We start from the raw sequence: 254010 nt of genomic DNA on the forward strand, positions 1-254010 counted from the left end.
CCAGGACAACGTGGTGGTAACAAAACCATGTGTGCAGCTATAAGCCAAAATGGTGTTGTTCACCATCATGCAACCATAGGCCCGTACAACACTGCACACATTATTGCATTCCTGGACACCTTACATGACATGCTCACTGTTCAGAGACCAGAGCAGACCCGATATGTCATCATATGGGACAATGTTAGTTTCCAAAGGGCTGCTTTGGTCCGCAACTGGTTTACAGACCACACATTCTTCATGGCACTCAACCTCCCTCCATACTCCATACTCCATCCATCCTTAAATCCCATGGAGGAGTTTGTCTCTGCCTGGCGATGGAAGGTGTACGACAGTCATCCTTATCAACAGGTAGTCCTTTTACAGGCAATGGAGGAGGCATGTGGAGATATTGACCAGGAATCATGTCAGGCCTGGATGTTCTGACTTTGTCTTGGTTTTGATGAGTGTGAATAAACACCAATACTTGAAGTTTGGATCCTTGTATGTTTACATGACACTATGACAAAAGTCTGACCTCAAATTGACGTCTGTACACAGAGAAAGCAAAATGATTACAAATGAATTCTCCCAACGTTGACAAATTTGTATTATTTAAATGTATATAGGTTATAATGATCGATAATAACAAACCATAAATGTATAGTGATTCTATAACTCATACAGTTCTTTTGAATGTATTACTTCATTGATTCGTTGTATGTCTCAATTTATTCATTTTAAGATGCTAATGTATTTTTAACTCAATCGTTACTCAAAAAAAGTTCCCTGTCCATTTTATTCTGAAAAAGACAACGGATGTCGAACCCTTTTCATAAATAACGTTTCCCTCTTTTGGAGGTCGGTCAAACTACACAGACCTTCATCACAAAGGATTTTATTAATAAATATGTCTCATCCCTGCAGACCTAAACGTTAAAAAACAAAAACATCAAAACCATTAAAGTCTTTTAAAATATGTATATGGACAGATTTTCCAATTATACTATTTTAAATCCACTGATAATCATTTAAAGTTTATTTTCCAACATTATATCACACCAGCAGGCTTGATGATCATTTTAAACAGGAAGCTACCAGCAAAAGGTTGAGAAAAATATTTAGAAATATTTCATTTCAGATGCAGACTAATTAGAATCTGAATTTAAACACTTATTTAGAATTTCTAAATTTCTGTGTGGTAGAAATATGTTTCCTCAAAACTGTATAAATTAGATGTATTGCAATACTCCAGGCTGTTGAAGCATTCCTACATACACATAATGATATCAATACACAAACAACAAACAAAAATATCACAATATACATACATTTCTTTTTCAATATTTACAAAAAGAGGATTTTGTGGGTCTTATATTTATTTATCTGTCCTGTACTCTTTACAAAAGATGCCATTTTAGTTTTATTTCTTAAATATAAAGAAGATTCATAATGAAGCATCTTCCACAAAAATACTTCAAAACTCCTCTAAGTTTCTGGCACCTTTCAAGGGTGACAAGATGCACTATATATATATATATATATATATGTGTCCAACAGAACCAACATATATATATATATATATATATATATACTATAAAACATAGGCCCTTCCTCACTGATGCCTTAGAACCAAAAACAGGCGGCTCGGTTGGTTCTGTTGGACACTTCCCAGCAGTGGACTTCAGTCTTCTTCACTTGTCCTTCTGTAAGTGGAAGGAGTAGAAGTCATTATTGATTGAGACGTGCAAAACAAGCAGGAGCCTCTTCAGGGTTATAATAACGTATGAGTGGACCAGCGGTCTGGGTGAAAGCATCCAGAACCATACATTTGGGATTAGTTAATAGTTTAAAAAGCATCATCACCTTTTCTTGTTGACCAGCCTCATCTGAGCCTGTGCAGTGAAAAGATGAAGAGTCACACAAATGGATTTAAAATATCTTATTAATCATCTTATTAAATGGAAAATGGTGAGACAGTATCAATCCGGTTTGTAGTTTCAAATCAATCAATCAATTCTTAGTTTGTACACATGGCTTTGTGTCTGGGTTCTTTGTTACCTGAGCTGGTGACGGTCCAAGAGACAAACTTGATGAGACCGTAGAGCACCAGCGCCACACCCACCATCGCCATGGAGTCCTCGATGGAGGGGGAGCTGAACCCTGACAGGACAAGAGAGGAGTTCAAGCCTTAAATACTTCCTACACGTGGACGTCCATCTTAGTGGACCAGCTGGATTCAAGTCTTTTATTTAAAGACTTCCATATTCCACAGAGGCCATCACATATATAGTAGATGTGGAGGATGTCTTTACTGGGCAAACAGGAGTCATAAGCTGTATACGCCAGCATTGTGAGCTCCTCACTCTGTTGATAATACGAGCTCCTTTTATTCCACGTTTTATACTAAGAAGGTCAGATGTTATCAGCACTGTTTAACAAAAGATGACATCACCTAACTGGAATGCTTCCTTTACAACCAGGAAAAAACTTAAAAATAATAAAAATCTCATAATAAACAACCTTCACAACAACGTGTGGACAGTTTAACGTCAATCCTTTTCTCGTTCCACAAACACTGGCCATGTGCAGAAAAATCCCCACTGGGCCTCTTTCATTAGACAAAGTCCACCAAAGGTGCTTCATAAAGAACTCGGCACATTCTCCAGCATTACCAATGCGGTTGAGGGCCACGCTGGCCCGTCGGGGGCCCCCGAGATGGACAGCCACACAGGTGAGTTCCCCTCCTGGGCCCAGGTCCAGCTGGGTGGAGTCGAGCTCCAGCCGGGTGCTCTGGCTGTAGGTTCCGTCTCAGGCCTCCCGGTGGCCCGTCAAGCTGCCCGACCCCAGAGGCCTGGACCTCCCATCGGAGCCTTTGAACTCCCAGCTCAGCTCCAGGCCGAGGGGGGCGAAGCCAGACGCCTCACACTGGACCGCCAAAGACTGGCCGGGGACTGCGAGGGGCAGAGGGGACGGGTGGATGGAGAGGGATGGAGGTTCTGGGAACAAGAGGGAGAAGAGAGGAGCAAAGACAAAGAGAGACAGTAAGAGAAAGTTAATAACAATGTGGTGCGATGGATTCTCGGTTCTTCTGGAGCTTATGAACTCTTCATTTTAGCCTCGTATGACAGCAGGTACTAAACAACAACAGCGTCCCTTTTCCCTCACCTACGACCTGGAGCTCCATGGTCACCTGAGCCACGAGGTGGGGCAGATACACCGTACAAATATACAAGCCCGAGTGACGCACTTCAGCCTCCCGCAGGATCAGGGACGCATTCCCTCTCTGGTGCAAGCCCTCGTAGTCCAGCGTGGCCCCCTCCTCCTGGACGTCAGCCAGGCGGTCCGTTTTGCCGTCGTAGGCCAGAACCAAGCGCCCCTCCCCTCTGAACTGGTAGCGCCACTCTACGGCGAAACCCGACCCGGAGAGAGGCGACGAGGGGTCGGCCCAGAGGCCGCAATCCAGCAGCACCGGCCCCCCAAGTCTGGACTGCACGGAGACGGTTGTAGTGGTCACACTGAGGATCACTGAGGAGACGGACAAAGAGTCGTGTTCATCTCAGCCGGGTTGTGCGCGGCCCTCGTGACAGAAGTCGTCTTTCGGACCGGTCTCCTGGGTCGTGAATCCTTACCTTTGTGCTCGTGGTTGCCGTGGCAGCACGAGTGATGGTGGAAACGGCCAGCTGTCCGTTGAGGCCCTGAATGGCAGTGGAGAACCAATGGGCCTGCAGGTAGATGGGGCTGGAGGCGGAGTCTGTGAGTGGAGATGCCCATTTGAGGGTGGAGGGCTGCGGCAGGAAGGGGTTGATCTCACACTGAGGCTTCTCCACTGAGCCTCTGGGAGGATTGAGAGAGCGGTGGCAGAGAGTGCCGGCTGGGTCTGAGGAGGCACGAGTCATACGAAGTTACATCTTTATTCTGTTATGGTCAACTGCAGGTTTACAGATGCTCAAACTATTTCTACATCAAATAAATCACAACATCTCAAGAGGGAGATGAATACTACGCCTGCTTAAAAAACGTGACAAATGTACTAAATACCTTTTGCTTTCCTGATCCCTTCCTAATAATTCAACATTTAACAGATACTTGGCTGAGAAAGGAATGGTGTAATTAAGCAACACTGAACTCATATATCCATATAATGATGGGATATCAAACAAGAAAGGTAAGATATTTGATCCATAAGTGCACATGATCGGTACATTTGTGGAGCATAGGTATTAAACGCTCTCTGATTGACTTTAAAGGTAAACAGAAAACTACACACAGACACACCCACTCTCTCTCTCCCACATCTACACACATGCTGCTCTGTGCGTCACCCGGACTGACCGGTGATGAGGAAGACTCTGTCGGGGTGGATGTCGGATGGAGCCTGCTGGCTCTCTGCAGGGTGGGGGTCGGTTTGGATGTGCAGAAGGGATTTCTCCAGGGTTGTAGCTGCAGTGAGACCTCCTCCTCGACCCGTCTTCTCCTGCACAAACCAGCACTCCAACACAGGACAGGACACATTCACAAGAAAGGAACGACATCAGGAACAGCAAGATCATCACATTACACTACAGTCTGATATTATAGTCCACAGTATTTGATTATCATTATAATCACGGATTATTCAGTGGCAACTTCAACAATCCCCTAATATTCATCCATACAGCACAAGCACTGGGTCTTAGCATCTGGCCATAACCTTTAATTGAATGTATTTACTATATTTTTTACATGTAAAAAAATGCTATGTAGCAGTTGTTAATATTATAGGAATACAAAATACAGAGACAAAGCATGGCAGGAATCAAAACCAAAAAGAAAAGAAAAACTTAACACATACACATGTGGTTGAATAAAGTGATTCTCCTTTCCTTTTTCATGTCAATGTTTGGACTTTAAAGACAATCTTTTCTCCAGTATAGAATCTGTAGCTGTGGACTCTTTAAAGTGATCTCGGAGTATTGATTATCTCTCTCCCCTCTCAATGCTGCGCGGTAACATTTTCAGCCACGAGGGGGCGCTGATGCCCTGAACGCGTCACATCAGATTCTCTTGTTTGTACCATTATTTAACATCATCTATGTTAAAGTTAACAATATGCAATGAGCAGGAAATGGCTTAACTCATTATATTATGTGAATGTATGTCGTGCTTAGTTCGGCATATGAAGAATCCGATGGATAATGACATATAACCATCTTTCAATAGCAGTCACACTTGTAAATGACGGTGTTTGCAGTGAGGACAGCAGCAGAGACACATTTGAATAAAAGACTCCAGAGAGCCTGTTAACGTGAACTCACCTTCACCGCAGCACATCGCTGCTACCAGACACAGCGCGTACATTGGAGACATGTTGCTCATGGTTGGTCTGACGATGCTGCTACACTCCAACCAAGTGGTACATTTTAGTTTTACTTTCACCTACAAGCTAGAAACACATAGTATGTATTTCCGGGTTAGGGTAACCCTGATTTCAAAATAAAAAAAACACATTCAACGCCTAGCGATAACAAAGGTAAAGTTCGGACTAAAAATTAAATCAACTAAACTCAGCGATAGAACAACAATCAGCAGTTTTTTATTATATATATATATATATAATAATTTGAAATGGACAAAAATATTATATTCAGCTCTGCAACTAGATGGCGCCCTTCACCACAAAATAACGAATCATGGCCTTATGTGACCTTACTGGTTCTGAAAACATTTCATTTATGGAAATAATATCACCTGATTATTATTATTATTATCGGAAAGTTATAACCAATTAGTGTATTGTGTACAAATAAGCTTTAGAGGCGAGGTAGAGATGTAAGTTGTGGTTGCCATAATATGCACATCGTGGCAGAACTAAGCGTCACACACTAGAAACCAAAACCAAACCCAACGGCCTCATCAGGTGATTTCCCACAAACGGCACAGAGGGAAGAGCTGTTCGCTGTGGGACTGGTCCAGACTCCTGAAAGAGATGCAGCCATAAAGGCCTCATGAACTCTGACCTACAGACAGTGTGAGAATGAATCAGGTTGCATTCTGGGATGATTTGGTGTGATTCCCGACTTCTGCCTGTTCCAGAGAATACGCCTGTGTGTGTGTTTTACAGCGAGACAGGTTTGTGTGTCTGACACGTCCAAACAAAGGAGCAAACAAGATGGCAGCATGCAGGTGTCCTCAGAGGGAGGGCGAGGCTCAGTGGCAACTCAAACAAGTACGTGTTACATTTTATTTCATGTGTATCTTCGTCTAAGAGCTTTTAACACTAAAGTGTTGTGTCTTTGCTACATTTGATCTCTTTGTAACAGGAACGATCTCCTATTGAATAAAGACTCTGAAGACAAAGCAGTCAGGCTTCTGCTCGGTGAGATTTTTAGGTTTAGTTTAGGTTCCTCATTCTGCTGTTGGTAACTTTTAATTTGCACACAAAGCAGAGAAACACAAGTAATTCAAACAGTAAAACAGTAAAACCATCAGACAGTTTTTCACTACACATAAGAGAAAATTACATAATTCAGACATGAGAAACCTCACTGAGAAATGCTCAGATTAGATTAGCAGATTACAGCAAGGATCATCTCTGTGCTCCCTTTAATGGGGTTGAATCACTTCTCTTTGCTGTATTTGAGAACCATGAAACACAGCAAGTACGACTGATTTCAGCAGCTTGTAGGGTGACTGTTATGTGGAATGATGGAGAACCAGGAGCGAGATGCAGTAGAGAGTCTTTTAATGATCAACAACAGAAAACAGTCCTCAATAACGAACAAACTCAAAGTCCTCTGGCGTTAGCCAGAAACATAACAAAGGCAGACTGGAGAAACCTGGATTATAGGGACATGGGGATTGCTCCCGTGAGGACAGTGTTCGGGGGCCCCGGGATGCTCTTTACTAGCCGGGTCCAGCGGAGAGGTGGAAGCAGATGAGCTGCCGGGAAGCGCGCCGGTTGGGTACTCTGTGGAAAGGCACAGTCACTAACACGCGGACAGTGGCGGTGCAGGACAAGACGAGAGAAGACGAGAGTGCTGACGCGTTAGTCTACGTTCATGGAATAATCCGACAACAAGACGAGACTAGAGGGAGGGAATAAGAAGCAGGCAAAATCAGGTGGAAGAGGTTTCAGGTGAGACAATGATGAGGACAAGAGGGGAATCAGCTGTGAGGGATAATGAGGGGAGAGAGAGGGCAAGGGCAGGGGGTGTTTGCCTGAGAGTACCACAAGAGGGAGACAGGGGACGAGGAGGGAAGAGGAAGCCAGGGGCATGACAGACTGGGTTTGACTTTCAGTCAGAAGCTAAGAACTGATAACGTTCTCAGTCAAAGATCATTCATTGTGTATCATTGGGATGTTTTACTGTACTCTCACTCTGAGTCTGATGGAAATAACAGCAGCTTTAGTCTCACATTTGGATGATGGTGATACACTTTTCACAAGTGTAGAGTTGTATTTTATTATTTTATTTTATAGTTGTGAACTAAGAGCTGGGATATCCCAGGTGGACTACACAGTGTTTCAGGAGCTCTACAAAGTATCTCTGAATATTTAGAACGTACTTGTGTGAGGAGCAGAGCTGAGTTTGTGGCTTCCAACCAGAAGGATTTCACAAATCTTTGGTTCTGCCATCGACAGTTTGGTGTTAATAAATTAAATCATGAACAGGAGGAAGCTGAAAGACGTCAAGAGAACACACTGAGACCCATTTGTGTCATAATCATGTAAAATCTATAGAAAACACACAATTGTTAGAAGTCATATGACTGCATCTATATATATATAAAGAATATGTAAATAAGCCTTGTGAGGCGCATGTCTCTTGTCCTCTGTTCAGTCTGAATGAAGTGTCCCCTTCTACAACAATGTCTCTTCTTTGATTCCACCTAGTTACTGATGACGTTAAACAAATGCTGGCTTGTGATTGGTCAGAATCGAGGCTTAGCAGGACATTGAAGTCAGCGGTCCACCTCGTCAAGCGGGTCGAGGGGGGGAGAGCTCGTGAGGAACGAGGCGTGGGGTGAGCATCGAGCTGCGCCGCAACTTGTTGGAAAAACAATAAGGGAGGAAATTTAAAAAGAAGCATCGTTAGGAATTGCTAGACTTAGGATAGAGGTAGTGAGGGAGGAATTTTGCGGGAGTATCGGCCGACGGCCTGTATAGGTCCGGTACACGATACGCCTGCAGAGTTTTCTATCATGGCAAACATGCAGGAGGATAGCAGTTGCAGTATGGATGGTGTGGATCAAGATGATGGAAGCTGGCAGACTAGGAGAATAAATAAAGCAAAGCGGACTAGAGGGATGAAAGAAAGTGAGGAGAAATGGAATGTTGTTGTTAGGTTTGAAGAGCCAGGGGTGAAGAGTTTGGATCCACTAAAATTGACAAAAATAATTAAGAATCAGGTGGGCGAGGTCAAGTATGCTAGAATTCTTAATGATGGAAATTTATTAATTGGATGCAACTCTGAAGAGCAGGCTGGAAGAGCGTTAAAGATGCAAGCTGTGGGGAAAGTAGTGGTAGTAAAGGTGGTGAAAGTGGGTGAGCAAGGTAGGGAAGGAGTGATCTATGGGATTCCTTTAGCAATTGAGGTGAAGGAGCTGGTTAAGCATTTAAAAGAAAGATGTGAATCTGTTCAGAGTGCAAAACGTCTAACCAAGGGGGTTGAGAAGAAAGAAACCGAGTCAGTCCTGATACAGTTTAACTCAAAAGAATTGCCCACAGAACTTTACTTTGGATTTATGAGATACAGGGTAAGAGAGTTCATGCATAAGCCAATGAGATGCTACAAGTGCCAAAAATTTGAAAGGTGTGCTAAATGTGGTGGGGAGCATGACTATGGAGAATGCGGTGAGGGGGTAATACCTAAATGCTGTAATTGTGGAGGGGAGCACAGTGCGGCCTTCTGGGGCTGTGAAGCAATGAGAAAGGAGTCTGAGATACAGAATGTGAAAAGGAAGGATAGGGTTCCTTATACAGAAGCAGTTAAAAGAGTGGAGCAAGCCAAGAGAAGTAATGAAGAAAGTGTTAGAGAGGAAATAAGAACAGTGAATGCATGGAGTCAGAGGCAGGAACGTGTTAGGGATGAGGAAAGGAAGGTGAGGAGGGATAGTAAGAGAGACTTGGTTATCTTTATTGCAGGGGTAATTAATGCAACAGCTGAAGCCAAATCCAAAACAGAAAGGATTCAAATCATTGCAAAGGCAGCAATGCAGCATTTGGGCATGCTAGACCTAAAATGGGAAGAAATAAGGGATTGTCTTGCCGTTCATTCAAGCCAAGAAATAGGTAAAGGGTGATCATATCTATTATGTTCATTCTACATTGGAATGCAAGGAGCTTATTAGCAAATGGCCAAAACAATACATAGACAATAAAAGTGAAAAGCCCGATATAATGTGTATTCAGGAAACATGGCTAAAACCCAGATTTGACTTTGTTTTAAATAACTACGTTATCGTTAGACGAGATAGGGAGCAAAGGAGCGGTGGGGGGTGTGCCACCTTTATAAGGAAGGGTGTACCTTATAGGGTGTTGGGTACAGGGAAGGAACAAGAATATGTGGTAGTGGAAGTATGGGCAGATAGAAAGAAAATAGTAATAATAAATTATTATTAAAGCTGCAAGCAGCGATGAACGGGCCTTCGCCGATTCTCGCGCGTCGGGGTGGGGCGGCGGTCGGCCGGGCTCGCGGGTCAAAAAAGACCAAAGAGACTAAACGAATCACTCTCGGGGCTGCCATTCAAACCTGAATCTGCGGCCTCGCGAACGGAATCCACCGACGCCGGGCTGTTGCCCCGCTGCAAAAGACCTGCGGAGTAATTGTTACGGGTCTCGGGCACGATGACCACAATAAGTATCACAGCAACACTTGTCTCGTTCTCCAGTTTGCGTCTGTATAATTGATTCAACACATATACACATCCAGTGCATTATTCTTGTCCTGTATATCTTAGATATCATAGATGCAGTCTCAATCAAGGTTAATTCCCAGAAATATCCACCTGTAATTACCTTAGCTGTTATTACTGCCTACTATAGTTCCTATTGACCAACTACATAAGGGATATTTCCACACCATGTTGACTATGATAAACGTATACAACTCTTATTCACATATGGACATTGCACTTTAGAATGTATATTCATTAACTCAGCATGTACCAAACCATATTGTCATGTAAAAAAACCAAAACATGACCAAACATGACTAAATAAATCACTGCCCTTGCATACTGAACAAATATTGCATTCTGGATTCATTTTAAGTCACATGAGGAGTCTTGTGCATGCCAAGAATCAAACCCTGGTTTACTGCGCCAGGGGCCAACGCTCTGCAGATGACCTATATGGTCCAATACAATTTCACATTCGAAACGTCACTCAAATAGGATTGGTGCCTCTCTTGCAAAAATACAGCGAATTTTAATACTTAAATGAGAGCTAAAGGAGAAAATAAACGCAGTAGGTCACATAAGTTCTGTCGGATGTTCAAGTTGCCCAGAAGGATGAGCGGAGAGCTGTCATCTGGAAGTTGTAACTCTTCCATTCGTTGTAGAAGTAAATAACTTCTTCTCTGGAAGGATCATTTTCCGCTGTGGTCCAGTCGACTTGGGTCTTTGCCACGATTGCCCGCGGTGAAGCCCACCTGTGCCGTGTGGTGGAAGAAAAAAAGAAGGCCAAATTATTACATCCATCGACAGTCACACGATATGGAATGCTGTTGTACGAATGCGGGAAGAAGTCTTTTACAATTATGCAGACAGAACAAAATATACATAAAGAAATGCTTTCCCACCTCGCTGGAGTTGAAAGCCACGTGTCCCATGTGCCATTCCCAGTGATGTCCTCAGACTGGTGGCATGACTTTGCACGGGCCATCTGAAAATATTTGAGCACCAACGTGTATTATCAGAATACGATTATGGCTGTCAACAGATTATAGACAATTGACTAGTTAATCACACGTTTTGAAAACATTTATCTTGATTACAATATTTTTTTCTCTTATATTAACTGTTTACAGTTTAGTAATTTGTTGTTTCAACTCCATAATGAGCTTGACGTGTGTATATTATTTCTGTGGAATGAGGGGCATATTAATCATATCATTTAATGTTAGATTCATGCTCATTGTGAAGGCAATAAATATATAACATATTGAAAAGCATTGAAGACGCACAATACATTACGTGTCATTTAGCTGCGCCCGGCTGCACGCTGCGGGCAGATTATAGACAATGAAGTTAAACAACAAAGTAGTTAAGTTAGCTGCTGCGAGCACGGTTCTACTCAAAGTGTGTAAATAAAGTGATTCAATCGGGCCAAGTTATTTAGGGCACACGGAAACGTAAACAAAGTGGCGTTAATAGCGTGAAGAGGTGTCTTTTGACGCTGTAAAGCTACCGTAGTTAGCTTAGCTAAAAGACGTATGCTGGGTGAGACTGGAGAACGCACAAGGAAAACGTAATCACTCACCGTCAAAGGCGTTTCCACTTCGTTGAGTACATGTGGACGTAAGCACCGGTGTGTAGTTAGCAAGCTGGCTGACTGGCTGCTCCATCCGGCAGCCGCTAGCTCCACTCGCTATCCCAGTTAGCTGTCCGTGCCGTCGAGCAGATATAACAAGCCCTTAAACAAAACGTACCTCACTGGCTGCACACATCCAAGAGGGAATGAGAACACTTTGCTTACATCCACATAGTAGTAATAGTTCCTGAAGTATAGGTGTGTAGTTAGCAGTTTAAAATACGGAGCGGTGATACTTTGCCTGTTCAACACAAAACCGGAACATGCGCAGACTACGTGCGCGGCTGTGCGCACGTAGTCTGCGCATGTCCGTCAACCAAGAATAGGGAATTCTGGGTGATGAAGTTCTTTAACTTAAAATTTCCCCGTAACATCTATTTACATCACCAAACGTGTTTGCATCTCCACCCGTATGTTGCAGAATACGTGTATTTAAATCCAGATGTAAATATATTGAACTGTCCGTGTTATTTGTCTAGGTTAGATATGTCAAACCCGCGACACGCTGCCAAACGGCTGCGCCGTGAGCCAGCTGTCCTGCATCAGCCTTACCTTCTTCTGTCAGCTGTATGCGCGGCCACGGAGCAGTTTCTGGCCTTAAACTGAAACGAGTTTGACATACCTGCTCTTAAGTGTACAAAGTCCATAACCTCAGCAAGGAGAGTAAACTGAATCATTTTGTTCGTTAGATCAGAAGACACGCGTTTAAAAAGAGGAGGAAAAAAAAAAAAATTGATTTCGCCGGGACACGATCTCACGACCATAGGATCGGGGGGCGGTTTCTTACCAGGAGAGCTAAACCTTCTGATGGGTTTGAGAATTCGAAAACTCACTGAAATAGGATCGGTCACTCTCCGCCAAAAATACAGGAAATATTCACACTAAAAAAATTATAACTGCCTTCCTGTTTGTTTTAGAGAAAATTCCTCAGAGACTTTTTTAAGTCTCCCTTTAATACATTTGGTAAAAAATCAGCGGACTTGTCGGTCAAACAGGGTGCGGGCGGGGCTTCGTCAAAATCTTCCAGGGGGCGCAATGGAGGCAATTTTTCACTTTTGATCCAAAACTGCACATCAGGTCTGTAAAGGTCATCACGTAGGATACTCACAGAGGTTTTCAAGAGTTTTGGAGTCTGCCGAGGCGCAGAAGATGTGCTTGAACTTTCATGTGAATATGTCGTCGCCACAGCAACAAAGTTGGTCCAAAACTCCCAATTCTCACTGTGAGCCATCGTCACAGTCTTACGTCTTATATTCCCAGATTTGAAGTTGATCAGATTAAAGGGCTAGGAAATGGACATGTAAATGTAGAAACTTTGCATTGACCTAAGCCAATAGGTGGCGCTATACTTTTTCGAAAATCACTGCATGGCATTACTTAAAGGCCTACACAAGCATCATGAATATACATTTATAGCCAGAAATATCAATGTTCCTTGGAGTTATACCATTTTACATTTTGTAAAAAAAACTTCCAAAATTGTCCAAACTGCACGCAAGCTCACGCCCAGGTAGTTTTATGAAAACTCTTGATTTTAATAACTTTTGACCCCAAGGGTGTCAGGAACCAGTTGCCAGATTTTGAAATGGATCGGATTTAAACTCTCGGAGGAGTTTGTTCGTTTGTAAATGCAAAAATTGAAGGAAATGGCCAAAAATACACAGAATCACCACAGCGCCCCCTAATGTTCAAATATTCTGGGAAAATTTGGGGATGTTCTAGGACTCAATGTGAACATGTCCTCAAAATTTGGTGAAAATGACGGTTAGAAAAAAAAAAAGTTATAGGCCTTTGAATTTTCAGGACACAAACCTACAAACTTCATTGGTCCATAACTTTATTGAAAAATGAGATATCAACATTCTTTCAATAACTTTTGATCGCATCGAGCCAACGATCATTTTGCTGAAGATTTCGTAAGAATCGGACCAAGCGTCTGGGAGGAGTTCGCAAAAACGTGTTTTTCACAAAATTCAAAATGGCGGCCATAAAACGGTAGGCGCATTTGCATACCATAATTTTTTTTGTGTACAGCACATCCAAGAGAACTTGTGTGAAAAGGTTTCAAGTCGATCGGTAAAAGTAAAAAAAAAAATTAACATTGCGGCCACTTTGGGGGGCGCTAGAGAGATCTTTTTTTTCTCCTCTAATTGCGGGACCCCAATCATACGTCAATTTTGCGCACTTCTGATGCGCGTGCAAAAATTCAAGAGTTTTTGAACATGATGAAGTCCCCGAAAGTGCGTTCGAAGTGGCGAAATAATAAAAAGAAGAAGAAGAATTCTTGCAATTTCAATAGGGCTTTCGCCCGACTTGCAGTCGGCTCAGGCCCTAATAATCCTTGTAAACAGCTAGAAGTAAAAGAAATGGAGGAAATAGAAGGCCAGGATAGGGATAATGTTGTATGGTGTGGAGATTTTAATGCTCACAACACAGTGTGGGGGGGGGATAAGACAGATAATAATGGACAGGTGATTGAGGAGATAATGAATGATAGGAAGTTAGTGTGTATGAATGATGGTAGAAAGACTAGGATAGATGTTAGATCGGGCAGGGAGTCAGTATTAGACCTTACACTTGTGTCTAGCAGGCTGGCTTTAAAATGTGAGTGGGAAGTGTATAAAGACGGCACTTTTGGAAGTGACCACTACCCAGTCATATGTAAACTGAATGTTGAGGTAAGGGGGAGCACAGAAGTTCGGTATGGAAGGTGGATGTTCAATAAAGCAGAATGGGAGAGATTTATAGAAATAAGTGATTGATATTTTAGGTCAGATCAGGAAACAATGGATGTTGAAAGGAACGAAATCGAGGTGAGGCAGAGTATTTATATGGCTGCAAGTTCCAGCTCATGTAGGCATTACGTATAACAAAAAGGCTGATAAATTGGCGAAAAGGGCTGCTCAAAAAGAGGTTATAGAGGTAAATTTAAGCCTATCTAAGGCAGAAGGTAAAAGTGTAGTGTGGCAGGAAACAATGCTAAAGTGGCAGCAAGTATGGGAGCAGGAAGCCAAAGGGAGGCAGCTATTCAGGGTACATGCTACGGTTAATATCAATAAAAGCAGAGGGGGGGGCAGTCGTAAAGAGCAGGTTACTATGGCTAGAATGAGAATTGGTCACACAGGACTGAACAGCACTTTATATATTATAGGAAAGCATCAGAGTGGCCTGTGCTCATGTATGGAACCTGAGACAGTGGAGCATGTGCTGATGTTGTGTAGGAAGTATGACCGGCAAAGGCAGGAGCTATTCTCAGGACTGAGAGAAATTGGCGTGGAAGATCTAACTCTGGAAAATATTCTAGGAGTAAGCGAGTGGGGAAAGAAATGCCTTGTTAAATTTTTGAGAGATGCTGGAGTGTATGACAGAGTGTAAAGCAATAGTGGGATAGGCCCATAGATGGCAGCAATGCAACTCATTGGATGCCGGCTGCCGTAAAATCCCAAAGAAGAAGAAGAAGAAGAAGCGGTCCACCTCCTCCTCCCTCAGTTGAGGACTGATCCCGGAACAGAACGGACGGTGAAACCTTTTCTCCTTCCCGGTAAAACAAGCGGAACTTAAAATGCGAGGTCTCGGTGCGCAGAGCTCGGTTCTGGCTCTCCTGATGATAAGCCTTCACGCCGCTGCACCACGTGAGTTAACGCTTTGTTTAATTGTAGAAGAAGAGACGCTTCGTGTCCTCATAGGCTGCAGTCATCAGGTGAAGTGTCTCTGATGTTTCTTGATGACGTCAGAGAAAGTTGTAAAAAGTAACAAATGTTGTCAAAGTGCGCGCGTGTTTCCTCTCGTGAGTTTGTGTGAAGGACAGAAGTGTGTTTGTCTCACTCTGCTGTCTCTGTCTTCGGGACATTAAACGGAGGGACCGCTCTTTTAGCAGACATGACGCGGCACGTCACAGATGACGTCACACTGACGCTGTTTGGTCAATCTGGACCGATGAATCAGTCATCAATATTCCTTGTAGACATCAGCTTGTTGTCTCATGAGTGAGAAGAAAGAAGTGAAGAAATGTCCAACTCAGTCTGAGCTCAAAGTTGATTTTAAACTCTTAGTTTGTGTCTCAGTCACAAAAACAACAACTTATCCATCTGAATCCAGTGAGTTTAGCTCATGTGTTTATATTAAAAAATGCTATCAGCTAAAATATTTGATATTTAGACTTTATTGATGTCAGAATGAGCCTCAAACGTCCAGCATCTCTCTGCAGTATTTGATGCATTATCAGGAAATAGATTTATTCTCTGACAGATTAAAAAACATTTTTTTTAATTTTTTTTTATTTTACCTTTATTTTACCAGGTAAAAGTCCCATTGAGATTGAGATCTCATTTTCAAGGGCGACCGGGCCAAGAAGGCAGCAGCACACGTCGTTAAAAAACAGCCATAAAATACATATACATGACATGACTAAAACCACAATACAAATTAAGTTAAAAACTAAAATACAAAGAAAAAATGGTCAAAAGCAGAGGCACCGTTGATTAGATTTTTGTTGTCTGTCCATTTGGAGACGTCGGAAAACATTAAAAGACACAAGTTGAGAGAATTTCAGGTCAGCCTGGAGATTGTTCCATGTTGATGGGGCGGAAAAACTGAATGCTTTTATCCCCAATTCAGTCCGCACTCGTGGAATGTACAAGCAGTAAATGTCGCTGGACCTTAAAGCGTACCGGTTTTCTGCTCCACGGAGGAGTGAACATAGATAAGACGGGACCATACCGAGGAGAGCCTTGTAGATCAAGGACAACCAGTGAGTTTACTGTGCTGAGACTTTAGAATAATATTCTAATCTTCTTAGATTCTTTTCATCCAGCTGATCGAAAGTCAAATAAATCCGTAACATTTAGACATGCAAGGAATTTGACATGGTGTTTGGTGCATGACATTGGACAGTAAGACAATGAGACAATGGACAACAAGACAAATAACATGCAAGAGAAATGGAATGTTTAAATTACAATTTAACTCGGCAGTATAAAATCAAAGGCTAAAGGATAAGGGGATGTAGAATAAAAAAGAAAAGCTGAAATGAAAGTAAAACATCAAGTGCACCAGTGAACAGATCACCAACTGTGTTGTATGTGAAAGTGAAGGCAGCGACCAGTGAAAAAAAGGGATGTCAGTCAGTCACAAATCACTGAGGAGACGTTTCTTACATTTAAATCTGTGTCCTTGTGTTTATACTTTAGTTTTTTATAAAGATATTCTAAAGTTAAGCTTAAATATAGAAATACACAAGAAGCTGGTCAGATTTGTTTGTTGTTTCTTGACAGTTGAATCCAAAAAAGAACAGAATGAATAAATATTTTAATCATATAGAATATAAACAGAAATAAATGACCTTTGAACTTGTTTGTGCTGCTACTTCACTTCAAGAAACTCAGAGTTCAAAGTTAATGTTTAAAACCTCACAAGAAGAAACGTCTGAGGTCACAATTTATGACATAAAATAGTTTGATGTAAACGATCAAATTAAATGTAAATATAAGGAACATTATACAATAACAATTAATGTGGTTTTACAAACCAGAATTGTCAGAAATGATGATCTCAATAAGCAATTTATTTAATATTTCATTTCAGAATATAATGTTTTTAAAAGCTGAATCATCATAAATATCAAAGTAAACATTTATTTGTGTATTTATTGAGTTGTTAAACACAGCAGATGTTATCAGGGTGTCTTGGATGTTCTGTGTTTTTTTTATTTCTGTGTGCAGGAAAACAACATCATTATTGATTTATTAAAGTGTGACATCAGAAGTGAAAATGATTCCTTTTTGGTTCCAGGGATTCACTCTCTGAAGTATCTCTTCACTGCGACCTCTGGAGTCCCAAACTTCCCAGAGTTTGTGTCTGTTGGGCTGGTGGATGAAGTAGAGATTTATCACTATGACAGTAACACCAGGAGAGCAGAATTCAGACAGAACTGGATGAGCAGAGTCACAGAGGAGGATCCTCAGTACTGGGAGAGGGGGACTAAGATCCTTATGGGCCACCAGCAGGTCTTCAAAGCCAACATTGAAACAGTAAAACAACGCTTCAACCAAACTGGAGGTTTGTTTATGTTTCACGCTTTATGTTTATATTTGTGTCCTTTATGTTAGTACATAAACACACACACACACACATTAAACAGTTTGAGGTCTTTTCTTGACTGAAACAAGTTTTTTATAAAGTATATAAACATAATGAATACTTTTCCCATTAGATGAGCTTTACTTGATCTCAGGGAGTCGATGCTGCAGTTTTTCATTCCAGGTTTTTATCAGATGACGTCCAACATTTTCTAGTTGAGGTTTCTCACTGAGACGACTTGTTCCTCTTTGTCTGTTTGAAATGGTGATGAATGAAATACTGCTCAGTGTTGTTCACACTAAAGAAGCACTTCCAAGGTTTCATCAGCCTCTCTGACATTTTACAGTGTGAACAATTCATGGATTCATTCAAAATAGTAATGACATCATCTGCAAAGACTAGAATTATTAGTGTGAGCCCGAAATCTGGAGTATGATACAGATGAGAGTTCATGAACTAAAGTGGACTGCAGTGTTTATAAGAAACATTCAGTGATTTTAGTGTTGAAACATCAATCAATTAGATGATGAATTATTTATATGAATCAACATGAATGTTTATAATCAGAGGATGACTAAAGTCTTTTATCAAGCAAATAGCTTAACATGTTCTCTCTCTCTCTCTCTCTCTCTCTCTCTCTCTCGGTGCATGCTGGGAGTGAGTGTGTGTGAGCGTGTGTGGGCGAGTGGCGAATTGAGCGATTTTCTTACATTGTTTTTCTTCTTAGTTATATATATTTAATTTAATGTGGTTAATGGCTTGTTTTTCACCTTAGTTGAGGGTTTAGTCTTTGGGTTCTTTATTTGGTGGTTTCTTTTTCTCCTGCCGGTGTCTCGCCGGTCGGCGTCTCTAGACGCCATGGTAAATGGAGACACGTTGTCCAAGCTCACGAGGAAGCACGGCATCAAGATCGCCGCTGACTTCACGTGTAGCGTAGAGGACATCGGGTTGGCTGTGGGGGAGAAGGTCGGGCACGGCAGCGTTAAATCGGCCTCCCGCATGAACGGCGCCGTGGTCATCTTCCTGGACCAGGTGGAGAAGGTGAACCGCGTCGTCGAGACAGGCCTCACGGTGAATGATTTGTTTGTGCAGGTGTTGCCGCTAACGCAACCGGCAACAAGAATTGTTTTGTCCAATGTCCCTCCATTTATTACCGACGAGTTCCTCAGCAGAGAGCTCTCTAGACACGGAAAGTTGGTTTCACCGATCAAAAAGATCTTGTCTGGATGTAAGTCTCCGTTGCTGAAGCACGTAGTGTCTCACCGCAGACACCTGTATATGATCCTTAACAACCGGAATGTAGAGCTCAACCTCCGCTTCCATGTTAAGGTAGATGATTATGAATACGTGATTTTTGCAACATCCTCGTTGATGAAATGCTTCGGTTGCGGTGAGGAGGGGCACTCCGTGAGAGCCTGTCCGAGGCGGGGGGTCCCTGCTCCACCTGGCCCGGGTGCGGCCGCGGGGGCTGCGGCGGACGCGTCTCCGGCGGGGGGCGCGGCGGGCGCGTCTCCGGCGGCGGACGCGTCTCCGGTCGGGGGCGCGGCGGACGCCGCTCCGGTCCGGCCCCCGGCTGTCGCGTCTCCGGCGGGGGGCGCGACGGACGCCGCTCCGGTCGGACCCCCGGCGGACGCAACCCAGTCTCCAAAAAAAGCGTGAAATAGCTACGTTGGTCCACCGTGATAAACGTAGTCATGTTACGTTTTCCCTCAAAATAACGTTACTATGTTACGTTTCTTTTGGCCCATTCATTTACATTGCTTTGCAAATAGGTCACGTGACTATCAAGTTTCCCGTTAGTGAAAAGAAAAACATGGGGCCCCCGGACCGTACACTGCTGGGCATTTACACACTAAAACTGTCATATTTATGAAAGCAAAAGGTATATCTTGAAATTTCTTGTTGTCATGATAAAAGGGAACATAAGTGAGTGTGTTTGGATGTCAAAATCAGTATATATATTTTGATATTTGTATGGGACACACAAAAAAAGAAGAAACTCAGATTTGCTTGGGAAAAAACTACTTACAGGGGCTTTATCCCCATAAAACATAAAGGACGAAGCCTGGAAGTCTCCGTTATGTTAGCCTAGTGTGTGGACAGTATATCTGTAAAGGTTTTACTTTTATTGAGTAAAGCAGAACAAATAGAGAGAGACTTTAGTGGAGGCCTCACGGCCACTTCACGCACAGGGCAAGCAATGCAGCTCAAATCTCTCCGTTTGCCGGGCAAATTATAAGTCCCGCCTCTCTATGGATTCGTCAGAGCCAATGGAATGGAGCCAGACCCACGTGGGATGGATCGCCCGTTTTCCTGGCCAGTAAAAAGAGGAGACGTGTGGAGCGAGAAATGACGCTCCGCTCTGAGGGCGAAGCCCCGCCCCCCTTTCCCATGTAAACAAGACGTAATGTTCGGGGGGGGGAAGTTGCACTCACACAACAACCGAGAGTTTTAGGCGGAATAACGGAATTTATGTTTAAAAAGTCATAATGTGATTCGAGTGCTTTGAGTTTGTTTTGTTTGGCGATTAGTGGCTTTAAGGCTGAACGCTTCTTTACGGTAACGCCCCCACTGGAAGTGTTTTTTTAATAATGCGCCGTTAAAGGCGTTGCGTAGCCACGCTTTCCCAAAGGGACACTCAAATCTTCGCAGAAACGAATAAACGGAAGGTCTTCTACAGTCTCTGATAGAAGATTATGAAAGAATAACGCATACTTCTCGCTAGAAATGCCATCGAAATGCATACAAATGCTGATGCTTTCTTAAAATATTGTGTTTTTCACAGAGATTATGCTGACCGTCCGCCATGTTTTTCTTTTCACTAACGGGAAACTTGATAGTCACGTGACCTATTTGCAAAGCAATGTAAATGAATGGGCCAAAAGAAACGTAACATAGTAACGTTATTTTGAGGGAAAACGTAACATGACTACGTTTATCACGGTGGACCAACGTAGCTATTTCACGCTTTTTTTGGAGACTGGGTTGGCGGACGCCGCTCCAGTCGGGCCCCCGGCGGTCGCGTCTCCGGCGGGGGAAGGGCGATTGCGGCGCCCGTTTCTGTGCCAAGGCGGCGTAGTGGTAGCGCTGCTGTGCCTGACCTGCACGGGGTGAGTATGAGTAGGAGTGTGAATGGTGATGGTGTCCAGGGAAGTGGGGGGAAGGCTTTGGGTGTGGTGGAAAATGGAGAGGATGGAGGGGAAAGGAAAGGAATGGGTGAAAAGAATGGGGAGCCTGCAGAGGAAACAGAGCAGGGTGGCGGAGGAGTTGGGGAAGGTACAAGTGGGCGCGGGTGGGCAGAACAGGTAGAGGAAGCTGAAATGGAGGAGGAGGAGGCAGGGGAGCAAACAACTGCCCCCGAAAGGAAAAAAAAGCCCAGAATACAGGCAGCGAAGCCAAGGCCAGCAAGGGCGGGGAAGATCCACAGACGGGTCGGGGACAAAGGCAGTCAGAGGACAGCGAGAGTGAAGGGGAGCTCTCAGACTGCAGTGAGGCGCCGACGTTTTTTTTTAGCAACAGCCAGCAGCAGAAGATGTACACCGCTGAAAGAATAGGAACATTCTTGAAAAAAACAAAAGGCAAAAAGGGAATAAAAGTGATAGATTATTTTCCAGACCTAAACTTGTTTTACACCTCTGCTAGACACCACATGAGTCGGAGGGAGGAGGCTGGCCTCACTGAGCAGGAGGGTTTTAGATTAAAAAAACTTATCAAAAGTACGCAGAGCATTGAAGAAGGGTAATGTTGAAATCTCCAATGTGTGTTTTAATTAATTTATTGATTTTTATTAATTTATTTACTTTTTTCTGCATACCTACCCACAATGAATACTTTTAAAGTTGGGAGTTTAAATGTGAATGGAGCCAGAGATGAAAAGAGAGCATCTATTTATGAATTTAAAAAAATTAAGTGTATTGATGTTCTCTTCTTACAAGAAACCCATATCGACAGCACCAACGAGGCCGACTGGATGAAGGAGTGGGAAGGGAAAGTCCTCCTAAGCCACAACACCAACCTCAGTGGAGGAGTAGGCTTCCTCTTCTCCAGGTCTTTTAATCTTTTGTCACTGGAGGTCAAACACATCATCGAGGGGAGGTTGTTTTTAGTCAAGGCGCGGTTCGACCTTTTTACTGTTGTTTTTATCAATGTGTATGCCCCAACAATCGGTGCAGAAAGGAAGCTGTTTTTACAAAGAATTGATGATGTTTTAAATAGCTGTGCCTCAGAGGATTTTTTATTCTTGGGGGGGGATTTTAACTGCACAGAAAATGATTTAAAAGACCGTAATCACGCAGAGCCACATCCAGCTTCACAGCACGCTCTGAGGCAGCTGGTCCACTCTCACGGCCTGGTGGATGTGTGGAGAAGGATGCACACAGACTGTCGGCAGTACACGTGGTCCCATTTTAGAGAAGGTAGAATCTCCTTAGCCAGATTAGATCGTTTTTATGTTTTTAAGCAGCATTTTAATATTTTTAAGATGTGCAATATTGTCCCTGCTGGTTTTACCGATCATTCGTTGCTTCTATGTAATGTTTTTATTGGAAACTGTTCACCTAAAAGTGCATATTGGCATTTTAACTCAGTTTTAACTTTAAGAATTTTAGAGAGGTCCTTTTATATTTCTGGGGTGTTTTTAGGCTGAGGAAGAGCGATTTTAGCAGTCTTAGGCAATGGTGGGATCATGGTAAGATTGAGATTAGGCTCCTCTGTCAACAGCACACCTTCAACGTTACCAGAGACATCACCAGATCTATGAAGGACCTGGAAACTGATATAGTGGAACTAGAGCGTTTAAGCGAGTCCACAGAAGATCGAGGACATATTGAAGTCCTCAAAGGGAAAAAAATGGCTCTGGCCGACCTGTTTGATGTTAAAGTCCAGGGTGCACTGGTCAGGTCCCGATTCCAGAACATCACAGAGATGGACACTCCCTCTGGCTACTTCTTCGGCCTGGAGAAGAAGAGTGGGCAGGGGAGGGTGATCCACTCACTGCTAGGTGACGCAGGGCAACCAGTTGTGGAACCATGCCAGATTCGAAGGCAAGCTGTGGGGTTTTTCTCCTCCCTGTATGCCAGTGAGTACAGGGGGGAGGAACCACTGACAGAGGAGTTCGGGGACGAACTACCTCAAGTCTCTGATGAGACCAACGTGTGGCTAGACAAGCCCATAACCGTAGAGGAGCTGAGGACCGCCTTGATGGGAATGTACGGACGACGTGCACCAGGCATTGACGGCCTCACAGCTGAATTTTATAAAACTTTCTGGGACATCCTTGCAGGGGACCTACTAGATGTGTTCAATGAGAGTCTGGCCTCTGGTTCCATGCCGATGTCCTGCCGCAGAGCCATAATAACACTGCTGCCAAAAAAGGGAAACCTGCAGGACATCGGCAATTGGCGCCCTGTGTCCCTGCTGTGTGTGGATTACAAGCTTCTGTCCAAAGTCTTTGCCTCCAGGCTGAGGGAAGCTATGGAGCAGGTCATCCATCGGGACCAGACCTACTGTGTGCCCGGCAGGTCCATGGTAGATAATGTCTACCTCATTCGAGATGTTTTGGAGGTCTCCAGCTCATTGGGCATTAATACTGGCCTGATTTCTCTAGACCAGGAAAAGGCTTTTGACCGCGTTGAGCACAACTTCCTCTGGAAAGTCATGGGGAAGTATGGGTTCAGCGCTGGTTTTATAGCTAAGATCAAAGTGTTGTACAAGGACGTTGAGAGTGTGCTGAAGATAAACGGAAGTCTGTGTGCACCTTTTAGAGTGTATAGAGGGGTCCGGCAGGGTTGTGCTCTGTCCGGGATGCTCTATGCACTCTCCCTGGAACCCCTCCTTGAAAAAATACGCTCTAGCCTGGAAGGCCTGGTTTTGCCTGGTTTTAGAGGAAGAATGATTTTATCGGCGTATGCCGACGATGTTGTTGTTTTTATTAAAAACCAGAGGGATGCAGACCTTTTAACCGACATTGTAAAGAAGTTTAGCAAAACATCGACAGCGAGGGTGAACTGGAAGAAAAGTGAAGCCCTCGCTGTCGGTGAATGGCGTGGCGGCCTCCCAGTTCTTCCCCAGAACATAGTGTGGAAGAAGGACGGTTTTAAATATCTGGGAATATACCTCGGACAAGAGAGCATGGTCCAGAAGAATTGGGAGGGCGTCACAGAAAGAATTGAAGGGAAACTTTCTAAGTGGAAGTGGCTGCTCCCTCAAATGTCTTTTAAAGGTAGAATTCTGGTTTTAAACAACTTGATTGCATCTCAGTTGTGGCACCGACTCACTTGTTTAGACCCTCCCTCGGGCTTCCTGGCCCACATACAAAAAAAAATGGTAGACTTTTTTTGGGGGGGTCTACACTGGGTGCCACAAGGGGTGCTGTTTTTAGCCAGGGAGGAGGGGGGACAGAGCCTCGTCCACCTGGCCAGCCGGACGGCCACTTTTAGACTCCAGTTTATACAGAAATACCTCACAGGTCCAGATGGTTTAGTGTGGAGAGACGTGGCAAGCTGCATTTTCAGGCGTGCAAACAACATGGGGCTGGATACTGCTCTGTTTTTAATTGATTCTAATGTTTTAAAGCTAAATGGGCTACCTCTGTTTTATCAGGGTGTTTTTAAGTCTTGGGCCCTTTTTAAGCGTAAAAGGTGCCCACAGTCTTCCTCTCTGTACTGGTTGTTGAGAGAACCTTCATTCATGCAGCGAAGCTAGACATCTGCAGCAGTGGTACCCCTGGCCTGATGGGGGCGCTGCTGAGAGCACGAGTCCTGTGCCTGCAGCAGCTGGTGGACGCAGTGGGGCCGACGCTGAACGACGCCCCGGCCCTGGGCTCTCTACTGGGACTGCATTCCGTCCGAGTGGCAAGGATGGTCCTTGAGCTGTGGAACCAGAGGCTGACGGGAGAGGAAAGGACCCTCCTCAAAAACTACAGCCAGGGCCTATTGGAGCCGGACCCTGCAGACCCTTTCCCCGAGATTTATTTGAGCCCGGGGCTGGGGGACCTCACCGGCCCCCTGCTCGCTACAACACGCCCGGAGGCACTAACACTACATGAGGCAGACAAGAAGACTCTGTATTTTAACTGTGTGAAGGGCATAAACCGGGCTGGACTATGCAACAGACTACCCACTGTGTGGTCAAACAGACTGGGACAAAATGGACCTGGCCCACAGTGGAGGATTTTATACAAACCTCCCCTAAAAAAACGGACTGCCGACCTCCAGTGGAGAATTTTACATGGTGCTGTCGCCTCCAACGCTTTTATTTCTGCCATCAACCCCACTGTCCTGAGCAAGTGCCCCTTCTGTGACCTCCGAGAGACTATTTATCATGTTTTTACTGAGTGCAAGAGACTTGCGAGTTTCTTCTCTCTTTTAACATTGGTTTTTAATCTTTTTAATGTGGTTTTTACAGAGAAAATTTTTATCATGGGAGCTGCCTAAAAAAGCAGAAAAAGAAAAGTGGCAGCTCCTTAACTATCTCTCGGGGGAAGCAAAAATGGCCATCTACCTGAGCCGGAAAGCCAAAGTAAAGAACGGAGAGGGGCAGGAAGCCAGGGCAGTGTGGCTGGTGAACATCAGGGCCAGGCTCGGCCTCGAGTTTTGTTTTTATAAGCACATTGGAGACGTAGACGCTTTTAAACAACGCTGGTGTACGCTCTGTACACATGACATCCATTGCAGTCTGTCCATCCCGGGAGAGGGATCCCTCCTCTGACGTTCTCCCTAAGGTTTCTTCCCTTTTTTCCCCATTGAAGGGTTTTTTCATATTTTGGGGAGTTTTTCCTGTGCCGATGTGAGGGTTTCGGGACAGAGGATGTTGCATGTGTACAGACTGTAAAGCCCTCTGAGGCAAATTTGCGATTTTGGGCTATACAAAATAAAATGAATTGAATTGAATTGGTGTTTTAATAATGTTGTTTGTTCTGTGATCAAAAATGAGTTGGTGTTTGCACCAGTTTTTAAAAAATGAAGGGTGTATATTTTTAAAGAAAAACAAAACAACGTGAACTTTTAACATGTCTGAATTTGAAAAGACTATAAAGATGTAAATAAAGCGTTTGTTTAAAAAATCAAAAAAAAAATCAAATCTCTCTCTCTCTCTCTCTCTCTCTCTCTCTCTCAGGTGTCCACATTTACCAGAGGATGTACAGCTGTGAATGGGATGATGAGACCAACAAGGTTAAGGGTTATGATCAGCATGGTTATGATGGAGAAGACTTCATATCATTTGACCTGCAGACAGAGCAGTGGATTGCTCCTAAACCGCAGGCTGTCATCACCAAACACAAGTGGGATAATGACAGAGCTCTGATAGCACATAAGAAGAACCACCTGACTCATTTGTGTCCCGAGTGGCTGAAGAAGTACGGGAGGAGCTCTCTGACGAGAACCGGTAGGATCACATGACCTGATGTCCTTCCATGGACACGATGCTCATAAATCTTCTGTTGTTGCCATAGCAACGTGTCAGCAACACACAGAGACCCACTGTCTCCCACATGTCTCCCCCCCTCAACTCCTTCTCTCCTTCACTGCATTCCCTCCCTCACTTCCCCCCTCACACCTGTCCCCACTCTGTCCCTCCATTCTGTCTTTGTCTCTGCTGTGTTTCTGTCCGTCTCGCTGTCTCTTTACTCTCTCACACTGTCCTCCTCCCTTTCTAATCCGTCTCACCCCTCATCTGTTTTTCTCCCTTCTTTAATCAATGAAACTTTAGAGACATTTCATTCTTTTAGTAAACTTAAATACAATTTAAATACACTACATCAAAGATGAGTGATATTAATACACATTAAATATTAATAAAGGACCTCTTACCGGTCCCTCTGTTGTGTCTCCAGAGCGTCCCTCAGTGTCTCTCCTCCAGAAGACTCCCTCCTCTCCAGTCAGCTGCCACGCTACAGGTTTCTACCCCGACAGCGCCACCCTCTTCTGGAGGAAAGATGGAGAGGAGCTCCATGAGGACGTGGACCTCGGAGAGATCCTCCCCAACCACGACGGGACCTTCCAGATGAGGGTTGACCTGAAACTGTCCTCCGTCCCTACTGAAGACTGGAGGAGGTACGAGTGTGTGTTCCAGCTGTCTGGTGTGGACGAGGACATGGTCACCAAACTGGACAAGACCAGGTCCAACACGGGTAGGTCTGAGACCCGGAGCGGTGACGGAGGGACGCACACCTTCACTTTGTTCACTTTGTGTCTTTTGGATTTGGAAAGTTGTGTTTTCTTACATTTGTTTCATGTCGTTTTTTTTTGTAGTCATTTTAAGGCTCAGATCAGAATTAAACCACAGCAAGAGTTCTGAACTCTGTTTACTAGTCGACATTAATACACAAATGTGTCAATATTTCACTTTGCCAATAAGTTTCTTTTTCACCATCCTTTTGTAAAGTCATTCCAAGTAAGAGCTTCATTTGAGTCCATGGTGAACTATTGTAATGTGGAACATTGTAGAATCTGCATTCACACAACTACTGGTCCCTTAAAGATGAGTAAATCCTGGGATTAATCCATGTATCCATCAGTGAATCAGACAGTCAAGTTCATCCAATATGTGTCTCAGTCATCATGAAGACATGACGTCACATGGTGTCTGTTCAGTGGATCTTCTTCTCTTGTGACCTGCTTCATCTGTTCAGCTTGAGACTCTTTGGTTGTTTTGTGCTCCACAGAGAAACCTGCTGGCTTCACCTTCATCATCATCATCGCTGCTGTGGCTGTTCTTGGCCTCATCGCTGCTGTGGTTGGATTCTTGGTGTATAAGAGAAATAGGAACGGTGAGAGAGCCAATCAGAGACCAGTGTTGAGGAGCATTTGATTTTAGGCTTTGAGTTGATGCTTTTCATCAGTCACATGATGTCATGATGTCATCACTAGAAGAAGCAAATTCATATCTTTGTAAGATGTATTACTATGTACATGTTATTAAATCATATTAGCTTATATACTTCATATGTTTAGTATAATTTACCTTTTAGACAATACTACGTTAAGACAAAACTTGTTTTGTAGACAGACACTTAAATGTTGTTGATGTTGTTTCTACACATTCATCAGATAGTAATTTTAAGAGAAAATAGGTATAAAAAACTGAGATTGTATCTACTGGGAGGAAGCCGTTAGAACACTGACCCTAAAATTCTCTTTCCTTTTTTTTCCAGCCAAACGCTCTTCAGACAAACTCCGTTCTTCTATTGAAGGCTCTGAGCTCGCTGAGGAACTGAATCCTAAAGCTTGAAGTCAGCGTCCTGCACACAGTGAGTAGCTCCACGTGGGACATGAACTATTCCCAGCTGCTGCTTCACAAAGCTTCCCTCAGTATGAGCACAAGGAGCTTCTCATGTAAAGACACTCTTTGACTTTTTCTACAACAAAGATATGAGAGATTATTAAGAGAAAGACACACAAAGCTTCACATCAGCTCCTCAGATAAAGTCTGTGTGGTGGCGGGCGTGGTTTCGGCTCGGCTGCCGAGGAGGAGAGAGGGGGAGTGGCTCGGGGAATGGTGACAGCTGGAGGTGATGAACCTCCAGCTGAGGCCAATTGAGGAAATGCTTCCCTGTATTTAAGAGGGAGACTGGAGCGAGTGGGAGAAGTGTGGGGGCGAGAGCAAGCCGGAGAAATAATAAAGACCATTACCAACGGTGAACAGGTGTCTGTGGGTCATTACGTTCCCCCCTAGTAACCCAGCTGTTACAGTCTGATATTTAAAGCTCTTACATTAACTTCTAGGAACTCACTAACACATCTTTATCCAAATGGAGTCAAAGTAGTTTGTGGTAAATTATTTAGTTTTCTCTTTGTTACGAGTGTGTTCATCTCAAACTAATCCACCAGATTTACTCTTTGATGCTTCTGCTGTTTGGGTTTCTGGTTGAATCATGTAATTGATTGAAATGTAGTTTAAAATTTCTTACTGCTGTTTAGGATCGATGGACGTGTTTCTTCTTGTTTTCGTGGGAGTTGAACAGTAAAGCTCTAAATCACTTGTGGTTTTGTAGATAAAGTGGCTCCATTTTCCCTTTTTGTTCCTTTGTCTTGCTGTTCAATAAATGCTCCACTGCTCCAGATGTTTGTGTTGTTGTGATTCCATGTGCTTCCCCTCTGTGACTGCAGCCACAATCACATGCATGTTGTTGTTGCCCTTTGACCTCTAAACGTGAGGTTCTTCACTTTACTGCTTTAAAGCATGTGGGAGTTGCTGCAGATGGAAGACTCTCATCACCTGAGATCATTTTATTATAACAGAGTAACATTTCTAAATCCTGAGTCTTATCAGCACATGTTGTGGTTGGAGAATCTACAATGATGTGAATATTCAGTGTCCTCTGTTGTCTCTGAGGACAAATGGACGAGTCTTTGACCTGTAGACGTCCAACAAAAGAGCAAGAAGAGTAAACATTGTTGGAGCAAAGCAGTGATTCTTCAGATATCTGAAGAGGATTTAACTTTTCCTTAAACAAGAAACTTGACTGAGTCAAGGCTTCTCCAAGGTCTGCGTCTCCGCCTAGTTGAGAAAACACACACCAGTTACTCCTCCAGGCTTCTCTGCTGGGAGGTCACACACTATGGCGTCCTAAAGTAACAACGCTTCAACTGCTGTGACAATAACATTATTTAGGTTTCTCTCCTGTATAATTTGCTGCTTTGTTAAGTAAGAATATATATATATATATATATATATATATATATATATACACTCACCGGCCACTTTATTAGGTACACCTGTCCAACTGCTCGTTAACACTTAATTTCTAAGCAGCCAATCACATGGCAGCAACTCAGTGCATTTAGGCATGTAGACATTGTCAAGACAATCTCCTGCAGTTCAAACCGAGCATCAGTATGGGGAAGAAAGGTGATTTGAGTGACTTTGAACGTGGCATGATTGTTGGTGCCAGAAGGGCTGGTCTGAGTATTTCAGAAACTGCTAATCTACTGGGATTTTCACGCACAACCATCTCTAGGGTTTACAGAGAATGGCCAGAAAAAGAAAAAACATCCAGTGAGCGGCAGTTCTGTGGGCGGAAATGCCTTGTTGATGCCAGAGGTCAGAGGAGAATGGCCAGACTGGTTCGAGCTGATAGAAGGGCAACAGTGACTCAAATAACCACCCGTTACAACCAAGGTGGGCATAAGAGCATCTCTGAACGCACAGTACGTCGAACTTTGAGGCAGATGGGCTACAGCAGCAGAAGACCACACCGGGTGCCACTCCTTTCAGCTAAGAACAGGAAACTGAGGCTACAATTTGCACAAGCTCATCGAAATTGGACAATAGAAGATTGGAAAAACGTTGCCTGGTCTGATGAGTCTCGATTTCTGCTGCGACATTCGGATGGTAGGGTCAGAATTTGGCGTCTACAACATGAAAGCATGGATCCATCCTGCCTTGTATCAACGGTTCAGGCTGGTGGTGGTGGTGTCATGGTGTGGGGAATATTTTCTTGGCACTCTTTGGGCCCCTTGGTACCAATTGAGCATCGTTGCAACGCCACAGCCTACCTGAGTATTGTTGCTGACCATGTCCATCCCTTTATGATCACAATGTACCCAACTTCTGATGGCTACTTTCAGCAGGATAAAGCGCCATGTCATAAAGCTGGAATCATCTCAGACTGGTTTCTTGAACATGACAATGAGTTCGCTGTACTCAAATGGTCTCCACAATCACCAGATCTCAATCCAATAGAGCATCTTTGGGATGTGGTGGAACGGGAGATTCGCATCATGAATGTGCAGCCGACAAATCTGCGGCAACTGTGTGATGCCATCATGTCAATATGGACCAAACTCCCTGAGGAATGCTTCCAGCACCTTGTTGAATCTATGCCACGAAGAATTAAGGCAGTTCTGAAGGGAAAAGGGGGTCCAACCCGTTACTAGCATGGGGTACCTAATAAAGTGGCCGGTGAGTGTTTATATGTGTATATTAATATATGTGTATATGTATATATATATATATGTATATATGTGTATATATATATATATGTATATATATATATATGTATATATGTGTATATATATATATATGTATATATATATATGTATATATGTGTATATATATATATATGTATATATATATATATGTATATATGTGTATATATATATATATGTGTATATATGTATGTATGTAATATTTATTTCTATATGAAGAAATGAGCAATCACAAATAACATGAATCACTTGTATCATCATGTGTCTTCCTGCTCTTTGTCCTCAGTTTGCTTCTTTACAAACTTGTTGCACTGGAATCTGCCCGGCAACTGATGACTTTATAAAGTCAGGAGGTTCTGTTGCTCTTTTAAATACATCTCATTGATGTATGTACGTATATGTTATGCCTACATTATGAAATACTAATATGTATATACATTCATATATTTGAACAACAAATCTTTGCAGGGCCTTTCCATTTTTCTATATAAAGAAAATTGTTTATTTCTTCACTGCTAGAATCCTGGGACCTTTAAAGTTGAACGTAAGGTAAAGAAAACAAACATACTCACAGACCTGTGAAGATTAAGACGTTTAACCTTTTTTCATACAGACCAATATACTTCCTTTGTCAAAAGTGTTTGGTTCTGCCTGGAAACCGATGACATCACAGCCGTTCTCACAATCATGTCATCGTTCCATTATACATTAAACTATGAATATGTAATCAACGTAAATATGAATAAATTGCCCTGTGATATGACCCGGATCATTTAATAATAAGTATTTAATAGTCAGACTGTCATCATCAGGAACACGAGAGCTTTGAACATGTCACCCAACAGCTTTAGTTCTGGAAAGATTCAACACTTCCTGTATGTTTTAATTACATTTCATGCCCATCAATAATAAAACAAAATGACGTCACCGTCACACCAGGCATCTAAAATAATTTATCATAGAATATTTATTTGAAAAAGGATTTATTGTACTTTGACAACAGGATTTCTTTGAAGGAAATAATGTGGTTGACAGTAAAAGGACTGAAAAAGTGAAAGAGGAAAGAATAAAAAGGCCTTAAGATCTAAATCTTCTAATTTTCATCAACATGTGACCCACTGACTCAATTTCCCTCTTGGTTGGTTCATGTCAATCATCACAGGACAGCAGGGCTGTATTTGGGATTGTTGTGTTGTGTTGGTGAAAGTATTTTAAACAGCATGTGTGGTCAACACAAAGAACACACTAGTACACAGAAGCATGTGAGAACCAACACACACAGCACCTGCATTACATCACTAGCAACAAACAGCACACAATGAGCTCAGCAGTTTAGTGACACTTTGGTTCTGTAGACTTCAGGTTCATGTGGAAGGAAAGAAACGTTTGGAGAGCATTTCTCTGCTGTGAGACATCAGTGGGATCATCTCCAAAATCACTACTAGAAAAGTGCACAAAGAAGCTTCTGGAAAGAAACGCATCATCAGTGTGTTCAGAGTGCTGAGCATTCAGAACATTCCCTTCCTGTAGCGGTGGATCAGCTCGGAGACGTCATCCTTACACACCTTTATCCAGCCGTCCTGCTGCATGTGGTACACTGCACACACACACACACACACACACATTACTCCAATGTACACATAAGGACACAGATGTTTCCAGTGGTCACAGACCATGGCTACATACTCTGCATGGCTCTCCTCCCTTATTTCTGATGCATCTCTTTGCAGGTATCAGTAGAGACGTGAAATGAGTGTGAGAGGAAGACGAGAACGACATCAAACACGTGTGAGTTTATAGGTCGACTCATCAGCTTGTTCTTGTTTAATGAGGTTCATTTATTATATTTCTTCTATTTGCTACTTTATAATGGAACACAAATCGACAGTCATAGCATACAGTTTTATAACTCTTTGAAAAACATAAAAAACTGTATATTTCTGTTGTGAAGTGAGGAACCACAGAGGATCATTGCTGTTACAACGTTAGGCTGAAACCTTTAGTCAGTTGTACATAATATTTTATTTTAAGCAACTTGAATGAACGTTTTCTTGATACTGAATCGAGGAAATACTGAATTTGCAGTGAAAATCGATGTAAATTGTTGTCCTACTGCGGTTATGAAAGTGAGTGAGCAGAGATGATAAAAAGGGAATTTATGGAATGTTTAAGTAAGAATAGTTTCATTCATAATTAAAGAGCAAAATGCTGCAGACTGGACAGATCAATAATGATTCCCTTTGGTTATTTCATTTAATAATGATCACTGTTATTTATGGTTTGATTCTCTCTAGTCTGTCAATGGTTTTGTTTACCACTAAAGTGCAAAGAATTACATGCAAATGTTCTTAGTTTTGAGGTAATTTATCGTAAACTAAAGGACAAGTTGACCTTTTGACCCTTTGATGGTGATACATAGAAGGTCAGAGGATCACCAAAGGGACACAATTAGTCCTGAAACGTCCCAGTAACCCGTCCAATAGTGGAGACACCAGTCTGGACCAAAGAGGACTGACGGAGACAATGTGAGACGGATGTTGCTGTCTGCTAGATGGAAACCAGAGTGGACTCACTGTTGACCGCCCCTCCAGAGTAGGCGTCCCTGTGTGTGGCGTGAGCGATGCCCCGGCGGCCCAGCTCATACGCCTCGTCCACCGTCATGTCCTCCCTGTAGCCGCTGTCCACCACGCCGTAGGCGTAGCTGCTCCCACAGCCGGTAGAGAACATGCGGCCGGACAGACGCGTCCCTTGGTCGTCCACGTAGTACAGACCGGGACCCTGGAGACACAGAGACATCCAACAGGAGCATAAAAGATCCACATTTAACATTGTGCCTCAGAAGACAACCTCTAAATCATCTAGTGCAGTGAGGTGAGGACATTTGTATTTCTAGGCTCTGCTTCACAGGAAGTGGAAGAAAAAGGATTCTCATGTTTGGGCCCAGACGGTGAGACTCAAAGCCACAGCTCACCTCTTTGTCCCATCCACAGATCATGCTTCCCATAGAGAGGCCCATGCCTCTGTAGCCCAGCATCATGTTGCACAGCAGCTTGGAGGCAGCAGCCACAGAGATCCTGTGGTTGCTCCTCAGCCTGTAGAGCCTGGAGGGACCAAGTCATGAAACCAATCAATAGAAACATCCATCAGGGTTGTTTCCAGGGTCGACCTGTCATGTTCCATTTTACATCCATGTCCGTCCAAAACATCACCACTGCATCATTGACCCTGTTGTTGTTATCTTTGGCTTATGGACGTTTTTTGTAAAGTCAGGGATCTGTTCGGCTTCGAGTCCAAGTCGACCTTTGTGTCTGTTTGAATCTCAACAATGAACAGAAACAACACATTTATGATACAATTACTGTGGCTACATTTATATTAATATAATTTAGTCATTTGGTTTTAATTTGTGTTTTGATGCGTTACTACATGTCTTCACACACTCATGTCCTCACACATTCATGTCTTCACACACTCATGAGAATGTTCTCCGGTTTCTTTCCTAGACCAGATACTTTACTCAACTCTGCATGGAACACATTTAGTATGCAGACAGTCAAATACACAGACACACAGAGCATTAGATGTCAGAGGGGACACATTGATGTTCAAACCACTGCAGACGGAGCTGCATTCTTTGGCCAGGAGTCTCTCCCAGTACTGGCAGTCTGCAGCGCTGCCCGACATGGTGCCCAGCAGGTAGGGGTTGATCTCTATCACCTTGTTGACGTCGTTGGATGCTGCAGAGCGGGACACATTTGTGTAAAGAAGACATTTTGTAATTAGAGTTACTCTTATTGCCTCATTTACTTTGTATGACTCCATGTTCCTCTGTGTTACATTTCAAAGCTGCACACATCTTTGATATGATGCGTAAGGAATAAAAACGTGTCTACCCAAGTAACGGCCTGCTGAGGCTCTGGAGTCCACAGCCACAATGACTCCATGTTTGAACTTGAAGGCCAGGGTGGTCGTCCCGTGGTTCAGGTCTATACTCACACCACCATCACGGTTACAGGTTCTGAGAAACCCTGAAGGCTGAAATAGAAAGTGGAATATCATACATGTTATATTATCCCACAGTAACTGTTAAGGTGAATGCATCATCTGAAGCTGCATGAGAAGCGCACGTGCACCACAGACGCGTAAAAGACGTTGAACCACAGCGCGTCTGACGCGTCACGCTTGTTGCATCAGGGTCACCTGATACGATGGCGACTTTTCATTTCGTAGCAAAACTCGGTGAAATGATACTCACGTCTACACCCAGAGGGACAGCAAATTCCTGAGTTCTGGTCCCGAAGTTGTAGTGGTTGGTTCGGTCCAAGAGATGCGTCTGTCTGGCTGGAAGAATCTGCTCACGGAGTTCAGCATAAGACTTAAAACCAGATACTTGGAAAAGAGCCATCATGTATCCAACTATATTGGAATTATATTCTGCTCTTAAGTTTTCCTGAATGACGAAGGTGTCTGAAGAGGCGTCACGGATAACTTCCTGGGAAGGGACGATGAATTCGAAAGTGAAAGGGTTTAAAAGCTGTTTTATTGTAGCCCTGCATGCTAAAAGAACCAGATAACTACATAAAACCAACAAGTTTACATGAATACATTCAGATGAACATTATATAACTTAAAACCCGATTTAAACATATAAGAGAAAACTGTGGTTAGAATCTTACTGTTAATAAAAACAATCATGCATACATCTTGCATCGACCAATAGGAGAGCTCTGTTTATGTTTCGTCATCAGTTACTGAGCGAAATGCAGCGATCAGGTTTGAACCCAGCAGCGGAGGTGTAATGACGTCATCAATGCGTGTTTGAAATTCATATTTATAACAATACGCTGTATCTACTGTAGTCGGGTTGATGGAATATTATTATAAATAAATACACTGCTTTAGGCTTGAAATTAATAATACATTTAGCAGATCATTTCAAAACATGAAAATAAACAGCGAGGGATGGAATAGATTTTCATTCAATTTGAATTATTTTGCCACATTTTATATTTTTTTCATCTGGTCTGAAATACAATAGACGAAACAGTCTGTTTCATGTATTTCTGTCACCTCACAGTGAAGAATAGAAACCATGACAATGTTCATTAAATGGTTTTCACGGCTTGCATTTTATTTTTTAAGTGAAAAAAAGACATTTATTCACTTTTCTGCTAAATGTGTTGTTTTAAGGTGTGACTGCATCACAGATCAAGCTGTATCCATCCGCTGCACAGTCTCCTCTACAACCTCCAGCTTTACAGGAACTACTTTCTCCGTCAGAACCGCTGTTGTACCTGCACCATATTTGTATTTTGTTTTCCTAGGATAGAAGAATGGATGGTTAGAGGGATTCAATAACTAAAAAGTATTATGTGTATAATGACATACAGAATGATATCTACCACTCTGAGAGGGAAACCTTATTTGTACACATGGTTCAACATAATCTCTTTTTAAAGGAGCAGTGTGTAGGATTAGAGGTATTAATGAAAATAAATTCAGTGTAATATTCATAGCATATTTTCATTAAAGTATCATCACCTAAAGCTAAGAATCGTGTGTTTTATTAAGCTTGGAATGAGCCCTTCACATCTACAGGAGCGGCTCCTCTTCATGGAGTTTCATGCACAGCCATGTTTCTACAGACTGAATACTGGCTCTATGGAGCCGTCCTTGTTTTTACATCATTGACTCACTTGGAAAGGAAGGGGAAACAATCTGCAGCCTCGTCACCAGAGACTCAATCCTACTCACAGCTCCTTTAAGAATTGATCCATACAGCAGATGTCAGTCACACTCCTACCTTTTGTCTGTGTACTCTGACACCTGGTACGGCCTGATGTAGTCCGCTCCTTCTCTGGTGATGACACAGATGTCGATGTTGTTGCCTGAGGCGAGGTCATTCATGATTCCTGCGTGGATGGCGGTACGCACCAGCTCCTTGGCCTTGTCCAGCTGGGAGAGTTACAAGAATTCAGGGAAATGACAGAGAGAAACTCCCCAAATACCCAAACAGTTTTTCTATTTCGTCATTCAATAGTGACAGGAATCATTTTTTAAAAACATTTTCCATATTGTTTGCATGTACCTGATTATTTGACCTACAATCCCACTTTATGCCAATTATTAAGTTAAAGATGACCAAAAGTAAGTGAAATAACGTTGTGATGGTGTGTAAATGATCCTGACTATCAATCCTTGTCACAGTGTGTAACAGGTGTCCAGGAGGCGTACCTCCAGGTCGGGTTTGTACCCGTCCTCTAGAATCCCCAAAGCAGCCAGATCCCCAGAGCCTGCAGGATGAAACAGACATGAGGTCTGAGAAGGAATCCAATGAATAAATACAGCAGATTCAAATGTTATTCTAAATGGTGAATGTTCTGGAGCCACGATGCTTAGAGAATATCCTTCTATCTCGTAGGTACCCATTGCAAGGTAAGGCATCGTGTTCACGCTGCCGTACGGCCCCACCGTGTACAGGTGGTTCCCAGTGCAATCTACTCCTCCCAGTATGAGACTGGCCCCAATTTGGCCGTGATACCTGAGGAGCACACAGATCAGAACGGGGTTTTTAACGGGTACTTGAACTCATTCACGCACCTGTGGATACGAGCTCATGTGCTACACAAATCTGTACAATTGCTGCATGACTCTATTAGTTCAGATTTACAGCCAATTATTGTCCTCTGTAGCGTTTTCAAGCCCTCAATGCACAATGTTCACAGAGCAATTCTGTCTTGGCAGTAAAGCACAACAACACAAATAAGAAATTAACAAGACAATTAAATAGATTTAGAGAAACATTAACATTTTAGAGGCTGAATTGTTGTTACTTTATCTTGCAAGTAATTGAACTCTCAAAACAACTTTCGAGTCGGACCCTGTGTTTGCTGAGGTAGACCACCTGCTGTTTTTTGAAGTCACACCCGGTCAGACATGCAGCAGCTGACTCGCCAGCAGGGATTGTGATCAGGGATTTGGGACACTTATCAGGCAGTGAGAACAAAAAAACAATCCTCAACCCACAGGGATGTTTTCAGCTCCAAGCAGCTCTGACCACAGAGCCATTAGAAATATCCATTCTGTTTAAGAAAGCAGTCTTGCTTTGGTTTCCTGAGTCAAATGAATTATTGGCGCAGGGGGAAGTGATCAAACACCTCTAAACTACGACGGCTGCCAGAAAGTCGATGGAGAGTAAAAGAAAGCCTGCAGCGCCAGTGGTTAAAAAAAAAAAAATTGAACTAGTTGATAGCTGGAAAAACAACAATACCAAGCAAAATAGAGTTCGGCCACCCTACGGATCAAACTGTCTAATTTCACATATTTCAAAACGTGATGTGGTCCGTGAAGCGCCAGGGATGAGGGTTACCGCCTCCAAATCTGAGGCTCTGGTGCTCTGCTGGAAGCAGGTGTATCGCTCTCTGCGGGGGGGGGGGGGGGGGGGGGCACTGTCTACCGCAAGTGAAGGGGTTCAAGTATCTTGGGATGTTGTTCCCGAGTGAGGATGGGATGGATTGGGCGACTCACAGGCGGATCGGCGTGCGGCTGCAGCAGTGAAACAGGCGCGACATTGTCCCTCATGCATCTAAGCTTGGATAAGGACAAATCTAAATCTAATTGCATCAAAAACTGTGCAATGAAAGATGTGTGTTACCAGGGGTTTTACAAGAGCCCCTTGAGCCTTCTGCAATGGAGCAGTGTGAGCATGTTTTTCATGAATACCTCACCCATGTTGCTGAACCAGAGGGCCAAATTGGTAGGGAGCAATGTCAGCTTAGTTCCCACACAGACACATTTTCTCGCTCACTCAGGGTGATGCAGGGCACCGCTCGCTGGCCGGCAGTGTGAGAAACATAACGTCTCAGTGTGTCTTAAGAATTAAGTAGAGGCAGAAGCTTAGAAATGGATTAAAACTGCCATGTCATCACTTTGCAATTCTCTCGGTTATTTCCTCATCTGATTTGTAAAAAGCTATACACACGCAATGAATGCTGACCAGAGGAGTCAGAAGGATTCACATTCATTACTCAAGTAGAAGTATAGATACTAGGGTTTAAAAATACTTGTGGAGATAGTGAAGTATTAACGCAAGCTTTTTACTTAAGTAAAAGTATAAAATTACTGGTTTCAAAACTACTTAAAAGTATAAAAGGAAAAGTAACAGAGGGGGAAAAAAATGTCCATTAAGGACAAACAGTCCGTTACAACACGGTGGGAAGGTGCCTTCAGACCACCGCTGTCATAATGATGGGGAAACATTGTGCAAACCAAGGGTGTTTGAATGGTAAATGTTTATGCTTCTCATCCAACCACAATCAAATTCAGGCGATTTATCCGGATAGTTTTTTTTGTGTGTGTGTTAGTTTTTGAACGATGACATAATGAAATAGGAGTAACGAAGCTATTTTTAAAATGTAAGGAGTAGAAAGTACAGATATTTGCGTGAAAATGTAACGAGAAGTAAAAAGTTGTAAAAATATCTACATAAGTAAAGTAACAATGTATTTGTACTTTGTTACGTGATACCTCTGGTTTTATCGATTTATAGATAGACAGACGGACAAATACATATCTAGATGCTGCCATGGATTCCGTGTAAGATTCCATGTAATATTTTACTACGCTTTGTAGGAGCCAGTTTTAATTGACATTGGGTGGAAGATACAAAATTGAGCCAGCAGGTGTCACCATGGTGCACTTGCTTTATTAGGTGGGAACTTTCAGCCAGGTGGCAGGTGTTGCGAGACGGAGGAGCACACAGTTTTCTCTGTCACAATACGTGGTTGTAAGTGACAGCTAAATGGACTCCACATTGTGCTAAATAAACCAAATATTCAAACACAGAATCAACGGCGTAAGCGGGTCTATTTTACCGAACGAAACATGTGCAGTGGCCAGCGCGTCAAACCCTACTTTTAGCCTGTCTACGCAGCCCCTCAGTGGCTTTAAGTTAGGCTTAGCCACTACACGCTTATTAAATCATATTATCAGTTATACATTATCTTCATTTCAAAAGATATTATTTTTTTTATGTAGCATCTGAACAGTTTTATTTCTGGTGGGTTCATCTAAATCTCACTATAAATCCTCCATTATTAAAAAGACAGACTTTGTAATGAAAAGAAATCACATGTAGGCCTATATATCATTGAACATCTTCCCACTTAGTCCTTAAGGCAATTTATTGAATAATATTTATGGTCTGCTGCAGTTAATAACAACTATTTAAGCTGTGTTCACAACATAGCATGATAAACAACTAAAATGTTTGTCTCCCTGTGTTCAGCAGACCGGATATAAAACAGGTAAAAACGACATGTTTCGCTGTTGTCGTTTTTTTTGGAGGTTGCAGAAACAGATGTTCATTAAACTGTATTGAATGGCCAGAACGAAATACTAACGAAATAATACCGGAATAAATAAAAAATCGATATATATATTTAATAAAAACGAGAGCACGTAGAAACACGCACGCACGCACGCGCGCCGTAAAATGCCATGGCAACCGAACGATGACCCGACCGAGGGTATATAAGGTCAGCGCACTTTCTGAACGTTCCCTTTGCTCTTTGACTTGAACGCGAACTTTAAACCTCCCGTGAAAGCAAACTGCTGAGAACAAAACCTTTGAGTTTTTGACTACTGAGCGGATTCTACTGGATACCGATATTGTTGGAGAAGTGAACTACTGTATAACATCTTTAGTGGAGCACAGACGAGGCTGAAACAGGCCCTCAGGAGCGGCGGAGGAGCGGCGGAGCATCGAGGACGACCACCGGCTGAAGGAAGTTGGCTGATTGGAACCTTCAGTGTTCAAGTAAGACAACGTTTTGATCTGCTTGCACCCTTAGAAGGGTCCCCATGTTACAAATGAGTACGAGACATTGAGTTTAACGGTGAAAGAAATACGATTTGATGGACAAAGACACTCAGTCGAGGATTTCTCGGTGTAAAATGATTATTGGAGGGGCGGGATGTGTTACATCTCGCGGGACATCTCTGGGGTGTGTCAACAATTAGTGTAGATGTTTTAAAACACTGTTATTTTGGTTTGAGGGTATCAAATTGTCGAAGATTAACATTGCAATTTGTGAAAAAAGATGGCGCTCAGAACGCCATGGAACGTTCAAATAAATGTTTTTATTTGGAAACCACCGGGTCCATGGAGACGGTTGACGTGTGACGTCACGACGTGCAGGTCTAGTCAACGTACGTCACGTGGTTGAAACGTACTTATGAATGTATTGTTACATGCTCCGTACACTATTTCTCTGATATTTACATTGAAATGCACTCTGCTCGTGGTCGATGCCTTTCATAAGAGTTACAAGCAGTGACGTAGTAGCATCAATTCACCATTCAACTGGCTGCATGCACATTGACTACTGGTTATGTTTCATATACCCTATTGTATACGGGTAGATGAAATCAAGCCTTCTGATTAGTTGAGAGTGAGTCACGGGGTGTACTGACTTGAGCCATAATGTACTTGTTTCATTGCGGTGAATTTTCGCTACCGTTGGTTGTCATTTTGGTTTTTAGCTCGGTGGCGATCGCCTAAAAACATCCCAGAAACGCGCAAATGAGGAGTTTGGGGAAAGCGAGCTTTCGTAATCAATTTAGGGCTCCTTTTTAAGCCAAAGAGGACAATTCAGGTCGACGTCATGAGCGCTGTGAATGAATATCTTGCAACGAGACCTGGAATGCACAAGTTAATGTCAATATTCTTGATCATCAACCACTATGGCACAAAAGTCGTCTTTAAGTTCGGTCTCTTTGTCGTATGAGACATTATTGCTCGTCTTTGGTCTGTACGATTCAGACTGTACGTTTTCAGTCTTAAAGGACGGATGATGTGCACTTGACGTTCGCTACTTGATTGTTTTAGCTAGCAGATGCTAACTATATATACAAATATGTGTACAACCATTACATTACATTGTTGACATATAGAGACATTAATTGCACGTGCTCAAATTGAGCAAAAACAGAGCAGGTCATCCGGGTTTTTGAGGGATTGCGCAATCCGAGAGGCGCTCGTCGCTGACGTATTTGAACAGGAAAATACACAAATTCAGCGATATTGCCCATAATAATCATTGGATTGATTGTAATCTTATAATTACACTTGTATCACAGATCACACATATATATATATATATCTTTTTTTTTTACATTTCATGATGGCATACGGAAGGCACTGCCTCCAGTGACCGCAGATTACTGGTGACGAGAGCGATTTGTTAAGTAACCGTATGGGACTGCATGTGCGCGTGCTGCACCACCTCCACGCGCTGCGATGTGCAACTCGTAGAATTAAGAGTGATCAATTAAAGAAGTTCATTGTTGTATCAATGCCGCCGTGATTCACTGACGCACTGCATATAAAACACGTCCACGCTGTTTATTGCAAGTCAATGACGTGCGCACACTTGCAGAATCAACGTGAACAGTGGCTTAGTTGACCCTAACTGGCTGATAAAAAGCTTTTTAATACTAGAAACCCGACCGTGTTTTTTTTTTTTTACACAGAATGACAGTAGAGAGGACAATAATTACATTACATTGTGTGTGTTAGTGACTTCCTTGGGTCCTGCAGTCATAGTTACTGTAGTGATCTGCTCTTTACAAATCAAAACTTTATTGCTGATGTGATCCAGAAATATTTAATGTAATGAGAAATCCTGACAGTTTAAATGTTTTATCTTAAAGCTGGTGTTACCTGCATCATGGAACGTCCCACACAACCCTGCCCCCTCGGCGATGACCACGGTGTTCTCCTCAACTCCTCGGATGAGGTAGGTGAGGTAGGTTATGCTGTGGGTGAAGTTGATTTTATTCCCCTGGCCTTCCCGGATGACAACGAGGAGCAGGAAAAGGATGAAGAGGAGGATGAAGAGGAGGATGAAGAGGAGGAGGAAGAGGAGCGGCCCATGTTGGCAATGGACAGGCAACTGATGCACTTTGGTCTGGAGGCAGCATTGTATTTTCTGGAGGAGCAACACCACGAGGAGGAAGAGGATGATGAGGACGGGAAGGATTCTGGGTACGACTCCATGTCTGTGTGCGACTCCCTTTCTGAGGACGATTGGATGGACTGGGTGGCACCTACGGAAGAAATGCAACAAGAAGCTTTCCTGCAGTTTGTACTACTGCAACATCCCCCACTTCCTTCACATGTGGACCTTCCCGAAGAAGCGCCAAGTCCAGTTCCCCAGACGTCAGGATTGTCCACCAAGAGGAGCAGGGAAGAGGACGACGCAGGGCAGGTAAGTAGGAAGAGGCAGAGGGATGAGGACGACCATGTGGACACAGCCGAAGAGGACTACAGGAACTCGGCACCCTCCACTTCAGGCCTCGCACCCTCCACTTCAGGCCGAGCCCCACCCACATTCAGAAGATACTGGCAGTGGGCGGAAGACAGCGACTCGGATTGATGTCCTGAAGAAGCGCTGACAGCGCGTCAGGAGTGTCCTCCAAGAAGAGGACAACACAGGGCAGGTAAGTGAGAAAAGGCTGAGGGACGGTTACGAGGACCATGTGGACAGTCCCTTGTTCTTCAGGGCTAGGCCCCTCATCCACTAAAATGACCAAGGAAGAGGACTACAACATACTGGCAGTTGGCTGAAAACAGAAACTTGATTGACAGCGACATTCTGCTTGCTGCAGGATGTAAAAACCGCCTTCCGCCGTGTTCAGCGAGGTTGGCTATAGGTAGCATCTTGCAGCAGAGTTTTTAGGCATATCTTTATGGATTGATAAATTTGCATCCAGTGCAATCGCCCGCACTTCCTTCTCTTGTGGAATGTTCTGACGAAGCACTAATCCCAGTCCTTCAGATGTCAGGAGTGTCCTCCAAGTAGGCAAAGGGACGACACTGGGCAGGTAAGTGTGAAAAGGCAAAGAGACGGTGTCGAGGACCAGGTGGACACAGCCCCTTGCACTTCAGGGCTAGGCCCCTGCTCCACTAAGAGGACCAGGGAAGAGGACTACAGGAACTCAGCACCCTCCACTTCAGGTCTCGCCCCTCCCACACACAGAAGATACTGGCCTCAGGCGGAAGACAGCGACTCGGATTGATGTCCTGAAGAAGCGCTGACTCCGTCAGGAGTGTCCTCCAAGCAGAAAAGAGGACAACACAGGGCAAGTGTGAAAAGGCAAAGAGACGGTGTCGAGGACCATGTGGACAGTCCCTTGTTCTTCAGGGCTAGGCCCCTCATCCACTAAAATGACCAAGGAAGAGGACTACAACATACTGGCAGTTGGCTGAAAACAGCAACTTGATTGACAGCGACATTCTGCTTGCTGCAGGATGTAAAAACCGCCTTCCGCCGTGTTCAGCGAGGTTGGCTATAGGTAGCATCTTGCAGCAGAGTTTTTAGGCATATCTTTATGGATTGATAAATTTGCATCCAGTGCAATCGCCCGCACTTCCTTCTCTTGTGGAATGTTCTGACGAAGCACTAATCCCAGTCCTTCAGATGTCAGGAGTGTCCTCCAAGTAGGCAAAGGGACGACACTGGGCAGGTAAGTGTGAAAAGGCAAAGAGACGGTGTCGAGGACCAGGTGGACACAGCCCCTTGCACTTCAGGGCTAGGCCCCTGCTCCACTAAGAGGACCAGGGAAGAGGACTACAGGAACTCAGCACCCTCCACTTCAGGTCTCGCCCCTCCCACACACAGAAGATACTGGCCTCAGGCGGAAGACAGCGACTCGGATTGATGTCCTGAAGAAGCGCTGACTCCGTCAGGAGTGTCCTCCAAGCAGAAAAGAGGACAACACAGGGCAAGTGTGAAAAGGCAAAGAGACGGTGTCGAGGACCATGTGGACAGTCCCTTGTTCTTCAGGGCTAGGCCCCTCATCCACTAAAATGACCAAGGAAGAGGACTACAACATACTGGCAGTTGGCTGAAAACAGCAACTTGATTGACAGCGACATTCTGCTTGCTGCAGGATGTAAAAACCGCCTTCCGCCGTGTTCAGCGAGGTTGGCTATAGGTAGCATCTTGCAGCAGAGTTTTTAGGCATATCTTTATGGATTGATAAATTTGCATCCAGTGCAATCGCCCCCACTTCCTTCTCTTGTGGAATGTTCTGACGAAGCACTAATCCCAGTCCTTCAGATGTCAGGAGTGTCCTCCAAGTAGGCAAAGGGACGACACTGGGCAGGTAAGTGTGAAAAGGCAAAGAGACGGTGTCGAGGACCAGGTGGACACAGCCCCTTGCACTTCAGGGCTAGGCCCCTGCTCCACTAAGAGGACCAGGGAAGAGGACTACAGGAACTCAGCACCCTCCACTTCAGGTCTCGCCCCTCCCACACACAGAAGATACTGGCCTCAGGCGGAAGACAGCGACTCGGATTGATGTCCTGAAGAAGCGCTGACTCCGTCAGGAGTGTCCTCCAAGCAGAAAAGAGGACAACACAGGGCAAGTGTGAAAAGGCAAAGAGACGGTGTCGAGGACCATGTGGACAGTCCCTTGTTCTTCAGGGCTAGGCCCCTCATCCACTAAAATGACCAAGGAAGAGGACTACAACATACTGGCAGTTGGCTGAAAACAGCACCTTGATTGACAGCGACATTCTGCTTGCTGCAGGATGTAAAAACCGCCTTCCGCTGTGTTCAGCGAGGTTGGCTATAGGTAGCATCTTGCAGCAGAGTTTTTAGGCATATCTTTATGGATTAATAAATTTGCGACCAGTGCAGTCTCCCCCACTCCCTTCTCCTGTGGAATGTCCTGATGAAGCGCTAATCCCAGTCTCCCAGATGTCAGGAGTCTCCTCCAAGTAGGCAAAAGGACGACACAGGGCAGGTAAGTGTGAAAAGACAGAGGGACTGTGGAGGACCATGTGGACACAGCCTCTTGCACTTCATGTCTAGGCTCCTCCTCCACTAAGAGAACCAGGGAAGAGGACTACAGTGAGTCAAATCCCTACATTTCATGCCTCTGCCCCTTCTTAATGAAGAGCCCAGCAGATGGCTACCGGTGGTTTTCCCCCCCCCACTTCACGGCCTCAGCACCCCCCCCCCCCACACACACAGATACTATCTCTTCTTTATACATTTTAATTTTGATTAATAGTTGATGCTATTCATAGAGGCCAGAGGTAAGTTACAGGGGATGGTTGTTATTCTGTGTTGTATTTTTATTCATGTAGTCTAGATGTTTTTTTCAGACAAAGGTAAGTCTATGCTTTTTAATAACATGCATACCAGACAGAAGTCTCCAGAAAGTCTCTTTTATAGTTAAGAAAATGAAGGTGAAGGTGACTGAACCAGACAACGTTTAAGTAATATCCCCCATATGTTAAGAAAAGGTTTTCAAGTTTCTTTTACAGTAATGAGCCTAATACAGGAAGAGATCAGAAGGACGGAGGACTACAGGACCAGATGACAAGGATGGATAACTGCAGGACCAGATGACAAGGATGGACGACTACAGGACCAGATGACAAGGATGGACGACTGCAGGACCAGATGACAAGGATGGACGACTGCAGGACCAGATGACCATGATGGACGACTGCAGGACCAGATGACAAGGATGGATGACTGAAGAGCGGCTGGCGCCTTTCTTTCACTGGGCCAAGTAAGTAATCCCTCACTAAGACTACTGAAGTATCAAGATAATAAAGATTCAACCCAACAATCTAAAGGTTGTGTAGTTGAGCTCAATGTTTTCATCACTTGTGTTTGTGTTTAACAGGGAGAGACTCCTCCAGACTTGTCTAACTCCTGGGACAGCTAAGAGTAGAAGTCAGCCTAGCCGTCGTGCCAAGCAGACCCAGACCCCCCAAAGACCCCTGAATGCCTCTCAGAACCCCGGTGAGTCCCAGACCTGTCACCCCAAGACCACCCGCCCCAGCCCCACGGAGAGAGGACGTCAGCAGCTGTCAGCCAAGAATTCATATTCCAACAAATTGATGATCTTAGGATTCTGAAATCTGACATCATTCACAACTTAAATAAAACGTCATGTAAATTATGATTTATTGTTTCAATTTTCATTGGCCTTTAATTGTATTACTTGCGTTTTCTGTATTAATACTATTAAGTGCTGTGTATAGTATTTACAATATTACATACAAGTATGTGGGGATGCATTAGATCAGTGTTTCTCAAATGGGGGTACATGTACCCCTGGGGGCACGTGAAGGCACTTCGAGGGGTATTTGAGACTTTTAAATATATACATTTTAAAATTGACATCCATTTTAAAAACCTTGAACAAAAATAGTTTTTTAATAAATATTAAATAAGTGTAAATTCGTTAACTGAATTGGACATTCTGTACGCTCTTTTCCGGAGAAAAAAAACATCCTCCATACCAAGATGCTTTTTCCCAACCTGGCGCATTGTTATCACCTGTCAGAAAAGACGGCCACAAGGTGCAACCCATCCAAAGTGTTGCTTCGGTTTGAGAAATCAGACTCAGAGGGAACACTGCTGTCTATTACCATGTTTTTTTCAACCAAAAAAAGCTTTGCACTGCTTAAGGGGTACCTACTTTATTCATACAGCACTTGACTGTAAGAAATATTCCTTAAGAAATACGTCACTAAAAAAAAGGTTGAGACCCACTGCTTCAAATTATGGCTCAGTCATTCTAATTAAAAACATAGATTAATACCGTATTTGTGTTGGAAACATACCCCAAATAAACTTGCGTGCGGTGTGTGAGTTGGATAATCCTCATGGGCAGGTGCCATCGTGGATGGTAGCCCCTACCAGTGGGGGAATGTGAGGTGAATCAACTTTTATCCTAAATTGAGATACACCATCTTTCATTCAGCTGCCAACAAAGAACAGAATCTGTTACAGTGTGAAGTAAATCAGCTTTTATAGTTTACTCTGATGTATTTTGTTCTAAGAAGAAGGGATTTAAGTAGAAGTGCACACCTAGCGTATAGTATATTACATGTAGTAATGTTTAGTGTAGAATTGTAGTTTGTGTGATGATTGTGAGAGTAGATATTACATTTGTATGTTAGGTGAACTGAATGCATTATAGTCAATAACAATTTATAGTCATGTAAATCATAAATACTGTACAAATTAACATCCTGTCACCATGTGATGTTAAAAGCTGGGGACGAAAGCTAATTGCCGTCCTTTATGTATTTCTCTTAACTTTCTCCCCAAAGAGGGTTTTTTTGTGAGTTGGTATTCCTGTCGGGTATTAGATAAGCAATTTTTGTTCTTTTAGTTACTTATTTTTAGGGGCCAAGTATTTGTTCCAGTCTAGCCATTATTTTGGAAATGATGAGGTCATTGGTAATATTCGTTCCCTCAGCACTTGGATGCATTTATTAGATGCTTTCTTAGAAATTCGTCACTCACACAACCCGTGCACACCAGGAACAATGTGCACTTGGCATTCATTATTATTATTATTTGCCTGCATGAGTGGTATAAGCGATAAGTCAGAATTTGCCATGAAAGAGCTGCTCCCGCCGAACTATAACACAAAGAGAACTTTGATTTGAGAAAATGTAATGTCGCTCCTCGCTGGCGCACTTCCCCCCCCCCCCCCGCCCTTCTCTCTCTCCTCGTCCATCAGGAAATATTCTGGACTCAATCTCAGGCGACTGGCTGCATGCCTTCCACTTCACCTCAGCCGAGCAAGAGCCAGCTGGACAGGAGGCGCACCACAGAAGCCAAAGATTGAATAAAGACAGAAGAGCAGGAGGCAAAAACGAAAGTGATTCATGACAGACAAATAGTAGCATTACATAGAAAACAGAAAATTCATTTCATTTTTCCTCCCTTGGGTGATAATTCGGATTCAGTGCCTTCTTGTTAGATTGCTTTGTTTACTACCAGGTGGTACACTGTTCTGCGAGGATCTCAAGTGTCAAAGAGAATGAGTTTCCGCGCTCTGACTGTAAAGCAATGGAATTAAAACCGCAGGAGCAACGACCCGTCCCGAGGGAGAGGCTCTTATCCCCCCCTGGACGTTTCAACGCACGTCTCTGCTGACATAGTCTGCTGGGGGCTGTTTGCCTTCGTGGACTCATCAGCAGAGGCGAGACACTTTCTCAGAAGGCCCCAGCCCCGGGAATGAAAGTCACACCGATGGCCGATTAATTGCTGTCATTGAAGTCCCTTGTTTGAATCTATATATGACCAGGAAAGACCAGTCAAATATACAGTAAAATATACAGTGTATGTTTGCTGTGGATCCAAAACAATATCCTACACACGAATAGAGTCCACTAGATAAAACATTTCTTTAAGCAGCCGGCGGGCTGCGTCTGTCTGACACCTGATTCATAACTCAAGAGCGAGCTTTGAAACCTTGCAGAGCCTGGACTGAGTCTGATGGAAGCACACATGGCAATGCAATTTTATAATCATGAATACAAAAGTAATTTATACCAACCTCTCGCCGTCAGCGTTTTCTCTTCCAAATCATTCACTACTGCTCTAAGAGACAATTTATGCAAATTAAAATTTGGATTTTACACTCTCGTAATTAGGTTTATTTGGTGACTGAGACTTGAGAGTGCTGAATTTAATGTGTACTAGATATATTTTAGGGATTTTGATGCAGTCCAAATTAAAGTGTTAAAGTCAAAGACCCTGAACATGAACCTAAAGTATATAAAGCAAAAAGAATTAGCAATGAAATATACTTTTTCTGATCAATATCAAAAGGTAAAACTACTAGATAACCTGCCAACAGAGCTGATTCTTATGCGCAAAGGGAAGAGTGATAAAACACTCAACAATTTTTCCTCCTCTCAAAATATATAAACAATAAAAATAATATTGCTCATGAAAAGCTGCTACTTCAGTGCTGTTTTTTAGTTTTCTCTAGCAAGGAAGAAAGGGCATCTTCGTCTGAACCTCATGAACACTAAAAGCTTTGACTCCATTTCTCTCGAGTAACACCAGACGGTTGGAAACATCTTGGAATGAACAGTAAAAAAAAAGTATTTAATAAAAGATACGGTGCTGTGCTAAAAAGAACATCTCAGCTGAGGAGCCAGCCGCTGGTCTCCACAAACCAACAGACCACGGGGAGTCCTTTGACCATCCCTAGTCTGCTGTCTCCTCCAGAGAACTCCAAGTATTTACACAGATCAGTGGAGGTGTAAAGTCAGTGACCACGCCCCCTGGGAGTGGTCTCCTGGTGGGTTCAACGTAGCTCGGATTTCGAAGGCCTCTCGGTCAATATCAGTTGTGGTGCTATCAAGTATTACAATACATTTCGGTAGATTGCATTAAGTTGAATACAACCATAACTGTACATTGGTATTGTTCTATTGATTACAGTTTCAAAATGACAGTGGTTTTACAATGCTCCCATTACTTTATTGAAAACATATCTCCACAATCATGGTTGTGTTTTGTTGTACACTAAATGCATTTTATTTATAGTTAATTTATGAACCTGGTCGTCAATTTCTTTTTTTATATCCTACAGTTCCCAAAAGCTCAGAGCCCGCGAAAGGCTGCCAATCTCCTATGGAGATGGACTGTTTGTTAATTGCTACACGTACATTCACTTCTGTAGACTACTGTCTGATAAACATTGCATGTAAATTAAACAAGTGCAATGCATCACACCCGACCTAAGACAGGTGGTCCATTCTTTATCGACAGCAGAGAACGGTAGACGAAAAAGCACACTTAGGATGCAGCCTGTAGGGTGAAAGGGAAAAACATGAATGAAAAGAGAAGAAAAACCAAACTAAGAATATACTAACTAAGAATCTACCTCACTCTGTTTAAGTTTGTCACAGCTAGAGATTTATGCAAAACCAGGGCGTTTCAAATTAATCCACGAGTTTTATGTAGATGGCTCGACAAGATATATATAAGTTATTTCCATAACCATGTGTATAGGTGGTTGTGTGTATGTACTGCTGGAAAACAGTCGTGAAGAAAAGAAAAAATCTGTCCATATAATAATCGATTATGGCTTCCAAGGAAGTGATAGAGACCACAGTTTTTTTTTAACAAGCTTTGACAAAGAAGGGCTCACTGGCCGTATTCAGCACACGGAAGCTTGAGTAAAAAAAAGCCCATAAAGAAGAGAATTAAACATCTGGAAAAAGGAGACGCAGTGCTAATGTATTCTTGGCTAAATGAAATGAACTAAACTCCTTGAGTTGACTGCACACACTCACAGTGAGGGGAGGGACTGGAGTTCAGGCACTTTGTCATCTGTAGCAATTTATCTGTAAGGTTAAGTGTTTCTGTAGTGGGGAAACCAGGCTTTGGTGCTTTGATCCCAAACACTCCAGCAACCTGATGGCTTTGCCCCGCCATTCGACACGCCCAGACACACACACTCCAGATTAACACAATATGTGCTCTCTAGATGAAGAAAATGGCGAGGGTAGGGGGAAAAAAAAGTTCTATACATATCCACAGCTAAATGCTTAAATTCTGAGCGTAACATCGTAGCGTAACATCTTAACCTAACAACGACAACAAAGCCAGTTGAAGTAAGATATGCAATGCAATATGCACTTAATGAAGGTGTGGATACTGCTAATGAATTTGGGACTCAGTCTCTTAAAAGATAATGGCTCACTCGTTGCATTTTAAGTCCTTTTTTTCTCTACCTGCAGTAAGCCTTCAGCCCAGATTTCACAAAGTCTCACAATCCCTCTGAGATCTTGTTTTTCCGTTATCTTCCAACATCTAAAAAATATAAAGCACACAAACAGTTTGTGAATAATTATTCACAGGTGTGTCTTTATGAGTTAGTATCCCTGTAGCCTTTGATTTTTGAGGTTTAACAGAAGGATGTTTCTCTGACTTCTATTACATGTGTGACTTTTACAAGGCAGTGTGACTGTGTCAGGGACTTGGATGACACAAAAATATGGCTTGTTGTAATCAATAGTAACTCTAGGTAATAGCTAATAATCCTCATAAATTTGACAGGAATCATCACAAAGAATAGTTAATACATGCAGAGAAGAAATTCACCTTGGGATGAAAATAAAGCTCGTTGCTGTTGGAGGACGCAATGTTGTCACACGCGTTACAAAGGGATTTAAAGGCAGGAGCCTTCGACTCAATGAGGTCTGTGAAGTTTCTCGCGCTCCGTGAGAAAGCTCATTATTTATTTTTACTGTGCTAAAGAGAAACAGAGCGTGCTGTTTGCGAGCATGTGCATTGTGCTTTGTTTTGATGCGTCACTCGTCTCGTGTTTGTTCGTCGTGCAGACGTGAATCACCTCGGTTTGATGTAGGTTTGAATGGCAGGCGGCAAAATTCACCCCGGAGAACTGACAAGTTGTCACAAGATGACCTTTGTTTTCCGGATTCGCGAATTGAAACGTTGCACTGGGACTTTTACTGCAACGTCTTCATCGGAGGAGACTGCTATCCTTGCCACATCAGAAATATAAATATATGTAGTCCAAAAATGACAAGGGTTTGAAATGCGTGCATTACTTTTTGTACTTCGGAATTTGTATATGCTTTCAGTCAAGAGATTCCTTCTCAAAAACAACTTGCATGTTTGATTTTGTCCCCATGTTGTCACCACGAGTCACTCACAATTGTGTGAGTCTCTTGACACAACGTGAGCTCCTCAGAGCGACACAGTTCAGAGAACATCTGACAGACTACGAAGACACGTTCTGGAAAAGACAAAACAATGATTTGAAGCACTGTGTCAGCACGGTTTCCACTGTGCGCACTGTGGGGGCCATCATTAGCTGCAAGCCGTTGCCTCATCCGTCTCCAAGAGCCACATACAGGTAACAGGTTTCACTTCACCCGAAGAAAAAAAAAGATTTGACATATCCACCATAAGAAGTTCTATTGGCATAAATCATGCGTAAATGAACCGCGTTAAAAAACAACCTGATTAAGTAAGCAAGAGGATCAGAGACGCTATTGGAGTTATCCTAAAAGCCCGTCACTGGGTCGGATTCAGGTGAAATCAGATGAAATCCTAAAAGTTCACCAGAAACTCCTTCAGCTCAGTCCTCGTCCAGACCCCGAGGAGGTAGAGTGGGGGTGTGGCATCTGGAAACACTACTGCTTTGATCTGCAGGCACCACTCAAAGCCAACACAAAATGGAAGTTCAAAGTCATCAATAAAACAAATATATTCCTGTGAAAGAATCAAATTCGATTCATGGATTATTATCACTGATGAATCAAGGTAGTAATAATCAGTGGTATAAATGCCCATCCTCCCCCATGAGTGGATGATCAGGGAAATACAAACACCTCATAATTCTACTAAAGTACAGTGTACATCCCACCACTTCATGTGAGGAACTAAGTTTGGGAAAAACCCGTAAACAAATGACCTCGCCCAGGCCATCACAAACACCTTTGGGTACCGTGTTTATTCTACATTTAGCGCGTAGCTTCCCGGCAGCGAGCATCGACGCACCAGCGACACAAACGCTTTCCAGCTTCCACGTGACAGAGTAGCAACCAGATGACAAGAAAAGCCACAGCTGGCACTGCTGATCAGCAGTGTGCTGCTTCTGGCGATCTGCGCGCCGGGGATCGTCGGCAACGTGATGGTGGTCCTGGTGGTGCTCACGACCAAACACATGAGGACTCCGACCAACTGCTACCTGGTGAGTCTGGCGGTGGCCGATCTGATGGTGCTGACCGCAGCCGGCTTGCCGGCGTTCACCGACAGCATCTTCGGGTCGTGGGTGTTCGGCTACTACGGCTGCCTCGGCATCACCTACTTCCAGTACCTCGGGATCAACGCGTCCTCGTGCTCCATCACTGCGTTCACCATAGAGAGGTACATCGCCATCTGTCACCCGATCAAAGCGCAGTTCCTGTGCACGCTGTCCCGGGCCAAAAAGATCATTCTGGTGGTGTGGGCGTTCACGTCTCTGTACTGCGTGATGTGGTTCTACCTGTCGGACCTCCAGCAGCTGGTGTATGACAACGTCACCGTCATCGCGTGCGGGTACAGGGTCCCCAGGAAGTTATACCTGCCGGTTTACTTCTTTGACTTCGCCGTCTTCTTCGTGGTTCCGCTGCTGCTCTCCGCGGTCCTGTACGGACTCATCGGCCCGGATCCTCTTCCTCAACCCGCTGCCCTCCGACCCCAAGGACAAGAAGAAGAAGAAGACGAAGAAGAACGCGCCGAGCAACGGCGCCAACGACACGAGGAACAGCTGCAGGAACTCGCGCCACTCCAGGTCCACGGCGACCTCGCGCCGACAGGTGGGTGCCACGTGCGTCCGTCTTAAAACAAGGGAATCAAAGACGACTACAAATATGAGGACCATTTTTTTAACTTAAAAATGAAGGTTTAAAAAATATATGAAGATTATCAGAGAATAAATGCTGTTCACACATGACACCAATACCGCTCCAATGCCTATGCAGCACTGTAAAAGAGCCCACTTCCCTTTAATTATGTAAAAAAGATTTGCATTCTGCATCTACAGCAAATCAGAAAAATTAAACCTATGTATAATTGCTTTGGTGTTTTTGATTCAGATATGATGATTGCTGGGTATGTGTGTTGATGACGTTCCAATTGAGTCATTATCCAAATCTGCAAAGACTGACAAAGGGACATGCTGGGCACTGAGCAGTCTTGCCCAAACGCGTGCGATGAATAAAACCAAATGGTGACCCGTCAACCTCATATGGATCCGTCACTTCACTTCCCGGCTGTCGTTCCTGCTTTATAATTGGCTCACTTGCCATCTTGCTAGACTCATTTGTGTCCGTCCAGAGAGCCCCTAATGAGCTAAATGGAGACAAACAGGATGAAGGTTCGAGTTTGATTATATTGAGAATGGTAGACCAAAATGTTTCACTTCTCATTAGTTGCCATCAAGCGTAGCCTCAAAGCCAGCCGAGCCCAAGCAACTACAAAGACGAACGAGTGAACTTATCATGAATCAGTTTACTGCTATCAAACATATGTGAGGTATATAAGCCTCTCAGAGTACAACGGGTAATAAGGGTTAAGTACTGACACGATCAAGAGTGGGGGGGTCTTTGTTAAATGATATTATGTCTTTTGAATCATAACACTTGTAGTTTGGGTGAACTCACCCTTTAACAGCTGAGATTATCCCGGACCTCCACGAGACACTTAACGTTAAATTGCTCCTGAAGGCAGCGCCGTCGGTGTGTGAAAGATGGCTGAGTGACGTCTAGTGTGAAAGCGCTTTGAGGCTTGAAAGGACTAGAAAGGCGCTGTACTCTACTCTGAGGCAAGTCCATGTACCATTTAATGTCCAGAACTTTCTCATTGTCGACCTAAAAAATGCTCTCTTTATGAATGGTGAATTCAAACTTGTAACAGGAAAGAAGCTAGCGTCTTCCTCAAACAGGTCGGATTCGGCGCCCACGGACTCCTGCAGGTGTTCTGCTGCAGCATCCGTTCTCACGTCTTTCCTTGTTGGGTAACCAGGTGACCAAGATGCTGGCCGTGGTGGTGATCCTGTTCGCCGTGCTCTGGATGCCGTACCGCACCCTGGTGGTGGTCAACTCCTTCCTGGACCACGCCTACCTGGACAGCTGGTTCGTGCTCTTCTGCCGCGTCTGCGTCTACCTCAACAGCGCCGTCAACCCGGTCATCTACAACGCCATGTCGCAGAAGTTCCGCGCCGCCTTCCGCAAGATATGCGGCTGCGGGAGGAAAGGCTGCGACAAGCCCGCCGCCTACAGCGTGGCCCTCACGTACAGCGCGGTCAAGGACACGTCGATGGCGGAGAGCGCCGACCCCTTCGCCACCGAGCTGGAGGAGCTCACCGTCACGGACGAGCTGCTGTCCGACCAGAAGATGGCGTTCCCGGACACCGGCGCGTACGGGAAGGTGGACTTCAGCGAGGCATGAGGTCCGTCCTAGGCCGCGCCGACGATTTCAGAAGAAGAATCAGGGAGAGATCGAAAACGTCGTGTGTTGGTTTCTGCGAAGTGGGAACAGGGTTTCTTGCTGAACTTTGCAAAGCCGGGGCGGCTCTTGGTTGGACTCGTCGATACGGATCACAGCCACTGACGCGTAACGAGAGGCTCTACAAGGACGTTGTAAAGCGGCAAAGGCCAGCAGATAAGCCCTCAGTCACGCGCGGCTGTTATCTCACCTCGGACCTGCCTACGTGACAAACTGCGTGTGGGTCAACAGAAACACGAACACACCGTGTCCACTTCACACGTACGGCCGAGAGGACACTAAAAGAATTACGCCAACGAGTCCGCAGAACTCGTTCCTCGCCTTCTGATTCACGGGTTTCCGGGAGTGGAATCCTGGGTGGGTCCGCTTCGTACGGACTTTGGGGGTTTTAAGGCTGAGAAAAAAAAGGGTATTTTTCACACCAAAAAGCAACTTTAATCAACTGTTTGCCCCCCGCCCCCCCGCCCAAGGTTTTCGGGGCAGAAAGGGTGAGTCGTCTGTCAGACGGGAAGCCGAACTACATTTAAATGGCATCATGGGCCATGATGAGGTTGATGATGTTTTAGCTCCCACAGCATCTACCTGTATACTTTATAAGGGGTTTATAGTTAGTGAGAAAGTGGAGAAAAAGGGAAAATGTCAGAGATTTATTGATGACTTTGTCAACTTTCTATAAGTTATAAATGTTTATAAACTTGTGACACATTTTAATTATGGAACGCCTAAACTCATAGTAAAATATTTAAAAGACAATGGTACCTCCTTCACTCATGGACTATTTGTCCTTGTTTCTCTCATGATTCAGACAAAATGATAACTGTTGGAGCAGCGAGGTGGTTATAAACCTCAATGTATTACAATGTGAAAGACTGTGTATAGAGACTTACTGTAACATAAAGGACATGGATATATTTCTGCTTAGTGATTGTACCAACACTGTAAATGCCTCGAGTATTCATGCACTCATGTGTTTGTTGTATTTAAAGTGATATTTTTTAATTTAGGTATTTATTAATCTGTATTTTTTAAATGCCACCCTTGCTTTTGTTATTGTCCATTAAAACATTCTAAATAGGATTTTGTGCTGAACAATTTGGAAGCTGCTGCCTTGGACTTGCTTTTGTAGAATAATGTAATCATGTGAGTTTATTTGGTTGTTGTGAAGGAAAATGCTAATTTGTACATTTTATCTTCATGTTCTATAATAAAGTTGGTCCTGAAATTGAAGTTATGATTTTTTAACTATTATTTTTCAGGGTAGAGAAATGCATATTTAGGGGGCGTGAATCTCTCTTTTGCATTAGAAATGAAACTGATGACAAATCCATCAAAAGTCTTTTTTGAAAGAATATCCATCTTCTCATAACACCTCACTAACTACCCAACCTCATAAGGATCGTGGTTTGAGTCAAAGTACAGGAGGGAGAATTAAAAAAGGTACTGGAATCAAATGTATTTTTTGGACATCAAGAGCCAAACTTCTTTTGTCTAACCGAAGACTGCCTTGAAAAATGTCCATGAACCCTTAAGTCCTGAAGTTTCTCTTTCAGACTAAACGTTTCTATTCAACCCGATATGCTGCTACAGTATTCTCCACTTCTCCCTGCAAAGAACACTTCGCTGCTCCTGTGTTGGCCCCCAGGAAGCCAAAAACACACGTTAAGCCTGGTTGTACCTGGTTGCACGGGCACAACCCCCGCTGTTGGGTCCGATAAGCTCAGAGTGCTTCTTTAAAGTCGCTTGAATTGTTTTTAGGGGCAAGTCAACATTGACTCAGATTTCTGACCTTGCAAAACTTTAAACCCTGTTTAGGAAAGCATTTGGGAGAGAGGACTAATAGAGAGGGGAGGGGGGCAAAACACAGCAAATATTAGACTTCGCTCTGTTTCTAAACACAAAGACAAATGATAATTGCAGTGCCACCGAATCGCCGCCCCCACCCACCCTCCCCAAAGGCTGCACAAAACAAAGAATGAAACTGCTTCAAATAGCACCAAATGTAACGTTTATTACATTAAGCAGCCTGGAAGAGGACGTGTGTGAACCACCCACCCAGAGGAGGATGGTTTGACTGGCAAAAGAATGTCCAAGGATCCCAGCTTGAGAAATGCAGAGGTCAGTTGAGTCATGGGTTCAGATCCAAAACTACCATCAGACCACCACAAGTGCTGTCAAACCAACAGGAAACTGTAACATCGCGTTACTGGGACTTTCAAAGGGACCGGGTTATATGGTCAGATGAGATCAAATTAAAGCTTATGTGAAAATAGATTGCCATTCAGAGACGTCCTTCAGACCCAATGTGAAGTGTGGTGGCAGATCTTTGATGATTTGGGGGGTTTATCTTCCAAAAAAACAAACAGCCTCTTCCAGGAAGCTTAAATGGCCCGTGGTTGGACCCCTAAAGCACGCCTCCAAATCACAGAATAAAGGCTTTGCCATGGCCCCACGTAGAAGATGTGTGGGATGAGCGAGCAGAGGAGAATCCACGAGCATCGCCCTCTGATTTTGATGGACCTGTGCAGATTCTGCATGGTCTCAGAACCAGTGGCATGTGTCCACCAACCTTTTCACGGATCATAGCATCATAAGACTCAGGGCTGTTATCTGGGAAAAGGGAGGCTGCACAAAATATAAAGTGAAGTGGGGGCAATATTTGTGGCACAAATATTTTTTCATACTCATGTCATTTTTTTTTAGCTGACCGACGGCTCCGGTGAACAAATGGCATGTTTGGCATGTAAATGTCTGCTCCCGTCCATCAATCAGAGTGAGACTCATTTGCATTCAAATGGAAACCCTTTCCACATTTAAAAGAACACACACTGCACTCGCCAATAAATGCAAATGATGTGGCCATATCTACCGAGCGTAATGAAACGTAAACTGAGCCTGGCAGCATGCAGCTTAAGTTAATTGCTAATGTACAGGGCTCAACTTCCCCGGTGGGATTTCAAAAAGGCTTCATACAATCTGTGTGGAGCGAGTGTAAATAATGTTTTTGATGCAGAGCAGATACAACACAGCAATGGAAATCATTAAAGAATCAACTTTTGAATTATGTGCATTTACGACAAGCTACGGTTATCAGAAGATGAATCACATCACGGCCCCGTGGCAGTTAAATAACAGTTCACCCTCGCTAAGGTATGTCAGAACTGAGTCTAAAGCGAGTGTCAAAATGGACAAGGTGCAAAGGTGGAGAGTGATGGAGGGAGAGTGATGTTGAAAGAGAGGGACAGTACAAAAGGGCAAGGTGGGAATAAAAAAAATAAAATGAGAGAGGGATGAGCAGAGGAGCATTAATTCAGATGGAAGCGCAGAGGTTTCTAACTCTGAAATAAAAGTGTTTCAGCACAATGAAAGAGGGATGTTCTGTAATATCGTTATGACACCCTGGACAAGGACAGCAACAAAGAAAAAGGAGGGGGGGGGGGGGGTAATTACAGCTCCACTACAACGTGAGAGCAGCCTCAGCTTGTAGGAATAATTACACGTAGATGAGCTGTTTGACGGCAACAAAAGCCAACGAGCTGAAGAAATGAGGCTTTGCAAACTTCAAAGATGAGACTGCGTTCTGTGTTGGTTGATTAGAAAAATACCAAAAAAACAACCATTAATCTGTCGCCTTACAAAGAATTGTGTGTACACTACGCTGTTATCCCGTCATAGAACACACACGTGTGTGACACGTCCTCCTTCACTTCACCATCAATGTCCAAAACACAGTCACCATACTGTTGCCAAAAATACTCATCACAGCCTCCAGTGCGTCTTCATCCACGGATGAAAATAGTCCTTTGCAGACCTGGGGACATGCAGTATAATTCCGGTATAAATAAATTCGGTATTTGTAGCAGGAGAACGTTTTGTGGTTTTCAAGGATTTAAAAAAAAATTTAGAATCATCAGCCTTATCCTCCAAAGCGGCTATAATCAATATTTTTACATCAACAATGGATCAAAAGACAATTTGTTATGTGACTAAGCCTATGTGACCCCCTCTCCCCCCAGCATAAAGAAGGCGTTTTTATATTTTGATGAGCGTGCATATTTTTCTGCTATAGCTGGGAATTAGATGGGGAGATCAATATATCACATGTTTGCACTGCAAATGTGTCCACACCCACCAACAGCCGCTTAGCGTAGCTTAGCATGAAGAAATAAAATCCACCTACTGGCACCTATAAACTTCACTTCCATACGTACGCTTTACGTTGTTTGGGTGAACAAAGGATGAATATTACACATTACACATTTTTTGTAATCCTTGTTGCACTTACTACTCTGCGTGGTATCATCATCTAATTCTCATACAAAAAAACCTGTTGTAAAACCTAATATATAATACAAATTGTGTGCGTTTGCATTCAAGAACATTCTGTAATAACTGTTAAATTAATTATTTGGGCAAAAGAAAACATCGGGAAACATAAATCTCAGTGACAATAAGCCCGTCTTCTGTGCCTTGTTTCAAGATGTTGCTCCTTCCTCCGGCGTCACAGTGTTCACCTTCTGGTGGAGAGACCACCGCGTGGGTCCCACATCCATAACTCCTAATTACTCACATCCTCCATCGGGGAGGATCTTTATTCATTGCACCAGAATGTGCAATCAACTCAATGAGGGTTCGTCTCCATGGAGAAATGTGCGGGTTTGTTTACTTTAATCGCTTAATCCTTTAAAAAGGTGCCAATTACACGTTTCATCCCGAGGAGGTGAGCTTTAATCACAAACCGTCTTTCATCTTCGGGGGGGAGGAGGGGGGGGGGGGGGGGGGCGTCGGACCCTGCTAGAGGCTTTCCAAAAAGGAAACAATGGGGCTTTTTAGTACAAACCTTAAACCCGGGTCACGCCATCATACTGTGGCTCTTGATGCTGTATAATCTAATCACTGAACTAATGAATTAGCAACTGGATCAATACAAGGTGCTGGAGGAGAAGCTAATAATGAGATTCGCTGGTAGGAAATTTGGAAAGGAACTGCTGCAAAGGGAGATATGAGGCCTGAGAGCCCAGCTGAAGGAAGGCCTGGCCAAACTTTTTTTAATCCACTGAAAATAACGTGTCTCCGGGTTAATTCAAGTCAACAGGGACTTCAGATCTTACGGTAAGGACAAGGATCATTTAGCACCACTGCACAAAAACAGCTGCGATGGTTTTAAACGCATGGAAGAGACAACCAAATCTCTTTAAACAAGCCAGAATTTTATGGCGGAATTGAAGTTCTATTGTTGTCAAGAATGTACAAAAATACGAGTTGCCGCCATGGAAACAAGAATGACACAACTCTAAATGTATAAATAACTCATATTTAACCCTCCAAAGAATCAGCTTGTATCGCATAACGCTGTCATTTCCATTACAAGACGAATCCGAATCCTGGATCCTCAAAATGTATCTACATTGCTACAATTGTTATGTCTTCCATTTCCTATTCTCTGCACAGAAAACATTTCTTTCTCACTCTCTCGCTGCCAAACCTACCGCCTGCACTATAAAATATAAATACGCCGGAATCGGCTTGACGCGTTGTGTTCTGCAATGTGTTTAGATGTAAACAACAAGTGGGATGCATCTCAATTCAGTGAACTAATACAATGGAATAACTTCAATTTAATTCAACCTATCAAAAGTTGCCAGCGGCATTTTCCTCTCTTATTAAAGAGCATTTGCGCCGCAGCTGTAGCGTCGCATTCTGTGTTAAACGGCGACAACTGGAATACGTGCAGCGCGACGGGGGCCCCCGGCACCGCGGTGCACTGGGGTGAAGACGATACACGGGTTCTGTGTGTCCGAGTGAGGACGTCGGCGGCTCTGACAGGCCGCCTTTGAGTAATCAAGGGATGCTGGTGCCGCAGGTGAAAACAAGCCCCGCAGTCTAATTCAATTGTGCCACAATAATTAAATCAAAACAAAGTAAAAACAATGAGAGATGGAGAAGAAAAGGGTGATTACATACGGCCTGGGGTGTGTGTGTATGTGTGTGGGTGTGGGGGGACACAAATGGAGGGTCGTCTGCAGAAAATTGCTCGTCTCGAGGACAATTGCTCTGCAAAGCCCAACTGCCTTTGACTGGGATTCCCACTGATCCTGGGCCTTCCGGCTCTTCCCCCACAACACAACACTGGATCAATAAATCGGTCCGAGCAGTTCTCTGCTGTCATCTCTCCTGTCATTTCTGGCAGCCTGCTGCCAGGAGTCCCTCCCGGGTTTTTCCTGCGTTGCTGGGTTACATATTTGTTGAAAAGCGGAAATGGAGCGTCTTCTTTGCCGTCAGTTTCCAAGTTCATTTGTGCCCCTCTTGGATCTTTTCCTATCTATTCGATTGATTGGATGAGCGGCCGGGGGGGGGAGTTCTTAAAATGGAAATTAAAATAAATGGCACCGATGAACAAATACTCCGCCATTTCCACCAAAAAGAAAGGATTAATGTTTAGGCCTCTTGGGAGTCCATCTGCTTGAGGCTGATGTGATGAGGGTGCAACATGTTTTATGGAAATGAACGCTTTGCTTCTTTCATATTTTCACAGCCAAGGAGAAGGCGTCCTTCTCCCCACTGACCATCTGACTAATTACTACGGCCAGGCCTCAGTCAGCTCATGATATCGCTTCTATAATGTGGTGAGCGATAATGGGGCACCCCGTACAATATGTGACATTTATATTCAAGCTTTGAAAGAAATGACATGGCTATTTAATCATAATAATAATCATTTGCTTACTATGAAAACATTTGGCTCCGGTTTATTAGCATCTTTTCTCTTTTGGAACATGATTCTTCACTTTTTGACCACAGACATCTTGTGGGAGGTGAAACAAACAAAAACTTCAGTACAGACAGCTCAAATGTAAAAACCCAGATGACAGATCTTCAGTTTGAAAGGATCAAGCTCTGAGGGGGGAGGAGGGAGGAGGGAGGGGGGAGGAGGGAGGAGGGAGGAGGGGGTTTGTCTAAAACTAACAAGAGTCCCTACATCTAATTATTATTGACCTTTAGAACAAAGAGGCGCCCGGAGGTCAGGACGTACAGCCTCTCGTTGGTTGCTCTGAAGCCGAGGATTGGCTCATCCGAGTCCAGGCTGGCCACTTGTTGCTTAGCGACCTGTCCCACCTGACGGCCCTGCTTCCGGTTGAAGAGGACCGTCTCCACCGGCGCCGGCTGTCGGTAGATGAAGGCCCGGCGGAGACACTCGCCCAGCGTGGCGTAGGAGAAGTTGGGGGCGCAGGTCGCAAACTTTTTGTCCCGTTTGGACGCCTGGACGTAGCCTGTGTGAGGGAGGACGGGGACATCAGAGACGAGCTCACACTCACACTGGGGACGAGGACGTCGCTCGTCTGGCAATGTTACTCATGTCCTATGCTGGGACCCGGGTTGAGTAAGAAAAATAAATGTAGCGCACAAGGTGGAATATTAAAACGGCGCAAATTGTATAAATGGGAATATCAAACGTCAAATAAGACATAAGCGTCTTCAGGTTCATAGCTACACGTGTTGGGAGGGCTCCTGTTTCAGAGACCTCTCAGGGACACTTTGCTCTCGTTTTTTGCTTCTGAAATAATTTCCACCAGGGCGATAAAGGAAGGAAGACGCTTCTCTAGTGGATCGAACCGGGCTCACTAAATACTTTCAGGGAGGACTGACGCAGAAAGAGACATTTTAAAATCATCTTACCAGCGTAGCAACCACTAGGAGGTAAAAATGGTTGTCTTTTTTAGAGAGGCATCCAGTTATTTTGCGTACACATGCCAACGAGGGGATTAAAGATTGATTGGGTTTACATCTAATTAATATCAATGAATTTGACTTCATTACTATTGCTTTTGTTTGATGAAGGTCTCAGTTGCAAGTAGAAAACCAATTACTTCTCGTTTCTAAAATCTACTATCTGTGTGATATGTGTTCTATATATTATTGTATAAACTGAATGCTGATTCCATTCCACTTCTGTGAAAACATATCAATCAACAAGTCAAATGTCGATGTTCAAAGCGCGTGTTTAACCCTCATGCTTCTCTGAGCGTGCCGAGGGGAGCACTGTGCCTCCATCTGCATCCTCGAACTGGGAGGATTCCAAACAGAGCGGCAGATTGGTGCCACTCACAAAGACAAATGAAGACGTCGTACCTCAAAGCAGGAAAAAGATTGAAATGATTCTGTTCCAGGTGCTGTGGTACAAGAGAGATAGACGGGTTGATTTAGGAAATGAAGACGCCGATCGAAAGAGACGCGTCTCCAGATGTGATGGCCTGAGTATTTGATTTGAGATTTGAGTTTAATTGAAGCCCAGGTCTAAACAAGGCATTCAGTGTCTGGGCTAAGAGGCACAACACACACCAGTGCCCTCTATATCGTCCAGGCCTCTTTGAGAGGTTTATATGCAGAGCAGGAGTGAGGTCGTTTAACGATCCCTTTTCCATATATTTCTCTTTGTGTCCTTGTAGGCAACGAGCAGCGTCAGCAAACTCACGGTTGCTCGGTGCAGTTTTATTGTCACAATTTATGACGTTCCCGTTTCCAAGCCACTGCAGCATCATCATAACGGAGGATATCATGGCTCTTCAGAAACAGAAATGAGCGTAGACCTCCACTGAGCATGTCTGTCTGTCTTTGAAGCACAATTCACCGCCAGAACAATAGGTGGAAAAACGTTTTTTTGATGAAGACGACCTAGAGAGTGACGTCTTTGTGTGTGAAAGTGGTTGGTTTAATTTATTTATTTATCTATCAGAGACTTTTTTTTGCCTCAGGCATCGCCACTGCTGTCCCGTATTTCCCTCCACAACTTTGTTTGGCCCTCGACCGGCAAACCGACGTTTGCGGAGGTCTCCCTCCATGAATTGGAGGCCATCTGCATGTCTTTACAGTCCGCCAATGACGGGTTGTGTCAGTGGTCATAATTACGCATTCCCTCTGACAAAAATTCTTCAAACTGATTAATTCTCTCGTGAAAAAATCGTCATTTTTAATAATGGCGAAATTATGCTATGAAACCGGAAATGTGGGACTCCTAAAAAGGGTGTAGTTAGTAGACCAATCACAGCTTTGCTGCGTGAGCTCGCAAAGCTTTTTGTAAACACGTAAGAAAAGGCAGCAAGGGGCTCTTGGGTCTGCGCGTCCTTAGCATAAACTAGGCTTCTGGATGCCAATCCATGTGACCTCACATCCTGAATCACACGTTGGGTCTAAAGCGAAGGCACAAACGTCTGTGGGTTGTTTGCTGCAGCGTCCACAGGCCCAAGTGGAGGCGTTGGAACGTTGGCATATGTTTTCTCACCCAAAGCGTTGAACGTGGCCACGTGCTCCCACATGTCACTGGGTTGGTCGGGACGAGGCTGCCACACCAGAGCGTCCACATCGTGTCTGAGGCAGAAGCAGGGCATTTCAGAGGGGTTCACGTCCACTGAGAATAGGTACTGGTGGCTGCCCAGATTCACCTGGAAACAGGGAAAAGATTAGCAAATCAGTGACGTGATCGATCCTTTCTTTCTTCCTGTTTTATCCTTTTCTGTCCAATGTCTTTGTTTCCTTCATTCCCCCGTTTGCATACTACTGTTTCTTCTTCCTTACATTCATCCAGCTTCGTTTATTCCTTACTTCATCTACCTTTGATCGATTTTGCAAATATATTTAAATCCCCTGTGTGTGCGCCGGGCTCGTTTCTCCACACCTTTCTTCTGAGGTGGTAAACCCGAATCATTAGATGGAAGGATAGTGGTGATGGTTTGAGGCAGATGTTGAAACTCATCATGGGTCATTATGGGTGAAAGAGTGCACTGAGTAGGTTGTGATTACAGCCATAAAAGTCGTTCATGTATTTGCCCAACATTCTCTCCGCTCTGATGGATGTGCTTGACGTAATTGCACGTGTGTGTGTGTGTGTGTGAGAGTGAGTTTGACTCTGATTGTTCTGGAGGGAAAATAATCGCTCCTCGACATCTGACGGCTCGCGGCGATCCCTCACTGGGAGTCGACCTGCATCACGTGAAAAGGACTGTGAGACTCGTCGCTGTCCTCGCAGACAGAACACAGGCCTCCACTCTACGCCACAGTCTTTAACGCTTCAGTCCGGCCTGCGTGTGTGAGAGTGGACCGAAACCCCCCCGAGACATAAAAAGAACCACAAAAAAACGTAAATAATAAGTAGACCTTTGGCTTTCATCAGAAGATGGTATCGTGTGCATATCAGTGAATTAATGTCTCTCTTCTCTGCACTGGGAAACGCTAATGAAGTGGTGCAATCAGCTTATGTAAAACATAATGCAGAAACCCCCCCACGGAGCACAGCTCCCACAGCCAGAACTACTCATATTATTAGATGACATAAAGTATAACATCCTCACCATCTACAACCAGAGAATAAAAAGAAGGGAAATTGTGTTTCATCTATGAATAAAAAGAGACTCAATAGCAACAATCTCCAAGTCCATTGATCGGTTGATCAACCAAATTTTTTTTTTTCTCAAACCTGCATTTTAACTGTTAAAAGAAGGCCGTTATAATAGTACGGCAAGTTAAAAGTTCAAACATTGGGTTTTTGTCTGTTCCCACTGGATCCAGAGCTGAAAATAAATGTTTGATAGCCACAAACAACTAAACTCACCACTCACATCAAATTACACTTAAAGACGCCTCAAACCCATAAAGAGTCCATGACATTTTAAAACTAAATATTGTCTTTCATCACAAAACAAGTTAAACACGGATCTACTGTGTCAGATGAAGTCAAGTCTCTTTCCTCATGTATTCTGTTGCTTGCTAGCATTCTTAAAAAGAAAATAAATGCTGTCATGAAGCCTTTGTCTCATTAATTCAGAGTGAACCTTTTGCCTCAGACAGAAGGAGCCAAACAACATGAACCTGAAGGAACTTCTCCTCTGCTCTGCTTGCATTTCTTTTACGAAGCCATTTCTGAATGAGGAGGATTTTTGGCTGTGGTGCTCGCTAGAAGTACCATAGTTTTTGAATGAACAATAGTCAAAAAGAACTTCTAAGTAAATAAATGTGTCTAAAGGGCAGCTTACCTGCGATGCGGATGACGGCCCTCTCCGCGGGGTCCAGCACGTCTCCAGAGGCCGACTTGGAGCGCTTCATGCGATGGTGTTTGGGCAGGTTCCAGGGCAGCGTGTCCCCGGGAGATGGAGAGTGACCCAATGAACTCAGGTCGCTGGAGCTCTCCTCCGACGCGGCCCTGACCAGGGGCCTCCTCTTGGGCTTCTCCTTCCCCTCCTCCATAGTCTGGATGGACAGAGTGAGAAGAAAAGGATAACCTGTGTGATTCCCGTGATCTCTTCTGTGTTGTTGTGAGGCAGGTTTACTTGTCGAGAAATCACGACAGCAAAAGGTTTTGTTACTTTAAGCAAAGATATATAATTATTATATTTTAGAATTATAATAATATTTTACCCTCACATTCAGATTAAACTAATTTAGTTTTATGGTAAACTAAGACTGAGGTGAACAAACAAGTTAACTACGGGGAATCAAAGAAATGCGGTAAACATAACAAACTACTGGTCGTTCTGGGTCGTTTGCTTTATTGGACCATCTGAGACATAAATATTCGTAAACATATTCGTAACGAACGTTAGTCGATGTTAGCTTAGCCAACATGCTAACGCTAGGTCGAGTTCAGCGGTTTGGCTGCTTATTCAAAACGGCGCGCGTCACTTTTAGTAGTCGTTGAATGTTTTTAGTGTTTTTATCTTCTCGCAGGCTTTTAGAATAAATAAATGATGGGACCACAGAATGCTGCCCCCCCCCCCCCCCCTTAGCTAACGTTAGCTAACTTAACTTTACCGCAAACTATCTTTGCGGACTTACCTTCTTCCTGCGTGTCCTTCTTTAACACCATATTTATTGGGCACCTGACAAATATTTCGCGCTTGAGACTTTGGACCCGGCAGAGTTTATTAATAAATGTAATCTGTATAAGCAATAAGGAGGTTAAAATGATCCGGAATAATCACAAACACCTGCTAAAGGAATGACCTGCTAGCAGGCTAAAAACAACCCATAATGCAAAGCTCGAAACTTCAAATATGATTGATAGCCTAACCATCATATTGATTGGAGATCATTCTTAATGATGATGAGTTAATATAGCTAAACGTATCATAATATAGCTATGTAAATTATATGAGGCATGTTGTTATCTTTATTCCTAATTTTATCTTATCTCCTCTAACATACTAACCCATAGCTTTAGTTTTTAGCGTACTAACCCATAGCATATATTTTATTATACTTTTATTTTTATTTTATTTTATCTTATTTGCACTATGTCGTCATTATTGTACTGTCTTCTGTCATGCACCAACCGCCAAGACAATTTCCATGTATGTCCAACATATTATGGCAATAAACGTTTCCTGATTCCTGATTCCTGATGTTGATTGGTAAAGATCCAGTGCTGTGCGAAAATAAGTCTTCATTACGGTTATGAGAGTTATAGACATCGGCCTCACCACACGAAATATCAGTGTATAACTTGCATAAAAGGTGAGTAAAAGGCGATCGAAAAAAATCATCAGCCCTATTTGGATAATCTATATTTAAACCTATAATGTGACGTGTATAGCGTTGTGGCCCGCCTCCTCCACAGCGCTTCTGTTTCACTACGGTTACAACAGGAAAACAGATGCTGCAGATGCGGATGCACTGTACAAACGTCGCCGCGCTCACAGCATCCTTTTCAGCTGAGTCACCATCCGGGGCTCAGGACGCTCCTTTGGGGGCGCTCTGATTGGACAGGAGACACGACCCAAGTCCCATGGTGTAATGTCTTCAGGTGTAATGACTTCAGGGTCACATTCTGGTTAGGCTTTGGATATAAATGCTATTTTTGAACTGCAAAACTATTCATTTCTTCAATCGGTATCAGATTCAGGTATGCTATAACCTACCTCAAAAAGAGCACATTGACAAAACATTTTTTAAGAATGAAGGAACATTGATATCATGACATTGAAAAATGGTTGCTCGCCCTGTAGGAAATGTTTTGCTATTTCCGGAAAACATGTGATCAGCTTTGACTTCGAGACAATAATGCACCAAATAAGACCTCGAGTGATACCTTTACTCCTCTTTCATCTATGCATTTCTATTCAGGCTGCCATTGGCCCTCACCCGAGCAAGCTGGTAATGACCGGGTAGATCCGCTGTTACCAGGCAACCCCGCGGAGCCATAAAGAGAATCCTTCTGAAACTCCCAAGACTTGGTATGGAACAAAGTTAAGTGGTATGTGACAAGCTCTGACTGTCATTATTGTTGGCTCCTTTCCAGAGAAGACCTATACTCCCCCCCCCCTCCCCTCCACCCAAACACCCGGGTGGGTGCGAGGTTTGTGTAAGTTGTTTGCAATGTCTGAGCTGCCCGTCAACGCCTCCACACCTGATCTCCGTATCGCTGATCTGAGCTGAGAGGTGCACCTCGTGCTAAATGCAAAAACACCATTGCATTTTTTCACAGTGGTCGTAGGTCGGATTATTTTATCTGCGGCGATATTATAATGACACGGACATCATGTGATTGCCAGCGTGGGCGATGCGGCAAAACATATAATATGAATATAAATCGCTGCTTTACTCACGCAAATTATATCCAGGGTGACACGCCGTATTCGATCCCAGATGAATGGAAAAACCAATATGTCTGTGCAGTGGCGGTGACCGGTCCCAGTTAGATCCGCTCAAACTTAGAGGAGCATCCTCCTCACCGCCGCAGCGGGAGGCGCGCCTGCGTCCTGCGGCGTCCGGGGCCGGTCAGACCTGCACCAATCCGGGGCCGATCTGCTCCTACTGCCCCGTTCGCACCGGGGGGGGGGGGGGGGGGGGGGAGAGCCAGGGGGGCTGTTGTCGCCGAGCAGCGAGGAGGTGCACGCAGGGGACGAGAGGAGAGATGCGATCGCACGCTCGGCGCGCACACGTGAGCGACCGATCGCGGATCGGGTTGACTGCGGCGGGCGGAGGCAGAGGCTTCCTCACACGTACGCACCGGTCGCATCTCACGTTGAGTTGATAGGGGAAATCTAAATCGCAAAATCTATTTTTTATTTCCCACTCTGCTCTTCTGTGAGGGAATCAAGCATACATGTTGTGGTTGTGTTTTTAAAAATTTTCCCATTAAAGTCAACGTGCCCATTTTAAAAATCATTTTAGGGTTAAATGAAACAAAGACAAATATTTTTTATTTCACGTCTCCATGTCAACCAAGTATAACTTTTTAATAAAAAAAATGATTTGAAATAAACTCTGGACCTGTACTGTAATTGGAACTTGAGTATACCTTCGTCTTCTAGTCCCTCTGTCTGCTGTAAAAATGTAAATGACCAATAATCAGTGAATCTGTTCCAGCTTACTTTTTTTGGCTCTCGAGTCTGTTTCATCCTGCTTCATGTTTGTCCTTCGCTCCAAACGGAGCCCAACTGTAATCAGTCAAACTGAAAGGAGTCATGCTGAGCCATTATGTAATCACCACAACGTGAATGATGGGTAGCTTGTCGGCCCATTGTCAGTTCTCCTAGTCGAGGGAATCAAAGTGAACGGAGGCTTGTGTATTCAGAAAAGATGCGTCCATCAGGTCTGAATGCCAGTGTCAGTGCTTCATGAAGCCAGAGAGGAAGGTGATGGATGATCACCCAGATCATCTTCATCACCACGTTGGATTTAATTAAGGACAATACTCCATAACGAAACTGAGACCTTTTGGTTTTTAAATCAATACTGATATTGAATTCCATATGCAATATTAATATATTAAATACATACATTAATGCACTTTTGAAATAAATCATTAAATAAATACATGAATATATATATATATATATATATATATATATATATATATTTGCAGGGATATTGATTATATTTCAAAACTTATTTTGTATCTCCACATGTTTATTTATGTACTTATTTATTGATCAAAATATTGCATACTGTGCCTACGCGTGAAGTTTGCTCTTACATGATATCTTGTAAGTTGTCCATGGACAAGACACTCCAGTATTTGGCAGAAGGAGCTGCCCTCTGTTTCTATCAACATTTACCAAAGCAAACTTGTTAAAATGTTAAATGTTACAATCAATGTGCATTTCTTATTTCTGCACAACAGAAGCGGAAGCGTTTTGCTGTGTTTAGATGTCCAAGACTGAGTGAGAAGAATTAGCTCTGTTTTGAGCTTCGTTAAAAGCCAGTTCCTCCTTTTATTTATAAGGAAACAGTGTGACACATTAAAGGCATCACAAGATGAAATGCAAGAATAGAACACAGCGCAGGTTGAATCACTGTTGCCAGCATTCATTTCCCAGAATTGGTTTTAGCTAGCTAGCTAGCTCGCACCGCCATGTGGTTGACATTTGTGTTTTATGTTATTGTTGAATATTTGTGTTACCATCTGGACAAACGCATTCCTTATCGTTTTCTTTTAACATGTTTTTCACAGTTAAACACATTTGACTGCAAAGCCCCGGCTGTACAATACCTATTAGCACTTAGCTCATTACACTGTACAACCATATTAAAAAACGATTTGCATCTCTTTGTGTTTTGATCAAATAGCTCAGCACATTTTGAACGGCTGACACAGATGTGTTGGCAGGTTTTAGACATTTTAAAGGCGCAGTGGATTTGGCTACATCTGGCAGAGGGGTTGCAGACTGCTCTCTCATGTGAGTGGGCATAGTTGAAGAAATCCTACCTATGAACAGGAGATCCTCCCTCAATGATACACACTGTGGCCTTAGATGCTGTTGAACTGTTTTTAAGAAGCCATTCCAAGCATTTTGAGAATTCCAAAAGCATCAGTTGACGGGACTGTTTGTGGCGGCAGCCTGTTCAGGCCTACAGGCACAAACAGGCAGGTTTATTGCAAACTGAACAATGTTGCATCTGTTTCCACAGCAACAGCACTCTAGTCACAACCTTTTGTGACTGTAATCTTTCAATATGATCTCATCAAAGCGTCATATTGTATTCCCATATTTGCAGAAGCATATCATAATGTCACACCATTGAATAATAAGGATTAAGCATTAGAAATAATGAAGCATGCAGGTCTGCAGGTGAACGAGGACCTCTGGAGTACAAAGTGGGCGTTACAAGCTGATGATGAAAATGAGAGGTTGAGTGCAGGCTGCACTTAAGAGGACTTGAAAGTTGTTAAACAGGAATGTGGGGCATGAGGTGCTCACCCATGCGACAAGCGAGGGAGCTCTTCAAAACAATTGTTCTCATGGGAATTTCTCACCTGAGTCGGAGCTTTAGATTTGGAGTGCTTTGCCATCACTGTATGAAAAAAAAAATGTGTTACTTTTCTTGACCAGTATAGGGAAACGAGTGATGTGGTAAAAGGTGTGTAATGCAGCAGAGGTTCTGACGTGCTGGGTACAAACGTGTAGTTTCCAGCTGCAACAGAAACTATGCCTGAGATCGCTCAAGGAAACGTCCTAAAAATAAAGATGTTTTATTGCACTGAACAGTATGAAAGACCATTTGTGTTCTCTCACATGGGTAAAGGAACATTCAAACTCTCTTCAGAACAGATGCCGAGCCAACGCAAGCAGGGGAAAAATATATGGAAAATGTGCACTCTGCAGGTTTGGAAAGGAAACACTAACAATTTACAATTACCGGACTTGGGGAAAAGAGTGAGTGAGAAAGTGAGAGAGAGTGAGAGAGAGAGAGGGGGGGGGGAGAGTTCCTGAGCTGAGTGGTGTGAGGCGGTGGGGGAAGGGGTGGTGGGTGTGGTGTTGGGGGGGTTGGGGAGGGCACCTACCTGCCAGGTACCGCTCCAGGGAGGGTGAGGATGTCTGGTTCCAACTGTAGCAGCAGAAGAAGAAGAGCCAGACCAGGAGGGTGGCCAGCACCAGGACCAGCACCCAGAGGAGCCGGGCCACCGCCGGGTGGGTGACGGCCCAGGCTGTCAGGACGTCCATGGCGAAGGCTATCCTCTCCTTCCGATCCACAGAGTGCCGACTGCAGCAGAGCTGGTGAAGGGCAGCAGGAAGCAGCAGCAGCAGCCAGAGCAAACGGCATCCACAGATGGAAACCAGCTGTCCCAAAAGGGAGACAGAGGCTCAGGCCCACGTCAGCTTTGGAGGGAGTGTGCTGGTGTGTGTGTGTGTGTGTGTGCGCGTCTGGAAAGATCCTGGAAAAGTGTGTGGGGAGCCTTGAGGAGTGGCAAAGGGTTAACAGCAGCATGCTTAACTGACAGCCACACCCCCCCTCCCCCCACCCCACCTGGCTCAACATCAGAGGCCTTCATGCTAGAGTGAGACTCGAGTGAGACACCTTCCCCTCTTTACCTGCACAAATGCTAGAAAAGTGTCATGTGATGACGGAGGTTCATATTGTCTCCCGGACACTGGGTGAACAAAGAGGGCCGACTTTAATTTACCTGAACTATTTATGACCTAGTTTTACAGGAACTATGGCTGCATTCTTTGATCTCTCACATACCTTTCTCACAAGCTTTTAGATCGGTGTGTAATACAAGGTTAAAACTCTTTTAGTGTCGTTGCCCTTTTAATAACATCTACTGATCGGATCTGATCGTGTATTTGTGCGATCATTTATCATTTTTCTTGTGAGGCTCATTAGTTGTTGCACAAAATGTGCTCTATAGACAAACTGTACCTGTTTCGAACCCTGACAGCGTGTTTTAGTACATCGTCTCAAATGTTTACACTGCAACATCGCTCAGTATTTGGAAATAAGGTGGGGCTGAGCATTTGATGCACAAGCAAAAACAACCGATTATAACTGACAACAGACCTTAAGAATCGAGTCAGGATTGACGCTTGATTTGTCGGTACAATTTGATCTCCATGCCAACTTATGTTTTTCTTTTTAATCACCAAATGATTACGGCCATCAGCTGACCAGAGAGAGCCAAAGCCTTTCACACAGTGTGGGAGAGCCCTGAAATACGAAATGCCTCCACTCTTTGTAAAAGACGGGAGACTAAGATGAACCAATGACGCCATCTGGTGTTAAAATATGAAAAATGGAAGAAACCAAATATGTATATAGTTTATACTTCATATTATGAACAGAGGGATCAAAGTCAGTCAAATACACAAGAAACTGAACTTCCTTTGCTCTTTTTGTTTTGTGGTGTGATTATAAACTAACTTTACATTTAGTTGTGTTTTATGGAGCTAAGAGGAAGCATCAAGCTGAAGGAGAACGATGTGTGTGGTGACATTCAGCTATTCTGTAGCTTGGACTCATTCTGTAATATCTTAATAACTTGCATCCTATACAATAGAAAAATAAGAAGTCCTTGCATGTACATGTGTTTGCTGTTGTGGTTTTTATTGACAGTATTGATGAATCTCCTCTGCCTTGAGATTGCATTATTACTTTTAGCTGAAAGTACATAACTGCAGCCTAGCGACCCTGCCCCCCCCTTTTCCATCCAGTTGTTCACATCCCTACACCTTATCTAGTGCTCTGGCTACCTCATCCCTGTTGCTATGGGCCACTCACTTGTTGCCTATGTTCATCGTTAACATCTGGCTGCGGAAGGACAGTGTACATTATTATTAATAAACTGATGACCCGGTTCATAAATTAACAATTAATTAAATGCATTTAGTGTACACCAAAATACAGCCATGATTCTGGAACTATGTAATTAATAAAGTAATAAAAATATTGTAAATCTACTATTTTTTTAAACTGTAATAAAAAGAATAATAACAATGTACAGATTGTATTCAATGCAATGTAATCAACCGAAATATATGTATGTAATACTTGATAGCACCACAACGGGGGCGATGGTGGCACATGGAGCTGGGAGCCGCAAGGTTGGTGGTTTGAATCCCAGCTGCCCCATGTGCCATGTTAAAGTGTCAGCTAAATGACATGTAATGTAACTGATATTGACTGAGAGACCTTTGAAATCTGAGTTACATTGAACTCACCAAGAGACCACACATTTACTGATTTGTATAAATACCAGTAGGTCCCCTTTGTTCTGTTCGTTTGTGGAAGCAGACAGACAGCCACTATGGGGAGTCAATGGGCTTCCCTGTGGCCTGTTGGATTGCAGAGAATCAGCAGCTCCTCAGCTGAGATGTTCTTTTTAGCACCTTTACTTTTAAACATGCACTTCTCGATCACCTGCTGGCACGACGACACTGAGGGACAAATTCATGCAAATGTACGTTTCTGAAGGACTGACATTAATGCACCAGCAGTTAAACACATTTATAATACTTTTTAGAATAGTCTGTTTCCATAACTATTTCCCAACCTGAATCACTAGACGGGGCTATTCATGTTTGGCTCAGGACTTGATGCTCCTCTGACTGGAGGTAGGTCCGTGAAAGCCGAGCCTCATCAGTTTGGAGTCAATCTTGGAGTCGAGTCTGGCTTCACGGATGAGGTTGACGATCCACCTCTCCGCCTCCTCCGGAGTCATGTCGAGCTTGTCTGCCAGTGTAGCGACAAATTACCATCATGTCACTAGTTAGAGGTGTTTGTAGGGCTATCTGACGCGTGGTTCCAAACAAATCCACTTCCAGTCCAATACTGCATATATCTTCTTTATTTTGGCTCGGTTCTGATGCTCAAACATACTGCAATCCATAGTTATGGTCCACCATGATTCTTGATCCTCACGACTGATCCTCACGGTCAAAAACTGTTTGCTTCCCCATTACACCTGGCCTCCCCTGCTCACTGATTATCTATTTACCTTACCCATACTCCACCCAGTGTTCTCCAGTGGAACTACAACAGCCAATTGAGAGCATAATGGCTCTTACACTCCGGCCCCTAATTGTACATGACAAGTAGACATTACAATTCAATACAATATTTATACAAAGAGCCATTAAAGTCCCAAGCAACACTGTACAACATTGCATTTAAACAATCTTCCATTTTTAGAACATAAGTCTTTGCAATCAGTCCTTTAATTTTCCAGGTTGTCATACAATAGACAAAGCTTTGTCACAGGTCTCTCAAGTATATTGGTTTTAGTTTGTACTCGCACAGAACGTACAAGTCTATTTTTATAAGGAAAAACTTCCAAGACTCGTCCCATCAACCAGGATCCACGTGGCCTCTTCCTCTGAATCTACACTTTTCAGACAATCATCCATGTAGAAGTTGCCATGAATTGTGTCAATGACCCTTTCTGGAAATTTGGGCTTATTGTCTTCTGCTGTCTTGCGGAGTGCAAAACAAGCACAACTTGGGGATGACACAGCTCCAAACAAATGCACATTCATCCTGTATTCCACAGGTTCTTGCCTCAAGTTACCACCTGGCCACCACAAGAAACGAAGAAAATCTTTATCCTTTGTTGCAACTTTGACCTGATGAAACATTGATTTCACATCAGCCATAAATGCAATAGGCTCTTGTCGAAACCTCACAAGAACTCCTAGAAGTGAATTTGTCAGATTAGGGCCTCGCAGCAGTTGATCATTAAGCGATGTACCTTTGAAAGCAGCTCCACAGTCAAATACCACTCTTAACGTTCCCTTCTTGGGGTGATAAACACCGTGGTGAGGGATATACCAAACTTTACCTTCATCCTGTTTCAACTGATGCAATGGTACTCTTTCAGCATAACCTTGACTGATGACCTCATCCAGGAAAACTTTATATTCTTGATGAAAAGTCTTATTTCTGTCCAATTTCCTCTTCAATCCCATTATTCGCTGTTTAGCCACACAAAGGTTATTTGGCAACATGGGATTTTCCATTTTGAATGGAAGATTCAATTTGTAGTGTCCATCCTGAAGCTCAATTGACCCGTTTACTTTTTCCATAAATGCATGATCTTCTCTTGACATCTTTGTTCTCAGAAGCAATCTCATTAAAATCGTGATTATACTGTTTATTGAGCATCTCCTCCAGCTTGCCTAGTAAAATCCTATTAACAGTAACATCCGGACATTCAATTGTGTTCCCATTGTCCTTGCTTCCTTGTAATGGTCCATTCACGACCCATCCCAGTAGGGTTCTAACTGCATAAGGTCCTTCTCCATCACTGTTTTTAACCTCCCAGGGCTCCATTACCTTGGAAGCATTTGCTCCAATTAGCAAATCCACATCAGCAGGAATTTGAGGGATCTTAACACCTTTCAGGTATGGCCATTTATCCATATCCCCTTCGGTAACCATGTTATCTTTGGACACAGGCATTTTCTCCTGAGTGAAAACTTCCGGAAGACTGTAAAAGATGTCATTATAAAGGCTAGACACTTCCAATCCAGTCAGAATAGAACTACTAACAGACCTTTGATTGCCCATTGTTTTCAAAAGAATATTAGTTTTCTTTCCTTTTAATTTCAAACGGTGCATTAAGTGTTCTGAACAAAATGTGGCAGAACTACCAGGATCCAAGAATGCATACGTTTGAATTACCTTTTGTCCTTTACAGGATTTGACTTGAACTGGTACAATTGATAATGCACATTCTCCATTACCGGCCCCTGTTTGACCACATGCTTGAAGGGCAACAAGCGCACTACTTAGTGATGGACAATTTTGTTCTTGAGTGCATGTTCTCTCCTTCTGTTGAATATGCAGAATGCTGGGATGCATTTGGCCACATACTGTGCAAGTCAAGCGCTTTTCACAATCTCTGCTCATGTGTCCAACACAAAGACAGCCAAAGCAGATACCTTTCTCCTTTAGAAAGTTCAGTTTTTCCTTGTGCATCTTGTTTTGCATTTGTGTGCACTGCTCCAATAAGTGATCACGTTTGCAACACAAACATACAACTTGAGATTTTGATCTGAAATCAGACACACAACACTGAATTGACTTGCTGTTAGTAACAACCGTTGTTGCAAAGCTGTTTCTAATTGTATTTCTACGTTGAGGTTTCTGTTGTACAATTTGAGTACTCTGGATATCAACAAAAAGTGGATCAGATGACATTTTAACTTGACGTTCCACAAATGTTACGATATCTCTGAACTTTGCCCTTCGATTGTGCCTTTCCAATAGCTCACAAGCAACAGTTCTCCAGTTCTCCCTTAATTTGTAAGGCAGCTTCGTGATGACTGTTTTCAAATTGCTTGGCATCTCCAGATCTTCCATGTACTCAATTTCTTCCATTGCATTAGAGCATCCACGCAAAAAGAGAGCATAACTCTGCAGTGAACTTACATCCTCTGATTTTACTGAAGGCCATCCAAGTACTTTCTCTATATATGCAGCAGCTATTTTGAACTCATTGCCAAAATGTTCCTTTAACAATGCTTTAGCTTGCACATATCCTCTTTGTGCATCCATGTGCTGGCAACTGCGCACAAGTTCCTTAGGTTGACCTTGTGTGTACTGTTCCAGAAAGTACAAACGATCTCGATAATTGTTGGTTTTGTCCTCTATTCCATGTTCCAATGCTCTGATGAAAGTTCTATATTGCAAAGGATTACCATCAAACACATGAATATCTCTTTGAGGCAGTGTGCTGGATTGTTGTTGTTGTACAAGAAGAGCAGTAATCTCATTTTGTTTTTGCATAATACTGCAGATGTTTGAAGTTGATGTTCCATTGCTGTTCGGCATTACATTTGATGTTTGCATTTGTGACACAGAATGAAGATCAGATTGCAGTGCACTGTCAGTTTGCTGAACCACATTCCTTTGGTTTGCTTGCTGGAAACAATTCCTTGGTCTATATTCCTCAACATGAGGGTTAAGAATAACTTCTTTGCCACCCATTGTAGTTCCTTTATCATAATATGCATTCATACCATCAGAAAAGGTTTTACGATGCTGGCCGTCAGAATTGTTTAAAACCGCAATTTTAGCACTAACAGCAGCAATATCTGCATCAATATCCATTTGCTCTTGTCTTTGCCTCAGTTGTTCCTGTTGTACCTCCAAGGCATGCTGTTGTACCTCCAAGGCATGTTGTTGTACCTCCAAGGCATGTTTCTCCTTTAAAGCAGTTGCACGTGCAATTAATGCAGCCTTTTCTGCCTCTGCTATAATTCGTGCTGAAGAAGCAGAAGATCTCCCAGTACGCACACTGCTAGAACTTTTCCTACTGGATGGTTTAGTTGACACTCGTGAGGAAATATTTGAAACGCTATCATTTGGTTCAATGTCATCTTGACAAGCATTGTCATCAACACCAGAACATGAAACTTGACTTTCAGTACTCAACCATTTTTGAACATCATCTTTAAACCCATTATAAATTAACATCTTTCCATTGAACCATGTTTGTTGTCTTTCCTTTTCTTCATTGGGCAAAATAACCATCACAGAATTGTGCATTTCTTTTGCTTCATCACACAGCTTTATGAATTTCTCAAAAGAACATTGCACTTCCTTTTCATACTCTCGGTTAGACATAAAATCTCTTATGATAACCATCAAGTTGTTTGCTTTATTTAATTTAGTCTTTCTTGTTTTCTGCAACGTTTCCAATTTTTCTAGTAATGCCCTTGGAGTAAGTTTGATGCCCCGTTTTTCTTTCACCGACTCCATTTCAACTCTCTCACCCGGCACATTAGTCTCTGGTGGTTTACCAGCAGCCATAAAATCTTCACAATTACTCACACTCATTTTCACAGAGTGTTGAGTTCGTTCAACTTGTCAGTAACTGTAAACTTAAGCAACCAACACATTGGATTTATGCTATTAAAGGTGTGCACACAAGAGCCATTCATAGGTAGCACTACACATACCTTGAATTAATTTGCTTGCTTCGTCGCGACTGGTCCTTGATTCATACGTCCAATTATATCCAAATCCACAGCGGAATCCAGTGCTTAGTTCAAAAAAAGTTCCAAAGCGATGCGTGATAATCCACAAAGAAGTAGTTTTTGACAAAGTGTAGCGACAAATTACCATCATGTCACTAGTTAGAGGTGTTTGTAGGGCTATCTGACGCGTGGTTCCAAACAAATCCACTTCCAGTCCAATACTGCATATATCTTCTTTATTTTGGCTCGGTTCTGATGCTCAAACATACTGCAATCCATAGTTATGGTCCACCATGATTCTTGATCCTCACGACTGATCCTCACGGTCAAAAACTGTTTGCTTCCCCATTACACCTGGCCTCCCCTGCTCTCTGATTATCTATTTACCTTACCCATACTCCACCCAGTGTTCTCCAGTGGAACTACAACAGCCAATTGAGAGCATAATGGCTCTTACAGCCAGTATGCTGTGTGGTTGGAGCGAAGAGGGAGGGGCCTTTCAGTCAAGTAAATATCCTTTCAGATAATCCAAACTCATCCAACAACGTACGGGAGAATACACTGAGAACATTTACTGTCCCCCTGCCGATTGATGTAAAGGAACCGTGCTCTCACATTTGAGACAGCACACTCAGTACACCGTAAACACAGACCTGATGCTGATACACTGATGAATCCACCAAAAGGTCTCAAACATGAAGAGACGGGAATTCTCGATAAAATCCCAGAGGCAAGCGACCAGGAAGAAGTCTTTAACGAGAACCTGGAGGAAATGACAAGGTGTTCCTCGAGTCATTAGTTCTAGTCCCCAGCCGGCATATTTTCCAACTCATGCATATATGCAGTTATCTTCAAAAGGTATGTACGTATAGCTATAATTAAGCCACATCCATGCTATACTGGGAGGGTAAGTATACAGGAGTACATAATAGCGCTGCACAAAAACCACATACGATGCTCTGCAGACGATCTGCTGCCAGCAGCCTGTTTTGCCAGTTTCCAGCCATTGGTTTATCCACCCAAAGTGTCAGGGTCAAAACTATGTTGTTTGGATGATTGGGATTTCTGTGTCCAAACTACCAATCCTAAAAAAAGGACATAAGCTGTACCGTCATACAGGCAGATTTTCCTCATTGAAATGCACAGTTATGCATGGAAGTGCTTCCAAAGCTCCTCAGGTTACCTGCTGCACAGCAGCTTCCTGCAGTGTGACTGCAAAGCTTAAATTGCGTGCTGCTCAGAATGAAACCTTTATTCTCTTTTATTTCTAACTTTGGATAAGTTGAGCGCGCTCATGAGTATTACTGCTCCAATGATTTCAAATCCACCACTAGCACGCAAAAAAAAAAAAAACTCGCAGTGTTGTTCTCCCAAACGTAACGTGGCGTACAAACAAAAGAGACCACGAAGAAGCACAAACCAACCCCCTCCATGCCGTGAAGGAGTCGCAATGAACTGTTTCTCTTATTCATAGACAGTTCTTTTTACCTTCAAAAGCCCTTAAAGAAAGAAAAAGTAATGATCAAATGGGGCATCATGAAACAAAGGTTGATTACTTATATCACTATTACTATATGTTGTTATAATGAACTTAAGGCTACGCATCCTGCCCCTTACTGCATGTCTTATATTTCAGTGCTGCTTAGATCCATGAAATGAAAGCTCAACATTTAACAGGATCAGAATCAGAATGAAAATCAATAATGAGTGCCATTGATCACTGAGGGTTGTGTCAACACTGAATTAAGGAAACCTTTCTGATGCTTTAATTAATAATACTACAGCATCAATAGCCAGTTTAAATGAACGGTTATATCGTCAAGCTATATAAATAAATAGGTTAAACAGGACATTCTCAACATAATTATGATGTGTAATTCAAAAAGGTTTTTCAAAATGAAAAGTTATAAATTATGCAGATTAAGGTAATTGTGCGTGTCAGGTTTAAACCACTCAGAACAAACTAAAGAACTGTTTGTACCGAGGGGTCCGTTGGCTAAAAAATAAAAGAAGTCAAAATACGAATGCTCTAAGCTGTAAATATGTAATGTATACATCATCATTGGCTGAGTACATCAACCACTTTTTTGCTAATTGGATGATGTACTTTGGGAAAAAGCAGAGCTGCTGATTGTGAGACTAGTTTTTGAGGAGGTTTTGTTGTATTTGAGCTGGAACTTTAACACATCCAAGCCTCATTCACGCTGATTAAAATTACTCTTCTTCTTTTCACAAACACCAGAAGATTACTGTTACACAACGACATGCTAGGATACTGTATTTCTCCACAAACACATCACCTTTCAGAATCATGAAGCGATCACCCGAGCCATAAGGTGTGTGTGTGGGAGGTTAAGTTGAGATGTCTCTATCCGGTATGAAAGCAATAAACACAGCGACATCAATTGATGGATTAATGAATATATTAACGTCTGGGATTTTGAAAGATCTGACACCATTCTTTTAGAAGGAGCTGTTATTGTGTAAGAAATAAAAGTATTTTCCGCTTAGCTGTCATAAACACATAAAAGCGGAGCATAAACGTTACAAATTCAATCGTTTCAAGAAATTTAGGCAAACCGGGTCCACATTAATACACAACATCAATCCAAAAAGTTACTTCACACAAAAGGAGACAGTCATTAAAAGAAGATAATAATAACTTGTTTTTACAAGTGATCTCTAGAGGGAAATTGAACAAAAACATGTAAACTCAAATTCCCTTAACGATTAAAAGCCAGCAGATTCAACGAGAGCTCGCACTCTGTATCTGACAGGATGGTTGAGGCCGTCGCAATCATGGCTTAAATTACACAAGTAACAGCCAACTGATGGGGTGCTGAGAGAATGTGCAAAGTGATCCCCTGACACACAACTAACCAAACAGACACTGCAGTGTCTCCAAGCCCCAGACAGCTGTTACGCTTTGAAAATCAAAACATACAGAGGCAGCAAATCAGGCCAGACATGGATTTGCTGAGGCTGAATGGCTGCAAAGTTGAATGCTTTGGGCTCAGGAGATCAGCGTGCCATAGCTGAGGGAAGCTTCATATAACCCCCTCCGTCCAGGGAGACAGCTCACTTCCATGAGGGGTTGATTCGGGCCTGTGCACCGTGACAAACGCACACTGTCAGGCAGAAGAAATTTCAGGAAGCTATCCCCACCGACACTCCTTCTGAGCGGCGTCAAATCCAAAGTCCACATAAGGCCCTCCAAAAGACAGTTCAACCACTGCCGTCAGCGATGCACAATTGCCCTTAATACAGGAAAAAAATGTCCTATATGCCTGCAATGTGCACAAGCAGGACACATGCAGCAGACATGCCATCGTCGTGAATCCAATAAGACAAAGTTTAGCGTGTTGTCGGCAGCTGCTGGAGTGTCCTCTGAGGAGCCCGTGAATATCCCAGCTAGGTTCGCTGGGGGAATGTCCCAAAGTTGAGGTGCTTGTGCAGGGTAAGTCAATCCCCTGCATTCTGGATACTGGCTCCCAACTGGTTAACCCTTAAGGCAGCCAATGTCTTTGTGGGGTATGTACTATTGGACTGAGGTCGGTGCAGTAGTAATGTTAGAGAAGGGAGTGGTGATCGTACAAGACAGTTATTTATCACCAGACTATGGGATAGTTGGTATGAATGTAGTGCAACATGGTTGGGAGGGCCTACAGCAACAAGGGTGACATCAGCTAACACTGTTACACAAGTCCACTCTCCCCAAGGTCGCAACCGTGGCATCTGACCGAGCGTTTGCAGCATGCTGACGAGTGAGAATGGAAAAGGACCAGGACATGGCCTCCTCCGAACACACCACTTTGGTCACCCCAAAGTTTAATTATAAAAAGTATGGGGGCCGGTCATTTGCCATCCAGGGACCTGAGCTGCGGAACGCACTTCCAGCTCACCTGCAAAGCATCACGGTGTTAAGTGCTTTTAAATCACAGTTGAAAACACATCTAATCAGACAAGCTTTTAATACGTAGGTGGAAAAAAGATGGCTCCTGGAGGTTTTAGGTTGACTACCGGAAACGTAATGCTGTCACGCACAAGGATGCCTGTCCACTCCCTCGGATTGAGGAGTCCCTGACCAGCTTGAAAAGAGCCGAGTGCTACTCTACACTGGACCTGGCAAGCAACTACTGGTTGAGGTCAGGCCAGCGGGCAAGGAGAAGACTGCCTTCACGACCTGGATGGTAAACGAGAGAGATTCGGTTTGGGCTGTGTAACGCCCCAGCTACCTTTCAGCGGTTAAAGCCTCTTCCTGTTTTTGACCAACGAGTCCCCCTTTATTGGGTAATGCAGAAAAGGTGTACAATATTTCTATGAATTGATAGTGTAAAAAAAAGGAAATAAAGAAAACTTTGGCAGGGACGTTGAAAGTAGTTGCTCTATCCATTGTGTGAATAATGAGGACATCGGTGGGTGTTGGAAGTTTTAAGATTCTGAGACCACAGTCCAGCTGGCTTTGAGCGGCAGATGGTTGTTATGGAAATAAAAACACAGTGGGCAACCCACATTCAAATTTTAAAAATGTGTGTGGCTACGTTTAACATTTCAACATTTACATTGTGTTTCTCCGAAAGGTAGTTGAAGAGCATCCGTCCATCTCTTATGATTAACTAAAACAAAGGGGCCATCAACAATCTGCAGATGCTTTCACACATATAACAATATTGTCAGTGTAATATGACGAGTGAGAATATTACCTCAGTCGATTGGAGCCTGTGGACTGCATCTGTCGAGTCGTCTCTGGGTCTTCAAACATCTTGAGGATTGACTTGGAGCTGCTTCAGTTGGGCCACAAAAGTCATTTTCTGACCAGATCAATCACAACCCAGATCATCTATTAAAGTATGGCTCTTACAGTATAGGATTTCATTTCTACAGATAATTGTACACATCCATTGCAAAATCCACCATATTGGTCTCGCTATAAAACATCTTAGTACATTTATAAAGTTTATATGTTGTCAGGTGCTATCTGTGTGAGACTGCTGGCTAGCTAACGTTAGCCGGGTGAGGCTGAGTCTGTGCGATGTCACAAATCATAAAAGTGGTCTTTGTGAGAATTATCTTGCTGAACAAAATGTATCATAATCCCTTTTTTTCCACAGAGCTTATTTCCTGCACTAATCCTAATCGGTGTCCTGCACTAGAGTTGAGGGAAAATATGAAAAAGGCTACAGGGAATTGGGAAAGAGAGAGAAGAGGAACTTCAGCATCTTTTCAGTTTTACTTCAACAGTCATAGAAATCCATTATACCCCAAAAGTCACAGCGACTTATTCCATCTTCTGCAGTAGCCTCAATAACCCAGAATGCACTGCGAGCACAAAAACCTTAGTGCTTATCTGAGGGCTCTGTAAGGCATTGTGGAATATGTAGGAAATCACAAGTAAAGGAGACACTTTATGGAACCACGACCACAAGAAGGAACATACGTTTCAGCCTGATGACAGTGAGAGTATTTTAAAGGTGGATCTCTGGTTGTCTTTCAGTGTGCGTGTACAAGACTTACTATATATTTGGAGCAATGTAATGGATCTTGGTGCACATCTTGTCAGCCACTACTTCACTGGATGTGGCTCTTGTGTCTGCTCCCAGAACCACTCCATCCTGCACCCACACAGACCCAGTGGGAAGTGTGTTACTCTAATTGTTACACAATGATTCACTTTGGTTCACACTAGAACGAGGCCTTTATACCTCAGGGGGCCCCTGGAGCTAAACAGGCCCCAGCAGTGCTGTGAGACATTGGGCAGATCCCCTCACTGTGTTTATGTATTTATCATCATAGTTGTGAACTGATCAGTTATGCAGTGATGAAAGGAAAATGAAATAGTGTGGTACACTTTGATGAACAGTGTTAAAGAATAAAACTCAGGCTTTATGGACTAAACGTTCCACTTCTTTCCCTTTTCATACACATGCAGATTTACACAGGTTTGTGTACTCGCCTTGAACACCACTCCCGCGATGGTGGTGCCTGTTTTCACAGGTTTAGGTACCTGTCCATCAAACAGAGCCTCGAACTCAGCATTCCTACAGGGAGGGAGATACTTATGAATGGATGTAATATCTATAATAACCAAGTTGTTTCATTGATCAACGTGACAAACAAACAGGGGAAAGTTACTTTCACTTTGGATCTCGAATGGATCTGAAAGCTTCATTGGTTTTCTACATCTAAACCGACACCAAGTGGTGCCTAGAAGAGCCAAACAGAAGCTCCTACCTGGCTGCGTGGTCGAAGTTAAACCCCGCTGCAGGAGCTTGGAGGACATTGGATAGCGCCATATGGATCCTGGACTGCGGCTCTTCTGCGCGTCTCGATGCGCCTGAGGTCGCTGTTTGGAGCGTCGCCTCCTTCTTCTCTTTCGCTTTTGCTGTGAAAATGGAGAAACGCAGCGTGGACTCACGGGTCAAAGGAGTCAGCACAGGGGTGAGTACATCGGGACCGGCTCCTTAGTGTCATCGGAGAACCTGCTGAAGGATCAAATGATCGATCAGTGATTCTGCGCATAAACAGGTGAGACTAGAAGTTACCTGAAAGGAAGAGAAACACTACGAGGACCGGAGCTGTCGCGTGTTTTAATGTCCCACGTGTTTGCACGTTAGTCCTGAATGAGTCACATCTTTACAACATCTTTTAGAACTGAACACACAAAGAAGCGACAAGCTACACGTTTATTTTCGTTTGTTAAAAATCCTTCCAGAGACTCTAAATCCCATGATGCATAGCGCTGCTCAGAGTGGCTGACATGGACACGGAAGCCAGGAGTCAAATTCAAATGACAAATTTACCTTTAGAGGGCTTTACAGTCTGTACACATGCAACATCCTCTGTCCAGAAACCCTCACATCGGCACAGAAAAACTCCCCAAAATATGAAAAAACTCTTCAATAGGAAAAAAAGGGAAGAAACCTTAGGGAGAACGTCAGAGGAGGGATCCCTCTCCCGGGATGGACAGAGTGCAGTGGATGTCATGTGTACAGAATCAACAATGTAAAAATGTACAATACATTGAATTTCTCTAACAGAAATGATACAAGTAATTACAAGTAACAGAACAAGTGTACGGCAGGACCACTGCAGGGACAACCACCATCAGATAGAACCACCATCCACAGAGGCTTCTGTGGGGAGGGAGAGCAAAAAGATGTTGGTTTATGATGACAGTAATATGAATCATATTTAAAGTAATGGTGATGGCAGCAGCAGGTGTCAGCAGAGCCATGCCAGGAGTCAGAACCAGGTTCTGCACGAAACTATGGTCCACGGAGACCTGCTAGGCGAGAAAGCGCAAAAAACTCCCGGAAAGAAGCTTAATTAGTGATGTACATTAATAAAACATGGATGATTGTGGAGGGAGAGAGTGTGAGAGTGAGAGAGATGCTCGGTGTGTCCTAAGAAGTCCTCCGGCAGTCTAAGCCTAGAGCAGCTTAACTAAGGGCTGGTCCAGGCTAACCTGAGCCAGCCCTAACTATAAGCAATATCAAAGAGGAACGTTTTAAGCTTTATATTAAATGAACTGACCGAGTCTGCCCCTCGGACTGAAAGTGGAAGCTGGTTCCACAAAAGAGGAGCTTGATAACTGAAGGCTCTGGCCCCCATCCTACTTTTTAGAACTTTAGGAACCACAAGTAGCCCAGCATCTACGGAGCGTAGATGCCTTGTAGGACAATACGGTGTAACAAGCTCTTTAAGATAAGACGGTGCCTCACCAGCAAGTACCTTTTAGGTGAGTAGAAGTACCTTAAATTCTATTCTTGATTTAACAGGAAGCCAGTGCAGAGAAGTTAATACAGGAGTTATATGATCCCATTTCTTAGTATTTGTTAATACACGTGCTGCAGCATTCTGAATCAACTGGAGAGGTTCAATAGATATACAAGAGCAGCCTGATAACAAATAATTACAGTAATCCAGTCTAGAAGTAACACATGCATGAACTAGTTTTTCTGCATCACTTTGAGACAGGAAGTTATATATGAAAGTTGAAGGACATATCCCGGTCGAAGAAAACTCTTTCTGACGGTGCTGTTGGATACCAGAGCAATTCCATCCATAGAGACTGGATCACGCGACAGCTGACTTTGAAGGCTCTCTGGGCCTATTATGATAACTTCTGTTTTTTCCGAGTTTAACATCATGAAGTTGCAGGTCATCCAAGTTTTGATGTTAACAAGACAATCCTGAAGTCTAACATGCTGGTTGGTGTCTTCTGGCTTGATCAATAGATACAGTTGAGTATCATCTGCATAACAATGGAAGTTTATGCGGTGTTTTCTGATAACGTCGCACAAAGGGAGCATGTACAGGGTAAATAGAATCGGTCCAAGCACAGAACCTGTCACGTCCGTGTTATGTCTCCTGCTGTGTTTGGCTTGATGTAACTACTTATTCATTACTTGCATGTGAGAACATATCCCCCCCCCCTCTCTCCCCCAGACCACCATCCTGGCTGCCACGTTTGATGGAGGGGTTGTGATTGGTTCAGATTCCAGGGCTTCCATTGGAGGGTAAGGGTGCTGGGAAGATACATGAAGATGCCTCCATTGTTAAACCGATTAGTAAGAAACAGAAATGTCCCTGTGACTGTGGTGGATCCAAGCCACTTCATCACATACATTCCTCTCTCTCTTTAGGGATGACGTGTCATCTAAGACCATCAACAAGGTGGTCCAGGTTCATGACCAGATCTTCTGCTGCATGGCCGGCTCGCTAGCAGATGCTCAGGCCGTCACCAAGGCTGCAAAGTTCCACCTGTCACTCCATAGGTGCCACACACTCGTATGAATACAATAGCACATGTTTAGCAAGGAAGCTAAATCCCATTTTCACATCACTCATTAATAGAATCATTTGTTAATCACGCTGGTTATTGATTCATTTTAATCCTCCAAGAGGAGAAGAACAACAACTAACGAACTTGTCACAATCACCTGCCAGCTCAATCTTCCACACCTGCCCCGCATCCACAATCAGTCACTCTCCTGCCTTCCACACCTGCTTCGCATTCACAATCAGCCACGCTACATAAGCACTGCACACCCAGCTTGTCATTGCCAGATTGTTCTTCGCGTCATGCAAGTCTCTCCAGCACTCTACCTCGGACTGATCTCCCGGTTTCGACCCTGCCTGTTCCCGACCCGTTCGTCTGTCTCCGCCCCGGTGAGCACGTCAGCCTTCTGTCCCCGACCACGAGTCCTGCCTGAGCGCCTCGGGTTTCTGTTGCCTGTCCCTTGGACTGCCCGGCGCTTCTGCTCCGGTGCCCCGGATCTCCGACCGGCCCCGCGGTCGCACCAGCTGACTCCCGGCATCTCCTCCCCGATCCTGAGGACCAAACGCTGCCCTGTCTCTCATCGTGCCCGAACGCCTGCTGTGAGGCCGTGTGTAATAAATGCGTTAACCAAACACTCTGTGCCGTTGTGCTGCATTTGGCTCCGCCACACGCTCGTGTCAGAACTAACCCTAAACAATGACAGCTATATAAAATCATTAGAGAGCCCAAAACAATAGTTTTTTTTGCACAGTGTGCAGATGGAGAGCCCTCCACTGGTGATAGCAGCAGCATCGGTGCTGCAGGAACTGTGCTACAACAACAAAGAGGAGCTGCAGGCGGGCTTTATCACAGCAGGCTGGGACAGGAAGAAGGGACCTCAGGTGGGGGCTGGTCGGGATGACAGTCACACAGGAAGCAGAGACCACAGCAGTCCAAAGTAACTCCACCTACTGCTGATATCCTGCGTCCCTCTCCAGGTGTACGTGGTGTCTCTTGGTGGGATGTTGATCGGTCAGCCGGTGACCATCGGAGGCTCAGGCAGCACCTACATCTACGGCTACGTCGACGCCAAATACAAAGCCCACATGGGCAGAGAGGAATGCCTGCAGTTTGCCACTAATGGTACGGTCCTGTTGGTTCACTTGTGCACGCTGACCTAAATCCGCTGCTACTTGTTTGGTGTTCAATGGGGGGAACTTGGGTCGTGATTCTATGATTCCAGTATGATGCAGACAATGAGAATAAGAGTTCAGTAAATATCATAATATTATAAATATTATTATATGAGAGTTTGACATGATGTCCCACAGCTCAGCTTGGACAAAGGCCTCTGGTTGCACTCAGATTGAGTGGTGTGATGTACATCTATGTTGTAGTTGGTGACCATGCAGCCTTTAGAGCCTTTAGGAGGTGTATAAACGCTGCATGCTGCTCACCTTCAGTTGTTAAACCTGTATTTGTCCTGCTTGTTGTCCCCCCCGCTCTGCCCCCCCTTTGCTCTCTCTCTGGGTCACAGCTTTAGCTCTTGCTATGGGCAGAGACAACGTCAGCGGAGGCGTGGCTCACCTTGTGGTCATCACGGAAACTGGGGTGGAGCACGTGGTTGTCCCCGGCAACCAGCTGCCCAAGTTTCACAACGAGTGACAGCAGGAATTCTTCACTTTTGTTTTTTAGCTTCATTTCAGTAACTGTTTGAAATTCCTGATCCACAATCTCATCAATAATGTCCTGTATAGGACTGGAATGTAACACATTCTGCACACACACACACACACACACCTTCACAACAAGACCATGAAAATGATTCCTGCTAATTGCAAATTATAGATATGGCAACAGTGGTGATAAGTTTCATAGTTCTTACAAAGTCAATAACCTTAAAAACGACTCCATCTGCCTTCACATTTAGTTTTTTTATGTTTGGAAATATTTGAAATATTACTTTCCATTTGTTGAGTGCATTACAATATCTTGATCATTATTATGTGCCGTGTTCTCTGTTGTAGTTTCATGTATCATTTTAAGGTCTTAGAATGTACTCTGATGCATAGCGTATGTCTTCACTGTTTCATGGCTGTGGATTCACTTTGGTCCACACAATCTAACAGTGAGGACGTCACACAGTCTGAAACACACTTAAAGACGAGGTCGTCACTCAAAGGTGTCACAGGGCAGGAGGGCCCAGAATGAACAAGACACTGTCAAGACCACGTAGGCAGGAAGGAGGACCCAAACGCAGAGTTCTGCACAGAGAAATACTTTAATAAATTCAAATCCAAACGCAGACAGGGACCAGGAACTTAGAGACATAGGGACACTATTCAGGGACAACAAAATAAAACAGGAAACAAACCCAAACCGTGACAGACACAGTCCAACATGTGCCAAGACAATCAGTTATATTTCTGCTTATTGTTCACAGCTGTTTTCCTCAGCTGTAGATTTATAGCTTATAAATCAAGTATTTGATGAAAAGAAAATGTATTGGATATTATTATATTGTGAAAAAACACTTCATGGTTGTTGCTGCACAAATGTTGCTGTTCCTCCTTTTACTGACTGTACTGATAGTGAGTGACTCCCCACACTGGGGTCCTTTGGAGTTGCTGCAGCTAACAGCTAACTGTCTCCAGTGTCTTCAGGTCGTCTGCTAGTGTGTCCCCTTAAACTTGACCCAACCGACCCTTATCACCACCTCACCAAGGAAGGGGGCTACACATCTGTTAAGCAGGAGGGGAACGGACCCCTTAACTCAGCTGACCTGCTCTCCTCTTGGACAGATGGTCCCTTGGAGGCTAGAAGTGAGGCAGATTCCTGTCTCATTTGTGGTCTGATGAACCATAAAGTCCTCTCATTGAATTCTCTCCCTACACTCGCTGTGAAATGAATACGTTTGTTAAAGGTCAACTATCTATTCTTTCTAGTGTTCTTATTGTGCAAAAAAAAATGAACTCAAATGGCCTCCACAATCACCAGATCTCAATCCAATAGAGCATCTTTGGGATGTGGTGGAACGGGAGATTCGCATCATGGATGTGCAGCCGACAAATCTGCGGCAACTGTGTGATGCCATCATGTCAATATGGACCAAACTCCCTGAGGAATGCTTCCAGCACCTTGTTGAATCTATGCCACGAAGAATTGAGGCAGTTCTGAAGGCAAAAGGGGGTCCAACCCGTTACTAGCATGGGGTACCTAATAAAGTGGCCGGTGAGTGTATGTGTTAGATAGTGTTTGCATGAATGCTTACTGACACTAAATCCTCCACCTTCTCATCTTTACTAACATGCAGTGTCTCTAGTTTAGACAAACAAGAAGGGGTGGGGGGGCGGGGGGTGGACCAGGAAGTCAGACCGACCCACTCAATGCATCACACGTAACATTATTTCGGATGATTAGAGATAAATTACATAATATGTGTTTTTTAAATAATACATTTTTGCACTCCAAGTATCGTTTGGTAGACAAACACACTTAACTGTGTTCTAAAACATCAGAAGGTTCTACATAGAACTACAGAGCCTTAAGGAAATACAAGAAGTATCAAACCCCAGCTAATATTTTTAAAATGAAGATATTTGAACTTGTTTTTTCCCATCTCTGTTCTGCCAATTGATTAAAGGCACATTATTTAATTAGATAATACCATGTGTGCTTATTAAATACATTTACAGAAAACATGGGGTCCCCCCCTGAAATCCTATGTCTAAAGTCCCTTGTGACCCCCTTGGCCCTGCTCTCCTCTAACAACACAGAGGAATGTGTGTGTGTCATTGACCCTGCACAGGTTCACCAGGCTTTGGCCAGTTGTCCTAACCAGACCCTGCTGGTGATCGCCCACAAGCTGAGGACCATCCAGAGGGCCCATCACATTGTTGTGATGGATGACGGCAGAGTTCAGGAGCGAGGGACTCACCAGGAACTGATGGAGTTGAAGGGGAGCTACTACCGACTGAAGGAGGAGCTCTTTGAGGAGGAAAATCCAGCCCAGTGACGCAGCGCTGTCCCCCTGGACCCATCTGTGGGACGGTTGTTCTGTGGGACCACGTTGGACCAGCAGCCGCAAAGAATATATCAGGATTTATTTAAGTGATAAAGAGCTCACAGAACAGAAGGCCACACACATGCTGTACATATACAAACATACCTTTAATAATAGATTGTGTAAATATTGTTTCGTGAATATTAAAAATGAAAGAAAGCAGACCAATGATTTTCAGTTAAAATTTGTGGAGCCTCCTCAACTCTAGTACTAGACTTCTGTTTTTATTTATTTTGTTGAAATGACATTGGATGTTGTAAATGAGTCTAACAAGATTAATAAATGATTTCAGATATGGATCTGGACTGTAAAGTTCAGTATAATTCATTAACCAGAACAGCCTTATTCATGCTTTAGTTTGAAGTCTTTACTTCTGTAACCCTTTTTATTCCGATCCTCCAAAAGCAGCCCGGCTGCTCCTTTATATGACGGATTACATCATCATTTGATGATCCTCCACGAGCCAGAAGATCCATCAAAGCTGCTCTTTCTTACTTTGAGGTCACTTTGAGCCACGACACCCCAGACAGATGAGACACCTCTAAACATAAGATTTACCACTTAGTGGAGTTTTATTTCACAAATATTACAAATATTCTTTCCTACTTTTTTGTTCATGGTAATTAAATATGTGTAAGTACCTTTGTGCAGAATTCTGTGCATGTAAAGTGCTAAATAAATAAAGCTAATTAATTCAACAGAGGACAAAGTGAAAGCACAATATATTAAGTTGGGGTTTAGCAGAGTTTGCAGGTTTTATTCAGGCCCAACTGACTCGGCATGAGTCACACTGAGTCACACCGTGCAAAGAAAAGCAGGAAAACGCGTAATACAGGACAATTATTAGGTGGTGATTGTAAATTTGTTCTACTGGCTAGTAGTTTGAGGCCTTTGAGCTTTTGTAACCGGAAATTAGTGTTTGTTTGGTCTCTTGGATTTTTGGTTTGACTGCAGGTGAGTTTTTGGAAAGTTGCCTGATGACATTTCATAGAAACCAACGAACACGGAAGTGACATCAGGCTTTGTGTCAAAACACCAACCCCTCTATTGACAAAGATCAGGCTCAGCATCGGCAACGTTAACCGCCATCTTGTTACGATGTCTCCACAAAATGGGGACTGAAGACACGTGTCCACACACGTGCTGCTGTTGCTTCTCCTGGACGTCACCATCGTGAGTGTGAGGGATTCCTGAATGAACAATGACATTTATATATTTTATATTATATTTAAAACATTTATATGTACTTTGATCATCACATGAATCTTGTTTTCCTGTAAATGTAAGATATGGACAAATTCATATTCTTATTCTTATAAAGGCGACGTTTTGGCTCACAGACTAATCGTAAACATCTACAACCCTGAGTGCTGCCTGCAGGTTCCAATAACAGGAGGCAAAAGGGCAAAAGGCTCGACATCTTAGTGAGATTTTCAGATGAAGGTGAATATAAAATAAAGAAATTATCTAGAAAAGATGATTGTGCATCCTGAAACTTTTTGTGCACCTACATAGTGTGTAAATGTGTATCTTTGGATGTGCGTATGCGCTCAGCAGCTTTTGTTGTGCACCAGCGAGTGCTGAGCTCTTGTTACTTTCACTTTCTGTGCTTGTTGTGCATTCATTGAGCACCTGATTCATCCAAGACACAACCGAGCCAAGCTCTGGTGACTGAGTCACTGGATAGATTGGCTTCACTGTCACATGATCCCTGCTTCTCTTCTCCTTTAGGAGCCAAAAAGAATAAGAGCAACTGATGCAGCATGAAGCACAACAGAAAGTGATGCAGCTTCTTTTCCACACTCGTCTCATTCAGTGTGACAGAAGCATCTCAATAGAAAAAGGTCAAACATGATCAATTATTGATCCTTAATATATGTGGACAGTTGCTAGCACCGGCGCACGTGGCCCTCGGGGGAGCCAGGTCGAGGCCCCACACTGTTACATGCGGGGTACCTCAGGGTTCGGTTCTCGGCCCTACTCTCTTTTCTATCTATATGCTCCCCTTGGGCCACATCATCACCAGGCATGGAGTTGCTTTCCACTGCTATGCTGATGATACGCAGCTTTATGTCAGATTGGACCCCACATCCTCTGCATCATCTCTCTCCATGCTAACTGCCTGCCTTGAGGAGATAAGGACATGGATGACTGACAACTTCCTCCAGCTAAACAACTCCAAAACCGAAGGTCTCCTCATTGGGACCCCACACCAACTCCGATCTTCCCCTTTGACTGTTTATTCATTCGCTGGCCATGTCTCTTGTAGTTTTCTTGTGTCTCGTGTCTCTGGGTTAACTTCACTTCCTGTCCTGTCCTGTGATTGCCTGAGGCGATAAAACAGCGAGAGGAAGGAAGCAGCTATTTGCTGGCTGGAACACAAAGTGTATACTTGTTCGGTGTGGGTATATTAAATCGAGTAGGAAGTGGGGTGGGATAGTATCGGCCGACGGCCTGTATAGGTCTGGTAGCGGTGCTATCTCACACCCACAGCCTCTTGACTGAATTAAAAATATATATATAAAAAAATAAAAATAAAAACTTAAATGGAGCTGCATCAAGGGAGACAGGAGGAAGATAGTATGGATTATAGTGGAATGGAGGAAAATGGAAGTGATGGGAGGAGGGAAAGTGATTGGGAGGAGGTAGGGAAAAGGAGGTTAGTCGTAAAAGAAAGAAGAAAAAAGACTGTGATAGTACAAATGGGACGGAAAGTGAAGAAGATAAAAGGAAAGCTCCTAAGGCAGGAATGCTTAATGTAGTGGTACGACTTGAGGGAGAAGGAGTTAAAAAAATGGACCCACTTAAGTTAACTAAGATAATAAGAGAAAAAGTAGGAGAGGTGAAGTATGCAAGGATTCTGGGAGATGGAAATCTACTTGTAGGATGTAATAATGAAGAGCAAATGGAAAAAGCAAAGAAGATGAAGTGTATAGGAAAAGTAAAAATAGAAAAAGTAGTAAGAGTGGGGGAGAGAAGAAGTGGAGGAAGTAAGGGAGTGATATATGGAATCCCACATACTGTGAATGTGAAAGAGTTGGTAGAGAATCTGAAATTGAAGAATAGGTCAGTCAAAAGTGCAGTAAGAATGACAAGGGGAATGGAAAAAATGGAAACCGAGTCAGTGTTGATTGAGTTTGAAACAAAGGATATACCAAAAGAGGTATACTATGGATTTATGAGATACAGCATAAGGGAGTATGTGCCTAAACCATTGAGATGCTATAACTGTCAAGAATTTGGGCACATGGCTAATGTCTGTAAAGGAAAGAGAAGGTGTGCTAGATGCACTGGGGATCATGAATATGGAAAGTGTGGAGACGCAAGACCAAAGTGTTGTAACTGTGGAGGGGATCATAGTGTGGCATTTTGGGGATGTGAAGTGATGAAGAAGGAAGTTAAAGTACAACAGATAAAAACACAGGGAAACCTCTCATATGCTGAAGCTGCTAAAAGAGTGGAAAAGGAAAAGGAGAATCAGAGCGAAGAAGTTGAAAAAAGGGTAGTACGAGAAGATCATCAAGGAAAGAAAGAGAAATGGGAAGAGAAGAAGAAAATAGTGACATTCATAGCAGGGGTGATAAATGCTACAGCTGAAGTTAAGTCTAAAACGGAAAGAATTCAGATTATTGTTAAGGCAGCAATTCACAATTTAGATATGGCAGGATTAAAGTGGGAAGAAGTTAGGGATGAACTTAGTGTACAGTCGAGTCAAGAGACAGCATGGGTGGGCTAATCAGTTAAGTAATGATAATCCTACATTGGAATGCAAGAAGCTGGATCGCAAATGGGCAAGAGTTTAAGCAATTTGTCGGGAATAGAAAAGAAAAACCAGATGTAATATGTGTTCAGGAGTCCTGGTTAAAACCAAATTTGGAGTTTATAATATATGGATACATATCAGTTAGACAAGACAGGGAAAGTGGAGGGGGATGTATTACATTTGTAAGGCAAGGGATTCCGTATAGGGTGTTAGGTATAGGTAAGGAGCAAGAGTATGTAGTAGTAGAAACGTGGGGGGGAAGGAAAAAAATAGTAATTATAAATTATTACAATCCATGTAGGAAGTTAGATTTAATCAAATTAGAGGAACTAGAGGGACAAGATAATAATAATAATATTATATAGTGTGGGGATTTCAATGCACATAATACATTGTGGGGAAGTGAGAAAATGGATAGTAATGGACAAGTAATCGAAGAACTATTGGATGAGAAAAACTTAGTGTGTTTAAATGATGGAAGTAAAACGAGGATAGAGGTTAAGACTGGGAAAGAATCTGCACTGGATCTAACAATGGTATCTAGTAGTATGGCAGCGATATGTAAATGGAGTGTGTATAAAGAAGGAACAATAGGTAGTGATCATTATCCAGTAATGTGTGAAGTTAATATGGCAGTATCTCAAAGTATAGGAAATAGAGGAGGAAAATGGGTTTTTGAGAAGGCTAATTGGGAAAAATTCCAGGAGGAAAGTGACAGGTACCTGAACCAGATTGAATATAATGATGATATAGAGTCACTGGAAAGTAAAATTAAGGAAGGTATAATAAGGGCAGCAATGGAAACAATTCCAAAAAGTAAAGGTAATGTGAAGAGGAAAATAGTACCATGGTGGAATGAGGAATGTAAAGAAGCAGTTAAAAATAGAAATAAAGCATTTAAAGTAATGAAAAGAACGCATAATTTTATGCATATGATTCAATATAAGTATGCTTATTTTTTTTTGGGTTTTTTGCTCATCTGTAGAGAGCTGCAACCTCTCTGTGGAGGGCGTTGGCAAGAGAGGCGACAAGAGGAAGGTCGCCGCTGCTGAGGCAGGACCAAGCAGAAAAAGACAAAGGCTGGACAGTGAGGACCGGAAACAAAACAAACAAGGTCAGTAGTTTGTCTTTTCTTGCAGTTGGTCACTTTAGTTCACAACAATTCAATGTTTCATTGGGTTTCATTCGTCAGAATTCCACGGGTCGAAAAACAAAGGCTCACGGTCGATTTAGCGTCCACCTCAGCAGTCACTGGTAAGCTGATCGCGTGAAACTGCTCCTGGAGATGCTTCCCGTCATCAGTTCACTAAACACGGGGTTTGACAGTTAACAACAAACTGACAATCCTCTGGAGTTTTTTTAGCTCCTGTGTAGGGAGATGCAACACCTCTGTGGAGGTCGTTGGCAAGAGAGGCGTCAAGAGGAAGGTCGCCACTGCTGAGGGAGGACAGAAAAAAAGCAGAAAAAGACAAAGGCTGGACAGCGAGGACTGGAAAAAAAAAAACAAGGTCCGTAGTTTTAGGTTTTATTACAGAGTCAAATTGAAATTGGTATTACCATACCAGGATGGGTAGAGTTTAGGTGACATGTAGTCGCTGTCACTCAAAAATGTATTAAAACAACATGTTTGTGTCTGCAGAAGAGTTAGAGGCCAAATATGAGCAACTGGAACTCCTCAGTGCGGGAGGATGTTTGAAACGTGTACGCCGGCCACCGCAGGGCCGACAACCTACCCGTAAGCCCTATACACACACACGTTCCCAAACGCACACACACACACGTGCAGACACCCTCTAACAAAATTCTTGTTTCGAAGGTTGCCATTAAACACATCCCTAATGATGACGTCTACTGCACACATGAGGTGAGTGAGCAACGCCTAACACTGTCAAAATGTTCTGTGTTCGAAACTCTGTTTGTGAATGTATCACGGAGGAACCTCTCTGATCCTTAATTCTCGCGTTACAGGACGACGAAGGGAACAAAATTTCCATTGAGATCGCCATCATGTTGAAGCTCTCGGCCAAATCGGAGGGGGCATCGCCATACCTTACCTTGCTGGACTGGTACCAGTTAGAGGAGGAGCTGGTGATGGTGATCGAGAGGCCCATCCCCGCTACGGATTTATTTGACCATATCATGGGCAAAGGAGGCTTCGTGAAGGAAAAAGATGCCAAGGTGAGCTGCTGTGATCAGCTCAGAGTCACAGCGATGAAAGCGCGTCGACGGCGTCCTCCTCTGATGCCTCGGATCTCTCTTTTTGTTTCCGTCAGATCATACTGAGGCAGCTTGTCGATGCGGCGCTCGATCTGGAGAACAAGAACATTTTCCACCGGGACATAAAGGTGGAGAACATCCTGATCGAGACAAGTTCGAAGGTCCCACGAGTTCGCGTTATCGACTTTGGTCTGAGCTGTTACGACGATAAAAAAGAGACTTATCATGAGTTTTTCGGTAAGGTGTCTGGCTCTTGCTCCGGTTCTTTACCAACCCATCTGTGACTTTTGCACTGAAACAAAGCTTTTCAGCCCCACTGACACTTTTCATTATGTCTGTGTGTTCTAGGAACTACATACTCCCCAGAGATTCTCCTTAGCAAGGGGTACAAATCAGGATCCACCACAGTGTTTCAGATTGGAGCGGTGCTGTTTAACACCCTTCACAAATTCGAAAAATTTGACCCGTTAGTTTTTTATTTAAAGCGTCAAAATCTCCCCCAAAGCATCTCCAAGAGTAAGAACACTATACACAAACATGTCGAGAGACACAAATCTGCTCTTTTATTTTAAATTCTGATGATGATCTTCACCTTTCTTCTCTTTCACTTTTCAGACCGCAAAGACTTCCTCCAGATGTGCCTGAGAAATGACCCCAACGAACGTCCCACACTGGAGCAGCTGAAGAATCACCAGTGGCTCAGAAAATCCGATAAGACCTCAGCACACAAACACAAATAGACAATAGACAAAATGAAAGGGATGCACTAAAAGACACACTAACACTAATGAAACTAAAACACATATAAAAAGATAAATATATATATATACACAAAGACAAACTAAAACACATATAAAAAGATATATATATATATACACACTAAAATAGATATATCTAAATATATATCTATATAATAACATATAATAAATAAAATTAAAAGTAAAATATAGATATATAAATATATATATATAATATAATATATATATATTATATCTATCTACATATCTATAATATATATATGTTAGATTGATATATTATTAATATTTATATTCATATATATATATATATATATTACATTTTTATATATTATAAATATGTATTACATATTTATATTTATATACATTTTTAAAGTTATTTTTATATGTACTAAATAGATTTATATGCAGATATATCTATATTTTTATTAATTAATTATATATATAATATATATAAATATATACATGTATTTATATATATATATAAATAGACTTATACCAACTAAAATATAAATATACATAAAGACACACTAACCAACACAAATACATATATATATATATATATATATATAAATACACTTATAGAAACTAAAATATAAATACACACAAAGACACACTAACACAAATATATATATATATAAATACACCTATACCCACTAAATTATATGTAAATACATTATACCAAATAAAATATAAATATACACAAAGACACACTAACACACACAAATATATACATAAAAAATACACCTATACCCACTAAAATATATATTAATACTTTTATAGCAACCGAAATATAAATATGCACAAAGACACACTAACACACACAAATACACATATATATAAAAACACTTATAGAAACTAAAATATAAATATACACAAAGACACACTAACAGACAAATATATACATAAAAATACACCTATACCCACTAAGATATATATAAATACACTTATACCAAATAAAATATAAATATACACAAAGACACACTAACACACACAAATATATATATATATAAAAACACTTAAAGCAACTAAAATATAAATATACACCAAGACACACTAACACACACAAATATATATATATATATATACACACCTATACCCACTAAAATATATAGAATTAATCTTATAGCAACTAAATTATAAATATACATAAAGACACACTAACAGACAAATACATACATAAAAAATACACCTATGCCCACTAAAATATATATAAATACACTTATACCAAATAAAATATAAATATACACAAAGACACACTAAAACACACAAATACATATATATATATATTTATAAAACACTTATAGCAACTAAAATATAAATATGCACAAAGACACACTAACACACACAAATACATATATATATAAAAACACTTATAGCAACTAAAATATAAATATACATAAAGACACACTAACAGACAAATATATACATAAAAAATACACCCATACCCACTAAAATATATATAAATACACTTATACCAAATAAAATATAAATATACACAAAGACACACTAACACACACAAATACATTTATATATAAAAACACTTATAGCAACTAAAATATAAATATACACAAAGACACACTAACAGACAAATATATACATAAAAAATACACCCATACCCACTAAAATATATATAAATACACTTATACCAAATAAAATATAAATATACACAAAGACACACTAACACACACAAATACATTTATATATAAAAACACTTATAGCAACTAAAATATAAATATACACAAAGACACACTAACACACACAAATATATATATATATATACACACCTATACCCACTAAAATATATAGAATTAATCTTTTAGCAACTAAATTATAAATATACATAAAGACACACTAACAGACAAATATTTACATAAAAAATACACCTATACCCACTAAAATATATATAAATACACTTATACCAAATAAAATATAAATATACTTGAAGAAACACTAACACAGACAAGTATATACATATAAATAGACCCTCTAACAAAAGTCTTAAACACATCCCTAATGATAACGTCTACTGCACACATGAGGTGAGTGAGCAACGCCTGACACTGTCAAAACTGACAATCCTCTGGGGTTTTTTGCTCATCTGTAGAGAGCTGCAACCTCTCTGTGGAGGGCGTTGGCAAGAGAGGCGACAAGAGGAAGGTCGCCGCTGCTGAGGCAGGACCAAGCAGAAAAAGACAAAGGCTGGACAGTGAGGACCGGAAACAAAACAAACAAGGTCAGTAGTTTGTCTTTTCTTGCAGTTGGTCACTTTAGTTCACAACAATTCAATGTTTCATTGGGTTTCATTCGTCAGAATTCCACGGGTCGAAAAACAAAGGCTCACGGTCGATTTAGCGTCCACCTCAGCAGTCACTGGTAAGCTGATCGCGTGAAACTGCTCCTGGAGATGCTTCCCGTCATCAGTTCACTAAACACGGGGTTTGACAGTTAACAACAAACTGACAATCCTCTGGAGTTTTTTTAGCTCCTGTGTAGGGAGATGCAACACCTCTGTGGAGGTCGTTGGCAAGAGAGGCGTCAAGAGGAAGGTCGCCACTGCTGAGGGAGGACAGAAAAAAAGCAGAAAAAGACAAAGGCTGGACAGCGAGGACTGGAAAAAAAAAAACAAGGTCCGTAGTTTTAGGTTTTATTACAGAGTCAAATTGAAATTGGTATTACCATACCAGGATGGGTAGAGTTTAGGTGACATGTAGTCGCTGTCACTCACAAATGTATTAAAACAACATGTTTGTGTCTGCAGAAGAGTTAGAGGCCAAATATGAGCAACTGGAACTCCTCGGTGCGGGAGGATGTGAAAATGTGTACGCCGGCCACCGCAGGGCCGACAACCTACCCGTAAGTGCAACAAACAAGGTCAGTAGTTTGTCTTCTCCTGCAGTTGGTTACTTTAGTTCACAACAATTCAATGTTTCATTGGGGTTTTTTCTCATCTGTAGATGACGATACAAGCTCATCGTCCAACGAGAATATCCCAACACTCGTCAGAATTTCGCGGGTCGAAAAACAAAGGCTCACGGTCGATTTTGCGTCCACCTCAGCAGTCACTGGTAAGCTGATCGCGTGAAACTGCTCCTGGAGATGCTTCCCGTCATCAGTTCACTAAACACGGGGTTCAACAGTTAACAACAAACTGACAATCCTCTGGTTTTTTTTTTTGTTCCTCTGTAGGGAGATGCAACACCTCTGTGGAGGTCGTTGGCAAGAGAGGCGTGAACAGGAAGGTCGCCACTGCTGAGGGAGGCCAGAAAAAAAGCAGAAAAAGACTGGACAGCGAGGACCGGAAAAAAACCAAACAAGGTCAGTAGTTTTCGGTTTTATTAGTCAAACTGAAATTGGTATTACCATACCAGGATGGTTAGAGTTTAGGTGACATGTAGTCGCTGTCACTCACAAATGTATTAAAACAACATGTTTGTGTCTGCAGAAGAGTTAGAGGCCAAATATGAGCAACTGGAACTCCTCGGTGCGGGAGGATTTGGAAACGTGTACGCCGGCCACCGCAGGGCCGACAACCTACCCGTAAGCCCTATACACACACACGTTCCCAAACGCACACACACACACGTGCAGACACCCTCTGCCAAAAGTCTTGTTTCGTAGGTTGCCATTAAACACATCCCTAATGATGACGTCTACTGCACACATGAGGTGAGTGAGCAACGCCTGACACTGTCAAAATGTTCGAAACTCTGTTTATGAATGTATCACAAAGGAACCTCTCTGATCCTTAACTCTCGCGTTACAGGACGACGAAGGGAACAAAATTTCCATTGAGATCGCCATCATGTACAAGCTGGCGGCCAAAAATAAGTATATATTTATATCTAATACAAATGTATACATGTAATATATACAACCATTTAATATTAAATATATATTATATATATACGTATAAATACATATATTAATTTATATATATGTATATAAATACCCTGATACCCACTGCTCTTACTTTGACAGAAAGGAGCATGTGAGGAACTACATCAGACGAAGTCCATTGATGAGCTACGGGACCCCAATTCTCCAAAATAGGATTACTTAATAAGTACATTCGTATATGATCTAAACCAAATGAATTCTTCTTTTCTTTACACCACAAAGATTAATTAATCTGTTCTTTATTATTACTTTTTGACTTATGTTAAGCTACAGTGTTCTTGAGTTAATGAGTTTGAATATAAATGACACATGGAAGTTTGATTGCTTTTCAAATAATATTTTAATCCTGATTTAAAGTGTTCATTCACGTTCTCGTTTATTAAGACATTTTTACCTTAAAATAATGACAAAGGAAGAACAAAAAATACTTTTAAGTCTTGATTAAGTATATTTTCGTGGTTAACATAATTATTTTCATTAGATTTAAGTCAGCCATTTAAAAGCAAATACTAATTCTATTCATTACAAATAAACAAACTTTATTTATATGATTCAGGCACAAACAATAAAAAGAGAAAACTTGGGGTGAAGATGTCGCTGCTGAAGCATTTTAATCACTATTTCAATCATGTTTTATTTCAGAGAAGAGAGAAAAATTGATCCTAAAATGTAACCCGCACATTTAGAAATAGGAAAACTTCTGTGTGTTGTAGCCAAGGTTCATAGTGGTACTCAACAACCAAACTTAAGCTTGAATCTGATGAACTTTTATTTTTATTATTCATCGTTTGAGTATTTCTTTATTGTGCCGTTTTAAACTTTAAACGGGGGTCTACCCGACAAACTGCAAAAGTAGTTGACTGTAAATTAATGAGCCCCCAGTGCCATGGTTGAATTCTCAATGAGGATAATTCGCCTCAATTTATAAACTAGCAGCAAGCTGTGAAAATTCCTTTTCTTTATTAAACATAAATATAAACTAGAAATGCATTTCCTGGTGAAAATGCATTGGAATGCATGAAGGTAAAATTAATTTCAGAAAGTTGCTTAAAGTACAGAAATGGGAGAAGCTTCTATGAATTTGAAAAAATACAGAACAAATTAAAGCTGCGAGCAGCGTTGGACGGGTCCTCGCTACTCCTTGCACGTCGGGGCACTGGCCACACGGTTACAAATGGGGCCGAGGAACCCTGCAGCCGTCGGGCAAAGCGGTCGCAAGTCAGTGGTCGTTAACCGTGTGGAGCAACGCCAGGAATGCCGCTTTGCAAACTTTATCTTTGACATTATGATGGTCTTAGGCCTTTTATGTCAACATATAACCAGGAGCTTAAAGCCTCTCAGAACACCATTCTTAATAAAACACTCCGCTACACTAACAACATGAAAACATTTTAACTGATTTTGACAAAATACAAAGTCCGCTTACCTCCGTGTCTCCGTGTGTTTTTCACTAAATACAAAAAGGCGGAAAATCTAGTTAGGTGCATTTGCATACCATGATTAACTTTTTTGTAGAGCATGCCAAAGAGGACCTGTGTGCCAACTTTCAAGTAGATCCGACATCCGGGGCAGAAACTGGCCTAGTGTGGTCTTTTTTAAATTTCTAGAGGGCGCTATAGAGACATTTCTTCATACCCAAACGTAAGAAATTATCAAATTTTTTAACAGTCTGGATATCCATGCCAAATTTAACAACTTTTTGAATATGATAAAGGCCCAAAAAAAAGGGTTTGTGAGAATAATAATAATTATGATTATTCCTTAAAATACAATAGGTTCCTCTACGACTAGTCGTAGCGCGGACCCTAAATACCACAGTGAGCACAGTATCCCTCTCTTAGACAACTCATTTCTGGTAAAGATAATGTTGTGATGTTTCATCCTCAATTACCTCACAAGTACCACTTTGACCTGAGAAGAACCATCTATGGTTGAAACTGTTTTAATATTTACATTACAATAGAAAAAGGCTCTGGACAGAGTGTCGTATTGAGCCGTTGACTGCAGTAGGACAACAGAAGAAGAGATCTCAGAAGAGAGATGAGCAGAGCCAAATCTTTTGAGTCTTTATGCTAATACTTCAAATTTATGAAATATTTTCAAGCAATTGAATAAATCATTATTTTTCTCCCAACATGTCAAATTGTTCCTCTTAAAAAATAATGTTTCGCTAGGGAAGCTTTCCTCTTGGGGAATTTATTTAATTATTCATTATCTCATTGGAAACTGAAAAGTCTCATGTTAGGAACGTTAAATTCACAATGGTTTTTTGTTTAAAATTCTGTTCTTCCACAGTCTGTTTGATTCAGGTCCCTTAGTTCCTGAACTATCTTTAGAACAGTGGTTATCAACCTTTTTTTTAGTGATGCACCCCCTAAGAAACATTTCTTTATCCCCTTAAGAAAAAAAAAATGTTTTTCAAAGGATATTTGAATAGATGCTAATTTTAAATTCATTTACAAAAAAAATCTCACGTACCCCCTGAAGTGCCATCACATACCCCCAGGGGTAAAAGAGCCCCTTTTGAGGACCCAAACTAAACCCAAACGTATACGGCCCGCCTCCACATTTGGCCCGGCCCCCTGAACAATACCAGAGGGGCATTATGATTTTTTTTTTCAGTCTGGCCACGCAAATCCTAGACTAGCCCCTGTGAAGTAGAACGGAATAATAGAGAAAAGGTTGATTCAGAATGCAGGTATTTAACCTGCAGTGGTCAAACGATTATTTGTTTGTTCAATGCTCTCATCCGTCAAGGCGGTTATTATTTATTTCATTAAGTGGTATTATTTATTTTCCTGACTTTTTTTTTCTGTGAAGATCATGGATTGTTATTATTTGGTTATATGTGGCTTTCTGGAAGACAATAAATGTTTACATTTAGGCACCCACTGCAATCGTCACACTTTTTCTGACCCCCTCCAGGGAAGGGAAAAGTTATCTGGCCCTCACAGGAACAGTGATTGTCAACCTTTTTTTTACGCAACCCACCAGTTGAGAAACACTGCTTTCGGACATCAGGAGATATTTCAGTTCTGTTGCTCCTTTAATTACACTCTGTCCTTCTTTTTGATGTATGTTATACCTACATTTTAAAATACTAATATGCATTTTTTACATTAATATATTTTAACAACAAATCTGTGCAGGCCCTTTTTACTGTATTTTCTATATGAATAAAATTCTTTATTTCATTACTGTTCGAATCCTGGGACCTCTAAAGTTGAACTTCAGTGAAAGAAAACAAACATCCTCACTGACCTGTGAAAATTAAGACCTTTAACCTTTTTTCATACAGACCAATATACTGTACTTCCTTTATCAAAAGCTATGTGTTGTGGTTCTGCCTGGAAACAGATGACATCACAGCCGTTTTCACAACGTCATTGTTCTGTTATACATTAAACTATAAATAATTAATCAACCTAAATATATACACGTATAATTTGCCCTGTGATATGACCCAGATCATTTAATAATAATAAGTATTTAATAGTCAGACTGTCACCAGTCATTAGGAACACGAGAGCTTGGAATATTTCACCCAACAGCTTTAGTTCTGGAAAGATTTGACACTTCCTGTATGTTTAAATCACATTTCATGCCCATCAATAATAAAACAAAATGATGTCACCATCACACCAGGCATCTAAAATATTTTATCATAGAATATTTATTTGAAAAAAGATTTTTTGTAATTTTACAACAGGATTTCTTTGAAAGAAATAATGTGGTTGACAGTAAAACGACTGAAAAACAGTAAGAGAAAGAATAAAAAGGCTTTAAGATCTAAATCTTCTAATTTTCATCAACATGTGACCCACTGACTCAATTTCCCTCGTGGTTGGTTCATGTCAATCATCACAGGACAGCAGGGCTGTATTTGGGATTGTTGTGTTGTGTTGGTGAAAGTATTTTAAACAGCATGTGTGGTCAACACAAAGAACACACTAGTACACAGAAGCATGTGAGAACCAACACACACAGCACCTGCATTACATCACTAGCAACAAACAGCACACAATGAGCTCAGCAGTTTAGTGACACTTTGGACCTGTAGACTTCAGGTTCATGTGGAAGGAAAGAAACGTTTGGAGAGCATTTCTCTGCTGTGAGACATCAGTGGGATCATCTCCAAAATCACTACTAGAAAAGTGCACAAAGAAGCTTCTGGAAAGACACGCATCATCAGTGTGTTCAGAGTGCTGAGCATTCAGAACATTCCCTTCCTGTAGCGGTGGATCAGCTCGGAGACGTCGTCCTTACACACCTTTATCCAGCCGTCCTGCTGCATGTGGTACACTGCACACACACACACACACACACACAGACACATTACTCCAATGTACACATAAGGACACAGATGTTTCCAGTGGTCACAGACCATGGCTACATACTCTGCATGGCTCTCCTCCCTTATTTCTGATGCATCTCTTTGCAAGTATCAGTAGAGACGTGACAGGAAATGAGTGTGAGAGGAAGACGAGAACGACATCAAACACGTTTGAGTTTATAGGTCGACTCATCAGCATCAGCTTGTTCTTGTTTAATGAGGTTCATTTATTGTATTTCTTCTATTTGCTACTTTATAATGGAACAAAAATCGACAGTCATAGCATACAGTTTTATAACTCTTTGAAAATCAGAAAAAACTGTATATTTCTGTTGTAAAGTGAGGAACCACAGAGGATCATTGCTGTTACAACGTTAGGCTGAAACCTTTAGTCAGTTGGACATAATATTTTATTTTAAGCAACTTGAATGAACGTTTTCTTGACACTGAATCGAGGAAATACTGAATTTGCAGTGAAAATTTATGTAAATTGTTGTCCTACTGCAGTTATAAAAGTGAGTGAGAAGAGATGATTAAAAGGGAATTTATGGAAAGTTTAAGTAAGATTAGTTTCATGCAAATGTTCTTAGTTCTTAAACTAAAGGACAAGTTGAACTTTTGATGGTGATACATAGAAGGTCAGAGGATCACCAAAGGGACACAATTAGTCCTGAAACGTCCCAGTAACCCGTCCAATAGTGGAGACACCAGTCTGGACCAAAGAGGACTGACGGAGACAATGTGAGACGGATGTTGCTGTCTGCTAGATGGAAACCAGAGTGGACTCACTGTTGACCGCCCCTCCAGAGTAGGCGTCCCTGTGTGTGGCGTGAGCGATGCCCCGGCGTCCCAGCTCATACGCCTCGTCCACCGTCATGTCCTCCCTGTAGCCGCTGTCCACCACGCCGTAGGCGTAGCTGCTCCCACAGCCGGTAGAGAACATGCGGCCGGACAGACGCGCCCCTTGGTCGTCCACGTAGTACAGACCGGGACCCTGGAGACACAGAGACATCCAACAGGAGCATAAAAGATCCACATTAGACATCCTGCCTCAGAAGACAACCTCTCAATCATCTAGTGCAGTGAGGTGAGGACATTTGTATTTCTAGGCTCTGCTTCACAGGAAGTGGAAGAAAAAGGATTCTCATGTTTGGGCCCAGACGGTGAGACTCAAAGCCACAGCTCACCTCTTTGTCCCATCCACAGATCATGCTTCCCATAGAGAGGCCCATGCCTCTGTAGCCCAGCATCATGTTGCACAGCAGCTTGGAGGCAGCAGCCACAGAGATCCTGTGGTTGCTCCTCAGCCTGTAGAGCCTGGAGGGACCAAGTCATGAAACCAATCAATAGAAACATCCATCAGGGTTGTTTCCAGGGTCGACCTGTCATGTTCCATTTTACATCCATGTCGGTCCAAAACATCACCACTGCATCATTGACCCTGTTGTTGTTATCTTTGGCTTATGGACGTTTTTGGTAAAATCAGGGATCTGTTCGGCTTCGAGTCCAAGTCGACCTTTGTGTCTGTTTGAATCTCAACAATGAACAGAAACAACACATTTATGATATAATTACTGTGGCTACATTTATATTAATGTAATTTAGTCATTTGGTTTTAATTTGTGTTTTAATGCGTTACTACATGTCTTCACACACTCATGTCCTCACACTTATGTCTTCACACACTCATGTCCTCACACTCATGTCTTCACACACCCATGTCTTCACACACTCATGTCCTCACACACCCATGTCTTCACACACACATGTCCTCACAGACACCACACAGGGAGGCCTCAGACGGCCCGTGTGGGGTTTAAAGTCTTAGTCCTCCTCACCACTGAACCTCTTTGCTTCACTCAAACCAACTAAACCAGATCAGAGTGTTCTCCGGTTTCTTTCCTAGACCAGATACTTTACTCAACTCTGCATGGAACACATTTATTATGCAGACAGTCAAATGCACTGCAGACGGACCTGCATTCTTTGGCCAGGAGTCTCTCCCAGTACTGGCAGTCTGCAGCGCTGCCCGACATGGTGCCCAGCAGGTAGGGGTTGATCTCTATCACCTTGTTGACGTCGTTGGATGCTGCAGAGCGGGACACATTTGTGCAAAGAAGACATTTTGTAATTAGTTACTCTTGTTGCCTCATTTACTTTGTATGGCTCCATGTTCCTCTGTGTTACGATTCAAAGCTGCACACATCTTTGATATGATGCGTAAGGAATAAAAACGTGTCTACCCAAGTAACGGCCTGCTGAGGCTCTGGAGTCCACAGCCACAATGACTCCATGTTTGAACTTGAAGGCCAGGGTGGTCGTCCCGTGGTTCAGGTCTATACTCACACCACCATCACGGTTACAGGTTCTGAGAAACCCTGAAGGCTGAAATAGAACCAAAAAGAAGATCACTATGTGTGTGTGTGGGGGGGGGGGGGTGCATGCAACAGTACATGAAAGTGGAATATCATACATGTTATATTATCCCACAGTAACTGTTAAGGTGAATGCATCATCTGAAGCTGCATGAGAAGCGCACGTGCACCACAGACGCGTAAAAGACGTTGAACCACAGCGCGTCTGACGCGTCACGCTTGTTGCATCAGGGTCACCTGATACGATGGCGACTTTTCATTTCGTAGCAAAACTCGGTGAAATGATACTCACGTCTACACCCAGAGGGAGAGCAAATTCCTGAGTTCTGGTCCCGAAGTTGTAGTGGTTGGTTCGGTCCAAGAGATGCGTCTGTCTGGCTGGAAGAATCTGCTCACGGAGTTCAGCATAAGACTTAAAACCAGATACTTGGAAAAGAGCCATCATGTATCCAACTATATTGGAATTATATTCTGCTCTTAAGTTTTCCTGAATGACGAAGGTGTCTGAAGAAGCGTCACGGATAACTTCCTGGGAAGGGACGATGAATTCGAAAGTGAAAGGGTTTAGAAGCTGTTTTATTGTAGCCCTGCATGCTAAAAGAACCAGATAACTACATAAAACCAACAAGTATACATGAATACATTCAGATGGACATTATATAACTTAAAACCCGATTTGATAAAAACAAAAAAACAAATAAGAGAAACCTGTGGTTAGAATCTTACTGTTAATAAAAACAATGCATCTTGCATCGACCAATAGGAGAGCTCTGTTTATGTTTCGTCATCAGTTACTGAGCGAAATGCAGCGATCAGGTTTGAACCCAGCAGCGGAGGTGTAATGACGTCATCAATGCGTGTTTGAAATCCTTCATTTATAACAATACGCTGTATCTACTGTAGTCGGGTTCATGGAGTATTATTATTAATAAAAACACTGCTTTAGGCTTGAAATATTAAATTAATAATACATTTAGCAGATCATTTCAAAACATGAAAATAAACAGCAACAGGGATGGAATAGATTTTCATTCAATTTGAATTATTTTGCCACATTTTATATTTCTTTCATCTGGTCTGAAATACAATAGACAAAACAGTCTGTTTCATGTATTTCTGTCACCACACAGTGAAGAATAGAAACCATGACAATGTTTATTAAATGGTTTTCACGGCTTGCATTTTATTTTTTAAGTGAAAAAAAGACATTCATTCACTTTTCTGCTAAATGTGTTGTTTTAAGGTGTGACTGCATCACAGATCAAGCTGTATCCATCCGCTGCACAGTCTCCTCTACAACCTCCAGCTGTACAGGGACTACTTTCTCCGTCAGAACCGCTGTTGTACCTGCACCATATTTGTATTTTGTTTTCCTAGGATAGAAGAATGGATGGTTAGAGGGATTCAATAACTAAAAAGTATTATGTGTATAATGACATACAGAATGATATCTACCACTCTGAGAGGAAACCTTATTTGTACACATGGTTCAACATAATCTCTTTTTAAAGGAGCAGTGTGTAGGATTAGAGGTATTAATGAAAATAAATTCAGTGTAATATTCATAGCATATTTTCATTAAAGTATCATCACCTAAAGCTAAGAATCGTGTGTTTTATTAAGCTTGGAATGAGCCCTTCACATCTACAGGAGCGGCTCCTCTTCATGGAGTTTCATGCACAGCCATGTTTCTACAGACTGAATACTGGCTCTTGTTGTTACATCATTGACTCACTTGGAAAGGAAGGGGAAACAATCTGCAGCCTCATCACCAGAGACTAAATCCTACTCACAGCTCCTTTAAGAATCAATCCATACAGCAGATGTCAGTCACACTCCTACCTTTTGTCTGTGTACTCTGACACCTGGTACGGCCTGATGTAGTCCGCTCCTTCTCTGGTGATGACACAGATGTCGATGTTGTTGCCTGAGGCGAGGTCATTCATGATTCCTGCGTGGATGGCGGTACGCACCAGCTCCTTGGCCTTGTCCAGCTGGGAGAGATGCAAGAATTCAGAGAAACTCCCCAAATACCGAAACAGTTTTTCTATTTCGTCATTCAATTGTGACAGGAATCATTTTTTAAAAACATTTTCCATATTGTTTGCATGTAGCTGATTATTTGGCCTACAATCCCACCTTATGCCAATTATTAAGTTAAAGATGCCCAAAAGTAAGTGAAATAACGTTGTGATGGTGTGTAAATGATCCTGACTATCAATCCTTGTCACAGTGTGTAACAGGTGTCCAGGAGGCGTACCTCCAGGTCGGGTTTATACCCGTCTTCTAGAATCCCCAAAGCAGCCAGATCCCCAGAGCCTGCAGGATGAAACAGACATGTGGTCTGAGAGGGAATCCAATGAATAAATACAGCAGATTCAAATGTTATTCCAAATGCTGAATGTTCTGGAGCCACGATGCTTAGAGAATATCCTTCTATCTCGTAGGTACCCATTGCAAGGTAAGGCATCGTGTTCACGCTGCCGTACGGCCCCACCGTGTACAGGTGGTTCCCAGTGCAATCTACTCCTCTCAGTATGAGACTGGCCCCAATTTGGCCGTGATACCTGAGGAGCACACAGATCAGAACGGGGTTTTTAACGGGTACTTGAACTCATTCACGCACCTGTGGATACGAGCTCATGTGCTACACAAATCTGTACAATTGCTGCATGACTCTATTAGTTCAGATTTACAGCCAATTATTGTCCTCTGTAGCGTTTTCAAGCCCTCAATGCACAATGTTCACAGAGCAATTCTGTCTTGGCAGTAAAGCACAACAACACAAATAAGAAATTAACAAGACAATTAAATAGATTTAGAGAAACATTAACATTTTAGAGGCTGAATTGTTGTTACTTTATCTTGCAAGTAATTGAACTCTCAAAACAACTTTCGAGTCGGACCCTGTGTTTGCTGAGGTAGACCACCTGCTGTTTTTTGAAGTCACACCCGGTCAGACATGCAGCAGCTGACTCGCCAGCAGGGATTGTGATCAGGGATTTGGGACACTTATCAGGCAGTGAGAACAAAAAAACAATCCTCAACCCACAGGGATGTTTTCAGCTCCAAGCAGCTCTGACCACAGAGCCATTAGAAATATCCATTCTGTTTAAGAAAGCAGTCTTGCTTTGGTTTCCTGAGTCAAATGAATTATTGGCGCAGGGGGAAGTGATCAAACACCTCTAAACTACGACGGCTGCCAGAAAGTCAATGGAGAGTAAAAGAAAGCCTGCAGCGCCAGTGGTTAAAAAAAAAAAAATTGAACTAGTTGATAGCTGGAAAAACAACAATACCAAGCAAAATAGAGTTCGGCCACCCTACGGATCAAACTGTCTCCTTTCACATGTTTCAAAACGTGATGTGGTCCGTGAAGCGCCAGGGATGAGGGTTACCGCCTCCAAATCTGAGGCCCTGGTGCTCTGCTGGAAACAGGTGTATCGCTCTCTGCGGGGGGGGGGGGGGGGGCACTGTCTACCGCAAGTGAAGGGGTTCAAGTATCTTGGGATGTCGTTCCCGAGTGAGGATTGGATGGATTGGGCGACTCACAGGCGGATCGGCGTGCGGCTGCAGCAGTGAAACAGGCGCGACATTGTCCCTCATGCATCTAAGCTTGGATAAGGACAAATCTAAATCTAATTGCATCAAAAACTGTGCAATGAAAGATGTGTGTTACCAGGGGTTTTACAAGAGCCCCTTCAGCCTTCTGCAATGGAGCAGTGTGAGCATGTTTTTCATGAATACCTCACCCATGTTGCTGAACCAGAGGGCCAAATTGGTAGGGAGCAATGTCAGCTTAGTTCCCACACAGACACATTTTCTCGCTCACTCAGGGTGATGCAGGGCACCGCTCGCTGGCCGGCAGTGTGAGAAACATAACGTCTCAGTGTGTCTTAAGAATTAGGTAGAGGCAGAAGCTTAGAAATGGATTAAAACTGCCATGTCATCACTTTGCAATTCTCTCGGTTATTTCCTCATCTGATTTGTAAAAAGCTATACACACGCAATGAATGCTGACCAGAGGAGTCAGAAGGATTCACATTCATTACTCAAGTAGAAGTATAGATACTAGGGTTTAAAAATACTTGTAGAGAAAGTGAAGTATTAACGCAAGCTTTTTACTTAAGTAAAAGTATAAAATTACTGGTTTCAAAACTACTTAAAGTATAAAAGGAAAAGTAACAGACGGGGAAAAAAATGTCCATTAAGGACAAACAGTCCGTTACAACACGGTGGGAAGGTGCCTTCAGACCACCGCTGTCATAATGATGGGGAAACATTGTGCAAACCAAGGGTGTTTGAATGGTAAATGTTTATGCTTCTCATCCAACCACAATCAAATTCAGGCGATTTATCCGGATAGTTTTTTTTGTGTGTGTGTTAGTTTTTGAACGATGACATAATGAAATAGGAGTGACGAAGCTATTTTTAAAATGTAAGGAGTAGAAAGTACAGATATTTGCGTGAAAATGTAAAAGTTGTAAAAATATCTACATAAGTAAAGTAACAATGTATTTGTACTTTGTTACGTGATACCTCTGGTTTTATCGATTTATAGATAGACAGACGGACAAATACATATCTAGATGCTGCCATGGATTCCGTGTAAGATTCCATGTAATATTTTACTACGCTTTGTAGGAGCCAGTTTTAATTGACATTGGGTGGAAGATACCAAATTGAGCCAGCAGGTGTCACCATGGTGCACTTGCTTTATTAGGTGGGAACTTTCAGCCAGGTGGCAGGTGTTGCGAGACGGAGGAGCACACAGTTTTTTCTGTCACAATACGTGGTTGTAAGTGACAGCTAAATGGACTCCACATTGTGCTAAATAAACCAAATATTCAAACACAGAATCAACGGCGTAAGCGGGTTTATTTTACCGAACGAAACATGTGCAGTGGCCAGCGCGTCAAACCCTACTTTTAGCCTGTCTACGCAGCCCCTCAGTGGCTTTAAGTTAGGCTTAGCCGCTACACGCTTATTAAATCATATTATCAGTTATACATTATCTTCATTTCAAAAGATATTATTTTTTTATGTAGCATCTGAACAGTTTTATTTCTGGTGGGTTCATCTAAATCTCACTATAAATCCTCCATTATTAAAAAGACAGACTTTGTAATGAAAAGAAATCACATGTAGGCCTATATATCATTGAACATCTTCCCACTTAGTCCTTAAGGCAATTTATTGAATAATATTTATGGTCTGCTGCAGTTAATAACCACTATTTAAGCTGTGTTCACAACATAGCATGATAAACAACTAAAATGTTTGTCTCCCTGTGTTCAGCAGACCGGATATAAAACAGGTAAAAACGACATGTTTCGCTGTTGTCGTTTTTTTTGGAGGTTGCAGAAACAGATGTTCATTAAACTGTATTGAATGGCCAGAACGAAATAATAACAAAATAATACCGGAATAATTAAAAAATCTATATATATATTTAATAAAAACGAGAGCACGTAGAAACACGCACGCACGCACGCGCGCCGTAAAATGCCATGGCAACCGAACGATGACCCGACCGAGGGTATATAAGGTCAGCGCACTTTCTGAACGTTCCCTTTGCTCTTTGACTTGAACGCGAACTTTAAACCTCCCGTGAAAGCAAACTGCTGAGAACAAAACCTTTGAGTTTTTGACTACTGAGCGGATTCTACTGGATACCGATATTGTTGGAGAAGTGAACTACTGTATAACATCTTTAGTGGAGCACAGACCAGGCTGAAACAGGCCCTCAGGAGCGGCGGAGGAGCGGCGGAGCATCGAGGACGACCACCGGCTGAAGGAAGTTGGCTGATTGGAACCTTCAGTGTTTAAGTAAGACAACGTTTTGATCTGCTTGCACCCTTAGAAGGGTCCCCATGTTACAAATGAGTACGAGACATTGAGTTTAACGGTGAAAGAAATACGATTTGATGGACAAAGACACTCAGTCGAGGATTTCTCGGTGTAAAATGATTATTGGAGGGGCGGGATGTGTTACATCTCGCGGGACATCTCTGGGGTGTGTCAACAATTAGTGTAGATGTTTTAAAACACTGTTATTTTGGTTTGAGGGTATCAAATTGTCGAAGATTAACATTGCAATTTGTGAAAAAAGATGGCGCTCAGAACGCCATGGAACGCTCAATAAATGTATTTGGAAACCACCGGGTCCATGGAGACGGTTGACGTGTGACGTCACGACGTGCAGGTCTAGTCAACGTACGTCACGTGGTTGAAACGTACTTATGAATGTATTGTTACATGCTCCGTACACTATTTCTCTGATATTTACATTGAAATGCCTCTGCTCGTGGTCGATGCCTTTCATAAGAGTTACAAGCAGTGACGTAGTAGCATCACTTCACCATTCAACTGGCTGCTTGCACATTGACTACTGGTTATGTTTCATATACCCTATTGTATACGGGTAGATGAAATCAAGCCTTCTGATTAGTTGAGAGTGAGTCACGGGGTGTACTGACTTGAGCCATAATGTACTTGTTTCAGTGCGGTGAATTTTCGCTACCGTTGGTTGTCATTTTGGTTTTTAGCTCGGTGGCGATCGCCTAAAAACATCCCGGAAACGCGCAAATGAGGAGTTTGGGGAAAGCGAGCTTTCGTAATCAATTTAGGGCTCCTTTTTAAGCCAAAGAGGACAATTCAGGTCGACGTCATGAGCGCTGTGAATGAATGAATATCTTGCAACGAGACCTGGAATGCACAAGTTAATGTCAATATTCTTGATCATCAACCACTATGGTCCAAAAGTCGTCTTTAAGTTCGGTCTCTTTGTCGTATGAGACATTATTGCTCGTCTTTGGTCTGTACGATTCAGACTGTACGTTTTCAGTCTTAAAGGACGGATGATGTGCACTTGACGTTCGCTACTTGATTGTTTTAGCCAGCAGATGCTAACTATATATACAAATATGTGTACAACCATTACATTACATTGTTGACATATAGAGACATTAATTGCATGTGCTCAAATTGAGCAAAAACAGAGCAGGTCATCCGGGTTTTTGAGGGATTGCGCAATCCGAGAGGCGCTCGTCGCTGACGTATTTGAACAGGAAAATACACAAATTCAGCGATATTGCCCATAATAATCATTGGATTGATTGTAATCTTATAATTACACTTGTATCACAGATCAGATCACAGATATATATATATCTTTTTTTTACATTTCATGATGGCATACGGAAGGCACTGCCTCCAGTGACCGCAGATTACTGGTGACAAGAGAGCGATTTGTTAAGTAACCGTATGGGACTGCATGTGCGCGTGCTGCACCACCTCCACGCGCTGCGATGTGCAACTCGTAGAATTAAGAGTGATCAATTAAAGAAGTTCATTGTTGTATCAATGCCGCCGTGATTCACTGACGCACTGCATATAAAACACGTCCACGCTGTTTATTGCAAGTCAATGACGTGCGCACACTTGCAGAATCAACGTGAACAGTGGCTTAGTTGACCCGCTAACTGGCTGATAAAAAGCTTTTTAATACTAGAAACCCGACCGTGTTTTTTTTACACAGAATGACAGTAGAGAAGACAATAATTACATTACATTGTGTGTGTTAGTGACTTCCTTGGGTCCTGCAGTCATAGTTACTGTAGTGATCTGCTCTTTACAAATCAAAACTTTATTACTGATGTGATCCAGAAATATTTAATGTAATGAGAAATCCTGACAGTTTAAATGTTTTATCTTAAAGCTGGTGTTACCTGCATCATGGAACGTCCCACACAACCCTGCCCCCTCGGCGATGACCACGGCGTTCTCCTCAACTCCTCAGATGAGGTAGGTGAGGTTGACATTTATGCTGTGGGTGAAGTTGATTTTATTCCCCTGGCCTTCCCGGATGACAACGAGGAGCAGGAAAAGGATGAAGAGGAGGATGAAGAGGAGGATGAAGAGGAGGAGGAAGAGGAGCGGCCCATGTTGGCAATGGACAGGCAACTGATGCACTTTGGTCTGGAGGCAGCATTGTATTTTCTGGAGGAGCAACACCATGAGGAGGAAGAGGATGATGAGGACTGGAAGGATTCTGGGTACGACTCCATGTCTGTGTGCGACTCCCTTTCTGAGGACGTTTGGATGGACTGGGTGGCACCTACGGAAGAAATGCAACAAGAAGCTTTCCTGCAGTTTGTACTACTGCAACATCCCCCACTTCCTTCACATGTGGACCTTTCCGAAGAAGCGCCGAGTCCAGTCCCCCAGACGTCAGGATTGTCCACCAAGAGGAGCAGGGAAGAGGACGACGCAGGGCAGGTAAGTAGGAAGAGGCAGAGGGATGAGGACGACCATGTGGACACAGCCGAAGAGGACTACAGGAACTCGGCACCCTCCACTTCAGGCCGAGCCCCACCCACATTCAGAAGATACTGGCAGTGGGCGGAAGACAGCGACTCGGATTGATGTCCTGAAGAAGCGCTGACAGCGCGTCAGGAGTGTCCTCCAAGAAGAGGACAACACAGGGCAGGTAAGTGAGAAAAGGCTGAGGGACGGTTACGAGGACCATGTGGACAGTCCCTTGTTCTTCAGGGCTAGGCCCCTCATCCACTAAAATGACCAAGGAAGAGGACTACAACATACTGGCAGTTGGCTGAAAACAGCAACTTGACAGCGACATTCTGCTTGCTGCAGGATGTAAAAACCGCCTTCCGCCGTGTTCAGCGAGGATGGCTATAGGTAGCATCTTGCAGCAGAGTTTTTAGGCATATCTTCTTTATGGATTGATAAATTTGCATCCAGTGCAATCGCCCCCACTTCCTTCTCTTATGGAATGTCCTGACGAAGCACTAATCCCAGTCCTTCAGATGTCAGGAGTGTCCTCCAAGTAGGCAAAGGGACGACACTGGGCAGGTAAGTGTGAAAAGGCAAAGAGACGGTGTCGAGGACCAGGTGGACACAGCCTCTTGCACTTCAGGGCTAGGCCCCTGCTCCACTAAGAGGACCAGGGAAGAGGACTACAGGAACTCAGCACCCTCCACTTCAGGCCTCGCCCCACCCACACACAGAAGATACTGGCCTCAGGCGGAAGACAGCGACTCGGATTGATGTCCTGAAGAAGCGCTGACTCCGGTGGTTTCCCCCCCCCCTACTTCACGGCCTCAGCCCCCCACCCCCACCCCCCCACACACAGATACTATCTCTTCTTTATACATTTTAATTTTGATTATTAGTTGATGCTATTCATAGAGGCCAGAGGTAAGTTACAGGGGATGGTTGTTATTCTGTGTTGTATTTTTATTCATGTAGTCTAGATGTTTTTTTCAGACAAAGGTAAGTCTATGCCTTTTAATAACATGCATACCAGACAGAAGTCTCCAGAAAGTCTCTTTTATAGTTAAGAAAACTAAGGTGAGGTGACTGAACCAGACAACGTTTAAGTAATATCCCCCATATGTTAAGAAAAGGTTTTCAAGTTTCTTTTACAGTAATGAGCCTAATACAGGAAGAGATCAGAAGGACGGAGGACTACAGGACCAGATGACAAGGATGGACAACTGCAGGACCAGATGACAAGGATGGACGGCTGGCGCCTTTCTTTCACTGGGCCAAGTAAGTAATCCCTCACTAAGACTACTGAAGTATCAAGATAATAAAGATTCAACCCAACAATCTAAAGGTTGTGTAGTTGAGCTCAATGTTTTCATCACTTGTGTTTGTGTTTAACAGGGAGAGACTCCTCTCAGAACCCCGGTGAGTCCCAGACCTGTCACCCCAAGACCACCCGCCCCAGCCCCACGAAGAGAGGACGTCAGCAGCTGTCAGCCAAGAATTCATATTCCAACAAATTGATGGTCTTAGGATTCTGAAATCTGAAATCATTCACAACTTAAATAAAACGTCATTTAAATTATGATTTATTGTTTCAATTTTCATTGGCCTTTAATTGTATTACTTGCGTTTTCTGTATTAATACTATTAAGTGCTGTGTATAGTATTTACAATATTACATACAAGTATGTGGGGATGCATTAGATCAGTGTTTCTCCAATGGGGGTACATGTACCCCTGGGGGCACGTGAAGGCACTTCAAGGGGTATTTGAGATTTTTAAATATATACATTTTAAAATTGACATCCATTTTAAAAACCTTGAACAAAAATAGTTTTTTAATAAATATTAAATAAGTGTAAATTCGTTAACTGAATTGGACATTCTGTACGCTATTTTCCGGAGAAAAAAAACATCCTCCATACCAAGATGCTTTTTCCCAACCTGGCGCATTGTTATCACCTGTCAGAAAAGACGGCCACAAGGTGCAACCCACCCAAAGTGTTGCTTCGGTTTGAGAAATCAGACTCAGAGGGAACACTGCTGTCTATTACCATGTTTTTTTCAACCAAAAAAAGCTTTGCACTGCTTAAGGGGTACCAACTTTATTCATACAGCACTTGACTGTAAGAAATATTCCTTAAGAAATACGTCACTAAAAAAAAGGTTGAGACCCACTGCTTCAAATTATGGCTCAGTCATTCTAATTAAAAACATAGATTAATACCGTATTTGTGTTGGAAACATACCCCAAATAAACTTGCGTGCGGTGTGTGAGTTGGATAATCCTCATGGGCACGTGCCATCGTGGATGGTAGCCCCTACCAGTGGGGGAATGTGAGGTGAATCAACTTTTATCCTAAATTGAGATACACCATCTTTCATTCAGCTGCCAACAAAGAACAGAATCTGTTACAGTGTGAAGTAAATCAGCTTTTATAGTTTACTCTGATGTATTTTGTTTTAAGAAGAAGGGATTTAAGTAGAAGTGCACACCTAGCGTATAGTATATTACATGTAGTAATGTTTAGTGTAGAATTGTAGTTTGTGTGATGATTGTGAGAGTAGATATTACATTTGTATGTTAGGTGAACTGAATGCATTATAGTCAATAACAATTTATAGTCATGTAAATCATAAATACTGTACAAATTAACATCCTGTCACCATGTGATGTTAAAAGCTGGGGACGAAAGCTAATTGCCGTCCTTTATGTATTTCTCCTAACTTTCTCCCCAAAGAGGGTTTTTTTGGGAGTTGGTATTCCTGTCGAGTATTAGATAAGCAATTTTTGTTCTTTTAGTTACTTATTTTTAGGGGCCAAGTATTTGTTCCAGTCTAGCCATTATTTTGGAAATGATGAGGTCATTGGTAATATTCGTTCCCTCAGCACTTGGATGCATTTATTAGATGCTTTCTTAGAAATTCGTCACTCACACAACCCGTGCACACCAGGAACAATGTGCACTTGGCATTCATTATTATTATTATTTGCCTGCATGAGTGGTATAAGCGATAAGTCAGAATTTGCCATGAAAGAGCTGCTCCCGCCGAACTATAACACAAAGAGAACTTTGATTTGAGAAAATGTAATGTCGCTCCTCGCTGGCGCACTCAGCAGAGGCGAGACACTTTCTCAGAAGGCCCCAGCCCCGGGAATGAAAGTCACACCGATGGCCGATTAATTGCTGTCATTGAAGTCCCTTGTTTGAATCTATATATGACCAGGACAGACCAGTCAAATATACAGTAAAATATACAGTGTTTGTTTGCTGTGGATCCAAAAACAATATCCTACACACGAATAGAGTCCACTAGATAAAACATTTCTTTAAGCAGCCGGCGGGCTGCGTCTGTCTGACACCTGATTCATAACTCAAGAGCGAGCTTTGAAACCTTGCAGAGCCTGGACTGAGTCTGATGGAAGCACACATGGCAATGCAATTTTATAATCATGAATACTAAAGTAATTTATACCAACCTCTCGCCGTCAGCGTTTTCTCTTACAAATCATTCACTACTGCTCTAAGAGACAATTTATGCAGATTAAAATTTGGATTTTACACTCTCGTAATTAGGTTTATTTGGTGACTGAGACTTGAGAGTGCTGAATTTAATGTGTACTAGATATATTTTAGGGATTTTGATGCAGTCCAAATTAAAGTGTTAAAGTCAAAGACCCTGAACATGAACCTAAAGTATATAAAGCAAAAAGAATTAGCAATGAAATATACTTTTTCTGATCAATATAAAAAGGTAAAACTACTAGATAACCTGCCAACAGAGCTGATTCTTATGCGCAAAGGGAAGAGTGATAAAACACTCAACAATTTTTCCTCCTCTCAAAATATATAAACAACAAAAATAATATTGCTCATGAAAAGCTGCTACTTCAGTGCTGTTTTTTAGTTTTCTCTACACAGCAAATTGAGCGGAGTCAAATTTCTGGTGTTGATAAAGCTGGAGTCAATCAAACTTTATATGGAGTTGATCTAAATCTGTATGTTGTTAAATCTGTTCGATTTTACACTGCACCACAAAAGAGTTGGTGTCAAAATGGAGTGTTATTGTGAAACCAACTCTGAGAGTCGTCATTCTCACAGCTAGGGTGTACGGAGTGACTGCCCTCTAGTCTCGTGGGAACAAGAATCTCGTGAGAGCAACAATTTGGCGGGATTCAAGTAATTTACTTCAGTCGCTGCACAACTTAACTGGAACGCAACGCACAGCATGTTTTCGAAGAGAGTATGTTCTAAGTTGAAGAAAACGTGTCTCGTGTCTCAGTTTATTAGATGACATAATGAATGCTACTATAATATACAGATGGACATATATTTAGACATTGGAATGATATTTATACCTGCTATAATGTAGGCTAACTGCCGTCTTTACTCAGCCAGGCCTAATGTAAGCTAGCTAGCAACCGTAACCTAAGCCAAACTAACGTCTTCGCCTACTGGATGGTAACTGGCAAGCTAACGTTGGCAAGCTAACGTGCGCAAGCTAGCGGGAATCGCCGTACGTGGGGGAAAAATACTTTTTTAGGGGGGCGGGAGATAATTTCGGGTTAGGGGGCGCTGTCATTATGGTAGGTTGAAATACTGGAGTTACTGTCACGCTCAATGCATACCTGCAAACTAGTCACCTTTCGGCGAAATTCGCCGTTTTCACTCAAAATAGGTCATTTACGTGAATCGTGTAGATTTCTTTTTTTTGGGGGGGGGGGGGGGGGGGGTGTCCGGCGGTGTCGGGTTTTAAGATGACGACCGGGGGTATGCGGATAATTGTTGGCCCAGTGACGGGTGGCTGCCTGACGTCTGACGTGTTTGTGCGCGGCAGTGAATCCGCGCCCCCCCCCCGTTTAATAACTGTTAATACGGCTCTTGGCAGCTATTTCATCTGGTGTTGGAGGCCACTGCAGACGAAGGCAGAGTTGCGGAGCGGCGGGTAAAACACGCGCGTTCTTTCCCCCATCGGTCCCTCTTGGGGTGGAGTGCTCTCTCGTTAGCGATTCTTCTGGACAATTATCGGGATACACAGATGCAAGTTTTGCGGTAAATCTAGTAGCAGCTAATCTGGCAAAAATCTTGTATTTAACTGACCAGTTTATAGGTTAATAAATGTGACATTTTTTAAAGAAAATATTGTCTTATTTTCTTCAGGGAGTACACCAGAATTCCTAATTTACATGTTAAAGTAGCAAAATGGGTATTTATTTTCTACCGACTGACTCAGCCAAGAGCTGCTGGACAATAGAAAAATTCAATCGGCTTTGATAATTGACTACATTTCTGTGCTAATTCATGTTTTTGTGTGTAAAAAAACATTGTTTTAGAGAGGCATGACTGGATTCTATTTGGAATAAATCTGTCTTGAATAACATGGTATTCTATATCATTTAACAGGAAATGTTGGCTAAAGTGGAGATAGGAGGGGTCCTAAAATACGTGAGAATTCCAGAGACTGATGGATTTTTTCAATTTGATAAGTTCCTTCAAGAAGGTTTGTAGTTAATGGCTATGTATTTTGCATGTATTACTGTTCTCACTGTAGTTTAACATGCAATGTTAAAAATGATCTGAATAAAGAGGTCTAAAGTACTAGTGTTGAAAGCATATTAATGACCAAATTGGTTTTGTCCAAACATGAAAGAAATCTCTAGCCTAACCCAACCACAATCAAATTCAGGCGATTTATCCGGATAGTTTTTTTTGTGTGTGTGTTAGTTTTTGAACGATGACATAATGAAATAGGAGTAACGAAGCTATTTTTAAAATGTAAGGAGTAGAAAGTACAGATATTTGCGTGAAAATGTAACGAGAAGTAAAAAGTTGTAAAAATATCTTCATAAGTAAAGTAACTTATGACTAAAGATTGGAACCTTCAGTGTTTAAGTAAGACAACGTTTTGATCTGCTTGCACCCTTAGAAGGGTCCCCATGTTACAAATGAGTACGAGACATTGAGTTTAACGGTGAAAGAAATACGATTTGATGGACAAAGACACTCAGTCGAGGATTTCTCGGTGTAAAATGATTATTGGAGGGGCGGGATGTGTTACATCTCGCGGGACATCTCTGGGGTGTGTCAACAATTAGTGTAGATGTTTTAAAATACTGTTATTTTGGTTTGAGGGTATCAAATTGTCGAAGATTAACATTGCAATTTGTGAAAAAAGATGGCGCTCAGAACGCCATGGAACGCTCAATAAATGTATTTGGAAACCACCGGGTCCATGGAGACGGTTGACGTGTGACGTCACGACGTGGAGGTCTAGTCAACGTACGTCACGTGGTTGAAACGTACTTATGAATGTATTGTTACATGCTCCGTACACTATTTCTCTGATATTTACATTGAAATGCCTCTGCTCGTGGTCGATGCCTTTCATAAGAGTTACAAGCAGTGACGTAGTAGCATCAATTCACCATTCAACTGGCTGCTTGCACATTGACTACTGGTTATGTTTCATATACCCTATTGTATACGGGTAGATGAAATCAAGCTTTCTGATTAGTTGAGAGTGAGTCACGGGGTGTACTGACTTGAGCCATAATATACTTGTTTCAGTGCGGTGAATTTTCGCTACCGTTGGTTGTCATTTTGGTTTTTAGCTCGGTGGCGATCGCCTAAAAACATCCCGGAAACGCGCAAATGAGGAGTTTGGGGAAAGCGAGCTTTCGTAATCAATTTAGGGATCCTTTTTAAGCCAAAGAGGACAATTCAGGTCGACGTCATGAGCGCTGTGAATGAATGAATATCTTGCAACGAGACCTGGAATGCACAAGTTAATGTCAATATTCTTGATCATCAACCACTATGGCACAAAAGTCAAACACAAATTCAGCGATATTGCCCATAATAATCATTGGATTGATTGTAATCTTATAATTACACTTGTATCACAGATCAGATCACAGATATATATATATATCTTTTTTTTACATTTCATGATGGCATAAGGAAGGCACTGCCTCCAGTGACCGCAGATTACTGGTGACAAGGGAGCGATTTGTTAAGTAACCGTATGGGACTGCATGTGCGCGTGCTGCACCACCTCCACGCATTGCGATGTGCAACTCGTAGAATTAAGAGTGATCAATTAAAGAAGTTCATTGTTGTATCAATGCCGCCGTGATTCACTGACGCACTGCATATAAAACACGTCCACGCTGTTTATTGCAAGTCAATGACGTGCGCACACTTGCAGAATCAACGTGAACAGTGGCTTAGTTGACCCGCTAACTGGCTGATAAAAAGCTTTTTAATACTAGAAACCCGACCGTGTTTTTTTTTTACACAGAATGACAGTAGAGAAGACAATAATTACATTACATTGTGTGTGTTAGTGACTCCCTTGGGTCCTGCAGTCATAGTTACTGTAGTGATCTGCTCTTTACAAATCAAAACTTTATTGCTGATGTGATCCAGAAATATTTAATGTAATGAGAAATCCTGACAGTTTAAATGTTTTATCTTAAAGCTGGTGTTACCTGCATCATGGAACGTCCCACACAACCCTGCCCCCTCGGCGATGACCACGGCGTTCTCCTCAACTCCTCGGATGAGGTAGGTGAGGTAGGTTATGCTGTGGGTGAAGTTGATTTTATTCCCCTGGCCTTCCCGGATGACAACGAGGAGCAGGAAAAGGATGAAGAGGAGGATGAAGAGGAGGATGAAGAGGAGGAGGAAGAGAAGCGGCCCATGTTGGCAATGGACAGGCAACTGATGCACTTTGGTCTGGAGGCAGCATTGTATTTTCTGGAGGAGCAACACCATGAGGAGGAAGAGGATGATGAGGACTGGAAGGATTCTGGGTACGACTCCATGTCTGTGTGCGACTCCCTTTCTGAGGACGATTGGATGGACTGGGTGGCACCTACGGAAGAAATGCAACAAGAAGCTTTCCTGCAGTTTGTACTACTGCAACATCCCCCACTTCCTTCACATGTGGACCTTCCCGAAGAAGCGCCGAGTCCAGTTCCCCAGACGTCAGGATTGTCCACCAAGAGGAGCAGGGAAGAGGACGACGCAGGGCAGGTAAGTAGGAAGAGGCAGAGGGATGAGGACGACCATGTGGACACAGCCGAAGAGGACTACAGGAACTCGGCACCCTCCACTTCAGGCCGAGCCCCGCCCACATTCAGAAGATACTGGCAGTGGGCGGAAGACAGCGACTCGGATTGATGTCCTGAAGAAGCGCTGACAGCGCGTCAGGAGTGTCCTCCAAGAAGAGGACAACACAGGGCAGGTAAGTGAGAAAAGGCTGAGGGACGGTTACGAGGACCATGTGGACAGTCCCTTGTTCTTCAGGGCTAGGCCCCTCATCCACTAAAATGACCAAGGAAGAGGACTACAACATACTGGCAGTTGGCTGAAAACAGCAACTTGATTGACAGCGACATTCTGATTGCTGCAGGATGTAAAAACCGCCTTCCAGCGTGTTCAGCGAAGTTGGCTATAGGTAGCATCTTGCAGCAGAGTTTTTAGGCATATCTTCTTTATGGATTGATAAATTTGCATCCAGTGCAATCGCCCCCACTTCCTTCTCTTGTGGAATGTCCTGACGAAGCACTAATCCCAGTCCTTCAGATGTCAGGAGTGTCCTCCAAGTAGGCAAAGGGACGACACTGGGCAGGTAAGTGTGAAAAGGCAAAGAGACGGTGTCGAGGACCAGGTGGACACAGCCCCTTGCACTTCAGGGCTAGGCCCCTGCTCCACTAAGAGGACCAGGGAAGAGGACTACAGGAACTCAGCACCCTCCACTTCAGGCCTCGCCCCACCCACACACAGAAGATACTGGCCGCAGGCGGAAGACAGCGACTCGGATTGATGTCCTGAAGAAGCGCTGACTCCGTCAGGAGTGTCCTCCAAGCAGAAAAGAGGACAACACAGGGCAAGTGTGAAAAGGCAAAGAGACGGTGTCGAGGACCATGTGGACACAGTCCCTTATACTTCAGGTCTAGGCCCCTGCCCCAATAAGTCAGAATTTGCCATGAAAGAGCTGCTCCCGCCGAACTATAACACAAAGAGAACTTTGATTTGAGAAAATGTAATGTCGCTCCTCGCTGGCGCACTTCCCCCCCCCCCAACGCCCTTCTCTCTCTCCTCGTCCATCAGGAAATATTCTGGACTCAATCTCAGGCGACTGGCTGCATGCCTTCCACTTCACCTCAGCCGAGCAAGAGCCAGCTGGACAGGAGGCGCACCACAGAAGCCAAAGATTGAATAAAGACAGAAGAGCAGGAGGCAAAAACGAAAGTGATTCATGACAGACAAATAGTAGCATTACATACAAAACAGAAAATTCATTTCATTTTTCCTCCCTTGGGTGATAATTCGGATTCAGTGCCTTCTTGTTAGATTGCTTTGTTTACTACCAGGTGGTACACTGTTCTGCGAGGATCTCAAGTGTCAAAGAGAATGAGTTTCCGCGCTCTGACTGTAAAGCAATGGAATTAAAACCGCAGGAGCAACGACCCGTCCCGAGGGAGAGGCTCTTATCCCCCCCTGGACGTTTCAACGCACGTCTCTGCTGACATAGTCTGCTGGGGGCTGTTTGCCTTCGTGGACTCATCAGCAGAGGCGAGACACTTTCTCAGAAGGCCCCAGCCCCGGGAATGAAAGTCACACCGATGGCCGATTAATTGCTGTCATTGAAGTCCCTTGTTTGAATCTATATATGACCAGGACAGACCAGTCAAATATACAGTAAAATATACAGTGTATGTTTGCTGTGGATCCAAAAACAATATCCTACACACGAATAGAGTCCACTAGATAAAACATTTCTTTAAGCAGCCGGCGGGCTGCGTCTGTCTGACACCTGATTCATAACTCAAGAGCGAGCTTTGAAACCTTGCAGAGCCTGGACTGAGTCTGATGGAAGCACACATGGCAATGCAATTTTATAATCATGAATACAAAAGTAATTTATACCAACCTCTCGCCGTCAGCGTTTTCTCTTCCAAATCATTCACTACTGCTCTAAGAGACAATTTATGCAGATTAAAATGTGGATTTTACACTCTCGTAATTAGGTTTATTTGGTGACTGAGACTTGAGAGTGCTGAATTTAATGTGTACTAGATATATTTTAGGGATTTTGATGCAGTCCAAATTAAAGTGTTAAAGTCAAAGACCCTGAACATGAACCTAAAGTATATAAAGCAAAAAGAATTAGCAATGAAATATACTTTTTCTGATCAATATCAAAAGGTAAAACTACTAGATATCCTGCCAACAGAGCTGATTCTTATGCGCAAAGGGAAGAGTGATAAAACACTCAACAATTTTTCCTCCTCTCAAAATATATAAACAATAAAAATAATATTGCTCATGAAAAGCTGCTACTTCAGTGCTGTTTTTTAGTTTTCTCTAGCAAGGAAGAAAGGGCATCTTCGTCTGAACCTCATGAACACTAAAAGCTTTGACTCCATTTCTCTCGAGTAACACCAGACGGTTGGAAACATCTTGGAATGAACAGTAAAAAAAAAGTATTTAATAAAAGATACGGTGCTGTGCTAAAAAGAACATCTCAGCTGAGGAGCCGCTGGTCTCCACAAACCAACAGACCACGGGGAGTCCTTTGACCATCCCTAGTCTGCTGTCTCCTCCAGAGAACTCCAAGTATTTACACAGATCAGTGGAGGTGTAAAGTCAGTGACCACGCCCCCTGGGAGTGGTCTCCTGGTGGGTTCAACGTAGCTCGGATTTCGAAGGCCTCTCGGTCAATATCAGTTGTGGTGCTATCAAGTATTACAATACATTTCGGTAGATTGCATTAAGTTGAATACAACCATAACTGTACATTGGTATTGTTCTATTGATTACAGTTTCAAAATGACAGTGGTTTTACAATGCTCCCATTACTTTATTGAAAACATATCTCCACAATCATGGTTGTGTTTTGTTGTACACTAAATGCATTTTATTTATAGTTAATTTATGAACCTGGTCGTCAATTTCTTTTTTTATATCCTACAGTTCCCAAAAGCTCAGAGCCCGCGAAAGGCTGCCAATCTCCTATGGAGATGGACTGTTTGTTAATTGCTACACGTACATTCACTTCTGTAGACTACTGTCTGATAAACATTGCATGTAAATTAAACAAGTGCAATGCATCACACCCGACCTAAGACAGGTGGTCCATTCTTTATCCACAGCAGAGAACGGTAGACGAAAAAGCACACTTAGGATGCAGCCTGTAGGGTGAAAGGGAAAAACATGAATGAAAAGAGAAGAAAAACCAAACTAAGAATATACTAACTAAGAATCTACCTCACTCTGTTTAAGTTTGTCACAGCTAGAGATTCATGCAAAACAAGGGCGTTTCAAATTAATCCACGAGTTTTATGTAGATGGCTCGACAAGATATATATAAGTTATTTCCATAACCATGTGTATAGGTGGTTGTGTGTATGTACTGCTGGAAAACAGTCGTGAAGAAAAGAAAAAATCTGTCCATATAATAATCGATTATGGCTTCCAAGGAAGTGATAGAGACCACAGTTTTTTTTTAACAAGCTTTGACAAAGAAGGGCTCACTGGCCGTATTCAGCACACGGAAGCTTGAGTAAAAAAAAGGCCATAAAAAAGAGAATTAAACATCTGGAAAAAGGAGACGCAGTGCTAATGTATTCTTGGCTAAATGAAATGAACTAAACTCCTTGAGTTGACTGCACACACTCACAGTGAGGGGAGGGACTGGAGTTCAGGCACTTTGTCATCTGTAGCAATTTATCTGTAAGGTTAAGTGTTTCTGTAGTGGGGAAACCAGGCTTTGGTGCTTTGATCCCAAACACTCCAGCAACCTGATGGCTTTGCCCCGCCATTCGACACGCCCACACACACACACTCCAGATTAACACAATATGTGCTCTCTAGATGAAGAAAATGGCGAGGGTAGGGGGAAAAAAAGTTCTATACATATCCACAGCTAAATGCTTAAATTCTGAGCGTAACATCGTAGCGTAACATCTTAACCTAACAACGACAACAAAGCCAGTTGAAGTAAGATATGCAATGCAATATGCACTTAATGAAGGTGTGGATACTGCTAATGAATTTGGGACTCAGTCTCTTAAAAGATAATGGCTCACTCGTTGCATTTTAAGTCCTTTTTTTCTCTACCTGCAGTAAGCCTTCAGCCCAGATTTCACAAAGTCTCACAATCCCTCTGAGATCTTGTTTTTCCGTTATCTTCCAACATCTAAAAAATATAAAGCACACAAACAGTTTGTGAATAATTATTCACAGGTGTGTCTGTATGAGTTAGTAGCCCTGTAGCCTTTGATTTTTGAGGTTTAACGGAAGGATGTTTCTTTGACTTCTATTACATGTGTGACTTTTACAAGGCAGTGTGACTGTGTCAGGGACTTGGATGACACAAAAATATGGCTTGTTGTAATCAATAGTAACTCTAGGTAATAGCTAATAATCCTCATAAATTTGACAGGAATCATCACAAAGAATAGTTAATACATGCAGAGAAGAAATTCACCTTGGGATGAAAATAAAGCTTGTTGCTGTTGGAGGACGCAATGTTGTCACACGCGTTACAAAGGGATTTAAAGGCAGGAGCCTTCGACTCAATGAGGTCTGTGAAGTTTCTCGCGCTCCGTGAGAAAGCTCATTATTTATTTTTACTGTGCTAAAGAGAAACAGAGCGTGCTGTTTGCGAGCATGTGCATTGTGCTTTGTTTTGATGCGTCACTCGTCTCGTGTTTGTTCGTCGTGCAGACGTGAATCACCTCGGTTTGATGTAGGTTTGAATGGCAGGCGGCAAAATTCACCCCGGAGAACTGACAAGTTGTCACAAGATGACCTTTGTTTTCCGGATTCGCAAGTAGAAACGTTGCACTGGGACTTTTACTGCAACGTCTTCATCGGAGGAGACTGCTATCCTTGCCACATCAGAAATATAAATATATGTAGTCCAAAAATGACAAGGGTTTGAAATGCGTGCATTACTTTTTGTACTTCGGAATTTGTATATGCTTTCAGTCAAGAGATTCCTTCTCAAAAACAACTTGCATGTTTGATTTTGTCCTCATGTTGTCACCACGAGTCACTCACAATTGTGTGAGTCTCTTGACACAACGTGAGCTCCTCAGAGCGACACAGTTCAGAGAACATCTGACAGACTACGAAGACACGTTCTGGAAAAGACAAAACAATGATTTGAAGCACTGTGTCAGCACGGTTTCCACTGTGCGCACTGTGGGGGCCATCATTAGCTGCAAGCCGTTGCCTCATCCGTCTCCAAGAGCCACATACAGGTAACAGGTTTCACTTCACCCGAAGAAAAAAAACGATTTGACATATCCACCATAAGAAGTTCTATTGGCATAAATCATGCGTAAATGAACCGCGTTAAAAAACAACCTGATTAAGTAAGCAAGAGGATCAGAGACGCTATTGGAGTTATCCTAAAAGCCCGTCACTGGGTCGGATTCAGGTGAAATCAGATGAAATCCTAAAAGTTCACCAGAAACTCCTTCAGCTCAGTCCTCGTCCAGACCCCGAGGAGGTAGAGTGGGGGTGTGGCATCTGGAAACACTACTGCTTTGATCTGCAGGCACCACTCAAAGCCAACACAAAATGGAAGTTCAAAGTCATCAATAAAACAAATATATTCCTGTGAAAGAATCAAATTTGATTCATGGATTACTATCACTGATGAATCAAGGTAGTAATAATCAGTGGTATAAATGCCCATCCTCCCCCATGAGTGGATGATCAGGGAAATACAAACACCTCATAATTCTACTAAAGTACAGTGTACATCCCACCACTTCATGTGAGGAACTAAGTTTGGGAAAAACCCGTAAACAAATGACCTCGCCCAGGCCATCACAAACACCTTTGGGTACCGTGTTTATTCTACATTTAGCGCGTAGCTTCCCGGCAGCGAGCATCGACGCACCAGCGACACAAACGCTTTCCAGCTTCCACGTGACAGAGTAGCAACCAGATGACAAGAAAAGCCACAGCTGGCACTTCTGATCAGCAGTGTGCTGCTTCTGGCGATCTGAGCGTCGGGGATCGTCGGCAACGTGATGGTGGTCCTGGTGGTGCTCACGACCAAACACATGAGGACTCCGACCAACTGCTACCTGGTGAGTCTGGCGGTGGCCGATCTGATGGTGCTGACCGCAGCCGGCTTGCCGGCGTTCACCGACAGCATCTTTGGGTCGTGGGTGTTCGGCTACTACGGCTGCCTCGGCATCACCTACTTCCAGTACCTCGGGATCAACGCGTCCTCATGCTCCATCACCGCGTTCACCATAGAGAGGTACATCGCCATCTGTCACCCGATCAAAGCGCAGTTCCTGTGCACGCTGTCCCGGGCCAAAAAGATCATTCTGGTGGTGTGGGCGTTCACGTCTCTGTACTGCGTGATGTGTTTCTACCTGTCGGACCTCCAGCAGCTGGTGTATGACAACGTCACCATCATTGCGTGCGGGTACAGGGTCCCCAGGAAGTTATACCTGCCGGTTTACTTCTTTGACTTCGCCGTCTTCTTCGTGGTTCCGCTGCTGCTCTCCGCGGTCCTGTACGGACTCATCGGCCGGATCCTCTTCCTCAACCCGCTGCCCTCCGACCCCAAGGACAAGAAGAAGAAGAAGACGAAGAAGAACGCGCCGAGCAACGGCGCCAACGACACGAGGAACAGCTGCAGGAACTCGCGCCACTCCAGCTCCACGGCGACCTCGCGCCGACAGGTGGGTGCCACGTGCGTCCGTCTTAAAACAAGGGAATCAAAGACGAGTACAAATATGAGGACCATTTTTTTAACTTAAAAATGAAGGTTTAAAAAATATATGAAGATTATCAGAGAATAAATGCTGTTCACACATGACACCAATACCGCTCCAATGCCTATGCAGCACTGTAAAAGAGCCCACTTCCCTTTAATTATGTAAAAAAGATTTGGATTCTGCATCTACAGCAAATCAGAAAAATTAAACCTATGTATAATTGCTTTGGTGTTTTTGATTCAGATATGATGATTGCTGGGTATGTGTGTTGATGACGTTCCAATTGAGTCATTATCCAAATCTGCAAAGACTGACAAAGGGACATGCTGGGCACTGAGCAGTCTTGCCCAAACGCGCGCGATGAATAAAACCAAATGGTGACCCGTCAACCTCATATGGATCCGTCACTTCACTTCCCGGCTGTCGTTCCTGCTTTATAATTGGCTCACTTGCCATCTTGCTAGACTCATTTGTGTCCGTCCAGAGAGCCCCTAATGAGCTAAATGGAGACAAACAGGATGAAGGTTCGAGTTTGATTATATTGAGAATGGTAGACCAAAATGTTTCACTTCTCATTAGTTGCCATCAAGCGTAGCCTCAAAGCCAGCCGAGCCCAAGCAACTACAAAGACGAACGAGTGAACTTATCATGAATCAGTTTACTGCTATCAAACATATGTGAGGTATATAAGCCTCTCAGAGTACAACGTGTAATAAGGGTTAAGTACTGACACGATCAAGAGTGGGGGGGTCTTTGTTAAATGATATTATGTCTTTTGAATCATAACACTTGTAGTTTGGGTGAACTCACCCTTTAACAGCTGAGATTATCCCGGACCTCCACGAGACACTAAATTAAATTAAATTGCTCCTGAAGGCAGCGCCGTCGGTGTGTCAAAGATGGCTGAGTGACGTCTAGTGTGAAAGCGCTTTGAGGCTTGAAAGGACTAGAAAGGCGCTGTACTCTACTCTGAGGCAAGTCCATGTACCATTTAATGTCCAGAACTTTCTCATTGTCGACTTAAAGAATGCTCTCTTTATGAATGGTGAATTCAAACTTGTAACAGGAAAGAAGCTAGCGTCTTCCTCAAACAGGTCGGATTCGGCGCCCACGGACTCCTGCAGGTGTTCTGCTGCAGCATCCGTTCTCACGTCTTTCCTTGTTGGGTAACCAGGTGACCAAGATGCTGGCCGTGGTGGTGATCCTGTTCGCCGTGCTCTGGATGCCGTACCGCACCCTGGTGGTGGTCAACTCCTTCCTGGACCACGCCTACCTGGACAGCTGGTTCGTGCTCTTCTGCCGCGTCTGCGTCTACCTCAACAGCGCCGTCAACCCGGTCATCTACAACGCCATGTCGCAGAAGTTCCGCGCCACCTTCCGCAAGATATGCGGCTGCGGGAGGAAAGGCTGCGACAAGCCCGCCGCCTACAGCGTGACCCTCACGTACAGCGCGGTCAAGGACACGTCGATGGCGGAGAGCGCCGACCCCTTCGTCAGAATAAGCCTCAAACGTCCAGCATCTCTCTGCAGAATTTGAAGAGTGTATGTACAGCGGGTGAAATAAGTTATGAACAGGTCACCATTTTTCTCAGTAAATATATTTCCAAAAGAGCCAATGACATGACATTTTCACCAGATGTTGGTAACAACTCAAAACAAAGAAGTTCAGAAATAAAGTTATGTGTAATAATGTAAAATGACACAAGGGAAAAATGATTGAACATGAAGAAAAGGAGGTGCAAAAAGGTAAAGCCGAGACAACACTTGAAAACATCAAAAATTAATCAGTAATTAAAAAGCAATCCAGACCCCTGTCAGCGCAAATGAATATCAGCTGGTTCAGTCCCAACTGATGGCCTACAAAAAGGTCTCATTGCCAAGGTGTCACACAAGACACATCTACAGTAATGATGGGTAAAAGCAAAGAGCGGTCTCAAGACTTTCGCAACCTAATGAGGGTATTGGTTATAGGTGCATTTCTAAGCTTCTGAATGTTCCAGTGAGCACAGTTGGGGCCATAATACGGAAGAGGAAAGACAATCATTTCAACAGAAATTTCTTTCGACCAGGTGCTCCTCGCAAGATTTCTGACAAAGGAGTGAAAAGAATAATCACAAGAGTTGTCCAAGAGCCAAGGACCACTCATGGAGAGCTTCAAAAAGACCTGCAATTAACCGGTACTGTTGTCTAAAAGAAAACAGTAATGCAGTAAGTAATGCACTCTGTTATTAGGTAGGCTTACTCCTTTGGCCTACTGTAACGCTGTGGGTGCAAGGGGCTCCGGAAGAAGGCAGCGAGAGTGCAGGTTCAATATATTTTATTGTGTATTTTTAGGTTTCTCGTGCTTCCAGCTCGTGAGGCGTCCCGCTCGCTCGTCCTCCTTGCTCGCCGCCTCCCTGGAACTTATATAGGGACACAATTGATCATTATTTCCCCCCAGCTGAGGCTTATTGCCTCCACCTGGCGCCGTTCCCGGAACCACTCCCCCTCTCTTCCCCCCTGCAGCCGAGCCAAAACCACGCCCGCCACCACATACCCCCACCGCTCGACTTAGGCCGGGGAGCCGTCCGGCCTAGCCTACTCCCCACCCTCCCTCGAGAGGGCGGGAGAGGAAGTCTGCCACGACCATCTGTGCCCCCGGCCTATGGACCACCTTGAAGTTAAAAGGCTGTAGAGCCAGATAACACCAAGTGTTCCGGGCGTTGGTATCCTTCATGAGGTGGAGCCATTGGAGCGGGGCGTGGTCCGAACAGAGGGTGAACGAGCGTCCCAGGAGGGAGTAGCGCAGGGAGCCCACCGGATGGCCAGGCACTCCTTCTCCACCGTGCTGTACCTGGCCTCTCTTTCCGACAGTTTGCGGCTGATGTAAAACACGGGGCGGTCAACCCCCTCCACCTCCTGGGACAAAACGGCCCCCAGCCCCTGTCCGACGCGTCGGTCTGCAGAGTAAAGGGGAGAGAGAAGTTAGGTGTGTGGAGGAGCGGTTCCCCACAGAGAGTCTGTTTTACCTTCTCAAACGCCCGCTGGCACTGCTCCGACCACTGGACCGGATCTGACGCACCTTTCCGGGTCAGGTCGGTCAAGGGGCTGGTGAGGTCCGCAAAGCCGGGGATGAACCGCCTGTAATACCCCGCCAGCCCCAAAAACCGCCTCACCTCTTTTTCGTCTTGGGACGCGGGTAGGCCGCAATAGCTGCTGTCTTTTCCACCTGAGGGCGCACCTGCCCGACCCCCAAGTGGTACCCCAGATACCGTACCTCCCTCCTTCCAACTGCACACTTCCCCGGGTTGGCGGTGAGCCCGGCCCACCTCAGCGACTCCAGCACGGCACCCACCCGCCGCACGTGCTCCACCCAGGTGGTGCTGTGGATGATGACATCATCCAGGTAGGCAGCCGCATATGCGTCGTGCGGACACAGCACCCCGTCCATGAGGCGCTGGAACGTGGCCCGGGGCACCGAACAAGCCAAAGGGAAGCATGGTAAATTGGTACAAACCATACGGAGTGGAGAAAGCAGTTTTCTCTTTGGACTCTGGCAACAGCGGAATCTGCCAGTAGCCCTTAGTTAAATCCAGGGTTGTAAAAAAACGTGCAGTGCCCAGCCGGTCCAGGAGTTCGTCGACCCGGGGAATTGGGTAGGCATCGAATCGTGACACGTCGTTCACCCTGCGATAGTCCACACAGAACCGTACAGCCCCATCTTTCTTAGCCACCAGAACGATGGGGCTACATCGATTCTCCAACATAGTAATAATTCCTCCCGAACTACTTTTCTTTTGTGTTCGGGCATCCTGTAGGGTCGTGACCTTACCGTCACCCCTGGGGGTTCGGGCATCCTGTAGGGTCATGACCTTACCGTCACCCCTGGGGGAGTCTCGATGTGGTGAACTATCAGGTTGGTCCGGCCTGGCAGGGGGGAGAACACATCAGCAAACCGCTTCTGCAACTGGGCAATGTCTGTCCTCTGGTCCTCAGAGAGATGGCCCTCACACGGGAGCGGGGTGGGATTGGCCGCTTTTGGCACCTCCGGCCCAAGGTCCTCTCTTTCTGATACTGAGGAAACCAGAGAAACAGACTCCGCCTCCCTCCAGGCTTTGAGGAGGTTTACCACCTCATAATCAACATCCCCCACCTGGCGTGTGACCTCGAAGGGCCCTTGCCACTTAGCCAGGAGTTTAGAGCTGGAAGAAGTAATAAAAGTACCTTTTCTCCCGGTGTGAATTGTCTCAGCTTGGCTGATCTGTTGTACAGCCGTTGTTTCCGTTTCTGGGCCCGGAGCAAATTCTCACGTGACGTCCTACCCAGTGTGTGGAGCTTTGCTCTCAGGTCCAGGACGTACTGGATCTCATTCTTGCCGGGGCTCGGACCTTTCTCCCAGTTTTCCTTAATAAGGTCCAGCACCCCCCTCGGTGTCCTGCAAAACAAAAGTTTAAAGGGAGAAAATCCCGTGGCGGCCTGGGGGACCTCCCGGACTGCAAACAACAGAGGATCGAGCCATTTGTCCCAATTACATTCATCTTCGCTAATAAATTTACGGATCATGGACTTCAGTGTCTTATTCATACGTTCTACCAGCAGGTCTGTCTGCGGGTGGTACAAACTAGTACGAATGGACTTCATGCCCAGTAACCCGTAAAGTTCTCTCAGTGTACGCGACATGAACGTTGTGCCCTGGTCCATCAGAATCTCTTTCGGGATTCCGACCCGGGAGATGACCTGAAACAGAGCCTGCGCGACACTCTTCACCGAGATGTTGCGCAATGGCACTGCCACCGGATATCGGGTTGCGTAATCCATGAGGACTAACACAAAGCGATATCCGCGTGCGCTCCGGTGGAATGGCCCGATGAGGTCCATCCCGATGCGTTCAAACGGAACCTCAGCCAATGGTAGAGGACGTAATAGGGTTATAATGAGCCGCATGGAAAATAGTTTCCCGGCGGATTTTCGGCACCAGCAACTGGGTGTTTTCCTGTCCCGTGTCACAACTCACTCAATATAGTCTATCCCTAATCAATGAAAAGTGCGGATATGACCGCGCTGCGTCAGGGCGCACCCATTGACCATCAATTCTTATCACTTGGTCGAAGGCTGAGCGTAGAGTGTCATCCCGAGACTGCTCGAGTGGAAAATCTTCCATGGAGTGAAGTTCGGGGACCGACGGAGTCTCCACGGGAGTGCCCCCTCCCCGTCTGCAGCGTCGGGCGACCTCGCGTCACCGCTGAGCACAGCACACATAACGCATGTCCCTGTCGTCCGTGAACGCAGCAGTCCGCCCCATTAGCTTGTTAAACCTCGGCCAATCTGTACCCAAAATTACGGGGTGCGTCAGTCAAGTTCCGGACACTATGGGATACTCGTGAATATCCCCATGCACACACCTTATCCTCACCCGCGATGCCTCTACCAATGCCCTGGGCCGAACCAGGCGTGTACCCCCCTGGATTCTTGCCGGAACGCGGTACGTCGCTCCCGGGCAGGGGAAAGGGGCTGGAGCGCCGGCCACCCGGATCACCTGCCAGCCGCATGCCCCCGCCATCACCTCGAAGGCCTCCAGGAACGCCTGGACATCGTCCTCCTCTTTTGTGTAAACACAGTGGTCTGTCGGGTTCTGAATAAAGTTGTCATCTACTAGGCACATGTGGAGCATCTCATTCCAATTTTGCCTTGACTGCTTCAAGCCGTAGATTGACTTCTCTAGTTTACACACCAGCTCATCTCCCTCCTTTTTGTAACCTTCAGGTTGTTCCATGTAGATATCTTGATCAATGGGGGCGTGTAGGTAAGCTGTTTTCACATCCATTTGATGCTAAATCAAATTGTCTTGGGCTGCCTTCTGCATCACTACACGTATACTTGTCAGATTCGCTGTTGGTGAGAACGTCTCGCTGTAATCTATCCCTGCTCTCTGGCTGTATCCTTTTGCTACAAACCTAGCTTTGTACTGGTCGTTTCCGTCAATGTCTCCCTTGATCCAATACACCCATTTTCCTCCCACTGTCTTCCTGCCCTCTGGTAGCTTAGTCATGGTAAAGGTCTGGTTGTCCTCTAGGGACCTCTTTTCCTCGTCCATTGCTTTCTTCCACTTTCCTGACTCAGTTGATGTCATGGTCTCTTAAAAGGTCAGAGGTACACCACAAACTGCTCGGTAGCAATAATCTACACTAGTGAGTGTACTGTCGTCATCAGCATCTTCCAGAGAATAATCTCTGAGATACCCCGGGGCTTTACGCTCTATGGTAGGGTATCTCCCACTGTCGTGTGGTGTCACCCTAGGGTGCTTCTCACGGTTGTCCTCTGATGCGGATTGTGTACCATCAGTCAATATATCGGTGTTCGGTACACTAGGCTGTGAAGTCTCTACTTCCTTATCGCGATCTCCTATAAGATCCAGTCCTAGCTCCTGTGTCTGAGCCTCATTTTCACAGGTCGTCTTGATGACAAACTTTACCAGCCTGTGCTTCTGCACTTTTCCTTTACCGGGGTAGTAAACTAGGGGGCCGTTTAGGTCTGTGTTCACCAGCTCAAGCGGTGTCTTTACTCTGTCAGTCGGATCTCTGTTTCTCGTCTGCGTGAACTTCCCCTCTATGCATACTGCACATTCTTTACCAGGCCTGCGCTTTGGACCCTTAATGTGCAAGCCCTCTGTCACGTCCTGCAGTTTCAAGATATCGTCAAAATTACAATGACCCATTACCTCATGCCATGTCTGGATATCATGGCTGACGTGACACGCATCATCTAGATCACACTCGGTTTGCAGGTAGTACATTCTCTTGTATACATAGATTTCAAACCTTGCGCCATCCGGTGACTATAACGTCTTTTCCTTCGTAGAAAAACACTTTAGTGGGGGAACCGTTAGCGGGAGCAGCCTTCACTGAGAAGAGTTCTTGAGGGTACGAGGGAATGTAGAGAGCGTTCTTTAAAGTCACTGTACACCGGCGCCCCTCACTGGTTATGAGACATACTTGTGCGTCTCCCCTCCCTTTCACCACTCCGACAGTATGCTTCCCATCGGCGAGCTCCATGCTGTGTCTCTCCGGCCTGAAAGTGCTGTCAAAGCTTTTGAACTTACTCCTATCGTTGAGGATGTGGGACGACGCGCCCGTGTCCACGATCATTCCCCTTCTCTGGGTATGCAGCGCCTTCCCTGAGAGACTGGCATTTCCTGTTTCTGCTCTGAAGGTACGGTCTTCTCCTCCCACGGCTACCCGGTCGCCGTCCGGTTCACAACCGGACCTACGGCCACCGCCGCCATCTTGTACACACGCACACCGGGCGCTCCGTTCACGCTCCTTCTTTGTGCACGCTTTGTCCGTGTGCCCCCTGCTTCTGCAAAAACTGCAACAGACTTTCTCTGTGCAGTCATCCCTTCTGTGGCCCTTTTCTCCGCACCGCCAACACACCATCTCCGCTGGCCCGGTCTTTTTCCTCGGCGCCGCTTGTGCCCTCAGCACCCTTTCTCCTGCCTCTTCTGGGACTGGGTCTGCGTCTTCGGAGGCCTCAAAATTCCTTAACTTTGCTTTGAACTCTCCCAGTGTTATGTCGGCTGAGCCATGCGTCACCATCAGTGTGAACGGCTTGTACTTCTCCGGTCATCCCCTCATGATCATCGCCATCATCAGTCCCTCACTCGGTGCTTCGCCTGCACTCCTGACTGCTGTAATGATCTGCTCAGCTCTGATGATGTATTTGGTTAGTCTCATTGTCAGCTTTCTTCAGCGCTGTCATTGTTATGTACAGGGAAACAATCCGGGGCCTACCTTTTCTGATGTAGTGTTTTCTTAATACTTTGAGGCTCTCTCGGCCCTTGTCCTTTGTGTCTCTGAATATCAGCCCCAAGCTTGTGTTGTCAAGTAGTGGCGCCAATGCACAGTAGGCGTCCGCATTCAGCTTATCATCTTTAGTCCTCTCTTCCTCCGACAGTCGTTCAGCGGGCTCCATCAGGTCTGCTTCAGCCCCACCCCGTGCATGCAGCACAGCATCCTCTCTTCCCAGAGCTCATACTCCTCTGCTCTCCTGTCAAACGTGGGCCACTGGCTCTTGCTTCGGTTTGCTATGGTTGTTTTTAGTTCAGTTTAGCTCCCTTTGATTTAGCGTTAGCTTCCCGGTACTCCCGATGCTAAACTAGCTCTTTTGGATACTTCTGTATGCTAGCGTGGTCGTGCTAGCTATCAACGCACAAGTCCGTCAAACTTTGGAATCATTACCGGTTCCTGGGCCCATAACCTGTTTTTAGGTAGGCTTACTCCTTTGGCCTACCTTCGCAGCGAAGTAATAATACCAGAGGATGAACGGACGTCCAGACGTTTATCTCTTCAGCCATTGAGCTCGTGGCATTGTGTATTACCTGCAAAACATGCTAAACTGCCCGCTCTCGGGAGAGACCCGGTAGAGAGAGAGTAAGGGCGGAAACATTGCCCTTATATGGAACATGGTGCTATCGATATCACGTGACTCCAGTTACAGTTACATGCATCCATACACTCTTACCGCCATGGCCTGTATGCACGCTCACCACGCAAGACTCCATTGCTGGGGGGAAAAAAAACATGTTTAAGCTTGTTCAAAGTTTGCAGCTCAACATTTGGAAAAGCCAGTGGGAGCATGTAGTGTGCTCAGATGAGAGCAAAATGGTATTGTTTGGATGCCCTATTACACACCATGTTTGGAGGAGAAATGGCACTGCACATCAACCTAAAAACACCATACCAACAGTGAGGTTTGGAGGTGCGAACATCATGGTGTGGGGCTGCTTCTCAGCAAATGGTACTAGCAAACTTCACATAATTGAAGGAAGGATGAATGGGCGAATTTACAGAGAAATTCTTGACCGAAATCTGCTGCCATCTACCAGGATGAAGATGAAACTGTTAGGGGTGTAGTCGGTGGACCCAAAAGCACGCACACAACAGCACTATGTCCAGCCGATTTTTTTATTTTGCGCTGTGCCAAGAAGGTGAATCAAAAACAAAGCAGATCTTTCAAAAGGTAAAGCAAAATGCTCCTCAGGCTCAACAGGGGTCGGGAGGGCAACTCCACCGACTTCTTGTAGTCCGAGCTGGGGCAGGGTTCTGGTGTGGAAGCCCGCGGTCCGACACCACAATCACGAGTCTCGTACCGCCGTGTACTCCGTGGTACTACGTGGCTCTGCAGGACCCAAAGAACAAAAAATGCAAAACAGTGAACAAACTCCGAGAGCTCTGTAGACGCACCTGAGACCAGCCTGGGAACTGAGACGAACTGACGACGCGCCTGGGAACACTGAAGGCCTTATACCCGCCACAGGTCATCCCTGCAATGAGCCACAGCTGAGCTCCCAAGAGAGGGGCAGAGCTGAAGGTGGGGCCCAGAGGTGGAAACTATATGGAAAAAAACAGACAGGGCAAAAAAACAACAGATATGCAGATCGGGTTCCTAACAGTACCCCCCCCCCTCAACGGGAGCCCCTTGGCGAACCGCTCAGACGATCTGGGTTCCGACGTCGGAAATCTCTAATGAGCTCCGGGTCCATGATCCGGGAACGGGGCACCCAACATCGCTCCTCTGGTCCGTAACCCACCCAGTCCACCAAGTACTGATGCCCCCTTCCCCGACGGCCCACATCCAGAAGTCGATTAACAGTGTAGACGGGCCCCCCCTCAATGAGACGGGGGGGTGGAGGGGGTTCTGGAGGGGGGTTGAGATGGCTGGAGACCACTGGCTTAAGGAGGGAGACATGGAATACTGGGTGAATCCTCATGGAGCGTGGCAACTGTAATTTGACAGAGACTGGGTTGATGATTGAGATGATGGGGAAGGGACCGATATATCTGGCGGAGAGCTTTCTAGACTCAGTGCGCAGGGGGATGTCCTTGGACGAGAGCCACACAGACTGGCCGATTCGGTAGGTGGGGGCAGATGCGCGTTTTCGGTCCGCCACCCTCCTGTTCTGCTCTGCTGTGCGAAGCAACGCTGCTCGAGCCGCTTTCCAGGCTCTCCTACAACGACGGGGACTGATGGAACAGCAACCTCAACTTCCTGGCTGGGGAACAGGGGGGCTGATATCCCAAGGAGGCCTCATATGGGGACAGGCCAGTGGCCGTTGACGTGTGGGAATTGTGGGCGTACTCAATCCATGGAAGGTGACGGCTCCATGAGGAGGGATCGGTGGTGGTCGCACACCTGAGGAAGGCCTCGAGCTCCTGGTTCAGCCTCTCTGTCTGACCATTAGTCTGGGGGTGGAATCCTGAAGAAAGGCTGGCCGTGGCTCCGAGGGTGTGACAGAATGCCTTCCAAAGCTGGGAGGAGAACTGCGGGCCACGGTCGGAAACTATGTCTGCAGGGATGCCATGAAGCCGAAAGACATGCTGAACCAGCAAATCGGCGGTCTCACGAGCTGATGGGAGCTTGGGCAAGGGAACGAAATGAGCCGCCTTCGAAAAACGGTCCACCACCGTCAGAATGACAGTGTGGCCGTCGGATGGAGGGAAACCAGTTACAAAGTCCACTGCGATGTGTGACCATGGACGTTGGGGTACCGGGAGTGGTCGCAGCAGACCCATCGGGGTGCGGTGTGATGCCTTGTTGCAGGCACATGTAGTGCAGGCCAGCACATACGAACGAGCGTCCTCCTCAAGGGATGACCACCAGAAACTGCGGCGAAGCCACTGTATCGTTCGTCGGATACCAGGATGACCAGAGAGGCGGGACTCATGGGCCCACCTTAGGACCTTGGAACGGACGGACACCGGAACAAACAGGCGATTCGGTGCCCCCCCCCCCCGGGGTCGGGTTGGGTGTTCTGGGCCTCACGTACCACCCTCTCGATCTCCCAGGTAACCGCTCCAAGCACGCACGAGGCAGGAAGGATGGTGTCCAGAGTTGAGTCACCCTCCTCGGGGCCAAACTGACGGGAGAGGGCGTCCGGCTTTGTGTTCTTGTGTCCCGGCCGATAGGTGATTGTAAAATTAAAACGTGCAAAAAATAAAGCCCAGCGGGCCTGGCGTGAGTTGAGACGTCGGGCCGTATGAATATATTCCAAATTGCGGTGGTCGGTCCAGACAACAAAGGGGTGTGTCGCTCCCTCCAACCAGTGCCTCCACTCCTCTAAGGCTAACTTGACTGCCAACAGTTCTCTGTTGCCCACGTCGTAGTTCCTCTCTGCCCGGGAAAGTCTGTGAGAGAAGAAAGCACAAGGGTGGAGTTTAGAGTCGACAGCTGACCGTTGGGATAGTACGGCTCCGACGCCGGTGTCTGAGGCGTCAACTTCGACAACAAACTGGCAGGTCTCGTCTGGGTGGACCAGGATTGGGGCTGTGGCGAAACGGTCCTTGAGGGCGCAAAAGGCCTTGTCTGCTGCTGGGGACCAAGAAAAAGGTACCTTGGAGGAGGTGAGTTGAGTCAGGGGTGCAGCTGTACGGCTGTAGTCCCGTATGAATCGTCTATAGAAATTAGCAAACCCCAGGAACTGCTGTAGCTTCTTACGAGAGGTGGGCAAGGGCCATTCCGTCACTGCCTTTACCTTCTCCGGGTCCTTTCTCACTTGCCCCTCCTCGATGAAGACACCCAGGAACTGCACGGAGGTGACGTGGAATTCACACTTCTCAGCCTTAATGAATAGTTTATTCTCCAGCAGTCGCTGCAGAACCTGGCGGACATGGTTAATGTGCTCTTGGGGATTGGGAGAGAAGATGAGAATGTCGTCAATGTACACAAACACAAACCGGTTAAGAAAGTCACGTAGCACGTCATTGACCAGTGCCTGAAAGACTGCAGGGGCATTAGTCAATCCAAATGGCATCACCAAGTATTCAAAGTGTCCCAACGGTGTATTAAAGGCAGTCTTCCATTCATCCCCCTCCCGAACGCGCACCAGATGATAAGCGTTGCGGAGATCCAGTTTTGTGAATATCTTGGCTCCAGCTAAGGACCCGAAAACAGAGGAGATAAGCGGTAATGGGTATTTATTCTTGATAGTAATTAGATTCAAACCTCTGTAATCGATGCAGGGACGGAGGGTCCCGTCCTTCTTGGAGACCTTATACCCGCCACAGGTCATCCCTGCAATGAGCCACAGCTGAGCTCCCAAGAGAGGGGCAGGGCTGAAGGTGGGGCCCAGAGGTGGAAACTATATGGAAAAAAACAGACAGGGCAAAAAAACAACAGATATGCAGATCGGGTTCCTAACAGAAACGAGGGTGGACATTTCAGCAAAACAATGATCCCAAACACACAGCCAAGGGAACGCTCAACTGGTTTCAAAGAAAGAAAACAAAGCTGCTAGAATGGCCCACAATTACCTGACTCAAATCCCATTGAATCTATGGAAAGAACTGAAGATCAAGATTCATAGAAGAGGCCCACGGAACCTTCAAGATTTGAAAACTGTGTGGAAGAATGGGCCCGAATGACATTTTCAAAACTTTTCACCCTCTGAGTGTTTGTTAATAACAGGAAATAGATTTATTCTCAGAGATTTGCAAAACGTTTTAGTGACCAGTGCTGAAATAAAAACTCCTAAATATGACTTATGAATTCAGACAAAAAGGACATTGGAGGATTGTGAAACATAATTCAAAACTCTCAGACACCTGCAGACATTTTACTGTGCTGAGACTTTTAAATATTCTAATTCATCCAGCTAATACTGATATAAAGTAAAACAGATCAGTAACATTTATTGCCAAAATGTTATACATTTCTTTTGTCCAGTAGGCACGTAACACAGTCACTGAAAAATGGGTTCTCGTTTCAGGTTCTCGTTCCCTTTGTGTTCATTTCTAAAGCCTCGCATTAAGACGTACATCCCTTTATGTAAGACGCTGCGCTATTTGCAGTTCGTATTGTGTCCACCCGCTACAGCGGCTCATGTGCTTCTTCAAGCGCGTTCCTGGTTTCAAAACTTCGCCAATCACTCCTAACATCTTGTCGAAGGATCTCAGCATCATTAAATGAATTCAAAACTAGAAGAAGAAGCATATTCTGACCGGCTGTACGCTCTCGTTTAACTTCCGCTTAGTTCATGTCCAATACAGTCTGTTAATGTACAAATGTCAGCTGTTTATTACTGAATCTTACAGACACAAACCACACTGATGGCATAAAGGAGAGTTATAGCCCCGTTATTATTGGACATGGCTAACAAACTGATTTCTATCCCTGAAAGTCAGGAACACAAATGATGATCTGAATATGTGACTTATTTAATATTTCATTTCAGAATATAATGTTTTAGAAGCTAAATCATAAATATCAAAGTAAACATTTATTTCTGTATTTATTGAGTTGTTAAACACAGCAAATGTTATCAGGGTGTCTTGGATGTTCTGTGTTTCTTTTGAATTCTGTTTGCAGGAAAACAACATCATTATTGATTTATTAAAGTGTGACATCAGAAGTGAAAATGATTCCTTTTTGGTTCCAGGGATTCACTCTCTGAAGTATTTCTTCACTGGGTCCTCTGGAGTCCCAAACTTCCCAGAGTTTGTATCTGTTGGGCTGGTGGATGAAGTAGAGTTTGTTCACTATGACAGTAACACCAGGAGAGTAGAACCCAGACAGGACTGGATGAGCAGAGTCACAGAGGATGATCCTCAGTACTGGAAGAGGTACACTGAGCTCCTTATGGGCAAACAGCAGGACTTCAAAGCCAACATTGAAACAGCAAAACAACGCTTCAACCAAACTGGAGGTTTGTTTATGTTTCACACTATGTTTATATTTACATCCTTTTGTTAGTACATAAACACACACACAGATTAAACAGTTGGAGGTCTTTTCCTGACTGAAACATTTTCTGCTTCCAGTTCCTAAATATAAGGATATAAACATACTTTTCTGTGTTGTTGAGGATAAATATTTCCCCTCATCCTAACTAGAACTCCAGGTTAGACAACCCAGTCTCACAGCAAAATATATATATTACCTACATTGGTCCACAAGGAAAGTTTTAGTGTGTAAATGCAATTTCGAGCATGAAGCCTAAAAAACGCCTATAGGACTAAAAGGGTTAAACCAGATGCAAGCTGGCTAACACTCTTGACACTTGATCCTAGTTCAGGTTGACTTCCTCTATATCATATACATTTTCATCAAATATTACTGTACAGATTTTGAGAAAAGTGAAGGAAAAGTCAATAATGCCATTGTATTTTTCTTTTTTTAATCTTTGAACTCTTTAAACCAGATCCAAGCTGGGTAATACACTATTGACACTTAATCAGGATCAGGAAACGTTTATTGCCATCATATGTTTGACATACATGGAATTTGACTTGGCGGTTGGTGCATGACGGAAGACAGTACAATAATGGACAACAGACAACGTAGTGCAGCAATAAGATCAAAATATAAAATATATGCTATGGGTTAGTACGCTAAAGCTATAGGTTAGAAAGTTAAGAAATAATGATAAATTACAGCAGCTAAACAGAAAGTTACAAGTGAAAGTGACAAAGTGTATGTACATGAGAGTGAGAGTCAGTCGGCTCGGTTGAAAACCCAACTGCCGAAGGGAAGGTACTGTTAGTGTGGCGGGAAGTCCGGGGTGAGAGGGGTCGACTACAATCTTTCTAGCCCGCTTAAATGTCCTGGAAGCGAACAAGTCCTGGAGAGACTAAAGATTGCAGCCAATCACCCTCTCTGCAGAGATGATTACACGCTACAACCTGCCCTTCTCCTTTGCTGTGGCTGCACCGTGCCACACGGTGATGGAGGAGCAGAGGATGGACTCGATGATGGCCGTGTAGAGGTCCACCATCATCGTCTTTGGCAGGTTGAATTTTTTCAGCTGCCTGAGGAAGAACATCCTCTGCTGAGCCTTTTTGGTGCTGGAGCTGATGTTTAGCTTCCACTTCAGGTCCTGGGTGATGATGGACCCCCGGAAACAGAAGGAATCCACATTGGTGATGGGGGAGTCACACAAGGTTAGGGGGGAAGGTGGGGCTGCGTTCTTCCTGAAGTCCACAACCATCTCCACTGTCTTCAAGGTGTTGAGCTCCAGATTGTTATGGCTGCACCACAACACCAAATGGTCAGACTCCCACCTGTAGGCGAGCTAGTCCCTACCAGAGATCAGTCCAATGAGGGTGGTGTCATCCGCAAACTTCAGGAGCTTGACGTACTGGTGACTGGAGGTGCAGATGTTGGTGTGCAGGGAGAAGAGCAGGAGGGAAAGAACGCAGCCTTGGGGGGAACCGGTGCTGATGGACCAAAAGGCAAAGACATGTTTCCCCAGATTGACGTGCTGCTTCGCTTTGGACAGGAAGTCAGTGATCCACTTGGTGGAGTCGGGCCCGTGCAGCTGAGAGTTTGTTCTGCAGCAGAGACGGGATGATTGTGTTGAAGGCAGAGCTCACGTCCGCAAACAGGATCCTGGCGTAGGTTCCTGGGGAGTCCAGATGCTGGAGGATGAAGTGGAGGGCCATGTTGACAGAATCGTCTACAGTCCTGTTGGCTCTGTAGACAAACTTCAGGATGTCCAGATGGACCTCTCTATAACCATGTACATTTCCATCAAATATTACTGTGTACTTTTTAAGATTGAAGGCAAAGTCAGCAAAAATGCCACTATAGTTGTCATTTTCTTTCCTCGATGCCCATGTATATTTCCATAAAACTTTACTGTACAGTTTGTGTTACTCCTCTAAAGAGAGGATACCGTAACACGCTGTCACACGTGAGCTGGCCACAAGGTGGGTGAAGTGAAAAAATTGTGTGGCCGCACAAGCAGAACCAACAAAACACAGTATTGTTTCAACAAGGTTTATTTTACCTATAATACGGTAGTGGGGGAAAAGGAACTGAGCCGAACCAAAGCAGAGAAATTAACCAATGAAAAAGACTCGAACCTATCTAGTCCAAACCCAGTCTGCTAAACTCTCTATGATAAATACAGGGGGTGGTCCGCCCCGGTTCTTTCCTAGTGTATATAGACAGAGGTTTATCTACGGGTAGTATGTAAACCCCAGGGTCTCTTACCTACACACTCCCATTGTGCGGTCCCCTTTTCCCAACTGAAGAAACAAAAACTGAATAGTACAAACAACGTGATAAAAACAGACAGAATAACAAAAATAACTTAACCTTCACCAGTTCAAATGACCAAATGCATATGTAAACAAAACAAAATGTCACTTGAACACAGCTCCGCTCAAAACAATAGTTCCTTCCAAAAGTTATTTTTCACAACAGTCCTTCTGCTCTCTCCAACAGCTCTGCCGCTTGTTTTTCCCTCCCGACCTCCTTTTAAGCCATGCATCCTGAGGTTGATTGACTGTGGGTGAGGGTGACTAGTGGGAGCGGGCAGTGGAGATTACTGCATGGTGGGTGTGTCAGAACACCTGTGGGAACACAAATCAAAACACACACACACACCCCCTCCCACAAGCAGGCCGAGGCACGAAACAGTTTGAAATAAGAGAAAGTCCGCCCAGTTGGTCTTTTGTCCCCTTCAGTGCAGACCACAGGATGTACGGTCCGGGGGCCCCTATCGAGGCCTTTCTCCTCCTCACCCAGCAATCCATTCTGTGCTTGCCCTGGCATAACATTTCTAACTAGAAAATCCATTTCTTAATGAAAATGTGTTTAAATGCATAAAGCTGAAATTAATTTTTATAAAGTTGCTTAAAATACAGAAATGAGAAAAGCTGAAATGAACTTGAAATAATTGCGAAATGGGAGAAGCGTATATGAATTTAAAAAAATACAGTAATAAAAGCTGAAAAGAATCCTAATCATTGCTGAAAGAATAGACATAGGAAAAGCTGAAATTAATTTTAAAGAATTGCGAAAAATACAAATATGGGAGAAGCTGATTTGAATTTGAAAAAAATACAGAAATAATAAAAGTTGAGAATTAAAACATGTATTTTGGTAGTAATAGAAGTAGTAGTACTAGTTATAGTTGTACTAGTGGTAGTAGCAGTAGAAGAAAGTACTAGTATTTGAAAGAGCAGTTCATACTTACATACATACAACAAAACAGCTTCATTCTGTGCTTTATGGTTGAGGTACAGATAATCATTGAGGCTTTTATTGTGTTTTTATGTGTGCAGCGCTTTTCTAGTCTTCTGACCACTCAAAGCGCTTTAACGCTACATGACATCCTTCACCCATTCATATACTAATGACAAGACCTACCATACACAGTGGAACCTGCCCATCAGTAACTAACATTCACACACTGTAGTCCCAGCTAGAGGAGCAATGCTGGGAAGTGAAAGTTAAGTGTCTTGCCCAAGGACACATTGACATGCAGGTTAGCCGGGCCTGGGATTAAAACCGCCAACCCTTTGATTGGAGGACGTCCCCACTCACCCACAGTGACCCTAAACTAAGAAAACTAAGAAATTATTAATCTATGGGCCTCATCAAACATTACAGTAAGATTTCCCTCCATGGTGGGTTCATTTTGAAATTATGGGATTGGGGGGTGGGCAAGCAAGGGAGTTCATGATGATGGTCTGTTGATAGAAAGCATAGCTGCGTCATGTGACTCCACTAATCAGCAGTTATAGTTCAGCTGTGTGAGACAGAGTGCAGCACGCGTGTGAAACTATCCACTGCAAAGGAGCACCTCGGGAGGAGGGGGGGTGGAGACAAGGAAAGGAAGGTTCTGAAATGTCCCTTGTAAAACCTGAATACCTTCAGGTCATGTCAGACTGCACTAATCAGCTAATACGGATCAGCTGTGAGTCACAGAGACGCACGTCTGTAAATAACTGTGACCACGAAGAAAAATCGGAAGTTATCATAATAGGCCCAGAGCGCCTTCAAAGTCAGCTGTCGCGTGAAACAGTCTCTATGAATGGAATTGCTCTGGTATCCAACAGCACCGTCAGAAATCTTGGAGTTCTCTTCGACCAGGATATGTCCTTCAACTCTCATATAAAGAAGTCTTAAAGGACTGACTTTTTTCATCTACGTAATAAATCAAAAATCAGGAACTTCCTGTCTCAAAGTGATGCAGAAAAACTAGTTCATGCATTTGTTACTTCTAGACTGGATTACTGTAATTCTTTGTTATCCTGCTGCTCTTGTAAATCGCTTAAACCTCTCCAGTTGATTCAGAATGCTGCAGCACATGTATTAACAATAACTAAGGAATGGGATCATATAACTCCTGTATTAACTTTTAAGGCACTGGCTTCCTGTTAAATCAAGAATTGAATTTAAGGTACTTCTTCTCACCTACAAGGCACTTGCTGGTGAGGCACGGTCTTATCTTAAAGAGCTTGTTACACCGTATTGCCCTACAAGGCATGTGCGCTCCGTAGATGCTGGGCTACTTGTGGTTCCTAGAGTTTTAAAAAGTCGGGGGCCAGAGCCTTCAGTTATCAAGCTCCTCTTTTGTGGAACCAGCTTCCACTTTCAGTCCGGGGGGCAGACTCGGTCAGCTCATTTAAGATAAAGCTTAAAACGTTCCTCTTTGATGTTGCTTTTAGTTAGGGTTGGCTCAGGTCAGCCTGGACCAGCCCTTAGTTAAGCTGCTCTAGGCTAAGACTGCCGGGGGACTTCTTACGACACACCGAGCCCCTCTCTCACTCTCACACTCTCACTCTCTCCTTCCACAATAATCCATGTTTTATTAATGTACATCACTAATTCAGCTTCTTTCTGGGAGTTCTTTGTGCTTTCTCGCCTAGCAGGTCTCCGTGGATCGTAGTTTTGTGCGGACCCTGGTTCTGACTCCTGGCATGGCTGTGCTGATGTTGGTTTATGATGACAGTAATATTAATCATAATTATAGTAAGCATCATTACTTTAAATATGATTCATATTACTGTCATCATAAACCAACCTCTTTCTGCTCTCCCTCCCCACAGAAGCCTCTGTGGATGGTGGTTCTATCTGATGGTGGTTGTCCCTGCAGTGGTCCTGCTGTACACTTGTTCTGCTACTTGCAATTACTTGTATCATTTCTGTTAGAGGATTTGAATGTATTGTACATTTTTACGTCAAGCCATTTGTCCCAATTACGTTCATCGTCGCTAATAAATTTACGAATCATGGACTTCAGCGTCCTATTCATCCGCTCTACCAACCCGTCGGTCTGGGGGTGGTACACGCTCGTGCGGACGGACTTAATGCCCAGTAACCCGTAAAGTTCTCCCAGTGTGCGCAACATGAACGAGGTGCCCTGGTCTGTTAGAATCTCTTTCGGGATTCCAACCCGGGAGATGACCTGAAACAGAGCCTGCGCGATGCTCTTTGCAGAGATATTGCGCAATGGCACTGCCTCCGGATACCGGGTTGCGTAATCCATGAGGACTAACACAAAGCGGTATCCGCGTGCGCTCCGGTGAAATGGCCCGATGAGGTCCATGCCGATGCGCTCGAACGGAACCTCCACCAACGGTAGCGGCCGCAGCGGGGCACGTGGTATGGCTGGTGAATTAACCAATTGACACTCCGGGCAGGACGCATGCCTGGCCAATAAAATCGGGCCATTATCCGGTCTAGTGTTTTCCCGTATCCCATGTGACCCGCCATCGGATTATAGTGAGCCGCCTGGAAAACCATTTCCCGGCGGCTTTTCGGTACTAACAACTGGGTGTTTTCCTGCCCTGTTCGAGTGTCACGACTCACTCTATACAGTCTGTCCCTAATCAATGAGAAGTGCGGGTACGACTGTGCTGCGTCAGGGCGCACCAAATGACCATCAATTCTTATCACTTGGTTGTAGGCTGAGCGTAGAGTATCGTCACGAGACTGCTCGAGTGGAAAATCTTCCATGGAGCGGAACTCGGGAACCGCCGGGGTCTCCTCGGGAGGCTCCGCCGGTTCCCCCTCTCCCCCGGCGGCGTCGGACGACCTCGCGTCACCGCTGAGCACCGCACACATACCGCATGTCCCTGTCGGTCGTGAACGCACCCCCGCAGCCTGCCCCATTAGCGTGTTAAATCCCTCCCAATCCGTTCCCAAAATTACGGGGTGCGTCAGGTGGGAGCTAACCACGACCTTTATTCTATATTTTTTTCCCCTGAACCGAAGTTCGACGGACACTATGGGATACTCGTGAATGTCCCCGTGCACACACCTTATTTTCACCTGCGACGCTTCTACCAATGCCCCTGGCCGAACCAGGCTCTGGTGTATCATGGACTGCGAACAGCCCGAATCCACCATCGCCTGGCGTGTACCCCCCTGGATTCTTACCGGAACGCGGTACGTCGCTCCCGGGCCGGGGGAGGGTGATGGAGCGCCGGCAACCCGGATGACCTGCCCCACCTCCATCAGCGGGCACTCCCTCCGCAGATGGCCAGGCTGCCCACACTTCCAGCACTCCTGCCCTGGCGTTTGAGAACATCCGGGTGGGTCAGGAAGAGTGCCGGGGCTTGCTGCGGTCGGGGGATCCCGGTGTCGGGTCATCGGCTCCCGCCGTGGGGCTGGTCGGGGTCGCCCTGTGGTCAGCTGCTGGCCCCCTCCCCGTGGTGCGGCTGCTTCCAGGGTCGAGGGTGGCGCGCCCTCCCGGCCGTCGCGCCCGCTGGGGTGCACCGCCAGGTGGTCCTCGGCCAGGGTGATGGCTGCCTCCAGCGCCGGTGGGCGGTGGTACCGGACCCACGCCGCCGTGCGGGCCGGGAGCCCCTCCACAAACTGCTCCAGTACCACCTTCTCCACGACCTCCGACGCCGTCCCCACCCCGTTCGGCTGGAGCCACCTGGCGGCCGCGTCCCGGAGCCGCTGCCCGTAGGCGAAGGGTCGGTCCTCCGGGCCCAGCCTGGCACTCCGGAATCGCCGGCGGTGGTCCTCGGGCAGCAGTCCCAGCCGGTCGACCACGGCCTTCCGCACCGCAGGGTAGTCCCGCCGGGCCGCCGGGGGAAGCCCCATGGCGGCCGTCTGCGCCTCCCCGGTCAGCAGCGGGAGCAGCCTCACGGCCCATTCCCCCTCCGGCCATCCGCACGCCTCCGCCGTTCCCTCGAAGGCTTCCATGAACGCCTGGGTGTCGTCCTCTGCTGTCATGCGGTGGAGGGTCAGGCTTGCCAAAGCTGATAATCAGATGATGACTAAACTCTTTAATCAAGCAAATATGTCAACATGTTCTCTCTCTCTCTCTCTCTCTCTCTCCCTCTCTCAGGTGTCCACATTTACCAGTTCATGGTCGGCTGTGAATGGGATGATGACACCAACAAGGTCAAGGGTTATAATCAGCATGGTTATGATGGAGAAGACATCATATCATTTGACCTGGAGACAGAGCAATGGGTTGCTCCAAAACAGCAGCATGTCATCACCAAACAGAAGTTAGATCATAACAGAGCTGATATAGCATACTGGAAGAACTACCTGACTCATTTGTGTCCCGAGTCGCTGAAGAAGTACGTGAACTACGGGAGGAGCTCTCTGATGAGAACCGGTAGGATCACATGATCTAATGTCCTTCCATGGACACGTTGCTCATAGACCTTCTGTTGTTTCATAGCAACATGTCAGCAACACACAGAGAACCACTGTGTCTCCCAAATGTCTCCCCCCCTTAACTCCTTCTCTCCTTCACTGCATTCCCTCCCTCACTTCCCCCCTCACACCTGTCCCCACTCTGTCCCACCATTCTGTCTTTGTCTCTGCTGTGTTTCTGTCCATCTCGCTAGTCTCTTTACTCTCTCACACTGTCCTCCTCCCTTTCTAATCTGTCTGACCCCTCTTCATCTGTTTGTCTCCCTTCTTTAATCAATGAAACTTTAGATATATTTATTTCCATTTCATTCTTCTTCTGAACTTAAATACATTATAAATACACTACATCAAAGATGAGTGATATTAATACACATTAAATATTAATAAAGGACCTCTTACCCGTCCCTCTGTTGTGTCTCCAGAGCGTCCCTCAGTGTCTCTCCTCCAGAAGACTCCCTCCTCTCCAGTCAGCTGCCACGCTACAGGTTTCTACCCCGACAGCGCCACCCTCTATATTATATATATTTATATATTATATATATAAATATATATAATATTTATTTTAGGGCTGTCAAAAATAGCGCGTTAACGGCGTTAATTAGCTGTTTGTTTTTAATTACGTCAATTTTTTTGACGCATTTCACGCATGCGCAGTGTGAGAAATTATTCAGGTCCGGAAAGTGCCTCTTCCTCTTGGGAATGCACTTCATCTGATAGAACACATTACTGCCACCTGCAGGCATAAATCAGTACTCATCACAATAGATTCTCACTAGGGAGGTGCCGTGCCGTTGGGAGCTAGAGGCGAGATGGAGCAAGGTGAGCAAAGTGGGCCTATGGACGGATTCAAATATAAAAAGAATGATGATGGTACAGTTAACAAGTACAAAGTTATTTGCAAGATTTGTAACAAGGAGTTTCAATTTCACCGGAGCTGTTCAAGCTTGAGGTACCATGTCAACGCCAAACATGTGTCTGCTGGGCCGTCAGGATCAGCAAGTCGTTTGCGCCAGTCCACGCTGAATGTTCGGCGGCCATTAACCAAATCAAGCGCTGATAATTTGACCCACACAATAGCAAAATGGATCGCAAAGGATTGTAGACCCATTAGCATTGTAGAAGACTCAGGTTTCCTTGATGTTTTGCAAGTGGCGTCTCAAGACTCATCTTATAACCCACCGTCAAGAGCCACAGTTATGACGAAAATCCACGAGCTCTATGAAAACGAAAAAGAAAAAAGGAAAGCGGTCTTGGCTCAAGTAAATCATATCGCCCTGACAGGAGACCATTGGACATCAGTGAGTAACAACAATTACCTCGGAGTAACTGCACATTTCATCAGTGACACGTGGGAACTGAAGTCTTTTGCGCTGACTATATCAAAAACTGAGGAGCGTCATTTTGCGGAGGCTTGTAAAGATCAGTTCCTGTCTGTTGCACGTAAGTGGGACATCGAGAGCAAGACGACAACCATTGGGACTGACAGTGCGCGCAACATGGTTGCCGCAATTCGACTTACACGCTATGAACACATTAACTGTGTCGCTCACATGGTGCAGAGAAGTGTCACAGTGAGCCTTGCTGACAGCGGCTTTGTAAATGCTTTGGCCAAGGCTCGCAGAGTTGTCGGTCATTTTAAGCACAGCCCAGCAAATGCTGCGGAGCTTCAAGCACAACAAGTCAGTCTGGGAAAGAAGCAAGAGCCACTGATCCAGGATGTTCCAACACGTTGGAATTCGACGCTGGAAATGGTCAAGCGCGTGATCAAAAATAAAGATGCCGTCCTCGCAGCCCTCGACCATCAGGAGCATAAGCTCGCTTTGCCAACCGCAGCAGAGTGGGATAAACTGCAGAGGCTGGAGACCCTTCTAGAGCCATGCAGGTAAATCAGTCTGTAACTTATCAAATAACATTGCTTTGATTATTTTCTGGAATGAATTAAACCAAGTCAAATATCAATAACATGTATGTAAAAAATAATAATGATAATAATGATGATGATAATAATAAATTATTATCAGAATTATTATAATAATAATGATGATAATAATTTATTATTATCATTATTAATAATATGTTGATAACCACTGTTCTAATAATACACTGTCTCTGTGTGCATGTGTGTGTGTTTGTGCGCGTAGGTATGTAACCGAGCTCCTGGGTGGAGAGGCCTATGTCTCCTGTTCTGTGGTACTACCTTCTCTCTGCCACTTGCGTCTGAAGATGGAAGCCTGTGATGAGGACCCTGCATATCTGGTGAGATTCAAGACAAAGTTCCAGGAGGATCTAGCATCGCGTCAAGAACAGCTTAACAATGCATGGCTCCAGATTGCTACAGTTTTAGATCCTCGTTTCAAAGACTTGAAATGCATGCCCAAGACAGACAGGGAAGAGGTGTGGACCACACTTGAAGGGATGCTGCAACAAGAATCACCCAGAAGGTCTTCACAGGCACATGATGATGGGCCACCCAGGAAGAAAATCAGCCTTCTGCAAATGGGCTCAGATTCAGAATCAGAAGATGAAGAGGTCCAACCTGCCATACAGAGGTACAGAGCAGAGCCCACCATTCATTTGGAGGACTGCCCCTTGAGGTGGTGGGCATCTCATTCAGGAGCCCATGAGAAGCTGGCCTCACTAGCTCACAAATATCTAGCCACTCCTGCAACCACTGTTCCCTGTGAACGACTTTTCTCAGTTGCAGGTCACATTGTGAACAAGAAAAGGTCAGCTTTACTTTCAGAAAATGTGAACAAGTTAGTTTGCCTCAGCAACTGGTTGAAAGATGAAGCTCAGTAGATTTGAAAGGTGATGTTCAAACAAAAGGACCAGTTTCAGTGCAACATGTTATAGTAGTTAGCAACTGGATTAAAGAATGGAGGAAAAGATAAAAGATTGTTCTTTGGTTTGATTTAAAAGTTTAAAGTATGTTAAAGTAGTATGTTTCAGCTTGATTTAAACCACCATTATTTGGCTGTGTTAATAAAAAGACATAATATGAAAATGACGTATCTGTGTCCTGTTATCTATCTTTTGGTATGCATTTCAGAAAGAAAAAATGGTTAGGATTCAGGTGTGATTAATCATGATTAATCCACTGAAAATTCTGATTAATTTGATTAAAATTTTTAATCATTTGACACCCCTAATTTATTTCTATATGTCCATAAGAAGAAATGATACATGTGATTCATGTTATTTGTGATTGCTCATCATGTGTCTTCCTGCTCTTTGTCCTCAGTTTGCTTCTTTACAAACTTGTTGCACTGGAATCTGCCCGGCAACTGATGACTTTATAACGTCAGGAGGTTCTGTTGCTCTTTTAAATACATCTTCTTATTGATGTATGTACGTATATAATGTTATGCCTACATTATAAAATACTAATATGTATGTATACATTCATATATTTGAACAAATCTTTGCAGGGCCTTTCTACTTTACTATATAAAGAAAATTGTTTATTTCTTCACTGCTAGAATCTTGGCACCTTTAAAGTTGAACTTAAGGTAAAGAAAACAAACATCCTCACAGACCTGTGAAGCTTAAGACGTTTAACCTTTTTTCATACCGACCAATATACTTCCTTTGTCAAAAGTGTTTGTGGTTCTGCCTGGAAACAGATGACATCAGAGCCGTTCTCAAAATGATATCATTTCATTATACATTAAACTATGAATATGTAATCAACCTAAATATATACACGTATAATTTGCCCTGTGATATGACCCAGTTCATTTAATATTAATTAGTATTTAATAGTCATTTAATAGTCAGACTGTGACCAGTCATCAGGAACACGAGAGCTTTGAACATTTTACCCAACAGCTTTAGTTCTGGGAAGATTTGACACTTCCTGTATGTTTTAATCACATTTCATGCCCATCAATAATAAAACTAATTGATGTCACCTTCACACCAGGCATCCAAAAAATTGTTTTTCATAGCTGAATTATTATTTGAAAAAATATTTATTGTACTTTGACAACAGGATTTCTTTGAAAGAAATAATGTGGTTGACAGTAAAAGGACAGAAAAACTGAAAGAATAAAAAGGCTTTAAGATGTAATTCTTCCCATTTTCATCAACATGTGACCCCCTCACTGTCAGGTGACAAGGGTGCAGGTTGAAGGGAGGCAGGACTCAAGCCAGGATCTTCCAAAACAAGTGCTCTTTATTCCAAAAAACCAAAACCGAGGAAAACCGTGCACCAACGAGAACTTGACATCAGACAATGACGCGACAAAGGACAACTGGCACACAGGGCTTAAATACACAAGGGAGGTGCAGGTGATTGGACACAGGTGGAATCAATCAGGCAATCACAGGACAAGGCAGGAAGTGAAGTTAACCCAGGACCACAAGGAACATGAAACTTCAAACTAAAACAGGAAGAGAGACCAAACCGTGACACTCAATTTTTTTCTTGGTTGGTTCATGTCAATCATCACAGGACAGCAGGGCTGTATTTGGGATTGGTGTGTTGTGTTGGTGAAAGTATTTTAAACAGCATGTGTGGTCAACACAAAGAACACACTAGTACACAGAAACATGTGAGAACCACCACACACAGCACCTGCATTACATCACTAGCAACAAACAGCACCCAATGAGCTCAGCAGTTTAGTGACACTTTGGTCCTGTAGACTTCAGGTTCTTGTGGAAGGAAAGAAACGTTTGGAGAGCATTTCTCTGCTGTGAGACATCAGTGGGATCATCTCCAAAATCACTACTAGAAAAGTGCACAAAGAAGCTTCTGGAAAGAAAGGCATCATCAGTCGTGTTCAGAGTGCTGAGCATTCAGAACATTCCCTTCCTGTAGCGGTGGATCAGCTCGGAGACGTCGTCCTTACACACCTTTATCCAGCCGTCCTGCTGCATGTGGTACACTGCACACACACACACATTACTCCAATGTACACATAAGGACACAGATGTTTCCAGTGGTCACAGACCATGGCTACATACATTGCATTGTTCTCTTCCCTTATTTCTGATGCATCTCTTAAGGTCAATTTATTATATTTCTTCTATTTGCTACTTTATAATGGAACACAAATCGACAGTCAAAGCATACGATTTTATAACCCTTTGAAAAACAGAAAAAACTGTATATTTCTGTTGAAAAAGTGAGGAACCACAGAGGATCATTGGTGTTACAACGTTAGGCTGAAACCTTTAGTCAGTTGTACATAATATATTTTATTTTAAGCAACTTGGATGAACGTTTTCTTGACACTGAATTGAGGAAATAATTTGCAGTCAAAATAGATGTAAATTGTTGTCCTACTGCAGTTATAAAAGAATGAGCAGAGATGATTAAAAGGGAACTCATGGAAAGTTTAAGTGAGAATAGTTGCATGCAAATGTTCTTAGTTCTTAAACTTAAGGACAAGTTGACCTTTTGAACCTTTGATATTGATACATAGAAGGTCAGAGGATCACCAAAGGGACACAATTAGTCCTGAAATATCCCAGTAACCCGTCCAATAGTGGAGACACCAGTCTGGACCAAAGAGGACTGACGGAGACAATGTGAGACGGATGTTGCTGTCTGCTAGATGGAAACCAGAGTGGACTCACTGTTGACCGCCCCTCCACCGCCATGTCCTTCCTGTAGCCGCTGTCCACCACGCCGTAGGCGTAGCTGCTCCCACAGCCGGTAGAGAACATGCGGCCGGCCTGAAGACACAGACACATCCAACAGGAGCATAAAAGATCCACATTAAACATCCTGCCTCAGAAGACAACCTCCCAATCATCTAGTGCAGTGAGGACATTTGTATTTCTAGGCCCTGCTTCACAGTAAGTGGAAGAAAAAGGATTCTCATGTTTGGGCCCAGACGGTGAGACTCAAAGCCACAGCTCACCTCTTTGTCCCATCCACAGATCATGCTTCCCATAAAGAGGCCCATGCCTCTGTAGCCCAGCATCATGTTGCACAGCAGCTTGGAGGCAGCAGCCACAGAGATCCTGTGGTTGCTCCTCAGCCTGTAGAGCCTGGAGGGACCAAGTCATGAAACCAATCAATAGAAACATCCATCAGGGTTGTTTTGGGGAGTGCCTGGTCTGATTAGGAGGGACGGCATCCATCCAACTTTGGATGGAGCTCAACTCATTTCTAAGAACCTGACCTAGTTTCCTAATGGACTTAATCCATGACCCAGAGTTCACACCAGGAAGCAGAGTCGCAGACTTACACACTTCTCTGCGCTTCATTCCGTGCAGTCACTCAGCGTAATCAACTCTATAGAAACTGTTTCTGCCCCACGGACACTGTTATTTAAGTTAAAGGTAAACAACCGAGTTATATTTAATAACTTAATCAAAGTTAAATGTAACAATACAACTGTGCAACAAACTAGGAGAATTAAAGGGGGACTTTTGAATATTAGATCTCTGTGCTCTAAAGCTGTTTTAGTAAATGAACTAATATCTGACAACCATGTTGATATTTTCTGTCTTACTGAAACATGGTTATCGGATGGGGAGTACAAGCTCAAACGAAGCGACTCCTCCAAGTCATGTTAATACTCATATCCCCCGAGGCACAGGCCGAGGGGGTGGAGTGGCAGCTATTTATGACTCCTGCCTTTTAATAAACTTTAAACCTAAACTGGATTATAACTCATTTGAAAATCTGACTTTCAGTCTTTCACAACCAACCTGGAAAATAATCCAGCCGGTTCTCTTTGTAATAGTGTACAGGGTCCTTATTCTGAATTTTTATGTGAATTTTCATAGTTCTTAACGAGTTTGGTCCTTAAATCGGACAAGGTAATTATTCTGGGTGACTTTAACATTCATGTGGATGTTGATAACGACAGCCTTGGTACTTCATTTCTTTCTTTGCTGGAATCAATTGGTTTCTGTCAGACTGTAAATAAACCAACTCATTGTTTTAACCACACGCTCGACTTGGTTCTTGTATATGGTATTTTGATAGAACACTTAACAATCTTTCCACAGAACCCTCTCTTGTCGGACCATTGTCTGATAACCTTCGAATTTCTACTGCCAGAATCTCCTCCTCCTGCCAAGGGTTTCTACAGTCGATGTTAATCGGATACCGCTGTAGCCTCATTTAAAGAAGCCATTCCCTCTGCTCTAAGTTCAGTGTCCTGTCTCAAGATATCAGAAGACTCCTGTGAAAACTTCAGTCCGTCACAAATTGACCATCTTGTCGACACTGCCACAGGCTCTTTGAGAATGGCACTGGACGGTATTGCTCCCCTCAAAAGAAGAATGGCAACAAGAAGAAAGTTCGCTCCTTGGTATAACTCTCAAACTTAAATAAAAATGTGCGGAAACTTGAGCGGTTATGGCGTTCCACCAAATCAGAAGTATCTAGGCTAACTTGGCAAGACAGCGTTAAAACATATGAGAAGGCTCTCCGTAACGCAAGAGCATCTTATTACTCATCATTAATCAAGAAAAATAAAAACAACTCCAGGTTTCTGTTCAGCACTGAAGCCAGACTGACAGAGAGTCACAGCGCTGTCGAGCCGTGTATTCCTGTGGACCTCAGTAGTAACGACTTTATGAACTTCTTCAATAATAAGATTCTGACTATCAAAGAGAAAATTGATGGTCTCCTGCCCCCAAACGGAGCTGACCCGTCCTCGGATGTAGGATCCTTGGATGCAGCCGTGGGTCCTGATACCTACTTGAATGATTTCTCTTCCATCAATCTTGATCAACTGACTTCACTGACTACAATTTTGAAATCCAACTCTTCCACTTGTCTCCTGGATCCGATTCCAACTAAGCTGCTTAAGGAAGTTTTTCCGTTAATTAGCACATCCCTACTGGATATTATGAATCTGTCTTTGTTGACAGGACATGTACCACAGTACTTCAAGGTAGCTGTAATTAAACCTCTTCTTAAGAAACCTACTCTAGCTCCAGAGGTGTTGGCTAACTACAGACCCATCTCTAATCTTCCCTTTCTCGCTAAGATCCTTGAGAAATCTGTCACGAATCAATTATGTGACTTTCTACAAAACAATGGTTTGTTCGAGGATTTCCAGTCAGGATTTCGAGTGCATCATAGCACAGAAACAGCACTGGTGAAAATTACAAATGATCTTCTACTTGCGTCGGACCAAGGACTTGTCTCTTTTCTTGTATTGCTGGACCTCAGTGCTGCATTTGACACAATCGATCACCGTATCCTGCTGCAGAGACTGGAACACTTGATTGGCATCAAAGGAACTGCACTCAGCTGGTTTAAATCTTATTTATCGGATCGATCCCAGTTTGTGTTTGTGAACGGTGAATCATCAAGGACCACCAATGTTGGTCACGGAGTCCCACAAGGTTCTGTGCTTGGACCGATTCTATTTACCCTGTACATGCTTCCTTTGGGCGACGTTATCAGAAAACACCGCATAAACTTCCATTGTTATGCAGACGATACTCAACTGTATCTATCGATCAAGCAAGAAGACACCAACCAACTTGTTAGACTTCAGGATTGTCTTGGAGACATCAAAACTTGGATGACCTGCAACTTCCTGATGTTAAACTCTGAAAAAACGGAAGTTATCATGATAGTGTGATGTGGAGAGAGAGGACCCAAAAGCGAGATGCAGAAAAAATAATGATCTTTAATCAGAAGGTGGTAACTGAGGGGTAGCCGCGAAGGCAGGCACAAAAATGACAACTGAAGTCTTCTCAAGAAATAAACAGAAGGTCTCTTGGGTTAAATGAGGCACTAGAGGTTAGTGGCTGGGAAGAGGCGTTCACTGTCCGTCATTCCGACAAAGTCGGCTGGCCGGGGTGGCGGCTGTTCAGCGGGGGATCCTCCAACTCGGCGGGGCCGGACGCTGAGTCTGGACGGTAAAAAACAAGGCGCAACAGGACATGACTGAGCATAAGAGACGGTGAGTGTGCCTCCTGCTTGGGTAGCGAAATAATCTGACAGAGAACAGAGGAAAAGGGGGGCTAGAAATAGCAGAAATAATTAACAACATAGAGAACAGTGTGAAAGGGGGGGAGATAATGGGATTCAGCTGATGAGTTGTGGAAACAATGTATGAGTAACTAAAGACCAGTAGGGGGAGGAAAAGGGACAGGAAGAGCCCAAAACCATGACAGATAGGCCCAGAGCGCCTTCGAAGTCAGCTGTCACGTGATACAGTCTCTATGGATGGAGTTGCTCTGGTATCCAACAGCACCGTCAGAAATCTTGGAGTTCTCTTCGACCAGGATATGTCCTTCAACTCTCATATAAAGAAGACTTCAAGGACTGCCTTTTTTCATCTACGTAATATATCGAAAATCAGGAACTTCCTGTCTCAAAGTGATGCAGAAAAACTAGTTTATGCATTTGTTACTTCTAAACTGGATTACTGTAATTCTTTGTTATCAGGCTGCTCTTGTAAATCGCTTAAACCTCTCCAGCTGATTCAGAATGCTGCAGCACGTGTATTAACAAGAAGTAAGAAATGGGATCATATAACTCCTGTATTAACTTCTCTGCACTTATATATAGTTAGTTATAGTTAGGGCTGGCTCAGGTTAGCATGGACCAGCCCTTAGTTAAGCTGCTCAAGGCCAAGACTGCCGGGGGACTTCTTAGGACACACTGAGCCCCTCTCTCACTCTCACTCTCTCACTCTCTCCTTCCACAATCATCCATGTTTTATTAATGTACATCACTAATTAAGCTTCTTTCCGGGAGTTTTTTGTGCTTTCTCGCCTAGCAGGTCTCCATCAATCATAGTTTCGTGCGGACCCCGGTTCTGACTCCTGGCATGGCTCTGCTGACACCGGCTGCTGCCATCGTCATTACTTTAAATATGATTCATATTACTGTCATCATAAACCAACATCTTTCTGCTCTCCCTCCCCACAGAAGCCTCTGTGGATGGTGGTTCTATCTGATGGAGGTTGTCCCTGCAGTGGTCCTGCCGTACACCTGTTCTGCTACTTGCAATTACTTGTATCATTTCTGTTAGAGAAATTAAATGTATTGTACATCTTCTACATTGTTGATTCTGTACACATAACATCCATTGCAGTCTGTCCATCCCGGGAGAGGGATCCCTCCTCTGATGTTCTCCCTAAGGTTTCTTCCCTTTTTTCCCCATTGAAGGGTTTTTTCATATTTTGGGGAGTTTTTCCTGTGCCGATGTGAGGGTTTCGGGACAGAGGATGTTGCATGTGTACAGACGGTAAAGCCCTGTGAGGCAAATTTGTAATTTGCGATTTTGGGCTATACAAAATAAAATGACCGACGGTTCGCTGACGTCAGGACGTATGCGTTGCAGCGGCGGAGCAGCGAGTGTAGTCAACTACTGCTGCTAACACATCCCGTCGGACCAGGATTATTTATTTATCTCCGTTCAGGGTAACGAGGAGAAAAAGTTCATGAACAGAGATAAATAAATAATCCTGGTCCTCACACAATCATGTCTTCTGTCAGGATCCGGGTCTCTCTCTCTCTCTTCCCCTCTGCCATATAGATTCAATGACACACTCATTTACCCATTAGTCTCACCTTAGCGCACACACCCACTTCTCACATAGTCTTCCCATCCACCTGCCGCCCCGTTTGCTGTTACACCTGTTTCTCGTCATGTCTAATCACCCTGTCTATATCTTGCATGTGTTCCCTTTGTGTCTTGTCGGATTGTTATTGTGAGTCGAGTTCTTGCCCTGTCCAGCAGCCTCAAGACCCCCTCTGTCTTTTACGCACAGCCTAGTCCTGCTCGCCCCGTCTCCAGCGTCGTGCCGCGGGGGCTGCATCCCAGGGCTCCTGTCGAGCTTCCCTCATCAAGGAGGAGACTTTCCCGTCCGGAGGATTACTTTGTGTTTTGCCTTTTGCTTAGCTGGTCTCTTAGAGAATACATTTTCGTTCTATGTTTTGCCATCGAGCTCGGCTCGTTGTTTCAGTTGAATATTAAAACCCTCATTTCTGTGATTTCCCTCTGCGTGTGGATCCTTTCCGCCCGATACGTACCAGCACGTGACATCTTCACACACTCATGTCCTCACACACTCATGTCGTCACAGACCCATGTCCTCACACACTCATGTCTTCCTACACTCATGTCCTCACACACTCATGTCTTCATACACTCATGTCCTCACACACTCATGCCTTCACACACCCATGTCTTCACACACCCATGTCTTCACACACTCATATCCTCACACACTCCACACAGGGAGGCGTCAGACGGCCCGTGTTGGGTTAAAGTCTCAGTCCTCCTCACCACTGAACCTCTTTGCTTCACTCAAACCAACTAAACCAGATCAGAGTGTTCTCCGGTTTCTTTCGTAGACCAGATACTTTACTCAACTCTGCATGGAACACATTTAGTATGCAGACAGTCAAATACACAGACACACAGAGCATTAGATGTCAGAAGGGACACATTGATGTTCAAACCACTGCAGATGGAGCTGCATTCTTTGGCCAGGAGTCTCTCCCAGTACTGGCCGTCTGCAGCGCTGCCCGACATGGTGCCCAGCAGGTAGGGGTTGATTTCTATCACCTTGTTGACGTCGTTGGATGCTGCAGAGCGGGACACATTTGTGCAAAGAAGACATTTTGTAATTAGTTACTCTTGTTGCCTCATTTACTTTGTATGGCTCCATGTTCCTCTGTGTTACGATTCAAAGCTGCACACATCTTTGATATGATGCGTAAGGAATAAAAACGTGTCTACCCAAGTAACGGCCTGCTGAGGCTCTGGAGTCCACAGCCACAATGACTCCATATTTGAACTTGAAGGCCAGGGTGGTCGTCCCGTGGTTCAGGTCTATACTCACACCACCATCACGGTTACACGTTCTGAGAAACCCTGAAGATCACACAGATCACACAGATCAGAACAGGGTTTTTAACAGGGAACTTGAACTCATTCACACACCTGTGGATACAAGCTCATGTGCTACACAAACCTGTACAACATCTCCTGGAGGATGTTGACGGCCATGACGACACAAGGGTTCCTCCCGCTGTTGAGGGAGAAGATGGTGAGGTTGGAGGAGAGGAGCTCAGTGGTCTTCTCTGTATCTGCTTCTGTACCTGCTCCACAACAACTAGGACAGAGAAAGTAGTGTTTTGTGAATGAAGAGTTGAGGGAAAATATGAAAAAGGCTACAGAGAATTGGGAAAGAGAGAGAAGAGGAACTTCAGCATCTTTTCATTTTTACTTCAACAGGCATTGTGGAATATGTAGGAAATCACAAGTAAAGGAGACACTTTATGGAACCACGTCCACAAGAAGGAACATACGATTCAGCCTGATGACAGTGAGAGTATTTTAAAGGTGGATCTCCGGTTGTCTTTCAGTGTGCGTATACAAGACTTACTATATATTTGTAGCAATGTAATGGATCTTGGTGCACATCTAGTCAGCCACTACTTCACTGGATGTGGCTCTTGTGTCTGCTCCCAGAACCACTCCATCCTGCACCCACACAGACCCAGTGGGAAGTGTGTTACTCTAATTGTTACACAATTATTCCCTTTGGTTCACACTAGAACGAGGCCTTTATACCTCAGTGGGCCCCTGGAGCTAAACAGGCCCCAGCAGTGCTGTGATACACTGGGCAGATCCCCTCAGTGTGTTTATGTATTTATCATCATAGTTGTGAACTGTTCAGTTATGTAGTGATGAAAGGATGAAATAGTGTTGTACACTTTGATTAACAGTGTTAAAGAATGAAACTCACACTGTAACGAACAAACTGTGAAATTCACAGTTATTAACTGGCAGCTAGTGACAAGTAACTAACTGTAAAATAAATTCCAATATACTACTGTGAAAGGAATCACAGTTATTAACTGGCAGCTAGTGACAAGTAACTTACTATAGAATGAATCACAATATACTACTGTAAAAAGAATCACACTTATTAACTGGCAGCTAGTGACAAGATACTTACTGTAAAACAAATCACAGTATAATATTGTAAATGTTACTATGTATTGCATTTTTGAATAGTTTTTCGATTGTGAAATAAGAGTGAAACAAATAATTAAAAATGTAATAACAACATATTTCTTGTTGTAGTAATTGTGTTATAACCGCAATATAAACGCCATCTCCAAGTAGTGTAATTTTTTTTTCACAATTTTTTTTTTACTTTTCACAAGTTAGTTTGACCTGTAAAATAAGTGGTACGGTTTCTTTTATGGTAACACTGTTTTAGCTGCAGAATAAAATTCAGTACTCAATATAATAACGGCTGGTTCTATATCGGACTAGACACCACCGGATCTAACTATCAGGAACTTAGTAACGAAGACCCACAGAATACCACAGAGATTGGAATTTCTTCACTCCATGCAGGTTTTATTTGTAAATGAAATTTTCCTTTCACATTTTGAAGGCAAATTTAACAAAAACACTTCTTTTGAAGGGAAAATCAAATTTAACATGAACATTAATTAATTAACATTAATTAAACAAGAACAACTAATTCTCTCCTTCCCCGACTCGGACACTCAGGTGGCGGCACGGATCTCTGCATGTCTGACTGACATCTCCCAGTGGATGTCCGCTCATCACCTGAAGATCAACCCCGACAAGACCGAACTACTTTTCTTCCCTGGAAAAAACTCGCCCACTCAGGACCTGACTGTTGACTTCGGACTAAGCACTTAAATTTTACTTATAATGGCACTTTTCTATAACATGTTTTGAAACTGCTTATTTGATAAAAAATGTACTTTCTTGTTACTTGTTCTTCTGAGTTTGTATCTCTATGTGGAAATGCACTTATTGTACGTCGCTTTGGATAAAAGCGTCAGCTAAATGACATGTAATGTAATCATTGTAGAGGCTAATATCACATTTAACATGAACATTAACAAAAAAAAACATACAATTAAAAGACAGATAAGAACCTCTTCATGTATAAATAACCAGTTACCCCAAATAAACAGTTAACCCCTTAATTTAAAGGCCACATCATTATACAAGCCTCACCTCCATCTAATCATTTAGCAGGGTTGAACATGGAGAAGTCCCTCATGAATGATATGACGCGTTGGTTGATGCCTGAGCTTTTGCGTTTAACCGGTCTTCCGGTTTCCTGGCCCTTTTTGAATTTGCCACCACATTTGCTGGATTCTGGGTTGATCCTGACAAAGGAAACTAATACAAATGAAAATGGATGTTAATATTTGGAATCAGGCCGTTTTGAGACCTGCATTTCATTTGAAAGTCTCTTATACAAAACAGACACAAAAGACATTTTTTACAGCCTTAAATGTTCAAGGCTTAAGAACTGGCCAAATTACCTGGTGGCCATCACAGAAATTACTGTCTAACTCATGCATACAGTACCTGATGGTCCCAGAAATACACGGTCGTGTCAACCAGAGTCTTGCCAATAGCCTTGATGTGCATGAATGTGTGAGTGTCCAATGTTACTAGTTTTCCCCCTTCATTTTTGTTTTCTAATATTTTTATATTATACGTACTACTAATCTAGACATTTTAACCTTGGCTGGTCATCATCACTGGTCTGAGAGTAGCTGGGATTCCTGAGACGGGAGAGGGTGTTGCCACTGTTGACATACTCAACGCTAGTCTTGAGCTGATTCAGTAAACTGAAGTATCCGCATCGATTATTTCTCCCTCATCAGTTTTAATCTAAAAATCTCCCAGGATATTTCTGGGTTATAGCTTTTGCTACTGCTGTACAGTCTTTTCGTGTGGGGTTCAAGCAGTGTCCACACATGGAATCGCAGATGTCTTTCACCATGTGTCTGCGATCTTCTACCTCTGGTCTATCATCATTGTCAATGGCTCTTCTGAGAGACAAATAAAGCAAATGCTGTTCTCCTGTGAACTGATTGGACTGGTAAAATACGACATGAGGAACCACTCGTTTTCGGCCTCAGGTAAAGATGTGGCCAAGGTTGATGTTGTTTGATCTGCATTCAAAAACAAAAGTGAGAAGAATATTTGCATCTATTCTGGAAGATTATTGGAATCATTTGAGCTACAAACAACTCAAACATGTACATAAATAGCAGAGCAAAATAAGCTTCTACATCGAAATGCTTACCTCTTTTGCAGCCATTAATAATTTTTCTGCACTGAACGGGTGTTAGATGTCCAATGTCTCCCTCCGTGATGAACTGTAGATCATCTGGTGATTCCACTCCAAACTTGGACACCAACTGAGTAACAACCGTCTTCAGTCTCTCACCATCTAGTTGTGGCAGCAATGCCTTTATCACACTCTCAATAGAATCCATTTATTCGTCTTTTACATGTAACACACAGAATGGTGAAGAGCAATCAAGTGAAGACCAAACTTATTGTTTTCATTCAATGGGTAGTAATCAGCGAGACTCTGAATGGTCAGACACTCATCATGAGCAGAATTAGTGATTTATAGACACACCAAGATCCACGACAGGCACTGACCAATACAGCTCTACAACAAAATGCACACATGACTGATTGATCAGGATAAGCACAATTTTTCCAAAGGTGTAGCTGCCATGCCTTTTTTGTACAGTGTACCTGTGTTACAGAAGGTGTTTCAATGGTGTCTTCTGGACAAAGGCCTTTGAGCCTGATAGCCCTCTGAATGCAAATCTGGTATAGTTGGTCATCAAACTTAGTTGCTTCCCCTATTTGAAGCATTGGAGGAAACAAGCTGCCGGAGTATAAATATGTTTGTAGCAACTGGTGTCTTTCAGCTAAAGTACTGCAGAGGTTTTTAAAGTTAGGCATTTTTCTAGCACACTGCTTAAAATAGCTGTGCTTTCTTTCGAAGCGCAATGTCCACAATCTAATAAGTGGACCAAAATGAAGAATGAGCTCATGGTTGTGCAGAAGGTAGTGGTGTTTGGCTTTTAGCGACTTTCCTGAAAACAAAGTGCTTTTTGATGGAGGTATTCCTCAATAAGAATCTTGAGATATGCCAGTTGGTTGGTATGGATCTGTCAGGCTGTGGTTCGCTGGTGCAGGCGGAAGGAGGCAGGACTCAAGCCCAGGATCTTCCAAAACAAGTGCTCTTTATTCCAAAAAACCAAAACCGAGGAAAAACGTGCACCAACGACAACTTGACATCAGACAATGACGCAACAAGGGACAACAGGCACACGGGGCTTAAATACACAAGGGAGGTGCAGGTGATTGGACACAGGTGGAAGCAATCAGGCAATCACAGGACAGGACAGGAAGTGAAGCTCACCCAGAGACACGAGAGACAAGAAAACTACAAAATAAGACAGGAAGAGGACCCAAACCGTGACAGAACCCCCCCTTAAGCACCAAATTCCAGACGGTCCTAAAGGGGAGCAGAACCGGAGCTGTGCGGCTCCGGCGGCGTCAGGGCGGGGGGCGCCGAGCTGTGCGGCTCCGGCGGCGTCGTGGCGGGGGGCGCCGGCCCAACCCCTGACCCCCCCCTCAAGGGCCGGATCCCAGACGGCCCCCAGGGGTGGGGGGGGAGAGGATCAAGGGACGTCGTTGACACCGTCTCTGCCGCCGAACGCGGAGGTCCAGGGCGTGGGTGTCATACGTGGCCTGGAGGTGGGCGGCCAGCTCCAGCACCTGCTCCCAGCGTGCGCTGAGGACTGGGGGCTGGACGCTGGCCTTCATCGGCGAAGGCCCAAGCGGGGCCTGGAGAGCGGCGAGGGCGGTGACCGGAACGCTGCTGCACGCTGCGGGGGCCGTCGAGGCCCAGCAAGGTTCCCAAAAACGGGTTCACAAAATCAAACCCTGCTGAGTCCTTCCGTGGTTGCATCATTCTGTCAGGCTGTGGTTCGCTGGTGCAGGCGTAAGGAGGCAGGACTCAAGCGCAGGATCTTCCAAAACAAGTGCTCTTTATTCCAAAAAAACAAAACCGAGGAAAAACGTGCACCAACGACAACTTGACATCAGACAATGACGCAACAAGGGACAACAGGCACACGGGGCTTAAATACACAAGGGAGGTGCAGGTAATTGGATACAGGTGGAAGCAATCAGGCAATCACAGGACAGGACAGGAAGTGAAGCTCACCCAGAGACACGAGAGACAAGAAAACTACAAAATAAGACAGGAAGAGGACCCAAACCGTGAGAGGATCTTGGGTGCAAATATCAGATCAACAACCTCCCTCAGCTTGAGCAATAACTGCCAAACATCACCTTCAGGTGCAGTTTTGATCCTGTACCCAATCATTACAGGAAGGAGACGCAAGAGACATGTAAAATGAATGCAGAAATTGACGCTGCACTGAATTTACAAACCATACATTAGTATGGCATTTGGATAAGTTAACGGAAGAAAGGTAAACACAATTTTGAAACGGTTGGAACTAAAAAACATTTTTGCTAACATAAAACACTACAAATAAATTACTGAACTGATAATTAATGCTAGATTTAGTCAGGACAGAGCATGTTCAGAAAAACATTCAACTAACAGGTAATTATCTTGTCTTTTCAGATCCAGTCCTTCAATTGTGTCCCACTCGATAGTTCGTTAAAAAATGTGGCATGAAAAAAAATGTAACCAGCACAAATCCTGTAACTCAATTTAGTACGCTAGTCGTGCAGGGTAACTTGTTATTTCCTCTCCAGTACTGTTGTGCTGAGCTGTACGACCATCCTATCCATTGAAATCAGTCACAGAATGGGTGCAGCTGTGCCCAAAAGAGAGTTCAAACGAATACTCCACTTTACAAAAAAGTAACTTGAGATTAACTATTTGCGGTCCATGCACATAAAGTTCAACTTTTCAAGTTCCAACAATCGTATTGATTTAATGTGATTGCAATTAAGAGCTTTACCATCTAAACTAACCTATTTGCATAATATGGTGTATATTGTGAAATTTGTAAAGAAATACCATCATATGTTGAATAAATAAATACACAGTACACTACTTGCTGACTTTCTACAGTAATTTTTTCTCACATTTTTAATGACTGTGACTATTTGGTTACTGTGTTTTTCTACAGTACACAAATTGTTAATTTGATATTATACAGTTAATTACGGACTTGAATGAATACACAATGAATTACTGTGATTTTACAGTAGTAGTAGTAGTACTGCTCACAAGCACAGTCAAAAACTATTTCACAATATTTGTTTAATGTGATTTTTTACAGTACCGTTTATATTTCCTGTGTTTTATACAGTACAAAATGTATTGCTTTACTTTACAACAGTAACTTTTTTCTTACTGTGATTTACTACAGTACATATTTGGCTACTGTGATGTTCTGCAGTGCTTTTATATTTACTGTGTACACAATGTGTTGATGGGATTTACAACAGTACATTTTACTTACTGTGATTTACTACAGTACCTATTTGGCTACTGTAATGTTCTGCAGTACTTTTTTATTGACTACTGTAATCTTGTCACGGTTTGGTCTCTCTTCCTGTTTTAGTTTGAAGTTTCATGTTCCTTGTGGTCCTGGGTTAACTTCACTTCCTGCCTTGTCTTGTGATTGCTTGAGTGTTTCCACCTGTGTCCAATCACCTGCACCTCCCTTGTGTATTTAAGCCCTGTGTGCCAGTTGTTCTTTGTCGCATCATTGTTTGATGTCTCTCATCGTTGGTGCACGTTCTTTGGTTTTTGTTTTGAATAAAGAGCACTTCGTCAGAAGACCCTGCGTCTGAGTCCTGCCTGCCTGCCTGCCTACCTCCTTCAACCTGCACCAGCCCGATCCGTGACAAATCTTTGACTGAATATACAGTAAATTACTGTGAAATGGTTTTACAGTAGCTTACTGCTCACAAACACAGTAAATAACTGTGGATATCACAGCGATTTTTTACAGTCCATCAGTAAGAAAGGAAAACCATACATGCATAGATACCTGGAGGCCACAGGGGTCCTGGGAACTGGAGGCTGATGACAGTGTGATTGACAGGTTGCTTTGGTGAGCCAGCAGCTTGTCCTCTTCTCTGGCTCCATCAGAGACAACATCGCCTACGGGCTCGCTGAATGCTGATTGGATGAGATCCAGGAAGCAGCACGCAAAGCCAACGCACATAACTTCATCATGAAGCTGGAGGAGGGCTACGATGCAGGTGAGCTCTCGTTTTACTGTAAAGCACAGAACACACCATTTGTAGAGCTTGATTAATGATGGAACGGTTTGACTTTCTATTTAATAATATTTAAGCTGCTAAACTCAACATCCATAGAAAAGTTATTGCATCCACACAATTGGCCCCGAAGAGCGAGCTGTGAGCATGAAAGGATGCGTTTATACTGATCCATCGCTCGAGCTGTGGTCAGGCAGCCACAGGTCCTCATTCTGGATGAAATAACCATCTCTCTGGACATGACCAGTGAAAACAAGGTACGTCTTCATGTCCCTCAGGGCTTGTATTTTAGAAAAGTTCTATACCATCAATCACTTCTCACTACTTCTTATGTACAGTAGAGGCAAAGGTACACGACAAGTAGCTACATTTCCATTCATTTTATCTGTGTGGTGATTCCTATTAATGTGTTTAGTGCATCCAGCTCTCAACCATCTACATAACAGCATTGATAATGCAGGAAATTTGCTCATATGAGGCAGTTACTCACCAAGATGTGTATCCTGTCATTAAAAAGACAAGTTAATCATGACAAACTTATTAATGAGCTATCATGAAGTCTAATCCATCTGATGAATTCCTGCTCTTAAACACAAGTTCTCTGCACTCACTGAGTCATATTCATCCTCAGTCTGATGTTGGCTCCTGGAATTTAGACTTCTTGAAACTCTCCCAAATGAGTACGACAGTAATGTAGTAATATTTCTGAAGGAAATGGCCTGGCAAAATAACGTAACGCCTTGTATTATTCTCGCCTTGTATAAAACCTCCCAGTCATCAACTGGGAGGTTTTATGCTCCTTTATGTGACGGATTCCATCATCATTTGATAATCCTCCACGAGTCAGAAGATCCATCAAAGCTGCTCTTTCTTACTTTGAGGTCACTTTGAGCCAAGACACCTCTAAACATAGGATTTACCACTTAGTGGAGTTTTATTTCACAAATATTACAAATATTCTTTCCTACTTTTTTGTTCATGGTAATTAAATATGTGTAAGTACCTTTTGTGCAGAATTATGTGCATGTAAAGTGCTAAATAAATAAAGCTAATTAACTCAACAGAGGACAAAGTGAAAGCACAATATATTAAGTTGGGGTTTAGCAGAGTTTGCAGGTTTTATTCAGGCCCAACTGACTCGGCATGAGTCACACTGAGTCACACAGTGCAAAGAAAAGGAGGAAAACGCGTAATACAGGACAATTATTAGGTGGTGATTGTGAATTTGTTCTACTGGTTAGTAGTTTGAGGCCTTTTGAGCTTTTGTAACCACATATTAGTGTTTGTGTGGTCTCTTGTATTTCTGGTTTGACTGCAGGTGTGTTTTTGGAAAGTTGCCTGATGACATTTCATGGAAACCAACGAACACGGAAGTGACATCAGGCTTTGTGCCATAACACCAACCCCTCTATTGACAAAGATCAGGCTCAGCATCGGCAACGTTAACCGCCATCTTGTTACGATGTCTCCACAAAATGGGGACTGAAGACACGTGTCCACACACGTGCTGCTGTTGCTTCTCCTGGACGTCACCATCCTGAGTGTGAGGGATTCCTGAATGAACAATGACATGTACACCCAGAACACAGTTTACTCATTTACATTTAAAACATTTATGTGTACTTTGATCATCACAAGAATCTTGTTCTGCTGTAAATGTAAGATATGGACAAATTCATATTCTTATTCTTATAAAGGCGACGTTTTGGCTCACAGACTCGTAAACATCTACAACCCTGAGTGCTGCCTGCAGGTTCCAATAACAGGAGGCAAAAGGGCAAAAGGCTCGACATCTTAGTGAGATTTTCAGATGAATGTGAATATAAAATCTAGAAATCTAGAAAAGATGATTGTGCATCCTGAAACCTTTTGTGCACCTACATAGTGTGTAAATGTGTATCTTTGGATGTGCGTATGCGCTCAGCAGCTTTTGTTGTGCACCACTGAGTGCTGAGCTCTTGTTACTTTCACTTTCTGTGCTTGTTGTGCATTCATTGAGCACCCGATTCATCCAAGACACAACCGAGCCAAGCTCTGGTGACTGAGTCACTGGATAGATTGGCTTCACTGTCACATGATGCCGGCTTCTCTTCTCCTTTAGGAGCCAAAAAGAAAGAGAGCAACTGATGCAGCATGAAGCACAACAGAAAGTGATGCAGCTTCTTTTCCACACTCGTCTCATTCAGTGTGACAGAAGCATCTCAATAGAAAAAGGTCAAACATGATCAACTATTGATCCTTAATATGAAAATGAGTCCTTTTGATAAGTCGTGATACTGTTGATACCCCCCCCCCCCTGTCTTTCTTTATCAACCCACTAACTTCCCCAATGAGGATTGTAACATTAATGCAGCACAGTGTTACTACGCTGCTGTGTGGTTTCCTCAGTTGATGATAAGGGGAAAGCATTCAAAAAAACACACCTTTTAAGGACATTTCCACTTCATAAAGGAAGGTGTGATGCAAAAAAACTGATCTTGTTTTATGTGTTTGACAGAAACTGATCCCCTGTCAGTTTAGCAAAGACACACCATTCCTGACCTGTGCTGAGTCCTTTGAGATAGTGTAAAAGCGCCTCGGTTTCGTTGCATTTTCCATTTAATCAGAAGTCACGTGATTTCCTGCAAACTGCCTTTGGCCCAATGAGGGGATTCTCTGAAGGCTCCAAAGGGCTGAATCATTGCTTATGAGCGCCATCTAGTGGACGCATGAAAACAGAGCTGCAAACGTAATCAGTAACACCCTCAACCAGGAACCACCTCAGGTTGGCAAGTGGTTACCTTACAGCAGCTGTGTTATGTGGTATTCTCACAACTCTGAGCACAGCAGGCCTTGTGTTGTGTGCAGAGAAGATCCACAGGAAGCCACAAGTTTGTAAGTGCAGAAAGTTGAAGAGAAACATCTGAAGCCACAGAACCACATGGGGATGCCCACAAAGAGAAACAGTCCTCTGCTTAAATAAGTAATTTGGTAGCCAGAAATTACCGCCTCCATCATAGTAAACCAATCCAAAATGCTCTTAAAGACTAAATAATGCGAGCGCACTCTGTGTTAAGGGCCCTTTCTCGGCTGTTGCTAAATGGCTGTAAACAGGTCCGTGAGCCCATGACTGCAGGACAGAATACTCCTGTCACAAATAAACATTGTCATATTGCTTTGATTAAAGTCTCCAGTCTGATTCTTGTCTCTTTATTAATGCAAGAAAAATAATGTTACTTGACCAGTGGTTTAAAGCCTAGTTTATGCTTCGGTTTTTTTACAACTTACTTGTGCTCACGTTGATTACATTTGATACATTTAAATGTCTTTACACTTTTGGACTGTTGCTTGAACACATTTTGCAAAACTTTGCTCATTGTCCCAAAACTCACACAGAAGTAAACATGACACAACACTGGGAAATATACCATTCACATCTGTGTCAAATTGAAACTACTACAAAAACCTAAACTCTACTATCCAAACCTAACATTCCTTTGTCAAAATGTAATTCTGATGACAAAATGACACATACATGCATCATATGCGTACACTTTCAGATCAGGGGGAACACACTAGTGTACTAGTGTTTTTTCTCAATACTTAATCGTACTTAATCTTAAGCGCTAATCGTGATTCTTGTAGCACATTTTCTAAAACTATTAATATGTTTAGCAAAACCACTCAATGAGTTTGCAAAACTAAAAGTACAAACACTGCTTTTCACTCAGTTTGCAATTTTGTAACACACACTTTACATATCTGTAGGCACAATTCACTCTTTTTGCAAAAATTTAAACACAACTGACTGCTTACACTCAATTACCAAATTTCCAACACACTCCTAGCAAAATTAGACACATGTATGGCTATCATTAACACTATTTTGCTTTGTTCTAGATAATTAGTTCACTTTGCAATCAGCCTAAGCACTATAAATAAGCCACAGGTGAGCTGTCTGTGTGGAGTACAATGAAAGGAGCAGTAAGAGTGAGAAGAGTGAGATCAGAGGAGGCAGAGGAGGTGAAGAAGTTGGAGGAAGAGGACGTGGAGTTGAAGAAGTGAGAAGGTTAGAGGAAGTTAGAGGAAGAGGACAAGGAGGAGCAAAAAGAGGACAAGGAGGGGAAAAAGGAAGGGTAAGACGAGTAAGAAATAGAATAACTGATGACATCAGAGCTACAATAGTGGACCATGTCATCAACCACAACTGTTTTCGAAATTTCAAAATGAGAATTGGTAAGTACTTTGTAGCACTGCCATACTCTAATAAGATCAGCAGTACCATACATGGAAAATTACTGAAATTGCAGAATTGCTAGATGTCCAGATGTTGGGGGCAGAGGAAGAATGTTCACTCCAGAGCAAGAGACCCACATAGTGAACATGGTGATTGACAATAATGCAATAAGACTGAGCAAAATACAGCAGCGCATACTTGATAACGACACCATCTTTCAAAATATACACAGTGTAAGCATTTCTGCACTAAGTCGTGTTCTTGTGCCACAGAATAAGAATGAAGCAAATTTACAGAGTTCCTTTCGAGAGAAACACAGAACGTGTAAAGCACCTGCGATATGACTGTGTGCAGGTATGCTATAGGATCATATGTTCTGAGTTTGGAAGTGCATACTGTAGTGCTGTGCATGGGCCTGATGTGTTGCACTTGTTTTGTCTTGTCCAGAGAGGGATGGAACTAGAAGCAGAGGACATGGGACATGAGCTACTTTTTGTAGATGAGGCCGGTTTTAACCTCGGTAAAACCAGGAGACGTGGCAGGAACATTATTGGACCCCGTGCCATCATCAATGTCCCAGGACAACGTGGTGGTAACACAACCATGTGTGCAGCTACAAGCCAAAATGGTGTTGTTCACCATCATGCAACCATAGGCCCGTACAACACTGCACACATTATTGCATTCCTGGACACCTTACATGACATGCTCACTGTTCAGAGACCAGAGCAGACCCGATATGTCATCATATGGGACAATGTTAGTTTCCATAGGGCTGCTTTGGTCCGCAACTGGTTTACTGGCAGACCACCCATTCTTCATGGCACTCAACCTCCCTCCATACTCTCCATTCTTACAGTTTTTCTCGATTGTTTACACACATTTTCCTAAAGCATGCCTCATGCTCTCAGAACTCTACACACAAATCAAAAAACACACACACAATGAGCAAAACCCCTCAATACTCCTGCAAAATTAAACTTTACATTCAAAACAATGTAATTTCTTCTCAAAATGGTATTTTGTTTTCAAATGACACACACAAACCATCAAATGAATAGACTTTTATAAGAACCAGTTGAACACTGATGTGCTCAATGTAAAACACTATGATGAATGGAAAACAATTCTCCATTCATCATAATGACTTTGACCTTTTTTTTGTTCAGTGTTAAACTTACAACAGACAGTACATACATATGTGTTGTAAAATATTTTAGAATATTGTTTTTATACTCAGAACACACAAATACATAACAAATATATTTTATTTTCCCCACGAAAACATTGCACACAGTGTACATTCCAACCAACACAAAGTTGCACATACAGTGGTCTACATACAAACAGAAGAATTTACTGTATACAGTTACAGTAAAAAACTATGCTGCATCCTGTCTTCTGTTCCGGTCTGTTCCACAGAACCTCATCCACAACACAAGCAATGTTTTCACTGGCCAAGCAGTGGGGGAAATATCGCTCAGCATGTCCAATCCAGCCATGAAAAGCATCAACTGCTTTATCTCCACATGCGTCTTCCATATCTTAGAGAACGGTTATATGAGTTTGTGGATTTCGGTCATACACTTTCCATCTCCAGGCAGAAAAGAATTCCCCCATAGCTTTGGTCACCCAAAGTGACTCAGATCTCATCAGAGTTTACGGTCCTTGGCCTTCCTCGTCCTCGTCAATTCATTTCAATTCATTTTATTTTGTTTAGCCCAAAATCGCAAATTACAAATTGGCCTCAGAGGGCATTACAGTCTGTACACATGCAACATCCTCTGTCCCGAAACCCTCACATCGGCATAGGAAAAACTCCCCAAAATATGAAAAAACCCTTCAAAGGGAAAAAAGGGAAGAAACCTTAGGGAGAACGTCAGAGGAGGTATCCCTCGTCCCGGGATGGACAGACTGCAATGGATGTCATGTGTACAGAATCAACAAAAGAATCCTCCTCCTCCTGCTCTTACTCTCACTCCTCTGGCTCTGTTCCTAATGTTATCCATTGCTCCAAAACAGAAGAGCTCACCTGTTGCCCTTTTATGCTGAAGCTCTAATTCCTAATTGTAACACTGTGTGACAGGTGTTTTCCCATGTGACGAGTCAGTGTGCATAGTAGGGCAATTGACTTTAGAATTTTGAATGACAGTGTGTTTCTTGTGAAAACAAAATTTTCTTCATGAAAATTGTGCAGAGAATGCAGAGAATTGTGTGTAGTGTTTTGAAAGTGTGTTTTAGAATTGCAATGAGTGTAAAGCAAGAATTGTGCTTGTAGTTTAGCAGAATTGGTTCAGGGGGTTGGTGCATGAGTTACAAGTTGTGGCCATTGTGTGTCAAGTACCAGCATTTGTGTGTAAAATCTGTCAGGCAGGTGGCGGCTGAGGAGGAGGACTTGGACGCAGAGAGAGGGTTCAGCTGACAATGCTTTTATTATTAACAAAACGGAAAAAACTAAAAATCTCTCGTAACCAGGACACAAAGGACGCAATCAAAATCAAAAAGGCAAAAACTCAAAATCTCTCGTAATGAGGACACAAAGGTCGTGATCAAAATCCAAAAAGCAAAAACTCAAAATCTCTCTAACGAGGAAATATAACAGGAATCAAAAATGACGTGACAATCTCTACCGGACTTGACTCTTGACGTGAGGGCTGGTGTGCAGGGTAAAACAAGACACACTGGCACAGGACAAGGGGGGACGCAGACTATAAGTACACATGAGGGAGTTGTGGGAACAGGTGGACACAATCAGGAATCAGGGGAGACAATGGCCCTTTCTCAATACCTGAGACAGCGAGAACGGACTTGCGTTCCCGCGAGAACAGACTCGGGAGTCCTGACTCGCAGGTTCGGGAGAACGGAGAACGGACATTTCCGCAATTGGAACAGCAGCTGACTTGATGACGTCACCACGTCAGCTGGTCTTGCTAATACGTTTTAATTTAGTTTTTGACTTAAATATTTTACTATTAACAAGCTTTTGTCTCATTTTCATTTAAAATTAGAAATGGTATATATAATATTGAGCACCATATATAATCAGTCATAAAATAATTAGCTTTATCATTTTAGGGGGAGGAGGTTAGATACAGTAACAAAAAAAAAACTATTATACTAAAATATTTTAATGCACACACCTACCGTTTGTCTTGTTACTTAAACATCAAGAGGCTAATAATCAGTGTAGTGGTCCTCGTACAGCAAGCTGCTGACCACACATCAAAGATCTTACAGAACTATACAATAATTCATATGTGGAATTATTTTATTCATTATTATAATTCAGAGCTTCAGAGTTTCTTTGAAGCTGAAGTTCTGCTGCCGATTTAGAGTCTTGAGGACGGTCCCCTCATGTCCTTTAATTAAAACATCGTTAGTTTTAATGCACAATGATGGACAATACACAAGCTAAACTCTGTCCTCAAACAGACGTAACCGGTGAACAACATCAGTCTGACACCACATTATAACGTATGAAGCCTCGTTATATATACAGTTAAATCTCATGTATAACCGCTACGGAGACTTGAAAAATGGGCGGGGCGAGCCACATCCGGGTATTATGACCGTTCTCGGCCAGATGCGGACTTGAGAATTGGAACAGTACTCGGGCTGCGACTGATGACGTTTCACGAGTCCACGAGAACAAAGGTCCACACAAGAACGCATATTGAGAAACGGCCAATCAGACTAGTGACACATGAGGAAGGGCAAGGGACCTGAAACGAGAGGGAGTTATTTTCCAAAATAAAACAGGAAGTCAAAAAACAACTGTGGAGACAGGACAAAAACGCAACTTGACATACAGGTGTGACACAATCGAGAAAAACTGTAAATCCCCTCGAGGAGTTTGTCTCCGCCTGGCGCTGGAAGGTGTACAACAGTCATCCTCATCAACAGGGAGCCCTTTTACAGGCAATGGAGGAGGCATGTGGAGATATTGACCAGGCATCCTGTCAGGCCTGGATGTTCTGACTTTGTCTTGGTTTTGATGAGTGTGAATAAACACCAATCCTTTAAGTTGGATACTTGTATTTTTACATGACACTATTACAAAAGTCTGACCTCAAATTGACGTCTGTACACAGAGAAAGCAAAATGAATACAAAAAGTGTTTAGTATTCATACCATCAGTGTGTAGTTGGCACATTGTGTGCTTAGTAGATGATGGCTTGTGTTTACTGATACGAAAACACCATTTTCACGAAGGTGTGAAGAGTTAATCTAGTTGTGTTCGCTTTTGCAAGAGAATGTCTCTCTGTTACGTATGTTCCTGAAGGAAACGAGACGCTGCTTAAAGACGCTATGGAAACGCCCCTGCGTGACCGCGTCATGAAGCACGTGTGAAAATTAACCAATGGCGAGCTGGGACGCCGGACCAGGGCGCTACAAAGGGACCCGAAGTGCAGGACCATTCATCTCTGAAAGGCCGAATCGAGTGCCACGGGCAGGCTGGGAGTATGGCAGAACGCTTTACGCAGCGTCTCGTCTCTTCGAGGTTACATCCGTAACCGAGAGATTTTCCCTATCAGGGAACTCAAGCTGCGTAAAGACGCTATGAGAACATTTATACCCACTCACCATACGAGCAGGTGACCGTGGTGTGAAGTTTTCAAACGCACACTCGACGAGAGCACCGGACAGCCAAGATGCGGGCTGACCGGCCGAATCATAAGCAAGTGTCATGGCCTTAACAACCATTCACTTGCTGCGGCTCTGTTATACGCCTGGTCCGACATCAGGAACGGAGGACCGGGTGCCACAAAGGAAGAGAGATGCCCCAAAGGCAGACGGGAAGACCTGTGGAAACATAGCAGGACCTCCAGTACTGAACCCCCCGGGAAGTTAACTGGGTCCGCAGTTGTTTCTACAGCAGGTGGCACCATCTACGGCATATTCCCTCCTAGTGGCGGGGCTCTGGAGTAGGAGTTTTGGTCTCTACAACCTCAGTCGAGAAACCGGACCTTAAAGGGCGGGCCCCCTTAAGGGCCACGTCCAGAACCCCTGGGAGCAGAGCAACCTGGGGGAAAGCGTACAAGCGCATGCTTTTTGGCCATGCCTGTCCCAAAGCATCCAAGCCGAAAGGGGCGGGGTGCGTGAGGGAGAACCACCGAGGACAATGAGTTGTCTCTGCGGAGGAAAATAGGTCCACATCGGCGCGGCCGAAGTGACCACACAGGCACTCCACCGCCTCTGGGTGGAGTCTCCAGTCCCCGGCCTCGGCCCCTGCCTCGACAGGGTGTCTGCATGATCGCACCCCAGCCCGTGAGGGAAGCGTCTGTCGTGAGGATAACCCGGCGACAGATTGCCCCTAAAACGGGCCCTTGGGCTAGAAGCCCAGGGTGCCTCCATATGACCAAGGCCCTCAGGCAGCGCCGGGTGACTTGATCAGGCGGTGTTGGTTCCCCCTTGGGGAGAATCCCTTGGTCTTGCGCCACCACTGCAACGGTCTCAAGTGTAACAGGCCGCGGGGGATCACATTGGATGCCGCTGCCAGGAGACCTAACAGTCTCTGAAACTGTTTCACAGTGAGTGGCTGGGCTAGTCTAGCCTGCTGAACAGCAGAGAGGATCGAAACTACCCGAGCGGGAGACAGGTGTGCCCGCATTGTGGTCGAATCCCAAATTACACCCAGGAAGGTGGTCCTACGTGCTGGGGACAGCACGCTTTTCCTGGTGTTGAGTCTCAGCCCCAGACGGTTGATATGGGCGAGCACAACATCACGGTGTTGGGCCGCCAGGTGCTCGGAAGGCGCTAAATCAAGCAGTCGTCCAAGTAGTTCAAATACGGATGCCCTGGAGACGCATTGACGTCAGAGCTGCATCCACGCATTTAGTGAACGTACGGGGCGAGAGGGCTAAGCCAAAAGGAAGGACCTTATATTGGTAAGCTTTATCCCCAAAAGCGAACCTCAGGAACTTCCTGTGTCGAGGGAGGATGGGAATATGAAAGTAAGCGTCCTGGAGATCCACCGTGACAAACCAGTCCTCGGACCTGATTTGTGCCCCGATCTGTTTGAGAGTGAGCATTTTGAAGCTCAACTTTGCAACAGCGCGGTTCAAACGGCGGAGATCCAGAATCGGACGCAAACACCCATCCTTCTTTGGAACGATGAAGTACCGGCTATAATAGCCTGACTCTCTGTCTGGGGGGAGAACTCGTTCTACGGCTCCCTCCCGCAGCAGGGTCTGTACTTCTTGTTCCACCACCAGAGCCTGCTGGGGGTCTACCACCGTAGGTAGTACGCCCCGAAATCGAGGCGGCCACCACCTAAACTGGATGGCGTAGCCAACATCGATTGTGTGCAGGACCCATTGAGATACGTTGGGGAGGGCTCGCCACTCACCAAAAAAGTTTCTCAGGGGCTCCGGCCCATCGGGGCCAGTCTCTGGAAGTCCCGGGTCTACAGACACCGCGCCCTGTAACAGTGTACTGGCAGGGAAGCGCTGATGTAGTAGAGCGGCCCTCGGGCTCACGCTTGCTGGACCCGGTCGTGCCCCGGAGCGGCGGCGGGAACAACTGACCGACTCCCGGAGAGTGCGGTGGCACCCTACCACCTCCGGTGGGGGTCACTCTCTATTGGACGAAGTCCTCTCCCTGGCGGCGGTCCTCAGAGCAGTCCGGCCGCGAGAGAACCTTGTCCGAGCGTGTCGTGCTGCGGCCCGGCCATGACTGGGGGGTGCGCGCAGCGCGACGCTCTCCTGCTGCACCTTCGAGCGGCCCTGCGGACGTGGCGTCGTCGGGGAACGAAAGAATCGAGCGCCTCCGCCTGCCACCTCTCGGCGCGGAGTTTATCCACCACATCCCCAATGGCACCTCCGAAGAGGGTAGTGGGGAAGAGAGGGGCATCCATTAGGAAGGACATGTCCTTCTCCTGCAGCGCGGAGTGGCTCAGCCAAAGGTGCCGCTCCGTAGCCACCATGGCTGCCATGGAGTGGCCGACGGACTTTGCCGTCTCTTTGGTGGCTCGTAACGCGAGGTCAGCCGTCTGCCTCAGCTCACTCACTGCCTCCAGCGTTAGCTCCGTCCCCTCGGCCACGTCGGCCAGCAGCTCTGCCTGATACGCTTGGATAAGCGCCATCGTGTGCAGGCAGCACGCCGCTTGCCCCACCGCAGAGTAAGCCCTGCCCACCAGAACCGAGGTAGTCCTCGAAGGCTTGGTGGGCAGTACCGGTGTCCTCAACGACACGTCCGCAGGGGAACATGGCTCGCCAGAGCCTCCTCCGGGGCCGGCATCCTTCCGTAGTCATGTCGCTTAGCCTCAGCTAAAGACGAGTACAATGCCGTACGCGGGTTGTACACGCGAGCAGACACTGGCCTACTCCAGGACGCCGACACCTCAGTGTGGACGTCTGGGAAGAATGGCAGGCACCGGCGTGGAGGCACTCTGCAGGAAGGTAAAAACCGCTAGTGCAGTCTATCGGGAGCAGACGGCTGCTGCTCACTCGCCGGCCAGCTGATGTGTAATCTCTCAGCTGCTCGGGTGAGGACCTCCAGCAATTCTTTTGTGGCAGCGGGGGAATGAGTCGCCTCGGCTCTTTTCTCTTCGTCAGCTTCCGCTGCCTCTACGCTCACCACGTCCAGCTCCTCGGAACCGGAAAAGCGTGAGAGCGGCGTCTCGTCCGGGGTGGTGGAAGCCGCGGAGCGTGCCTCCGGAAACGAGCGCCTGGATCCCACGGTGAAGGGCCGGGAAAAGGCATCAGCCGTCCCAGAATCCTCCGTGAGATCCATTTGTGATCCCCAGGAAGGCAACCGGGGCTCCGCCTCGGAAAAATCCCGTTTCAGACTTTATGAACAAATACAGGATCCCTTTGAGATAAATTCTAAAGCCTCGCATTAAGACGTACATCCAGGGTTCGAAATGACTTAGGACTCTTGGGGGGGTCCCCTAAAATGTAACTATAATAATACTGAAGAATACCTTGCTACACTATATACTAAAGGCAAAATTATATTGACACATTTTGAAGGTGGGATAATGGTCTTGGGATGTTTTTCATGGTTTGGGCTAGTCCCAGTATTGTAGTGGTGTCTGGAGTGTAACACCGGTGTGTTGGTCTTGTCATTTCCTGTCTTATGTTGAAAGTCTGTTCCCTCCTCTCGTTTCAGATCGCTTGCCCTTCCTCTCGTATCACCTGTCCAATTCCCCGGATCCCTGATTGTGTCCACCTGTTTCTCATTATCCTCATGTGTTTATTAGTCAGCGTCTTCCCTCGTCTTGTGCCGAAGTGTTTTCGTTCCCATCGACTTCGCCAAAGCCATTCTCGCCACGATCACGCCAAGATTAAGTTAAGATTATTGTTGCCTGTTGTTTGATCTTAGTTTTTGTAGATCGGGTTATTTCCTCCGGACGGAGTGATTTTGAGTTTGTTATATTTCCCCTCCCCTCCTTGAGGGACCGTTTGCCCAAGAAAGTACTTTCGTTAATTATTAAATAAACCCCTTTTTTGAATCCTCTGCATTTGAGTCCTGCCTTCCGTCACCCCGCCTGACAGTACACTTCGGCCAGTATGGACTCAGCAGAGGATACCCAGTGGAAGGCACGGGTTCGGGCTCAGGAGGTCCGTATCTCCCGCCAGGAGGAGTTCCAGACGGTGATGGTGAACCAGCTGGGTCAACTTACGAACCAGGTGAGGGAGCTTAGGGATCACCTGCAGCAGACAGCCAGACCACCAACGCCAGGGACCCCAGCCGCGGAAGCAGCAGTCCCGACCCCGGCGGCATCCATGGCTGGAGTAGGAATTAAGCTGGCGCCACCGGAGCGGTTCTCCGGAGATCCAGGACAATGCCGAGCATTTTTAACGGACTGTTCGATACATTTTGAACAACTTCCACATGCATTCACCACTGACAGGTCAAAAGTGGCCTTTATGACGTCTCACTTGACCGGAAGAGCCAGAGCCTGGGCTACCGCGGAGTGGGCTCGCCAATCCCCATTATGCAATTCTCTCCCCGAGGAATATATAGAGTCGTCTCTGAGCGCAGGGCTTATTCGTCCTTCCTCCTCCGCGGCTGGGGCTGGATTCTTTTTTGTGGGGAAGAAGGACGGATCACTTAGACCCTGCATTGATTATAGCCCTCTGAACGCCATCACGATCAAGAATCGATACCCTTTGCCCCTCATGACTTCAGTATTCGATCAGTTGCAGCAGGCTTACTCACCCGACTTAGAGACTCACAAGCGTCATGTAACCCAGGTTCTCCAACGATTAATAGACAATAAGTTGTATGTTAAGGGTGAAAAGAGTGAGTTTCACGCTGACACCATCTCCTTCCTGGGCTTTATCGTAGCCCCTGGAAGGGTGCAGATGGATCCAGCTAAAGTAAGCGCTGTGGCCAAGTGGCCTACACGTGATAGCCGCAAGAAGGTCCAGCAATTCCTCGGATTTGCTAACTTCTATAGGCGATTCATCAGAGGTTTCAGCGCAATAGCATGCACTCTCCTCTACAAAGGAGCGCTTCCACTGGACCCCGGGGGCGGAGGCAGCCTTTCAGCACCTCAAGACCCGATTCACCACGGCTCCCATCCTCATAATGCCGGACTCCCGACGTCAGTTCGTGGTAGAGGTGGACGCCTCAAACGAGGGGGTCGGAGCGGTCCTGTCCCAGCGGTCTGAGCAGGATGGGAAGATGCATCCATGTGCCTTCATGTCACGCCGCTTGTCCAAAGCCGAGCGGAATTACGACGTGGGCAACCGGGAGTTATTGGCGGTCAAGCTGACCTTGGAGGAATGGAGGCACTGGCTCGAGGGCGCTGATCATCCCTTTATAGTCTGGACAGACCACAGGAATCTTGAGTATATCCGAGGGGCCAAGAGGATGAATTCACGCCAGGCAAGGTGGGGACTGTTCTTTAACCGTTTTTCTTTCTCCCTCTCTTACAGGCCGGGGTCTCAGAACGTCAAGCCCGACGCTCTGTCTCGTCTTTACGATCCCGAGCCTGCTGCCAAAGAATCAGAGCCGATCCTTCCACGGTCCTGTGTGGTTGGAGCATTGGTTTGGCAGATAGAAAAGAAGGTCAAGCAAGCCAACGGTGTGAGTCCGCCACCTAGTGGGTGCCCTGAGAACCGATTGTTTGTCCCAGTTGAGCTGCGCCCACAGGTGATCCACTGGGCTCACACCTCGCTGCTTTCCTGCCATCCGGGGGTTCGACGAACTGTGTTTGCCATCTCACGGAGATTCTGGTGGCGGTCCATGGAGAAGGACGTTCAGGAGTACGTCGGGGCTTGCCCGGTCTGCGCCAGGAATAAGTCGTCTTCCGGGTTGCGCATGGGACTTCTACAGCCGCTGTCCATCCCGTCCAGACCGTGGTCCGACATCTCCATGGATTTCGTCACGGGGCTCCCGGTCTCTCAAGGTAACACCACAATCCTCACAGTGGTGGATCGTTTCTCCAAGATGGCACATTTCATAGCCTTGCCAGGATTACCCTCAGCCAAAGAGACTGCAGAAATAATGCTGAACCAGGTCTTCAGAATCCACGGCTTTCCAAAAGATATTGTTTCAGATCGGGGGCCCCAGTTCGTGTCACGGTTCTGGAAGGCGTTTTGCCAACTGATTGGGGCTACATCCAGTCTCACGTCAGGCTATCACCCGGAGGCCAATGGACAAGCTGAACGGGTGAACCAGCAGCTAGAGACCTCTCTCCGATGTCTGGTGTCCCAGAAACCCTCGACATGGAGCCAGCACCTGATCTGGGCTGAATACGCCCATAACACCCTGCCTTCCTCAGCCACCGGGTTCACGCCTTTCAAGTGGGCCCATGGGTACGACCCCCCGGTCTTTCCGGACCTGGAACCGGAGGTGTCGGTGCCGTCCGCCCGCGCCATGATTCGTCGCTGTCGGAGGATCTGGGCTGCCGCACGACAGCTCCTTATCCGACAGGGGGACCGGGTCAAGAGGGCAGCAGACCGGAAAAGACGCCCGGCTCCAAAGTACCAGCCAGGCCAGAGAGTGTGGCTCTCAACCAAGAACCTCCGACTCAAGGGAATCTCAGGGAAATTGGCACCACGCTTCGCGGGTCCATTCCCGCTCGACAAAGTGATTGGTCCTGCAGCAGTTCGCCTTCGCCTGCCCCGGTCTCTCCGCGTCCATCCGACCTTTCATGTCGGCCAGGTCAAGCCAGCCAAGGAGAGTCCCATGGTTCCACCTACCCCGCCTCCCCCCCCCCCGGTCATGGTAGACGGGGGTCCCGTCTACAAGGTCAAGGAGCTGCTGGCGGTGCGCAATCGGGGTCGCGGCAAGCAGTACCTGGTGGACTGGGAAGGGTACGGGCCGGAGGCACGGCAATGGGTCCCGTCCCGGTTCATAATGGATCGTTCCCTCATAGCGGACCTGATGAGGGCTCGCCCTGACCCGCCTGGGCCGTCAGGTGTCGGCCCTTAGGGGGGGGGTACTGTAACACCGGTGTGTTGGTCTTGTCATTTCCTGTCTTATGTTGAAAGTCTGTTCCCTCCTCTCGTTTCAGATCGCTTGCCCTTCCTCTCGTATCACCTGTCCAATTCCCCGGATCCCTGATTGTGTCCACCTGTTTCTCATTATCCTCATGTGTTTATTAGTCAGCGTCTTCCCTCGTCTTGTGCCGAAGTGTTTTCGTTCCCATCGACTTCGCCAAAGCCATTCTCGCCACGATCACGCCAAGATTAAGTTAAGATTATTGTTGCCTGTTGTTTGATCTTAGTTTTTGTAGATCGGGTTATTTCCTCCGGACGGAGTGATTTTGAGTTTGTTATATTTCCCCTCCCCTCCTTGAGGGACCGTTTGCCCAAGAAAGTACTTTCGTTAATTATTAAATAAACCCCTTTTTTGAATCCTCTGCATTTGAGTCCTGCCTTCCGTCACCCCGCCTGACATGGAGGAAGGGATTGGCTATAATCAAACAGGTAACTCTGTAATTCTGGAGCAACAAAGTTACAGCACCTTATATAAATCCCTGACATGACAAAGTGGATAACAGGTCATTCTTTCCTTGAGCAAGGAAGTTAACTAAGTTACCTAAATCCACCAGGTGTACTCATTATGGCAGCACCATGCACCTTCAAAGGGTTTGATCAAATACAAATGGCATTTCTCATCCCTTATGTTAACAGGATTAGCTGCTGGATTGAATAATAATGATGTCTATAAAGACTGTACCTACATTAGATGGTTTACTTTGTTTTAAAGTAGTCAATCTATAACCTGAACTAAAATCTTTAGGGACACGTTTAAAAAAAAAGTAAGATATTCTAACATGACCGAAGGCCATTTATGACAATAATCCAATAGTAACCACATTATTCGAAATCAACATGTTAAGTGACCAGGCACATATTTTATTTATTTGTTAACAACTTCATCAGGTTAGTGACCAATTGACCAATACATCTACAATTTCACCCAACAACAGCCATGGTATAACAAAGGCACAATTTACCCTTGACACACCCCCATCACAACCACCCCCCCCCCCCCCCCCCCAAAGGAAAAAAAGAGGAACACAACATTTTCCCGGGAGCTAACACAAAAATGTTTTTGTATATTATAGTTGTAAAAAAAAAAACGATAGTCAGCTCAAAATTAAATGAATTAGTAATAATGTAATAACAATAACGTATAACTAAAACAATGGGAAAAGGGTACTTTTACAACAACTTGGAATGCAGCACAAGGCTGGCGAGGCGAATTTCACGTGAACGCAACATCTGTGTTTTTCAGACAACTGCAGCAACAGATTGTTCAGTGAAACACAGACACACTTTTACATCGTTTAGCTGTCAGTATTTTAACCGTGGTTGCTCCATTGACATATTTAAAATATATATATACACTTCAGCTGCTAGCTAACGGTAGGCTAACGTTACCTGCTGTCTAGTGTAGTGTTTACTAGCGTCCCGTGCGGCGCTGTTTCACTTCCCTCTAACGTCCGTTTTCGGAGCATCAGGGAGAAGCGGGAGGCATTTAACTGGCATCTAAATAAGGCACCGAAATCAGAGTTGCTATTCGGTCTGGTAGATAACGGCCGTTAAGACACCTGTACCGTATTAGCACCGGGTCTTGGACCCCCCCCTAAAAAAAAAAACTTCAGATCTACACGATTCACGTGGATGACATTTTCCCATTCAAAACTCACAGAATGGAAATTAAGTCCTCGCTATCTTTTGTAATCACTGACTGGACAATTAGGTAAGTTTGCTAGCTTTGAATAACTAGTCTAGCTAACTGCTACATGTCTGCTGTTAGCTGACAGTTTGGCTTCATTCACATACATTAAGAAACGTTGACAAACGCACTCTTGTAATCATTACATTACACTGGGTATCTGAGTTAGTTAATGAAACTTTTGATATAGGAACACCAACTCCAAATATTTTACTATAATAAGCAATTATTATGGAGATATAAACATAATCAAAGCACTTACAGGATTTTCATGTGGGATTTCACTCTTTGTGAGGCTTCGTTTTTGCCGCGTTCAACAATAACCTACGTGTCTGCGTCATAGAGCACAACAACTATCTGTGATGCTATTAGCTGCCCTGATATGGAAGTAAATCTGTGCCATCGGGGGTTGAAATAAAAAGGTGATTGAATTTCTAGCACTGAGTATTTATGCATTGAAATTATGTACCTGAATGTTTTTCAACATTAAAACACCGCAAAAAAATTCAACCTAAAAAAATAATAATGTTGAAATATTCACCCGCAACAGAAATGGAGGTTACAATATTCAACTCAAAAAATTTCAACCTTGAGCCGCAACAGAAATGGAGGTTACAATATTCAACCCAAAAAATGTCAACCTTGACACATCAACATCCGGGACACTAAGGAAGAGCAATCGATTCTAGATTCAAGATCAGGAGCGTGCGTCAAGCAAAAGGAGCGAGCACCCAAAACACCTTCGGCTTCGGATTGTAGCCATGTCCAATAATAACGGGGCTTTACCTTTTCTTCATGCCATCAGTGTGGCAACGTATGAAGAAATACATAAAAGGTCTGGGTCTGCTCTATGTCTTATTTTGTAGTTTTCATGTCCCTTGTGTTCCTGGGTGACTACACTTCCTGCCTTGTCCTGTGATTGCCTGATTGATTCCACCTGTATCCAATCACCTGCACCTCCCTTGTGTATTTAAGTCCTGTGTGCATGTTGTCCTTTGTCGCGTCATTGTCTAAATGTCACTCGTTGTTGGTGCACAGTCTCTGGTGAGTTTTTGGTTTTTGGAATAAAGAGCACTTTGTTTGGAAACAACTGCGTTTGAGTCCCCCCTGTCCCCTTTTTGGGGAACTCGCCTCGCTCGTGGGGGTCCACGCAGAGTTCAGCGGGCTGCCCGGCGCAACACCGGCACCGGTTTGCCAGCGGACTCCTGGAGCGACCTGGGGCCCGACTACCTCGACTTGAGAAGCCCATTTTTTCAATGGAAAACAAATGTTGTTGTTGGCCCCAGAAGCTACCAGGAGGAATGCTTCAGGCTCCGGGATCTCCTTAATCCAAGGAGAAGGAGCCCGGGGGGGAGGAGACGACAAACCCCCCGAGTCCCGGCCCCCAGAGTCCTGTCTCCGCCCGTCCCGGGCCCCAGAGTCCTGTCTCCGCCCGTCCCGGCCCCCAGACGCCCGTCTCCGCCCGTTCCGGCCCCAGACCCCCGTCTCCGCCCGTTCCGGCCCCCAGACGCCCGTCAGCGCCGTTCCGGCGCCAAGAACCACGCCCCCGGTCCCGCGGCGCCCGACCATGATCCCTCCCTCCCACCCTCTTGGGACCGCCTGGAAGTCAGTCTTTGAAGGGGGGGTGGGGTCAGGGGTTGGGCCGGAGCCCCACGCCATGCAGCCAGAGCCGCACAGCTCGGCGCCCCCCGCCACGACGACGCCGGAGCCGCACAGCTCGGCGCCCCCCGCCACGACGACGCCGCAGCCGCACAGCTCGGCGCCCCCCGAGACCCTGAGGCCCGGCCACCGACCCGGCAGACCCCCCGAGACCCTGAGGCCCGGCCGCCGACCCGGCAGACCCCCCGAGACCTTGAGACCCGGCAGACCCCCAGAGCACCCCACGGCAGGCCGCCGGACCATAGCTGTCGGGCCCCCACCCTCCCGCCCCTTGTCTGATTTTCATGGTTCTGCCCCCCTTTAGGACCGTCTGGAATTCGGTCCTTGAGGGGGGGGGGTTCTGTCACGGTTTGGGTCTGCTCTATGTCTTATTTTGTAGTTTTCATGTCCCTTGTGTTCCTGGGTGACTACACTTCCTGCCTTGTCCTGTGATTGCCTGATTGATTCCACCTGTGTCCAATCACCTGCACCTCCCTTGTGTATTTAAGCCCTGTGTGCCTGTTGTCCTTTGTCGCGTCATTGTCTAAATGTCACTTGTCGTTGGTGCACAGTCTTTGGTGAGTTTTTGGTTTTTGGAATAAAGAGCACTTTGTTTGGAAACAACTGCGTTTGAGTCCTCCCTGCAACCTGCGACAGCCCGATCCCCTGACATGTTCACCCTAAACCAAAACGTTTGCTTGCCACTGACGATACTGACTTTATTACAACTATACAAATCAGCTAAAATCCTATAAGCTCGGTTGGCTGAGTGTATAGCGCAGCGGCTATGTGGCACAATGTTATTTTTCGCAACACGGTTCGAATCCCGGTTGTGGCAAACTTTTAATAAATGTTCTTTTATGTATTTCTTCATACGTGGTAATGACGTAGTGCTCACTTATACAATCGTAATCGCTGCAAAGGATATGGGATGCATTTTTGAACATTTTCAGGACAATATGTTTGCCAATGTGTGACGACTCATGTGACGGAGGCAGACAACACCAAACACGCACCCGTAGCCAAACCAGTAGTTCAAAAACCAGTAGGCACGTAACACCGTCACTGAAAAATGGGTTCTCGTTTCAGACTTTATGAGCAAATACAGTATCCCTTTGAGAAATTATAAAGCCTCGCATTAAGACGTACATCCCTTTATGTAAGACTCTGCGCTACTTGCAGGTCGCTGTGTTGTGCCAGATCCTCAATAAAGTTTACTCATAGTCATGAAGACTCATTTAACGTTACGTGGACTTTGAATGCCGCTTAATATCCAACTGAGATCGGCTTGTGCCGCTCAGAAAAAGGATCCTTCCACCGACCACTTTCCGCACTCGGCGCTACTGCGGTTATTCCTGCATGTCCTGTCGGGTTTATGCGTCTGCACGCTCCGCTAAAGCCGCTGCCCCCCCGCTACAATACAGCGGCTCATCTGCCTTTTCAAGCGCGTTCCTGGATTCAAAACTCCGCCAATCACTCCTAACAGCTTGTCGAAGGATCTCAGCATCATTAAATTAATTCAAAACTAGAAGAAGAGGCGTATTGTGAGCAGCTGTATGCTCTCGTTTAACTTCCGCTTAGTTCATGTTCAATACAGTCTGCTAATGTACAAATGTCAGCTGTCTATTACGGAATCTTACAGACACAAACCACACTGATGGCATGAAGAAGAGTTAAAGCCCCGTTGTTATTGGACATGTTTACAATCCGAAGCCGAAGGTGTTTTGGGTGCTCGCTCCTTTAGCTGGACGCACGCTCCTGATCTTGAATCTAGAATTGATTGCTCTTCCTTAGTGTCCCGGATGTTGGTGTGCCAAGGTTGAAATTTTTTGGGTTGAATATTGTAACCTCCGGATGTTGGTGTGCCAAGGTTGAATTTTTTTGGGTTGAATATTGTATCCTCCATTTCGAATATTTCAATTTTTTTTTTTTAGGTTGAATTTTTTTGCGGTGTTTTAATGTTGAAAAACATTCAGGTACATAATTTCAATGCAAATATTCAGTGCTAGAAATTCAATCAACTTTTTATTTCAACCCCCGATGGCACAGATTTACTTCCATAACGCAGGGGCGTTCCCATAGCGTCTTTACGCAGCTCGAGTTCCCTGATAGGGAACTACAATGTTTTGATAATTGGGTGAAAGGTTTTCTTATTTGTGTGTCGAGTTTTGCAATAGTAGCCAATAGTTACAAAAAATGTGCTGAAGCAATCAGTAAAAACTGTAAATGTGTTTCTCCCAACGCTGACAAATTTGTATTATTTAAATGCATATAGGTTATAATGATTGATAATAACAAACCAGAAATGTATAGTGATTCTATAACTCATACAGTTCTTTTGAATGTATTACTTCATTGATTTGTTGTATGTCTCAATTTATTCATTTTAAGATTCTATATATTTTTAACTCAACTCACTACAGTCTAATTATAGTCAACAGTAGTATTATCACTGATTATTCAGTGGCAACTCCAACCATCCCCTAATATTCATCCATACAGCACGAGCATCTGGCCATAACCTTTCATTTTATATATTCACTATATTTTTTACTTAATGTGAAAAAAGGCAGTTGTTAATATTATAGGAATACAAAATACAATACAATCAAAACCAAAAAAGAAGAAAAACTTTAACACATAAACAATGTGGTTGACTGAAGTGATTCTCCTTTCCTTTTTCATGTCAATGTTTGGACTTTAAAGACAATCTTTTCTCCAGTATAGAATATGTAGCTGTGGACTCTTTAAATTGATCTCGGTGTATTGATTATCTCTCTCCCCTCTCGATGCTGCACGGTAACATTTTCAGCCACGAGGGGGCGCTGATGCCCTGAACGCGTCACATCAGATTCCCTTGTTTGTACCATTATTTAACATCATCTATGTTAAAGTTAACAATAGGCAATAAGCAGGAAATGGCTTTACTCATATTATGTGAATGTATGTCGTGCTTAGTTTGGTATATGAAGAATCCGGTGGATAATGACATATAACTATCTTTCAGTAGCAGTCCCACTTGTAAATGACGGTGTTTGCAGTGAGGACAGCAGCAGAGACACATTTGAATAAAAGACTCCAGAGAGCCTGTTAATGTGAACTCACCTTCACCGCAGCACACCGCTGCTACCAGACACAGCGCGTACATTGGAGACATGTTGCTCATGGTTGGTCTGACGATGCTACTACAGTCCAACCAAGTGCTACATTTTAGTTTCACTTTCACCTACAAGCTAGCAACACATAATACATTCCAGATTTCCGGTCATGATTTCAAAATAAAAACGCCACAATCAACGGCTAGCGACATCAAAAGTAAAGTTTGGAGTGAAAATTAAATCAACCTCAACGACAGAACAACAATCAGCAGTTTTATAGAAAACAATGAAACAATTTGAAATCGACAAAAAGAATATATTCAGCTTTCCCACTAGACGGCGAAATTTACCACAAAATAATTAACTTCTGCCTGTTCCAGAGAATAAGTGTTTTCTGGAGAATTTAGGTTTATAAAACAATTATTAGCCCAAAATAGAAAAACATATTTTCCTTATTTTACTTGCATGTGATAAAAGGTGTGTGTGTGTGTGTCACAGCGAGACATGTTTGTGTGTCTGACACGTCCAAACAACAAACGAGCACACAAGATGGCAGCATGCAGGTGTCCTCAGAGGGAGGGCGAGGCTCAGTGGCAACTCAAACAAGAACGTGTTACATTTTATTTCATGTGGATCTTCGTCTAAGAGCTTTTAACCCTAAAGCGCTGTGTCTTTGCTACATTTGATTTCTTTGTAGGAACGATCTCCTTTTGAAAATGACAAAATACAGACATGAGAAACCTCACTGAGAAATGCTCAGATTAGATTAGCAGATTACAGCAAGGATCATCTCTTTGCTCCCTTTAATGGGGTTGAATCACTTCTCTTTGCTGTATTTCAGAACCATGAAACACAGCAAGTACGACTGATTTCAGCAGCGTGTAGTTTGACTGGCTTTGATTTTCAGTCAGAAGCTAAGAACTGATAACGTTCTCAGTCAAAGATCATTCATTGTGTATCATTGGGATGCTTTACTCTCACTCTGAGTCTGATGGAAATAACAGCAGCATTAGTCTCACGTTTGGATGATGGTGATACACTTTTTATAAGTGAAGGGTTGCATTTTATTATTTTATTTTATAAACAAAGAGCTGGGAGCAAATCTTCTTTGGCATCAGCTCTAGTTTGATATATATATATATATATATATATATATATATATATATATATATATATATATATCAATCTCAGAGATGGGGACTCGAGTTTGAGACTCGGACTCGAGTCGCACACAAGGTGACTTCCGACTCGACTTGAGACTCGTCCTCGAAAGACTTCAGACTCGACCTCGAGCTTTGGGACTCGTGAACAATGTTTAATTTTTGGAAAAATCTGATGAGCTCGCTATACCGCTCCCTCCGTTACCTACCTACGTAACACGTACATTGACATATATTGCTGGCTGCGCACGCGCAGCCACACACGAGAACGATGTCGAATGCACCGGCCGCTGCTAGGTGTCGCTGACGGGGGGGGGCGGGGGGGCGCTGGTGGTCCGACCGACGGTTCGCTGACGTCGGGACGTATGCACTCCAGTGGCGGACCGTTTACTCTGCGATCTCCTTAAACTGTCTCTGCTCTGCTTACTGAAGCAAAACAATACGTGGACAAGAGCAGCGAGTGTAGTCAACTACTGCTGCTAACACATCCCGTCGGACCAGGATTATTTATTTATATCCGTTAATAAACTTTTCTCCTCTTGTTACCCTGGTAACCGCTGTCATTACAGACGGTTGCGTCGATTCTTACTGTGAAAATCTACGTACTTCCGGTTTAGCGGCTACGCTTCTTTTTTTCATTTTATGGGAAAAACCACAAAAAAACATTAGGTAAAGAGTAAAGGAGGAGTAAAAAGTTGTTGGTGTGTTTTTTTTACGGTAAAAGGACGTTGATAAGAGATGGGGACCCAATGACTGATGAAGTAGAGCAATTGCTGGCTTGTGATTGGTCAGAATGGAGCTGTAGTCCTCCTCCTCCTCCCTCAGTTAAGGACTGATCCTGGAACAGAACTGACCGTGAAACATCTTCTCCTTCCCGGTGGAACAAGCGGAACTTAAAATGCGACGTCTCGGTGCGCAGAGCTCGGTTCTGGCTCTCCTGATGATAAGCCTTCACGCCGCTGCACCACGTGAGTTAACGCTTTGTTTAGTTGTAGAAGAAGAGACGCTTCTTGTCCTCATAGGCTGCAGTCATCAGGTGAAATGTCTCTGATGTCTCTCGATGACGTCAGAGAAAGTTGTAAAAAGTAACAAATGTTGTCAAAGTGCGCGCGTGTTTCGTCTCGTGAGTTTGTGTAAAGGACAGAAGTGTGTTTGTCTCACTCTGCTGTCCTTCTTCTTCTTCTCTTATTTAATGGCGGACTGCAACCAACGTTTAGGTGCATGCCGCCACCTACTGTACTGGAGTGTGTTTTCTACTCCATATCCCTGAGTCTTTTAAGAAGGTAATTAGAATCTTCTTTGTAGTTCTTATTCCTTCTCCTTCTGATCCCAGTATCCCTACCAGGTTTCACTCCCTCCCTGCCTCCTGAACCTTGTCTTTAAGCACCTGCCTTTCCACTTCATTCAATTTACAGTTCATTATTACATGTTCAGCATTTTCTTTAACCCCACAGTTTCCACAGTTCTCACTGTTCCTTTTCCCCATTAAAAATAATATGCCATTCAGCCCCGTGTGATCCACTCTCAGTCTTGTCATTGCAATGTCTTCACGCCTGGTATTTTCCATGAAGTTCTTTATACTGACACTTTTTTGTATTTTATAGTATCTCCTACCTTTCCGGTCTTCCTCCCATCGTTTCTGCCATATTTCAAGACATTTCCTTTTAACCACTGCTTTACCATCGCCTTTTCCTAGTGGGATTGTAATTATAATTGCTTTAAGCAGGGCCTCTTTGGCCAGTCTATCTGCCATCTCGTTCCCTTTAACCCCCTCATGTGCTGGTACCCAACAAAACTGAATCTCAATGCCACCCTGATGCAATCTAAATAAGCTGTAAAAAGTTCTATTAGTAGATCTTCTCTTATTGATGTTACTGACTGCATACTTTTGATTACGGCCAAAGAGTTTGTGCACAGTACCACCCTATCTGGTCGTACCTCTTCTACCCACTGTAGTGCAATAATGACTGCTACTATTTCTGCTGTGTACACTGATAACCGGTAAGATAGTCTTTTAGAGATATGGATTTTAAAATCTGGTATATATACTCCAACTCCCACATTTTCCTGTTTATTCTTAGATCCGTCTGTGTAAATCTTTAAATAATTATAGTAACTGTTTCTTAAGTAGATGCTTGTTTTGACTCCTATTTCCTCCATTCTCCATTCCCTTTTCTTTTCCAATATATTTATATCAACCTTTACTTCTGGAAAGAGCCATGGTGGAATTCTACTGACTGGGTTGGCTATGGTGAAATTTATGGCTTCTATTTCGTATTCCCTCACTCTCATTTCTCTTGTCCATCCGAACCCGAACCCCTGAAACTTTGTATACTCCCAACATTCCTGTATTGTTTTTTTTGCTGGGTTTTCTTTCCCACTTCCTTTCAATCTAATCCAATACGCCATCACCAGTTTCTCTCTTCTTAACTGCAGAGGTATCTCTCCAGCTTCTATGAGTATAGCGTTGATGGGGGTTGTCTTAACAGCTCCAATGCATACACGTAATGCTCTATACTGTAATCTATTATTTCTTTCCAGCACTGTTTTTGCCCCCTGCAACATAAACTATGCAACCATAGTCTATTGATGACCTCATGCAAGCCCTATAGATGTTAATTAACGACTGCCTTTCTGCACCCCAGTCACATCCCGCCACAGCTCTCATCAGGTTTATAACTTTTTTGCATTTAGTTTCTAAGTTCCTAATATGCATTTTCCATGTACCCCTACTGTCAAACCATAGTCCCAGGTATTTAAATTCATTTACTTTCACCATTGTCTGCTCATATAATTTTAAACTTTCGACATGGCACTTGCGCTTCTTTGTAAACATCATATAACAAGATTTGCTTGTGGACATCTTGAATCCCCACTTATATGACCACATCTCTACTTCCCTGATTGCTTTTCTTATGTTACCTAATACATATGACACATTCCTTCCCCTCATCCAAATGGCCCCATCATCCGCATTTAGTGCTGTTTTTATGCGTCCATGCATTTTTGAAAAAATATCATTAATCATTATGTTAAACAGCATTGGACTAATTGCACTCCCCTGGGGAATACCATTGTCTACATTAAATTCTGTAGATACCTCTGATTTAACTTTAATTTTCCTACCTGTTAAAAAGTCCATAACCCAATTATATAACCTTCCTCCTATCCCCATACTACTTAGTTTAATACGCAAACCTTCCCTCCACATGGTATCATATGCCTTTTCTATGTCAAAATATACAATTGTCATTAGTTCTTTCATTTTTAATGCCTTTTCCACATCATTACTCACTCTAACTAGAGCATATGTTGTGGAGCGCCCTCTTCTAAATCCACTTTGTATATTGGTCAGTAATCCTTTCTGTTCCAAATTATATGTGATAATCTACGAACTATTATCCTCTCCATCCATTTGCACAAGTGGGATGTCAATGCTATGGGCCTGTAGTTATCAGGATTAGCTGGGTCCTTACCAGGCTTGTTGAATGGTAATATTACTGCACTTTTCCAACTGTGTGGTATTATTCCATCCCTCCAAATTTTATTAAACAGTCTTAATCTTAACTTAAATGATTCGCCTGGTAACTGTCTTAACATGGCATAACATAATTGATCTTGCCCGGGTGCTGTATATCCAGTGCTATGTTGAGTTCTGATAACGTAAAATCCACGTCTAGCATTCATATACCATCCTACTTTTTTAACTTCACTTCCTTATTCTCTCAACACCTGTTCTTTCTGCTGTTTATGTATGTCACTGAGGTTTTCACAACTATGAACTGCCACAAAGGCCCTCCCTAGCACTTCTGCCTTTCCCTTATCTGATACTATTATCTTCTCTCCATCAATCAAAGCTGGGATTTTACCAGACGTCCTTTTCCCATTCTGTCTCTTGAACATAGACCATATATCCCCTAATTTTACTCCTCTGCCTATGGTGGAACAGAATTCTCTCCAGTTTCTCTTTTTGTTATACTTTTGTCACGTAGGCGGAGGTGCAGGCGGAAGCAGGCAGGACTCAGGCGCAGGATTCTCTGACGTGCTCTTTATTCCAAGACAAAAACCAGGACAAGGTGCACCACCGACGAGTAACATGGACAATGACGCGACAAAGGACCACTGGCACACAGGGCTTAAATACACAAGGGAGGTGCAGGTGATTGGACACAGGTGGAAACACTCAAGCAATCACAAGACAAGGCAGGAAGTGAAGTTAACCCAGGACCACAAGGAACATGAAACTTCAAACTAAAACAGGGAAAGAGACCAAACCGTGACAGAACCCCCCCCCTCAAGGACCGAATTCCAGACGGTCCTAAAGGAGGGTGGAACCCAGAAAAACAGACAAGGGAGGGAGGGCGGGGAACCCGACAACCCCCGGCCGCCCAGGGGACTCCAAGGGTCGGCGGCACGGTGTCGGGTTCCTCCGGCCGAGATGACCGCCGGGCCTCAGGGTCTCAGGGGGCCTGCGACCGGGCCTCAGGGTCTCGGCGGGCCTGCCGGGTCGGCGACCGGGCCTCAGGGTCTCGGGGACCGGGGGCGTGGTTCTCGGGGCAGGAACGGGCGCTGACCGGGTTCTCGGGGCAGGAACGGGCGCTGACCGGGTTCTCGGGGCAGGAACGGGCGCTGACCGGGTTCTCGGGGCAGGAACGGGCGCTGACGGGCGTCTCGGCGCAGGAACGGGCGCTGACGGGCGTCTCGGCGCCGGAACGGGCGCTGACGGGCGTCGTGGACGGCGTTGCTGCCGCCGACCTCGGAGGTCCAGGACGTGGGGATCGTACCTGGCCTGGAGGAGGGCGGCCAGCTCCAGCACCTGCTTCCCGCGTTCGCTGAGGACTGGAGGCTGGGCGCTGGCCTCCCACTGCGAGTCCCAAGCGGTGTCTGGACAGCGGCGAGGGCGTCGACCGGAACGCCGCCCGGAGCCTGCTGGCGAGCCGGGGTCGGCGTTACGCCTGGCAGCCTGCTGCACGCTGCGGGGACCGCCGAGGGCCAGACGGGTTCCCAAAAACGGGTTCACAAAATTGAATCCTGCTGAGTCCTTCCATGGTCGCGTCATTCTGTCACGTAGGCGGAGGTGCAGGCGGAAGCAGGCAGGACTCAGGCGCAGGATTCTCTGACGTGCTCTTTATTCCAAGACAAAAACCAGGACAAGGTGCACCACCAACGAGTAACATGGACAATGACGCGACAAAGGACCACTGGCACACGGGGCTTAAATACACAAGGGAGGTGCAGGTGATTGGACACAGGTGGAAACACTCAAGCAATCACAAGACAAGGCAGGAAGTGAATTTAACCCAGGACCACAAGGAACATGAAACTTCAAACTAAAACAGGGAAAGAGACCAAACCGTGACAACTTTATTGTCCTACGTGCCACAGCCCTTTTCCTTTGATAATCTATAACATTCTCGTATGAAAGCTTTTTCTTTAATGTTCTAAATGCCTTGTTTCGTTCTTTAACGGCTCTGCTACAGTCCTCATTCCACCGAGGTACCACTTTTTTCCTTCCCTTTGTTGTTCTTTGTGGGATACTCCGTATTGCTGAGTTTATAATGTTGTAGCCGTTCCTGGCTATCGTTTGCCGGGTTCTACGGAATAAGGGCACGGACACTCGTCGTACTGCGGAACGCTTCTTTATTCGTGTTCTTGCACAGTGGTTTCTGCCGTTCTGCTTTGCCGCTGCTGGCGTCGCTTCGACCCGCTCTGCTCCTGAGTCCTTGCTCCACCGCGCCTCCGCGTCCTGCTCACTGTTTTAATGGGGAACACACAATCATCCTGACGCTGGCCAGCTGCGCTAATTAACCCCCGGCAGCGTTCCCTGAACCACTCCCCCGTTCTCGCCCCCTGCAGCTGCGCTAACCACACCCCGCCACCACAAATGTGTAACTTGCTTTGTACATTCTTCTATATTTCCATCAAATGTTACCAGATTAACTGACTCTTCACAACATGCCCTAAATTTTTCCCATTCTGTTTTCTCAAAACACCATCTGGTTATGGACATCCCTTCTTGGATACAAATGTGTGTATTAATTAGAGATGAGTCGGATACTCGGCTGAAACGAGTATCCGGTACGGATAAAGCACTTTTGCCGAGTACGAGTATTATACGAGTAATACGAGTCAATATCTGTGCTCGGATTGAATAAAAGTCCTCATTGGGTAGCTGTCCGTGTCTGCGTTCTGTGATTGGCTGGTAGTCACAGCGCCCCTCCCCTACACACATACTGTTTGTGTTGCTGTGTCCCGCTCGGCTCACTCACACACAGAACTCCTCTCTCCCTTCCTCAGTCAGCAGGCTCGCGGGTCTTTCCCGATATATTTAAACGATTTCTTCGCCTTTATTTTTTTTTACTTCGGTTTGTTGTTCTTAACTAGTAGAGTTCAGGTAAACGTGGGGCTTGTTAAGACGTGGGGCTTAAGAATGCGACTCGCGTTGCGTCTCTGCCTGTCGGAGTTTTTCTTTTCAGTCGGCTCTAACCATTTTTTTTTTTTTACTTCACGCACTGACCTATCTCTCTCTCCCTCTCCCTCTCTTTCTCTCTGTCTCTCTCTCTCTCTCCCTCTCCCTCTCTCTCTCTCATCAGTTTTTTTTACCGTCCGCTGGCTCTCTTCACGCACTCAGTGTCTGACGTTGACTAGTTGTGTTGAATAACTAAATATTAATATTACAAATTAAGCCACACACACACACTTCCCCTCTCTCTCTCATGATCATCAGTGATAAGAATTAAGAAGGAATGCTGTTTTAACCGCAGAAAGGCTTAACCCGACAATTTACGGGGTAAATCTTTCTTACTTCCGGGTTAGGCCCCGCCCATTTTCGGGTTAGGCCCCGCCCAGTCCGAGTACGGATACAGATAATTCATATGGTTCAACAGATACAGATACAGATAATGCTGTACTCGCTCATCTCTAGTATTAATTATAGTGAGAACTGGGAAGTGATCACTTCCTATGGTAGTTTCACTTTTAACATGCCAATCACATGCTTTAACTAAGCTTTCTGACACCAGTGTAACATCCAAGCATGATATAGTACCCCTATTCATATCTATTCTTGTACCCTGTCCATTATTAAGGCACACCAGTACTCTTTCTTCCATTATGTTCCCGTTACTATCTGTATGCTTGCTGCCCCATAGGCTGTTATGCGCATTAAAATCTCCACACCATATTTCTTTCCTGTATACACTCCCTGCCATTTCTTTTAATTTTTCAGTAATTAATTTTTTGCATGGGTTTTTAAAAAAGTATTAGCTTAATATGACCCTCTTTCCTTGGACTACATATCTCGACCATAATACATTCCATATCCACTGTGCAAGGGACCTCTCTAAATGCCAGCCCGTCCTTGAGAAAGGTAGCATACCCTCCACCATTTTGATTGTTAGGCCTATCATATCTTGTAGCACTAAACCCTGGTATAACGAAGTCCAAATGTGGTTGTAACCAAGTTTCTTGTACACATACTACATCTGGAACTACATCTAATTCATAAATATATTTTTTAAGTTCTTGACCATTAGCTATGAGGCTTCTGGCGTTCCACTGTAGTATGTGCATTACCATAATTAGTGTTCTAACCCTTAGTTTGTGTATTTTCCCCGTTTCCAAGTGCTGTTAACAATTCATGAATCTGGTCTGCTTTAACATCTATATCAAGAATTCTTTCTGCTGCCAGCGTCGGTCTGCAGAGTAAAGGGGAGAGAAAAGTTAGGTGTGTGGAGGAGTGGTTCCCCACAGAGAGTCTGTTTTACCTTCTCAAACGCCCGCTGGCACTGCTCCGACCACTGGACCGGATCTGACGCACCTTTCCGGGTCAGGTCGGTCAAGGGGTTGGTGAGGTCCCCGAAGCCTGCAATGAACCGCCTGTAATACCCCGCAAGCCCCAGAAACCGCCTCACCTCTTTTTTTGTCTAGGGACACGGGCAGGCCGCAATAGCCGCCGCCTTGTCCACCTGAGGGCGCACCTGCCCGCCCCCCAAGTGGTACCCCAGATACAGTACCTCCCTCCGTCCAATTGCACACTTCCCCGGGTTGGCGGTGAGCCCGGCCCGCCTCAGCGACTCCAGCACCGCGCCCACCAGCCGCACGTGCTCCGCCCAGGTGGTGCTGTGGATGATGACATCATCCAGGTAGGCGGCCGCGTCCATGAGGCGCTGGAACGTGGCCGGGGGCACCGAACAAGCCAAAGAGAAGCATTGTAAATTGGTACAAACCATACAGAGTGGAGAAAGCCGTTTTCTCCTTGGACTCTAACGACAGAGGAATCTGCCAGTAGCCCTTAGTTAAATCCAGGGTCGTAAAAAAACGTGCAGTGCCCAGGCGGTCCAGGAGTTCGTCGACCCGGGGCATTGGGTAGGCATCGAGTCGTGACACGTCGTTCCCCATGCACACACCTTTTCCTCACCTGCGATGCCTCCACCAATGCCCCCGGCCAAACCAGGCTCTGGTGTATCATGGACTGCGTACAGCCCGAATCCACCATCGCCTGGCGTGTACCCCCTGGATTCTTACCGGACCGCGGTACGTCGCTCCCGGACCGGGGGAGGGTGATGGATCACCTGCCCCACCTTCATCAGCGAGCACTCCCTCCAACATTTCTGCCCTGGCGCTTGAGAACCTCTCTGTGGGTCGAAAAGGGTGCCGGTGCTCGCTGCAGTTGGTGGGTAGCGGCGTGGGGCCGGCATGGGCCGCTCCGCTAGCTGCTGCTGCTGCTGTCTCCGCCCCCGTGTTGCGGCTGCTGGTCGGGTGGAGAGCGGCTCGCCCCCCCAGTCCCTCTGTCCACTGGGATGCACCGCCAGGTGGTCCTCCACCAGGGTGATGGCTGTTTCCAGCGTCGGCGGGCGGTGGTACTGGACCCACGCTGCCGTCCGGGCCGGAAGCCCCTCCACGAACTGTTCCAGTACCACCTTCTCCATCACGGCCTGCCCCCCTCCGGCACTGTTCGGCAGCGGCCATCTGGCGTCTTTAAGCTGCTGTCCGTAGGGAAACGGCCTATCTTCCGGCCCCAACCTGGCCGCCCGAAACCGCCGTCGGTGATCCTCAGGCAGCAGCCCCAGCCTGTCCACTACGGCCTTACGCACGGCCGCGTAGTCCTGTCGGGCCGCCGGTGGCAGCCCCATGGCCGCCGTCTGCGCCTCTCCTGTCAGGAGAGGTAGGAGTCTGATCGGCCATTCAATTTTAATATATTTTATTGTTCCCAGGAAGCTCGTGCTCCACTTGTGAGGCGTCCCGCTCGCTCGTTGCACCACGCTCGCCGCCTCCCTGGGTCTTATGTGGGGACACAATTAATGATTATTTCCCCCCAGCTGAGGCTCATTGCCTCCACCTGGCCCCGTTCCCGGGACCACTCCCCCTCTTCCCCCCTGCAGCCGAGCCGAAACCACGCCCGCCACCACAATATGATATTTCCAATCTCTTTCTCAATAGCCTTAGTGAGTTTAATCGGGTGGTAATGTCCACCGTCCTGGTTAAACTCAATAATAACTTTCCATCTGATTCCTTGCCCATTCTCCATGTTGTCGGTTTTCTGTTTCTCCGACTGATTAGATCTCAATTTCTTGCTCGTACTTCCCTCCCCAGTCTTGCTATACTCTGACCAACTTTTCCCTCTATTTATTGTTTTTAAAGCCCTTTTCAGTCTCTCTGTTTTGTGTATGGTCCAATCCATCTGATCTCCATCTGAACTAGTTGACATGCTATACAGTCACAGTACAGTTTATGCAGATCCGCCAGATTATTTGCTCAACCAGTGATCCTACCGCGTTTCACGTCCGCCTTTCCCAGTCCTCGCGACGCCCAGCAACCGCCCAATAGCTTCACATCTGCCATCTCTGTCTTCGGGACATTAAACGGAGGGACCGCTCTTGAAGCAGCATGACGCGGCATGTCACAGATGACGTCACACTGACGCTGTTTAGTCAAGCTGGACCGATGAATCAGTCATCAATATTCCTTGTAGATATCGGCTTGTTGCAGATATATCGGTGTGTAAAGTTGTCTCATGAGAGAGAAGAAAGAAGTAAAGAAATGTCAAACTCAGTCTGAGCTCAAAGTTGATTTTAAACTTTGTCTCAGTCACAAAAACAACAACTTATCCAGTGAATCCAGTGAGTTTAGGTCACGTGTTTATATTAAAAAATGCTATCAGCTGAAATATTTAATATTCAGACTTTAATGATGTCAGAATGAGCCTCAAACGTCTTAAGTATTAACAGGAAAAAGATCTATTCTCAGACAGATTTAAAAAGCCTTTTAGTGACCAGTGCTGAAATAAAAACTCATAAATATGACTTTGATGAATTCAGACACAGAGGACATTAGAGGATTGTGAAACATAATTCCAAACTCTCATTTTACTGTGCTGAGACTTTTAAATACTATTCTATTCAGCTGATACTAATAGAAAGTAAAATCGATCAGTAACATTTATTGCCAAAATATGTTGGACATACAAGGAATTTGACATGGCGTTTGGTGCATTGGACAGTGAGACAATGAGACAATGGACAACAAGACAAATAACATAGCAAGAGAAATGGCAGGTTTTATTTACAAATTTACCATTTAACTCAGCAGTATAAAATCAAAGGCCAAAGGATAAGCGGATATAGAATAAAGAAGACAATCTGAAATGAAAGTAAAAAATAAAATGCACTAGTGAACAGATCACCAACTGTGTTGTATGTGAAAGTGAAGGCAGCGACCACTGAAAAAAGGTGTCACAAGTCAGTCACAAATCACTGAGGAGACGTTTCTTGCATATTAATCTGTGTCCATGTGTTTATACTTTAGTTTTTTATAAAGATATTCTAAAATTAAGCTTAAATATAGAAATGCACAAGAAGCTGGTCAGATTAGTTAATTGTTTCTTGACGGTTGAATCAAGAAAAGAACAGAATAAATACATTATTATTTAAACATATGAACTGCAATAAAAGATCCAATAAATGAACTTTGAACTGGTTTGTGCTGCTACTTCACTTCAAGAAACTCAGGGTTCAAAGTTAATGTTTAAAACCTCACAAGAAGAAACGCCTGAGAATTTATGACATAAAACAGTTTGATGTAAACGATCAAATTAAATGTAAATATACAGAACATTATACAATAATAAAAATCTGGTTTTACAAACTATCCCTGAAAGTCAGAAACACGAATGATGATCTGATTATGTGATTTTTTCAATGTTTCATTCCAGAATAGAATGCTTTTAAAAGCTGAATCATCATAAATATCAAAGTAAACATTTATTTGTGTATTAATTGACTTGTTAAACACAGCAGATGTTATCAGGGTGTCTTAGATGTTCTGTGTTTCTTTTGAATTCTGTGTGCAGGAAAACAACATCATTATTGATTTATTAAAGTGTGACATCAGAAGTGAAAATGGTTCCTTTTTGGTTCCAGGGATTCACTCTCTGAAGTATTTCTACACTGCGTCCTCTGGAGTCCCAAACTTCCCAGAGTTTGTGTCTGTTGGGCTGGTGGATGAAGTAGAGTTCCTTCACTATGACAGTAACACCAGGAGAGCAGAACCCAGACAGGCCTGGATGAGCAGAGTCACAGAGAAGGATCCTCAGTACTGGGAGAGGAACACTGAGAACTTTATGGGCCACCAGCACGTCAGCAAAGGCCACATTGAAACAGCAAAACAACGCTTCAACCAAACTGGAGGTTGGTTCATGTTTCACACTTTATGTTTATATTTGTGTCCTTGATGTTAGTACACACACGCACGCACACACACACACACTAAACAGTTTGAGGTCTTTTCTTGACTGAAACATTTTAAAGTTTTTTATAAAGTATATAAACATAATGAATACTTTTCCCATTAGATGAGCTTTACTTGATCTCAGGGAGTCGATGCTGCAGTTTTTCATTCCAGGTTTTTATCAGATGACGTCCAACATTTTCTAGTTGAGGTTCCTCACTGAGACGACTTGTTCCTCTTGTCTGTTTGAAATGATGATCAATGAAATACTGCTCAGTGTTGAGCCCGAAATCTGGAGTATGATACAGATGAGAGTTCATGAACTAAAGTGGACTGCAGTGTTTATAAGAAACATTCAGTGATTTTAGTGTTGAAACATCAATCATTTAGATGATGAATCATTTATGTGAATCCACATGAATGTTGATAATCAGATGATGACTAAAGTCTTTTATCAAGCACATATGTCAACATGTTCTCTCTCTCTCTCTCTCAGGTGTCCACATTTACCAGAGGATGTGCGGCTGTGAATGGGATGATGAGACCAACAAGGTGGTCAAGGTTTATTATCAGGATGGTTATAATGGAGAAGACTTCATATCATTTGACCTGCAGACAGAGCAATATATTGCTCCTCAACAGCAGGCTGTCATCACCAAACAGAAGTTAGATCATAACAGAGCTAAGATAGCACAGGAAAAGAACTACCTGACTCAGATTTGTCCCGAGTGGCTGAAGATGTACGTGAACTTCGGGAGGAGCTCTCTGATGAGAACCGGTAGGATCACATGACCTGATGTCCTTCCATGGACACGATGCTCATAGACCTTCTGTTGTTTCATAGCAACATGTCAGCAACACACAGAGACCCACTGTGTCTCCCACATGTCTCCCCCCCCTCACCTCCTTCCCTCCTTCACTGCATTCCCTCCCTCACTTCCTCCCTCACACCTGTCCCCACTCTGTCCCTCCATTCTGTCTTTGTCTCTGCTGTGTTTCTGTCCATCTCGCTGTCTCGTTACTCTCTCACACTGTCCTCCTCCCTTTCTAATCCGTCTCACCCCTCTTCATCTGTTTGTCTCCCTTCTTTAATCAAAGAAACTTTAGAGACATTTATTTCCATTTCATTCTTCTTCTGAACTTAAATACATTTTAAATACATTATATAAAAAATGAGTGATATTAATACACATTAAATATTAATAAGGAACCTCTTACCCATCCCTCTGTCGTGTCTCCAGAGCGTCCCTCAGTGTCTCTCCTCCAGAAGACTCCCTCCTCTCCAGTCAGCTGCCACGCTACAGGTTTCTACCCCGACAGCGCCACCCTCTTCTGGAGGAAAGATGGAGAGGAGCTCCATGAGGACGTGGACCTCGGAGAGGTCCTCCCCAACCACGACGGCACCTTCCAGATGAGGGTTGACCTGAAACTGTCCTCCGTCCCTGCTGAAGACTGGAGGAGGTACGAGTGTGTGTTCCAGCTGTCTGGTGTGGACGAGGACATGGTCACCAAACTGGACAAGACCAGGACCAACACGGGTAGGTCTGAGACCCGGAGCGTTTAAGGAGGGACGCACACCTTCACTTTGTTCACTTTGTGTCTTTTGGTTTTAGAAAGCTGTGTTTTCTTACATTTGTTTCATGTCGTTTTGATTGTAGTCATTTTAAAGGTCCGATCAGAATTAAACCACAGTTCTGAACTCTGTTTACTAGTCGACATTAATACACAAATGTGTCAATATTTGACTTTGTCAATGAGTTTCTTTTTCACCATCCTTTTGTAAAGTCATTCCAGGTAAGAGCTTCATTTGAGTCCATGGTGAACTATTGTAATGTGGAACATTGTAGAATCTGCATTCACACAACTACTGGTCCCTTAAAGATGAGTAAATCCTGGGATTAATCCATGTATCCATCAGTGAATCAGACAGAGTCAAGTTTATCCAATATGTGTCTCAGTCATCATGAAGACATGACGTCACATGGTGTGTGTTCAGTGGATCTTCTTCTCTTGTGACCTGCTTCATCTGTTCAGCTTGAGACTCTTTGTTTGTTTTGTGCTCCACAGAGAAACCTGCTGGCTTCACCTTCATCATCATCATCGCTGCTGTGGCTGTTCTTGGCCTCATCGCTGCTGTGGTTGGATTCTTGGTGTATAAGAGAAATAGGAACGGTGAGAGAGCCAATCAGAGACCAGTGTTGAGGAGCATTTGATTTTAGGCTTTGAGTTGATGCTTTCATCCAGAATGAGACACTGAAGTCACATGATGTCATGATGTCATCACTAGAAGAAGCAAATTCATGTCTTTGTAAGATGTATTACTATATACATGTTATTAAATCATATTAGCTTATATTCTTCATATATTATGTTTAGTGCCATTTACCTTTTAGACAATAGCAGGTTAAGACAAAACTTGTTTTGTAGACAGACACTTAAATGTTGTTGTTGTTTCTACACATTCTTCAGATAGTCATTTTAAGAGAAAATAGGTATAAAAAACTTAGATTGTATCTACTGGGAGGAAGCCGTTAGAACACTGACCCTAAAATTCTCTTTCCTTTTTATTTCAGCCAAACGCTCTTCAGACAAACTCCGTTCTTCTACTGAAGGCTCTGAACTCTCTGAGGAACTGAATCCTAAAGCTTGAAGTCAGCGTCCTGCACACAGTGAGTAGCTCCACGTGGGACATGAACTATTCCCAGCTGCTGCTTCACAAAGCTTCCCTCAGTATGAGCACAAGGAGCTTCTCATGTAAAGACACTCTTTGACTTTTTCTACAACAAAGGTGCAGTTTGGTTCCATGAGACGTGAGATTATTAAGAGAAAGACACACAAAGCTTCACATCAGCTCCTCAGATAAAGTCTGATATTTAAAGCTCTTACATTATCTTCTAGGAACTCACTAAAACATCTTTATCCAAATGGAGTCATAGTAGTTTGTGGTAAATTATTTAGTTTTCTCTTTTATGTTTTATATGTTTCTCTCTTCAGGTTTATGGGTGAATTTTCCTCTGGATCAACAACCGATGTCTCCACATTCTTCTCCATAAACTGTGAATTTATGGCTTATTCATCTTTCATTTAAACAGTGTGAATCAGGGTTGGTGAACATCTGGAAGCTGTGAGGAAACATCAACAGTGACATTTAATTATTTGGGTTGTTTGATTTTAATAAAAAGTTTGAATTTTCTCTGATGAAATAAAATGAGGATTATTTTAGGAGACGTTTAAATCAATGAAAGCATCAAAGTCCTCACAGACGAGTGTGTTCATCTCAAACTAATCCACCAGATTTACTCTTTGATGCTTCTGTTGTTTGGGTTTCTGGTTGAATCATGTAATCACACACATACACACACACACACACACACACACACCAAATATAGACATTAGAACATTTATTTTCCAATTGTGTAAATCTTTTGCTTGTGTTTTTCTTTACATTGTAATTAACAGGCTGAAGAAAACAATAATTTGAGTGTTTCTGAATAAATCAGTATGTATATTGGTGTCTTTTGATCAGCTTTAAAGTATCATATTATTTAAATTTTGGACACACTGATTGAAATGTTATTGAATATTTCTTACTGCTGTTTTGGATCGATGGACGTTTTTCTTTTTGGTTTCGCGGGAGTTGAACAGTGAAGCTCTAAATCACTTGTGGTTTTGTAGATGAAGTGGCTCCATTTTCCATTTTTGTACCTGTGAGGTCTGTCTCAGCCCTCTGAATGATGTACTTGAGATGACACACACATGTTATGCTTTAAGGTGGAAGGTCTGCATCTTAGTCTCCCAATTCATGACATAAACACACGAGACATGCGTCAAGGCTTCTCTAAGGTCTGCGTCTCCGTCTAGTTGAGAAAACACACACCAGTTACTCCTCCAGGTTTCTCTGCTGGGAGGTCACACACTATGGCGTCCTAAAGTAACAACGCTTCAACTGCTGTGACAATAACATTATTTAGGTTTCTCTCCTGTATCATTTGCTGCTTTGTCAAATAAGAATATATATAATATTTATTTCTATATGTCCATAAGAAGAAATGATACAAGTGATTCATGTTATTTGTGATTGCTCATCATGTGTCTTCCCAGATCATTTAATAATAATTAGTATTTAATAGTCAGACTGTCACCAGTCATCAGGAACACGAGTGCTTTGAACATTTCACCCAACAGCTTTAGTTCTGGAAAGTGATGGGTTTTGAAGGCCGAAGGGGAGACCAGCTTCCCTTTGTTCTCGTCCTGGCAGGATACGGTGAATCAAAAGTCAACTAGCTCGGGTTTTAAAAATCAAAAAGTATTTAATAACTAAACAAAGAGTAAGGCCTACAATTACAAAGTGAAAAACAATGTGAATAGTGATATATTTCGAGAAATAGAGATTTCCCCGGCCAAGTCAAAAGTGACTCATCAGGCTGCAGGAAAAATCTGCCTGTTCTTCTCCCGGTTCGATGATTTGAAGCTCCCGGGGGGGGTGGTCTTCTGGGTGTATTTGAATGTCATTGGCTCCTTCAATGTATCTCCTCCTGGTCCAGCCTTTTCACACTTAGGTGTGAATCTGCTGCAGTAACCTGAAACCCTCTCTGTCTCTTCTGTCCCTGACATTCCAATGCATTCTCTTGTGAACATCTGGCTTTATGCCTCAAAGAGTGAAAATAACATCATATACATAGTTTATTTCATCTTATAACTAGTACAATTACAACACAACATATAAGATCACAGTACTTAATGGTTTATCACAGTTTATCTGGTGCAACACATTGCCTCATTCAGCTGTCTTGCATCCAATTGCTTAACTAATACCTGACAGGAGAAAAAACTCCGTCCCCAGGTTTTAACATTACATCATGACAGGATATTAATGTGTACAGTATTTATATGATTTATATGACTTTAAATTGTTATTGACTATAATACATTCACTTCATTTAACATCCAATTGTAATATCTACTATCTAACATCACACAAACTACAATTCTATACTAAACATTGTTACATGTAATCTACTTCCCACCACTAGGGGTGCACTTCTACTTTAATTCCTAACAAAAGATTTTACACTTCCTGTATGTTTTAATCACATTTCATGCCCATCAATAATAAAACTAATTGATGTCACCTTCACACCAGGCATCTAAAAAATGATTTTTCATAGCTGAATATTTATTTGAAAAAAGATTTATGGAACTTTGACCACAGGATTTCTTTGAAAGAAATAATGTGGTTGACAGTAAAACGACTGAAAAACAGTAAGAGAAAGAATAAAAATGCTTTAAGATCTAAATCTTCTAATTTTCATCGACATGTGACCCACTCACTCAATTTCCCTCTTGGTTGGTTAATGTCAATCATCACAGGACAGCAGGGCTGTATTTGGGATTGTTGTGTTGTGTTGGTGAAAGTATTTTAAACAGCATGTGTGGTCAACACAAAGAACACACTAGTACACAGAAGCATGTGAGAACCAACACACACAGCACCTGCATTGCATCACTAGCAACAAACAGCACACAATGAGCTCAGCAGTTTAGTGACATTTTGGTCCTGTAGACTTCAGGTTCATGTGGAAGGAAAGAAACGTTTGGAGAGCATTTCTCTGCTGTGAGACATCAGTGGGATCATCTCCAAAATCACTACTAGAAAAGTGCACAAAGAAGCTTCTGGAAAGAAACGCATCATCAGTCGTGTTCAGAGTGCTGAGCATTCAGAACATTCCCTTCCTGTAGCAGTGGATCAGCTCGGAGACGTCATCCTTACACACCTTTATCCAGCCGTCCTGCTGCATGTGGTACACTGCACACACACACACATTACTCCAATGTACACATAAGGACACAGATGTTTCCAGTGGTCACAGACCATGGCTACATACATTGCTCTCTTCCCTTATTTCTGATGCATCTCTTAAGGTCAATTTATTATATTATCTATTTGCTACTTTATAATGGAACACAAATCGACAGTCATTGCATACGATTTTATAACCCTTTGAAAAACAGAAAAAACTGTATATTTCTGTTGAAAAAGTGAGGAACCACAGAGGATCATTGGTGTTACAACGTTAGGCTGAAACCTTGTCAGTTGTACATAATATATTTTATTTTAAGCAACTTGGATGAACGTTTTCTTGACACTGAATGGAGGAAATAATTTGCAGTGAAAATAGATGTAAATTGTTGTCCTACTGCAGTTATAAAAGAATGAGCAGAGATGATTAAAAGGGAATTCATGGAAAGTGTCACGTAGGCGTGGAGGTGCAGGCGGAAGCAGGACTCAAACGCAGGGTCTTCCACGAGAAGTGCTCTTTATTCCAAAAAGCAAACCAAAAACCAAAACCGACGTGCTCAAACCACGGGAGACATTAGACAATGACGCGACAGGGGACAACAGGCACACGGGGCTTAAATACACGAGGGAGGTGCAGGTGATTGGACACAGGTGGAGACAATCACGCAATCACAAGACAAGGCAGGAAGTGAAGCTCACCCAGAGACCGGAGAAACAAGAAAGCTACAAAATAAGACAAGCAGACCCAAACCGTGACAGAAAGTTTGAGTAAGAATAGTTTCATGCAAATGTTCTTAGTTCTTAAACTAAAGGACAAGTTGACCTTTTGAACCTTTGATGTTGATACATAGAAGGTCAGAGGATCACCAAAGGGACACAATTAGTCCTGAAATATCCCAGTAACCCGTCCAATAGTGGAGACACCAGTCTGGACCAAAGAGGACTGACGGAGACAATGTGAGACGGATGTTGCTGTCTGCTAGATGGAAACCAGAGTGGACTCACTGTTGACCGCCCCTCCACCGCCATGTCCTTTCTGTAGCCGCTGTCCACCACGCCGTAGGCGTAGCTGCTCCCACAGCCGGTAGAGAACATGCGGCCGTACAGACCGGGACCCTGGAGACACAGAGACATCCAACAGGAGCATAAAAGATCCACATTAAACATCCTGCCTCAGAAGACAACCTCCCAATCATCTAGTGCAGTGAGGACATTTGTGTTTCTAGGCTCTGCTTCACAGGAAGTGGAAGAAAAAGGATTCTCATGTTTGGGCCCAGACGGTGAGACTCAAAGCCACAGCTCACCTTTTTGTTCCATCCACAGATCATGCTTCCCATAAAGAGGCTGTAGCCCAGCATCATGTTGCACAGCAGCTTGGAGGCAGCAGCCACAGAGATCCTGTGGTTGCTCCTCAGCCTGTAGAGCCTGGAGGGACCAAGTCATGAAACCAATCAATAGAAACATCCATCAGGGTTGTTTTGGGGAGTGCCTGGTCTGATTAGGAGGGACGGCATCCATCCAACTTTGGATGGAGCTCAACTCATTTCTAAGAACCTGACCTAGTTTCCTAATGGACTTAATCCATGACCCAGAGTTCAGACCAGGAAGCAGAGTCGCAGACTTACACACTTCTCTGCGCTTCATTCCGTGCAGTCACTCAGCGTAATCAACTCTATAGAAACTGTTTCTGCCCCACGGACACTGTTATTTAAGTTAAAGGTAAACAACCGAGTTATATTTAATAACTTAATCAAAGTTAAATGTAACAATACAACTGTGCAACAAACTAGGAGAATTAAAGGGGGACTTTTGAATATTAGATCTCTGTGCTCTAAAGCTGTTTTAGTAAATGAACTAATATCTGACAACCATGTTGATATTTTCTGTCTTACTGAAACATGGTTATCGGATGGGGAGTACAAGCTTAAACGAAGCGACTCCTCCAAGTCATGTTAATACTCATATCCCCCGAGGCACAGGCCGAGGGGGTGGAGTGGCAGCTATTTATGACTCCTGCCTTTTAATAAACCTTAAACCTAAACTAGATTATAACTCATTTGAAAGTCTGACTTTCAGTCTTTCACAACCAACCTGGAAAATTATCCAGCCGGTTCTCTTTGTAATAGTGTACAGGGCCCCAGGTCCTTATTCTGAATTTTTATGTGAATTTTCATAGTTCTTAACGAGTTTGGTCCTTAAAACGGACATGGTAATTATTATGGGTGACTTTAACATTCATGTGGATGTTGATAACGACAGCGTTGGTACTTCATTTCTTTCTTTGCTGGAATCAATTGGTTTCTGTCAGACTGTAAATAAACCAACTCATTGTTTTCTCAGGGCACGCGCGGCCACACACAAGAAAGATGTCGAATGCCGCTGCTGGGTGGCACTGACGGGGAGGCGGGGGTGCCGCTGGTGGTCCGACCGACGGTTCGCTGACGTCAGGACGTATGCGTTGCAGCGGCGGACCGTTTACTCTGCGATCTCCTTAAACTGTTTCTGCTCTGCTCACTGAAGAAAAACAATACGTGGACAAGAGCAGCGAGTTTAGTCAACTACTGCTGCTAACACATCCCGTCGGACCAGGATTATTTATTTATATCCGTTCATGAACTTTTTCTCCTCGTTACCCTGGTAACCGCTGTCATGACAGACGGTTGCGTCGATTCTTACTTTGAAAATCTACGTACTTCCGGTTTAGCGGCTACCCTTCGTATTTTCATTTTATGGGAAAAACCACAAAAAAACATTAAGTAAAGAGTAAAGGAGGAGTAAAAAGTTGTTGGTATGTTTTTTTACGGTAAAAGGGACGTTGATAAGACATGGGGACTCGAGTTTGAGACTCGGACTCGAGTGCGACTCGAGTCGCACACACGGTCACTTCAGACTCGACTTCAGACTCGTCCTCGAAAGACTTCAGACTCGACTCGGACTCGAGCTTTGGGACTCGTGAGCATCTCTGTCATGTCCTCACACACTCATGTCGTCACAGACTCATGTCCTCACACACTCATGTCTTCCTACACTCATGTCCTCACACACTCATGTCTTCCTACACTCATGTCCTCACACACTCATGTCTTCATACACTCATATCCTCACACACTCAACACAGGGAGGCGTCAGACGGCCCGGGTGGGGTTAAAGTCTCAGTCCTCCTCACCACTGAACCTCTTTGCTTCACTCAAACCAACTAAACCAGATCAGAGTGTTCTCCGGTTTCTTTCGTAGACCAGATACTTTACTCAACTCTGCATGGAACACATTTAGTATGCAGACAGTCAAATACACAGACACACAGAGCATTAGATGTCAGAAGGGACACATTGATGTTCAAACCACTGCAGACGGAGCTGCATTCTTTGGCCAGGAGTCTCTCCCAGTACTGGCAGTCTGCAGCGCTGCCCGACATGGTGCCCAGCAGGTAGGGGTTGATCTCTATCACCTTGTTGACGTCGTTGGATGCTGCAGAGCGGGACACATTTGTGTAAAGAAGACATTTTGTAATTAGAGTTACTTTTGTTGCCTCATTTACTTTGCATGACTCCATGTTCCTCTGTATTACATTTCAAAGCTGCAAACATCTTTAATATGATGCGTAAGGAATAAAAACGTGTCTACCCAAGTAACGGCCTGCTGAGGCTCTGGAGTCCACGGCCACAATGACTCCATGTTTGAACTTGAAGGCCAGGGTGGTCGTCCCGTGGTTCAGGTCTATACTCACACCACCATCACGGTTACACGTTCTGAGAAACCCTGAAGATCACACAGATCACACAGATCAGAACAGGGTTTTTAACAGGGAACTTGAACTCATTCACACACCTGTGTATACAAGCTCATGTGCTACACAAACCTGTACAACATCTCCTGGAGGATGTTGATGGCCATGACGACACAAGGGTTCCTCCCGCTGTTCAGGGAGAAGATGGTGAGGTTGGAGGAGAGGAGCTCAGTGGTCTTCTCTGTATCTGCTGCTGTACCTTCTCCACAACAACTAGGACAGAGAAAGTAGTGTTTTGTGAATGAAGAGTTGAGCGAAAATATGAAAAAGGCTACAGAGAATAGGGAAAGAGAGAAAAGAGGAACTTCAGCATCTTTTCAGTTTTACTTCAACAGGCATTGTGGAATATGTAGGAAATCACAAGTAAAGGAGACACTTTATGGAACCACGTCCACAAGAAGGAATATACGTTTCAGCCTGATGACAGTGAGAGTATTTTAAAGGTGGATCTCCGGTTGTCTTTCAGTGTGCGTATACAAGACTTACTATATATTTGGAGCAATGTAATGGATCTTGGTGCACATCTAGTCAGCCACTACTTCACTGGATGTGGCTCTTGTGTCTGCTCCCAGAACCACTCCATCCTGCACCCACACAGACCCAGTGGGAAGTGTGTTACTCTAATTGTTACACAATTATTCCCTTTGGTTCACACTAGAACGAGGCCTTTATACCTCAGTGGGCCCCTGGAGCTAAACAGGCCCCAGCAGTGCTGTGATACACTGGGCAGATCCCCTCAGTGTGTTTATGTATTTATCATCATAGTTGTGAACTGTTCAGTTATGTAGTGATGAAAGGATGAAATAGTGTTGTACACTTTGATTAACAGTGTTAAAGAATGAAACTCACACTGTAACGAACAAACTGTGAAATTCACAGTTATTAACTGGCAGCTAGTGACAAGTAACTAACTGTAAAATAAATTACAATATACTACTGTGAAAGGAATCACAGTTATTAACTGGCAGCTAGTGACAAGTAACTTACTATAGAATGAATCACAATATACTACTGTGGAAAGAATCACACTTATTAACTGGCAGCTAGTGACAAGTAACTTACTGTAAAATAAATCACAGCATAATATTGTAAATGTTACTATGTATTGTATTTTTGATTAGTTTTTCGATTGTGAAATAAGAGTGAAACAAATAATTAAAAATGTAATAATAACATATTTCTTGTTGTAGTAATTGCGCCATCTCCAAGTAGTGTAATTTTTTTCACAAGTTTTTTTTCACTTTTCACAAGTTAGAGTTTGACCTGTACAATAAGTGGTACGGTTTATTTTATGGTAACACAGTTTTAGGGGCCGGTTCGGGCGGAGACGGGCGGAGACGGGCGTCGGCAATCACAGGACAGGCGAAGGCCCAAGCGGGGCCTGGAGAGCGGCGAGGGCGGTGACCGGAACGCCTGCTGCACGCTGCGGGGGCCGCCGAGGGCCAGACGGGTTCCCAAAAACGGGTTCACAAAATCAAACCCTGCTGAGTCCTTCCGTGGTTGCATCAGGCTGTGGTTCGCTGGTGTTCTTGGGGCCGGGAGGGGCGGAGACTGGCGTCTTGGGGCCGGTTCGGGCGGAGACGGGCGTCGTTGACACCGTCTCTGCCGCCGAACGCGGAGACTGCCGTCTTGGGGCCGGGGCGGGCGGAGACTGCCGTCTTGGGGCCGGTTCGGGCGGAGACGGGGGTCTTGGGGCCGGGAGGTGGGGAGACTGGCGTCTTGGGGCCGGGAGGGGCGGAGGCGGGCGTCTTGGGGCCGGGAGGGGCGGAGGCGGGCGTCTTGGGGCCGGGAGGGGCGGAGACCGGCGTCTTGGGGCCGGGAGGGGCAGAGGCGGGCGTCTTGGGGCCGGGAGGGGCAGAGACGGGGGTCTTGGGGCCGGTTCGGGCGGAGACGAGGGTCTTGGGGCCGGGAGGGGCGGAGACGGGGGTCTTGGGGCCGGGAGGGGCGGAGACGGGGGTCTTGGGGCCGGTTCGGGCGGAGACGGGGGTCGTTGACACCGTCTCTGCCGCCGAACGCGGAGGTCCAGGGCGTGGGTGTCATACGTGGCCTGGAGGTGGGCGGCCAGCTCCAGCACCTGCTCCCAGCGTGCGCTGAGGACTGGGGGCTGGACGCTGGCCTTCATCGGCGAAGGCCCAAGCGGGGCCTGGAGAGCGGCGAGGGCGGTGACCGGAACGCTGCCCGGAGCCTGCTGGTGAGCCGGGGTTGGCGTCACGCCGGGCAGCCTGCTGCACGCTGCGGGGGCCGCCGAGGCCCAGACGGGTTCCCAAAAACGGGTTCACAAAATCAAACCCTGCTGAGTCTTTCCGTGGTTGCATCATTCTGTCAGGCTGTGGTTCGCTGGTGCAGGCGTAAGGAGGCAGGACTCAAGCGCAGGATCTTCCAAAACAAGTGCTCTTTATTCCAAAAAAACAAAACCGAGGAAAAACGTGCACCAACGACAACTTGACATCAGACAATGACGCAACAAGGGACAACAGGCACACGGGGCTTAAATACACAAGGGAGGTGCAGGTGATTGGATACAGGTGGAAGCAATCAGGCAATCACAGGACAGGACAGGAAGTGAAGCTCACCCAGAGACACGAGAGACAAGAAAACTACAAAATAAGACAGGAAGAGGACCCAAACCGTGAGAGGATCTTGGGTGCAAATATCAGAACAACAACCTCCCTTAGCTTGAGCAATAACTGCCAAACATCACCTTCAGGTGCAGTTTTGATCCTGTACCCAATCATTACAGGAAGGAGACGCAAGAGACATGTAAAATGAATGCAGAAATTGACGCTGCACTGAATTTACAAACCATACATTAGTATGGCATTTGGATAAGTTAACGGAAGAAAGGTAAACACAATTTTGAAACGGTTGGAACTAAAAAAAATTTTTGCTAACATAAAACACTACAAATAAATTACTGAACTGATAATTAACGCTAGATTTAGTCAGGACAGAGCATGTTCAGAAAAACATTCAACTAAGAGGCAATTATCTTGTCTTTTCAGATCCAGTCCTTCAATTGTGTCCCACTCGTTGTTCGTTAAAAAATGTGGCATGAAAAAAAATGTAACCAGCACAAATCCTGTAACTCAATTTAGTACGCTAGTCGTGCAGGGTAACTTGTTATTTCCACTCCAGTACTGTTGTGCTGAGCTGTACGACCATCCTATCCATTGAAATCAGTCACAGAATGGGTGCAGCTGTGCCCAAAAGAGAGTTCAAACGAATACTCCACTTTACAAAAAAGTAACTTGAGATTAACTATTTGTGGTCCATGCACATAAAGTTCAACTTTTCAAGTTCCAACAATCGTATTGATTTAATGTGATTGCAATTAAGAGCTTTACCATCTAAACTAACCTATTTGCATAATATGGTGTATATTGTGAAATTTGTAAAGAAATACCATCATATGTTGAATAAATAAATACACAGTACACTACTTGCTGACTTTCTACAGTAATTTTTTCTCACATTTTTAATGACTGTGACTATTTGGTTACTGTGTTTTTCTACAGTACACAAATTGTTAATTTGATATTATACAGTTAATTACGGACTTGAATGAATACACAATGAATTACTGTGATTTTACAGTAGTAGTAGTAGTACTGCTCACAAGCACAGTCAAAAACTATTTCACAATTTTTGTTTAATGTGATTTTCTACAGTACCGTTTATATTTCCTGTGTTTTATACAGTACAAAATGTATTGCTTTACTTTACAACAGTAACTTTTTTCTTACTGTGATTTACTACAGTACATATTTGGCTACTGTGATGTTCTGCAGTACTTTTATATTTACTGTGTACACAATGTGTTGATGGGATTTACAACAGTACATTTTACTTACTGTGATTTACTACAGTACCTATTTGGCTACTGTAATGTTCTGCAGTACTTTTTTATTTACTGTGTTTTATACAGTACACAATGTGTTGCTGTGATTTACAACAGTAATTTTTAGTTACTGTAATTTACTACAGTACATTTTTGGCTATTGTGATGTTCTGCAGTACTTTATTATTTACTGTGTTTTATACAGTACACAATGTGTTTCTGTGATTTACAACAGTACATTTTACTTACTGTGATTTTCACACTACATTATTGACTACTGTAATCTATGACTGAATATACAGTAAATTACTGTGAAATGGTTTTACAGTAGCTTACTGCTCACAAACACAGTAAATAACTGTGGATATCACAGCGATTTTTTACAGTGCATCAGTAAGAAAGGAAAACCATACATGCATAGATACCTGGAGGCCACAGGGGTCCTGGGAACTGGAGGCTGATGACAGTGTGATTGACAGTTTGCTTTGGTGAGCCAGCAGCCTGTCCTCTTCTCTGGCTCCATCAGAGACAACATCGCCTACGGGCTCGCTGAATGCTCATTGGATGAGATCCAGGAAGCAGCACGCAAAGCCAACGCACATAACTTCATCATGAAGCTGGAGGAGGGCAACGATGCAGGTGAGCTCTCGTTTTACTGTAAAGCACAGAACACACCATTTGTAGAGCTTGATTAATGATGGAACGGTTTGACTTTCTATTTAATAATATTTAAGCTGCTAAACTCAACATCCATAGAAAAGTTATTGCATCCACACAATTGGCACTGAAGAGCGAGCTGTGAGCATGAAAGGATGCGTTTATACTGATCCATCGCTCGAGTTGTGGTCAGGCAGCCACAGGTCCTCATTCTGGATGAAATAACCATCTCTCTGGACATGACCAGTGAAAACAAGGTACGTCTTCACGTCCCTCAGGGCTTGTATTTTGGACAAGTTCTGTACCATCAATCACTTCTCAGTACTTCTTATGTACAGTAGAGGCAAAGGTACACGACAAGTAGCTACATTTCCAGTCATTTTATCTGTGTGGTGATTCCTATTATTGTGTTTAGTGCATCCAGCTCTCAACCATCTACATAACAGCATTGATAATGCAGGAAATTTGCTCATATGAGGCAGTTACTCACCAAGATGTGTATCCTGTCATTGAAAAGACAAGTTAATCATGACAAACTGTTATTAATGAGCAATTATGAAGTCTGATCCATCTGATGAATTCCTGCTCTTAAACACAAGTTCTCTGCACTCACTGAGTCATATTCATCCTCAGTCTGATGTTGGCTCCTGGAATTTAGACTTCTTGAAACTCTCCCAAATGAGTACGACAGTAATGTAGTAATATTTCTGAAGGAAATGGCCTGGCAAAATAACGTAACGCCTTGTATTATTCTCTTATTCTTTTATTGTTTATTGAGGGGAGGAAACTCAGGCAAAAACTTTGCTTTCAGGTTCTGGGCAGTTCTGTGACTTTGGTTTAGAAAGTCATCAACTGGGAGGTTTTATGCTCCTTTATGTGACGGATTACATCATCATTTGATGATCCTCCACAAGCCAGAAGATCCATCAAAGCTGCTCTTTCTTACTTTGAGGTCACTTTGAGCCATGACACCTCAGAAAGATGAGACACCTCTAAACATAGGATTTACCACTTAGTGGAGTTTTATTTCACAAATATTACAAATATTCTTTCCTACTTTTTTGTTGAGTAAATGTGTGTAAATCCCTTTGTGCAGAGCTCTGTGCATGTAAAGTGCTAAATAAATAAAGCTAATTAATTCAACAGAGGACAAAGTGAAAGCACAATATATTAAGTTGGGGTTTAGCAGAGTTTGCAGGTTTTATTCAGGCCCAACTGACTCGGCTGGTCACACTCACCTGCCAGCCCGATCTTCCACACCTGCCCCGCATCCACAATCAGTCACTCTCCTGCCTTACACACCTGCTTCGCATTCACAATCAGCCCCGCTACATAAGCACTGCACACCCAGCCTGTCATTGCCAGATTGCTCTTCGCGTCATGCAAGTCTCTCCAGCACTCTACCTTGGACTGATCTCCCGGTTTTGACCCTGCCTGTTCCCGACTCGTTCGTCTGTCTCCGCCCCGGTGAGCACGTCAGCCTTCTGTCCCCGACCACGAGTCCTGCCTGAGCGCCTCAGGTTTCTGTTGCCTGTCCCTTGGACTGCCCGGCGCTTCTGCTCCGGTGCCCCGGACCCCCGACCGGCCCAGCGTTCGCACCAGCTGTCTCCCGGCATCTCCTCCCCGATCCTGAGGACCGAACTCTGCCCTGCCTCTCATTGTGCCCGAACGCCTGCTGTGAGGCCGTGTGTAATAAAAGCGTTAACCAAACACTCTGTGCCGTTGTGTGGCATTTGGCTCCGCCACACGCCCGTGTCAGTACAATCTGGCCACAAAATGGAGCCAGCGCACACCGGTTCACCACAGCAGCGCTTGGAGAGAGTCGAGGGAGCCCTCGTGGAGCACGAGGCGCTCCTCACATCCACCCTGGCTGAGGTGCGCCAGGCGACAGCCGCCAGCCAACAGGCCAGCGCCGCTCAGGAGCAGACGTTAACCGCCCTAGTCGCCCAGATCCAGCAGCTCGCCCTAAGGATCTCCCAGACGGAATCACAGAGCCCTCCAGCTGGACCTCCCGCAGTTGTATCTCCGCCGACTCCCCCCGGCCCCGCCTTCGAACCCCGGATAGGAGCTCCAGAGCGCTACGGCGGAGACCCAGAGAGCTGCTCTCCCTTCCTGACTAACTGCTCCATCCTCTTCGCCCTGCAGCCCCACACCTTCGCCTCTGAGGAGGCCCGGGTGGCCTTCGCCATTAATCACCTCACTGGGAGGGCCCGTCTGTGGGGAACGGCGGAATGGGAACGCCAGACCCCCGCCTGCAGGTCATTCCAGTCCTTCGCCGCCGAGGTCCGAAAGGTTTTCGGTCCGCCAGCACTAGGCCCAGATGCCGCCGGCGGTCTCCTGAACCTCCACCAGGGAGACCGTGCGGTGACAGATTACGCCCTAGATTTTCGCACCCGAGCCCGCCTGAGCAGATGGAACACTGAGGCTCAGTGCGACGCCTACCTGCGGGGCCTGGAGGACTATGTAAAGGACGAGCTGGTGTCCTTCGACCTACCCACCTCCCTGGATGAGCTCATAGAGCTAACACGGCGAGTTGACCGACGCATCCTTGCCCGGCAGGAGGAGAGGCGACAGGGAGGGGCTGGACGCCTCCAACCCTGCCGCAGCAGTCCGCCACACCAGGCTTCATCCCTTCGATCTGGACCACCCTGTCAACCGTGAAGCGCCAGCGCCGGCGCAGACTGAATCTGTGCATGTACTGTGGGGGAGAGGGACACTTTGTCTCCAAGTGCCCGGTAAAAGCCAAGGCTCACCAGTGACTGGGGACGCACCGGTGAGCCCTCCCTCCAAATTGTCCCCCATCAAGAGACCAATCTGCCACTGCCACCTGCTGGTGCCAGGGGGTTCCCACACCCTGGCGGTGTTCATTGACTCGGGGGCCGACGTATCCATTATCAACGGCGAGTTAGCCCGGCAGTTGGAGATTGATAGGGTGCCTCTGCCTCAGCCCATGCCCGCCAATGCCCTGGATGGTCACGCCCTCGGAATGGTGACCCACCAGACTGTCCCTGTCCAGATGCTGTTCTCCGGGAACCACCATGAGTCGATTTCTTTTCACATCTTGGACTCAACTCGGATCCCGCTCCTCCTGGGGTTCCCCTGGCTTCGCCGTCATAACCCGCACATCGACTGGGCGACAGGGTCCATACTGGGGTGGAGCACAGACGGTCATCAAGTCTGCCTGAAAGAAGCCCTCGTCACCCAGCCCCCATCCTGCCCCACTTCAGCCCCGGACCTGGCGGGCGTCCCGGCTGAGTACCACGATTTCAAGGAGGTCTTCACCGGCCGTATGACTGTGCCATTGACCTCCTCCCTGGCACTAGCCCTCCCCGGGGCCGCCTCTACTCCATCTCGGCCCCAGAGAGAAAGGCAATGGAGGATTACATCAACGACTCTCTGTTTCGCTGGCATCATCCGTCCCTCCTCGTCCCCGGCTGGGGCTGGGTTCTTTTTTGTCCAAAAGAAGGACAAAACGTTGAGACCCTGCATAGACTATCGGGGCCTCAATGACATCACGGTAAAGAACCGATACCTGCTCCCCCTCATCTCCTCAGCGTTTGAACTCCTGGAGGGGGCCACCGTTTTCACCAAACTGGACCTTCGAAACGCTTATCACCTGGTCCGCATCCGAGAAGGGGACGAGTGGAAAACGGCTTTCAATACGCCCACCGGCCACTACGAGTATCTGGTCATGCCCTTTGGCCTCACCAACGCCCCTGCCGTCTTCCAGTCCATGGTCAACGACGTCCTACGGGACATGCTTGACAAGTTTGTCTTTGTTTACCTGGACGACATCCTAGTGTTTTCCAGATCCATGGAGGACCACATCCACCACGTCCAGGCGGTCCTCCAAAGACTCTTGCAAAACTCGCTCTTCATCAAGGCCGAGAAGTGCGAGTTCCATGCCCCCTCTGTGTCCTTCCTTGGGTACATTATCGGTCAGGGGGACATCCGCATGGATTCGGCTAAAGTATCCTCTGTCACCGCCTGGCCGGTGCCAGAGGATACTTCCCGAAAACAGCTACAACGGTTCCTGGGGTTCGCAAACTTCTATCACCGCTTCATCCGAGGGTACAGCACAGTGGCAGCCCCTCTCACGGCTCTCACCTCCCCCAAGGTCCCTTTCCGATGGTCACCTGCAGCCGACTCCGCCTTCCAGACCCTGAAGAGCCGCTTCACCTCCGCCCCCATCCTGCGCATGCCCGATCCAGAAAGGCAATTTGTAGTGGAGGTGGATGCCTCGGATGTTGGCGTAGGGGCCGTCCTGTCGCAGCGGGCCGCCGACGACCAGAAACTCCACCCCTGCGCCTTCTTCTCTCGGCGTCTGAACCCCGCAGAGAGAAACTACGACATCGGCAACCGGGAGCTCCTGGCAGTAAAGGCGGCTCTGGAGGAGTGGCGGCACTGGCTGGAGGGGGCCAAACAGCCGTTCCTGGTGTGGACCGACCACAAGAACCTGGAGTACATCAGGACGGCCAGAAGACTAAATTCCAGGCAGGCCCGCTGGTCACTCTTCCTCACCCGTTTCAATTTCACCCTCTCCTATCGACCAGGTAGCCGCAACATCAAGCCCGACGCCCTGTCTCGCCTATTTCGGAAGGGGGAAGAGGAGGGTACTAGAGAGGCGGACACCATCCTTCCCCCGGCTCGCCTGGCGGCTGCCATCACCTGGGGAGTCGAGGAGAGGGTCCAGGCAGCTCTGGAGGAGCAGCCAGGTCCCAGCGCCTGCCCACCCAACCGACTCTTTGTCCCGAGGCAACTCCGGTCTGAGGTGCTCCAGTGGGGCCACAGTACCCATCTCACCTGCCACCCAGGGATCCAGCGAACCAAGGAATTTCTCCAGCGCCGGTTCTGGTGGGAGTCCCTGAACAAAGATGTCCAGGAGTTTGTAAAAGCCTGCCCCGTCTGTAACCGGAACAAGTCCTCCAACCAGGCTCCGGCTGGACTCCTGCACCCACTTCCCGTCCCTCATCGCCCCTGGTCCCACGTATCCCTGGACTTTGTAACCGGCCTACCACCATCCCAAGGGCACACCGCCATCCTCACGGTGGTGGACCGGTTCAGCAAGATGGCGCATTTTGTTTCCTTGCCTAAGTTGCCGTCGGCCAAAGAGACTGCGGAGGTGGTCCTTCGCGACGTGTTTAGACTCCATGGTCTCCCTGTGGACGTGGTCTCGGACCGGGGACCACAGTTCACCTCTGTCTTTTGGAAGGAGTTCTGCACCCTCATCGGGGCCACGGCCAGCCTGTCCTCGGGGTTCCACCCCCAGTCCAATGGCCAGACGGAGCGGAAGAACCAGGAGTTGGAGGCGTCTCTCCGGTGTATGGTCTCCAGCCACCCGTCGACCTGGTCCAAACAACTAATGTGCGTGGAGTACGCCCACAATACACTGGTCAGCTCGTCCACCGGCCTCTCCCCATTTCAGTGCGCCCATGGGTACCAACCACCCCTGTTCCCAGCCCTGGAGAGGGAGGTCTCCTGCCCAGCCGTACAGACCTTCATCCGCCAATGTCGGCGGACCTGGGCCCAGGCCAGGGCCAACCTCCAGCGGTCGGTGACTAGATACTCCACCTCTGCTAACCGCCGACGCTCCACTGCGCCCACTTACCGGGTGGGCCAGAAGGTCTTGTTATCGACCTAGGACCTTCCCCTTCGTGACGACTCCAAGAAACTGGCCCAGAAGTTCATTGGCCCATTTGAGATTCTCCATGCGTGTCCACCCTACATTCCACGCCTGTGGTGGAGAGCCCTCTGTCACAATCACCTGCCAGCTCGATCTTCCACACCTGCCCCGCATCCACAATCAGTCACTCTCCTGCCTTACACACCTGCTTTGCATTCACAATCAGCCCCGCTACATAAGCACTGCACACCCAGCCTGTCATTGCCAGATTGTTCTTCGCGTCATGCAAGTCTCTCCATCACTCTACCTTGGACTGATCTCCCGGTTTCGACCCTGCCTGTTCCCGACCCGTTCGTCTGTCTCCGCCCCGGTGAGCACGTCAGCCTTCTGTCCCCGACCACGAGTCCTGCCTGAGCGCCTCGGGTTTCTGTTGCCTGTCCCTTGGACTGCCCGGCGCTTCTGCTCCGGTGCCCCGGATCCCCGACCGGCCCAGCGTTCGCACCAGCTGTCTCCCGGCATCTCCTCCCCGATCCTGAGGACCGAACTCTGCCCTGCCTCTCATTGTGCCCGAACGCCTGCTGTGAGGCCGTGTGTAATAAAAGCGTTAACCAAACACTCTGTGCCGTTGTGCTGCATTTGGCTCCGCCACATGCCCGTGTCACGGCATGAGTCACACTGAGTCACACCGTGCAAAGAAAAGGAGGAAAACGCTTAATACGGGACAATTATTAGGTGGTGATTGTGAATTTATTCTACTGGTTAGTAGTTTGAGGCCTTTGAGCTTTTGTAACCAGATATTAGTGTTTGTGTGGTCTCTTGTATTTCTGGTTTGAATGCAGGTGTGTTTTTGCAAAGTTGCCTGATGACATTTCATAGAAACCAACGAACACGGAAGTGACATCAGGCTTTGTGCCAAAACACCAACCCCTCTATTGACAAAGATCAGGCTCAGCATCGGCAACGTTAACCGCCATCTTGTTTCGATGTCTCCACAAAATGGGGACTGAAGACACGTGTCCACACACGTGCTGCTGTTGCTTCTCCTGGACGTCACCATCCTGAGTGTGAGGGATTCCTGAATGAACGATGACATGTACACCCAGAACACAGTTTACTCTTACATTTATATTTAAAACATTTATATGTTCTTTGATCATCACAAGAATCTTGTTCTGCTGTAAATGTAAGATATGGACAAATTCATATTCTTATTCTTATAAAGGCAACGCTTTGGCTCACAGACTCGTAAACATCTACAACCCTGAGTGCTGCCTGCAGGTTCCAATAACAGGAGGCAAAAGGGCAAAAGGCTCGACATCTTAGTGAGATTTTCCGATGAAGGTGAATATAAAATAAAGAAATTATCTAGAAAAGATGATTGTGCATCCTGAAACCTTTTGTGCACCTACATAGTGTGTAAATGTGTATCTTTGGATGTGCGTATGCGCTCAGCAGCTTTTGTTGTGCACCAGCGAGTGCTGAGCTCTTGTTACTTTGGCTTTCTGTGCTTGTTGTGCATTCATTGAGCACCTGATTCATCCAAGACACAACCGAGCCAAGCTCTGGTGACTGAGTCACTGGATAGATTGGCTTCACTGTCACATGATGCCGGCTTCTCTTCTCCTTTAGGAGCCAAAAAGAAAGAGAGCAACTGATGCAGCATGAAGCACAACAGAAAGTGATGCAGCTTCTTTTCCACACTCGTCTCATTCAGTGTGACAGAAGCATCTCAATAGAAAAAGGTCAAACATGACCGACTATTGATCCTTAATATGAAAATGAGTCCTTTAGATAAGTCGTGATACTGTTGATACCCCCCCCCCCCCCCCGTCTTTCTTTATTAACCCACTAACTTCCCCAATGAGGATTGTAACATTAATGCAGCACAGTGTTACTACTTTGCTGTGTGCTTTCCTCAGTTGATGATAAGGGGAAAGCATTCAATCAAACACACATTTTAAGGACATTTCCACTTCATAAAGGAAGGTGTGATGCCAAAAAACTGATCTTGTTTTATGTGTTTGACAGAAACTGATCCCCTGTCAGTTTAGCAAAGAGACACCAGTCCTGACCTGTGCTGAGTCCTTTGAGATAGTGTAACAGCGCCTCGGTTTGGTTGCATTTGCCATTTACATGTAATCAGAAGTCACGTGATTTCCTTCAAACTGCCTTTGGCCCAATGAGGGGATTCTCTGAAGGCTCCAAAGGGCTGAATCATTGCTTATGAGCGCCATCTAGTGGACGCATGAAAACAGTGCTGCAAACGTAATCAGTAACACCCTGAACCAGGAACCACCTCAGGTTGGCAAGTGGTTACCTTACAGCAGCTGTGTTATGTGGTATTCTCACAACTCTGAGCACAGCAGGCCTTGTGTTGTGTGCAGAGAAGATCCACAGAAAGCCACAAGTTTGTAAGTGCAGAAAGTTCAAGAGAAACATCTGAAGCCACAGAACCACATGGACGCCCACAAAGAGAAACATTCCTCAGTAATTTGGTAGCCAGAAATGACTTGTAATAAAACACATGTAAGGTTTGGTCTACCAGCCCCCCCACCTTAAAAAAAGTAGTTGATATTATGTTGAACAGAAAAACTTTATTAGCATATATTAACATTTGAATAACTTGGAACTGATTTAAACATAACAGTGATAAAACCAAAAAACAGTATTGTGCTCCAAATAAATAATAATAATGACTAATATAATGAATTGATAAATGCTGAAACGCTCTATGTTCTGTTTTCAAAATATAAAAAAAAACATTTTCCAGTTGTGCAGACTGGGAAACTTGCAGCACTTAACATAATATAAATAGAGTGCTTTCCTCCTTTATGCATAGCTACTTTTCTATTGATGTCTTATTTAAATGCACCAAAAAGACTCCTATGTCCATTATTCACGGAGATGAACTGCTTACATCTTTAAGCTCAATTTTGATGCACATGGCGTACAGAGATATTGTTCAGATGCTGATGGGACATGGTGGACCTCAACCTTTTTAACCCTAATTAACACTGAATACTGGTTTCAAAACAGAACATTTAATGTTTGCAGATAGAGACAGAGTGGACACACATACAAGTCACGCACCAAGCCGACTCAAAGGTTTTCATCTCTGGAGCAGGAATATGTGGTTTGAAGATAAACATAATATAACAGAGGGGGGGGGGGGGGCTCTGTACAAAACCCAGGTGCTGGTAATGACATCGACGCACAAACATGTTGATTATCAGAGGACCCAGAATGTGCCTCAATGTGGAAGAGCTCTGACTTCCTGGCGTACGGTGGTAGAACATTATTCCAGTTTTTCCAACACACTTGTTGAGTATTAAATATAATCATGCATGCTCACGCTAGACTGTAATTACACTTGAATAATAATGGAATAATAACAGTGAGAGGAGGCAGCGTCTGGCCGGAGCACACAAACATGTTGATGAAAAGCTGCATGCACTCTCAGGGTCACATGTAGACGTAAACACATGCATTGCAAAACATGCAGATATGCAGTGAACTTGAGAACAACGGGAGGCCTGATGATCGAGAGCTTGAAGGGATGGACGTCCCTGTGCTCCAATGGGACTCTGAGGGTCCTAAACAAGGAGCCGCCTCCATCATAGTAAACCAATCCAAAATGCTCTTAAAGACTAAATAATGCGAGCGCACTCTGTGTTAAGGGCCCTTTCTCGGCTGTTGCTAAATGGCTGTAAACAGGTCCGTGAGCCCATGACTGCAGGACAGAATACTCCTGTCACAAATAAACATTGTCATATTGCTTTGATTAAAGTCTCCAGTCTGATTCTTGTCTCTTTATTAATGCAAGAAAAATAATGTTACTTGACCAGTGGTTTAAAGCCTAGTTTATGCTTCTGTTTTTTTACAACTTACTTGTGCTCACGTTGATTACATTTAATACATTTAAATGTCTTTACACTTTTGGACTGTTGCTTGAACACATTTTGCAAAACTTTGCTCATTGTCCCAAAACTCACACACAAGGAAACATGACACAACACTGGGAAATATACCATTCACATCTGTGTCAAATTGAAACTACTACAAAAACCTAAACTCTACTATCCAAACCTAACATTCCTTTGTCAAAATGTAACTGATGACAAAATTACACATAATCATGCATCATATGCGTACACTTTCAGATCAGGGGGAACACACTAGTGTACTAGTGTTTTTTCTGAATACTTAGGCGCTAATCGTGATTCTTGTAGCACATTTTCTAAAACTATTATTATGTTTAGCAAAACCACTCATTGAGTTTGCAAAACTAAAAGCACAAACACTGCTTTGCACTCAGTTTGCAATTTTGTAACACACACTTTGCAAAACTGTAGGCACAATTCACTATTTTGCAGAACTTTAAACACAACTCACTGCTTACACTCAATTACCAAATTTCCAACACACTCCTAGCAAAATTAGACACATGTATGGCTATCATTAACACTATTTTGCTTTGTTTTAGATAATTAGTTCACTTTGCAATCAGCCTAAGCACTATAAATAAGCCACAGGTGAGCTGTCTGTGTGGAGTACAATGGAAGGAGCAGTAAGAGTGAGAAGAGTGAGAATCAGAGGAGGCCGAGGAGGTGAAGAAGTTGGAGGAAGAGGACGTGGAGTTGAAGAAGCGAGAAGGTTAGATGAAGTTTGAGGAAGAGGACAAGGAGGAGAAAAAAGAGGACAAGGAAGAAGAAATTTTTGTTTTCACAAGAAAAACACTGTCACTCAAAATTCTAAAGTCAATTGCCCTACTAAGCACACTGACTCGTCACATGGGAAAACACCTGTCACACAGTGTTACAATTAGGAATCAGAGCTTTAGCATAAAAGGGCAACAGGTGAGCTCTTCTGTTTTGGAGCAATGGATGACAACATTAGAAACAGAGCCAGAGGAGTGAGAGTAAGAGGCCGAGGAGGAGGAGGACAAGGACGAGGAAGGCCAAGGACCGTAAACTCTGATCACTTTGGTTGACAAAAGCTATTGAGAAATTCTTTTCTGCCTGGAGATGGAACGTGTGTGACTGAAATCCACAAACGCATATCCCCCTTCTCCAAGCTATGGAAGACGCATGTGGAGATAAAGCAGTTGATGCTTTTCATGGCTGGATTGGACATGCTGAGCGATATTTCCCCCTCTGCTTGGCCAGTGAAAACATTGCTTGTGTTGTGGATGAGGTTCTGTGGAACAGAAGACAGGATGCAGCATAGTCTTTTTTACTGTAACTTATACAGTAAATTCTTCTGTTGTTTTGTATGTAGACCATTCTATGTGCAACTTTGTGTTGGTTGGGATGTAAACTGTGTGCATTGTTTTCGTGGGAAAGATAAAATATATTTGTTACCGTGTATTTGTGTGTTCTGAGTATAAAAACAATATTCTAAAATATTTTACAACACATATGTATGTACTGTCTGTAGTAAGTGTAACACTGAACAAAAAAAAGGTCAAAGGAAAAGTTTTTTTCCATTCATCACAGTGTTTTACATTGAGCACATCAGTGATCAACTGGTTCTTATAAAAGTCTATTCATTTGATGGTTTGTGTTTGTCATTTGAAAACAAAATACCATTTTGAAAAGAAATTACATTGTTTTGAATGTAAAGTTTAATTTGTATTGAGGGGTTTTGCGTTTTGCCCATTGTGTGTGTGTTTTTTGATTTGTGTGTAGAGTTCTGAGAGTATGAGGCATGCTTTAAGAAAATGTGTCTAAACAATCGAGAAAAACTGTAATAAATATGTCTCATCCCTGCAGACCTAAAAGTCCAAAAACAAAAACATCAAAACCAAAACCAAGTCTTTTAAAATATGTATATGAACAGATTTGCCAATTATACAATTTATATCCACTGATAATCATTTAAAGTTTATTTTCCAACATTATATCACACCAGCAGGCTTGATGATCATTTAAAACAGGAAACTACCAGCAAAAGGTTGAGAAAGAAATGTAGAAATATTTCATTTCAGATGCAGACTAATTAGAATCTGAATTTAAACACTAATTTAGAATTTCTAAATTTCTTTGTGATAGAAATATGTTTCCTCAAAACTGTATAAATTTGATTGTGCAATACTCCAGGCTGTTGAAGCATTCCTACATACACATAATGAGATCAATACACAAACAACAAACAAAAATATCACAATACACATACATTTCTTTTTCAATATTTACAAAAAGAGGATTTTGTGGGTTTTATATTTATTTATCTGTCATGTACTCTTTACAAAAGATGTCATTTTAGTTTTATTTCTTAAATATAAAGGAGATTCATAGTGAAGCATCTTCCATAAAAATACTTCAAAACTCCTCTAAGTTTGCCCCTTTCAAGGGTGACAAGATGCACTATATATATATATATATATATATATATATATATATACACTATACTTTAAAACATAGGCCCTTCCTCACCGATGCCTTAGAACCAAAAACAGGCGGCTCGGTTGGTTCTGTTGGACACTTCCCAGCAGTGGACTTCAGTCTTCTTCACTTGTCCTTCTGTAAGTGGAAGGAGTAGAAGTCATTATTGATTGAGACGTGCAAAACAAGCAGGAGCCTCTTCAGGGTTATAATAACGTATGAATGGACCAGCGGTCTGTGTGAAAGCATCCAGAACCATACATTTGGGATTAGTTAATAGTTTAAAAAGCATCATCACCTTTTCTTGTTGACCAGCCTCATCTGAGCCTGTGCAGTAAAAAGATGAAGAGTCACACAAATGGATTTAAAATATCTTATTAATCAATATAATTAAATGAAAAGGGTGAGACAGTATCAATCTGTCTTGTAGTTTCAAATCAATCAATCAATTCTTAGTTTGTACACATAGCTTTGTGTCTGGGTTCTTTGTTACCTGAGCTGGTGACGGTCCAAGAGACAAACTTGATGAGACCGTAGAGCACCAGCGCCACACCCACCATCGCCATGGAGTCCTCGATGGAGGGGGAGCTGAACCCTGACAGGACAAGAGAGGAGTTCAAGCCTTAAATACTTCCTACACGTGGACGTCCATCTTAGTGGACCAGCTGGATTCAAGTCTTTTATTTGAAGACTTCCATATTCCACAGAGGCCATCGCATATATAGTAGATGTGGAGGATGTCTTTACTGGGCAAACAGCAGTCATAAGCTGTATACGCCAGCATTGTGACCTCCTCACTCTGTTGATAATATGAGCTCCTTTTATTCCACGTTTTATGCTAAGAAGGTCAGATGTTATCAGCACTGTTTAACAAAAGATGACATCACCTAACTGGAATGCTTCCTTTACAACAAGGAAAAAACTTAAAATAATAAAAATCTCATAATAAAGAAGCTTCACAACAACATGCGGACAGTTTAACGTTCACGTTCCTTTTCTCGTTCCACAAACATGTGCAGAAAAATCCCCACTGGGCCTCTTTTATTAGACAAAGTCCACCAAACGAGCTTCATAAAGGACTCGGCACATTCTTCAGCATTACCAATGATGTTGAGGGCCACGCTGGCCCGTCGGGGGCCCCCGAGATGGACAGCCACACAGGTGAGCTCCCCTCCTGGGCCCAGGTCCAGCTGGGTGGAGTCGAGCTCCAGCCGAGTGCTCTGGCTGTAGGTTCCGTCCCAGGCCTGCCGGTGGCCCGTCAAGCTGCCCGACCCCAGAGGCCTGGACCTCCCATCGGAGCCTTTGAACTCCCAGCTCAGCTCCAGGCCGAGGGGGGCGAAGCCAGACGCCTCACACTGGACCGTCAAAGACTGGCCGGGGACTGCGAGGGGCAGAGGGGACGGGTGGATGGAGAGGGATGGAGGTTCTGGGAACAAGAGGGAGAAGAGAGGAGCAAAGACAAAGAGAGACAGTAAGAGAAAGTTAATAACAATGTGGTGCGATGGATTCTCGGTTCTTCTGGAGCTTATGAACTCTTCATTTCAGCCTCGTATGACAGCAGGTACTAAACAACAACAGCGTCCCTTTTCCCTCACCTACGACCTGGAGCTCCATGGTCACCTGAGCCACGAGGTGGGGCAGATACACCGTACAAATATACAAGCCCGAGTGACGCACTTCAGCCTCCCGCAGGATCAGGGACGCATTCCCTCTCTGGTGCAAGGCCTCGTAGTCCAGCGTGGCCCCCTCCTCCTGGACGTCAGCCAGGCGGTCCGTTTTGCCGTCGTAGGCCAGAACCAAGCGCCCCTCCCCTCTGAACTGGTAGCGCCACTCTACGGCAAAACCCGACCCGGAGAGAGGCGACGCCGGGTCGGCCCAGAGGCCGCAATCCAGCAGCACCGGCCCCCCGAGTCTGGACTGCACGGAGACGGTTGTAGTGGTCACACTGAGGATCACTGAGGAGACGGACAAAGAGTCGTGTGCATCTCAGCCGGGTTGTGCGTGGCCCTCGGTGACAGAAGTCGTCTTTCGGACCGGTCTCCTGGGTCGTGAATCCTTACCTTTGTGCTCTTTGGTTGCCGTGGGAGCACGAGTGATGGTGGAAACGGCCAGCTGTCCGTTGAGGCCCTGAATGGCAGTGGAGAACCAATGGGCCTGCAGGTAGATGGGGCTGGAGGCGGAGTCTGTGAGTGGAGATGCCCATTTGAGGGTGGAGGGCTGCGGCAGGAAGGGGTTGATCTCACACTGAGGCTTCTCCACTGAGCCTCTGGGAGGATTGAGAGAGCGGTGGCAGAGAGTGCCGGCTGGGTCTGAGGAGGCACAAGTCATACGAAGTTACATCTTTATTCTGGTATGGTCAACTGCAGGTTTACAGATGCTCAAACTATTTCTACATCAAATAAATCACAACATCTCAAGAGGGAGATGAATACTACGTCTGCTTAAAAAACGTGACAAATAAATACCTTTTGCTTTCCTGATCCCTTCCTAATAATTCAACATTTAACAGATACTTGGCTGAGAAAAGAATGGTGTAATTAAGCAACATTGAACTCATATATCCATATAATGATGGGCTATCAAACAAGAAAGGTAAGATATTTGATCCATAAATGCACATGATCGGTACATTTGTGGAGCATAGCTATTAAACGCTCTCTGATTGACTTTGAAGGTTAACAGAAAACTACACACAGACACACACACTCTCTCTCTTTCTCCCACATCTACACACATGCTGCTCTGTGCGTCACCCGGACTGACCGGTGATGAGGTAGACTCTGTCGGGGTGGATGTCGGATGGAGCCTGCTGGCTCTCTGCAGGGTGGGGGTCGGTTTGGATGTGCAGAAGGGATTTCTCCAGGGTTGTAGCTGCAGTGAGACCTCCTCCTCGACCCGTCTTCTCCTGCACAAACCAGCACTCCAACACAGGACAGCTGCTGCAGCAGACTGAAGACCACACATTCACAAGAAAGGAACGACATCAGGAACAGCAAGATCATCACGTTACACTACAGTCTGATATTATAGTCCACAGTATTTGATTATCATTATTATCACTGATTATTCAGTGGCAACTTCAACAATCCCCTAATATTCATCCATACAGCACAAGCACTGGGTCTTAGCATCTGGTCATAACCTTTGATTGAATGTATTTACTATATTTTTTACATGTAAAAAAATGCTATGTATCAGTTGTTAATATTATAGGAATACAAAATACAGAGACAAAGCATTGCAGGAATCAAAACCAAAAAGAAAAACTTAAAGACAATCTTTTCTCCAGTTTAGAATATGTAGCTGTGGACTCTTTAAAGTGATCTCGGAGTATTGGTTATCTCTCTCCCCTCTCGATGCTGCGCGGTAACATTTTCAGCCACGAGGGGGCGCTGATGCCCTGAACGCGTCACATCAGATTTCCTTGTTTGTACCATTATTTAACATCATCTATGTTAAAGTTAACAATATGCAATGAGCAGGAAATGGCTTAACTCATTATATTATGTGAATGTATGTCGTGCTTAGTTCGGCATATGAAGAATCCGATGGATAATGACATATAACTATCTTTCAATAGCAGTCCCACTTGTAAATGACGGTGTTTGCAGTGAGGACAGCAGCAGAGAGACATTTGAATAAAAGACTCCAGAGAGCCTGTTAACGTGAACTCACCTTCACCGCAGCACACCGCTGCTACCAGGCACAGCGCGTACATTGGAGACATGTTGCTCATGGTTGGTCTGACGATGCTGCTACACTCCAACCAAGTGGTACATTTTAGTTTTACTTTCACCTACAAGCTAGAAACACATAGTATGTATTTCCGGGTTAGGGTAACCCTGATTTCAAAATTAAAAAAAACACATTCAACGCTTAGCGATAACAAAGGTAAAGTTCGGACTAAAAATTAAATCAACTAAACTCAACGACAGAACAACAATCAGCAGTTTTTTATTAAAAAATAAAATAATTTGAAATGGACAAAAATAATATATTCAGCTCTGCCACTAGAAGGCGCCCTTCACCACAAAACAACGAATCATGGCCTCATGTGTCGTTTTGTGACCTTGTTGGTTCTGAAAACCTTTCATTTATGGAAATAATATCACATGATTATTATGATTATTATTATAGAAAAGTTATAATCACTTAGTGTATTGTGTACAATAGAAATAGACAAAGCACACACGTCCAAACAACAAAGGAGCACACAAGATGGCAGCATGCAGGTGTCCTCAGAGGGAGGGCGAGGCTCAGTGGCAACTCAAACAAGTACGTGTTACATTTTATTTCATGTGTATCTTCGTCTAAGAGCTTTTAACACTAAAGTGTTGTGTCTTTCAGAGCTTTGATACATTTGATTTATCGGATGATGTCCAACATTTTCTAGTTGAGGTTCCTCACTGAGACGACTTGTTCCTCTTGTCTGTTTGAAATGGTGATGAATGAAATACTGCTCAGTGTTGTTCACACTAAAAAAAGCACTTCCAAGGTTTCATCAGCCTCTCTGACATTTTACACTGTGAACAACTCATGGACTCATTCAAAATAGTAATGACATCATCTGCAAAGACAAGAATAATTAGTGTGAGCCCGAAATCTGGAGTATGATACAGATGAGAGTTCATGAACTAAAGTGTTTATAAGAAACATTCAGTGATTTTAGTGTTGAAACATTAATCAATTAGATGATGAATTATTTATATGAATCATTATAAATGTTGATAATCAGATGATGACTAAAGTCTTTTATCAAGCACATATGTCAACATGTTCTCTCTCTCTCTCTCTCTCTCTCTCTCTCTCTCTCTCTCTCTCTCTCTCTCTCTCAGGTGTCCACATTGTCCAGAACATGTACGGCTGTGAATGGGATGATGAGACCAACAAGGTCAAGGGTTATGATCAGTATGGTTATGATGGAGAAGACTTCATATCATTTGACCTGGAGACAGAGCAATATATTGCTCCTAAACAGCAGGCTGTCATCACCAAACACAAGTTAGATAATAACAGAGCTCTGATAGAACAGGACAAGAACTACCTGACTCAGATTTGTCCCGAGTGGCTGAAGAAGTACGTGAACTACGGGAGGAGCTCTCTGATGAGAACCGGTAGGATCACATGACCTGATGTCCTTCCATGGACACGATGCTCATAGACCTTCTGTTGTTGTCATAGCAACATGTCAGCAACACACAGAGACCCACTGTGTCTCCCACATGTCTCCCCCCCCTCACCTCCTTCTCTCCTTCACTGCATTCCTTCCCTCACTTCCCCCCTCACACCTGTCCCCACTCTGTCCCTCCATTCTGTCTTTGTCTCTGCTGTGTTTCTGTCCATCTCGCTGTCTCTTTACTCTCTCACACTGTCCTCCTCCCTTTCTAATCCGTCTCACCCCTCTTCATCTGTTTGTCTCCCTTCTTTAAACAATGAAACTTTAGATATATTTATTTCCATTTCATTCTTTCAGTAAACTTAAATACATGTTAAATACATTACATTAAATATTAATAAAGGACCTCTTACCCGTCCCTCTGTTGTGTCTCCAGGGCGTCCCTCAGTGTCTCTCCTCCAGAAGACTCCCTCCTCCCCAGTCAGCTGCCACGCTACAGGTTTCTACCCCGACAGCGCCACCCTCTTCTGGAGGAAAGATGGAGATGAGCTCCGTGAGGACGTGGACCTCGGAGAGGTCCTCCCCAACCACGACGGCACCTTCCAGATGAGGGTTGACCTGAAACTGTCCTCCGTCCCTGCTGAAGACTGGAGGAGGTACGAGTGTGTGTTCCAGCTGTCTGGTGTGGACGAGGACATGGTCACCAAACTGGACAAGACCAGGACCAACACGGGTAGGTCTGAGACCCGGAGCGGTGAAGGAGGGACGCACACCTTCACTTTGTTCACTTTGTGTCTTTTGGATTTGGAAAGTTGTGTTTGTTTCATGTCGTTTTTATTTGTAGTCATTTTAAGAATTAAACCACAGCAAGAGTTCTGAACTCTGTTTACTAGTCGACATTAATACACAAATGTGTCAATATTTGGTTAATTTCTTTGTGAATTAGTTTCTTTTTCACCATCCTTTTGTAAAGTCATTCCAGGTAAGAGCTTCATTTGAGTCCATGGTGAACTATTGTAATGTGGAACATTGTAGAATCTGCATTCACACAACTACTGGTCCCTTAAAGATGAGTAAATCCTGGGATTAATCCATGTATCCATCAGTGAATCAGACAGAGTCAAGTTTATCCAATATGTGTCTCAGTCATCATGAAGACATGACGTCACATGGTGTGTGTTCAGTGGATCTTCTTCTCTTGTGACCTGCTTCATCTGTTCATCTTGAGACTCTTTGTTTGTTTTGTGCTCCACAGAGAAACCTGCTGGCTTCACCTTCATCATCATCGCTGTGGCTGTTCTTGGCCTCATCGCTGCTGTGGTTGGATTCTTGGTGTCTAAGAGAAATAGGAACGGTGAGAGAGCCAATCAGAGACCAGTGTTGAGGAGCATTTGATTTTAGGCTTTGAGTTGATGCTTTTCATCCAGAATGAGACACTGAAGTCACATGATGTCATGATGTCATCACTAGAAGAAGCAAATTCATGTCTTTGTAAGATTTATCACTATATACATGTTATTAAATCATATTAGCTTATATTCTTCATATATTATGTTTAGTGCCATTTACCTTTTAGACAATAGTACGTTAGACAAAACTTGTTTTGCACTTGACAGACGCTTAATTGCAATGTAATTAGTTGTTTCTACTCATTCTTCAGATAGTAATTTTAAGTTTTAGTGGAGATAATAGGTTAAAAAACTGAGATTGTATCTACTGGGAGGAAGCCGTTAGAACACTGACACCAAAATTCTTTTTCCTTTTTATTTCATTAAATTATTTAGTTTTCTCTTTTATGTTTTATATGTTTCTCTCTTCAGGTTTATGGGTGAATTTTCCTGTGGATCAACAACCGATGTCTCCACATTCTTCTCCATAAACTGTGAATTTCATGGCTTATTCATCTTTCATTTAAACGGCGTGAATCAGGGTTGGTGAACATCTGGAAGCTGTGAGGAAACATCAAAAGTGATATTTAGTTATTTGGGTTGTTTGATTTTAATAAAAAGTTTGAATTTTTTCTGATGAAATAAAATGAGGATTATTTTAGGAGACGTTTAAATCAATGAAAGCATCAAAGTCCTCACAGACGAGTGTGTTCATCTCAAACTAATCCACCAGATTTACTCTTTGATGCTTCTGCTGTTTGCGTTTCTGGTTGAATCATGTAATAACACACACACACACAGAGACACAGACCAAATATAGACATTAGAACATTTATTTTCCGATTGTGTAAATATTTTGCTTGTGTTTTTCTTTACATTGAATTTAACAGGCTGAAGAAAATAATTATTTGAGGGTTTTATAAATAAATCAGTTTGTTTATTGGTGTCTTTTGATCAGTTGATCAAGTATCATATTATTTAAATTTGGGACACACTGATTGAAATGTAGTTTAATATTTTTTGCTGCTGTTTTGGATCAGGGGATGTTTTTTTTCTTGGTTTCGTGGGAGTTGAACAGTGAAGCTCTAAATCACTTGTGGTTTTGTAGATAAAGTGGCTCCATTTTCCCTTTTTGTACCTTTGTCTTGCTCTTCAATAAATGCTCCACTGCTCCAGATGTTTGTGTTGTTGTGATTCCATGTGCTTCCCCTCTGTGACTGCAGCCACAATCACATGCATGTTGTTACTGCCCTTTGACCTCAAAACGTGAGGTTCTTCACTTCACTGCTTTAAAGCATGTGGGAGTTGCTGCAGATGGAAGACTCACATCACCTGAGATCATTTCATCATAACAGAACATTTCTAAAACCTCGAGGATCGAGGAACATTCTCAACATTCTCAACATCTCAAATTCATTCAAAATCAAGTTCATAAGCTGAATTTTTTATTTTATATTCAGGATGTTTAATTATCCTAAAAACCCAATTTCTCCCCCATATCAGAATGGTTTGACCCAAACTGGCACACGCTGCTGAAAACATGGACGGGAGAGCCAGTAAAAAAACGACTCTCCACTGTGTTAAAAAAGTCCTTTCAAAATAAAATCACAGGATGAATTTTTTTGTGATTTCTTTTTTTAATTCACATTTATATTTTCACATGCAAAGGCCAGGTCCGCGACCCTCTAGTGGGTCGCGACCCACCAGTTGAGAATCACTGCACTAAACCATCACTGGAAAGTGGGTTTTCAGTTTAATTTTCAAGTCATACAACATGCAAGGTAGACTCACATGTTCTCCTCTATAGTTTTTAAGTATTAAAGGCATGGCTAGTGGGGAAATATAGCATCTGTTATATTATGTTAAATATAGGGTGTGTTCAGGGCTTTAATGTTTACACATGCTATAACTTTGGTGAGGGCAAGACAGTCATTTGGAAGTTAAAAATCTGACAGATTAAGCCACACCCCTTGTGAAGTTTATTAGCCAATATCTCATCAAAACAATGAGTTATCAGCACTGATATATCAAGGGGACATTGAACCAATAATGATCCACTGAAGGTTTCGTGGCCATCAAACTCAGCGTTTAGGAGAAATTTCCAAAAATGTGTTTTTCACAAAATTCAAAATGGCGGAAAATCTAGTTAGGTGCATTTGTATACCATGATTTACTTTTGTGTGGAGCATGCCGAAGAGGACACGTTCACTCCAAACAGTGATTGGCAGATTCTTCAGAACACCTCACTCAGATGTTTCACCACGTTCCGTGTTACACGCTCCACGTTCCATGTTCCATGTTCCGTTCTTCACAGCATAAGAACACTGGCAAATTCAACTGCACGAACACACACAAGTTTTTGCACTGCCCCAAGATTGTTGAAAAGGCCACAATGACGCGTCCTCAGCCCCAAAAAAGAACTCAAGGTAAGTGAGGAATCCAGACATAAGTCTTTGTTAACTGGTTTTGATGGTTTATTGGACTTGTCAGGTGGAGAAGGCTTTAATTTACAGTGGGTACTTTGAGATAAACCTCTGACTCCTACTGTAGGGGCCTTTTTCTTACTGTTTCTTTTGACTGAGCCGTGAAAGGATAAAATTACATTACACGTCATTTAGCTGACGCATTTATCCAAAGCGACTTATATTGTATTTTTAACCCAAGACCATTTCAATCCACTTTAGTTAACCTCAAAATGAATACTCCTTTTTACGTTTTTTTTCCTCATCTAGATGACGATACAAGCTCATCAGATGAAGGTTCGTCATCCAGAGGGCGAATCCCAAAAAAGAGGGTTCGAAGCAATCAGGTTCTTGACGACAACGTCAGAGCGGCACTGCTCCCCCCAGGCAAAGGTCCCCAAAGCCCCGTGCAAAGCGTCATTGTCACTCGAACAATGGTGAAACGCAAAGAGGAAGACAAAAGGAAGACAAATCTGAGGAGGCGAGAGGCCCTCGATGACACTGATTCAGCGTCCACCCCAGCAGTCACTGGTAAGCTCATCGTGTCAAACTGCTACATTTAGGATTTGCCTGGGGAGCAATTAGGGGTTGGGTGACTTGCTAAGGGACAATGACAATAAGGGAAATGATGGATTAGCCAGGGTTGAACCACCAACCTTACGGTTCCCAGAGCACCCTGTTTAGCTCCGTGCACCGTCGCCCAGCACCAGTTTGCCAAACACTTTACCCTCAGGATTTTAAATGTCTATCTCCCATATTACTTCAACGGTAGTTTCATAATTTGTCTTACTTATACGTTAAAACCTGAGACCATAATATCCGCTTTATTACAAAACTTATGCCGACATTGGATTCCAAGCAAGTTAAAATAGAAAGGAACCAAACTACGATGTTGGGCGATAATGAGGAGATACGTATGTGAAGTTAAATTGTAAATTGCGGGGGCACACATGAAATTTACTTCTTTTTTACTACAATTTACTACAACTATTATTCTGCAGTTATCTGGATATTTCTCCCATATTGAGCTTTTTTGGGAGGATCTGCTAGAAATAAAATACCTAAAATATTAAATAAGGTTTAGCCGGGCAGAAAATACACCGTTTTGTCTGTTGGTTTGAGGGGCTTTTTGTCCACGTTGTTGTTGTGACTGTCAACAAACTGACAATCCTCTGTGTTTTTTTGCTCATCTGTAGAGAGCTGCAACACCTCTGTGGAGGGCGTTGGCAAGAGAGGCGGCAAGAGGAAGGTCGCCGCTGCTGAGGCAGGACCAAGCAGAAAAAGACAAAGGCTGGATAGTGAGGACCGGAAACAAAACAAACAAGGTCAGTAGTTTGTCTTCACTTGCAGTTGGTTACTTTAGTTCACAACAATTCAATGTTTCATTGTTTTTTTTTCTCATCTGTAGATGACGATACAAGCTCATCGTCTGACGAGAATATCCCAACACTCGTCAGAATTTCGCCGGTCGAAAAACAAAGGCTCACGGTCGATTTTGCGTCCACCTCAGCAGTCACTGGTAAGCTGATCGCGTGAAACTGCTCCTGGAGATGCTTCCTGTCATCAGTTCACTAAAAACGGGGTTCGACAGTTAACAACAAACTGACAATCCTCTGGGGTTTTTTTTGCTCCTCTGTAGGGAGATGCAACACCTCTGTGGAGATCGTTGGCAAGAGAGGCGTGAAGAGGAAGGTCGCCACTGCTGAGGGAGGACAGAAAAAAAGCAGAAAAAGACAAAGGCTGGACAGCGAGGACCGGAAAAAAACCAAACAAGGTCAGTAGTTTTCAGTTTTATTAGAGTCAAATTGAAATTGGTATTACCATACCAGGATGGTTAGAGTTTAGGTGACATGTAGTCACTGTCACTCACAAATGTATTAAAACAACATGTTTGTGTCTGCAGAAGAGTTAGAGGCCAAATATGAGCAACTGGAACTCCTCGGTGCGGGCGGATTTGGAAATGTGTACGCCGGCCACCGCAGGGCCGACAACCTACCCGTAAGCGCTACAAACACACACATTCCCAAACGCACACACACACACACGTGCAGACACCCTCTAACAAAAGTCTTGTTTTGTAGGTTGCCATTAAACACATCCCTAATGATGACGTCTACTGCACACATGAGGTGAGTGAGCAACGCCTAACACTGTCAAAATGTTCTGTGTTCGAAACTCTGTTTGTGAATGTATCTCGGAGGAACCTCTCTGATCCTTAATTCTCGCGTTACAGGACGACGAAGGGAACAAAATTTCCATTGAGATTGCCATCATGTTGAAGCTCTCGGCCAAATCGGAGGGGGCATCGCCATATCTTACCTTGCTGGACTGGTACCAGTTAGAGGAGGAGCTGGTGATGGTGATCGAGAGGCCCATCCCCGCTACGGATTTATTTGACCATATCATGGGCAAAGGAGGCTTCGTGAAGGAAAAAGATGCCAAGGTGAGCTGCTGTGATCAGCTCAGAGTCACAGCGATGAAAGCGCGTCGACGGCGTCCTCCTCTGATGCCTCGGATCTCTCTTTTTGTTTCCGTCAGATCATACTGAGGCAGCTGGTCGATGCGGCGCTCGATCTGGAGAACAAGAACATTTTCCACCGGGACATAAAGGTGGAGAACATCCTGATCGAGACAAGTTCGAAGGTCCCACGAGTTCGCGTTATCGACTTTGGTCTGAGCTGTTACGACGATAAAAAAGAGACTTATCATGAGTTTTTCGGTAAGGTGTCTGGCTCTTGCTCCAGTTCTTCACCAACCCATCTGTGACTTTTGCACTGAAACAAAGCTTTTCAGCCCCACTGACACTTTTCATTATGTCTGTGTGTTCTAGGAACTACATACTCCCCAGAGATTCTCCTTAGCAAGGGGTACAAATCAGGATCCACCACAGTGTTTCAGATTGGAGCGGTGCTGTTTAACACCCTCCACAAATTCGAAAAATTTGACCCGTTAGTTTTTTATTTAAAGCGTCAAAATCTCCCCCAAAGCATCTCCAAGAGTAAGAACACTATACACAAACATGTCGAGAGACACAAATCTGCTCTTTTATTTTAAATTCTGATGATGATCTTCACCTTTTTTCTCTTTCACTTTTCAGACTGCAAAGACTTCCTCCAGATGTGCCTGAGAAATGACCCCAACGAACGTCCCACGCTGGAGAAGCTGAAGAATCACCAGTGGCTCAGAAAATCCGATAAGACCTCAGCACACAAACACAAATAGACAATAGACAAAATGAAAGGGATGCACTAAAAGACACACTAACACTAATGAAACTAAAACACATATAAAAAGATTAATATATATATATACACAGAGACAAACTAAAACACATATAAAAAGATATATATATACACACTAAAATAGATATATCTAAATATATATCTATATAATAAAATATAATAAATAAAATTAAAAGTAAAATATAGATATATAAATATATATATATATATAATATAATATATATATTATATCTATCTACATATCTATAATATATATATGTTAGATTGATATATTATTAATATTTATATTCATATACATATATTTATATATTACATTTTTATATATTATAAATATGTATTACATATTTATATATATATACATTTTTAAAGTTATTTTTATATGTACTAAATAGATTTATATGCAGATATATCTATATTTTTATAAATTAATTATATATAATATATATAAATATATACATGTATTTATATATATATATATAAATACACTTATACCAACTAAAATATAAATATACATAAAGACACACTAACAAACACAAATACATATATATATATATATATATAAATACACTTATAGAAACTAAAAGATAAATACACACAAAGACACACTAACACACACAAATACATATATATATAAATATATATATATATATATATATATATAAATACACTTATACCAACTAAAATATAAATATACATAAAGTCACACTAACACAAATATATATATATATATATATATATATATATATATATATATATATATATATATATATATATATAAATACACCTATACCCACTAAAATATATGTAAATACACTTATACCAAATAAAATATAAATATACACAAAGACACACTAACACACACAAATACACATATATATAAAAACACTTATAGCAACTAAAATATAAAAATACATAAAGACACACTAACAGACAAATATATACATAAAAAATACACCTATACCCACTAAAATATATATAAATACACTTATACCAAATAAAATATAAATATACACAAAGACACACTAACACACACAAATACATATATATATATATATATAAAAGCACTTATAGCAACTAAAATATAAATATACACAAAGACACACTAACAAACACAAATACATATATATATATATATATATATATATATATATATATATATATATATAAATACACTTATAGAAACTAAAAGATAAATACACACAAAGACACACTAACACACACAAATACATATATATATAAATATATATATATTTATATATATATATATAAATACACTTATACCAACTAAAATATAAATATACATAAAGACACACTAACAGACAAATATATACATAAAAAATACACCTATACCCACTAAAATATATATAAATACACTTATACCAAATAAAATATAAATATACACAAAGACACACTAACACACACAAATACATATATATATATATATATATATATATATATAAATACACTTATAGAAACTAAAAGATAAATACACACAAAGACACACTAACACACACAAATACATATATATAAATAAATATATATATATATATATATATATATATATATAAATACACTTATACCAACTAAAATATAAATATACATAAAGACACACTAACAGACAAATATATACATAAAAAATACACCTATACCCACTAAAATATATATAAATACACTTATACCAAATAAAATATAAATATACACAAAGACACACTAACACACACAAATACATATATATATAAACACTTATAGCAACTAAAATATAAATATACACAAAGACACACTAACACACACAAATATATATATATATATATACACACCTATACCCACTAAAATATATAGAATTAATCTTTTAGCAACTAAATTATAAATATACATAAAGACACACTAACAGACAAATACATACATAAAAAATACACCTATGCCCACTAAAGTATATATAAATACACTTATACCAAATAAAATATAAATATACACAAAGACACACTAACACACACAAATACATATATATAAAAACACTTATAGCAACTAAAATATAAATATACATAAAGACACACTAACAGACAAATATATACATAAAAATACCCCTATACCCACTAAAATATATATAAATACACTTATACCAAATAAAATATAAATATACACAAAGACACACTAACACACACAAATACATATATATATATAAAAACACATAGCAACTAAAATATAAATATACTTGAAGAAACACTAACACAGACAAGTATATACATATAAATAGACCCTCTAACAAAAGTCTTAAACACATCCCTAATGATAACGTCTACTGCACACATGAGGTGAGTGAGCAACGCCTGACACTGTCAAAACTGACAATCCTCTGGGGTTTTTTGCTCATCTGTAGAGAGCTGCAACACCTCTGTGGAGGGCGTTGGCAAGAGAGGCGACAAGAGGAAGGTCGCCGCTGCTGAGGCAGGACCAAGCAGAAAAAGACAAAGGCTGGACAGTGAGGACCGGAAACAAAACAAACAAGGTCAGTAGTTTGTCTTTTCTTGCAGTTGGTCACTTTAGTTCACAACAATTCAATGTTTCATTGGGTTTCATTCGTCAGAATTCCGCGGGTCGAAAAACAAAGGCTCACGGTCGATTTAGCGTCCACCTCAGCAGTCACTGGTAAGCTGATCGCGTGAAACTGCTCCTGGAGATGCTTCCCGTCATCAGTTCACTAAACACGGGGTTTGACAGTTAACAACAAACTGACAATCCTCTGGAGTTTTTTTCGCTCCTCTGTAGGGGGATGCAACACCTCTGTGGAGGTCGTTGGCAAGAGAGGCGTCAAGAGGAAGGTCGCCACTGCTGAGGGAGGACAGAAAAAAAGCAGAAAAAGACAAAGGCTGGACAGCGAGGACCGGAAAAAAAACAAACAAGGTCCGTAGTTTTAGGTTTTATTACAGAGTCAAATTGAGATTGGTATTACCATACCAGGATGGGTAGAGTTTAGGTGACATGTAGTCGTTGTCACTCACAAATGTATTAAAACAACATGTTTGTGTCTGCAGAAGAGTTAAAGGCCAAATATGAGCAACTGGAACTCCTCGGTGCGGGAGGATGTGGAAACGTGTACGCCGGCCACCGCAGGGCCGACAACCTACCCGTAAGCCCTATACACACACACGTTCCCAAACGCACACACACACACGTGCAGACACCCTCTAACAAAAGTCTTGTTTCGTAGGTTGCCATTAAACACATCCCTAATGATGACGTCTACTGCACACATGAGGTGAGTGAGCAACGCCTAACACTGTCAAAATGTTCGAAACTCTGTTTGTGAATGTATCTCGGAGGAACCTCTCTGATCCTTAACTCTCGCGTTACAGGACGACGAAGGGAACAAAATTTCCATTGAGATCGCCATCTTGCTGAAGCTGGCGGCCAAATCGGAGGGGGCATCGCCATACCTTACCTTGCTGGACTGGTACCAGTTAGAGGAGGAGCTGGTGATGGTGATCGAGAGGCCCATCCCCGCTACGGATTTATTTGACCATATCATGGGCAAAGGAGTCTTCGTGAAGGAAAAAGAAGCCAAGGTGAGCTGCTGTGATCAGCTCAGAGTCACAGCGATGAAAGCGCATCGACGGCGTCCTCCTCTGATGCCTCGGATCTCTCTTTTTGTTTCCGTCAGATCATACTGAGGCAGCTGGTCGATGCGGCGCTCGATCTGGAGAACAAGAACATTTTCCACCTGGAAATAAACGTGGAGAACATCCTGATCGAGACAAGTTCGAAGGTCCCACAAGTTCGCGTTATTGACTTTGGTCTGAGCTGTTACGACGATAAAAAAAAGACTTATCATGAGTTTTTCGGTAAGGCGTCTGGCTCTTGCTCCGGTTCTTTACCAACCCATATGTGACTTTTGCACTGAAACAAAGCTTTTCAGCCCCACTGACACTTTTCATTATGTCTGTGTGTTCTAGGAACTACATACTCCCTAGAGATTCTCCTTAGCAAGGGGTACAAATCAGGATCCACCACAGTGTTTCAGATTGGAGCGGTGCTGTTTAACACCCTCCACAAATTCGAAAAATTTGACCCGTTAGTTTTTTATTTAAAGCGTCAAAATCTCCCCCAAAGCATCTCCAAGAGTAAGAACACTATTCACAAACATGTCGAGAGACACAAATCTGCTCTTTTATTTTAAATTCTGATGATGATCTTCACCTTTCTTCTCTTTGACTTTTCAGACTGCCTCCAGATGTGCCTGAGAATTGACAAAGCAGAAAAAGACAAAGGCTGGACAGCGAGGACCAGAAAAAAACCAAACAAAGTCAGTAGTTTTAGGTTTCATTACAGAGTCAAATTGAAATTGGTATTACCATACCAGGATGGTTAGAGTTTAGGTGACATGTATTCGCTGTCACTCACAAATGTATTAAAACAACATGTTTTTGTCTGCAGAAGAGTTAGAGGCCAAATATGAGCAACTGGAACTCCTCAGTGCGGGAGGATTTGGAAATGTGTACGCCGGCCACCGCAGGGCCGACAACCTACCCGTAAGTGCAACAAACAAGGTCAGTAGTTTGTCTTCTCCTGCAGTTGGTTACTTTAGTTCACAACAATTCAATGTTTCATTGGGTTTTTCTCATCTGTAGATGACGATACAAGCTCATCGTCCAACGAGAATATCCCAACACTCGTCAGAATTTCGCGGGTCGAAAAACAAAGGCTCACGGTCGATTTAGCGTCCACCTCAGCAATCACTGGTAAGCTGATCGCGTGAAACTGCTCTTGGAGATGCTTCCCGTCATCAGTTCACTAAACACGGGGTTCGACAGTTAACAACAAACTGACAATCCTCTGGGTTTTTTTTTTGCTCCTCTGTAGGCAGCTGCAACACCTCTGTGGAGGTCGTTGGCAAGAGAGGCGTGAAGAGGAAGGTCGCCACTGCTGAGGGAGGCCAGAAAAAAAGCAGAAAAAGACTGGACAGCGAGGACCGGAAAAAAACCAAACAAGGTCAGTAGTTTTCGGTTTTATTAGTCAAATTGAAATTGGTATTACCATACCAGGATGGTTAGAGTTTAGGTGACATGTAGTCGCTGTCACTCACAAATGTATTAAAACAACATGTTTGTGTCTGCAGAAGAGTTAGAGGCCAAATATGAGCAACTGGAACTCCTCGGCGCGGGAGGATTTGGAAACGTGTACGCCGGCCACCGCAGGGCCGACAACCTACCCGTAACACACACACACGTTCCCAAACGCACACACACACACGTGCAGACACCCTCTGCCAAAAGTCTTGTTTCGTAGGTTGCCATTAAACACATCCCTAATGATGACGTCTACTGCACACATGAGGTGAGTGAGCAACGCCTGACACTGTCAAAATGTTCGAAACTCTGTTTATGAATATATCACAAAGGAACCTCTCTGATCCTTAACTCTCGCGTTACAGGACGACGAAGGGAACAAAATTTCCATTGAGATCGCCATCATGTACAAGCTGGCGGCCAAAAATAAGTATATATTTATATCTAATACAAATGTATACATGTAATATATACAACCATTTAATATTAAATATATATAATATATATACGTATAAATACATATATTAATTTATATATATGTATATAAATACCCTGATACCCACTGCTCTTACTTTGACAGAAAGGAGCATGTGAGGAACTACATCAGAGGAAGTCCATTGATGAGCTACGGGACCCCAATTCTCAAAAATAGGATTACTGAATAAATACATTCGTATATGATCTAAACCAAATGAATTCTTCTTTTCTTTACACCACAAAGATTAATTAATCTGTTCTTTATTATTACTTTTTGACTTATGTTAAGCTACAGTGTTCTTGAGTTAATGAGTTTGAATATAAATGACACATGGAAGTTTGATTGCTTTTCAAATAATATTTTAATCCTGATTTAAAGTGTTCATTCACGTTCTCGTTTATTAAGACATTTTTACCTTAAAATAATGACAAAGGAAGAACAAAAAATACTTTTAAGTCTTGATTAAGTATATTTTCGTGGTTAACATAATTATTTTCATTAGATTTAAGTCAGCCATTTAAAAGCAAATACTAATTCTATTCATTACAAATAAACAAACTTTATTTTTATGATTCAGGCACAAACAATAAAAAGAGAAAACTTGGGGTGAAGATGTCGCTGCTGAAGCATTTTAATCACTATTTCAATCATGTTTTATTTCAGAGAGGAGAGAAAAATTGATCCTAAAATGTAACCCGCACATTTAGAAATAGGAAAACTACTGTGTGTTGTAGCCAAGGTTCATAGTGGTACTCAACAACCAAACTTAAGCTTGAATCTGATGAACTTTTATTTTTATTATTCATGGTTTGAGTATTTCTTTATTGTGCCGTTTTAAACTTTAAACTGGGGTCTACCCGACAAACTGCAAAAGTAGTTGACTGTAAATGAATGAGCCCCCAGTGCCATGGTTGAATTCTCAATGAGGATAATTCGCCTCAATTTATAAACTAGCAGCAAGCTGTGAAAATTCCTTTTCTTTATTAAACATAAATATAAACTAGAAAATGCATTTCCTGCTGAAAATGCATTGGAATGCATAAAGGTCAAATTAATTTCAGAAAGTTGCTTAAAGTACAGAAATGGGAGAAGCTTCCATGAATTTGAAAAAATACAGAACAAATCAAAGCTGCGAGCAGCGTTGGACGGGTCCTCGCTACTCCTTGCACGTCGGGGCACTGGCCACACGGTTACAAATGGGGCCGAGGAACCCTGCAGCCGTCGGGCAAAGCGGTATCAAGTCAGTGGTCGTTAACCGTGTGGAGCAACGCCAGGAATGCCGCTTTGCAAACTTTATCTTTGACATTATGATGGTCTTAGGCCTTTTATGTCAACATATAACCAGGAGCTTAAAGCCTCTCAGAACACCATTCTTAATAAAACACTCCGCTACACTAACAACATGAAAACATTTTAACTGATTTTGACAAAATACAAAGTCCGCTTACCTCCGTGTCTCCGTGTGTTTTTCACTAAATACAAAAAGGCGGAAAATCTAGTTAGGTGCATTTGCATACCATGATTAACTTTTTTGTAGAGCATGCCAAAGAGGACCTGTGTGCCAACTTTCAAGTAGATCCGACATCCGGGGCAGAAACTGGCCTAGTGTGGTCTTTTTTAAATTTCTAGAGGGCGCTATAGAGACATTTCTTCATACCCAAACGTAAGAAATTATCAAATTTTTTAACAGTCTGGATATCCATGCCAAATTTAACAACTTTTTGAATATGATAAAGGCCCAAAAAAAAGGGTTTGTGAGAATAATAATAATTATGATTATTCCTTAAAATACAATAGGTTCCTCTACGACTAGTCGTAGCGCGGACCCTAAATACCACAGTGAGCACAGTATCCCTCTCTTAGACAACTCATTTCTGGTAAAGATAATGTTGTGATGTTTCATCCTAAAGTACCTCACAAGTACCACTTTGACCTGAGAAGAACCATCTATGGTTGAAACTGTTTTAATATTTACATTACAATAGAAAAAGGCTCTGGACAGAGTGTCGTATTGAGCCATTGACTGCAGTAGGACAACAGAAGAAGAGATCTCAGAAGAGAGATGAGCAGAGCCAAATCTTTTGAGTCTTTATGCTAATACTTCAAATTTATGAAATATTTTCAAGCAATTGAATAAATCATTATTTTTCTCCCAACATGTCAAATTGTTCCTCTTAAAAAATAATGTTTCGCTAGGGAAGCTTTCCTCTTGGGGAATTTATTTAATTATTCATTATCTCATTGGAAACTGAAAAGTCTAATGTTAGGAACGTTAAATTCACAATGGTTTTTTGTTTAAAATTCTGTTCTTCCACAGTCTGTTTGATTCAGGTCCCTTAGTTCCTGAACTATCTTTAGAACAGTGGTTATCAACCTTTTTTTTAGTGATGCACCCCCTAAGAAATATTTCTTTATCCCCTTAAGAAAAAAAAAATGTTTTTCAAAGGATATTTGAATAGATGCTAATTTTAAATTCATTTACAAAAAAAATCTCACGTACCCCCTGAAGTGCCA

General features: G+C 43.9%; 18 protein-coding genes, 2 long non-coding RNA genes and 2 pseudogenes across 23 annotated transcripts; 11 read left to right on the forward strand and 11 right to left on the reverse strand.

Moving 5' to 3' along the window:
- Positions 1-1555: 1555 nt before the first annotated feature.
- Positions 1556-5337, reverse strand: LOC119218710 (tapasin-like). The gene is given in 9 exon segments (XM_062558613.1): positions 1556-1685; positions 1846-1874; positions 2041-2142; positions 2655-2978; positions 3148-3507; positions 3612-3623; positions 3626-3859; positions 4315-4491; positions 5277-5337. Coding segments are annotated over 9 exon segments (1311 nt in total). The 3' UTR covers positions 1556-1673.
- A 4233-nt stretch (positions 5338-9570) lies between these two features.
- Positions 9571-11738, reverse strand: LOC134107069 (uncharacterized). 3 transcript variants are annotated; one of them, XR_009942591.1, is made up of 4 exons: positions 11660-11738; positions 11444-11564; positions 10764-10846; positions 9571-10582 (listed from the first exon to the last, which is right to left on the reverse strand). It is a non-coding gene; the product is annotated as an uncharacterized LOC134107069 (long non-coding RNA). The 3 variants fall into 3 exon arrangements; XR_009942589.1 differs by having other exon boundaries at positions 9573-10582; positions 11444-11728; XR_009942590.1 differs by lacking the exons at positions 11444-11564; positions 11660-11738 and adding an exon at positions 11148-11272 and having other exon boundaries at positions 9573-10582.
- Positions 11739-14973: 3235 nt separating this feature from the next.
- Positions 14974-28449, forward strand: LOC134107053 (H-2 class I histocompatibility antigen, K-K alpha chain-like). Its single transcript, XM_062558331.1, has 6 exons — positions 14974-15126; positions 17285-17551; positions 25688-25957; positions 26406-26702; positions 27237-27341; positions 27726-28449. Exons 1-6 carry the CDS (start codon positions 15057-15059, stop codon positions 27800-27802), a joined length of 1086 nt encoding a protein of 361 aa, XP_062414315.1. The 5' UTR covers positions 14974-15056; the 3' UTR covers positions 27803-28449.
- A 3148-nt stretch (positions 28450-31597) lies between these two features.
- Positions 31598-35002, reverse strand: LOC134107066 (proteasome subunit beta type-8-like). The gene is made up of 6 exons (XM_062558349.1): positions 34757-35002; positions 34395-34536; positions 34130-34238; positions 33473-33605; positions 33075-33279; positions 31598-32098 (listed from the first exon to the last, which is right to left on the reverse strand). The coding sequence occupies exons 1-6, from the start codon at positions 34907-34909 to the stop codon at positions 32010-32012; spliced, it is 831 nt and encodes a 276-aa protein (XP_062414333.1). The 5' UTR covers positions 34910-35002; the 3' UTR covers positions 31598-32009.
- Positions 35003-35316: 314 nt separating this feature from the next.
- LOC134107064 (proteasome subunit beta type-7-like) lies at positions 35317-37051 on the reverse strand. The gene is made up of 4 exons (XM_062558347.1): positions 36927-37051; positions 36736-36794; positions 36305-36456; positions 35317-35821 (listed from the first exon to the last, which is right to left on the reverse strand). The coding sequence occupies exons 1-4, from the start codon at positions 36943-36945 to the stop codon at positions 35710-35712; spliced, it is 342 nt and encodes a 113-aa protein (XP_062414331.1). The 5' UTR covers positions 36946-37051; the 3' UTR covers positions 35317-35709.
- A 2891-nt stretch (positions 37052-39942) lies between these two features.
- On the forward strand, positions 39943-43239 carry LOC119219586 (uncharacterized). Its single transcript, XM_062558340.1, has 2 exons — positions 39943-40318; positions 42214-43239. The coding sequence occupies exon 2, from the start codon at positions 42231-42233 to the stop codon at positions 42936-42938; it is 708 nt and encodes a 235-aa protein (XP_062414324.1). The 5' UTR covers positions 39943-40318; positions 42214-42230; the 3' UTR covers positions 42939-43239.
- Positions 43240-50838: 7599 nt separating this feature from the next.
- Positions 50839-56671, forward strand: LOC134107148 (thyrotropin-releasing hormone receptor-like). Its single transcript, XM_062558614.1, is given in 4 exon segments — positions 50839-50847; positions 52933-53514; positions 53516-53671; positions 54879-56671. Coding segments are annotated over 4 exon segments (1173 nt in total). The 3' UTR covers positions 55305-56671.
- Positions 56672-61652: 4981 nt separating this feature from the next.
- Positions 61653-69145, reverse strand: LOC134107063 (nudC domain-containing protein 1-like). The gene is made up of 4 exons (XM_062558346.1): positions 68954-69145; positions 66386-66599; positions 64639-64798; positions 61653-62629 (listed from the first exon to the last, which is right to left on the reverse strand). Exons 3-4 carry the CDS (start codon positions 64742-64744, stop codon positions 62340-62342), a joined length of 396 nt encoding a protein of 131 aa, XP_062414330.1. The 5' UTR covers positions 64745-64798; positions 66386-66599; positions 68954-69145; the 3' UTR covers positions 61653-62339.
- A 14880-nt stretch (positions 69146-84025) lies between these two features.
- Positions 84026-85388, reverse strand: LOC134107065 (proteasome subunit beta type-7-like). Its single transcript, XM_062558348.1, has 3 exons — positions 85280-85388; positions 85002-85086; positions 84026-84660 (listed from the first exon to the last, which is right to left on the reverse strand). Exons 1-3 carry the CDS (start codon positions 85339-85341, stop codon positions 84562-84564), a joined length of 246 nt encoding a protein of 81 aa, XP_062414332.1. The 5' UTR covers positions 85342-85388; the 3' UTR covers positions 84026-84561.
- On the forward strand, positions 85377-90208 carry LOC134107068 (proteasome subunit beta type-6-B like protein-like). Its single transcript, XM_062558352.1, has 6 exons — positions 85377-85486; positions 87497-87567; positions 87694-87825; positions 88582-88711; positions 88808-88952; positions 89347-90208. Exons 1-6 carry the CDS (start codon positions 85439-85441, stop codon positions 89472-89474), a joined length of 654 nt encoding a protein of 217 aa, XP_062414336.1. The 5' UTR covers positions 85377-85438; the 3' UTR covers positions 89475-90208.
- A 7123-nt stretch (positions 90209-97331) lies between these two features.
- On the forward strand, positions 97332-98592 carry LOC134107149 (serine/threonine-protein kinase pim-1-like; the record flags this gene model as incomplete). Its single annotated transcript, XM_062558615.1, has 6 exons — positions 97332-97370; positions 97452-97499; positions 97604-97813; positions 97909-98089; positions 98201-98368; positions 98468-98592. Coding segments are annotated over 6 exons (771 nt in total), but the record flags the coding sequence as incomplete, so codon positions are not given.
- A 3591-nt stretch (positions 98593-102183) lies between these two features.
- LOC134107070 (uncharacterized) lies at positions 102184-102806 on the forward strand. Its single transcript, XR_009942592.1, has 3 exons — positions 102184-102276; positions 102374-102438; positions 102589-102806. It is a non-coding gene; the product is annotated as an uncharacterized LOC134107070 (long non-coding RNA).
- Positions 102807-106220: 3414 nt separating this feature from the next.
- On the reverse strand, positions 106221-109761 carry LOC134107056 (proteasome subunit beta type-8-like). Its single transcript, XM_062558336.1, has 6 exons — positions 109508-109761; positions 109084-109225; positions 108818-108929; positions 108028-108157; positions 107630-107834; positions 106221-106809 (listed from the first exon to the last, which is right to left on the reverse strand). Exons 1-6 carry the CDS (start codon positions 109658-109660, stop codon positions 106721-106723), a joined length of 831 nt encoding a protein of 276 aa, XP_062414320.1. The 5' UTR covers positions 109661-109761; the 3' UTR covers positions 106221-106720.
- A 179-nt stretch (positions 109762-109940) lies between these two features.
- LOC134107150 (proteasome subunit beta type-7-like) lies at positions 109941-184146 on the reverse strand (annotated as a pseudogene).
- Positions 125217-133802, forward strand: LOC119216641 (thyrotropin-releasing hormone receptor-like; annotated as a pseudogene).
- On the reverse strand, positions 158061-165546 carry LOC134107137 (proteasome subunit beta type-8-like). The gene is made up of 6 exons (XM_062558597.1): positions 165525-165546; positions 165325-165459; positions 165062-165170; positions 159517-159649; positions 159169-159328; positions 158061-158535 (listed from the first exon to the last, which is right to left on the reverse strand). Exons 1-6 carry the CDS (start codon positions 165544-165546, stop codon positions 158447-158449), a joined length of 648 nt encoding a protein of 215 aa, XP_062414581.1. The 3' UTR covers positions 158061-158446.
- A 12596-nt stretch (positions 184147-196742) lies between the features above and the next one.
- On the forward strand, positions 196743-241424 carry LOC119218711 (class I histocompatibility antigen, F10 alpha chain-like). 2 transcript variants are annotated; one of them, XM_062558327.1, is made up of 7 exons: positions 196743-196900; positions 207353-207619; positions 208156-208437; positions 208901-209197; positions 209727-209831; positions 210233-210328; positions 240684-241424. In XM_062558327.1, exons 1-6 carry the CDS (start codon positions 196831-196833, stop codon positions 210307-210309), a joined length of 1098 nt encoding a protein of 365 aa, XP_062414311.1. In that variant the 5' UTR covers positions 196743-196830; the 3' UTR covers positions 210310-210328; positions 240684-241424. The 2 variants fall into 2 exon arrangements, with proteins under 2 accessions (XP_062414311.1, XP_037329208.2); XM_037473311.2 differs by lacking the exon at positions 240684-241424 and adding an exon at positions 210654-210882.
- On the reverse strand, positions 211552-217279 carry LOC134107151 (proteasome subunit beta type-8-like). Its single transcript, XM_062558624.1, has 6 exons — positions 217270-217279; positions 217084-217218; positions 216819-216927; positions 214764-214887; positions 214404-214575; positions 211552-213465 (listed from the first exon to the last, which is right to left on the reverse strand). Exons 1-6 carry the CDS (start codon positions 217277-217279, stop codon positions 213377-213379), a joined length of 639 nt encoding a protein of 212 aa, XP_062414608.1. The 3' UTR covers positions 211552-213376.
- LOC134107048 (tapasin-like) lies at positions 233002-237558 on the reverse strand. Its single transcript, XM_062558324.1, has 8 exons — positions 237423-237558; positions 236511-236696; positions 235808-236056; positions 235343-235702; positions 234850-235173; positions 234241-234342; positions 234046-234074; positions 233002-233885 (listed from the first exon to the last, which is right to left on the reverse strand). The coding sequence occupies exons 1-8, from the start codon at positions 237481-237483 to the stop codon at positions 233874-233876; spliced, it is 1323 nt and encodes a 440-aa protein (XP_062414308.1). The 5' UTR covers positions 237484-237558; the 3' UTR covers positions 233002-233873.
- LOC134107152 (H-2 class I histocompatibility antigen, K-K alpha chain-like) lies at positions 238603-240742 on the forward strand. The gene is made up of 4 exons (XM_062558625.1): positions 238603-238861; positions 239300-239596; positions 240119-240217; positions 240684-240742. The coding sequence occupies exons 1-4, from the start codon at positions 238603-238605 to the stop codon at positions 240740-240742; spliced, it is 714 nt and encodes a 237-aa protein (XP_062414609.1).
- Positions 241425-243051: 1627 nt separating the features above from the next.
- On the forward strand, positions 243052-246026 carry LOC134107050 (serine/threonine-protein kinase pim-1-like). The gene is made up of 10 exons (XM_062558326.1): positions 243052-243244; positions 243910-244038; positions 244122-244232; positions 244353-244487; positions 244617-244711; positions 244795-244842; positions 244947-245156; positions 245252-245432; positions 245544-245711; positions 245811-246026. Exons 1-10 carry the CDS (start codon positions 243148-243150, stop codon positions 245933-245935), a joined length of 1299 nt encoding a protein of 432 aa, XP_062414310.1. The 5' UTR covers positions 243052-243147; the 3' UTR covers positions 245936-246026.
- Positions 246027-248322: 2296 nt separating this feature from the next.
- LOC134107062 (serine/threonine-protein kinase pim-1-like) lies at positions 248323-251727 on the forward strand (the record flags this gene model as incomplete). The annotated part of the gene is made up of 14 exons (XM_062558345.1): positions 248323-248461; positions 248722-248856; positions 248988-249082; positions 249164-249211; positions 249309-249518; positions 249614-249794; positions 249906-250073; positions 250173-250255; positions 250387-250499; positions 250581-250691; positions 250813-250941; positions 251069-251286; positions 251384-251448; positions 251599-251727. Coding segments are annotated over 9 exons (1068 nt in total), but the record flags the coding sequence as incomplete, so codon positions are not given.
- Positions 251728-254010: the final 2283 nt, after the last annotated feature.

This window comes from Pungitius pungitius, chromosome 17, assembly GCF_949316345.1.
Source record: "Pungitius pungitius chromosome 17, fPunPun2.1, whole genome shotgun sequence".
In the NCBI taxonomy this organism is placed as follows: Eukaryota; Metazoa; Chordata; class Actinopteri; order Perciformes; family Gasterosteidae; genus Pungitius; species Pungitius pungitius.

Bases quoted from the DNA above. Each gene is read 5' to 3' on its own strand.
- LOC134107151 (XM_062558624.1), bottom strand. The intron at 214,576-214,763 runs GTGAGCTGTGGC...CTGTGTCTCCAG, and splicing joins TCTGTGGATGGAACAAAAAG to GGTCCCGGTCTGTACGGCCG. The intron at 213,466-214,403 runs GTCCTCTTTGGT...GTGTGTGTGCAG, and splicing joins GTCTCACATTGTCTCCGTCA to TGTACCACATGCAGCAGGAC.
- LOC134107050 (XM_062558326.1), top strand. From the start codon at position 243,148: ATGGTGAAACGCAAAGAGGAAGACAAAAGGAAGACAAATCTGAGGAGG. The intron at 244,488-244,616 runs GTCAGTAGTTTT...TTGTGTCTGCAG, and splicing joins CCGGAAAAAAACCAAACAAG to AAGAGTTAGAGGCCAAATAT. The intron at 244,712-244,794 runs GTAAGCGCTACA...CTTGTTTTGTAG, and splicing joins GCAGGGCCGACAACCTACCC to GTTGCCATTAAACACATCCC.
- LOC119219586 (XM_062558340.1), top strand. From the start codon at position 42,231: ATGGAACGTCCCACACAACCCTGCCCCCTCGGCGATGACCACGGTGTT.
- LOC134107065 (XM_062558348.1), bottom strand. From the start codon at position 85,341: ATGGCGCTATCCAATGTCCTCCAAGCTCCTGCAGCGGGGTTTAACTTC. The intron at 85,087-85,279 runs GTAGGAGCTTCT...CCCTCCCTGTAG, and splicing joins AACTTCGACCACGCAGCCAG to GAATGCTGAGTTCGAGGCTC. The intron at 84,661-85,001 runs GCGAGTACACAA...GTGTGGGTGCAG, and splicing joins TCGCGGGAGTGGTGTTCAAG to GATGGAGTGGTTCTGGGAGC.
- LOC134107068 (XM_062558352.1), top strand. From the start codon at position 85,439: ATGGAGAAACGCAGCGTGGACTCACGGGTCAAAGGAGTCAGCACAGGG. The intron at 88,712-88,807 runs GTGGGGGCTGGT...GTCCCTCTCCAG, and splicing joins ACAGGAAGAAGGGACCTCAG to GTGTACGTGGTGTCTCTTGG. The intron at 88,953-89,346 runs GTACGGTCCTGT...TCTGGGTCACAG, and splicing joins CCTGCAGTTTGCCACTAATG to CTTTAGCTCTTGCTATGGGC.
- LOC134107137 (XM_062558597.1), bottom strand. From the start codon at position 165,546: ATGAGCTTGTATCCACAGGTGT. The intron at 165,171-165,324 runs GTAGACACGTTT...CCCGCTCTGCAG, and splicing joins CTCAGCAGGCCGTTACTTGG to CATCCAACGACGTCAACAAG. The intron at 158,536-159,168 runs GTCCTCTTTGGT...GTGTGTGTGCAG, and splicing joins GTCTCACATTGTCTCCGTCA to TGTACCACATGCAGCAGGAC.
- LOC119218711 (XM_062558327.1), top strand. From the start codon at position 196,831: ATGCGACGTCTCGGTGCGCAGAGCTCGGTTCTGGCTCTCCTGATGATA. The intron at 196,901-207,352 runs GTGAGTTAACGC...TTTTGGTTCCAG, and splicing joins CCTTCACGCCGCTGCACCAC to GGATTCACTCTCTGAAGTAT. The intron at 207,620-208,155 runs GTTGGTTCATGT...TCTCTCTCTCAG, and splicing joins ACGCTTCAACCAAACTGGAG to GTGTCCACATTTACCAGAGG.
- LOC134107053 (XM_062558331.1), top strand. From the start codon at position 15,057: ATGCGAGGTCTCGGTGCGCAGAGCTCGGTTCTGGCTCTCCTGATGATA. The intron at 15,127-17,284 runs GTGAGTTAACGC...TTTTGGTTCCAG, and splicing joins CCTTCACGCCGCTGCACCAC to GGATTCACTCTCTGAAGTAT. The intron at 27,342-27,725 runs GTGAGAGAGCCA...TTTTTTTTCCAG, and splicing joins GTATAAGAGAAATAGGAACG to CCAAACGCTCTTCAGACAAA.
- LOC134107152 (XM_062558625.1), top strand. From the start codon at position 238,603: ATGTACGGCTGTGAATGGGATGATGAGACCAACAAGGTCAAGGGTTAT. The intron at 239,597-240,118 runs GTAGGTCTGAGA...TGTGCTCCACAG, and splicing joins CAAGACCAGGACCAACACGG to AGAAACCTGCTGGCTTCACC. The intron at 240,218-240,683 runs GTGAGAGAGCCA...TTCTCTCTTCAG, and splicing joins GTCTAAGAGAAATAGGAACG to GTTTATGGGTGAATTTTCCT.
- LOC134107066 (XM_062558349.1), bottom strand. From the start codon at position 34,909: ATGATGGCTCTTTTCCAAGTATCTGGTTTTAAGTCTTATGCTGAACTC. The intron at 34,239-34,394 runs GTAGACACGTTT...CCCGCTCTGCAG, and splicing joins CTCAGCAGGCCGTTACTTGG to CATCCAACGACGTCAACAAG. The intron at 33,606-34,129 runs CAGCTCCGTCTG...ACTTGGTCCCTC, and splicing joins AGACTCCTGGCCAAAGAATG to CAGGCTCTACAGGCTGAGGA.
- LOC134107064 (XM_062558347.1), bottom strand. The intron at 36,457-36,735 runs GTACGCCTCCTG...TAACTCTCCCAG, and splicing joins GGTACAAACCCGACCTGGAG to CTGGACAAGGCCAAGGAGCT. The intron at 35,822-36,304 runs GTAGGAGTGTGA...CTTCTATCCTAG, and splicing joins TCAGAGTACACAGACAAAAG to GAAAACAAAATACAAATATG.
- LOC134107048 (XM_062558324.1), bottom strand. From the start codon at position 237,483: ATGAGCAACATGTCTCCAATGTACGCGCTGTGCCTGGTAGCAGCGGTG. The intron at 236,057-236,510 runs GTCAGTCCGGGT...GTGCCTCCTCAG, and splicing joins CAGAGTCTACCTCATCACCG to ACCCAGCCGGCACTCTCTGC. The intron at 234,343-234,849 runs GTAATGCTGAAG...TTGTCCTGTCAG, and splicing joins CGTGGCCCTCAACATCATTG to GGTTCAGCTCCCCCTCCATC.
- LOC134107063 (XM_062558346.1), bottom strand. From the start codon at position 64,744: ATGCCCTGCTTCTGCCTCAGACACGATGTGGACGCTCTGGTGTGGCAG. The intron at 62,630-64,638 runs GTGAGAAAACAT...TCCCTCACACAG, and splicing joins GGCCACGTTCAACGCTTTGG to GCTACGTCCAGGCGTCCAAA.
- LOC134107056 (XM_062558336.1), bottom strand. From the start codon at position 109,660: ATGATGGCTCTTTTCCAAGTATCTGGTTTTAAGTCTTATGCTGAACTC. The intron at 108,930-109,083 runs GTAGACACGTTT...CCCGCTCTGCAG, and splicing joins CTCAGCAGGCCGTTACTTGG to CATCCAACGACGTCAACAAG. The intron at 107,835-108,027 runs GTGAGCTGTGGC...CTGTGTCTCCAG, and splicing joins TCTGTGGATGGGACAAAGAG to GGTCCCGGTCTGTACTACGT.